Source organism: Schistocerca gregaria, chromosome X (assembly GCF_023897955.1).
Source record: "Schistocerca gregaria isolate iqSchGreg1 chromosome X, iqSchGreg1.2, whole genome shotgun sequence".
Taxonomy (NCBI): domain Eukaryota; kingdom Metazoa; phylum Arthropoda; class Insecta; order Orthoptera; family Acrididae; genus Schistocerca; species Schistocerca gregaria.
Window position 1 is genome coordinate 235,185,586 of NC_064931.1, and position 288,358 is coordinate 235,473,943.

General features: G+C 41.8%; 1 protein-coding gene and 1 long non-coding RNA gene across 2 annotated transcripts; both read left to right on the forward strand.

The window, feature by feature from the left end:
- The first annotated feature begins 39,022 nt into the window (after positions 1-39,022).
- Positions 39,023-200,052, forward strand: LOC126297993 (zinc finger protein 341-like). The gene is made up of 4 exons (XM_049989309.1): positions 39,023-39,092; positions 45,581-45,816; positions 199,873-200,010; positions 200,043-200,052. The coding sequence occupies exons 2-4, from the start codon at positions 45,614-45,616 to the stop codon at positions 200,050-200,052; spliced, it is 351 nt and encodes a 116-aa protein (XP_049845266.1). The 5' UTR covers positions 39,023-39,092; positions 45,581-45,613.
- Positions 200,053-200,104: 52 nt separating this feature from the next.
- On the forward strand, positions 200,105-204,173 carry LOC126299358 (uncharacterized). Its single transcript, XR_007552785.1, has 3 exons — positions 200,105-200,191; positions 203,851-203,966; positions 204,144-204,173. It is a non-coding gene; the product is annotated as an uncharacterized LOC126299358 (long non-coding RNA).
- Positions 204,174-288,358: the final 84,185 nt, after the last annotated feature.

A 288,358-nucleotide genomic window follows, 5' to 3' on the forward strand; every position in this document is an offset into this window, starting at 1 on the left:
TAGATGATCTCAACAAGGAGGCCAAGAACAAATCACCTGGACCAGATGGTCTCCCTGTGTAGTTTCATTGGGCGTTCACTACGTTAATGCTTCATCGCTCGATGGAAATGGTTCTGGAACTCTTTACTCCATCCTTCCCAATTCCACCGGAATTCGTCACTAGCATTCTTCTACCTGTGCCTAAGCCGAAGGGAGGGTCTCATGTCTCTGCATATCGTCCTCTTTCAGTGATGAATGCAGACTATAAAATTTATGCACGCCTCTTAGCATTGCGCATACGCACCATCTTACCCACGGTCCTTTCACCAGAGCAGACTGCATGTGGTTGTGGGGCTACCTTACAAACAGCCCTAGGATAATGCCGTGATCTTATCGCTGTGCTGGCAGTTTGTCGTCTTCGTGCAGCACTGGTGTCCATCGATTTCAAGAGTGCCTTTGATCTTTTCGACACCCATTTCTCCTCATGTTGGTGACACGTATGGGGTTCCCATTACTTTTTGTCGATGCCATTCGCCAGTTGCTACTTCCCACGGTCTGGATGGTACAAGTCAATGGGAGGGTTGTAGGACTGATTCCTATACGCCAACTCTGTGTGTCTATGTCTACTTTAATATATGCCATTGCACTTGAGCCGCTCATCACTGGTCTTACCCTCTAGACTACAGGGTCTCACTTTACATGACTGCACCTTTCACTGCAGGGCTTATGCAGACGACCTCCCATTCCTCACCTGCTCCTCCATGGAACTCCATGATGCCATTCAATGGATCCACCAGTATGGACGTCTTTCTGGTGGCATTCTTAATTTCCATAAATCAACTATGATGCACATTGAGCGTAGCCTCCTTGCTATGGAGACGACCCCACTCCAAGTCGGTACCTACTTCGTTATTTGGAAATCGAATTTATTAGCTCCACATACCGCACAGTGGACCTCGCTTACCGGCAGCTTTTGTGTTCGATTCGGAACCATGTCTGTCAAGTGCACAGTGACTTAAACCAACTCCAACGTCTGTCCTACGCCAACATGTACGTCACCCCTAAACTGGTACACGTCGCCCAGATCCTCCGAATGCCATTACTCCTTGGCCGCCACATCCTTTCAGCCTTCGGATATTTCGTATCAGTAGCGGCACCTTTCAAAGTCTGCTACAACAATAACACTGCCTCCTGCAAAAGGTGGCTTCAGACTCGTCAACATGCAGGCATGATCCTCTGCACTCTTTGTCCATACTATGTTGCGGCACTGGCAGGGGCCGGTCCCGTCCTTAAAGCAGAGTCTCTTAGATATCCTCCAACCAGCTTCTCTCGATCCACCGCTCAATGTGGCACCGATTTCTCCATTATTGTACCACATTGCCAATTGTTTCATAGAACTCAGCTACGTTCGGGCCAATCTTCCAGTCACCCGTCCTCCCCATACAAAAGATTATTATCGTTTGTTTATGCTGTCCAACCCTTGCGACCCCATGGTGCTACAGCGCCCTGACATTAACTGGCGAATGGGTTGGGGCTTTGTGCATGCACCCTTTCTACCGTCATGTGTGTCTGCACTCTGGTATGTTTTACTGTATGGCAAATTCCCGACTAATAGTCGACTTTATCACATAGGACTGGCCACCTCCCCACTACCCTGGCCAGCAAGATCTCCAGATCTGTACCCCAATGAGCATGTTTGGGACTGGATGAAGCGTGGTCTCACGCGGTCTGCACGTCCAACACGAACGCTGGTCCAACTGAGGCGCCAGGTGGAAATGGCATGGCAAGCCGTTCCACAGGACTACATCTAGCATCTCTACGATTGTCTCCAAGGGAGAATAGCAGCCTGCATTTCTGCGAAAGGTGGATGTACACTGTACTTGTGCCGACATTGTGCATGCTCTGTTGCCTGTGTCTATGTGCCTGTAGTTCTGTCAGTGTGATCATGTGATGTATCTGACCCCAGGAATGTGTCAATAAAGTTTCCCCTTCCTGGGACAATGAATTCACGGTGTTCTTATTTCAATTTCCAGGAGTGTATTACTCAAGGTCACTTTGAAATGTCTCTTCCTGTCACTGTTACGTGTCCTCACTTTTCTTTGAACAACTATATGGATGGTACTTGTCATATAAACATTCGAAACAAATATTCTCACGGCATCAAGAACATCTAATGAATGCAATCTTCTGACAGCTACACTGTTCCTTCTGAAGAGCCGTCGGAACACAAATTTGGTTTACGTTTAAAAATATGTATATTTCGGGAATTAATTTTGATGCGTACCACGCATACAATATCATTGCCTGAAACATCAGTGCTGAAAGTTGGTTACGAATTAATCTGTGAATAGTTATTGCAACCGTGCGGTTGTGGCAATTCCCCCTGGGTTTTCAGCAGCACACTGCCATTCTGTAACCTGGAAATAAAGTTTTTAACCTAGCTGGCACACAGGTGCACAGTTAGGCGGTATTACTTTTAGTGCATGTCGGCGATCCTCACCATCCATGCCAGCCGTAGTAGCTGTGAAGTTCTAAGCGCTACAGTCTGGACCCGCGAGACCACTATGGTCGTAGGTTCGAACCCTGCCTCGGGCATGGATGTGTGATGTGTGATATTTCGGGAATTAATTTTGATGCGTACCACGCATACAATATCATTGCCTGAAACATCAGTGCTGAAAGTTGGTTACGAATTAATCTGTGAATAGTTATTGCAACCGTGCGGTTGTGGCAATTCCCCCTGGGTTTTTAGCAGCACACTGCCATTCTGTAACCTGGAAATAAAGTTTTTAACCTAGCTGGCACACAGGTGCACAGTTAGGCGGTATTACTTTTAGTGCATGTCGGCGATCCTCACCATCCATGCCAGCCGTAGTAGCTGTGAAGTTCTAAGCGCTACAGTCTGGACCCGCGAGACCACTATGGTCGTAGGTTCGAATCCTGCCTCGGGCATGGATGTGTGATGTCCTTAGGTTAGTTAGGTTTAAGTCCACTTCAGGAATCCAGTATTAGACAATACTTGTTATCAGAAACGTATGGATTAAAACATTCTCAAGAAATGTTCTGTAAACCTCATTCGTGTGTTTCCCGGATTTGGAGCAGGTAATGGAAACATTTATCAACGAGTCGGTTAAACGATTGACCTCTTCTATAACCTGAGGATCAAATGTAACATTCGTTTCTTGTAAACACAGGAAAACTTTAGGCAACACATTTCCAGAGGCTCTGATAGCATATTGCGCCATGTACGAATGTGTTAGTTTGTTTTTACTACTAACTGCGACAAAGGTTCGTTTTTCTCCCTTATGCGATAACGTGCGTCTAATATTCACCCAATACTCGCATCCTGTTTGATCGGTGTTGATCACGTAATCACAATTAAAACCGGTCATAACTGACGCCGTTTGCGTGGTGACAAGAGCCGCCACTGTCTGTAAATCTTCTATATTTTGTACCTCCTTATGAGAGACGTATTTAGCGACGCGCCGTTGACGAATTTCATACTCTGGTTTGAAATTTCTTGTCCAAGATAATGACGCAGCAAACGTAAAATCCTTGTTGGCCATATACTGAAGCGCTACACCTGCAGCCCACTTCTAAGGTATTCTCGTTGTTACTTCGTTCGTCAGCTCCAAAAATCCCTTGACGATAGCAACTTCTGTCAATCTGGAACGCCGAGAAACAAAACTGCCTGCTTTTCGGTAGTGCATTGATAATGCATCTCTCTTACAACACTTTTAAAAACCAAAACACAGCGTCGGTAACTTTCCGCTTTCCATTGTATGTGGCAGGCTCTCATCTATATATTACAGCGCTAGTTGAAGGGTGTACATCCTCTATCTATATTCAGATTAAGCACCTGAAAGATATGACACAACAAACAGTAAACAGTTACTACGGCATAAACAGAAGACCTAATTACTACAAATTGTACACAGTACTCGCCATATGTTATTTACAGAAGAAAACTGTATTCATTCACAAAACGTTTTTCATTCGGCGCATTAACAATGGAAAAATCACTAAATGTATCCGCGAGGTTCACGGCAGCCTCATGATGGAAAACAATTCCTTCCCATCGACATCCATAGGATTTGTGCTGGACACCTTCATTCTTCCAGGTTCACAACTATGATATGACGAAGACGCAACCGGGACAACTTAACTCTCGTCACGTGCATTCTGTCCCGTGCCTCGCTGTAAACAAGCATCGCGCGGTTGGCTATCTATGATCCCTCGTGAGGAATTCGCAGCACTCTTACTCGGAGTTGTTTTCATGTGACAATGCCTAAAAGTTTAATACTTTACTAACTCACGGCGTTTGGGAAAATACAAACGAAAAGAATAACCTCGGTTTTCCGATTGCCAGCCAATTACCTTGGTCATTACGCTACAGCCACTGTCGGCGAAAAGCGTTTACCATGTGGGTACAGAAGCGGCAGTTGTAAAAGTTTCTTTCCTCGCGTTCTGGAAAACTTTGCGTTTGCGGAACTGATGATGAAAAATGCTCTATTTACAATTACCTATCGATTCCTCTAATTTTGAGTCGATTGCTCATCATAAACTTTAGGGGTGATTTTCTCAAAATTGCGGGGGGTGTTTACCCAAAATATCTTAGAATCCTTTGTTTTAGGTTGTACACAAGCGACCTTCCAAATCTGAGCCGAATCGGTTGGCCGTGTCTATGGCCTTCCCCTTGTGAGCTTCAGAGATGGCATCTTAACACGGCATCACACACAACTGGCATCACATTGCTATGAAACAGCTGAAATCATGCTTTCACACAGCATTATATGAGGTAGATAGAATGTCTACATTGCAGGTGGTATTGTATTGACATGAGACCAAATGCAGAGCAACAGAGTTGGCATAAGTCAGCCTGCAGTCAGCAGCCCAATCGTAAATTTGTAGTTTGATCATCAGCCATGGCGAATGAATTTAATAATTTAAAAAGTGATTGTGGGTTACGTGGTGCAGGGAGTGATAGTAACATTAGCATGCCAAAGACAAGGGAAGAAATGGGGTGAGTGCCAGGAAGGGATATGAATGCATTTTTTAATATTTAGTAAGAAATTAAAAAGGATAGATTCACAAATCGGGATTATAAGATCTCAGATAGTTAGAGACATAGATTGAAACAGGGAGAGTATGACAGGAAGTGTAAAAAGTGAAATAGCTGGGATCATAGATTCATAATTAGGGGAAATGGGATTGATGGTAAATGCAGCAAGCGGAAAGTTTGATCAGCTAAATATTATATTCACAGTGCTTAGAAATAATTTTGAAAATAACATTGAAATTGCCATGGGAGTTAATAGCAGAGTTTATGAGGTCGAAAAGGGAATTAGGCACGGTGGAAACCATGGAAAGTCATCTTGAGGTACAAGAGCAGAAGTGTATAAATTATTAATTAGAAACAAAAGTAGCATTTAAATCAATGAGGGTAGGTAGCATGCAGTGGACTTCTTGGCTTCACATGAAAATAATTTTTTTCTGGGATGAGTAACATTAAATTTGTAAAGAGGGAATTTGAAGCGGAGCTTAGATATGGGAAACCAGCATGCAAAGCCATCTGTTGCCTTTAGGACATTTGAAATGATGTTCTTAAATAAATACTGTAGACAAGCTAAACAAATATGGAAGCACTCCGTCTCCAGGCCACGAGCGGCCAACTGGGACCATCAGACTGCCCTGTTATCCTTGGTGGAGGATGCAGATAGGAGAGGCAGGGGGTCAGCACACCGCTCTCCCGGTCGTAAGATGGTATTCTTGACCGAAGCTGCTACTATTCGGTCGAGTAGCTTCTCAATTGGCCTCACGAGGCTGAGTGCACCCCCAAAAATGGCAATAGCCCATGGCGGCCTGGATGGTCACCCATCCATGTGCTGACCACGCCCGACAGCGCTTAACATCGGTGCTCTCACGAGAACCAGTGTATCCACTGCAGCAAGGCCGTTGCCAAACTAAGCAAATAAGATTACAAAATGTATCTGTTAATATGTCAGGATATAAGAGTGGACAGCACAGTGTCAGGAGGCATTCGGGAAGCTCAAACAGATAATACCATCTAACCCAGTGTTGATACATCCTGATTTCGAATAAGAGTTCATACTATCTTCTGATACTAGTAATAATGCTGTAGGTTGTATTCTTTCTCAGAGGGTTAATGGACAGGAACATCCAGTGGCTTATGCTTCCAGGCAACTGAATAAGGCAGAGAAGAATTATTCAACTACAGAGAAAGAAATGTTAGCAGTGATTTACGGTATCTCGTATTTTCGCGTTGGGTGTAAGTTCAAGGTGATTACAGATCACGCAGCATTGAAGTGGTTGTTGGAGTTGAAAGATCCTTCGAGTCACTTAACGAGATGGCAACTGAAAGTAAGTGAATTTGACTATGAGGTAATTCACAAACCAGGAGTAAAACATTCGAATGCAGATGCGCTTAGCAGAAAAATAGCAGCTGTACAAGTTGTGGGCATAAGTGAGAAGGAGTGGATAAAGGCGCAAGCCACTGACTGAGTGTCAATTGTTCCGAACGCAACCGCAGTTTGAAATGCAGGATGGGTTGCTTTGCAGGAAGCTGAAGTGCGGACTGCGCGTCGTAGTACCGGAGTCGCTGAGGGAAGAAGTGTTGAAACAAGCGCACGACAATGTATTGTCGGGTCATGGTGGTAAAAGAACGACTGATTGACGGGTAGCTGAAAGGTTTTGGTGAAAGACACGTCGCAATGATGTAGAGCAGTATGTGCAAAATTGTATACCGTGTGCTCAGAGAGCAGATTAAGTCATCAGAAAATTCAGTTACAGAGACTACGTGAAGCAGATCGTCCGTTCGCATTCATCAGATTGGACGTAATCGGAGCATTTAACAAGACCCAAGCAGGTAATCAATACGTATTAACAATATTAGATCATTTTCCCGAAACCTGGTAATGGTAGCTATTCCAGATCAGAAGGCAAGCACCGTTCCGCAAGCCTTAGTAAATAACTGGTTGCTGAAGTATGGTGTGCCTGATACTATATTTACAGATCAGAGTAGTAACTTTTTATCGGAGCTGATGAAGCAGTTATGCCGTTTATTGAAAGTTAAGAAATTGCGGACAAGTCCTTTTCGTCCTCAGTCGAAAGGACGAACAGAACGGGTTGGTAGGACGTTAGTTAATATGATTAGTTATTACGTAAATTCAGAACACACGGATTGGGACGTGTATTTAAATCTGTTGACAAGTGCATATAACGCGAATGTTCATACCGGAACGGGGCTCTCTCCGTATAAGGTAATTTATGGTCGGAAAATGCCATCACCATTTGATGTGCTCAAACCTCAGGTAGGTTCACAGGATTAGTCAGTGAAGAATTTCGCCAAGAAATTGAGAGAGATTTGGCAAAGGTTACAGCGTGCTAATTGCAAAGCTTTGGAGAACAAGAGAGTATTGGGCAAAGAGCAGGTAAACTGCCGCAATACAGAATTGGTCAATGGGTATTGTAGGCTAATCCTTATGTTCCGAAGGGTAAAATGAAGAAGTTTTTGACGAAAAATTCTGTACCGTATCAGGTAAATGAAAGAATGTCTCCAGCGAACGTAAAGTTACAGTTACCAACCAAGTAGTCGGTAGTTCATGTGAGTAGGATTAAGCCATTTAAGGGAGCAGTGGATGTTGTCGCTGATTCCTCCAGCAGTAGCAAAGGGTGTGACGGTACCGAAGCTAAGTTAACAGCAGACGAACGTTCCTTACGCATTTAGGTCTAGGGATAAGTAGGTTAAGTGTCCTCGGGGAGATACATTTATTGTTGTTAGGTAATAGGGTATGTGTAGTTTTTACTCGTCAGTTGTGTGTTTTAGACGCGGTAAGGAAGGGAGTGTTTGACATGGCTTTCTTTTCCTTCAGGTGCCGTGCCAGGATGTGGCCCGGGAAACTTTTCGGCAGTCTGGTACTGCTACACTGTTGCAGAGGATAGGTGGTGCAGGTGCAACCACTAGATAATGGAATTTTGTTTGCAAGACCATTAGATGTGGTATCGTCAAGCCTCAGGTGGACAATTGTGTTGACGTATAATATATTGGGAGTGAAAAATGATCTACGGACACTACAGGATAGGTTTATGGCTCTACAGGCAGAGGAGGGGTTGTTTCAAGACATACGGGACGAATATCAGGAACTGAAGCTCTCATACGAAAAGCTGAGAAGGCAACTGCAACAAGTAACGAAGTGGAACCGCAGACGAGGAAGATATAAGGAGCTTACATTGTACGGTGAGGGAGGTGCAGGAGTTGGCGGAGGAGACAAAGTCGAAAGTGGATTGGCACACGACACGTATAGGTAACATGGAGCAGGGGATATTGAATGTCACTAGAACCTGGAACGGTATGCAGCAAATACCAGGAAAGTGTTGAATGGGGATATAGAGGATGTACAGGTGAGATTGAGCCTAATAGACGGGAAAATACAAGTAGCAGCTTTATTGAGGGCATTAGCTGACAGGGTGGATGATCGTGTGTTGAATTGGAAGCGTTATATGAAGCGATGCATCACGTAGTGCATGGGCAATTGAGTACCACTTTCTTACCTCCAGATCAGATGCTGAAGGCGTTGCTAAAAGCGCAGAAAGAATTCTAAGAGCGAGTGCGTCATGTCGTGCGTCCGGCGAAGCGGAATTTGTCGTTATTCTGTCGCATGTCTAAGGTGAGAGTAATTATGGATCAAGCGAGTATACACGTAGAAGGGCAAATACTAGTGATGGGTATCAATTCGCAGTACCAGTGTTATACAGTACACCCGTATCCAATTAGATGGGGTGCACTTGGGAAGTGGGTGCAAGCGCAAACGCGGGAAGTGTTGTGAATGTCAAGACGGAAGAGTGCTCATGTGGTAATGTCTACGGAAGATTTGGCAGACTGTTTCAGGGGAAGTGTTTTTATTTGTCCTGCAAAGGAGGTGGCAACCCACAATGATTCGTGTGAGATGCAGTTGTTATTGGGGAATATGGGAACCTTAGAATGCGAAAAGAAGGTGTTACTTCCAAGACCAAAATTTCAGAAAGTGGTGGAACATTAGATTTACTCTGTGTTCGTAGTTGCCACTTGTTACAAAAATGGTATATTGACAGATATATCAAAGCTTGAATTGCAGGGCAGTGGGTTATTGATTAATGGCACTGGATGTGAAATAGTGTGGAAGCATTTTCACCAACCATCTACTTTCACGGGTACAACAATGATTAACGTGACACAGTCTACCTTGTATTATCCAGTGGAACCACCACACATATTGCCTCGCCAGAACCTAACGTTTATTAACGAATCCTTGGATCCCACATTGCTACAATCTTTAGAAAAAGAGCAGACAGCAGTTCGTCAACTACTGCAGCACGTGCAGCAATATCGGGAGAAACGTAAGCGAAACACAATTATATTTGGTGTGTCAACGACTAGCACAATCTTAGTTCTAGTGTTTATTTGTGCAACTTACTTTTGTATACGGAAAAAGATGTCTCTTTCTGAAGTAACAATTGTACATCAAATACCTGTGGGATGGATCGGGAATAGTGGAACGTAATATAAATAGATAACCAATGATAAGATTGGAATCAGTGTTAAGTGTAAACAGATTAATAACCGATAAGAAAAGTTTGACAGTGTTAAAGGAGTAGTTGTAAGATACCTGTAGACTATAAGGAAGTCAGTAAGTGCATAATTGTAAAATTCGGGACGAATGTTCTTAAAGGAGGGGAATGTGTAGTGTCGCAGAATAGTATAGAGTTGGAAACGTGGAATATTGTCAAAGTTTCGTTGCCTATACCGAGAGCCAGAGGCAGTAGGTTAACCAAGAGGTAAGAGGATTGCACATGTACCGGAATGTGTCGTCACGCAGGGGCAATGGCCTCGTTACACGCAACAGGCGAGAGAGAATTGCTTAGCATCCTGGTTTGCGTTAGACGGAGACTTTCATAGAGTGTAAGAGGTATAGCGTCAGCTGTACTGCATTTCACAACATCGCATAAGTCTGCCGTAATAACAAGTAACTCTGTCGCAAGAACACCTAAGGGGCGAGTACGACAAATGAATCAACGGTGTAAGTGGAGCGAATGCGTTCATTACAAACGAGCATGACGTTAGTACGTCACTCGTGCTGCCTTTAAATACGCCAGATTTGATAGCAACAAGGCACTCGCAGTTAGACTTGCAGTTAGATGTGTACAGGGTCGCTGTGTAGCGCTCAGCTCGGTGATCAACATGTTAACCTTTATTAAGGATATCTTGCAGTAAGGGCGGCCCATCCAGCAGCAGCCGTGAGGGGACAGTACCACCTCTGGTCCTCTTTGCTGCCTCTGTCAATCATCAACCCAGGATTAGCAGACATTGCGGCAGACTCGCTCGCTGCCAATGCTGACCACATCAGTGACCCGTCGTCGAGATTGTGGGGTGCCTAGGCCCTGTGCATCCATCGTCACAACCGGGTGATCCGACGACGCTGGGGGATTGCAGCCCGTTCCGCTTGACCACCACAGACCAGCCACCAGGAGGAGCAGAGAAGAAGACGGGGTAGGATAGAGTACACTCCACACTACGAGAACGCCTCTCATGCCAACAGCGTCGGGACTCCAACCCAGAGGCTCCTACGTGCAGCAGCTTGCTGTCTGCCACCAAGCCGGCTGACCAGCCGGACGCCACCAGCCATGCGCGGCTGAAGTGAGGTTTTTCCAACACTACGCCACAGCACGCGGCGCTGTGCTAGCAAGTCTGGTGCGGCCCAGAGCTCGTGTCATCGCTACGAGTCAGCGAGGACTCGGGGAAGGTTTTTGATATCACCAAGCTCAGCCAGCCTGTGTTACGCAGGCTACATTGTACTAGGCAGGAATAAATGTTTTATGAATTAATAATGTTTCTTTGACATTTCTGACGCGTCCACAGTCATTTCCTATAATTCTGACAACTGGAGAGGTCACCGCTCGGCCTCCAGTCCACCGTAGGCGACCGAGACCACGGGGATGTCTACAGTACATCAGCCTCATCATGAGTTCATATGGTAAGGATGTCATCTACATCTACATGACTACTCTGCAATTCACATTTAAGTGCTTGGCAGAGGGTTCATCGAACCACAATCATACTATCTCTCTACTATTCCACTCCCGAACAGCGAGCGGGAAAAACGAACACCTAAACCTTTCTGTTCGAGCTCTGATTTCTCTTATTTTATTTTGATGATTATTCCTACCTATGTAGGTTGGGCTCAACAAAATATTTTCGCATTCGGAAGAGAAAGTTGGTGACTGAAATTTCGTAAAAAGGTCTCGCCGCGACGAAAAACGTCTATGCTGTAATGACTTCCATCCCAACTCGTGTATCATATCTGCCACACTCTCTCCCCTATAACGCGATAATACAAAACGAGCTGCCCTTCTTTGCACCCTCTCGATGTCCTCCGTCAATCCCACCTGGTAAGGACCCCACACCGCGCAGCAATATTCTAACAGAGGACGAACGAGTGTTGTGTAAGCTGTCTCTTTAGTGGACTTGTTGCATCTTCTAAGTGTCCTGCCAATGAAACGCAACCTTTGGCTCGCCTTCCCGACAATATTATCTATGTGGTCCTTCCAACTGAAGTTGTTTGTAATTTTAACACCCAGGTACTTAGTTGAATTGACAGCCTTGAGAATTGTACTATTTATCGAGTAATCTAATTCCAACGGATTTCTTTTGGAACTCATGTGGATCATCTCACACTTTTCGTTATTTAGCGTCAACTGCCACCTGACACACCATACAGCAATCTTTTCTAAATCGCTTTGCAGCTGATACTGGTCTTCGGATGACCTTACTAGACGGTAAATTACAGCATCATCTGCGAACAACCTAAGAGAACTGCTCAGATTGTCACCCAGGTCATTTATATAGATCAGGAACAGTAGAGGTCCCAGGACGCTTCCCTGGGGAACACCTGATATCACTTCAGTTTTACTCGATGATTTGCCGTCTATTACTACGAACTGCGACCTTCCTGACAGGAAATCACGAATCCAGTCGCACAACTGAGACGATACCCCATAGCTCCGCAGCTTGATTAGAAGTCGCTTGTGAGGAACGGTGTCAAAAGCTTTCCGGAAATCTAGAAATACGGAATCAACTTGAGATCCCCTGTCGATAGCGGCCATTACTTCGTGCGAATAAAGAGCTAGCTGCGTTGCACAAGAGCGATGTTTTCTGAAGCCATGCTGATTACGTGTCATTAGATCGTTCCCTTCGAGGTGATTCATAAAGTTTGAATACAGTATATGCTCCAAAACCCTACTGCAAACCGACGTCAATGATATAGGTCTGTAGTTAAATGGATTACTCCTACTACCCTTCTTGAACACTGGTGCGACCTGCGCAATTTTCCAATCTGTAGGTACAGATCTATCGGTGAGCGAGCGGTTGTATATGAGTGCTAAGTAGGGAGCTATAGTATCAGCGTAATCTGAAAGGAACCTAATCGGTATACAATCTGGACCTGAAGACTTGCCCGTATCAAGCGATTTGAGTTGCTTCGCAACCCCTAAGGTATCTACTTCTAAGAAACTCATGCTAGCAGATGTTCGTGTTTCAAATTCTGGAATATTCCATTCGTCTTCCCTGATGAAGGAATTTCGGAAAACTGCGTTCAATAACTCCGCTTTAGCGGCGCAGTCGTCGATAACAGTACCATCGGCACTGCGCAGCGAAGGTATTGACTGCGTCTTGCCGCTTGTGTACTTTACATACGACCAGAATTTCTTCGGATTTTCTACCAAATTTCGAGACAATGTTTCGTTGTGGAACCTATTAAAGGCATCTCGCATCGAAGTACGTGCCAAATTTCGCGCGTCTGTAAATTTTAGCCCATCTTCAGGATTTCGCGTTCTTCTGAACTTCGCATGCTTTTTCCGTTGCCTCTGCAACAGCGTTCGGACCTTTTTTGTGTACCACGGGGGATCCGTTCCATCTCTTACCAGTTTATGAGGTATGAATATCTCAATTGCTGTTGCTACTGTATCTTTGAATTTGAGCCACATTTCGTCTACATTCGCATAGTCAGTTCGGAAGGAATGGAAATTGTCTTTTAGGAAGGCTTCTAGTGGCACTTTATCCGCTTTTTTAAATAAAATTATTTTGCGTTTGTTTCTGATGGATTTGGAAGAAATGGTATTGAGCCTAGCTACAATGACCTTGTGATCACTAATCCCTGTATCAGTCATGATGCTCTCTATCAGCTCTGGATTGTTTGTGGCCAAGAGGTCAAGTGTGTTTTCGCAACCATTTACAATTCATCAATGTATCTAAACCAAACCAGGGGACTGAAGACTTATGGATCCCAGGAAAGTCCCTCCAAGCGCCTCATTAAAAGGTTGGAGTAGGATGGAGCCATCCTGGTTCCCATGGCAATATCTCTGCTCTGTTTGTATGTCTGCCCCCTCAAAGGTGAAGTAGTTGTTGGTAGGTATAAAATTGATCAAGGTGGGTAGGAAGGATGTCATAGGTTTGGAATCAGGTTGGCTCTTAATGAGGAAATGTTCAGCAAGAGACAGACCATGCACGTGACAGGTGTTGGTATAAATGGAGGTGTTGCATCAATGGTGACAAGCAAGGTCTGTGGTGGTAGTGGGACAGGCATGTATTTCAGATGATCTAGAAAATGGTTGGTATCTTTGATGTAGGAGGGGAGTCATTGTACTCTGTGGGTAGCAGGTGTTGATCAACTAAGGCAGATATATGTTTGGTAAGTGCTTTGAATCCAGCAACTATAGGACAGCCAGGATGATTGGATTTGTGGATTTTATGAATAAGGTAAAAGCAGGGGGTGCGTGGTTTTGGTAGGGAGTGAAGCTCCATGGATTGAGGTGTCAGTCCTTGTCAGAAGCCTGAGGTTTTAAGAATGGACTGCTGGTCAGTTAAAATCACAGGGATAGGGTCTTAATGCCAGACCTATATGATGAGGTGTCAGACAGCTGGTGTAGACCTTCACTAACATACTCCTTTTGGTCAAGTACTAAAGTGGTAGATCTTTTGTCTGCTGGGAGGATAATGATGGGGTCATCAGCTTTTAGGGAATGTAGAGCCTAGATTTCTTCAGAGTAAAGGGCCTAGTTGTAGGGACCTGAGGAAGGGTTGTGAAGCAATGTTGGATGTGAGGACTTCTTGGAAGGCTTCTAATGGATGATTTTGAGGTAGTGGCAGTTTATCAAGTTGAGATCATGGACTGAAATGTTCAAGATAGGGATCAATATCAGGTTTGCTGTTGGAAAGATTTTGAGATTGGGTTGCAAAGTGTTATTTCCAATGAATATTACATATGGGGGAAAGTAGGTTGTTCACCAATGCAGCATTATCAAATACTGGTTTAGGGCTGAAAGTGAGGCCCTTAGATAATGCAGTTAATTCAGGATGGGAGCATGCTTTAGATGAGAGGTTAAGGACACTGTACTTTTGTGACTGGTTTTTGAGATTTTGGGCTATTCTTGGTCTGGGAGGCAATGTTGAAGGGTGAGGGATGTTAAGGAGTTTGGCCCAGCTCGGTTTGTAGGAGAAGAGTAGTGGTTGATGGTGTGGCTGTTTGGAGTTGCAGAGGGACAGGAATGGAAATACCACTGTTCAGATAGCTTAGGAGTAGGTAGGATAGCTTTTTGAGGTGATCTCTGGCATGTTGTTAGAGTTAGACCATAGTAATTATCCACCTACTACACGGGAAGGGGGATAAGAGCAATCCGGACAACTACAGAGGACTCTGCCCTGACTGCCCATACAAAATTTTATCCAAGGTCCTATATGGAAGAGTCAAGGAACATTTAGAACAGGAGTTAGGGAAAATCCAGGGAGGTTTCCGACCATGGAGAAGCTGTGCACAGCAGATCATTACTTTAAAATTGATTATGGCTTACTTCCAGAAACGACAAAGAATCTAGGACTCAACAAAAATTAATTCAACTAATAGGACTTACTCCAACCAATACCAAATACAAAGTGAAGTTTAGAAGAAATTTATGAACTATTCCTCATACAAAAAGGCTTAAGACAAGTTGACTGTCTGTCACCACTGTTCGGCAACTGTGCACTGGAATACATAATGGGAAAGTGGTACAATGATAACTCAAAGAACATAAGAATTGGAAACGTAAAAAGTTATAAAGGTTAAACTGTTTGGGATTTGTTGATGATCTTGCTCTGTTAGCCCACAGTGTTGAAGAAACCAGGTAACAAGTTAAATCACTACAAGAAATAGCACAGAAAATTGGCCTTAGAATTTTATTTCAAAAAACAGAAGAACAGGAGATGAAGACTATTGATAAATTTAAAAAAAATGGCTGAAATTGTACCATACAGACCAAATGAGAAACCAAAATGGCAAAACAGGATAAAAACTGAACAAAGCAAATTATTACAACAAAGGCAAAAAAGCCTATCCACAGAGGCAAAATTGAAATGTTACGAAACCGCCACACAACCACAAATAACATATAGAGCTGAAACAATATTCAAAACAACTAATACAGCCGAAATTGACTAAATACTAAAGACAGGAAGGAGAAAATTAGAACATGAATAAATAAACAATGTCAGATACATGGGACCCGGAGAATAGTTTAAAATTAGTCATTATACAAGAAAATAGATGCAGTAATGAGAACAATCAGGAAGAAACATATCTCATTCTTTGGACATCTCATGAGAACATCAGAAAACAGAATTAGTAAGGGCATAATAAGCACTTGTGGAATAGTAAGAGCAACAGCATATGGCTCACATAAATTAAAGAAGTTATAACAGAACTCTAAATACAGTTGCTGACCTAAAAAACACAACAGAGAAAACAGGAGTACTGCAAGTTGCACAAACCTGACAACAAACAAAGATCAGGAAAAGGACTACAGGAAGATTGGTCTCTGATGGGGGAAGGAAAAAAATCTAAAAGAATGAGGAAACATTTGGCAGAAAGAGGAGCAAAACAGCCTTTATGTAATAATAAACTGAAATAATCCTTGTATAACAAACTGCATTACTGATTAGCAACAACATGTATAAACCCATGTATAACTGTTAAGTATGGTCCCACGAAGGCCATAAAATGAAAAATTAAAATAAATAAAACCTCACACAAATGGAAACTGGTCCGAAGGTGACCAGTTATAGCACAGATTGAATATAATATTATTAAATCAAGTAAAGTCATGTTGAGGGCATTATGGATGGAAATATCAGCTGAATCCAACAGTCATCTGTGATGGAGGAAGAACTATGTCCGTTTTGTGATCGCAATGCAAGAATTATTCACCAGCTCAAAATATTTGAGAGTTCAGCATGATGATTTACACAATAACCCATGAGAGTTAATGAGTTTGAACTCATACTCTGTCTATTCTAAGTAGCAAAAAGTAAATGGAAAAGTTAAAGTTCAGCAATGGGGCACATTCAGACTGTGCAAAAACAATGTATTGACTGTTTGCTGCCCAGGAATCAATCATCCACATGACAGAATATCTTGCTAAAACACAGGCACTTCTGTCTTCTTCAAGGAGTCATATGAAAGTGTGCAAAGTCATTCCTTTGAGTGTGTCACTCAAAAAGTTACTGTCTCTACTTAACTCCAGTAGTGTTCTCCACTAACTGAAGGCCATCACCCCAAAACTACAGACATGGTTATGACTCAACTTGACTACTTTCTGCATTAAACTAATGTATTGCAACAATATTCAAGTAAAAAAAATGTTATAAATGTAAGATCATATGCAAACTATTTACAATCAATTTAAATAAAGGTTTATTCATAATTAAAAAAGATACCATTTAATGCAAGTGCACTCATGTTAAACAAGAACAAATCACAGTTAAATATTGTTTCAACAATTATTCACACTGATCAGCCACAATATTATGAGCACTGACCTACTCTCAATATAAACCAGTCCAGTCAATAGCAGCATCACCTGGAAGTCAGATACATGCACAGTGCTTGTTATATCAGTGAGTTTGCTGTCTGTGTGCAGAATGGGGAAGGCACATGATCTGCCTGTGTCTGACCAAGGGCAGAGTGTGATGGCCTGGAGGACTGGCATGAGAATTTAAGAAACTGTATGAGTTATCAGCTGTTTCAGGAGTTCCATGGTGGGTGTCTTCAACATGTGAAAAAACCAGGGTGAAACCATATCCAGACATCATGGGGTTCGATGGCCACACTTCATAACAGGTTTCAGATGTTGTATCCTGGGCAGAATGGTAAAATAGAACTGTGGTAGAAGTAACATCAGCCTTCAATGCTGGGCAGAGTACAAGTGTGTCTGACCACAGAGTGCATTGAGCATTCCTAATAATGGGCCTCTGCAGATGATGATCCATGGTTGTGCTAAAGTTAACACATTGGTTCAGTGGCAGAACATTACATGGTCCGATGAATCTTGATACCTTCATCATCATGTCGTTGGGAGAGCACAAATCCATCATCATCCAGCGGAGCAGCTCCTTGACATCTGTACTGTGGGTGGGAGACAAGCTAGCAGTGGCTGCATTATGCTCTGTGGAACATTCACCTGGATACCCATGGGTCCAATGGAGCTTGTGCAAGGTGCCATGATGGCCAAGGAGTATCAGACACTGGATGCAGACCATGTACACCTCTTCATGGCAATCATGTTTCCAGGCAACAGTCGTAGTTTTCAACAAGATAATGCACGATGCCACAAGGCCAGGAATGTGATGGAGTGGTTTGAGGAACACAGCGGTGAGTTCCAGTTAATGTGCTGGTCCAGATCTGAACCTGATCAAACACATCTGGGTGTTACTGAACATGGCATCAGAGCTCATTGCCCCCTCCCTCTTTCCCTAGAATATATAGGAATTAGGTGACCTGTGGGTGCAGATGTGTTGCCAACTCCCTCTAGTGACCTACCAAAGCCTCACTGTTTCCTTGTCATGATGTGTTGTTGCTGTTACCTGTGCCAAAGTTGGGCATACTGACTATTAGGTAGATGGTCATAATGTTCTTGCTGATCAGTGTATGTCTAGTCTACTTGATACAAGTGCCTTTTGGCAATCTTTTTAGTAGTGGTGTCCGTTAACATATGTGTCTGACCACTTCTTAAATTACAATGGTTTTCTAATATCAATTGTAATCAATGTTTAAATCAAGGCACTGGCAAGATTAGAAAAAATTCCATTAAATAACTACACAGGTTTGACATGTGTGACAAGATATGAGGTATTAATGCTGTATTCAGTGGCTGTATTATTGAGGATGATATGATGTTCTGACAAATATTTTGTCTAAAGAAAAAGATAGAAAACATAATAAATGAATAAATAAAATCAATATTTAAATAAATGTACTGCCAGAACTAACAAAATATTTATTACATAACTGCACAAGTGTGCCAAGGCATGAAAATTTTATGCTGCATTCAGCTTCTATGTTACTGTGGAAGATATGATATTCTGACAATCAGTTACAAAAAGAAAGAGATATAAAACTTAATGTATCAATAAATGAGATACACACAGATATACAACTTTCAGAGATGATGGCTACAGTATAATGCTGTCATCTGAGATATCATTTGTTGATATCACATGAAGCAAAATACCATTTCTTGATATCACATGAAAAAATTAAAAAACTGTTTATTCTAAGGTTCACCATGAAATCATGTAGTTACTGTAAAACATTAAGTTCTGCACTTTTTAGGTTAGTGAAATTATTACTTATGATAACATGTTGTCACTATATCCCAACATGGACACAAATGGTACAAAAGCGTTGCCACAGTTTGTAACATGGCTAGACACGCTAAGAATGCCATTTCCCAGGCACACAGTTTAGTTATGTTGACTGTATATTAGCGAGCTACTATATGAGACAGAGCAGTGATAAAGGCAGTATCAACATATTTGGAAGGATGGTGTTTGTTCTGTCTGATCACTCTGGTTTAGGTTTTATGTGGTTTTCCTAAACAGTTTTTCGCAAATTGTGTGATGGTTTCTTGATGAATGCCATGTCTAACCACCTCTCCTATCCTCATGAAGTGTATGTATAAATTCTGCGTGTATGTATACTTTGAGCTATTTATTATCATTATATCATAATGGCAAGTCCAATGTCGTTCTAAATTATCACTGGATAAATAAATACATAAATAAATATTTAGGAAATTGCTGTTAATATGGCCTTTCTTGGTTCCATTATCTCAGTAAATATCTGAATAGGTAGTCGGAATCCAACCTGTATCCATGTGGAATGAAAGTAGCAGTGCTAACCATTTGACTGTGGAGGCAATGGTTCCAATTATTACAGTTTTATATAAATCTCCATTCACAGAAAATTCCAGAAAATTGGATTGATGTCAATTCCTGAAATCACATTCCAAAATTGTTTATTTAGGAAATGTCAGATGAATAATGTTCATAACTAAATCAATATTTAGAGTAAATGTTAATAATAAAATTATTTCACAATTTAAAAGTAAATTAGAGTTTTACAAAATTAATTGTTGAGGTAACACATCTGATAAAGTTCTATAAGGAAAATTAATTTAACAATCGTTAAATTGATTTATATATTATTTTCGTTTTCTGTAGAACATATTTGTGCACCTGGATTCATTCAAAATTATCATTTTTATTCAAAAGTTTAGTTAGTCATATGTAGTAATTATAGTGTGTGACATTGCGATTGCTATACCTTGTTTATAATAGAGTGGCAGAGCATGCCATGCAGCTTAATTTAGTCCAATATAGTCGATTCTGAAAGGTGGTTAGTTTTCGTTGGGCCTTTAGTCCATTCTACTCTGAAGTATATCTGTCAAGACCAATCTTCTTAATGACTTTTGTCAATAGCGTGAAGACAAAACCAGAATAAAGTTCACATCATTAGATTAATTAGAATGCTACTATGACAGGATGTCCCAGATAGCTTAGTGTGGGTTAGGATTCTCTGTAAAGGGACAATGATGAGCAGCTGAGCAAGGTCCATTGACAGTTGCAATGAGGGATTTATTCAGGTTTCACTACAATCATTAGTTGGAGGAGTGGAGAATATGACGGCATCTCCCAAGAGGTGACAGCCTCTGGCTGCTGACTGAATGTTCTGCTGCTGGGCAGCTGGTGCTATGTCATCAGCTTCATGAGTTTCCTGGGTGTACTGAGTGAGGGCAGCAGTGACAGATGTAGAGATGTTAGATTGCATTATGTTTCCTGGCTCTGAGGGTAGCAGTCATTTGTTGGTGTTCCAGCAGGGGCAGAGATGACTGGACCCTGGTGTAGTTCTCTCAGGGTGGCAGCAGAGTGTGGAGCTGCCCCTGGTGCTCAGAGGCTTAGACAACAGGCTGCAGTTTTGGTCCAATCTGTGTCATTGGGATGGTATTAAATAACACAGGCTCAATGCCGTGTCACAGTCCAGCTTTCGATGATGACAAGATAGTTTGGGTGTTTCTAAATACTACTTCTCCATGCCGATTTCTGCTTTTACCATAGTTAGTGTGTTATAACAAACCATTTGGAATGTGTTGGTCACCTCCAGACTGTCATAACTGCGTGTCAATACTCCTTCAGGCTACATCACAAGTCGGCAGCAATTATCATCTGGCATCACCATGTTTTTGTGAAGTCACTGACCATGCAGCTATGATTAACTTGGTGATGCCATTATTTTGTCATGACACTCTTCTTCCAATACAAAGAATCGTTTATACCTTTATCCCTTCACACTCCTCCCTGCCATGAAGGAAATTCACCCTCAGATTTTACTGAAATTTAAATACTAATCATTTACACCTATGTACAGTTTGGGTTATTTCCTCCAATTATGGTGTCATATATCACAGTAGTTGCCTGACCTCCCTAGAACTTTTCTCTACACAGAGATCTTTCTACATAGTGCACATTGTCCTTCATCACACTGCTTGTGGTTGGTGCTGTTGCAACTAGTTTGAACACATAGGTTGATGGCTGGCATGAATGTATTTGGTTTACTTTCCATATGAGTTGGTACTATATGACATCAGTTACTGTGAAAATTGTACAGATATATGAGGCTGAAGGTCCTATAGCTATTAGTCACTGCTGATGCTCACTGCAGTACTTTTTTATGTACTCTAACAGGTATTCCATTGACTTGTGGTCATGCTGTGTGGCTAAAATTTGATCTATGGAGCCGAGCAGTGTTGGGTCTAATGTATTATTTAGGAAGGCTATGCTTCCTGTGGGTAAAACCTCAAGTAGTAGATCAAGTACATAAAACAAAATGTGCATTACATTCAAATTGAACTGTCTGATGTTACCCTTCGTCTTACATATATAAATTGAATAAGAAAAAAGTCTGTTCCCATAATTCTAAATGTCTGTGATTAACATGTATACCAATACACACTTGGCTCCAGTGAAAATCTATATACTTTTCAAACCTGCTTACAATAAACAGCTACTTCATCATCAACTTAATGTGCAACATGCACTCTTCAGAATATAATTAACCTTTTCCACTATACACATTAAGTTTTTTCTGTTAACCCAAGTGATGAAGTTCAACTGCCATTAGTAATAGTGAAGGTATACTTTCACCCAAAATTACTTCAGATTGGAACTTACAGAAAATGTTTGCCATATATTCACCTGGATATATATGGAAAGATGTATTAAGCTACTATGGGACCAAACTGCTGAGGCTTACTCACTACTTAATGAAACTTTAATCTAACTTAAACTAACTTTCACTAACGACAACACCCACCCACCCACCCATGCCTGACGGAGGACTCAAACGCCGGGGGGGGGGGGGGGTTTCCACAAAAACACTTTCAATTTATGGCATCCACAGTTATCATGCCATTTTCTATTTGCCCTATTGTTCCTGCTCATGGCCTAAGTGCGTAGTGATGTATTGGGATGATTACAGAACTCTCTCACTTTTCTTGCCTTTCCCTTGCCTTTCCCTTTTCTCCAAATGCTTCCCTTGCCTCTTTTGAATATACTGCTAACAATGGGGGCAGCATTTCTGTGCGTTTCTTAAATGGATGAATTGGAATGATGTGGACTACTGGAAGATGGGGAATGAGTCAGGAGTTGTAGCTAGACGTTAAAAGCTGACACAATTTCTGTAACCACAAAAGGGTCTTTGTAATGTGTAACAAGCTTCTTACTTTTTTTACATTGGGTACATATGTGTTGATTGTCATACCCCATTGACCTATATGATACCTAAGTAACAGTACTTTCTTATTATGGTTATATCTTATCTTTGCAAAGGTTTGGTTTACAACTCTCTCAACTGGTACCAAGTACAGTAGTGGCCCAGTAATTTGATTTCTGCTATTTTGAGGTTCCCTGTAATTCAAGCTGGTCTGAAGAAAATTAAAATTTTACATAAAACTAGAGGAAAAATCTGTTTTCATACTGTCTCCACTTGTACATTTTATAAACTTTCAAATGTGTTTAATTTCGAACTTTCTTTCAGTTTTCCAATTACAATACAGGTATAACAGTCCCTGTTAGAGTTCCTATTCATAATGCCTGGAAATAACCTTGGCCTCAGACTGCTAATGCATTTCTGTAACAGATTGACAGGTAAAATTAGGTTTTGAGGAGTGCACTTACTCCTTCTTTATAGAACGTTCACTAATTGGGACAGCCTTGACAATCAGTTGTACAGTGCGTACTATCCTTATTATTACTCCTATGGTTGTGAATACTCAGCAACAAAGAACATAAAGTACACTGCACCAAAGTAACAATCCAGTACACATTTTACACCATTGTTTGACTGTTGTTGTGTAGTAACACCTTTACTGCAGTGAGCCCACCTGTTCATGTTAATTTTAAAGTGTTGTATGTGTGTACATAGTACTGTAAATTGTGGAAATGTGTGTTTCTTAATGTTTTAATTCATACCTTACAATGAGTGGTACAAGTAAGAGAGAATTTGTGCCCTTGAATGTGAAACTGGAGGCTTTGACAAGACAAGACAAAAGAAAAACATAAAAAAAAACTTGCTGCTGAGTGTGGAGGCAGTGAAGTGACAGCTGGAGATTGGCAAAGAAACAGAGACAAAATTGAGAAGCTTTCATCCAACAAGTGTTCCATTTTTCATTAGAACAGAAGTCAATGAAGAAATATGAGTATGAAAAAATAAGTGAGGCTCTGTACATTTACTTTACTCAAATTTCAGGCCAATTCTCCAAGAAAAATTTATTTTTTTATAAACGAGATTTACTGCAAGTTAGGAAGGGTTGGATAGATGGAAGAAGCGATATGGCATAAGGCAGCTTGAAATTTGTGGTGAAAAACTTTCTGCCAGTTCTCATACTGTTATACAATTTTCTGAGAAATTAAGAAAAATTATACCAGAAGAAATTCATACTCCTGCTCAACTGTACAACTGTGGTGAAACAATGCTAAATTATAAAATGATTCCGTCTAAGACGAAATGGCTGCCGTGGACAACAAAAATTATAAACAGAGGTTAACAGTTCTTGCTGCACTGAATGCAAGAGGTGACTATAAACTGAAGCTGCTGGTAACAGGGAAGTCTGTTAAGGCCAGAGCTTTAAAAAATATCACTGTTTCAGCACTGCATGTTACATACGTCCACCAAAAGTCTGCTTGGATGGCCAAAAATAATTTTAAGAAGTGGTTTGTTGAATATTTCGTTCTAGAGACCCAAAGAAACCTAAATAAAAAGTGCTTCCCTTCCAAATCAATTTTAAACCTTGATAATGCTAATTCTCACCCTGATGAGGAAGAATTAAACTGTGATGGTATTTGGGCATTGTTCTTATCCCCTAAGGTGAGGAATTTAATACAGACTATGAGCCAAGGCATTTTATGATGCTTGAGGGGGAAAAAAGAATCATTGTTTGCTTCACATGCTTCACAGATAACAGAAGGTGAAGGAACAATCAAAGAATTTCTAAAAAAAACTATGATAATAGACATTTATTCATGATTTACCTATTAACTTATTGATAGTTCCATATTATTCAAGTTTTTTTGTAATTCGAGGTAGCCTCAGCCCAAATTAGCTTGAATTACTGGTTCTCTGCTGTTGTTGTTAAACAATTGGTGAAATTTTTACCTCTGAAGTATCACTTTCTGTGGGAAGCTCACAAAACTTAAATTGAGATGGCATCTTCTAACTAGAAACAACCTTACAGAGCGACATCCCTTTGCTCTTGTGGATTTTTGAACAGTATACTTACGTGATGTATGAGAGTGAAACATCCCAGCTGTCATACTGTGAATTAATATAGTAGTATATAAATTGGCAGTGGAGATGGGAAAAAGTAAAGGAAAGGGAAGGGATCAATGCTGTCAGCTGCATTGGGACATTATGCAGAATTGGCGGTGATGAGTGAAAATGTGTACCAGACTGGGATTCTAACTCGGGATCTCCTGCTTACTAGGCAGGTATGGTAACCACTGCACTATCCGGGACACATTGTTTTTGCAACTGCATGGACTATCTCGGCCTGCCTCAAGGCTGATCCACACTCCTATTAAGTGCCACCTATCTGCAGCCCCAGCCCAATTCCTACATAGTCACATAGTCATTCTTCCAAGATCTCCACAGGTGGTTGGGTGTATTTGTGCATCCTCAATGAAGAAAGTGGATTAATTGAGCAGCTAGCCCTATAAAATTATATGAATGTGTTGTGTCTGTTCTTTTGCACTTGTCTGAAAGAACAAGACACCACCCATTCATATAATTTAATAGAGTAGCTTAACATCTTTTCATGCTCCCCATGAATCCTTTGTGTTTGACCATTTACCTGTCAATGTAATGCCCTGACCCAGAGTTCCTTAATGCCACATAAACAGCACAACTGCTTCATTAAATTGAAAATAAAGTTTGTCCCTTCTTTGGTTATTACTATTTCAGGCATGAATTTGAGTATCCAGTGGTTTAGCATTACCTGTGCTACTATTCAGCCTGATCCTTTGGTATTCTATCATACGAAGAAAACATGAGAAATGATGAGTTATCATAAAAATTACTGGTTTCCTGCTAGTGTTTTCACAGAAGGCCCAAGGACATGCTATCCGAGGAACCTAATGGTACATCTGCCTTGGGTAGCCTTTGTAACATAATCTTTTGGTGACAAGTGGCATAGGTGTGGGTCACGTAGAGTCACTCAGTTCATCAGTAATATGTTTCTGAGTGGGGGGAAGATAACTTCTGGTTTGATGTAGAAGTGCTTCCTACGATCAGCATTAGCTATGAAGTCATTCCTGGTTTAGATATCCTGGTTGTATATTGCATTAGAGTTGACTTGGCGTGGAATATAGAACTGTATGTCACATCATTTCATGTTGTTTCTACAACTAGAGTACCATTAATGTCACAAGGTTCACCTCTAAATGAAGGATGACCACCTAAACTTTGTGTGAGGTCCCTTAATATCAACTCACAGGATATCATACTGAAAGGTAATGGAAAGACAACCAGTGTTGATGGAAAAGCTAACCTGACAGTACGTTCTTTGTGCAATGTTGAACCTTTATCTCAGAAAAAATGGAGAATTTGACAAGGTGAAGTGCTTTGCATGGGTTAGTTGATCTTATGTACAGGAAACTTAAAGAAGCAAAGCAGTTTCTGTCAGTATTGATAACTTTAGCCCTAAGGATGTACAGCTGTCATGCAATACCTTGATAGCCCAGTAGAAATGAAGTGCTTGTTTATTAGAAACAATATTGTCTTCCTCCAGTCTAAACACCTGTCATGCAACACATTGTAAATCAACAGAATCAAGCTCGGATTACAGAAACCAGTAATGGCCACTGGGCACCACTGGTCGTCATCATACTGAAAAAGTCACCAGAGGGCAGCAAAGAATATCATGGTTATCACTGTTAGCATTCAACCGCGATTCTTATACATATATTTTTTTAACGACGCGTTTCAAGAAACAATGCTCTCCTAATCAGGTTGTAAAGTCCAGGATAGGAGTAGTCGAATGCATCCATTCCCTCCTTTCCTCCTTTAGATGCCCAATTCTGCCTGTAACTGAGCTACTTGATTCATTAACTGGAACAACAGCCTGAAGCAAAACTCACTTCTCCATATTGCCTAATTACTATCAAGTGTCAGTATACTGAAAATGAAAGGACGAATAAAGGACAGAAAAGCAACCATTAAGTCTCAAACAAATCTTTTAATTCTGCAATTATTCAAATTGTTGAGGAGGGCATACTTGCTCCAGAACATTCAAGGTTCTGGCTGCTATGTTCTGGCTAACCATCTTCTTCTTAATGTCAGTTCTCAGCAGTCATCCCGACACCAGTTAGAACTTTGTTGCAGTTGGAGAAGATCCAGAGTTTGGTTGCAATGAATTGTTTATTGAGGCTTGATTACAATCAAAAGTGGGAGGCAGGGGGAATATGACACCATCTCTCGGGAGGCAATAGCCTATGGCTGCTGACTATGTACTCCTCTGCTGAGCAGCTGGTGCTGCATTGCAGGTTCTGATGTTTCTTCGACATAGTGATTATGACTGGTGGTGACATACACAGGGAAGTGAGGCTGCATCCTACTCCTGATTCTCAGAGCATAGAGGTCTTCTGTTGGTACCTCAGCAGTGGCAGGGAAGGCTTGACCCCAGTAATATACTCTCTGGATGGCAACACAGTACAGAGCTGCCCCTGGCAGCCAGAAGCATATGTAGCCGGCAGTGGTTCAGGTCTTGGCTGTGGCAGAAGTATCTGCTTCATTGGGATAGTGTAGAGTAGCACAGGCTCGATGTCACATAACTTCCAAGCTGTTCTACGAAATTGGGCTGGTTCAAACTTTCTTAAACAGGGCTTCCCCGTGATGATTTCTGCTGTTTACCGTGGTTAGAGTGCTACACTGAACTGCCTATAACATGTTGGTGTCCTCCCAGCTGTTGTAACAGCATTAGAATACTCCTGTATACTGTGTCACACATTGACGACAAGTGTCATCTGCTATCGCTGTTGCAAGTCACTGTCCATGCAGCCCCTTTGCTAGCTACAAGCAACTTATCAGTGACCTGGCTTCAACATAACACTCTTCTGCTGGTTCCCAGACTATTTTATAATGTTGACTAAATCTTCTCTTAATTCTTGGTAGAGCTTGTTTATAACTTTATCCCTTTATGTGCAATAAATGTGTAATAAATCCATCATGAATGTATTGCATCAAGAAAAGATTAACTGTAATCACAGCTATAACAACAGAGATGATCAAAGTCAAGTAGAATACTTCCAATATTTTGTACTGCACTTCAAAATCAGTTACAAGTCAAAATACAAAGTCTGCTATTTTCTGACAGTATATCTGAATTTTGTGTAGTAGATTGTTAGACCAAATACATGGTCTTCAAAATGTTAAAATTTTTTTCTGTGCAGTTAAGGACTACTTTTCAGCTTCCCAACATTTTACATGTCCTTTTGGTATAAAATAACCAAGCACTATCTTATCCTAATTATTCTAGTGTAAAGTTTTACTTGCCATTCATGGGTACAGTACGTGACCACAGGTCTTCTTTCTAATTTTAATTGTTATTTATTCTAGTCATAGTTTTCTCTGTGTTCAAGTATTCCTGTGTGTATAAGTTTGTTTAAAGTTTAGTCTATGCATATTTATAAAGTTGTAATAGATTTTGATATTTACTGGTCCAGTCACATTAATGTGCCCACCATCTACAGTTGATATCAATGTGCAATAACCACTCACAGGCAACACATGGCAGCACTAGCAGTGGAGGCTATGTAAAGCATCTAGGGGGGACATAGAAAACAGAACAGTCACTGTAATAATGTGAAATTGAAGCAGTTTATCTGACATTCAAAAGGGAATCATCATTGGCCTTTAGGCCAATGATGGAAACATTTCTGGGCTGGTTAAGTATTTAAACTGTTCACATGTCCCACCGGTTGAAGTATACTGTGCATGGCATAATGGTTCTACCCAAAACTGTTGCTGTGGCAACTCTGGTACACAACGGGTCATACAATGACAGGGATGAACAATGGCTGCAGACACATTTGTGTTTGAATAGATGTGCAGCTTTTGAGTGACTGAGCACGCAGATGAACCTAGGGTCTACCACCAGTTTCTTCTCAATGGCTGTTCAGTGAAAGTTTCTGTGCATGGGTCTCCAACAGTGACAAAAGCTGGAACTTGCACACAAATACTACAACTGGACATCCTCTGAGTGGTGACAGATGGCCTTTTCAGATGAATCACACTTTTATGCCCCACTGGATAGATGATCTTTGGTGAGTATGGCGTGAAATGTCTGAAACAAAACACCTTGCTACAACTGTCAGGAGTGTCCACGCTACAGGAGAGAACATTAAGGTGTGGGGAATGGTTTTTGGAATTCCCCAAAATATCTCATCATTCTGTAAGGCACAATTCATCATCACAAGTATGCATCTATCTTTGAGGTCTATGTCCATCTGTATATGCAGTTTGTTTCTCCTTGGCATGATGAACATCTACCAGCAGGACAATGCAATGTGTGACACAGCTCATAGTATATGTGTGTAGTTCAAACAGCACCTGGCTGAGTTTACCAACCCCCTTGGGCACAAAATACCCAGATTTAAACCCAATCAAGAGCCATTAGGGCCACCTTGATTGCGCTGTACATAGCATAGCTGAACATGGTAGCTGAGCTGACATGGCTCCATATTCCTGTCAGTATCTTTCACAACCTCACTGACTCTTTTCCTGCATGTCTCACAGTGATCCATGCTGCAAAATGTGGTTATTCAGGTTTTTGACAGGTGGGTCACATTAATGTGGCTGAACAGTGTAGTAGGATCATTTTGTTAGGTTTGCTCATAGTTGATCTCTTGTTACAAATCGTTCTAAGTCTGGCCTTCAGTGTCAGTAGAATTCTCACTTGAAATATCATTAAAGGACATCGTTGTAGTCACTGGATGGTGTAGTGTATGTCTGTATGATTGTCTTTGCCTGTATTCTTTGTGTACTGTTGTTGATATCTTGCCTGTAACATCATTTTTTTCCATCCATCTTCTACTGTCTTGCAGTGTATGTCCAATGTCTTTGTGTGTCAAGTGCAGCTTTTTTGCCAAGTCCAACACATGACAGTGGAAGAAATTTAGTTGTAGAGACCTGTAGTGGTGCTAAGTTTTTATGGGACCAAACTGCTGAGGTCATTGGTCCCTATGTTTACACACTACTTAATCTAACTTAAACTTAAACTAACTTATGCTAAGGACAACACGCACGCACCAACACTCGAGGGAGGACTCAAAAATCTGACGGGGGGAGACGTACGAACTGTTGCAAGATGGCTATCTTGCCTGACAGTTGCGGAGACCTCCATTCTCTACATGTTCATTCAGGCTCATGATTCATATAATAGACACATGCTTGATAAGGGCAGTTATGAAATACGACATGCACAAGCCACGGATCAGCACACCTCATTCCCAGCTAATCCAAAGTGCTGTGGAAGAAATTTGGACAGTATATAAGCATGTCTTTTTACTGGTGCCTATTCACTTTGTTATTTATCCCTTCTTCCTAATTTTTACTATTGTGGGGTTTTAATACCATCCTCTGTGATTGCTGACACTATGTTCTGGTGTAACCACAAGCACCAGAATGAAGATGGAGAATGCAAGGGTAGAGAAGGCAGTGAGAATACGGCAGCCAATGGTGCACAGAATGTGACTGTGCCGCGCCAAGAGCAACACCTGGCTAGGAGGGAATATAAGCGACATTCCTGCAAGCCTCAGCCACTCAGATTGGCACCGGATATCGGATATTAGTTATCCGTGATGTGACAACTTGCCTGAACAGTTCACATGTCCAGGACTCTAAATTATATTGCTTGTCGCCTCTCGTTTGCGACTACCACTTGTAAATCTCCAAAGTGTAGTACTGTCAATTCCTTTCTAGAAATAAAACTACTAATGTTAAATGTTTCAAATTTTTTTATAGCTTTCCCAGAATGCTGCCGCCTGTAGCCACCCTATTAACGGTGAGTGGGCAAGCCCCACACACCATATCATATTTATCCCTTACCAACCATTACGTAGCAGCCTATTACTGGGTGATGACGTCTATGAACTACATAGCCTAGATTTTGTCAAAGGGGAGGGGGCAATTCGTTAAAGACCTTAACAAGAGTCATGTTTTTTATTTATTCTTAATATTTCCATAAAGGATGATAAAACATTTTATTTGACAATGACTTAGAGGTTTCACCAAGCAGACATATAATCCCCTTACCAAGGAGTGCTGTATTTTGGCAAAGCACTAAGAAGCTGTCATGCTCCATTCTCTCTTCACCCTCCATGGTCCTTTTACACTCTTCTTCCTTCAGTCTGGATTCTGGCTGAGGAAGTGGTCAGAAATGTACATGAGCAAATTTTTTGGGTCACAGTGATTATTACCGACATGGCTGTTCTGTTCTGTTCTGTTCTGTTCAACAGAGGACCCAGAAAAATTTTTGGTGGTGAAAATGAAAGAATCGCCTTATGCTTTCCCAGATTTCCTCATTTAAGTATGCATCTGTGAATTTCTGCAATGTAAGAAAGGTCATTTTCTGCATTAAAGAATGTCCCAGCAGATGAGTGCATACGTCTAATTGAGGAGAAGATTCTGGACAAAAGTGGTAGATAGTAATGCAGGACAAAGTCAGGTCAGAAGAACTCAAGTAGCCCACTGAAAAACTTGTTACAAATGAACAAATTATGGAATGTGTTGTATCCTGTACCTCTTCTGCACTCCACAAACTCCTCCCCATCATTTTTTATTGGAACTGGTTTTCTTAATTGAGTACCACCCAAGTGGCCAGATTGGGTGATATTTTTCCATTTGGGTGCTAGTGACAGAGCATTGTATAATTTTTTTAAAAAATTCAATCATCCCCATTTGGGTAATATTTTTGATGCTCCACATGATATCTGGACAACACAGACATATGAAAGTGAGTTTTTAAACACTGATTTTATTTGATGTTATTTGTAATGATACTTATCACCCCACTGCCTTATGAAATACCCAAATATACTTCCACCAGGCTTTAAATAACGAATCCATTGCTAACATGAGACCGCTATACACAGGCAAGTATGCTGTTATGGTAGTGCACATATAGTTTTAACTTATCATGGCGCCTTATGAAATACCCAAATATGCTTCCAACAGGCTTTAAATAACGAATCGAGTGCTAACATGAGACCGCTATAAACAGGCAAGTAGGCTATTATGGTAGTGCACATCCATTTTAACTGATCATGACGCTAATGGATGAATCAAAATCAATTTTCCTCCTATTTCTTGTTACATAGTTATCAATAATTAGAAGCTATCACAACAACAAACAACATAAAAGCAATAAACCGGAGCACTTACATTAAATTGAACTTCATATAACAACTGAACTGGTGAACAAAACAGGAACTGATCTCAAACGAGACCAACAATTTATCTTGGCTATAGTAGGGACGCATGACAGGTGATAGTTCTATGGAAGTATAGATAATTTAAATCTATTGTTGGCCTTGCTGATTACTGAAAGTGCATATCCCTTTATCACCATATATTTGAAAGTTAAAACACCTATCAGTTTCACTACAGGGAACTAGGTCCCATGTACAGTAATTTCATTTAGTGTTTAGGGGGTGGGGGGTCTGGACCTTCTGGAAACCACCTACGGCAACGGACATGTGTCTATGAGCTGTCTTCCACTACCGTGGTGCCAAAAGCCTCTCCTAGCTGTTTTAATATTATTCAAGAAGTGGAGATGGTTTTACTGTGTACTGGCCACAAAGCATACCATGCACTCAAAGAGGGCACAATGATAACTTGTTACTATATGAACTGGTAAGCTGTATTACTTAGTTTAAATTCTTGCCACTTTGTGAAGCAGTTTCTCTGCTTTTTCTATTATGTTTCTCATTTGATTATTAAATGATAATTTCTAGACAATATTTTCTTCCAGGAATCTTATTATTATTAACTTTATTTACATATATAGCTGTATGTATTTCGAAATTCCCTTTGAGTAATATGTGTAACATCATGTTGCTGGCTGTTGACAACTTATGTTGTCAGCACCAATGGTCCATGAAAAGTAGTTTGAAAGCTGTTTTGCGTGCTTCATGCATTCTAGAATCGTCAGAAACTACGATGAACCATTTGTTCACATACAGAATGTCTCCCTCAGGACAGTGGTCCCCACCTAGTAGATGTAGCAGAATCTCAATGGTGATGTCCTCAAAGATGGGTCTACAGATAGCACTCTTTTCTTTATTTGTTTGGTGATATTTTTATTTCACACATGTTATTCACCCACTCTGCCTTTCCAGTAGCCCTGCAGGCTCAGAAAAGTGACCAAACATCTGAGAGCACCAAATAATATCAAAACTGTCTGCAGTGAGTATCAGTATCATAACTGGATATTTTCATTTCAAGTTTTGGTTAATTCAGAAGGCCTGATTTATTGTATCATTTAATGATTTATTCTTCCTAAAGCTGAACTGATTTGGACTCGGTGTCAGGAGTTCCCTGTGAGACTATAGGTAGTAGGACAGGAGTAACCCAGAACTTAAGCTAGACTATTTAAAGGGCATGTTGGCATGTCACATTTTAGGTGGACTGAATTCGGTTTATGTAGTTTCTATCTCGAAATTGAAATGTCCCCACCTACCACAATGATAATATTGAAAACAGTTAGTAAAAGAAAGCATTTTAGAACTGACATCTTGTCTTGAGGATAATTTATTCTGCTGACCTGCAGTCAACAACGGTCCAGGGCTTTTTCAATTGCTTGAAAAAATGCAAAGTTCCTTCATGGCTATTTATTCACCCAAGGAAAATCTCTTCAAATTCGGTGCCATTAATGGTACATTCCATTTTTATCATAATTTAGGGGCACCACCCTTTAGGATAGGAAAAGTTAGTTTTGTGCAATATTCAGAGGACAAGTTACAGCCAGATACGGGCCAGATTGCAGTGATTTACGCATACCAATGGCTGTGATGTAGAATGGAGGCCACAGGGCCATCTAACCACTGAAAGGAGCAAACACAGCAGTTTGCATGGTGCAAGTTACAGGCAGAAGGGGCCCACTGGCCCAAAGTAGGTGTCATGAGTATATAAATATGTGTGGGTTTCTAACAAGATTCATTCAAGTGTGGCAGCTCTCCTGGATGGTGGGGCGTGTGACACCACCAGCTACATGCAGCAGCAGAAAGGGTGCCAGCATTCCAGTCCTTGGCGGGTCACTGGTTTGACGCTCTGAGTCTGATGCTGGGTCCGTAGTCAGCCAGCCATCGACGGGACACTCTTCGGCTCGCTACACAGGCAGTTGTCTTGGCTCCCGACCCATGCCAGAGGACTCCCAGGGCGAGGGCAGCAGATTCAGACACAGGATCACAAGCACTTGTGCTCACCACGATCTCCGCTATGGCAGTGAGGAAGGACGCAGCAGGCTGCTCCCAGCGGAGCAGTGCTGAGTCAGTGGGGAAGAAGACCACTGAGTCGGCTGCTGGCACAGCACTGACGACGCTAGCCTACAAGACAGACACACTGTACTGCACTGCATTGCACTGGGTCGCTGGAGCGGTGCCCTCAGTATAGTGGGACCCTGTGACGCAGACCGAGGTGAAAGGGGCACTTTAGTGGAAACAAATAAATCATATGGAAAGCTCGGATGAATCTTAATACGGTGCCTTCTACCTCTTCCCGCTACATTTGGTCATCCTGATTCATTTAGTGACAGAATATGCCACTACATTTGGTGTCAGAATAGCAGACGCCGTCTATCCAGTATGACATTCAAGCCCACTGCCCGCATTACATTCACAAGATGTGGTGAGTTTCGAGCAGTTTTCTTTTGAGTGTGGGACGTTTTCTTTCTTGTTTGTGTTTTCAGTATGGCCTGCCAGGAGCCACATTTTAGATGTTTTGTGTAGGCATTTTTTTTTGTCAGAATAAGTGTTGGTGTATTTGGGGCAGTAAGATTTATTATTTCCTTATTTTAGTGACATTTAGTTACTTTTCTATTGGTTTGAGTATGATGTTTCCCAGTATGATTATACTGATATGTAGGAAGTTTGGTTATTCTTGATTCTTGTACTTACATGTTTTGTTTCAGGACTAACTGGGAATGAAAGCAACACAACGGTAGAGTCAGGGACGCGAGGTGTGTCGGAACCAGAAGCAGTACAGATTTTGTTGGAAAAAGTAGCACAATTGACAGCAGACAATACACAGTTGAGAAATGAATTAACTTCTAGAAGTGAGCGGGAAACCACATCTGAACAGTCGTTGCCTAGGGTGCAGGAGATCTATCCAGCGGTCGCGAGTTTGACTATTCAGTTTTGTGGCCAGGCATCTAAGGACATGTGTTCGTTTGTGAAGGACTTGGAGACTTCAGCGGTGATGAATGGTTGGTCTGATGGGTGGTTGTTACATATAGCCAAGATTAGATTAACGGGTGAAGCGAAAACATATGTAAGGTGTTCTGAGGCCTTAAGGAAGGCAGGACAGTTTAAGCAGTTAAAGGAAGGGCTTCTACAAAAGTACAAAAAACAGAATAGTGCTCGGTACTTTAGGGAGAGGCTAAGTATAATGACAAAGAGACAGGGGGAGACGGTAGAGAAATTTGCAGACAGAATAAAAGAAATTAACGAGTATACTTACGATTTGGGTCAGAGCAATGAGACAAATGGTGTTCTGTTGCAGAAGGCCGAGTAAAGAGCACTTGATCTATTTTTGAGGGGGTTACTGGCGCATATGTCACAGAAAGTGAGTGAAAGGCCTCCAAAAGATTTGTATTCGGCCATTTAGTTCGCAATACAATGTGAGGAAGTAGACATGGCAACAGGGGTACGTGATAGGCAGACAGTGTTTACAGCGGGTATAAAATGTTGTAAGAGTGGTCGTATGGGACATGTGCAGAGGCAATGTACCCAGTCACCAAGGAATAGAAGAAGGGGTGGAGATGGACAAGCGTTAAACAGCAGAGGAGGCCCAAGACCTACTTGAGGGAGCTCCCATTTGCTTTGGATTCTACGAATATGTATGCAAGGGTGGAATGTTCAGTGGTAGGAGCCATAGGAACTAAAAAGTTTAAGATTTGGTTGGACACGGGGGCGCAAGTGTCAGTGGCTACTAGGAATATAATGGGACGAAGGAAGCTGGACCCAGCATGTTACAGGTTGCGTGGAGTGGGGGATAAGGAGGTCATGACTTTGGGGTCAGTGACAGTTGACTTTCAAATAGAGAAAGTCCGACTTAATGCATGCATAGAGGTAGTACCATGGATAACTGAGGGCTACGACATGATCCAAGGAGTAGATTTCTTGCAGCAATATCATACCAAAATTGACCATGGACAACGAACTGTGGAACTTAGTTGAATGGTATTTCAACTAGGGGAAACTGTTGTCAATGCAGAGCTGTCACGAGGGGCGTTCATCGCAATGAACAAAACAATTGAACTACGTACATTAGCATTAAGGATTAATTCCCATGAGTGTGTGTGTAGTAGCACCGGGAGGTCGCTTTGTGTGGAGTCCAATCTACCTGTGGGTACAGTATGTGTTATTGAACCACTGTAGGATAATGAAAATTTGGGTCCATTGGGTTGTTTTGTGAAATGTAGAAATGCATACAGGAGGGGAACGATGGGCTAATAGTTCCCGTGAACATGTATAATTTTAGCACTGTACAGGCAAATTTGAGGAAAGGAGTTTTAGTAACAAATTTGGATGTTCCAAATGACGAAGACTGGTGTTCGAGAGGTAGGCAAAGCGATCAACCACTAACTGCCGATAGAACTGCATTCCATGACCAAATTAAACATTTGAAAGAAGGAGAAAGAGAGCACATGGAAGAATTATTGTGGGAATTTAAGGATTTATGTTTTCCACAAGGGCCATTACCATCAACTCTCTTACTTCAACATAAGATACCAACAGGATGAAGCACCTGTTTACCGTAAATCATACAGAGTACCAAGGTATTTGCAGCTCATTGTGGAGGATTTCATTGATCAGCAGCTTGTGGACAGTATTATAGAGCATAGAAACAGTTGCTGGGGAGTGGGCATTGAGTTTGTGCCTAAAAAATCTATGGATGGATCTAAGAAATACAGGTTCTATTGTGACTACCGATACCTCAATAATAAGAGAGTAATTGACGCATACCCCATTCCAAACATATCAGAGATTTGGATCACTTTGGACAGTGCCAGTACTTTTATATGATGGATTTGACAAGTGGTTATCATCAGTTAGAGGTGGCCTCAGACAATCATCCAAAAACTGCGTTCTCTACATCTGGAGGCCATTAGAATGCCGTTCGGTTTGAAAAATGCTCCAGCAATGTTTCAGAGGTTGCTAGACAGTGTCTTGAGGGGTTTGAAACCACGACAGTGTCTGGTCTATTTGGATGAAATTATAGTGTTTTCAAGTAGTATGGATCAACATAGACAGCGGTTAAGGGATGTCTTTATAAGGTTAAGAGCAGCTTGTTTGACGTTGAGCCTGGAGAACTGCTTTTTGCATTAGAAAAAGTAAAATATTTGAGTCATATTATCAGTAAGGATGGAATGGGAAAGAATCCGAGGTTGGTACAGGCTCTAAGGGATTTCCAGGAACTGAAAACAGGTAAGGAAGTGCAGTCATTTATCAGAATCTGCAATTTATATCAAAATTTTGTGAAGGGTTTTGCAGCTTTAGCACAGCCATTAATGCGATTTTTAATAAAGGATATGAAATTTGAGTGGACAGAAGAGTGTCAGAAAGCGTTTGACAAACTGAAAGAAGAGTTAATATCAAGTCCGTTTCTTGATTTCCCAGATTTTGAGAAGGAGTTTATACTAGCATGCGATGCATTCAATCAAGCATTAGTGTGTGTTCTAAGTTAGGAAATTGATGGAAAAGAACATCCTGTAGCCTATGTGTCTAGGCAGTTGAATGCAGCAGAGAGGAATTACTCAACAACTGAGAGGGAGCTGCTTAGCATAATCTATGGAATCATGAATATTAAATGTTATTTCTATGGGAGAAGATTTTTGGTAGTGACAGATCATGCTGCATTGAAATGGATGTTGTGGTTGAAGGATCAGTCCACTAGACTAGCTACATGGGCTGTGAGGCTTAATGAATTTGACCACAAGGTAGTGCACAAGCCTGAGAAGAGGCACAGTAATGTGGATGCACTAAGTAGGAAGGTGGTAAAAGTAGAAGTCATAGATTATGATCTAGCAGTATGCCAAGAATTACAGGACGCAGACATTGTACCTGATATTTGCTTTTTTGGACTATCGTGATTTGTTTTCGGGTTTTGAATTATGTGAAATGGGCTGATTTTTCGAACTTCTTGAAATTGACTGATGATATTATTGTAGTAATTTTCCTCGGACTTTTTGTAAGGGGAATTTTCTTCCATTCCATCGCCTCGGCGGGCCGGAGTGGCCGTGCGGTTCTAGGCGCTATAGTCTGGAGCCGAGCGAGCACTACGGTCGCAGGTTCGAATCCTGCCTCGGGCATGGATGTGTGTGATGTCCTTAGGTTAGTTAGGTTTAATTAGTTCTAAGTTCTAGGCGACTGATGACCTCACAAGTTAAGTCGCATAGTGATCAGAGCCATTTAAACCAACTATCCCCTCTGGGGGATTATTTCCCTATTTTTTCAAAATATATCTTGAAAACTTTTAATTTGGGAGACGTAAGGCTACAGATATAGTTACTATTGAGTATCTGCATCTGTACCTTACACGTAGCGGCCTAGTGCTGCAGCACTGCCGCCAGGGGAATTCCTGGTGATCGAGAAGCTTCGTCCGGCGCCAGCCTTAACGGACGGCTCGGAAGGCAATGTGTAGTGGGGAGTTGTGGCTATTTGTCAGACGTGGTGGAACGATTCATGACGGCGTTGCGTGAGAAGTTCGATAAATCAGTTAAATGTTGTAGTGTTCATGGACGGTATTGAGAACACATGAATATTAGCAGCGAGTTGATAGCAATGACCGTTAGAAGCAATGGTTATGTCATAAGGGTACTAAAAGAAAAGTAAAAAAAAAGAGTGAACTCCGTACGTGTGGGTAGAAACGTTAGAAACGAGTACCGCGCCTCTTTGTAGAGAAAATAAACCTTTTATTTCTATTAAGACAGTGTCTCCTTTCGCATTGTTTTCATATCTATTAAAACTAACCGAGTTTGAAGATTTTTAATGGCAGGTGTTGTGATTTTGTAGGGCATGTACCGGTAGACACACATTCTCATTTTTTGTCTTTAAATGCGTGTTCCGTGGGAGTAGGATGCCCACTCTAAGCTGTGCAGCATTAACAGTGGTCCGATCACTGTGGTTATATCAACACAGCTGGTTTTAGAGAGAAACTTGGCCACGATAGATACGAATAAATGAGTAGGCATCTTACAACAGTCATGTTCAGAGGATATAAAATGTCCCTCCAGCGTCACGAACAGTCCTTACCACTCACTACTCTTTGGTGAGACAAATTTCCATGATTGACCCATAAGCACCAGTTCAGTTATACAAGAATGGAGTGGAAATGTTCACTGGTCATTTTGAATGAACGCTCCATGTATTAGCCTAAAGAGATTTAGGGAAACAACGAAACCTTAAATCAGTATGGCTGGACTGGGATTTTAAATTTGCTCTTCCGAATTAGCAGTCCTGTGCTATTCTTCTCCTCCATATCATTTCACTTTAGCATAAAACATCATCTGGTGTCAGTAGGGAGAACGAAAAGTAGGCCGTTAGTGTAGTTCAGATTCTGACACTCATTTGGTTTTCGCGGTCGAGTGACAGAATTATTATATTCGAGATTACATAGTCTCTGGAGGGAAATTCTCTAGTGTTGAGTCACTCGGAAGTAGGTGCTCAGTCTTGTTATCTGAGGGTCTGAGCGGAAGGAATTTAGCGTTCTAGCGCTAGTGACACACATGCCTCTTGTCGGTATTAAGTGAATCAGCGTACGGAAGGCGCAAGGCTGAGTCGGCAGCTTGTGGATAGGGTGGGGTAGGGGTGGGGTTATTTGAAGGCGTTCCACAGCGCGCTTCAGTCGACAGCAGTCGCTTGGACGAGGAGGAGATCAGAGGCAGTGGCCACTACAAATATACGGGTGCTTATTCTTTTGGTAAGTACAAAACTTAGGAAATTATTGACTATTTGTTACTTATATTATGTGCAAATAGGCGCGTAGCAAACTTCCTAATTTATAGTTGGTTGAGACTAACGTGATGGCATCATTGTTTCTATTCAGTTGTTAGACCCTAGGTTGTCTGCTTTCCAAAAGTGAAAGCAGTCTTACGTTTAAAAATTCAACGTATACAACAAAACCTTTTTTGGTACATTGTTTTTATACTTATTAAGGTGCCACATATGTTGTTCATGTTTCACCGGTGTGACGTGATAGTTTTGAAATTTATTTCATATGATGTTTACCGAAGCGAATGTTAGGCAAGACACAGTAATGCCAATACGAAATCTCTTTTGTACAAAAGTAATCGTAGATCTGGCACAGAAATTTCCACATCTGCGCATCGGATTGTCGATATTAGACCTTTTGTTTGCTGTAAGTTAGTCTTACAGTTGTTACTAACTTTTAGGTGTAAGGACTCGCTTCTTCGTGCATTATTTTCAAATTTACCGTTATGTGCAGTACAGCTAAGTGTTAAAGTAACAGCATTTTTGTTATGCATGTCTGGAAGCAGTTCTGTAATACAGGAGAGCAATTCTGCTTAAAATATTCATGTATCTGAGCAAAGTTTTAAGCGTTGTAGTATAACACATTGTATATTACGAAATACAAGCACAGTAAAAAAATGGACGAAACATTAGTCCGCACAGGATATTCCCAAATCCAGATCTATGATGATGAACGTCATTATGTAAGGAGTGAATTTACGGTTGGTTTCCTATATTTTTTTCTTGTATTTGATACAGATTAGCTTCAGGATATTGATGTACAGAAATCACAATCGCGCTCTGGCTGTATTTTTGTAATGTTGTACATATATTTCTCACGAGTGACACACAAACCTTGACTTTCTAATGAACAACTCATGGATCTCAAATTGAGTACCAGTGTTTGATCACCGAAACTGTTTCACAGTATGATTTTTTGTCAGTTACTACGAAGTGTGACCTCTGTGACAAGAAGTCACGAATACAGTCACACTACTGAGACGATAACGAATAGGTAAGCCATTTGATTAGAAGCTGCTTGTGATAAACGATGTCATTACTTTCTGGAAATAAAGAAATAAGGAATTCTGATAGCACTCATTACTTTGTGCGAGTAAAGAGCCAGTTGTGTTTCACTTGAATGTTTTCTTTTTCTGGGTCTATGTCGGCTTTGTGTCAGTAGATCCTTTTCTTCGAGTTATTTCGTGATGTTCAAACACAACGTATGATCCAAAATTCTACTGGACATCGATCAGTGATATGGGCCTAAAACGCAATCAATTTCCGTTCTTGTAGTGTAGTGTAGCTTGTGCAGCTTTCTAGTCTTCATGTAAAGATCTTTCGCTGTCCGCGTGGTTCTATACGACTGATACAAATGGAACTATTTCATCAAGATACTTCGAAAGGAACATAACTGGTATGTAATATGGACTGGAAGACTTGCTCTTGTTGAGTGACTGAAGTTGATTCGTTAGAACGAAGGTAGCTACTTCTAAGTTACCCGTGATGGTCGCTGATCTTTATTCGAACTAGAGTATTTACGGCTTCTTCTTTCTTGTAAAAAATTCGAAAAATCGTGCTTAGTAATTCCGCCTTAGCGGCGCTGGCAATGTCTTCGGTAACATTATCATTGCTACCATGCAATGAATGCGATTTGCGGCTTGTATACATTACATATGAATAGGATCTCTTTGGATTTTCTGTCATATTTGGAGACAGTTTCGTTGTTCAAATTTATTAGGATATGGAATGGAGTGATTACTTAGGCTCTATCGAAGGTAAAGAAGTTGATAGACTTGGATTCATTGATAAAATACTAGGAAAATGTATTGGGACTTCGTAGAAGACTGCTTCGAAAACACTCACAGAACTCATCTTAGAATTTTTTTCAAGCGTATAGGACCAATATCAAATTGAACAAATGTAGAACTCTGAAAGTATTAAAAAAAAAAAAAGAGCGACATGAAATGTCACAGATTTGTTTGAATCACGGAACAGAAACGTAAAAAAAACCAAAATGACTGCTAATAGTAAAAAGACGGCAAATATCCCAGGAAAAAGATATGTTTTAATCAGAAGCGGTACTTGGAACATTTACTAGGTCCATACTATCTGGCAGATACATAATGGAATATCAAAAAATAGCATAAAAAAACAAGAACCTCTATTACTCCGTTTGGCATTTGGCCGTAGCCTTCCGTCTTCGGATAGTGCTATATTGGTCCACAGAATATTACTGGACCAAATGTACAAATTGCACTGCAATTTGTTCCACAGAGATGAAGAATATTGTTTAGCACTGCTACCTTCGCAGATGAAGTCCATTATCATACCCGATGATATGTCATGAGAGCAGTGCTCTAATGTTCGACTCAGCACCAGAGACAGACGCAGTGATCGTTTCTCGATGTGGGGATAGGATCTGGCAAATACGATGGCCTGCATTCCTGAAAGTACCTTGGCTGACTACTTCATTGGAGTAAGTGCAAGATGTTCAAACGCCTTACCATCATCAGTTCTTAGACCATAAAAAAACTTTGTAGTGCACACATTTACGGATGAGATGATGCCATCCCGGAATGAGGGTAATCAATAATTCTATAGTTCACTGACAGAAATGAGCCGTTTTCGGTTAAAATGCCATAGCAATGTCGCTCCGACTCCACGTCTATTTCGGTTTTGATGCCGTCATTGGTTTCCATAGCTTACCTACTTCAGAAGGTTCTATTTTGGCAGAAAGTTTGTTGCTTCATTGGCACATCGTCGAATGTTGATAACTGAATGCGTAGGATCGCGATATTTGCGCTGGTGATTGTAAAAACAACAAAATGTTTGTGCGGAATTAGGTGACTAATACGATTCTTACTGAGCTTATTTGAACAGTGGCAATTACGTGATCGTATAGCCAGGAGCATAGACTGGATTTTTCTTCGTTAAATGAATTGCGTCGTTTTAGGTTCAAGAGAGTAACAATATTAGTTTGAATCAATGTTTATTTCAGTTTAGAAACGGTCAATGTGTTCCATTGCCTTACAATTTCAGAATGTTTGTGTAGCAGTAGCTGACGAGTGGGAATCTTATTGTGCTTATTTGAACAGTTGCCGTTACAAGCTCGTAAGTCCCAGTTGTTCCGTCGACTCAACTGTTTAGTCGAAGTCGATGAGCATTAAGATTTCAGCTCGATTAAATTGTAGAATGTGAAGAGTAAACGCCATGAATCCACTGCTGAGTTATCACTGCGTCAAATGCTTCGCGCCTGGCCCTTGCTACAAGTGGTTGCGCATTACGTCAGTCGAGTTCCCCACTTCCCAGAACGTCGGCGAAGCGGAGAGAGTACGACGCAAACAAAAGTGCTGTCGCAGTACTGACGTTCCAAGAATACGGCAGTCCATGCATTAATGAAAGTGTTTCTGAAACTCCGCGCAGATTACGAACTCGGTCATGGTTTAGTGGAATTACTATTGCGTGCATTGTGATCGTTGTTGCAGTTAAATATTTTCAGGACCGTATAATTAACTGGAGACACAGCTGCTATGATTTGGGTGTTATAATACTCAATAAATAGCCCCTGCCCCCGTCACAACACTGAGATCTGGATGTTTTCATTTACTGTCCCTTTCCTTGTTCCCTGACATTCTGAATTCTTGAGGGAAGTCATCAGTAACGTTACTTTTTATTTACCAATAGTCCTTTCACAAAACAAATCTACGTACTTTATGTGTGGTAGAAACATGTTGAATGTGTGTAAACAGTAACGTTGTCAAAAGTCTGTCATTGAAACTACTGAGTTGAATGTGCTGTTTATGATGTAGTTTAACGCAGACTATGATGGCCCTTTAAGTCAGATTACACTCCAACAGCTCATCGTGAAAATAACAAGAGGACAACCAAACACGACCCTCCCTCTAGATCACAAACGGAGTGAACAAAGGTATAAAATAATTTATGATTAATAATTTTTTGTTTGCAGTATCACAGACGTCCGCAATCGCACTTGCAGATGTACTTTAGACTGACGACAAAGTAGGTTCTGATGTTTTAAATGTCCAACGGACGCGAGGCTTTCCAGGTTAGGAATTTTCTACTCAACAGGGAGCAAATGAGTAAACAAGTGTTCTCAACTGAACGAGTTTTACTCCGCGCATGTGTTTGTTTCTTCCGTTTGTCAGTCGAAATGACTTAGCCTCAGGCATCAGCTGGCACAAATGACAAAATCCATACTGGGGACGAGTGTGAATGCAATACGCAGACATAGTTGGAACAAAAACTGAGACAGCATGTATTTTCGAAAGACGAACAAACTATTTTTTATTTGAGTAATTCTAGGAGTATCTATAGATAAACATAACCATTCCACAGAACAGTAAAAGAAAATTGATTGTTGAAACGGTAAGGTTTGAAAACGGTTGTGCGTGGTTTTTCAATAAATTTTTAACTACTGTAAAATGATAGTGAAGCGAGAAAAAAGAAATATCATGTAGACCTTCAAAAGTAGAGTCATCTCTTAAGGTGTTATGCTGCAAAGTAGAAATCATACCATTCTACCCTTACTTAAGACGACAGGCTGCTATTAAAATATCACCCACCCTAAAAAAGGACAAGTACACTCAAAAATGGAGATTTTGTCCATGCTATCAGTTCAGCTACCCTCAGTCACCAATAAAAAATATGTGCGCGTATACCCTTTACGTCCTACAAAGGGAGTTTCCAAGTTCGTCCACTTGCCCAACAGATTACTTTACCAACGGATGCTGTTTAGAGATTACTACAAACACATGGAATACTGTAGGCAAACGATAAGAAACCCCAAGAACACATCAATTCTGTGCCAATCTTCCTGCAGGTTGTATGTTGTTCTCTTTGTTCTGAACTCGAAATTACTTAGGTGAGGTGTAACTTCTGTACTGCATTAAAGAATTAATTATACATTTCCAGTAAAAGCTTTGTCATATCAAAATACGTAACTTAAATCATTTACTAACTTCACAATATAAAGTGTAAAGTGTGTATGCGATAGCTGTTTAAAATTTCCCGCAATGGTGAAGGGGTAGTCGAGGCGAACAATTTGTCGTATAACACTTGCGGTCAGTCTAACCGGAAGACAACCTCAAAATGGTCTACAAAATCCATCTAAGTCACAGCGTGCGCACGCGGCGCGAGATTTTTAATATCCTCACGACCTCTTATGCCACCGGTTTTCGTTATCATCAGTAAGTTAAACTAAGAGCAACTGAAGGACGGTTTTTAACACGTCATGCAAAAAGTAGTCATGTATCCAGTTTCATTTACACTTACCTCTCACGAGCACAGTCGTCTCACAGGAAGACAGCCATAGAAAAAAACATTTAATAGTTAATTTTACGCTGCTAAAATTCACTTAATCTTGAGCTAAGATTTACAAAACGCCAGTTTTACAATCAGTAGATCCTCCACTAAGCTGGTGGCGTAAGTCTCACGTGGAGTGCATGCACTGAAGCTTATGTGGCATTTGTTGTCTAACTTGAGGTTGCTTCTAGACATGATAGATATATTACGTCAAATATTTCGTTTCAACTTCCTCCAGCCGGCCGCGGTGGTCTCGCGGTTTTAGGCGCGCAGTCCGGAACCGCGCGACTGCTACGGTCGCAGGTTCGAATCCTGCCTCGGGCATGGATGTGTGTGGTGTCCTTAGGTTAGTTATGTTTAAGTAGTTCTACGTTCTAGGGGACTGATGGCCATAGCAATTGAGTCCCATAGTGCTCAGAGCCATTTGAACCATTTTTTGAACTTCCTCCACACCAGTGTGGTACAGCGTAAACAGTTTTTGTTTACATCCTATGTATATACGCCGTTCATATACAATTCCTGCTTGTGATACAGCAGTTAACATCCGATATACTTCTTGGTTCGTGTAGACTACGTGCAGTGGATACGCACAAGACAAAGTATGATAAATTCACATAGCATCAGTCACACATCCAACCAAGCTGGGAAGAAATACTATCTTTCCCTACTTACGACCCACCTGTTACCTGGTTCACTGCTGAAACTCCCCGGGCAATTTGCGAACAATTTTCTTCGTTTAGACCAAGCATTTACATGAAATCTTTATAATGTGATAATTTTACGTACCAATTAGTAATGTGATTTTCAGTGTTGCTATTTTTGAGCTAACTGAATTTGCGATAGTCCCGCAAATATTACTTTGAGTGAAAGTAGTACATAACTTTTCACTTCTTTTACCGGTATCTGTACGTCGTTTGATTTTTCCGTTCACATCGAAAAGTCGCTCTGTGTTTTACGGGCCAACTATTCCTACCAGCATGGACTGAATCAGGATGGCAAAATGACAGTAAAATCGTCAATTTGACATTTGGTCTCAAGAAGTAAAATCTGAACCAGCAGAGAGGTGTAAAGTATGTTTTGTTGTGAGAGCAGCGAGCATGTACTGTGCTTCAGGCGTTGATAGCTGGGACAGTGCTGGGGCCCGAGATGGAGGAGGAGCAGCAGCAGCAGCCGCAGCCTGACCCGAGGAGGCCTCGCCCACCCCCGCCTGCTCCCCCGCGGCCGAGGCCACCAGTGCCACCCCCGCAGCCTCCGCAGCCACCACCAGCTCCACCTGCTGGACCCAAGATGCTGGTTATCGGTAGTCGGGTTTATCAGCTAGTCCATCTGGGAACCTATGTAATCAAACCGTAAGTATTTATTTTTGTCATGTTCGTCAAAAAATTATTAATACATCTCCTTACGCCTCAGATATATCACATAATTTGCTTATACTTAGTGGAATCTACATATCACAGTACTTCATTCTACTTCTTATACCAGCCTCCGTAGTTTCAGTTACTTACTTACAGCAATGCGTTTACACTAGAACCAGAGGATCCCTATTCGTAACCAATCAGTGGACAAACTTCTCTATACAATATCACTAATGGTAGTGAAAATAGCAATACCAAAATGTATAAGTCTTATTGAAATGAATGTTATAACGCAGAGCAGGTATATGGAACGCGCATACGATCAGGATTACAACAACGAGCATGACTTCTTCTTTTGAAACATTCTTCTACTAGGGAATGGGGAAACAGTAGGAGGGACTAGACCCCTTTCGTTATCACTCGTTTTATCTAGCAGTCATATCAACAAATTCCTTTAAAACAACAATATCTTACTCCTGGTTACTTCAGGAAATAGGAATAGTAAGTCACAAGAATTTAGTGAATCTGCTACCAATGTCCTTTTATGGAACACAGTCTATCTTATATATAAGAAAATTTTAAAACCACTGACAATTATGCCCCTGACGGCTTGAATTAAGAAGTCTTCGCACATTGAGACCTTATGTTCTCAAAACATTTACCTAAATAACAACCTGCCAGAGATACACCCAATAAATAGCCGGATGAAGTTAATACAAAGGCACTTGTTTCACACTCAAGAGTCAATCAATATCACTAAGGCTTAAGGTTTCAAACTTCGGCTCCAAGGCTCAATAACACAAATAGTCAGCGCGAAGTGTTACTAAGAGTAACACCGCAACAACCTTTCACAATTGTATATTGCTCTTGTGACAAGGATTAATAAATATACTAAATACAATAAATACCCAAGTAAACACAATTAGCGCCAGAATTATTTAGCGAGGAGTGACGCCAGGTCGCTCGAGGGCAGAACGAAAACTTAACTTGGAGAAGCCAAGACAGAAGGTGGCACTTCGTACAAGACCCACTTCTCGAGCTTCGACCCGGAGTCACCTCCCGCTACACAGGATTTCATAGGCCCGGTACCCATAGGTGGAAAGGTAGTGCTTACTCCAAAACACCAGTCAGCCAGCTGTAATATTTAACAAGCGCACTCAACAGGTCAGCAGGGCAATCCACTAATAAATCGGCACACTGCCTTTGTACCCACTACGAATGAACTACACAGACAAGGTACAACCAACAGCACAGACCTCATCAATAACCTTAAGGAGAATTGCCTGCTATTAAGATATTAAAAAACTTGCAATTACTATCAAGGCCGGCGGGCACTCCAATTTTAGTCACAATAAAATTACGTGAACTCTTATGGTCGATTGTTCGGTGTAAACCGTAACGAGCACAATTTTGAATATTTCATTATAAGCTTTACTGGTGATCACCACGCTAAGGCTACCAAACACTCGAAAGCAGCATATTCGATAAACAGATTGTGGTCTTGCAGCTGATTACATATTACATCAAACAACAGTTTCTCACGAGCTGGAAGAGGCACGCTCGTGCATTATATTAATATTTAACACCTGTCTTAAGCACCATGAACTCTTCATAGGCACACCTTTACTTCAATGGTAACATCCATGCGCTAATAGTTACCAGAAGTGAAGTAGCAGCCCTCTTCACCTTCACAGACATGCCCTATGTAAAATCTCACTTAACGTCCGATATGGCCTGCGTCGGGTACAGCAGGCGGCAATAAGGCAGCGGACGACCGTAGACAGCCGCGTCGGGAACTAGCAGCACGCAACCCAAGGCAGAAACAAGCTTCCTCACAGGCGACAGGATAGGCTCCCTACCAAGCTGCCCCTTACACGTGGTCGGTTCCCGCTCCACTACACGCACACTCCGGCCTCAGGTAACATCGAACACCAACTGTCACATCCTTGGCGAGTGCCTCCAGTTAACTCCTCCGGCAAAGATAGGCGGTCAAGGCTCAGTACGCGCCACAAGCAAAGATAAGAGCGCGAAGGTGAGGTACTTGCAAACATGCTGGTTTGCCATCAAAACACCACTGCTCAAATAAGATGTATACGTCTTATTGAAATGAACGTTGTAACGCAGAGCACGTATATGGCAACACGCATACGATCAGGATTACAAAAGCCAGCATGACATCTTCTTTTGAAAGTTCATTATGGTGTTTCGTAAGGAAATTATCGGAGCACACAAAGAAAAGAAAATAACTGCCTAATCCTGGCGCGAAGAACGCCCACCTTTAGCGAATACCGTCACAGGTGTGACAAAAGCTGAATAACTGGCTGTAATTACCAATCTGCGGTCATGAAAGTATTGGGTTTAATGCGCAGTCGACATTATAGCAACTAGAGACAGACTTGAGTACCGTCCCAGAATTTACATTTAGCGAATAAAGGAAAGACGGAAGACATAAGATGAATCGTCGGATGGAGATTTGAGCCCATAATGCGAAGAGTATAATATTGTAGCCATTGCGTCACTTCAATCGCAGGCACCGTGCTGATGCATAACTTAACGAAACATCTTCCTAGTGGGCGATTACTTTATCCGAAATGTTTAAGAATGTATGAATCTTTCTTTTCTTAATACTGATATTATCTCTTCTATCCAAAATATTTCGTAGTTCTTATTTAATGCGTACACAGAAAATAAGAATTGCCAGTATGCAGGTACACCGAAAACGGTTCTTAAACACGTGCGACGTCCATCTCAAATAATTCGAAAAAGAGAAAATTAGCCTAATATTTTTTAAAAGCGTTAATATTTTTATATGTGCCAATTACTGTAAAAGAAAACACCTTTCATAATGTTTACTAGATTTAGAGTTACAATTCGGTATAGCTTGCGCTACTTTCCGAAGGCGACAACTTGTCGGTGGTGTAGGTCATGATGTCGGTGAACTACGAAGCGGAATTTCTGTTGTTGATGGAGGTGTATCACAATATTATCACGTAGAACAAGGGATAGTTAGATGAATGACGAACACTAACTTCATTTAACCAAGGTTTATTCAGCACTTGCACATACAAGAGCGCCGCATTTGATGATTGTAATAGTATAACTTGTATTCTACGAAAATATGATTTCACAAAGCTCTAGCGTAAGAAATATCTTTTTCTGGGGACTGGATGTTTACAGTATTTTAAGTGCTACAAGTTTTTTAAGTGCAAGGAAATGAATCTAGAACTTTACAGAACTTTTCCTCAAATATCAGCAAGAACTGTCGAGAGGGATACCTTGTTTGCGATTAAAGTGGAAGGTATGGATGCAAACAACGAACAGGTATGACTTCCGAGTAAATTAGTGAGATTTGTACTGATAGCGGTTTTCGCAGCTTACTTTCTTCCAAATATATCCGATTCCCAGTCGCTTTATGTGGTTACATGTGTTTAAAGCTTCATTTTAAAGCTCAAATCTGTTATTACATACACATTTTCAAGGAAGTTATGTAATTTTTACGTGAATTACCCCACTTCCGTGGGTTAGCGAGCATGGCTGACTTCCATGTAGGGGGACCGAATTCAATTCCTGATACTGCCAGGGACTTTTCATTTTTGAGGGGGGCAGGAGGAGGAGGAGGATAGGAACGGGATCCACTCAGATTCTTGATGGCAAATTGAGGAGTTACTTGAATGGGAAGTAGCGACTCTCAAGGTCTGCAAAGTCGACAGCGACCGGAAGAGCGAATCACTGACGCCACGCCCTTCCATACAGCAAACAAATGACACTGTTGTCTGAGGACGACATGGCAGTCGGTCGGGCACTAGTGGCTCTTCTGAGACCAGAACGGTGGAGCGCTCATCACTTTTTCCGAAATATGTGCATTAGAATCCATGAACAATTTCTTTCAGGCTTTCCTCCCCTCATCCCCCCATCATTAAAATAACGCAGCATTTTCATATGTGAACATTTTCTGAAGCTTTTGTAAGTCACATGTAGGCGTAACAGCCGCTAGAGAGCGCTGTGTTCATAAGTGTAGAGTCTACTACCGCGTACACGTCAACTCTTGGAGATCCAGTATAAACAAGTTGCTTACTTGAGACTCAATTTCGTGCTCTGTCGGTCTGTAAGCGCACGAGTTATGCGGGTTGCAGGAGTCAGGGGGGCGTCGGGTCTTGTTAAGCGATATCCTGACCGTCCTTACCGCGTGATAACGCCAAACCTGCCTACAGTGAAGACGTGTATCAGAGCCCCTCATGCACTGCGCTGCCTCAGCACTTTGTCTGCACCTAATATCTTCGCTGAGAGTGCCGCGTAGCTATTCGTGATGAACGTGTTTCTCTAACTGCTCCCCCTGCAAAATGGATAGGAATCACACGGTTTTAAGTTACCGTTTTGAAGAATCTGCTGATTTATACTTTCCTCAATCATTGCCACGTAACATAACTGTTTGTTAGAGTCTGCACGTGGAATAAAATAAAAACAATCAACATTAATGTGATTCACAGGATACTTATTGCAACGTGTCACAGACGCAAGAAAATGAAATGCCAGACACAGTGACGAAAAAAGAACACTTCGAATTCAGCACGTCAAAGAAGCTCAGGACGGTCGCAGAGCAGTTGGGTTTAATGGTCAACGGCACAAGTTAGTAACGACTTTGTGTCACCGACTTACATGCTTCATCTGCATCAAACTATCAGTGCTAGAAGACAAGTATATAAGCTTTCAAAAACTTATTGTTCTGCCTGTCTTTTCACTAAAGACGATGAATTTAAAACTCAAAACGTTGGTAAGACGGACCAAATGTGCATACATTGCTCTTCTTTGCTGTTTGCTGCGGAGTTCAGTGACAAATCAGCTACTATGTGTTGCCACAAGGCAAAGGTGAACTTACAGCCCATTGAAGTTTGTGAAGAGCGTCGCAAACTCATAGAGAAGCATTGTGACGATAGTAAGAACTACCTAGGAAATATCAGACAGTTGAACAATGCCCTGGCATTCGCTTCACTACAGTTTAATTCTGTTGATATTACTGACAGTGGTCCATATTGTTTCAAAATACATTGTCAGGTTTATCACGCGACTGTAAATTCCCAACCTCCTGCAGGAGTTGCACCAACTTACACCTGGCTTTATACTGTATTTTGGTATTGCAACATTGTACTTTCTATTAATAATTATTTGTATTTACTTGTTCCTGCATTTCTATATTACCTATCGGTCACCAGGATACAGTGCGAATCATTCGCACGAGTCAACTAGACTGTATTGAATACCAGAAATGTTTTTATAAAGTGTTTTTATAAAGTACTGTTAATAGAGAGTGTATAAAAGCCAGAAAACATGAACAGGTTTTCCCTCAAAACTTTTGACATCGTAAGGCAGGAGAGAACGTATGATGTCCCAACTTTCGAGTTGTAAGCCTGCTAAATGCGTAACCTCTTAAAAGGTTCTCATCCAATACCAATTACGTGATGCGACAAGTGTGTATGCGAATGAAGAGCACCATGTGTCCCCGAAGCTCATGTAGGCCCATGGAGGCTACGCTGGATCAGGTAGGTAGCTCAGTTGCCGAATTCCATGAAGCCACTCTGACACCAGTTTCGCCGACAGCATCAAATTTATCTCCTTTCTTCAAGAGCATTTAGAACGACCACGATTTATCTTTTTTAGCTACGATATTCCTAGCAGGCGAGTGCATTAACGTTTTAACAATACTGTTTCGCTACACGATCACAGAATTGTGCTTGTAAAGTAACCACTATGTATCGTCCTCAACATACCTTTCAGTATATTTTCACTTCACTTTCAGCAACACGACACTCTGGCATTTAAGGCAATGGTTTTTTTTTGTGATTCAGTGTGTCTCAATATCCTCGTAGTAGTCGTATGTCCGTCGACCAGCTTCGTATACAAGTTATCGTGTTGGATTCGAATCGCTGTGTGGAACTCCACGTTTCCCTGAGCTTCACATTTATTTCTTATTTCATGTCGAGGTTTTTGGAACTGATCTGTATGTTGTGTATCTATTTGTGTTCACCTCAAAATTTTCCAGGAAGCCTTGTAGAACTACTTACCGACACAGGGGTGCATAATGTGTGAGGGTAATATTTTCCACAGGCTGCATGGTCTGGAAGCGGATACACAGGCTCCGGACCCAAGAAACCCTGGCAATGGCGCTAGGAACTTCACTTCGAGCGTCAGCAGCCCAATGGTTTCTGCTGGAGCCGCTGCTGCAGATCCAGAAAATAAACGGCAGTATCAGGAAAAGCGTCGTCGTCACGTCACAGACCAAGCTGACGCCGAGGTCAAACGACCGAGAGTAAAAGACGAGCCGCCGGAAGCAACAGAAGCACATGGAAAGAACAGAGCAGTCCCATTAAAAGTGCGTGGTATTACATGCAAAGATGTTTTCGTTAATGGACGCGAAGGAGTGTTGGTAAGTCCTGCTGTTCCCTCAGTATTCTCATCCTTCGACGAAAGTCTGCAGCCGGCCGGAGTGTTCGAGCGGTTCTAGGCGCTACAGTCTGGAACCACGCGACCGCAACGATCGCTAGGTTCGAATCCTGCCTCGGGCATGGATGTGTGTGATGTCCTTAGGTTAGTTAGGTTTAAGTAGTCCTAAGTTCTAGGGGACTGATGACCTCAGCTCTAAAGTCCCATAGTGCTCAGAGCTATTTGAACCACTTTTTTTCTAAGTCTGCAATTATCAGTCCTTTCAGTAAGTCTTATTTTGTATATGTATTTTTGTTTTGACACTACACTAAACGAAATAACTGGTCCAGCGACGTGCACAGCAATACTGCGTTTGGTCCTCCATGACTCTGAATGGTTAGGTTATTTGTTTTAGCAGTACCATATTCGTCAGACAAAACCTCGAAAGTACATTTCCATGTACAAGGTAGTTATATTTTCTAATATAAATGCCATTCATCAGGTAGATTAGAGGTTAACGTCCTATTGACAACAAGGTCATTAGAGACGGAGCACAAGCTGGAATCACTGAATGAAGGCAAAGAAAAATGGGCCACTCCCTTTTAAATGGAACCATCTTCGCATTTGTCATAATAGATTTAGGGAAATCGTGGAAAACCTAAATATGGATGCCAGGACGAGAATTTGAACAGTCGTCCTTCCCAGTGCGAATCCAGTGCGCCAAACACGGTGCCACCTGAAATATATTTAGTACGTCTACGAATGGCTATGTCTGTCTGGTGCAAAACTGAATAATTTCCACAGAAAGGGTGATTATATAGAGCAGAATTAGAGGACATACTCCGAAGTTTTATGCTGTTAATTATAATGTGATGTCGTTCTTGTTGCAATGGTTGCCTCGTCGTAGCAAGGCTCTGTGGACGAACACTGTGAATAGCAACTCGCCTGTCGATAGTGTGCAGAACATTCCATATCGAATTAAGAGACATGAAAATGGCTGCTTCCAACGCTGCATTCTTCGTTGCTGAAAAAAATCGTCCAGGAGGCGGCCACTCTTCCCTCGAACTTTGTTGCCTTTTATGGTGAAATCATGCTCTTCTTAACTAGCATTTTAAAAGTTCCAAGCATGTCTATTTCCTTAAATTGCAAAGGTTCATCGTAAACAGACATGTAGGTCATGATGTTGTAATACTACCGCAAACTGCGAAACCTTGCGCGAGATGTTTGCTGTGTGAAGATAGGTGTTGAAACAACGACACTTGCTGGAAAAGAGTGGTTGTGTTACGATATGCACTTTTATTTACAAGATCGCATGTAAATTGCTAGCACTGTGTCGAAGAGCAGCGTATAAGGTTCATCGCCTCACGTATGAGATCACTGCACTTTGTACTTTAGAGAAAATTCCTCGGTTCGACAGTATGATCAACACAAATTTTTCAGAGACTTAAATGCATGAAATTCGGCGTAGTAGTAAGGATACAGGGTTACGAACTTGAAGACAGAGAACTTCGCACCACCATAAGATTTTAGCCTTTTAGATACAATACTTGAGAAAACGGTAAGAGCAAGAAATGTACAAGGATATGAAAAGAACCTGTTAATTCTGTTTTGTACTTCGGCTGTCGTTTTGTACGGGGTATGTATCGGGTACTGTAACGAATGGTTACTACACAATTTTAACTTATCGGCTTATTTCACCGACTGTAATCCAGCCACCAGTAATCATGAAATTGCGGGTGTAAATGTCAAAAGTCATCGCCTACCTACCAATGACATGCTGTCCAAAATGTCCTCAAGTGTATTAACAACGACATTTTCAGTTCACCTTCTCCTTATGCAGTTCCATCATCACATAAGTTTTTCCCTTAAAAGCCATGACTTGGGATCGTCATCAGAAGCTAAACTTTCGCCGCTATTCTGAATATTGCAACGAATGTCTGGATTCAACTGACATTACGTTTCACATTTTATGCCGACTTCCCTGTGATGTTACTCTTGTTCGTTATAAAAACTCTTGTCTCGAATGTGGTCTTCACGTTCGTTCTTCAGATAAAATTTCTTTAGATGGCTACTAACATCTTCGATAATCTGTTTGTGGGTTTCCAGAACAAGATTGTTCACGTTCACGACTTTTTCTGTCGATATGCCAGCTGAATGACGTTCCCAAGGATCTTTTATTTAAGTCGGTTTTTTGCCGCTTTAGAAACTTACATCTCAGTCACATGCGCTTGTCTGGTCTCATACTCATTCACTAAAATCTTTTTATAGTTTGAGCGCTTTACCCACGATATTACAATTTTTTAATCCAAACTTTTTCAATGAATCTTCTTGTTTGGGTGAGCAAAGCTTTATATCCAACAAATATTAGGAAACAATAAGTAATCGTTGATCACCAAAGATTTCCCCAATCGCTCACACCGATGAATTTTCTTTCTTAATGTGCTGACATAGAAACATCATGCATCGAGATAGCTAAGTGATTGCAAATATTGTCGTAAATAATCTCCCACCCAGCACAGATACTGAAAACTTAAAAAGTGCTTCGTATATCTTGTAGGACCTCCTTTACTATGTCGAAATTCATGAAATGAGAGTGACGTATACAGTACCTACCTCCGGATGTATTTCGGAGTGATTAAGATTATTTTTGTATGTAAAAGGTTTCTAATAAACTACGTAATACATTACTGAGACCACCCTCCACCAAAACCAAAAACCAGCTATGTATCTTGGCAAATTGTCTTACTACAAACCACCATGGTTAGTACGTATGCTGTTCTTTAAAGATGTGTATGACACTTAGCAACCGATCATAAGAATCACCACTGACTGAGTGCGTTTCTCCACTGGATACAATCCACAGTTTAACATTTCGTTTCACTACTTTATTGTATCACTATCATGTTGCACAGTTCTTCTGCAGCTATTGAAATTCTTGGATGGAAGGCCTTGTGTCACTCCAACTCACCCAGGTGTCAATATCTGAGCCTTACCCACTATAGGGCCTTTCCCTATGTCAAGCTGATTCTGAGAGCAATCCTGTTGAACTTCTGCTTCCGTATCTCAGGTACGTCAAACGTCGTAGCACGCATCTCATCGGATAATCTGTTATTTATCCTTCATTTCCGGCAAACGTGAGGTGTGGCAATGTTACTTGCCTGTTAGTACGGACAATGTTCATCAGGCTTCCACAACTGTGTCCAGAAATGGGGTGGCTGGGCACATCACGGTGGGAAGAAATTTCCCGTAATTGACACTTACAGTGCTTTCTTGACACGGCAGACCGATGATTATTAAGCTTCTGAGAATCTGGGATGTCATATGCCACGCATCGTCTTCATCTGCCAAATCCCAACAATTATATTCCTGCATTCATGATCATACTAGTACTTTATTGCAGACTATGCATCCATGCGCTTTTACATGGTATCGGTGTCACACGGCAGTTTATACTTTCCTATCCCATCACATTTTAGACAGCTGTACATTACAAGAGGCAAGAAGTTACATTATAGCTGTCATGCGGAAGACAAAGAAGCAAAACTACAAACGGCCACCGTAATATTCGATCTTCTAAGAGAGTTTCCATCAAGCGGCCACAATTTAGACACATTACGATATCTTTCGTTGTTTCGCATGATTTTCACCACTGTTTGCAATATCTTTAAGAATTTTTTTATGAAATTCAAGTAAAATCTGCCAAAAGCTGATAATGACTGGAATTGTAAAATGTACAGTAGCACACTTTTATTATACTTATTACACAGGTGACAGTTTCTTGGGAGAAGAGATCTTGTGAATCCATGCCCGAATTGAAAACTGAAAGCAAAGATGCTGTAGTACCGACCATCGCCGAACTGCAATATAATCAAAATGCCCAAAGGTAAGATATTCATAGATTCTTCTGTCAACTTCATTTTGCCTGCCTGGTAGAGGATCCATATCTAAACTGAAAAGCTTCTACCTGAGTCGCAGTCTAGACAAAAATGAAACTTCTCGTTGTAAAGTGGTAAGTTCTATGAAGATACGCTAACTGTACTTACCTTTTTTCTCTTCCAAGGACCGATCATCAGACGGTACGTAAGACGGAATCCATCTATGATAATGCTATAGAAGTTTCCAGAACCGATGGTGCAAAACAACGAGCAGAATGCGTCCAATTGAAAGCAAATATTGCCCAATGTGACTGCACTGCGATCTGTGTCAAAGATCTGGACAACGTCAAGCCTAGATCTTCCAGTTCTGAAGATTCAGGTAACTATGTTTGTCACAGTCGTGAACCTGAAACACTGGAGACAGGAGCAGGACCCTTGATGACTGACGTCGAAAGTAGGTAAGAAACATGATATAGACTCCATTATGTAGTCTCTTGTAATTATAGTTTACATGTAACTAGTGCTTACTCCATTTGTGATAATGGCAGCCAACACAGAAACTGTAAGTCACTCTAAGCCACGTAATTAAAATCACCTCTAGACTTACCGCTTAGAGCAAACACCTAATTTGCTCTTCATCCTAATGTACACACCAGACATTAATGTACAAAGTGACTGAGAGCTCCTTGCTATAGTCATTAAAACTATTAAGAAATACTGTTGACTGTACTACAACGAATACATCGTCAGACATAACAATAATGCATAAATGTTATCTGTTAGTTTTGAGAAGGATGTGATCATGGAGTATCTTCACAGGCAAGTGTCATAGCAACAAGCGTTTGTTAATGAATAGGGGAAAATACTTTCCTAATGTGCGAATTCCCATTGACAAATCTGTGCGACCATTTTAGTTTTCCTCTCCATCATGTGAATCAACAGCCAACTACACTTAATGAACAGTAAGCCTTATTTCATTGTGCCTACATTTTTAATACTGGTCACAATAATTTAGTGAACACTTTATGCGCATATGATGATACAATAATTGCACAAAGTTTATAAGGGAAGCTATGGGTACTAAGAAACTGTAAAAGAATGCACATTGTAGTATCACCTGTAAGTTGGGATCTTTATTTTACAATAACTTTATCAATGCAGCTTCACCGAGTCACTTAGAAGATACAGTTAGCCACAGCTCTGTCTTCGTCTCTATGTTCTCACTGCTGTTTTCGTTGAAGTGATACGGAAGCCGTTACAGTAGTAGATCTGTTATCAGGCTCCCTATCACTACACCATCACTTTATTTGACCATTGATCTGTGATCCATAAGTGTTAGGGCAGATTGTGGCAAACAATGTCTGTATGCATGTGGGAAGTCAATAAACTTAAACTGGATAAGTGTAATGAAAGAGCCACTTACTTTCTAAGCATTTATGATTTAGACGATGGCTTATCAAACAGCGTCCCACATGCAGCAGAATGTACATGCATAATATTTGCCTATTTCCTTAGCTTAAATTATGTTTTGGTTGCCAATCTTTCGCTATCTGACAGTTTGATTTGTGAACCCACACTCTTGTTAACTGAAAGCATGGTATTCTTAGGCATGGTCTACACTGAAAAATTAAGACAGTCAAAAAATACGGTTCAGTTGAAGCGTTGCAATGTTTAGCAAGTATTAATATTCAGGTCGCTAACGCTTCATCTTTAGCATTGTGTGTGCACTGAGTGTGCTTCCAGTAATGGCCTGAATGCGACCTGTGCTGCATGATATGCCTTTTCCTCTAATTCTGACTTTTAATCAGTGAACAAAGTTCCTTTTTAGTGAGAATTAATGTGTCCAACATCTACCCTAGACAAAATGTCTCTTGCATGATAAACACACAAACCGACCGTAATTAATTGCACAGGAAAGCAAAAGACTCCGAAATTTTAAAAAGCGCTTCGTGCTGACTTTTGCTGTAAAATTTTTCCTTAGCATCTATTACCAAAGCATTTATTTTTAACTTCATCTTTGATAGCGAGATGTAAAATACATAATAAAAGAAAATTTATTAAGACATTTGACATTCAAGTATAAGGCATGCTTAATGTTCACAGTATATCACATTTACCATTTACATAAGCGATATATCTAATTTTACCAGCTGTTTATCAAATTGTTTCAGTGTTACAAACTGTAGATTAATTCATAAAACGCTATACCACTAGTGGAATCCCTCTTTAGTCCCCGGTAATAATTAGACACAATAACATCTTAACTTCGAGGGTAGTCTCAAGATTGAGGTCAAAAAGCTGTGAGTATGACATAAACCAACTATAGTAATGTAGAGTATCACTATATTGTCTGTCATAATAGACCTGTTGTCAACTATTTCTAAGACACTTAATAGAACTGACTGACCGAGTCTGAAGAAGTACATCAGGTTCTAATAACCTACCTTCTGGATATAATGACTGCATATGTGAACGTAGATTTTGTCATCGCATACATCTGATGAGAAGCTCTCTGGTTTGCAGCAGAGTGGCAGTATTATAAAACCATGACTTTTTGACGAGTGACATACTCATCATCTTCTGGCCACTAATGGTATAGCGCTGAGAAGGATGACACAATTTGAGTAATAGGAAAATAATTAAAAAAATAAGAATTAAAACAGTGCATAAATAATCAAGATGAGGCATTGTTCATTTTCTTTCAGTTTTATCATGCATTTCATAATTTTTGACCCAGAGGCGCAAGTAGAAAGATATAAGTAAGTAAAATAAGTAAAAAAATCTACAACTGTAGCCAAAATGTAACATATTTATCATAGCATAATTCGTATTATTCTGGCGAAGAAGATGATGAGTATGTCACTCATCGAATAAATCGCAGTTTTATAAAACTGTCACCTGGATGGAAACCTGAGAGATTTTCATCAGTTATAATGACTACTGGTGAGAGTGTGTAGTGGAGTGAGATATCCACATAGTACGAAAGGAGAAGAGATCATTATTGGGTAGGAGAACAAAATGTGTAGATAGTGTAGCTTAATCGAGGAAACATTTTTCTTCATCCGAAACAATGGCCTCTTTCCTTGCTGTGTGTGAGAGCTCTGTCTCACAAACATCTGTTGAGTGTACGTTACTGTAATGGATGTATCTTTCGTGCAGTGACATATTTCTGTTATATAATGAGGACATAAGAAATAAGGTGAAACATTATTCTGTACCTCTTGAACGGCACAATAGAGTCAATCACAGCTAAATTTTCCATCCATTAGATATGTCACCATTAACAGTGACAGATACCCTCACATCATGAGTCTTTTTGGATGAAATTGGAATTTAACCAAAGGCATTGGTGCAAAGTCTAATAAACAGGAATACTTGGCTTGCTTCTGTCCTCTTTCAAGGAATATGCTGGTTGTAGAAGTTTCTTGTGCCACCAGGATTGATACTGGCTTCGTCTGAGTCAAGCTCCACCATACTAGAGTGTTTAGCAACCGTGGCTCCCAGGACAAAACACTGTGACTCAGATTAGATCTGTATGTGGAGTTTGGAGACTTGGGAGCGCCATAATGGTCAACTGGTGCATTACGTCAATGTAGTGTGCTTCAGTGGTTCAGTTGGTTAGTCTGTTGATCCTGAAATTAATGGTCCTTTCCATGGTGCCGTATCCATTTCATATTGTGCACCTTCGATGTTCCTAAGTCATTAGCCATCGTGTCCTTTCCACAAGAAGTTTTGATCAACATAAAATGCATCAGAATGTCTCTCCATTTTATGAATAGGAATAATTTCATTATCTAATCAGTTCTTTCTTCTACCAAACAGGATTTTTCAATAAAATTATGTACTGTATTGTTTCCCAGCATGTTATTTACAATAGTTGTTGCTCTGGAAGAATGTTCTTGATTAAAGTGTCTGGTACTTTGTATTAGAGATAAGTGTTACTATTAGTTCCAGATATTTCTGCCTTGTCTAAATTAATTTTAGCAAGTTATAGTTCTTTGTTTCCATAATTTATTTCATGCAACTGTGTAATTTTGGAAAATGAGAAGGAGTTTTGTGATTAGTTCTATACTAAGAAACACACTACAAGTCTAATTTTATGATTTTATCGAACAACCAAACAGTGTCCTTACTTTAACAATTTTATCTATTTCAGGTTCTATAAGTTCCTGTCCAACACCACTTCTCTTTGTCTGGTTATTTTGTACTGTTGAGCAGGACACCGCCAGTGTGAGTGCTGTTGCAGGAGATAATTATGTGTTACCTGAATCCCTGAATGAAATGTGTGGAAATGTGAGTGTGCCAATGCTTACAGTTTAGCTACTCAGAGGGAAATTGTGGCTCAAATGTGAGTTGGACAAGCTATCGCTACAAACAGGGAAGGAACAGTGAAAGACAATCTATACATTTTGCAAGAAGATGAAGACTTCATGATATTTTGTAATGACTCTTTTTCTGTTTTTTTTGGGTCTCATGATAGTAGTCAATTGTCAAGTACTCAGAAATCCTTGCCTTTCACTACACTGTGAAATCTGTGTAAAATCTTCCATTTTAACGGTTTAAATCAGCAACACAACAACTGTGTGAGAATATAAACCCCCATGACCAAGGACAGTTCTTAAAATGTTGTGATACTATGGACATAGGGCTGCAAGGAATTCTGTTTTCATTGACCTGATGATTTGATAGCAATAGCAATATGTTACAGTGAAATGCAGTAATGGTATTCTACTGTTGTATGAATATATTTGTTAAAATAAAGAGTATTAGACATATTTTAAAGCAAACGCATGGTTTTTTTGTCCTGTTACATCACAAACAGAGCAATGTCTCAATACCAACAATATCAGTAGGTAGCAATAAAGATAACCCTGCCAGAAAGACATAAAGTAATAAAAAGGATTTTTTTTAAATTTGCAGAAGAATTATGTAAACATATTTTGCATTACAGCCAGTGAGTGACATAACTTTTATATCGAAAATATGAGTCTCAATATACTTCAAAAATGTTCAGCTAAACTTAACATAGTGATTTCAAAATTGAGTCTCCCAGTGGTGCACCCAGCACAATCTTCAGTAACCTTTACCCACAAGTGTTTTCTAATATAGACACAAATATAATAGATAAAACCTAGAATTTAGCCAATAAGAGGTGAGCTTAGTGTGCAAACTGTACATTATGGATGTCTGCATTGCCTGTGAATGCATATTTATTGAAAATATCGGGGTTTTGAGAAGACACAACACACATGGCTTTTCTACCAACTATCTGAATGGCAGCAATGAACCAGAGGTCAGAGAATAATACAACACTTTAGTGATGAAAATATAGTTCTATATCATTTGTATACATAGGTCGAAATATTTATTGAAACATTTCTATGCATTTTTGTTTCTGTTCATGTATGTGCAAATGAGAAAAACAAATAGCATTCTCCATCTTTTTACAAAATATCTTCCATGTAAATCAAAACATTTCCCTCCCTTTTTGAATGAGCTTTCGAACATGAATTCTAGATATTAAAACCAAATGTAAGACTGTACAGCCATTTCATTAAGTTTGCGCCAATACATTATTTGCATCTGCATCTTAAAGACCATGGTCTGATACACAAAAAATGCCCAGCATTATTATATGACATGTTGAACATTATGTCACTACACCAGTATTCTGGTGGTTAGATCGGTGAATAGTACTATTGTACCTCATGAGAAGATGGTGTCTATGTAGGTTTCTATTGACAGAAATTACATCATTTTCTTCATACACTGCTCACTAGAGTCATTCTAAATATTCTGATGACACAAATTGTGTATAATGCCTTTATATCCTTATTGTAATTCATAATATTTGTGTGACATAGAACTATAAAGGCCCAGATATCAAATTACTCATAACTTCTCATTAGTAATTTAGTGTTGTATACCAAACTGACAACACAAATGAACAGTTATAAAGATCAGGGCAGGGTGGAGAGGATTAAGAAAGGGATGTTGTTAGTAGTGATGTCTCCAGTGAGTACACAGATCCAACAAAAAGGCTCTAGCTGTCAATGTGGAATATTATGAATGAAGGTATTTGAGAAGTGCTACTTAGGGCTAATACCTGTATTAAATACACAGCGTATTCGTATTTTAGACATCTAAGCCAGAGGAAGCTTAGAAGAATATAAAATATATCAGAAACACTCAATCTATGTCATAGTAACCAAGAAACGAAACAAAGGTATAGAACACAAAGAAGAATCCCAAATACACTACAATGAATTTATTATTATTCTGTACAATGTAGTTGGAGTGGACACTGATTTAAAATTCTTGTTTCCCAAAAATAATGCACACAAAATAACATATGGTTATGTTGAGTGGACACAAATATGAAATCCTTGTTTCACTTCAATGATATCACACATATGGTTCTATGAAAGACTATTCTACAGCGGCACATTCCACAGACTTTGGTTTCCTGAGGGAAATTTATAGTATCATCTGAATGTGGCTGAAAAATTCACACTTATTTGGGGCATGTTGTACTTACATATCTCAAAAGAATTGTGAAAGAAATCATAAATATTATTAAAACCCAACATTTCCATGATTATTTTATAATGATTACTTACCTTCTTATGTGTCTGATAATAACCAGCAGTTTTCAGATGCTTAACAAGCGTGGATGTTCATTACACTGTATGTGTTTTAAAAGCTGGCCACGGTGGTCTCGTGGTTCTAGGCGCGCAGTCCGGAACCGTGAGACTGCTACGGTCGTTGGTTCGAATCCTGCCTCGGGCATGGATGTGTGTGATGTCCTTAGGTTAGTTAGGTTTAAGTAGTTCTACGTTCTAGGGGACTGATGGCCACAGCAGTTGAGTCCTAGAGTGCTCAGAGCCATTTGAACCATTTTTTTGTTTCAAAAATTATAATGTGTAACAGTGTAGATTATCAGTACCATAAATATTTGAGATATGAACCAACACAATTAAATATAATTACTACTATGTGAAATCATTACGATACTCTGATCACAATACACGAATGTTTTCCTTTTTTTAGAGTGCTGATTGATTTGAGAGTCTCAGCAATAATGATCGTTTCCTGTGAATACAAGTTTTCCAAAGAAAAAGTGTTCTATGTGTTTTCTACAAAAAGAATTACTTCTTTTGTGTTACAACTTCACTAACACAACAAAGTAAAAAATGTTTACTATCAATAAAGAAATCTTTGCCAGACAGATATAAGCAAATGTAAATCGGAATCATGCTATAGTATCCAGGAGAATATCACAAACGTATTTTGAAGGAAACTTGGTAAGTGTTATTTGTTTTAAGATAATTGTCAGAATCCCAGTGCACGAGATTAAAAAGAAAATCAGCTTAAATCAATTTGGCGATTTTAGCACTTAGTCTCCCTACTTTGGACATAAGTCCTGTCATCAGTAATCTTTAGTCTCTACCTTTTTCTATTGTATGTTGTAATATAATAGCTAAATATTTTAGGTTAGAAATTTAGTTGTTAGCCTGTTGCATAAACGCGACAGTTTGTGTACTCAGATAGCACAACTGTCTCTATTAAACACAAGAATCTACTGGTACCTTAGGTATCGTAAGCAGAAGAAGTTCAGAAGAATCTAAACTACATCATAAATATTCATTCCATATCACTGTAACACTCAAAGAAGACAGAGAGACAAAACTAAAATATAGTAGCTGAGGTATGAAAGACAAAGTCTAATATAAAGTACACTACAGTGAGTTATAACTGTATGTAAAATAGCAGAAGTGTACGCTAATATGAAATGATCATTTTATTTCAGTCTTGTGTGCAGAATGAAATCTATCAGGATAATAAATTAGTCCACCATTACGTGGTATACAATTTTGTCCCATTAACATCGTCTGCTGCTGTCTAGAGTATGAAACAGAAATAATAGATTGATATAATAATAAATAACGTTAAGCAGTGATGGCGTAAGTATCCTTGCAGAGGGAATACCTGCACCCTTCAGTACAGCTGCAATTGAGAGATGTTGAATAAAGCAGGCTCCAGCTTTATACTAGGAGTCTAGACTAGGTGACTAGCTGAAAGGAAAATTACATAGCCTTATGTTTAACTGGTAAATTACATATGAGTACAGTAACTTGTAAGATTATGAGAAAAACAGTTCTGTTACCCATGGATCCTATGTTACTATAGAAAACTGTCGCTCACACTTTGAATAATCAGCTGAAGAGAGCGGCATGAACATTAGATAACAAATAGTCCAAAGGAGGCGACTCAGATTCTTAGAATTGTACTTTTCATACTACAGATGTGAAAGACTGTCAACAAGTTGAACACAAAAATCTATATTACATCATTCCACGTCAGCTCTGATGAAAAATGTACCAGTAGAGTGACTTTACTGACAATAATCTGACAACGCTGAAGACACTGCCCTCCACAAACTTCAAGGACAGTCTGTCTCTGACCCACAGTACAAGTTTGAACTTGGTCTGTGTGTGACTTTCTCTACAAAAAGAACAGTACTGGCTGTTCCGTTTATGTATTGTATTAAGGAAGCTTTTGGTTTACCAAATTTGTGGCATTAAACTATTTCTTGGATCTTGGTGAATTCATGAATGTGACTTAAAAATATTTCAATGTCTATCGGGATACATTCAGCATCAAAAGAATGAAAATGTCATGAGGATGACTCAGGTCAGACAGTCAGATGATCTAAGGAATGATGGGCAATAAATTAAATTTCCATCGTTTTACGCTTTATGAAATTGAAATTCAAGATTTGTCGTTTAGGTATTTTTATGTTAAGCTAGTGTCAAACAACAACACAACTCAGGTAAATTTCTTCAGAGGAGTACTTCCAAGGACTTCCTCCTCTCAACAGAATACAAAATGTGTCAAGTTTGCACTATCATGTTATTAACTAAGGTAAATTATTTATTTTAGAATATAATCTGGAAACAAATTATCAAAGTGAAGAGTGGTATACTAATCCATCTCATCTCATTTATTCATTCCCATCAAAAGCTTTTTTTGTGAAGCATTTGATTTCGTGCTACAGTAAACATCTATTCGCCACATCTCGTTTTTTGTAACAGTTTTGTTTCCCAACATGTAAACCTATTCGAACGGACGTTTATTCACACAGTCCATAATAATTACAGAAGATTTTTAAAAAAAATTACAGGTGTGATTCTTCAAGTATTATCAACGGGTATGTTGTGAATAGCCTTACAGGTTTGCCACCGGATGACTTTGTGCAAATTCCACAAAATTTCATCGGAGCAACTTTCCGACGTCCTCAGTTGGTTCAACCTTGCTGATGGCTAGGTACGACTGACGGTATCCGCACTTCGACGTCCTGTATATAGAACACACTCGCGAAGAATGTGCAGAATCGGAAATCACGCGTGCTCAATGATTTGCAGACAGATGACGTCATACTAAAACGCTTTCTGCCGAAAATGGCAGTGCGCGTGCGCTGTACATTTTGTTTACTAACAGTGCGGCCAGATGTCACTCACTAAACAACTATACTAGAACAAATGTTAGGACAGGTCTGTTATCGAAAAAATCTTAATTTTGTCGTCGTGACCAACTCAGAGTTCCAGGCTGTGCTCAGTTCAAATCCCGCACGCCTGTTGATGAGATTATTGGCTGTACTGGTATGTATTGCTTCCTTAATGACACAATCCCAGAAAGCTAATGCCGGGAATGAAACTACCGTCTTTTCATAAATTATACGATGCCCTGTATCCAGACAGTATTGTGCAATTGCCGACTTTTCCGATTGACGTAGGCGTGTGTGACGCTGATGTTTATCACAGCTTCTACTGTGCGACGAGTCTGGCCTATATATGCTGCCCCACATTGATAACGAATCTGCGATTTTCGGCAGAGGGCGTTTTAGCATGGCGCTATCTATCTGCAAATCATTTCGCCTGAGTGATTTTTACGCCTGCGCATTTTTCGCTCGCGTTTTCTATGTACAGGGCGTCGATGTGCATCACCGCCAGCCGTACCTAGCCACCAGCAACGATTGTGCACACATCTTACTGGACTCGGGTAGGACTGCTGGCCCCAGATCGAATTCGCCTGGCGGATTAACGACGAGGGCCCATGTACCGGCCAGTCTGGATATGCTTTTTAGGCGGTTTTTTACATCCCACTATGTGAATACTGGGCTGGCCCCCATGTCCCGCCTCAGTTACACGACTCGCAGACATTTCAACAAGTTCACACTATTGCATGGCTTAAACTAGACGCAAACAACCGGGGTATACTCGTTCTATCCTGGGATGTTTCAGAGTAGCCAACCAACCAAATCTGACGCTAACCGTGCCGACACTGTGCAGCATTAGGAAAAAGGCATTAGCAAAAGAAGAAGATTATGCATACAGTAAAAGCTTTGCACTATCCTTTATTTTAACTTTCATGGCACAGAAATCAAAAATTGGCTGTGAGGCTTGCGTATATACACTGTCGAGTCACATTAATGTAACCACCCGTCAAAAGCCTGAATACCTATCTTTTCCAGCGCAGACTGCTATGAGATGTGCAGAAAGAGAGTCAGTGAGGTTCTGGAAGCTACCAACAGGTATATGGAGGTATGGAGCCATGCCAACTCCAGTGCCATGGCCATTTGCGCTACATTTCTTGAGGTGGTCCCACAGATTCTCAGTTGTATTTAAACCTGGGAAGTTTGGTGGCCCCAGGCACCCCTTAGACCAAACGTGTACAGCTCAAGCAGTGTGACACGTTGCATTGTTCTTGAATGTTTATGTATAGGACAGCATACTCAGATTTTAACTCAAGCACTGTCTCTTCCTACATATCTACAATTGACGCCTTATCCCTTACCATACTGACTTAATAAGAGTATGTGAAGGTTTGTGTTCCTTCCAAACATATGCCAGTATGAACTCTATCATACTGAGCATACTGTCCCATTTGTATCATGCACACAGCATTTCAGTAACAAGAGACTGGAAATTCTCTCTTTCAACCATCACATCAGAGTCTTGGGGAAAGATAAGGTGGTAGGCCTACATTCACACGTTTAGATCTACTTCCTGTCAAACTGTACGAATTGGCGCATAGAAGTAATCTGCTAGCATATAGCTGAGACTCGAGTTCTGTCTGCTGTTGTGCTGTGGCCTAGTCCAACGACAACGAGTCCAGTAGGTCTGGAAGACATCTTGTGGACAGCGGCTCCTGCTGCTGCGGCAATAGTACATCACAGAGCACCTGTGTGTCCTCCTCTGTAACAATAACAGCGAAGTCTTAAGTATAATGACATGAACATATAATTTTAATAATAATAATAATAATAATAATAATAATAATAATAACAGTAATTAGATATGGATGGAAAAAATTCTTAATATTAGTCTCATTCTTCTCAGCCGATCACTGTGGCGGATGGTGTTTCCTACTGGTCAACTCTCTACGAAGTGGAAACAGAAAGAAATGGTTCTTACGCAACTGAATTATAGAATCTAAAATTGCTGGAGGGGTGGAGGACTGAGTATACATGAACTTGGTCGAAATGTCAGTGCCCCAGTGCCTCCCCCCACCCATGGCTTAGCGTGATGACGTCACCTATCGTCATTGGTCACAGGGAATAGGGAAGGATTGGGAGGAGGGAGGGGTGAGGGTATTAAGGGAATGCTGATATGATATGCACCACTGCTTCAGCTGTAATATGAGACCGAATGCGAGAAGTGCTAACGGACGCCGAGTCAGCGATCTTTCCAAGAATTGCCAGTCCCCTTCAGCTTGTCTCATGTCCCTGCAGGTTAACTGCTAGTCATCATGTACTTCTATGACTTGATTATGTTTCCTACGTGATATTCAGGAGATATCATGTTCGTTGGATTAAACAGAGTATTCTCACATCGGAAACAGGTAAGTTATTCGGTTAAAAATAATTCATACAGGGCACCACTATAGAATGAAAGTAGATAACGGTAAAATTTTAATTTCACGAGCGCATACGTCAGAATATAAAAGTAATTCTCGTTACGTATTCTTCAAGTAATGCAGACATAAAGAGGTAACGTTCTTCCATCCTCTCTTGGTAACTCCTTCGTAGCATATCAGAAATTCGACATCGTTACTAAAAAGTTCGTAAACGCCAAAACGTAATGTCACAGCTGTCTGGCACGAAATATTTCACTGTTACCTGATTTACAGGAAGCCTTGCATGTACTGAAAAGATAAAACTGCCGCTAACCTCTGTCGAGCATTCTGTTTAAACAAACATTCATTTAGTTGATAAATGGTTTCTGCTTTTCATAAGTGATTTTTGCTTTTTCTTTTTGCACATTCAATCTATCACAAGTGCTAATAGTAGGTATCCTCTTGCCTAACTTGTCACAGGTAGAAACTGTGTCAGAACGAGGACATCAAAATAACATATTGAAGGTATTGAACAATTCATTAATGAGATTGTAGCGTACATTAATTTGATGCTCCTCTACCAAAATATCCTACATTCTTTTCGTAGTCGAGTTTCAAGCAGATATCTCTTTGACAAATTGTTATGGAATGAATAAGAAAAACCCCTTGATTTAAATAAGGTTATTTGATGTTCAGTTAGGTATGTGAATGACCAATGAAGTGCACGAACCTTGTTATTGTGCTTTACTTTCTTTTTCACTAGAGAACTATTTTTTTCAGATCATATGCTGCTGTACAGTGCCCAGTCGAAGTCGATAGATGACATGAAAACCCATGAATTTACCTGTGTTGTGGTAGCATCAGCAGTCACTAGGGCTTTATAATGAAATTTGGTATTATGTGGAAAAGGTGAACTGGATAGTGAACTTGCGTCGTCATTATTACCTGCTCCTTCTGCATGCACTACTGTATGCGTTCTCTGCTGGTTAAATTTTCAACTGTGATACGATCAGTCGAATAGGAATACAGTGAATTTTCTATTCCAGTATATAGATCTCTGAGGAAAGTTGTTCCCTTTGTTCAAATGTTGTTGACAGAAAGCGACGCAGTGTATTGCATCTGTAACCAAAGGGAGAGGACTTCATTTCCCCTACGCACCTGCCAAGAAACTCAGATTGAAAAATTCACTAGAGGATAAAAGGAAAGAATGCAAAGAAAGGTAGCCTGTAGCCAGCGCCAACACATTTAGCGGGGAAAGGGTTACGTGTTCCTAGCGAATCAGCTTTCTTTCTTTTTTGTCGTCTTTGCTTTTTACACTTCTAGACACTGTCTTCTGAATTCACTACAGAATAACAGGCACTCAGTTATAAAACAGGCTAGGAAGAGAGCTGCAGGTCCAAACAATAACTAAGGAGAGTAAGAATAAACATTCAGGTTTCATTTAACACAAAAATAGCACTTATCAAATGACAAAGGCTTCTTTTGATTGACGCATTTTTAACTGTGGTTGTATGACCACCGTATCTCTGGTCTGCAATAACACAAGACAAGGGTTGTTTCCGCCTTATTTGATTAATGCAGAAGACACGTCTTAGGCATGGGTGTAAGTATGCCCTGAAACCACGAGAACGAGAAAAAATTTGCAATATTTGTTTTCGTAAAGAACCATTAACCAACAAAAAAATTTTAACTATCGAGTGATTTCAGTTAATTGATTTTTCTGCGATCCACTTACCTCGTTACTACTCGCTTCGACATTCCTTCGGTCATTGAAAGGAGTAACCGTATTTTGTTTTTCTCTAATGAACAAATTTCGGAAAACAAAATTCTATATTTCGGTCTTCTCTATGCCATCTTCCGCTTCGGTGCCAGTATGGTCTCTGAGAGAGAATATGGTTGGCCAAATTCTGCTTTCCAATTTTTGAATGCTTCCAGCACCGATCATCTTACGCTCGTTGCGGCTTCATTCAGTAATTGCTGCTCAATTAAGCTCACACTTTATTTCATCTGTGATGAAGTTGTTTAGCTCTGGTAGAAAGATTCTAGCACTGTTATTGAACCACGGCTGTTCTCTCCTATGTTTCAAAGCCTTGTTCGCCACAATATGTTCATAAAGTTGTGCAGAGATCGGGATGCTGAATGACGAGCGAATGTCAGGATTCTAGGATTTGATTTGTGGACTATTACGGCAGGTTATTTATCATTGTAGTGTCACCGCCAGACACCACACTTGATAGGTGGTAGCTTTTAAATCGGCGGCGGTCCGTTTGTATACGTCGGACCCGCGTGTCGCCACTATCAGTGATTGCAGACCGAGCGCAGCCACAAGGCCGGTCTAGAGAGACTTCCTAGCACTCGCCCCAGTTGTACAACCAACTTTGCTAGCGATGGTTCACTGACAAAATACGCTCTCATTTGCCGAGACGTTAGTTTAGCATAGCCTTCAGCTACGTCATTTGCTATGACCTAGCAAGGCACCATTATCAGTTACTATTGATATTGTGAATCATGTACTGTCAAGACCGACGTTCATCATTAATGGATTAAAGTTAAGTATTCCACCAGCTACATCCGTTTTTATGAATTCTAATTTCCTTGTCCTGTTCCAGACCTCACGCCAGCCTGCGTGAGCTAAAACGCGTGCATTTCGGCCTCCTCTAATAACACGGTGTTGGCCCTCCTGCCAACCACAACATTGGCGACGAGGCAAAACCGCGTTCTTATCGATATTGCCCTGATTTACTTGTGTAATGGTTTCGCTACAATCTCCAGATGTACTGTCCGAATTGTATCGCTTACAGAATCAGCAGACGCAGGCCTTACTGGATGGCCTTGGACAACTTGTCCAGGGTCAACGTGCGATGCAAAACGATGCGGCAGCAGCCGCTCCATCGCTAACGCGGCCACAATACGCAGTTGCACCAACTTTTCGACCTTTTGATGCTGCACTGGAAAGCTGGACGGAGTGGTCACGCCAATTTGGATTCCATCTCGCCGCCTACAGAATTCACGGTAACGAGCGGCAGCCTTTTCTCCTTTCATCCGTCGGGGTACAAACGTACCGTGTGATAGTCAAATTATTTCCCCGACGCGACGTAGTAACTCTGTCCTACGACGAAATTGTCTCTGCATTAGATGCATATTTCAAAGAATCAGTCAATGTAGTTGCCAAACGGTATACCTTCTTTTGTACAAAACGTACGGCGGGTCAGACTATTCGGGAGTGGGTTGCAACCATGCAAGGCCTTGCTAGGGATTGTGCGTTTGAGTGTCAATGTGGACTCCCTTATTCAGATACTATGGTACGTGATGCAAATGCACAGGACCTTTCTGATGTTCGTATAAGGGAGAAGATTTTGAAACTAGTCAATCCCTCCCTTCAACAAGTGATGGACATATTGGATCGGCAGGACACACTTGACTTTGCTCAGGAATCATTTGAAACTTCGTCACCCGTGTGACAGGTTAACCGGCCCGTTGGGCGAGCTGCACGGAACAGTAAGCAGTCCTCGCGCCCGGCCGCACCGCTTTCGCCAGGCTCTCAGTCACGTGCGCCGCTCCGGCAAGCAAATACAGTGCTAAAATTATGCCCGCGGTGCGCTACTAGACATTCACGTGAGAATTGTCCGTCACGCGAAGCTGTTTGCTTTTTCTGTAATAAAAAAGGAGATGTTCAGAGTGTTTGCCAGAAAAAGCTCAGATAGGAAACTCACAACCATTCCAGGCCCTTTGATTCGCGCCGGATTCGAACCAAGGATACTAAGGCTCGCGAAACTTCGCCCATGGAAATTCATGTAGTTCATTCCACTCCGTCCAGTGCCACTCTCTCTAACAGTGACGGTGTTCGTCCCACAAATAGTGTGCGTCGACATCGCCGGAACTCCCGTCAAGTTGCAAGTGATTTTTTACCAGTGTCAGTTCACATAGCACGAGACAATCGCTCTTGTTGGCAGCAGGACAATAAACTTCTTGTGGACTGGGACATTGACGGCAAAGTAGTACCAACCAGCTCGATACTGGGCCTGCAGTTTCACTGATCAATCAAGACACTTACAAACTGCTGGGCGCACCTCCGTTGCGTGCCTCAAATGTTAAGTTAACTAGCTATTCAGGTCAAGATATCTCTGTGTTAGGACAGTGCAGCCTTCTTGCAACATACAAAGCACAAACAAAACTTGTGTCATTTTACGTCCTTCATTCTTCTTCTTCAGTGTTCTTGTTTGGTTTCGATTTATTTGAGTTGTTTAACTTGTCTATAGTAAATCAGGTCCTATCAGTGAAGCAGACTGTGGCTTCAGACAGTGTTTCTCGTCTATGTGAAGAATTTGTAGACATTTTTGCTCCGGTCCTCGGTTGTGCTAAGAACTATAAAGCACATTTGGAGCTAAAAGTAAACGCGCAACCGAAATTTTTCAAAGTGCACAATGTTCCCCAAACATTGCGTGATGAGGTCACAAAAATATTACACGATTTGGAATCACAAGGTGTAACTGAACGTGTGCAGGCTTCTCTCTGGGCATAACCCTTAGTAATTTTGCCAAAACCTTCGGGAAAATTGAGACTTTGTGTGGACTTCAAGGCAACAGTGAATCCACAACTAGTGATTGCAACTTTTCCTTTACCCTGCCTGGAAGATCTTTTTGACAAAATGTGCCCGGGTAAATGTTTCTCGAAGTTGGACGTCGCAGATGCATACTTGCAAATACCAGTGGACGAAGAATCCCAGCGCGTTTTGGTGGTTAACACGCATCTTGGGTTGTATGAATTCAAACGACTACCATTCGGGTGTGCATCCGCCCCTTCATTATTTCAGCAATACCTACTAACTGTTTGTGCGTAGGTCTCTACTGCAGCAAATTATCTGGACGATATTGTGATCTCCAGAAAGACGGAAGAAGAACATTTGGCCAATCTCAGAACATTATTTCAGGTCTTGCGACAAAATGGTCTTCGCTTGCGGAAGGACAAATGTGTGTTTTTTGCTCGTGATTTGCCATACGTGGTACATGTACTCAATGCGCAAGGCATACATCCCAGTCCCACGCACCTTCGCGCCCTACAAGACTTGCCTTCGCTGCAGAATTTGAAGCAGCTACAGAGTGTGCTGGGAAAAATAAATTACTATAACAGATATATGCCACATGCCTCTTCCATTACAGCTCCGCTTCATCGCTTACGCCGTAAAGGTGTTCTGTTCGTCTGGACGACGGATTGCGAACGCGCCTTTCGCCAGTTGAAATTGGCGTTGCTTTCCTATACTTGCCTTACGCCATTCGATCCCCAGAAGCCCCTTTTGTTGATGGTGGAAGCATCGGATTTCGTGATCGGTGTTGTGCTTGCGCACAAAGATGGATCGCACGATGACCCTATTGCCTTTGCGTCCAAATTGCTCTCGTCAGCGCAAAGAAATTAGTCATAGATGGAGAAAGAAGCATTGGCTCTCGTATTTGGTGTTACAAAGTTTCATGATTTCTTGTATGGTCGTCACTTTACCATAATCACAGACCACAAACCTTTGACATGGCTTTTTCATCCGACCAAGCCTGTACCTCCACGTACAGCTCAGAATTTCATTCGCTAGTCTATTTTCCTCTCGCAGTACCGCCACGATATCTTGTATCGGTCAACTGCTAAGCACAGAAACGCCGATGCGTTGTCCCGCTTGCCTGTTGCTGAGGATAGGGCATTCTATTCCTCCGAACTTGCTTGCATGTTCATTGATGCGGAAACCGTGGTCGAATCATTTCCGATTGATTTTCGTCGTGTAGCTACAGCCACAGCTGCCGACCCTATCCTTGCTACCGTTCTGCGTTTTGTTGCTACGCAATGGCCCTTGTCAAAGTCACGGATCGGGGATCCGTTGGTTCGCCGAATTTTTGCTCACCAGGAGAGCCTTTTTGTACGACGTGGTGTTTTGCTGTTGCGTTCTGATAATGATCAGTCCAGGGTCGTGGTACAACGTTCGTTACAGTCCTCTGTCTTACAGCTTCTCCACCAAGGACATAGAGGTATAGTGAGAACGAAACAATTTGCTCGTCAGCACTGTACTTGGTTCGGAATCGATGCCGCGATTACGAGTATGTGCTCTTCTAGCATGGTGTACATCGATTTTGCTGATCCATTCTGGAATGCTCGATGGTTGGTTGTGGTAGGTTCATTCAGTAATTTTCCTTTTGTTGTCCGGATGTCTTCCACGACGTCATCTGCCACCATCCAAGCGTTATCTGCTATCTTTTGCATTGAAGGTCTTCCACAGACAATTCTTTCCGACAATGGCTCACAATTCATGTCCACAGAATTTCAGTCATTCAGCAAGACCAATGGTATTCAACACCTGACGTCCGCGCCGTTTTCGCCACAGTCAAACGGTGCCGCTGAACGATTGGTCAGGACTTTCAAGTCACAGATGTTGAAAGAGTCGCATTCTCGGGAGGACGCGTTATTGCTCTTTTTGTCCTAGTATAGCTCTCAGCCCCGAGATGGTCGCTCGCCGGCTGAGTTGCTCCACGGTTGTCTTTGCTACATCCGCCGCATCAGGTTCCTGTGCAGCGGCAGACACCTGCTTTTTCTCCAGGAGACGTTGTCTACTATCGCCACTATCGAGGTTCACGGCGTTGGCTCGAAGGGCGCATTCTTCGCTGCCTCGGCCGCGCTATGTATCTGGTGTTGGGGGCCTCTGGTGAGTTGTGCCGGCATCTCAACCAGCTGCGCCTCTGTCGTCGCACGGGATCTGGCGCTCGCCATCTGCTTTCAACGACGGTGCCGTCCTATCAGCGCCCTCGGGACCCATCTACTGGCTCGCCTCAGCCCTAGGTGTTACCGACGCTGCCTTCCATTTTGCCCCATGGCGAAGCGCCGCCGCCGCCGCCTCCGCCGCCTCCTGTTCTCCCGCCGACGACGCCAGCAGTGAACGCGTCGCTGCAGCCGCCGGGCGCCTCCCTGGGTCACGTGCAGCCGATCGCTTCCCGTGACCAGTTGTCCTCCGACAGGGATCTCTTGCCCGCTCCGGACCATATTTCGCCTTCGGCCGTCGGCTGCCCCGGCGCGATGGAGGTCGACCCTTAAGCCCCTCCTGTCTCTCTGTGGGGGCATATTCAGCATGTTGGCGTGCACCCTGGAGCAAGTTTTCAGGCGTTTCCTAGCTCCCCGCGGTCCGAATGGCAGAGTGCGGGTGGCACAGCCTCGCCTGTTGTTAGGCTCCCCACCTTGTCGCATACGTCAACATGGGGTCCTCCCCACGGCGGGCGGAAGCCTTATGCCACAACCGTACGCCGATTTGCGGGGGAGGAATGTGGTGTCACTGCCAGACACCACACTTGCTAGGTGGTAGCCTTTAAATCGGCCGTGGTCCATTAGTATACGTCGGACCCGCGTGTCGCCACTATCAGTGATTGCAGACCGAGCGCCGCTACACGGCCGGTCTAGAGAGACTTCCTAGTACTCGCCCCAGTTGTACAACCGACTTTGCTAGCGATGGTTCACTGACAAAATACGCTCTCATTTGCCGAGACGTTAGTTTAGCATAGCCTTCAGCTACGTCATTTGCTACGACCTAGCAAGGCACCATTATCAGTTACTATTGATATTGTGAATGATGTATGGTCAAGACTGACGTTCATCATTAATGGATTAAAGTTAAGTATTCCAACAGCTACATCCGTTTTTATAAATTCTAATTTCCTTGTCCTGTTCCAGACCTCACGCCAGCCTGCGTGAGCTAAAACGCGTGCATTTCGGCCTCCTCTAGTGACACGGTGTTGGCTCTCCTGCCAACCACAAAAATCATTGGCCTGGTGGAGAGATTCCTATAACCCAAAACTCCCATGTGCAAAAGGGACATATCACTTGTCCGAATAACTGTTTTCTTAGTGCAGAGCATGCCCGATCTTTCTAGGGGCCCCTAAACTTCTTCCTCTCGATTGCAGTGGACGAGAATCCGTATCTGAATTAGTCACAAAATTCTTTGAGCCTCTAGCTAAGATCTCCAACGCGGCTCCAAACCCGACGAATGCGGTTAATTAGAAGTAACGCTGTAAACAATGAGTTGTGCTTTGAATGCACATACGCTGCTAGCGGACTTCACGTATTCAACCAAACCTCTAAACAAAGTGACGACGATTTCAGAAGCCAGGAGGCAAACATCATTCCTGCCGCAATGAGCTACAATTTGCAGCTGGTTGCACTCAGTGTATTCAGTAGTCGGACGAAACTACTCTTCACATACCGATTGAAAACTGGCATTTTTTTCCCTTCTTGTTTACTATTTTGTAGGGCAGCCAATTTGCCCAACTAACGTAGGATCTCCCAATTACCAACGTCATACCAACCCTCGGCACTTATCTGGAGTTTGCAGAGGAATCAGCGACTGAGCTATAGACGAGACATCAAGTGCTGGCTCAGATGTACAATCTAAGGAAAAAAACAAAAAAAGGCGTACCGCGAAGCAGTTGTCAGAATGGGACGGAAATCAGTAGATGTGATATACATGTATAGGCAAATAATTGATTACAATTTTAGAATAATCGCATGACGTATTCAACAGAGAGAGCTTCACAAACTGAGCAAATCAATAACGCGTTGGTCCACCTCCAGCCCTTACGCCTTATTCGGCTCGGCATTGATTGATAGAGTTGTTGGATGTCCGCTAGAGGGATATCGTGCCTATTTCTATCCAACTGGCAGCTTAGAACGTCAAAATCCCGAGTTGGTATGAAGGTTCTGCCCATAAAGCTGCCAAAGTTCTCAACTGCAGTTAGATCCAGCGACCTTGCTGACCCAGGTAGGGCTTGGCAAGCACGAAGATAAGCAGTAGAAATTCTTGCAGTGTGCAGCCGGGTATTATTTTGCTGAAATGTAAAACCACGATCACTTGCTGTGAAGTGCAACAAAACGGGGCATAGACTATCGTCGAAGTACCGCTGTGCTGTAAGGCTAGCGTAGATGACAGCCAAAGGGGTATTACTATGAAATGGTAAGGTACCCCAGACCATCACTCCTGCCTGTCGGGCAGTAAGGTGGGCGACAGGCAGGTTGGTATCCTACCGCTGTCTGGGGCATCTGCAGACACATCTTTGCTGGTCATTGGGATTCAGTTGGAAGCGGAAATCATCACTGAAGACAGTTCTATTGCAGTCAACTAGATTCCATGCCAAATGTGCCCCTCACTACTGTAAAAGTAGTTGTTGATGTAGAGGTGTCAATGGTAGGCGGTGCAAGGGACGCTGTGAGCTCAGCCTCTTTCTGTGAGCTGCCTATTAATGGTCCTTGCGGTCAATGAAACACCAGTTGCACGTCGGATCGATGACAATTATGAATCCGTGGCTTTGGGTGCCTCTCTGACGATTGATCGGTCTTCACGTCATTTTCTCTCTCAAGGTGACCGCTTTCTTCTTGACCATGTTTTCGAGCATGGTTCACACATTCCTACCAACATCGTCGAATAGCGGCTTCGCTCCTATTCAAATGTTGAGCGATTCGCCGACTACTCCAACCAGCTTACACGTCCTCTAAAATGCCGACATCTGCAATTATTGCTCACGCACCCGTCTGCGAGGCCCTGCTACTGTGCAACTCAATACACGGAATGAAATTTACGAAGACTTTTTGCTCTGGTATCAACATGACCCTAGTTTGCTCTCCTTGTCAGTTGCGCAGTGAAATTGTGGTGCAGTGCCGCATATTTCAAAGTTTAGAGTTCTGGATATTTGTCGATACCTGTATGAATATAAATTTGTGACATATTTGCACAACTCCTTCGTGCTGCATCGTTTGTTCTATGTTAGAGTGTATTATTAACACTGGGCAGCAACTCGTTCCCGTTACTGAAACGTTAAGGAGTAGCCGTGCTGCCATTTTCCACATTTTCTTTCCGCCCTGAGGTATGAGTTATCTCTGTTACCCACCACTCACCTGCGAATGAGGACAGAGCAGTCTGACGTTACCCCCGGAAAGAAAAAGTATCCACTGGATTGTAGTGGTACCAGAGGTGCCACCCCATTTATCACACATGCTTCAGTGTCGGTAAAACTTGGGGTCTGAAGCGTGTTAACTATATCCAACGCAACCTGTAGCATATACCAACAGTGGCAAGTTCCATTTCGTACGATGTGGATTTGAGTAAAACACGAAAAAATAAGGTAGTGAACGGAATCAGAAACAAACCAACTGACTTTGTAGCTACAAACAGACCGGACCTTCTCCACAGTGTCAGTATAGAGACGGCAATTAGTGATCATGATGTTAGTACAGCAACTGTGGTTGCAAAAATTAATAATTCTCTCAAGAAAGCTGGGAGAGTGTTTGTGCTAGAAAGAGTAGATAAGCAGGTGTTAGCATCTTAGATAGACAGTGCAATGACATCATTTAGTTCCAGTAAGATGGACGTAGAGGACTTGTGGGTAAAGTTTAAACAGAATGCAATTCGTGGTCTGGAGAACGATGTGCCTAGTAAATGTATTAAACACAGAAAAGGCCAACCATGTATTAACAACGAAATTCGAAAAATGTTTAGGAAGCAAAGTCTGTTGCACTCTCGGTTCAAAAGAGTACGTGCCAATGACGAGAGGCAAAGTTTAGTAGAAATTTGTGCGTCTGTGAGAAGATTTATGCGCAAAGCGTAGAATAACCACCACCATTATACATTAGCGCAAGATCTGGCGGAGAACCCGAGAAAATTCTGGTCCTACGTAAAAAGGCTAGAAACGGCTTTGACTCAGTGAATTCACTGGTTCCCATCACATCAACGAAGTTAAGCACCCTCGAACGTGGTCGGCACCTGCACGAGTGACCATCTGCGCCGCCATGCGCATTTGATATTTTTCTGGGTGCACTCGGCTTCGTTATGTCAATTGAGGAGCTATTTGAACGAATAGTGTATATCTGGTTGAAGAATACATGTTGCTCCCCATGTCAAAAGCCCGTGGCTCCGAGGCAAAGTGTAACCAAAACGACCGTGGCGGGGTGGTTGAAGTAGCTACTGTACCACATCTATCTCCATATCTTCGTCTGTCGGATGAGGAGTGACGTCCTTCTCCAGTAGAGCTCCATCCTTCTACTAGAGCGTACACCAATACCATAGCCAACACCATTGGCAGTATCAGCAGCCTATCTGTTGTACACAATTTCTATACATCGCTTAACTTCTGCTATCCTGACTTATCAAATGAACAGTAGCTGATTATTTTCCTGCTTCTAATAGAGCTATTTGCTTTTGTTGTAAGATTTAGCGTATTTTTCGGTCGTTCGTGTTGAGTGAGGCTGTTGCACTCTCGGTTCAAAAGAGAACATGCCAATGACGACAGGCAAAGTTTAGTACAGTTGTAGTGTAGTACACAGTTAGTATGTGTCATTTGCTTTGTTTGTATTTTTGGTGATCTTATTCATAGCTTATATCGTACGATATGGATAGGAACTGTGTTTCTTACGAGTGGACACAAGGAGAATTGGATGCTGTCCGTAAACAGCTGGAACCTGCGTTGGCCACAGTCAACAGGCTTTTGGCTACATCTCAAAGCAGTGACGATGTTGGAGCGCCAAGACCTGCAACATCTCTAGTGCCATTGTAATACCCATGTGATCTGGTTGGTGCTACATTTTCCCATACACAACATACGATCGGTCCATCATCACTTAATGGTGAGTGACAGACAGTGGTGGGTTCGCGCATCGCTGAACTCAAGGAGGAAAAGGGAATGGGCTGCATGGCTATCTCTTTACCCCTTAGTAACAGGTAAGAGCTGCATCCCGATGTCAATAGTACTGTGTCAGAACAGTATACTTCTCCTCTTGGTCAAGTGATCGATTTTCCTGCCCAGTCCAAGCAAGTGCACAGGACGGATATGTTAGTCATTCGGAGCTACAACGTGAGTCAGGTAATGGAGCCGGTCTGTAAAATAGCAGGCAGGGTAGGAAAGGTTGCCTGCGTGCAATAATTACGTCTATAGGAGCGTATCGTCCAAAACATGGAGGAGGCCGTGACGGTAGCTATAGACTGCACTGGGTTCAAACGGCTACAAATAGTGGCACATGTCAGCACGGATGACGCCTGACACTTGGGTTCTAAGGCCATCCTCAGTTCCTTTCGACGGATGGCTGATTTTGTAAAAGCAACTGGTATTGCACGTGGAGTGCAAGCTAAGATGACTACTTGTAGCATTGCACCTGGGGTTGATTGCGTTCCTCTGGTTTGGAGCAGAATGTAAGATCTAAACCAGAGGCTCAGATGATTCTGCGATGGTATCGGATGCGAATTTCTCGACCTCTGCTATCGGGTAGACAATTGCAGGGTTCCCCTTAATAAGTCAGGCACGCACTACACGCAGGAAGCGGCTGCTTGGGATCATAAACAATCTACGAGCGTCAGAGAATGCTCGTCTCCGCATATCGCATGTAGGGGAACTCGGGGCGGAATGGGATACTTAATGTACAACGATTTGTATAAAATAAGGGAACACAAGGAAACACTTCTTAAAGTTATAAAAAAGCAACTTGTAGTGTAACCTAATGTACTTTATTTTAAAATTACTTAAAACAATACATTTTGCATTTTTTACCATTTTTCAAAGAAAGTCTTGCATATTTCCCGTTCCGCCCCACCCACGGGGCAGAATGGGATATGGTTATTTTTTGTTAAGTTATTGCATAAACGTTGAATTTGAATTACGAATATCGTATTAAACTATGGCAAAATGTTGTATAAAAGGCAATTAAGACTAAGGAATGTGTAATTTAAACAGTTAAAAAGTCATTCTTCAAAATAGGAAAATATTTTAATGTCATTCGGAAAAATGTACAATGCTTAATAACCACCAAACCACTAACTACTAGTCCTTTCAGCAGTAGTTACAAATCAGTATTTTCTTTTCATCTTCACTGTCTATGCCAGAACATGAATTGTGTGCCCACTTGAAACACCTGTGGCATGCGACCCAGCTCTCATTAGAAACAGAGTAGGAGTCCCCACATTAGAGACACTCAGCATCCTCTATGATTCTCTCTTCTCCATCATCATCTTCCTTTTATTTTTCTTAAGGTCTTTGATGTCCTCTGTTTTGGTTTTTTTGGGTGTACAGTTTGATATTTTTGCCTTATGTTGCATTGCACCTGACGTCTCTGTCCTGACGGTGTTCATGTTTGTACACCCTCCTCCGTTATGTAGGCCTACTTTACGTGCGACAGCATTCTGCAGTTCCTTCTTATAAGGAGGATCTGTTAATACGACGGGTTTTCCTTTTCGTCTTGTACTCCGCCGAGTATTTTGACAGATTAGTGAGATTGGAATGACGGCCTCGGGCGATAATTGGAAAGCTGAGTTGTTCGGCGAACGTAGCTGGGTGGTAGAGTCTGGCATCCATGAACATCCAGGCCGGGTGTCAATGATTGAGCCTTGGTCAGTCTTAGTCTTAGACCTATTAGTGGCAGGTTCAGAGGACACTGGAGAGCCTGTAATCAATGAATAAGATTGTCCATCTGTACAGTTTGTAGCACGTCAAACGCGGCCCCAAATAGCAATGACATTTGGAAAAGAGTGACAGCTTTTCCAGGATGGCTCCGTAGCCATTTTTTTTATCTGTTCAACGTAATAACAACTCGGGGGCTTGAAAAACGGAACGTCCAGGGGTTATAATTCATGTGAAGTGTGTGGCGGTAAACAAAGGCGGACTACACCATTGTCCCTAGCCATATCAAGTAGCTCCAGGTTCTTAGTGTGAGTTGAATGCCCATCAACAATTAGAAGACAGGTGATTCTTTCGTGGCCTTAGAAAATCCCACAAACTTTCTAAACTATACTAGAAATAATTCGCTAGCCATCCACTCAGAGGGGTGATCTTTAGACCAGCCTCCTGGAGGCAATCCAAGCTCAAATTCTTGTTTCTTCTTCTTACTCCGAAAGATAAGCATGGGCGGCATGTATAACCCAGATGCAGACATGAAAATGACTGCTGTAACGGTTTCTCCACGTTCTGAAGATGTTACCTCTCCTACTTGCCTTTTTCCCTGAAGTGTTATTATTTTCGACTGACCTTTAGGATTAACTGTCAAGCCACTTTGATCACAGATGAATATTTTGTCAGCAGTCACCTTGTACTTATCAATAACATTATTCAGAAGAGAGTTAAACTGTGAAACTGCTACTTTGTTGAATCCCATTGCTCGAGCACCAGAAGTATTTTATAGCTAGCGAATACACAGTGTAGGATGCCTCGTAATAAGTCCTTTAACCCAGTCTTGTCCAGCTACACAAGTTTGTTTATCAAATCTGCGTGGTAAGCCATTTCTTTTGGCTACTTGATAGGCTACTGATTTGAGATCTTTCATTGTTAGACCAAAAAGTCTGCTTTCCATTGACTTGATATATGTTACCAGCTCATGTTCTTGTTCTGCAGTGAACACCTTTTTATATTTCCCATCTGATTTGTCAATTATGCGGTCATGATTATTCGTATCTTTACACACACATCTTTCCAATGTTGATTTCGGTAAGTAGAACAGCTTAGATGCTTTTCAAAATCCCATTTGGAAAGATGAAATGGCTGAAACTCTCATTTACATCGCTTTTACGTCCCATTACTGTCTATCAGTCTTTTTCGTGTACGTTCGCACCATCTGGAACAGCAAGGAGGATAGAAAAAAGAATATAGTTTGCTTTCTACTTGCATCAAAATATGACAGGGCGGAACGGGACACTATTACATTCTTCCCCATCCCGTTCTACCCCAAGAGCACTTTTGAGGTTAACAACTTTTGTGGAGTGTAATAACTGACGTATTTAAATGCATTAAATAACTAAAGTATAACAAATGCCATGCACTTTAAGGGAATGTGTCATTCTAGGGTATACAATTAACAATTAACAGCTTACCTGGCGTTGAATTTCACCAAACGTTAGAACAACGCAGACGGTAACGTGACGGACAACAATTCACTTAGATCTCGCACTTCAAACTAAATCAAAATGACTGTCCTTACTTCCCTGCCATTCAGAGGAATAGTTAAATGCCCATACAACCGGTTGCAGCACTGTCCAGTCTGGAAAAGAACAATTTTCCATTGCGCCCCGCTATCCCTTTCTGCCCCGAGTTCCCCTACAGACAAGGTTAATATGATACTACATATCTGCATAAGCGTCTAAGGAAAGGTCCTAGAATTAATATCGCTTATTTAAAGTTACACGTAATGTCGAGATGGTTTCAGGAACAGAAAGTTGGTGGAAACAGGAAGTGTATAGCAACGAAATACTAAGATTGGAATATTTATCGCAAGAATAGGCTAGCTAGTGATGGCGGGGTATTTATTGTAGTAAAGAATTCAGTAATATCTATCGAGTTTATCTCGGATTCCGTTAGTTAGGTGAAGTTAAACATTAAAGTTCGGCCCAAATGGTAGTCAGACCTTTTTATAGACCATCTGTGTGTGGTGATGTAGCGGTAGTACTATTCAGAGTGATATTGCAGATTATAATTAATAACTTTGTTGACCATACCGTTGTAATAGGGGATGACTTCAACTTGCCAGGTATAGATTGGGAGAGTCATGTTATCAAAACATGTGGCAGATGTGGCAGAGACAGGCATTCGTGTATCATTATTCTGAATGCCTTGTCCGAAAATTACTTCAAGCAGGTAATTAGTGAACAAACTCGAGAAGAAAACGTTATTATCTTCCTAACTACCCACAAACCTGAACTTATTGAATCATTAAACTTGGAGGAAGGTATCAGTGATCACAACGGTGTCATAGCACTTATGACTATGGGTATTGCTAGGGATGTTAAGAAAGTTGGGAATAGACTTTTGGTTAGCAAGAATGACAGGATGAAAATTGAGTAGTCAACAACAAATATTCAGTGCTGAGAACGAAGATGTTGAGCACAAATGGGAAAAATTCAAAGGCGTCGTTCAATATGTCTTAAATAAATATGCTCCGAGCAAGGTCTTTAGGGATGGGAAAGGCCGACCGTCTCACACATTCAAGAGAAGTCAGAACCTATCTGAGAAACAAAAGATGAACGAAACGAAAATGAGCGTAAGGAGATCAATGACAGAAGTGTTCAATGACTCTGAAAGTAAAATTTATTCAGCAGATATCACCGAACACCCTAAGATGTTTTGGCCCTTAGTAAACCCAAAAGCGGGTCAAAATCATCTATTCATTCTCTCAGAGATCATAGTGGCTCCGAAACGGAAGATAATAGAGAGAAGGCGAAATACTGAACTCGGTCTTTTGAAACTGTTTCACCACCGAAAATCGTAATACCGTCTCTGCTTCCAATCATCGTACGAATGTCGAAATGGCAGATATTGACATATGCGATGGTGGAAAAGAAAAACAACTATTGTCGCTTAGTAGTGGGTAGGTATCAGGACCGTAAGACTCTACAAAGATTATGGGAAAGATCTTGCTCCCCTTCCAGCAGCAGTTTATCGTAGATCGTTGGACCAAAGAAGGATAACTAGCGACCGGATAAAGTGTGAGCTATTCCCGGTTTGAAGAAGGGTCATAGGTCATATAAACATAATTGTACGCCCATATCGTCGATGTCAGTCTGTTAGAGAACTATGGAGCACGTTTTGTGCTCAAGAATTATGACGTGTTTGGAGAACGAAAATCTCTATAAAAATCAATATGAATTCCACAAACAGAGGTGTCACGAAACTCAGTTCTCTCTGTTCTTCCATGAGATCCAAGGCGCTGTAAACAAAGGCGCTCAGGTTGATGCCATGTTCATTGACTTCAGGAAGGCATTTAACAAGGTCCCGCAATGCCTTCTAGGGAAAAACATACGAGTTTACCTTGTATCGGACCAGATTTGCGACTGGATTCAAGACTTCTTTGCCGACAGAGCTCAGTACATCACTCTTAATGCAACGAAATCGACAGATGCAAGGGTAATTTCCGTAGTACCCCAAGGAAATGAGCTAGGTTCGGTACTGTTTACAATATACATATAAATAACCGAGCAGAAAGGGTCGGAAACTCTTCGCAGATGATACAGTTATCTGTAAGAAAGCTAGAAAGCAGTATCGATTTGCAAAATGACTTATAGAGCATTGATCAATGGTGCAGTCTCTGGCAGTTGACCCTCAATGTAAATAAACGTAACGTATTGTACGTACATAGGAAGAGAAATCCATTACTATATAACTACACTATTGATGACAAATTGGTGACAGTAGAGACCGTAAAAGATCAAGGAGTAACTGTAGAGAGCGATCAAAAGTGGAATGGTCACAGAAAACAAATAGTAGGAAAAGCGGACGCCAGACTGAGATTCCTTGGAAGAGTCTTAGGAAATGTAACTCACCCACGAACGAAGTGGATTCCAAGGCGCTGGTTCGACCTATTCTTGAGTATTTTTCATCAATCTGGCACCCTTACCAGGTAGGACTGATGGAAGAGATAGAGAAGGTTCAACGAACGGCGGCGCATTTCGTCAAGTGAACGTTTATCGGGAACGAAGGCATTACAGAGACGCTCAAAAAACTCCATTGGCAGACGCTACAAGAGAAACATTGCGGGTCACGGAGAGGTTTACTATTGAAATTTCGAGCGAGCGTTTTCTGAGACAAGTCGGACAACATATTACATCCCCCCTCACACATCTCGCGAAATGACTTCGACGGAAAAAATTCGAGAAATTAGAGCTAATACAGAAGCTTACCGACAATCATTCTCACCTCGTGCCATTCACAAGTGGAGTAGGGATGGGGGAATCTGTTATTGCTTTCTTAAGTACCCTCCACCACATACCGGTGGATGGATCGCGGATTACTGATGCAGATGTAGATGTAGATGTGGGCATCGTCGGTTGGCTTCAGCTGGGCCCTGTTATTTGTAGAAAAGTCTTGGACAGCGGCCGGCTGCAACTGCCGGTTGTCAAGACGGCTGACTGCATTGCAGTCATGTAGGCCTTAAAAAGAAAACGGCCTAGAAGTTCGGTTTATCTGTACATGCACACGTACGGCTACAGTTGGTTTCGGTGTTGCATTGTGACACGTGTATCAGTTTGAACTCTGTACCTGGTCATTGACTTTTTATTTAAATAGGAGAGAGGGCTTCAATGTTACCCACACTCGGTCTGTGGATGCACGACTCGATTTGGAATATACATTTAAATATGGTGCGGTTTACCATGTTATTTTTAACTGGAGATACCGGTATGGTATTATGCGGAGTGGCACTGTACTGAAAAAGGAAAAAAATAACAATGAATCTTACTAATTGTACCGCTGAACGAGATCTCTCATATGTGCCTGAATGTCTGTACAAATTTTGCAGCAAGTGCGTTTGCTTCAGGATGAAATGACGCAGTTTTGAAATTTGAAATGCCATTTTCTCACGGGAAAATTTGAACTCAGGTGATGAAAATTGAGTGCATAGCATGTATCAACTCTTGACTCATGAAAATCCTTGACAGGCTTCGATACTTTTCGTAGAGGTTATCAATGGCATTTGTATCACAAACGGAAATTCTGAAAGTGCATACATGACAATCCACCAGTAGCTTCCTAAAAATGATCCAGCGCTGCCAACGAACTGAATTTGGTGTCCATGGATCTTTTGACATAAGCTCTGCAATCAAATTTGAATTCAATGGGAAGTTTTCCACATTGTCTTGATTGATTAAATATAAATCAAAACCTACATTAGCATAAGAGTCAAGAATTCTGTCCTGCCCTATCGCAGTAGTAGTAGCAAATCAACATTACCTTTCTGAACTGACAGTCTGATAACTGAGTCATTGTTATTGTTAGTTAAAAGATATGTCCAGCGTTGCAAGCGTTCAGCTATTCTGAAAGGAATAGTATTATTTGGTCTAAATGTAGGCACCAGTGCCTTGTAATCCATTAGTAAAAGGAATATACGGCCGTAAATGTTTTTATAAATCTTTTCAACAGCAAAGATGACAGCAAGAGATCCCTTTTCTGTATGACTGTCATTCCACTGAGCAACTGTCAGTGTTTTGGGCAGGAACGCGATCGACCATGCTGTCTATCTGACAAGACTGGGTCGATGTCCTATTCAGAAGCATCTTCTGCAATAGTTAACACTTTACTTGTATCGTATGTAGTGAGCCATATAGCAGCTAACTGGCTTTATTTTAAGTTTTAAAATGCACATTAGCATTCATTGTTCCATTTTAATTTTGTTCCTTTCGGTTCACTTACAGATACTACATGTGAAAAGAACCTTCTGTAGTAATTGATTTTTCCTAGTACAGCAGGTAATTGCTTGAGATCTTTGAGAGACGGAGGATTTTAAAATTACTTTTATGTAATAAAATTATAAACAGCCGACCAGTTGCAATGGATAAAGAGATTCTTTACCTAGGTTTCGACAAATATAAATTTGTCTTCATCAGAAGATAACCTAAGAACAATGAACATCGTAGCTTACATTAGAAATGTATGAAATTTATAAGCCAAGAATAAATTTTAAGATTTTTTTTCTTTATTGTAATTTTAATCACCTCAATACAAGGTGGGCTGGCCGCAGCATATTACCCTGCTCTTCAGCCTTGAGTGGTACAACAACATGACATATTGGTGGCACAGACAATACAATAAAAACGGCGACCTGCCAAGGGAGGGGGAGTAGGAAGGGGAGTGGGACAGGGAGAGGGGAGGGCAGATGGCATGGGCAAGGGAGACAGGGGGAGGGGAAAAAAGTGGGGAGCCCGGGGGAAGAGGAGTGGAGGAAGGGGACGGGGGAAAAGGAGAGAGAAGGGAGGGAGGGTGCCAAGTGGAGAGGCCACAGGAAGTGGGGGCGGGTAGGATCAAAGTTGATAGTAGGGGTAGATGGAGGGGAGCAGGACTTCATCAGGGAGGGGGAGCTGCCAGAAGCCACCTTGGGAGAGGGTAAGGAGGATAGAGAGCTGGAGACCGGGTTGGACGTGGGAATACAGGCACAGGAGCGGGCAGGGGTGGGAGAGGATGGGCGAGACAAGAGGGTGAGGAGGGTCGAGTTTGCAGGAGGTGTACAGGATCTGTATCCTTTCAAGGAAAAGGAGGAGGTGGGGGAAAGGAATGAGATCGTACAGGATCCGCGTGGGGGAGGGGAGACAGATGCAATAGGTGAGGCGGAGAGCATGGTGTTCAAGGATTTGAAGGGATTTATAAAAGGTAGAGGGGGGGTGGAGATCCAGGCCGGATGGGCGTAGCAGAGGATAGGGCGGTTGAGGGATTTATAGGTGTGGAGGATGGTGGAGGGGTCCAGACCCCACGTACGGCCTGAAAGAAGCTTGAGGAGGCGGAGTCGGGAGTGTGCCTTGGCTTGGATTGTCCAGAGATGGGGGGTCCAGGAGAGGCGACGGTCGAGGGTGACGCCAAGGTACTTGAGGGTGGGGGTGAGGGCGATAGGACAGCCATAGACGGTGAGATAGAAATCAAGGAGTCGGAAGGAAGGGGTGGTTTTGCCTAGAATGATCGTCTGGGTTTTGGAGGGATTGACCTTGAGCAACCACTGGTTGCACCAAGCGGTGAACCGGTCAAGATGGGATTGGAGAAGGTGTTGGGAGCGCTGCAGGGTGGGGGCAAGGGCAAGGAAGGCCGTGTCATCAGCAAACTGGCGAAGGTGGATGGGGGGTGACAGCGGCGGCACGTCCGCCATATACAAAAGGTACAGTAGAGAGGACGGAGCCTTGGGGCACACCGGCGGAGGGAAAAAGGTGTAGGAATCTGTGTTATGGATGGTGACGTAGGAAGGACGGCGGGAGAGAAAGGAGCCGATCAGATGGACGTAATTAATGAGGAGGGCGAAGGTTTGGAGCTTGAAGAGGAGACCGGAATGCCATACGCGGTCATAAGCACGTTCGCGGTCCAGGGAGAGGAAGGTTGCAGAGTGACCGGAGTTAAGCTGTTCAGAAAGGAGATGAGTGAGGTGAAGGAGAAGGTCGTTGGAAGAGAAGGATGGCTGAAAGCCACACTGGGTAATCAGAAGGAGGCGGTGCTGGTGGAGATGCTGGTGGATGCGGTGGGTGAGGACAGATTCCAGGACCTTACTGAAGACCGAGGCAAGGCTGATGGGACGGTAGGAAGAGACGGCAGACGGCGGTTTGCCAGGTTTAAGGAACATCAGGATACGGGAGGTTTTCCACAGGTCGGGGTAGTAAACGGTGGACAGGACTACATTTTAGAGCCTGGCCAAGGTGGAGAGGAAAGAGGCAGGAGCTTCGAGAAGGTGACGATAGGTGACACGATCGTGACCAGGAGCGGTGTTGTGTTTTGTGAATGTGTAGCGATGAGATCCTGTGTAGAGATTGGGGCATTGAGTTCCGTGTGTGTAATATTGTCCAAGTACTGGAAACCAGGTGCGAGGGGACGGATAGAGGTGTTAGTTCGATCACGGACATCCGGGAAGAGGGAGTAATCGAACTGGGTATCATCGGGGATGGAAAAGACATCAGAGAGGTAGGAGGCAAAGAGATTGGACTTACTAAGGGTGTCAGGCAAGGGGTGATCATCATAGAGAAGAGGATAGTAGGGGGAGGGTTTAGTTCCGGTAAGGCGATGGAAGGCGGACCAGAACTTGGATGAGTTGACAGGGAGGGTAGCATTTAAATGGGTGCATGTCTGTCGCCAGTCCCGGCGTTTCTTGGCTGCGAGCAAATTACGAATGTGTCGTTGGAGTTGACGGGGGCGTCGTAGTGTGTCCGGGTCACGCGTGTGGAGGAAGGTACGGTAGAGACGGCGGGATTCACGGAGGAGGAGGACGGCCTGTGGAGGTAAGGTAGGACGGTGGGGGTGGATAGCGACAGTAAGGACGTGGGCCTCCACAGCCTCAGACACGGTGTGCTGGAGAAAGGTGGCGGCATGGGTTACATCGGCAGGGCGACGGAAGGTGAAGGGGTGGCTATCGACCTGGATGGAGAGGGTATCCCGGTAGGCATTCCACTTGGCACGGGAATAGTTATGGACATACTTAGAGGGAGGGTCATGATGAGGGTTGGGGCGGGGGCGACGACCGACTGAAACAGTGAGGAGAACAGGGAGATGGTCGCTACCAATAGGGTCCAGGACATCGACCGTTATGCGGCCAAGGTGGTTGGCGGAGGAAAAGACAACATCAGGAGTGGAGTTGGATTCGGGACAGGTGTGCTGGGGGATGGGGATGAGGTTGCCTTGAAGGGAGGAGAGGAACCGATGCCATCGCTGTAGCTGGGCGGCGGAACGACTGTGGATGTTGAGGTCGGCAGCGATTACGTAGGAGGAGAAGGTACGGTCAACGTGGGAGAGGAAGTCGAAGGGAATAGGGACGTTAGGGCGGACATAGATGGTGGCGCAGGTAATGGTAAGGCCGGGGAAGAAGAGACTAAGGATCAGGTGTTCGGTGGGGTCGGGAAGGAGAGGTTGGAGCCGAACAAGGATCTGGCGGTGGTGACCAATGGCAACTCCGCCACGCGCAATCGGGAGGGGATTATCAGAACGTTGAAGGAGGTATGGTGAAGTGTGGATGGTGTGGTGGGGTTGGAGGAAGGTTTCATTGAGGAGGAAGGCGTCCACGCAGTGGGTGGCAAGGGTGTGCAGGAAGAGGTTCTTGTTGGCAGGAAGGGAGCGGATGTTGTTGAAAAGGGTATGGTATTGTCGCGCCATGATAGGGATTTAGACAAGGGTGTCAAGGCGGGAGAAGGTGAAATGGGCCTGGTTGTTGGAGTAGGTGGCATACATTTTCAGGTGGAAAACGGAACGGGCGGCGAGGGATACCTGTTGCAGGGTGTGGGGGCGCTGAAAAAGATGAACATTCTGAATGACGATAGTGAGGAATCTGATGATGTCCTCAGCGGTAGGGGGTGGACGAAGGGAATTGCCAGGAGGGGTGGGGGCGTCCAGAGGGCGGACAGGAACGGTGAGCTCAGGAGCGGTAGGAGGGGGTCGGGCTTTTAATTTCTGGGAGTAAGTGGGGTGAGGGAGGTTACAGGTATTACAGGAGGGGGGGGGGGGGACTGGAGATTGGGGCACTGCCTGAGAAAGTGGGCTTGCCTACAGTGCGGGCAGGTGGGGGCATCGTGGCACTCAGATGTAGGGTGCGCATTACACCGCAAGCACCTCTGGCAGCGGAGGGATTGAGGAGGGGAACAGGAAGGGTCAACTGGGTAGCGGCGGTGAAAGAGAAGGGCACCCTCCTTCAGGATACGGTCGATGGAGGGGGCGTGCTCGGAAAAGACCCGCATAAGGCGGGTGGGGCCAGTGGAGTTATGAATGCGGCGAACTGCCCGCACCTCCAGATGAGGATGTAAATTTTAACACAGATTAGAGAACTTTTGTATTACAGAAGTATGATAACGACAACTGGTACTTACAATTTTACATTAGTAAGGACTAATGCACCATCGCCGTTTTTACAATTGTCGGCATAGATCCATGTGTCAAAAATAAAATATAGCCCTAGAATTATGGTTTCTCATGTTAATATAAAATAGCTCATGGATCTTGCAGAGGTCACAACCGACTGAGTGTAATCGGCGAGCGTAGTTGCTCTGAAAACAGGGCAGGTGGCGCTCTTGCCGAGAAACATGTGCCAATTGGCGTACAAAGGCAACGTGTAAATCATAAGTATTAATGATGTCCTTAGGTAGAGGAACAATTAAAAAATAAAGAAAAGGAATTTAATTAACACTCCTCTTATAACAAAATGGTTCAAATGGCACTGAGCACCATGGGACTCAACTGCTGTGGTCATCAGTACCCTAGAACTTAGAACTACTTAAAGCTAACTAACCTAAGGACATCACACACATCCATGCCCGAGGCAGGATTCGAACCTGCGTCCGTAGCAGTCGCACGGTTCCGGACTGCGCGCCTAGAACCGCGAGACCACCGCGGCCGGCTGTTATAACAGTATGGGAGCATTGGTACAAATAATATAGTTATACATAAAAAAAAGGCAGGTGGCGCTTACGCCGAGAAACTTACGCCCAGTGGCATATACAGCCAAAATATAAAAAATTACATTACTATATTAGTGAAGCCCACAAACGTTAAACATTTCAGAACTTTAAAATTGACAATAATGGTTGTTGTCAAGAAAGAATTACGAACACTGGTACACGATCCTGTTAATACACATTCACAGGAAAAACAAAATTTTTAGAGCCAGGCAAAATCACATAAGGGCCGAAGTAGTAGCAAACATACATCGTGACAAAACCACCGTTACATAAGTGGTAGTGGGCTTAAAGCACTGAAGGTGAATCGTAGCTTCCTGAGGAAATAAACCACTTTATCATTAAATATATTTTCAAACAAAAATTGTATGCATAATACTATGCTGTTCTTCTTGCTTCCTGTCGGTTTTGCAGAAAATAGGTTCAAAATGGATCAAATGGCTCTGAGTACTATGGGACTCATCAGTCTGAGGTCATCAGTCCCCTAGAACTTAGAACTACTTAAACCTAACTAACCTAAGGACATCACTCACATCCATACCCGAGGCAAGATTCAAACCTGCGACCGTAGCGGTCGCGCGGTTCCAGTCTGATAGAAAATAGGAAAGTTGTTTCCATCTAGCTGTTGATTAGAATATTAGAATCTGAATCGTCAGGAACTGTGTAGTCCTACCCATTCATGGAAAATACTGCCAGGTCCGCATCTGAAATGAATGCAGAAAAGGAGAAGGTTTCAACTGGTGAAGTAGCATATTTCACATAGCATACTTCACATAGTAACCTCTGTCCACATCCCTTAGCGTAAGGCACCAGGCATCGTTGAACACCGACGCGCGCCTCCAAGAGAGTAGGCACACAATATGCCATCCGTGACGTCATGGTACCGGGTCTGTAGGACAACTATTTTAATATATTTGTGGTATGAAGGTAAAATAGACGTCGGATTGAAGTTTTATGATCTCTATTTGCCAACGCTGTAGTTAACATAGTTGAGGATATTCCAGACGGGACAACAACACGAATTATATGCTTCTTGCTTTGGGCTGTGCAAATACCTGTCACATAGCCGTTGCACAGCGGGCAGTAGTTGTACAAATTGTGACGTCTTGTTCGCCCTGCATCACTTTGTTATCCAATGGGGACACTCTTGTGTTTGTTCCTATGTGAAGCGGACAGGAAATGGAGCTCTATTCTTCGGGGGAAAGGGCAAACATGCACTGTGCTCACGGGGTAGAGGATGGAAATGCTCACGTTGCCCAAAGTCTGAACGATCGATGGTTTCCGAATCGTCGAGTGCCAGAAACACGTACATTTACTGCCATCCACATGCCCCTAAGAGAGACAGGTTCTCTTGGGGCATGGTCGCTTTGGGTAGCCGTGCGTTCCGAGGCGCCTTTTCACGGTCCGTGCGGCTCCCCTCGTCGGAGATTCGAGTCCTCCCTTGGGCATGGGTGTGTGTGTTGTCCATAGCGTAAGTTAGATTAAGTAGTGTGTAGGCTTAGGGGTGATGACCTGAGCAGTTGGATCCCATAAGACCTTACCACAAATTTCCTAATTTTCACTTGGGGCACGTTCTCGTAATGCCACATTTGCATTTATGGCCAACTTTGAAACCTAGTGTATTACTTTTATGCTACAGATACGAAGGCCTGACGGGCGTGATCGTCAACGCACTGTGCGGCAACAGGGCTTGAAGAGGAGGCGTTAGCACTACTAGAAAACTCACCCTCAACACACTCTCGATATGTTGCAAGGGAAATGGGTGTAAGCCATTACAGAATTTGCAGTGCAAGGTATGAAGATGATTTGCACACCTACAGTCTTCAGAACGTTCGCACACTTGACTCAGACGATTCTCCAAGTCGAATTAAATTCTGCAAGTGGGTTTTTGCAAATCTGTGCCATTCAACCAAACTTTCCAAACCGTATACGTTTTACGGATGAGGCATCCTTTACAGGAGAGAGTATTTTCAACAGCCTCGATCAACATGTATGGACACGGGGAAAATCCGCACGCCACCTTTGTCCGTGTTCACCAAGGTCTCTTCCCTGTCAACGTTTGGGTCGGCTCGATAGGCGATAATCTGGTCAGTCCATACGCTTTCCCCCGACGACTGAACGCAAACATATACTTAATATTTTTACGAGAAACTCTTATCAGCGTTGTAGGACCATGTTCCACTTAACGTGTGACACCGAATGTGGTACCAACACGATGGTATATCTGGGCGCTTCGCACATGCAGTGCGAATGCATTTGGATAAAAGCCTTTAGTGAGAACTGCATAGGGCGTGCTGGGCTGGTGGCAGGGACTGCTCATTCCCCTGACTTACTGCCCATTGATTTTTTCTTCTGGGTCACCGGAAATCTGTTATCTATTCAACACCAACTGTGGTCGATGAAGAACTGATAGCGCGCATTATAGCAGCACCAGATGCAATTTCAACTTTATCAGGAGTGTTTGAAAGAGTGCGACAGTCACTGCAGCGTCGTTACACTACGTGCATTCAAAGTGGAGGGCATAATTTCAAGCACTTTTTGTGACTTTTTTCAAATAAAAGTTATAAAACTTCACTACGACTTCTCATTGAGTTTGATGCCACGAATACATTGCAAACTTTGCCCTGCAGACCTGCTACCATGACTGCTGTGTTGGCATGTTGTGTGTTTACCTTCTTGGCAGCGTGGGATGCTGTTGAACTACTCTTATCATCGAATGCTAAGGAATGCGAACATAGGTTGCAATGTGAAATATGCTTCTTATGACCCACTATACTAGCCCTTTAATTTTCTACATTTACTTCAGATAAACTCTGTATACACAGGGTTGTCCATTGATCGTGACCGGGCCAAATATCCCACGAAATGAGAGTCAGATGAAAAAACTACAAACAACGAAATTTGTCTAGCTTGAAGGGGGAAACCAGATCGCGCTATGGTTGGCCCGCTAGATGGGGCTGCCATAGGTCAAACGGATATCAACTGCGTTTTTTAAAATAGGAATCCCCATTTTTTTTAATTACATATTCGTGTAGAAGGTAAAGAAATATGTTTTAGTTGGACCACTTTTTTCGCTTTGTGATAGATGGCGCTGTAATAGTCACAAACATATGGCTCACAATTTTAGATGAACAGTTGGTAACAGGTAGGTTTTTTAAATTAAAATACAGAACGCAGGTACGTTTGAACATTTTATTTCGGCTGTTCCAATGTGATACATGTACCTTTGTGAACTTACCATTTCTTAGAACGCATGCTGTTACAGAGTGAATGCCTGTTAATACCACATTAATGCAATAAATACTCAAAATGATGTCCGTTAACCTCAGTGCATTTGGCAATACATGTAACGACATTCCTCGCAACAGCGAGTGGTTCGCCTACCGTAATGTTTGCACATGCATTGATAGTACGCTGACGCATGTTGTCAGGCGTTATCGGTGCATCACGACAGGAAACGTCTTTCAACTTTCTCCACAGAAAGAAATCCGGGGACGTCAGATCCGGTGAACGTGCGGGTGCTTCGACGACCAATCCACCTGTTATGAAAAATGATATTCAGTACCGCTTCAACTGCACGCGAGCTATGTGCCGGACATCCATCATGTTGGAAGTACATTGCCATTCTGTCATGCAGTGAAACATCTTGTAGTAACATCGGTAGAACATTACGTAGAAAATCAGCATACATTGCACCATTTAGATTGCCATCTACAAAATGTGGAGGCCGGACGTGGTGGCCGAGCGGTTCTAGACGCTACAGTCTGGAACCGCGTGACCGCTACGGTGGCAGGTTCGAATCCTGCCTCGGGCATGGACGTGTGTTATGTCCTTAGGTTAGTTAGGTTTAAGTAGTTCTAAGTTCTAGGGGACTGATGACCTCAGCTGTTAAGTCCCATAGTACTCAGAGCCATTTTTGATAAAATGAGGGTCAATTATCCCTCCTCCCATAATGCCGCACCATACATTAACCCGCCAAGGTCGCTGATGTTCCACTTGTCGCAGCCATAGTGGATTTTCCGTTGCCCAATAGTGCATATTATGCCGGTTTACGATACCGCTGTTGGTGAATGACGCTTCGTCGCTAAATAGAACGCGTGCAAAAAATGTGTCATCGTCCGGTATTTTCTTTTGTGCCCAATGGCAGAACTGTACACGACGTTCAAAGTCGGCGCCATGCAATTCCTGGTGCACAGAATATGGTACGGGTGCTACAGATGTTGATGTAGCATTGTCATCACTGACGTTTTTGAGATTCCCGATTCTCGCGCAATTTCTCTGCTACTGATGTGCGTATTAACCGCGATAGCAGATAAAACACCTACTTGGGCATCATCATTTGTTGCAGGTCGTGGTTGACGTTTCACGTGTGGCTGAACACTTCCTGTTTCCCTAAATAACGTAACTATCCGGCGAACTCTCCGGACACTTTGATGATGTCGTCCAGGATACCGAGCAGCGTACATAACACACGCCCGTTGGGCATTTTGATCACAGCAGCCATACATCAACACGATATCGACCTTTCCCGCAATTGGTAAATGGTCCATTTTAACACGACTAATGTATCACGAAGGAAATACTGACCGCACTGGCGGAATGTTACGTGATACCACGTACTTACACGTTTGTGGCTATTACAGCGCCATCTATCACGAAGCGATAAAAGTGGTCTAACTAAAAAATTCATATTTTTTTGCGTACTACACGAATATGTAATAAAAAAAGGGGGTTCCTGTTTTACAAAACGCAGTTGATATCCGTTTGACCTATGGCAGTGTCGTCTGGCGGGCCAACCATAACGCCATCTGGTTTCCCCCTTCAAGCCAGACGAGTTTCGTTCTTTGTACTTTTTTCGTTTGATGCTTATTTCTTGAGATATTTGGCCCGGTCACTCTCAATGGACCACCCTGTATATACATATATCATGGTTCTAAACTCTCTGACAAAAACCATCCGGACACCCCAATGTAACGCGCTATTGAATGCTAGGCATCACGAGCAGTGGACCCACCACTATAAAAGAAATTTTTTAAGAACAAGTCTCCATTTTACTGTATATTACAGTATTTTTCTTATGTACTAGCTACATTTCGGCTTTTATGCCATTATCGACTGCAATGCTAAAAGTTCTTAGGCCGTTAACACGTCATATCTGATAGAGTAAGCCCAAACTCGAAAACTATTTAGTATAACAGGAGGTGGGAATTATTGTGTTGTAAGCAAAGAAGCAGTAACAGAAGAACATATCATTCCAGAGAGCTCGGTGTTGGTGGACATGGAGTAATCACTGAATGTCATTTGACTAAGAAATCCATCAGGGAGATTCCAACACCTCCAGAGCTGCCCAAACCGACTGCTAGCGATATGATTGTGAAGTGGAAATGAGAAAGGAATACCACACCTAAACCCAGACCAGATAGATCTCATGAACTGATGGACTGGGACAGTTGAGCATTCCGGAAGGTGGTTGTAAAACACATGAAATCAGCAGAAGGAATCACTCGTGAGATCCAAAGTGCTAACAACAGTACAGCTATCACAGTAAGTATGAGTAAGGAGTTAAAAAGAATGAGGCAAAATGGTAGAACAGCTCCTCATAAGCTACACATTTCTACATTTAGTGCTATGTGTCGCTTGAGGTGATGTAACGAGTGACGTCAATGGACAGTGGATGATTGGAAGCGATCGATATGGAGTGATAACCACGCTATACCATGTGGCAATGTGATGAGGGGTTTGCATTTGTCGAATTTTAGGAGAAATTTCTTGCCATCATGCATACAGCCAATCGCGAGGAAGGGGGGAGATGGTGGTACAGCATATGTATGTTTTTCATGGTTAGGAAGTGGTCCCCTTTCTGAGCTTAAGAAAAAGCTAAGAGCAGAATGATACCAACACATTTTGCAGCACCGTGTACTGCATGCTGTAGGGGAACTGATCAAAGACGACAATTGTGTTAACATGGCAATGCACCGTGTCATACAGCAGCATCTGTGAGGCAGCATATTGTCAGCGAAGACATTCCTGAAATGGAGGGTCCCTACCTGAGCATCTGTGAGGCAGCATATTGTCAGCAAAGACATTCCTGAAATGGAGAGTCCCTACCTCACCTCCGTGAGAAGCCTTTGGAACGAGTCACAACGTCAGCTTCACTCCATACCCGAGAATTCAACATTAGTACCTTCTCTGGTTTCAGCTCTTCAAGAAAAATGGACTGTTATTCCTCCACAGACTTTCAGACATCTCACTGAAAGTGTCCCCAGAAGAGTTAAAGCCGTAATAAAGGCCAGGTTTTGATGGAGATGGAATTGCCCAGTAGCTAGGACTTCCCGTCGGGTAGACCTTTCGCCTGGTTCAAGTCTTTCGAAATGACACCACTTCTGCGGCTTGCGTGTCGATAGGCATGAAATGCTGATGATAAGGACAACACAACACCCAGTCACCGAGTGGAGAAAATCTCCGACCCAGCCGGGAATCGAACCCGGGCCGTTAGCTATGACTTTTCATCACGCTGACCTCTCAGCTACCAGGGGCGGAAGGTTTTGAAGGATACACTTGTAATTATGGTCCACTAGTGGGTGTCTGGATGCATTACATAACATAGTGTATTTTTCCACAAAAATGTTCCTGCACTCGCCAGCAGTGTTGGTTTTTATTTTTGTTCCCAGTTAACGTTGTACAGGCAATGTTTTGTTGCTTGAAGAGTCTCCTCACCAAGTCATGGCTTTACTTTCTTTAAAGTTTTGTAGCTATTTATGGCGTTTATTCCATTTAATCCAAGTCGTTACTGTTTGCTGTGTTTAAGAAGTAAACTTTGTGCAGGAGGCAAACCCCGACCACAGAAATTACCTGTTGCATGTATGGTGACGTCCACAGCTCGTGTTCTAGTGGTCAGCGTTGCTACCTCTGGATCACGGGGTCCTGGATTCGATTTCCAGTGGAGGTTCGAGTCCTCCCTAGAGCATGGGGGTATGTGTTTGTCCTTAGGATAATTTAAGTTAAGTAATGTGTAAGTTTAGGGACTGATGACCTTAGCAGTTAAGTCCCATAAGATTTAACACACATTTAAATATTTTATTTTTTTTCGATTTCCAGCCGGGTTGGAGATTTTCTCTGCCCCAGGACTGGGTGTTAGTTTTGTCCTCATTATTTCATCATCATCATCATCATCATTTGTGGCAATGACTAAATTGGACCGTGTACACAAAACTGGACTGTATAAAAATTGGGACCTTGTACGGGCGCTGATGACCGCGCAGTTGTGCGCCCCACAAACCAAACATCATCATCATCTATGGTGACGTGATTTCACACCGCAAACAGCATCGCCATAGGCTAAAAATAAGATACACCTAAAACAATGTTGTCAACACAGTAAGTAACATGTAACAATCAGTTATTAAAATCTAACATTTGAAAATAATAAGCTATAATCTGATGATGAGAAGTAGGCGTTCCCCTGAGATTAAAGTTCTGAAGACCGATCTAAACACAATTCAGTGAACGAAGAATAATTAATGTAATACATTCATGGAAAAAAATCGCAACACCAAGAAGGAGTTACGCGACGTAAACGAAAGTTCGTAGGCGTGGTTCTACATCTGAGATAATGCCTGTTCAGATTTGAAGCCAGTTGCATAAGAGTAGCGCTAGTAGCTCCTCTATGAGAATACAATTCCAATTTGCTTTAAAAACACGCTGTAACCGTCTTGAGTATTAGTTACTTTTGAGACTGGACGTTGTGAGTTGATGTTAGTCAAGAATGCCTTTAAGTCGACAAAGACGCCTTTATCAACACCTCACTGTATTTGAACGAAGTCTTGTAATAAGACTACGAGAAGCTGGATGTACCTTCTGTGAATGTGAAACTGCAGAAAGACTTGGCAGGAACGTAGCCACTGTACACTATCGCTGGTAGCAGTTGTCATGGGAATGCACGGTCGCAAGAAGACCGGGCTCTGGGCGCCCTCGTGGCACAACTGAGAGGGAAGACCATCGTGTTCGGCGTATGGCTCTGATACATCGTACTGCGTCTGCAGCAGTAATCTGAGCAGCAGTTGGCACCACAGTGACACAACGAACTGTTACAAATCGGTTACTTCAAGGACAGATCCGAGCCGGACGCCCTGTGGCGTACATTCCACTGACCCAACTTCTGACTTCAGTGGTATCAGGCGAGAGCTAATTTGGAGGGCAGAGTGGGGATCTATTCTGATGTGTGATGAAAGTGAGTCTGCCTTGGTGCCAGTGGTGGCCGTGTGTTGGTTAGAAGGAGGGCAGTTTAGGATCTCAAACCAACCCGGTTGTGAAACGTCTTGGCACATTAAAACTGTGTCGAGTCTCGGTCCGGCACACAGTTTTAATCTGCCAGGAAGTTTCATATCAGACACACTCCGCTGCAGAGTGAAAATCTCATTCTGGCAACCCATCTGTGTTATACGCACTGGAACTACACCTGGAGTTATGGACTGGGGTTCGATTTCGTATGACATCAGGAGCACTGTCGTGGTTATGTCACGCACGCTGAACGCAAATTTGTATGTCAGTTCGGCGATTCGACCTGTTTCGCAGCCATTCCTGAACAGCATTCCAGGGGCGATTTCAAACACGACAACGCTCGCTCACATAACGCTGTTGTAACCCAACATGCCCTACAGAGTGTCGACAAGTTGCCTTGGCCTGCTCGATCGTCAGATTTATATTCAGTCGGGCACATAAGGGACATCATCGGACGATAACTCCAGCTTCATCCACAAACAGCATTCCTGTACTGATAAATCGAGTGCAACAGGTATGGAACTTGAAAGACTCTTCGGGTTTGCTGCCGGATCCTAAAATCCACTTGACTCGATATTTCGGCGATCCAACTATTCGCCATCTTCAGGAAATGGTGCTTCTACTGATGAGTTCCGCTGAGAACTGACGCAAGATTGCAATTCAACGTCCTATATAGGCCACCGTTCAGTACACGGCGGATGCGCCGCCCATCACGGTTTCTGCCTTACAAATGAGGGAGGTGGCGCCCCCATTGTCTCAGTTGATTAAATTATCAGCCAACCAAATTTCAATCGCCTCTCTATAGACACTATTCCAAAAACCGGAAGTGTTGGCAACCACAACAGTTTCCTCAAATTTCATTTTGTGTCCCTCATTTAAGCAGTGTTCTGCTACCGCCGATTTTTCCGGCTGTTGTAGCCTCGTGTGACGGCGATGTTCCACACACCTGTCATGCACTGTGCGAATAGAACGGCCAACGTAAGTTTTCCCACACTGACGCGGGATTTTGTACACCCCGGGTTTCCTAAGTCCCAAATCATCCTTCACATAGCCGAGAAGAGCCGTAATCTTAGAAGGTGGACGGAACACGCTCTTGAGGAAACTGTTGTGATTGCCAACAGTGTTTCACTAAGGGCGGCGCCACCTCTCTGTTTTGTAAGGCAGAAACGGTGTTGGGCGTCGCATCCGCCGTGTACTGAACGGTGGCCTATATAGGACGTCGAATTGCAATCTTGCGTCAGTTCTCAGCGGGACTCATCAGCAGAAGCAGCATTTCCTGAAGATGGCGAACAGTTGGATCGCCGAAATATCGAGTCAAGTTGATTTTAGGATCCGGCAGCAAACCCGAAGAGACTTTCAAGACTTATTACGCCAGGAAAGCCTACGTAATCACAGGTATGGAACTCTCCCCACGGACTGACATCTGGCTCCTGTACAACACAATACACGCAACGTTTGCATGCTTGCGTTCAACATTCTGCTAGTTATATCGGTTACTAATGTACCAGCATATTACATTTCCAATGGTTATCTCATGATTACATTAACTTGCGATCATGCATTGTTAATCATTAAAATATGTTTCCTGTACATATGTATTCCCAAAATTTCATCACTCTACATTAATTATTTTTTAGTGTTATGATTTTTTACCATTAGTGTGGTAAGACCATTCTGGCTCTTCTGGCTGTGATAATTTATAATTCCACCCACTGTGCCACTCAGCAGATCTTCGACACTGTGCGCTGACTGATCGACAATAACTGTGTAGCTGCACATGTTGATACACGGCGGAAACTAATGACTGGACAAGTAAAGTTGTGCGTCTGCTTTCATCTCCTGTCAGCAGATGAATGTTCTTTTCCAAACTATTTCACTGACGTCAGGAGGTAGAAGGATGTAGTTCCTGTTACCAGCGCCCTGTGTGGCATGAGAGCATAACTTTGGTTATTAGATATACTTCTCGCTGAAGCATAAAATGGTCCCTGCTGTGTACTCTATGTTTATGGCACATGGTAATACGTATCTACGTGGCGCAACACACATGGCGACTGGCACCTTTCCATCCCTATGCTTATACAATAGCTGTGTCCCGTATCTAGCGGTGGGCACAGCAATATTAATGAAGAAATATTGGCGTCAGGTTCAGAGCCAGCATTGAAACAACTAGCCCCTAGAGACACCAACTGCAGATTCCAGCCAGCGTGTTAGTCTTCACAAGATGATCCCTGCGATAAACTCTCAAAGTTAGCACTTAGGGACTCATCTGCGCAGCATATGTGCAGCGTGATTTGGGCGTTTCGGAGACGTCACTGCGAGCAGTGATGCGTTGGAGTTATATGTAAAAAGATAACGCAAACGCCAGACAACTAACAGCTATTCACTAGAGTGGCTGGAGTGCTCCCAAGTGCTAGAAGAATGGCAACTAACATAGCCCAAATCCTACGCTTCACACAACCACAGGAAGGTGACGCTTCACACAGCCAGAGGAAGATGGACTGTTAATTATGTATATTTTTATTCTTAATACCCACATGGCACAGTCGCGGAGTCGAGCGAGACCCCTCGCCTTTTCAATACGCTGCTCCGCACAGCTTTAAAGTCTGCTACACAGCAAAACAGGCAAGGCGACGAAGTGCTACCAACAGTATATGCACAGGCGTGAAATTGAAAAACAATCCGAACTTTTTAAAACTGTTTTCAATCATGTGAAAGAATATATTAATGCTGATTAGTGTCTGAAACACAGCACGTAAATATAAGATATAAATGATAGAAGAAACGCTAATTAGTATGAACTGTACTAACAAAAATGAATTTCAACTTTTCGAGATAACATAACTGTTTTAGTAAGACAAAGTACCCCAGATCGTTACGAATTAAGAAAATATTATGCGCATTCGGCCGCGGAACCGTCTGTGTCAACGTTCAGACCAATATATTGGATTACCGTTGCTGACCTACCATGAAAGTGTGCAAATTTAGCAATGCGTGTAGATTCATGACGAAATCCAGTTAAAAATCATTCAGTGCCACACTTAAGTCCATTCAGTTATTGACAGAAGCTGAAAAAGTAGGCAGTAACATGTATGAAACTCTACAAGTGTTTCATATTGACATCCACAGGGCGCCGGTACAGAATAAAGGTAGCAAAAAAACGCATTGGGGCGCGAGAATTTCGTAAAATTATTTTACTGATAGTCTATCTGCCTCTATCGAGGTAAGGACCGAAAACAAACGAGACACGCCATGCAGTAGGAAACAACTTTCACTACGCTAGCAGACAACCCAGGCGAACAGCCCTCTATTATTACCCCAGACACGAATAAGCCGACAATTTCTGCAGTTTCTGTTGCATAGAGCTTTCTGGACTCACACCCATGAATTGTCTACCCTTTATGTCACCGCTTATGTGACAATCACTCGCGATGTTTATCGAAATAACAAAATACTGCTATTAGCGAGTAAATTTAGTAGGATAATTCCGCATCACGATTTCTCCATTAGAATCGTCACAGACAGAAAACGTTCATTAACCGAAGTGTTTCTTAAGCTAGCTAGCAATGGGAATGCTAGAAATTCTAAAACGCTGTGGCATTAATGCTGGGATCTGAATTACCACGTGTATAGGCAAATGGATTTTATTTGCATTCCTGTAAACGTGATTCCCCCCCTCCATGAACAATGGACCTTGCCGTGGGCGGGGAGGCTTGTGTGCCTCAGCGATACAGATGGCCGTACCATAGGTGCAACCACAACGGAGGGGTATCTGTTGAGAGGCCTGACAAACGTGTGGTTCCTGAAGAGGGGCAGCAGCCTTATCAGTAGTTGCAGGGGTAACAGTCTGGATGATTAACTGATCTGGTCTTGTAACACTGACCAAAACGGCCTTGCTGTGCTGGTACTGCGAACGGCTCAAAGCAAGAGGAAACTACAGCCGTAATTATTCCCGAGGGCACGCAGCTTTACTGTATAGTTAAATGATGATGGCGTTCTCTTGGGTAAAATATTCCGGAGGTAAAATAGTCCCCCATTCGGATCTCCAGGCGGGGACTACTCAAGAGGACGTCGTTATCAAGAGAAAGAAAACTGGCGGTCTGCGGATCGGAGCGTGGAATGTGAGATCCCTTAATTTCGCTGGTAGGTTAGAAAATTTAAAAAGGGAAATGGATAGGTTAAAGTTAGATATAGTGGGAATTAGTGAAGTTCGGTGGCAGGTGGAACAAGACTTTGGGTCAGGTGAATACAGAGTTATAAATACAGAATCAAATAGGGGTAATGCAGGAGTTGGTTTAATAATGAATAAAAAGATACGACTGCTGTAAGCTACTACAAACAGCATAGTGTACGCATTATTGTGGCCAAGATAGACATGAAGCCCACACCTACTACAGTAGTACAAGTTTATATGCCAACTACCTCTGCAGATGACGAAGAAATTGATGAAACGTATGATGAGATAAAAGAAATTATTCAGAAAGTGAAGGGAGACGAAAATTGAATAGTCATGGGTGACTGGAATTCGAGAGTAGGAAAAGGGAGAGAAGGAAATATAGTAGGTGAATATGGATTGGGGGAAAGAAATGAAAGAGGAAGCCGTCTGGTAGAATTTTGAACAGAGCATAACTTAATCATAGCTAACACTTAGTTCAAGAAACATAAAAGAAGGTTGTACAAATGGAAGATTCCTGGAAATACTAGAAGGTATCAGATGGATTATATAATGGTAAGACAGAGATATAGGAACCAGGTATTACATTGTAAGACAGTTCCATGGGCAGATGTGGACTCTGACCACAATCTATTGGTTATGAACTGTAGATTAAAACTGAACAAATTGCAAAAAGGTGGGAATTCAAGGAGATGGGACCTGGACAAACTGATTAAACCAGATATTGTACAGAGTTTCAGGGAGAGCTTAAGGGAACAATTGTCACAAATGGGGGAAAGAAATACAGTACAAGAAGATTTGGTAGCTCTGAGGAATCAAGTAGTGAAGGCAGCAGAGGATGAAGTAGGTAAAAAGACGAGGGCTAGCAGAATCCCTTGGGTAACAGAAGAAATACTGAATTTTATTGATGAAAGGAGAAAATATAAAAATGCAGTAAATGAAGCAGGCAAAAAGGAATACAAACGTCTCAAAAATGAGATCGACAGGAAGTGCAAAATGGCTAAGCAGGGATGGCTAGAGGACAAATGTAAGGATGTAGAGGCTTATCTCACTAATGGTAAAATAGATACTGCCTACAGGAAAATTAAAGAGATCTTTGGAGAAAAGAGAATTGTATGAATATCAAGAGCTCAGATGGAAACCCAGTTTTAAGCAAAGAAGGGAAAGCAGAAAGGTGGAAGGAGTATATAGAGGGTCTATACAGGGGCGACGTAATTGAGGACAATATGGAAATGGAAGAGAATGTAGATGAAGACGAAATGGGAGATACAATACTGTGTGAAGAGTTTGACAGAGCACTGAAAGACCTGAGTCGAAACAAGGCCCCGGGAGTAGACAACATACCATTAGAACTACTGGCGGCCTTGGGAGAGCCAGTCCTGACAAAACTCTACCATCTAGTGAGCAAGATGTATGAGACAGGCGAAATACCCTCAGACTTCTAGAAGAATATAATAATTCCAATCCCAAAGAAAGCAGGTGATGACAGATGTGAAAATTACCGAACAACCAGTTTAATAAGCCACAGCAGCAAAATACTAACGCGAATTCTTTACAGACGAATGGAAAGACTAGTAGAGGCCGACCTTGTGGAAGATCAGTTTGGATTCCGTAGAAATAATGGAACACGTGAGGCAATACTGACCTTACGACTTATCTTAGAAGAAAGATTAAGGAAAGGCAAACCTACGTTTCTAGCATTTGTAGACTCAGAGAAAGCTTTTGACAATGTTGACTGGAATACTGTCTTTCAAATTATAAAGGTGGCAGGGGTAAAATACAGGGAGCGAAAGGCTATTTACAATTTGTACAGAAACTAGATGACAGTTATAAGAGTTGAGGGACATGAAAGGGAAGCAGAGGTTGGGAAGGGAGTGAGACAGGGTTGTAGTCTCTCCCCGATGTTATTCAATCTATATATTGATCAAGCAGTAAAGGAAACTAAAGAAAAATTTGGAGTAGGTATTAAAATCCATGGAGAAGAAATAAAAACTTTGAGGTTCGCCGATGGCATTGTAATTCTGTCAGAGACAGCAAAGGACTTACAAGAGCAGTTGAACGGAATGGACAGTGTCTTGAAAGGAGGATATAAGATGAACATCAAGAAAAGCAAAACGAGGATAATGGAATGTAGTCGAGTTAGCTCGGGTAATGCTGAGGGAATTAGGTTAGGAAATGAGACACTTAAAGTAGTAAAGGAGTTTTGCTATTTTGGGAGCAAAATAACTGATGATTGTAGAAGTAGAGAGAATATAAAATGTAGACTGGCTATGGCAAGGAAAGCGTTTCTGAAGAAGAGAAATTTGTTAACATCGAGTATAGATTTAATGGTCAGGATCTCGTTTCTGAAATTATTTGTATGGAGTGTAGCCATGTATGGAAGTGAAACATGGACGATAACTAGTTTGGACAAGAAGAGAATAGAAGCTTTCGAAATGTGGTACTACAGAAGAATGCTGAAGATTAGATGGGTACATCACATAACTAATGAGGAGGTATTGAATAGAATTGGGGAGAAGAGGAGTTTGTGGCACAACTTGACAAGAGGTTGGGACCGGTTAGTAGGACATATTCTGATACAACAAGGGATCACAAATTTAGCATTGGAGGACAGCGTGGTGGGTAAAACTCGTAGAGGGAGACCAAGAGATGAATACACTAAGCAAATTCCGAAGGATGTAGTTTGCACTAAGTACCGGGAGATAAAGAAGCTTGCACAAGATAGAGTAGCATGGAGAGCTGCATCAAACCAGTCTCAGGACTGATGACTACAACAACAAATAACGTGATTTGGATCGAAAGCGTAGCTAAGATTAATATGAGTTTAGCCGCTGGAAGTCTCGCTTGCAAAAAGAAAGTAAAAGGTGCGCAGTGTTTCCACACTGATAGCATCAGGAATTCAGCGGGTAAATTCAGTAAGAGTTGATTAGAGTGCTCCATTCATTCACAAAGCATCCTTTGTGCCGGGAAGTAGGTGCCTCTACATAGCGATGAGAGCATTTGCGTTTCTGAGGCGCATGTTGAAAGCAGGATGTCGCGATTTCCAGGAAGAGTAACAAGTGATGGATAGGGTGCCATGTTAGGACCATCAGGAGGAATGAATTTGGCGTTATTCTGGGCTATTTTCGTAAACAGGTTCTGTTAGGAGAAGAATTTCCACATGGACAAGCTGAAACATAACAAAAGCTCCTAGAAAAGCTACTGTTAGCTATTTCTGCAGTACTGTAGCAGTTTCTGAGAGGTCACTTAGCTTTTATTTACATGGACATTTGACGCCAGTACAACAATGGGAAACTTTTAGATGGTGAGTAACCACACATACATTTTGCAGCAATGGGTCAGTCATGCTGGCCAGGTAAACGCGTGCACTGCTAGACACAGCACGTATGTTCCGCTGGGATCGCTATGAGCAATGCATCCTGTACTATTCTGGGCAGCATTGGCACAGATTTCTCTAGAGCGACCTGTGTCGTCAGTATCCATAGGTAGAGAGGTAACGCACCAGCAATGGTAAAAATGAACGCGCAGCCCGGAGGCATCTCGCATATGGGACAGGCGTGAGTGCGCCACCTGGTGTGCATGCCTTGGAGATCTGTAGGGGGGCAGTTCACTGATACATCGCAGATGACAATATTTCGAAATAATTTTTTACGTGCAGTGAGTGTTTTTGCACTGCATTATTTTCGGCTGTTTAAGTGATGTGAGCGTGTTTGCACTGCATAACACATACATTATTTTTGGACAATTTACGAGTTGTTTTCGTGTCTTGCATTATTTTGTGAACAGGTGTCCAGGCTGTGCAATGCGTGATTTAGACAGTTGACGATTAGCAAGCGTGTTTGCACAGCCTTTTAGATGCATTGCTTTGACAATTTACGAGTTGTTTTTGTGTCTGCACATCAGTGTACTGTAATATTTCGGTAATCTACGAGTAGTTCGCATGTTTCTATGCTGTGTAGCGTGATCCCAAGCACGTAAGAGCGAGTGTTTTGTATTATTGTAATAGATGAACTACATTAAATCTGTGCGTTAAGAAATTGTTCCAAAATAAAGTACACTCCTTCCTCTCTCCAGCTGCCCAGCACAGTCTAAGTCTTTTCCCGCCATTTCCCACTCCACACAGCCATATTGGATTACATCATGGAAGGATTAAAACCCGATGTCATTTTGCTTTTTATGAATCTTTTGACCTCAGGACAGTTAAAAATCGATTTTCCACATCTGATGTTGTACGACCTTGTCGTCGCCGGTGGGTTTACCTAACTAACAATGCCACAACTGTTGACGGCTGAACTCGTGCAGTCATGCACACTGAACAGTATGGTTGATGTAATGGGCAACTCAATCCATAGCCTTTATATTACGATTCATCTGTCATTTGTAGCCAAGTATGTTTACCTTGAGATGCTTACAGCGCCGTCTATTGGTAAATTTCTGTTAAAAAAGTTACTTTTTCGTTCCATGACGTTTCCCCCTGCGTCAATAATATGCCAACCTGTGTTTCGTGACTTAGCAAGGTAAAGCGACAAGAATAACAAATGTCTCTCTCTTTGCAGGAATCACAGGGATGTGTGCAAGTATGAGACGTAGTCACTGTGACATATGGACATTTGGATCGGTGTGTGAAGCGTTATTCCATTACCATTTTGTGCACTTTTGCAATGATTTCTGTAGTAATGACACATCTTAGCTGACCACGGCACGTATCACCATCTAAGCTCTCCCTACCAAATTTAAATTCATTTTTCAGTCTGGCAACAGATGAATATGAAGGAGCAAAGGCCCCTAATGTATTCTGGAAATCAGCATGAATGTCCTTTGCATTCATACCTCCTTTACAAAGTAATTAATCACTGCTAAAATCTCGATATATTCCATCTTTTCAAATCACTATGTGGGAACAACAACCGAGCCATGTCACCACCACAGCTCTCTTCCAAGACCACTGATGTGGCATGTTCTTACAGGCAGCAGTCCAATGAATAGCACGTGAAGAACTCATTGTGCCGGTGCAGACCTCTCATGGTGATTCTGAAAACTTTTCATAGCATCCTCTTACTTTCTCCTATACATAGCTATTGAGTATCTATATACTGCAACAACTAACTTTTCAAATTAGAAGAGAATACAGTCCAACAACAGTTGGGCAAATTATTTAATTCTCCAATTTTGGGTTCCTCAGAGTTACCATGGCAAAACAATCAGAGCTGATTCGGATTTAAATATGTAGCAGTAGTTCACACCATTCATAAATGGAACAGGGATGGGGGAAAACTGTAGTGTGGCCAGACATACCTTCTACTACACATTGTGATATTGTTTGTTGAATACCCATATGGATCTCTAAAGTTCATCAAGCGTATTACACATCAAGCAAGTAGACATTAGAACCTCAGAATCCATTCTCAGTTATATGAATACGAACTATTGACAAGATTATGAGAACATATATCCCAAGATTGGGAAGGGTAAATATTACTCTCTCTCACACAGTATTATAAGAGATGATACACTCAAGAACATTCAGCATGTAGCATTCATGATTTTATCTATTAGAAATACAAACGGTTGTGGTACCAACATCTCTCTCCACCAAAAAGCATAATGTGGGCATGTGGTGTATATATTTATGGTTTCAATATTCTTTAACTCAAGTATCCATAAACAAGGAGACCAGATGGTCTCAAAGGTGAATATCTGTTTACTGTTCAGTAAAAGCTACCTAAAATATAGGAGTATACATTCCAGGAATAGCTGAGCACAATATTGCATCCTCTATCATGTGGGTCTAAAAAAGTGCATCATTAAAGAAGATTCAGGGGTCATACAGAGGTAACTCAACATTGGTTCTTCACATGCACGATTAACAAATGCAACAGTGATGAGAGGAAACTATAGTGGTACAAGAAGTGCTCTGTGGTACGCATTGTAGAAGAATTGTGGTTATCTCTTGGAGATTATTCATGTTTATTAGTGTTAACACCCGTTGGGCAAGTAAATTATACAATCTCACAGTCAGTTGCGAATTTAATGTGTATAATTTACTCTCAGAATCCCAAGAGCACATATTAAAAAATTCATTAGTTAAGTTAGTAATTCTGCCAGCACGTTGTTCCAATACATAGCAAAAAAAGGACTTGTGGCAAGTTACAGCTCGTAGAAAGGACTATCGGCAACTCCTCCCATATATCATAATTGATTGTGTGGGGAAAAAATGGAAATGATTGTGGAACAAAACGTATTCTCCACTGCACGGCACTGACATTGTATATGCAGGATAGATACATTTTCGCAATGTTCTTTAACCATTTACAGTAAACAATGACTTCTGGCAGCATACATTCCAAGAATAATTGGGCATATTGTTACATCCTCCAATACTTAGGTCCATGTAATAAAATTGATAAAAAAAATCACAGCTCGGAAGGAAATCACGTCACTCCTCGTTGAAAATGCTGGAATTATTAACAATACTCTCCCTGTATAACTATGATATTATTTTGGGTACTAATTTAGAATCATGGGAAGAGAACTGCCTTGATCATGTTTATATTACAAGAAATAAAGTAAAGTTTATGCTCCTTGCTCATCTTTTAATTTATATGATCAGGTTCCCCACTATATGAGAGTGAAAGAATAACAATTTAAAAGCCAAGAACATTTTGAGTATGAATCTAAATTCACTGAAAAGAAACCTACATGGTGCTCTGTTTCAGTGATGCTATTACTCAGTTGAAGATTCCATGAACAATGAACTGAATATCTTAGCAGGATGTAGTTTATGACCTGTCTTGTTATCTGAACATGTGAAGTTATTTTTCACAAAAAATTTGCATTAATGTTTAAACAGAATTCCATCGTTTCAACTGTAGCTTTATATCAGTGAAATTGTGTTAACCATATTTTGATGTGTCTCCAGTATTCTGATCAAATAATTGGTGTACATATGCTGTGAGGCAAATAATAATTCACAATTCAACAATGTAATTGAGCTCAACAGTGGTTCTTTCTACAAACCATTCGCAAACGCAAGAGCTATGAAAGGAATGTTACAAAAAATACAACCTACTGCATAATAAAGGCAGTTTGCAAATCATCCATGTAGATCTTTTCTGTTGGTCAATATTGTTAAACACGAAGCAGGTACATCTGATAATCTCAGCACCCATTGTCAATTAAATGAACATGATTTACAAATTTTATTCAGATAAATTACATTCTAGTGGTCATCAACATTAGTAAACATGAAGCCACAACTTCTAATAACCTCAGTTCCCATTCTCAATTACCTGACTCTGTTCATTAACATTATTCTGAGGCCATACATAACAAGAATGTTAGTGCAAATTATACTTTCTCTTGTACTTTGCCCAAGATTATAAGGAGGACTGTCATCAACTGCTTCTCATTTACCATTCATCTTTGTATTTGAAATAAAAGATGTATTTGTTATCAAAATTCTCTCCACAACACAGCTTCGTGATAGCATATGAATTATAGATGTATATTTTCAATGACCTTTAGTAGAAGTAATGGTCAATGAGGTCAGTCTGTCTCTAATTAAAATATCAACACTGGTGGTCAAAACATAGGATGAAAGTAACCTTTGCATGATGCATCATGGACAAATGATGTAACTCAATGAAACTGGGACCATACATAGAAAGAATTGCTCCATCATAGTATGGAAAGTTACTGACAGAAATTCACTGTGCGACAAACAGAAATGATTCCTTTATTAAAAAAACCATAATTACCCTGAAGGTTTTGTTATTCATGTTGATGTCTTCAACATTAAAAAGTCTGAGACATTGTTCTTAATATGGTGTGTGTTCACATCAAATATCAATTGCTGTATTACCCATGGTAGCCCGAAGGTTTATTTATTTATTTAGTCCTTTGATCATACGAACCTGGTGGACAGAATGGGGTGATATTGCAGAACTTCTAATGCCCTTTGAGGTGATAAAGTAACTTACTAAGAATGATGTAACAGATAAAATTGTAAATAATGGTGATTTCACTGCAATTACTGTCTTTGCATAAAAGTACCATCTCTTGGTCTCATTGTGTATTTCTATGTATAAAGATCAGGACTATCCTTTAGCAGTCTCTCAATGTATGGTCCAAGTTGGCTGGGAAACAAACTGAAATTATGAAATGGTTCAAGCCAAAAAGAAATGAAGCACAAATTTTGCAAGCTCCAAAAATACTGGAAGACAAACAAGCTACTGTATGTGTGTCTTCCTGAACAAGGAAAGCTCCAGAGAGGAACAGTGATGTTTTTATCGCTGGCACCAGGGAAATGACTTTAGCACTATCCAGATCCACTGCCATCAATAATGCAACTATGGATGTAATTACACAATATCAAAATGACAAAGAAATGTACAAGCCAAGTGAGCTAGCTGATGGGCTGCTACAGAAGAATCTAGACCTACCCTTTTGTGAGGATGGCTCATTATTAAATATTAGGTGTTTAAAAAATAAAATTGATGATCATAGTAGTAACTACATAATGTATTGTAATATAAATGATTTAAGTGTTGAATGCTCATATGACAGAAGCTCTAAGTTAGATGAGCTTCAAGTTTATCTGAATTTATAAATGTTAAAGTAATTTGTTTAAATGAACACTGGCTTAGCAGTGATACCACAAAAATCTTAAATCAAATTGAAAACTACCGGCTTTTGTAGGATAAATAAGTCAAGAGGATGTTCCTGCATACTCGTTCAATCTGATTTACATTACCTTGTAAGATGTGACTTAAATTGTTTTAATGAGTCTATTTTTGAGGGTTGCTGTGTTCAGCTAAGGGACTTAAATGCTGTTATAATATCAATTTATAGAATCCCAGCGAAGGTGCCAACTGAGCATTTCCTATGTAAATTTCAGAGTTTGTTAGAATACCTCATTAAAGAAAGAAGGAAAAAAATGTAGTTTTGCTGATTTCAACATAAATGTGTTAAATGAAACATGTGAGGTATCAAAAATTACAGACTTAAAGAAAAAATATGGCTTCAAATTAAATTTTACTGTATCTACAAGAGAAAGTACTCAGTCAGCTACATGCATTGACAATATTTTAGTGGATTACATATTTGAAGATAGATATAAATTTTGTATAGTGCTAGGAATTTCAGACCATTCAGGATTATTCACTGAGCTACCCAGAGCAGGTAGAGAGGTCCCATGTAATAAACGCTTATGTTAAAAGGATCTTCAACCAAGAAACTTTGGCTCTATTCCATGATAAGCTGAATAATATTTCATGCACAGCAAATTTTTTATCATTTCTAAGGGATTTTCTAAGTGTTTTCAATGAAATATTTCCACAAAAAACTTATTTTAATAAAATGACACAATTAAATGCATTACTAAAGGTATATAAATCTCCAGTGCTAAGAAAAGGCAGCTACACAAGGAACTAAGACATTATTAAAAAAATTGAATTTATTGAATATGTTAAATGATATAAATGTACATTTAAGAAAGTTGTCAAACCAGCAAAACAATTGACAAATAACAAATTAATCTTAAAATATGAGAATAAATCAAAGGCACTGTGGTCAGTTGTAAAACATGAATTAGGTATTGAAGCCTCTAAAAATGGAATTAGTACAATTAAGCTTGAAGATGAGATCATTTTAAGTCCAGCTCAAATTTCTGAATGCTTCAATGCATTCTTAATTAATGTAGTGAAACCAGAGGTTAATGTTGCAGATTATGAGAACAATTTATGTCTCTTTGGACTAAATCATAATTCTGAATGCCTCACAAAATTCAAAACAGTTTCAACAATAGATGTAGAAAAAATTATATGAAAACTAAAAAACAAAAATTATGCAGGATGGGATGGAATACCAGCAAAAGTCATTAAATTTGTGAGTAAAATAATAGGATACCCAATATGTAAAACAATAAACCAATCCATTGAACGGGGCAGCATCCCAGAAGTGCTGAAGTATGCAGAAGTAAAACCGTTGCTCAAAAACGGGTCAAGAGAGTATATGGGGAATTATCATCCCATCTCTCTCCTTCCAGTGCTATCAAAAATCTTTGAAAATGCTGCTGCTATGCAGATTCGAAATTTTATCGAGAAATATGATATTATTACCTAAAACCAATTTGGTTTCCAGTGTGGCGAGTGTGCTATTGATGCAATTAACAAGTTGATCGACAAGATCAGCACATCATTAGACAACCATAATAACGTTGGAGGAATCTTTTGTCATCTCACAAAAGCCTTTCACTCTGTAAATCATGCACTGCTCATTTATAAGCTTGACAAGTATGGGATCAAGGGTAATGTTCTAAACTAGCTTACTTCATACTTATCAGATAGGATACAAAGAGTGATTGTCTCATCAAACGGAGCAGATTACTACTCAAAATGGAAAACAGTAGCCTAAGGTGTCCTCTCAAGGCTCGAGTCTAGGACATATTTTGTTTTTGTTCTATCTTAACGATTTACCGAACAATATAAATGGTACATCGATTTTATTTGCAGATGTCACCTCTGCATTAATTTGAAAACCAGGAGCCAGGAAACATCCTTCTCTACATAATAAACAACAATGAAAAAAGTAGTAACTTGCTTCCAACTGAATCCCACATGATCCAATTCACAACAAAACAGTGAAAGCCCCAAGAAATTAAAATAACTCATAAAAATCAGGATATAGAAGAAGTAGTTTCTGTGAAGTTTTTAGAGTTGAAACTAAATTAAAAAATTTAAATTGGAAGAAACACGTTGACTACCTGTTAAAAAATTATGTAGCCTTGCATTTGCTTTGCAAATATTAGCTGGTGCAACACATGTGAATACAAGAAAAATTGCATACCACAAGTACTTTCAATCAGTTGTATAGTATGGTACTATTTTTTGGGGAAATTCAAGCAATATATTGCGCATACTGAAATGAAGGATAAGGAACATGTGTACGGCCCATCCAAGGACATCATGTCGACCACTAATTGAAAAAAACAACAGTTATTAACAGTTCCCTCTGCATACATCTATGATATTATCATCTTTCTACAAAGCAGTTTAGAGTTATTCAAGAAAAAGTTTCAATCACATGTATAACACGAGAGACAGATAGAATTTTATGCTTCCCACTCATCGCATAAATCTATATGTGCAGTCTTCTCAGTATATGGCAATGAAAATTCATAACATGCTAAAAGGAAACAATGTTCATAGTATGAACCTAGAGACACTGAAAACAAAGCTATATGATATCTAAGCCAAACGTTGCTACAACAATGTTGGGCAGTTCATGAAGGATGAACTGAATATTTGGGCAAAATAAATCTTCATATGGTCTTGTATGTAAATGTAGCTGTCATTCACAAAAGGGGATAAAGAAAAATAAAAATTTATATTAATGTTAAAATTCTTTTTACCAATTAGGTCTAAGTTGTGTTTTACATTCCTTGATGTGTCTACTGTACACTAATCATATGATTAGAAACTGTATTTTACGATACAAATAAAACATTATTCACTAACAAGCTATGTTACATGGCAATGACACATCATGTGAAACTAAATTTTGTACCTAGGTTTAGCACACCAGTGTCTTTACCACACACAATTGCTTTTCAGAATTCTAAGACCATACAATCCAAGAATATATAGGCAAATTACTACATCCTCCAGTACTTGGTACCACTACATAATAATGGCTGAAAAATTAGAGCTTATGAGCAGTATTTCTTTGCATGTGCCATTCACAAATGCAGCAAGGATAAGAGAAAATAACAGTGGTACTACAGGTACACCAGTTAACAATGGACCATCCCACATGTCATTCATAAATGCAACAAGGATGTGGGGGGGGGGGAAATAACAGTTGTACTAGAAGGACACTAAAGTACACACTGTTAGTTGGATTCCTGGTATTCATGTAGCTCTTTTAATGTTCATCAGCAACATTAATCACATATGAAATAGATCCAACAACCCCGAAGTCCATTATCAGTTTAATGACTACAATTCATTGACAAAATTCTGAGGATAACCATTCCAAGATAGGTCAGGCGAAATATTAGTTCCACCTAAACACTGTTCTTATAAATGATGCAGACAAGTTTAACAAATAAGAGCCCATAGCAAGCACTGATCATAATTATTTTCCCATATACCATTAAGCTGGCATGTGGTGTAGAGATATATTTATTCAATGTCCTTTAGGAGAAATAGCCATAAACAAGAAGATCAGACAGTCTCAAAAGTCAAGTGAGTTACTATCCACATCACAAAATGAAACTGTCAACAGTTTCATATGTTATTACATCTTCCAATACATGGGCACACATAATTACTATGATGAAAAAAAAATCGGAGCTCAGAAGGAGTCAAATCAACAGCACTTTTTCCCATGCATCATTAGGAAATGGAATAGGGGAGGGAGGAAATGATCGTTCTAGTAGAAGTAAACTCTCCTTAAACTGTGAGTTGGTTGCCAAGTACACACTCAGATATTTAATTATTACAAATATTATTACAAATATTATTGAAACAAATAAATGTAACATCCACAAAATCCATCATCAGTTTAATGAAAACAAACTTTTGTCACACTTTCAAGATCTTATGTACCAATTTTTGTCAAGCTAATTATTCCTTCATTTCAGACTTTGCTCGTAAAAATGATAAGGACCAAAACATCTGATAACTAAAAACTCAGAAGCAGGATCATTGACACATACCATCATATTTACCATCTTCGGTTAAACTGAGAACAAATTTGAATGATTACTGAAATACAGAAGTACTCTGCATCATCAGAGCATTAAGGTGGCATCTGGAGTATAGATACAGGAATCCAATCGTCAACAGAAGTCACAATCAGAGAGAGAGCTGACCATCTCACAGTTAAGTATCTATTTACCATAAACAATTAAATGTCCAATGTGCAAGAGAATATGTTTCAATAATAGATACGCAAATTAATACATCATCCAATACATGGGATCACTAAAAGAGGATGGTCTAAGATCATAAGGACTTCAATTGATGCTAGGTTAACACATGCACCATAAACAAGTACAAGAGGGACGGCAGGAAAGAATCCTGGCACCAAATGTACACTGTAAGCTGGCTTGCATAATACTCTTGCATATCTTTAATATTCATGAACATTATTAATCACAGGACCAGTAAATGTGACAATCTGAACGTATATTATTAGTTTACTGTTCATGATCAATCCGCAGAATTCCAAGACTATACATTCAAATTATGTTCATGTTATTACATTCAAATAGACATTGTTCCTAGAAATGATAAAGACATCTGGCAAATTAGTGCTTATTAGGAAGATTTGTCAGTTGTCTGCTCGAATGTCTCTGTAATCAAAGAAAGTGGTAGCAGTACCACAAGTACTGTGTACTGTATAGAATTAATGAGAAATGTGGAGAATACAATACTGATCAACAAAATAAACCATCAGAAAAGTTGAACTAACAGCCTCAAAGTGTCTACTTACCATACACTCCTAAATGTACATATATAGATATATGTATTCAATGTCCAGCCACAGAATTAAGCATCAAGCAAGCAGATCTGTTAGTGTCAGAGTAAAGTATTTATTTATCATATACAACTAACTCCCAGATTGTGAAAGCATATATTCCAAGGAAATGACTAGTAGTGATACAAGGTGACCTCCCCCATGCACCATATGGTGGCTTGCAGATTATAAAGTAAGGTGTAGAGGTACATGCAGAACAATTGGTTAAGTGTCCACAAAATGACCATGATAAGGGAAACAGGGCTCTTAAGGAGTTTAATAGATAGTGATTCTCTCAATCACCACTTGCAAATGGACCAGGGAAGGAAAGAAATTACAGTGCAACTTGAAGTGCTCTCGGCCCACACGATTTAGTATAGGTTTTGGTATAAAGATTCAGATTTTGTATTATGATTAACAGATTTACTGTCAAACAAGAAGAATGTCAAAGTCTATGTTAGGTTTAAGTTTGTTGTATAAGTCTTAATTTTGAAATTCCTAGAGTGTACAGTTCAGGGATAACAGACCAACACATTATTTACTCACATATAGTGAACCCAAGATGACCATCATGACTCAGTTAGTGTAATTAGAACTTGTATGCAGAATTATCAGCAGTAGAACTTCTGGGGCACCATTCATAGATGGACTATGGATGGGATAAAACTATAATGGTACTAGAAATGCAATCTACCACACACTACACACTGATCTGTGGAGTATTACACAGCTATAAAACATTTATGAAATAGAGTTCACTATCTAGGAAAGAAAATAGTCTATGTCAAAGCAAAATATCAATTTCAACTTTCAACTGTGCCCACAATCACAATCATGCTCATTGTAAATGTCAATTAGAATATCTCAAGTGGAGCTAAAACAGTATTAGGCAACTAGTTTGTGTTTCTAATGGTGTTGGAATATTATGCTGATGACTGTGGGAACTGAACATAATATGAGGGACACATACAACAGAGCTGCAGAAATTTCGTCACTAAGAACACTACTAATAATAAGAATGGATAGTATTGCCACGTGGGAAGTGTAGTTTACACTTAGAGAATAGGAAACAACTGCAGCAAAACTAGAATCATGCAGTTAGTTGTGAAAGAAATATTAGGGGAGTATATTGGTACTCAGAATACTACTGCACACAGAATCCTTGCCATGGATGAAGGGGAACTTCTATGAGATCAAAACCAATGGTATTACAGAAATTAGTCATGCCAGTGACATATATTTGAAACCTAGGCCCTGTCTACAATTAATGACACATTCTGAGGATGCTGTACCTGGTATCAGAAACTGATTAATTGGCATTCAGTTGTAGAGAAAAACCTGGAAAACAGAAACCAAGACCATGGAAGTTAGAAAACATATGAATTAAACCACTATTCACATGTAGAGCTAGCGATTTTTCACACAGTCAGTTGTGAACTGTTATAATTAACTGATGGAGGATTGTTACATTACATGCAGATGCACAAAACTTTAAAGAAGAAAACTGTATTAGTTGTTAACTAAATGGGTTTTATGGACTCATAGATGTTTCCTGAAATTCAAGAGTGTTTGTGAGGACCTGTATACTATATATCAGAGGGTGTACATCATCACATAGTAAATATTACTTAAAATTCAATTTCTGCATGCATCAAGTTACGTGATGTTCACAAATGGAGCATAAACATCAGCATTTGAAAATACAGTCAGTAGGATCAAACACAGTTACTAGAGTGCTTCTGGATCCTGTTTCGGTCTTTAAGTATTACGAGGTTGAGTTCCACACCATCACAGATTAAAACTAGGTGACAAGCAAGAGAGTAACGATGCCATCTGCCATTGTCGTAGATGAGGCATTTAGTATATCTGAAAATTTAAGGCATCCTTATGGAGGAAGGAGTTTAACAAACAATAGAAGAACTTTTGAAAACCGACTGTCTCGGACTAAGTGGTTTATAGAATACACTCTGGCAAAGAGGTGGAGAACGGAGAATTTTCATCGCCCAATTGATCTTCGAAATGAATCTGCAATTGCCGTAATAAAAGGGTGCAGTGTTTTACAAAATAATGTATCAGAAAGGGATGGCTGTAAATTAGAAGAGAAAACTAAATTAGAAGAGAAATTGTATGTCCGTCCAGAGTCCTTCAAGCTGTCGAAAGACACCATCAAATTTAATTCCCGATGCAAGGGAGGTCTGACTGCTTTGTCAAGTGAAGGACACTGGTAAGTTCTACATGAGACAGCCTGCTCACAACTGTCAACGTGGACCCATCTGGCTGTCGCAACGGCCCAGAACGCTGGTTACACTGCATGTAATTTTTTTGTTGGTTGCCGCACACGGTCTATCTAGTGGATTACAGTCCTACTACACTACCGACTCGGCAACATCCATCTGTTTCTGGACCACTTATATGTCTCCCTCTCCCACTGGTAACATGGTACAAGAGCTCTACGTAAGCAGCCAGCGATGGGGATGCAATCGACAGAAACTGTCAAACTCCAATCCCTTCTTAGATTGTGAACACTAACCGAAATGCGTGTCCCCTTAGTATAATTAGGTAATTCGTCGTTAGTAGTGAAAAATGAATGAAGTAAGCAAGAATTCGGTGGATCCTAACGATTAACAATACCAGACTTTTATTCTGAGCTCTCCTAAATCCTTTATGGAATGCTGCAGTACATCCAGTGTCATCCAAAATGTTTTACGATTAAATCTGAGTGAGCTTGCCGTTTAAAATATGGAACAGTTTTTCTATCCGACATCCGTCAATGCTATTATATTGAGCTCTGAGATTTAAAAAAATCGGAACAGTCACTGGGCTCTGCTATATAAAAGAATTCCACACATGGAACTTGGGAATCGTGAAAGTGTCAAGAGACTACAGCAAGACGTTCTTCGCCTTTCTGTACAAACTGCAATTATCGTAGCAAAGCCTTGCCCTTCTTTTAAAAATTAATATTTTACATCTATCGCTGTCCATGAGCAAGGAAGACTTACAACAAACTTCAGACATGTAACAGCCGAAGAAATCGGGCCATTAGTTTCGAATGACACTATGGCGTAAAAAGAAGATTTTATTTGGAGAGTGATTTGAGAAGTGAAATTAAAGTGGAATCACACCGGGTTCGATTGCCGGCAAGGTCAGGAATTTTCCCTGCCTCGACATGACTGGGTGTTGTTGTGATGTCTTCATCATCATTCTTCATCACCATTACGGTCGGAGGAAAGCAATGGCAAACCACCTCCACTACGATCTTGCCTAATCGGCGGTGCGGGTCTCTCGCATCATTCCCTACGCTCCTCGGAGTATGGAACCTCATCAACATCATCACAGGATTGCATTGCATGTATAGATCGTATTTTCTTAAGTATCACAATGTTAAAGCTCTGTATATCTAATAATGTTTCAGATGAGACGCTTAAAAAAAGAGAGTTATTCTAAAAACTAATTTCAAAGAAACGAAAAGTGCATTTCTCTTATAAAAGGCAAATAATTTGCTCTATAAATGCAGCTGCCGTTCCAATTTCTCTATTACACTTAACACTTTTTATTCATAGGTGGCGAATAAGTGTTTTTATTCGCGTAAGTGTATAATGTTTCGCTTACGCAGCTGTTATTAGCATCGGTAATTTCTGCCAATGTTCGCGAAACGTAGTAACACTCTCACTCACACACTACAGGCGCGTGCGAGCCACGAGGAATGACAACATGGTTTTATGCTCTACTGCTCAACCTATCCATATGATCATTTGCGTATACACAGAAAGAGAGCGGTGCTATTAAATTTCTGTGGGGCACTCCTGGCGATACCCTTGCTTCTGGTGAACAATCGCCGGCGAAGACAACGTACTGGCTTCTATTACTAGAGCCGGTCGTGGCCGAGCTGTTCTAGGTACTTGAGTCCGGAACCGCGCTGCTGCTACGGTCGCAGGTTCGAATCCTGCCTCGGGCATGGATGTGTGTGATGTCCTTAGGTTAGTTAGGTTTAAGTAGTTCTAAGTCTAGGGGCTGATGACCTCAGTTGTTAAGTCCCAAAGTGCTTAGAGCCATTTGAACCATTTCTATTACCTGAGAAGTATTCAGGTCACTAGCATGTCTGGGAACCATTTCCGTGTGCTCCTACCTTTGTTAATAATCTGCAGTGGGGCACCATATCAAACTGTTTCCGGAAATCTAAGTGTGTGGGATCTACCTGTTGCCCTAAATCCGTGGTTCGCTGCATACCATGTGAGATAATCGCAAGCTGAGTTTCACACAAGCGATGCTTTCTAGATCCGCGCTGATTTGCGAGCAGGACTTTTCCGTCTCAGTAAAATTTATTATATTCCAACTGAGAACATTTTCAAGAATTCTACAACCTTCCGACGTTAATTGGTTCAAAAATGGTTCAAATGGCTCTGAGCACTATGCGACTTAACTTCTGAGGTCATCAGTCGCGTAGAACTTAGAAGTAATTAAACCTAACTAACCTAGGGACATCACACACATCCATGCCCGAGGCAGGATTCGCACCTGCGACCATAGCGGTCGCTCGCCTCCAGACTGTAGCGCCTAGAACCGCACGGCTACTACGGCCGGCCGACGTTAATTCAATGAATCTGTAATCCTGCGGGTCCGTTCTCTTTCCCTTTTTACATACAGGACTGACCTGGTTTTTTCCCCCAGTCGTTTGACATTTGTCGCTCAGCGAGAGATTGGAGACAAATGTAAGCTAAGTAAGGGAATAGTGTCGTAGAGGACTCTCTCTAAAACGGAACTGGAATTATCTTAGGATCTGGTGACTAATTTGTTTTCAACTCTTTCAGTTCCTTCTCAACGCCATCGATGTCTGTTTCTATGTCGTCCATACAGGAGTCTGTGCAACATTCTAACGATGATATGTCTGTTCGATCCTCCTGGGTGAATGAATTTTTAAACGCGAAACTTGAAACCTCACCTTCCCATTTGCTGTCATCTGCTGCCGTATCAGACTGGTCGTCAAGTGACTGGATAGAAGTATTCTACGTGCTTAATGATTTTAGGTAGTATCAGGATTTTGTCAGGTTCTTGGCAAGATACTTCGCTAAAGTATGACGGTTGATGTTGTTGTACTCTTCGCGCATTGATCTTTTCATAGACCTGTGTACTAACTTTTACCTGCCATGATTTCTTCATCCTTTTTTGACCAGGGAGAACAACAGGCTTTGTTGTCTCATCATTATCTTAATGTTTTTATTAAAACCACCGTGGATCTTTTCCGTCATCAGAGGGCGATTTACAATCAGTTTTAACTTTGCCAGTAATTTTTCTACATCTATCATACTGGAACCAAATTATGGTCATTAATTGTCTAAATAGGATGCTAACAACTGCTTATCTCCTCTTTTCAGAATAAATACACTCCTACCCTTCCTGATGGATTTGTTAACATTAGTAACCATCATCGCTATGATGAAATCATGAGCAATAATTCTCTATACTTACACTGTCGATAAGGTCAGGCTTCTTCACAGTTACAAATTCTAAAATATTTCCATTGTCTATGGACTAGCGAACAATACAGTTTTCTGAAACTGTGTTCAGAACAACTGCAATGAACCCATAGACGTCCCTGCCAATACAAAGTACTTGGTAGGTTAAAGTTGCCTACAACTAATAATGCACGACCGGGATGCATCCGCGCTATTGAGCTTAGAATTCCTTTCACTGAGTCTATACCCATCATGACGGAATCGGGTGACCGGTACAAACATTCGATGATTATCTTGAGCTCACCTAGTTCTGTTACATTTGTCCAGATACAGGATGACTAATATTGAACTATATGAAAAAAAAGTAAATTAGTTACAAAGTACAACGCTCGCACACTTTATTCAACATGTAAACGTCACTACAAATAATCGGATTTAAGTTATGACTGTTCGATAAGCCTGCCATCATTGGTGACGATGTGGTGCAGACGAATAGCGAAATTATGCGTGATCCTCAGTGTCGGAATATCGATGCTGTTTATGACCTCCTGAATGTCTGTTTTCAGCTCAGCAATGGTTTTGAGTTTATTTCCGCACACCTTGTCTTTAATATAGCAACAGAAAAAGGATTCGCATGTGTTCAGATCCGAAGAATATGGTGGCCAATCGAGGTCCAAGTCAGTGGTCTCTGGTTACCCCAGAGCCAGAATGCGGTCCCCAAAGTGCTCCTCCAGGTTATCAAACACTTTCCTGCTTCGATAGGGTCGAGCTTCATCTTGCATGATCCACATCTTATCGAAATCAGGATCACTTGGGATAATGGGGATGAAACCATCTTGTAAAATCTTGACGTATCGTTCAGTAGTCACGGTGCCATTAAGGAATATCGCACCGCATATTCTCTGACTGGACATTGCACACCACACAGGCACCCGTAGAGGGTGAAGACACTTATCTATCGCGAAATGAGGATCCTCAGTCCCACAAATGCGCGAGTTTTGCTCATTGACGAACGCTTCCAAATAAAAGTGGGCTCCGTCGCTAAACCAAACTAAGCATGCGCATACTAATTCCCATCATGTTCCTCGGCCAACCGTGCAGTTTGAAAGTCCTAACGCAAACCGTTCAGAAGTTATGACAATTTTATTAAATATAGTTTAATAATTGTCACCCTGTACTTTCACATTTAGACTCGATTTCAACCTCAACAGATTCAACATTTTTGTCGCCTACAAAGAGTGCACCAACTCCTACGTTGTTTAACCTGTCTTTCCGATATACTCATTCGATCCATGCCTCGTTAAATAATTTGGAGCTCCCTACTTCCAGTTCTGTCCAGGTCTCAGTTCCTAGAATAATTTTAGTGTGACAGGTTTGTAAGAGGGCACAAAATCTAGGAACTTCGTTTCGAATGCTGATGCAATTTACTGTTAAAAAATTTGACAGTTGGAGGGTCTTTACTTTATACGTAGTCTAATTTCGTTTCCTACGTAACGACTCGTGAGCACTCATTAACGGATCTCAGACAATCACCCAGAAAAAAAGACCTTGTGCACTCCACAAGTACCGTGCTACCCTCGTAACTGCGTTGTGGGTGTAGTGCACCACTGACCTACCAAAGGAAAACCTGCAATTCCCCAAACCATAATGCAGGTCTAAAAGGCTACAGCCAAGAACGTGACACAATCGATGGAGTTTCTTATTGAGGTCATCATTTCTACTCCAAACCGAAGAAACCCCCCACCGCCGTCCCCCACCCTCCTTGGAACGGCAACGCATCTCCCGAGCTCTGCTTGTGAGCGAGGCTGCCAGCCATCACCACTTCCGCCAGCCGCCTTTAGGAACCAACGATGGCTTCAGAGCGCAAGCGACAGGGGTCATTCGTGCCGACCTGAGATACAACCTGCAGATAACTGCACCCTGAACCCACGCTGTGCTCGCTCGGACTCTGCCGAAGGAGCGCCACCTGTCCAACTGCAGGGTGAAGTGGCTCCCCAGTTGCCATGTTGACTGTTTGAGCGACACGAATATGTTACAGTTCGCCAGTCTCCTGCTGTGAGAGCGGATCATCTGCGTTGTGTCACTGTGAGGTGCGGTATTCGGTGGGCGAAATGAGCGAAACCTGAGGTGTCCCATGTAACACCCCTGCAGACAGCTGATGGCGGCCAACACCGGCTTCAGCTGTTCGAGAGCTACAGCAAGCTCATCCTGTTTCTGTACGCAGCATGCACACAGAGAGGGTCAAGTAGGTATAAAAGTAGTAACAAAACCGTAAATGTTGCATCTGCAAAAAATATGGCATTTCTGATACTTGCCTTCATGATGTATCTCATAAATATGCTCTTCTACACAAATTACTGACACATGAATAAAAATAGAGATAGAAATTATTTAGGCATGGAACAGTGTTGTATACCAGTATTTATCTTTACAATTTACAATGATGGCAAACCTAAATTATTAAAAACGCAGCACTTACTGGAACACCAAAACACTTCCGATCTTGTCTGTGAGGTCTTTCCTCCCCGGAATTTGTTTACAAATCACAGTCATGCTTCTCAGATGAAACTGGTATATCGTGACCTGACAGAAACAGCAGTTATACTGCAGAAGATCAGACTTATTTACCAGAAATTACCTGCACAATTAAAAAACTGTGCACCCAAATGAACACCAGCTATAAGCTATTTCTTCCTTGCCATTAGTGCACAAAATATCATTATATATTTCAACAAAAAGGGATGCGTTGTGAACTGACGTGGATACTGCAGTTACATTAGAAAAGAGCAATGCGTTTTACCAGAAATTATTTGTACTGTTCAAAAACTGTGCACCTGCCTGGACACTGTAATTCTGCAAATTTTGAATGAGACTTGTTTCTTTCTGATCTATGGTATACTCATATTAGCAAGGCTGAAGTCTGTACTGGAAAAAATTTTTGTGTGTGTCTAGAGTATAGCATAACGGACTGTCAGTGTAAAGTGCTGTTGTAATCCAGAGAGCAAAAGCACAGAAGGGAAACAAAACATATGGAAGGGACAGGGATGGTGGTAAAATAAATAAGCAAACTTGTATATTCACTGTAACTATACACTATTTATTGACACAGTCACCAGAATGTTTTTGGAGTGATGTAACCAGCAAGTGAGATGAAAATATTTGCAAAGTAACGCATGTCGTAGCAAACCTTACTGAAAAAAATGATACAAAATATTACAGCAAAGTCTTGAACAACACTAAATGGTTCAAATGGCTCTGAGCACTATGCGACTTAACTTCTGCGATCATCAGTCCCCTAGAAGTCAGAACTAATTAAACCTAGCTATCCTACGTACATCACACACGTCCATGCCAGTGGTAGGATTCGAATCTGCGACCGTAGCGGTCAACAACACTGAAGTCAGGATATTTGAAGTCAGGCATTAGGAGCCATAATACAGTACGTGAGCACAGCACATATGCACGTCTTAGTGATGGAAATTATATGACAGAATAAATTTCACAATTCAAAAGAATTTATACATTGTTTCAGATCTTAAACAAAAGTTGTTTTGTTTTGACAGTCATGACTTCTGTTCCGTTTACCTCATAGCCGTGCTTCTATTCTCCTGTGCCTCTAAACCTCGATATTTTACTCTCTTGGAAGTAGATAAATATTAAGTGCCTAAAAGCTTTGAATTATCGTCTCTTGCACATTGTGGAAGGCTGGGAAGATTGATTTTCCTTCACTGACTTAATACAAGTGCTAAATCTGCTAGCAACATTTGACTGACGAGTAATTTTTACTCGTTGCCCCTCAAATACAGCTCTGCTGTCTGCCAGAGAATGAAAACAGTATTCGACGCATGAAAAAGTGTGATCTCTGTAAATGACATCATATATGAAAGCATTTTAATAGGTACATGAGGATTTTCCTCAGATGCTAGAAGGCTGTATTGGCATGATTTTCAAAGCAAATAACATTTCATAACTTGCCCAAAAGACTGATTCGCATCATCACATACCAGGCCACAATCTGGCTCATCAATTTCCTCACCATATTTCTCCTCAAAAAAATGGTTCAAATGGCTCTGAGCACTATGGGACTTAACATCTATGGTCATCAGTCCCCTAGAACTTAGAAATACTTAAACCTAACTAACCTAAGGACAACACACAACACCCAGCCTTCACGAGGCAGAGAAAATCGCTGACCTCGCCAGGAATCGAAAGCGGGAACCCAAGCGCGGGAAGCGAGAACCCTACCGCACGACCACGAGATGCGGGATATATTTCTCCTCATTTTCACTTACAGTCTCCACCATCCGTCTTGCCGAGAAACTACTGTTATCAGCTTTTAACTATAATTACAACTAGCTGTAAAAAACTTAATGAGAGTATTAACTCTACTTGCTGGTTGAAATCCACGTGGAGTTGCAACAGGATTTCTCAAGTTGCCACTGAAAAAAATGTTTTCTAAGTCCTGTCAGTATAGCTTTAAGCCCATTGTCGTTCACAAAAGAGTCTTTAAATTGTGCAGCTGGCAAAAAGCACACCCGAATGGAGCGGTTTCCAATTGCCCTTGTATCCCGTCTCCAGATTTTCAAATACTGAAGTTATGTCTTTCAGATTGCAAAGTGACTCACTGTAGGTTTGATGTTAGTACCACTCAGAGCCATAGCTACAGCTGTAGATAGCAAGAGGCTCAACCACTCATGCTGTGGTGAAAGCATGTCTTGGAAGTGTCACTGTCTCGACAGCACACTGAGCAGCAGCAGCAGCTGCAGCAGTTTGGTTGTTAATTAGGGCAGTAGTCAAACCATATTTCATTTTGTCTCGGTTCATTGGCATCAAAACCCATCGCACAGTTGTGGTGTCACCTTCAAGCCTTAAACACTTTCTGTCTTAAATAAACGTTTCAAATGACTAAGTTGTACTACGTTACATGTAAGGACATATTTTTTGATTGGAAAGCAAGACTGAAAGCCCATTCTTCAAGTGATGTCACACATTTTTATAAATATTTAGTGTATCAGGTTGGAAAATTAGCTTCCTCTTATCATCAAAAGGATGCTGACAAGAGTTAGTTAATTTAAAACCTTCCTACCGTAACTCCGAGTTCTCCCCGTACAACTTGATTTTGGCTTCTCATGTCAGACACTACACAATGAACATTCACACCAAGAGCCTCAAATTCGAAAGAAATTCTAATTGTCTTCTTGAGATGTAGTCTTGAAAAATAAGACACCGTTAATAAACTACGGTTGCTTCCATCTTGATGTAATACCACCTAGTGCAGAAACTGCACATGAGAAGTTTCAGTTTCTGCAAAATAATTTGTAGGGCAGTTACCACACACGTATGTCTCACCTTCTTAGACACAACTGCGTGCCACTGGCACAGCAGAAGGATGGAAGCAAGACTTAGAATATTCCGTGTAAATAAAAATGCAGTCAGTACGACGTCTAGCCATGAATGAGAAGAAAAGAGATGTATACACCAAACTGGAGGTACGTAACAGCTGTAAAATACAGAAAAGGCTCAGCATGTCCACAAAGTTGCCAAAAACGATAGACAAATATTCGAAATATTTCGTAATATTGTACTCAGGACAGAGGAGTCAGATATTTGCACACCTTAAAGTGTTAGAATTTGAGCTTCAAAGGGCCAGTGGAAACTTTTACTGAATGACCAAATGGATTTTACTGCACCACTATTTGTGAACATTGCCAGAATAATTAAAGGTAAATGTGAAGATTGAGAAGTATAAGAGCCCCGTAAGGCTAAAAACATTGTGCAAGCATGAGCTGTCAGCAGGCAAACCAATCGTTAGCAATTTCATTCCTCGCGCATTTCGCGTTATTGAAGAGCTATGGCAACATTTGACTAAGATACCTGCACGCAAAGGATGACGGCTTTTGAGCAGTGACAAAAGCAGTCACAAAACATAAGGAACAAAATTCAGTCATTTGAATGAGAACTGGTATTTTCACGTATAAAATGTCTCGGTATGGTCTAAAAGTACATGGTATTTTCACCTACAAAATGTCTCATTATGGTCTAAACGTATTTTCCATAAGTTTCTTATCTAGACTAGATAGAGAGCATATCAAGTTATTAAATACGGTGTAATTACTTGAATTACATTTTAAAAAAGTCCGCCTTGGACAAAACACTTCATTTCTTTTATTATCTATCCGGCCGCTGCGGTCGGGCGGTTCTAGGCGCTTCAGTCCGGAACCGCTCGGCTGCTACGGTTGCAGGTTCGAATCCTGCATCGGACATGTATGTGTGTGATGTCCTTAGATAAGTTAGGTTTAAGTAGTTCTAAGCCTAAGGGAATGATGACCTCAGATGTTACGTCCCATAGTGCTTAGAGCCATTTCGACCATTTTTCTATTATCTAGACATATTTCGCTGAAGTTTCAGCATCGTTAGTGGGCTTTAACTTCCTTTCTATTAAATAATAGGAAGAATGCTCTATACTACTTGCACACATATAATTTCGAGTTGTTAAGAAAATATTTTCAAATTTGAAAGGCAAATAATATTTTGTATATATACTTTGATACAACATGCCGTGATTTCCCTGGGTTTTTGTTTGTTACAGCTGTGTTCCTTTCTCAGTCTGCCATCTGCAAACGTATAGAAACCCACGTAGACAGTTACTTATCTCGAAATTTTACGACTGGGAATTTTGTGGTAAGGTCAAATTACTTGTATATCAAATATTGTGTGTGTGTGTGGGGGGGGGGGGGTGCTAACTAATAGTTGTTTGAGGGCAAAGAATAGAGTTCCGTTGCTGAGAGCAGTGTATTCGTTTATTTGGTATTTTTTTCCATTATTAGTTTTCATATGGGCTGTTGCTGTACTTGAGAAATTTCAAGTTGGTGTTGATGTCCGTTAGGCTGTGCTGCATGTCCATAGGATGTCCAGTAAATTGTAAAATTACAATTATTACTTTTCAGTGCTTTTCTGTACAGATAACTGTTAAATGACAGTTGATTCTTTCAATACTTTTCTGTCTTCTGTGTATCTGCTAATAAAGTTTCTGCTTCGTTGTCCAGTACAATTTCATTTGAAGTCCTGCTTCGTCAGATGGTAAATAACAGATGTGTTGTGTTTGTCTTCGTACTAGCTGCCTTTAGTTTTCTGTGTATTGAATTACCTGTTCTCCAGGCAATTATTAGTTCTTGTTTTTTTGAGTACATTGTCTATGCTTTGGCTGCTTGGTTGTTTAAAGTGAGAGTGTACCATGTACTTATTATTGTGGGCGTTTATCGTTCAGGTGTGCCTTTGTGTGTGTTATGTGTATTTATGTTGTGTGTTTGTATCTTGGTGATTAACACTATTTTTGTGTGCTAGGTGCCCTCTTTATGTGTGTTATAACTTTGTGCGTCATTCTATGTCATACCATTTTCTATAGCTATTTGGTTATTTGTAATTCTTTTTTGAAAGTTTCGTTCAGCCTAAACAGCATGTATTGGATACTAGCTAGTATGTGTATACTTGTGTTAGTGGTGGTGAGTTTCGTGCTTATGGAGAACTGGTGTTGGTTATCGTGTTTGTGCGTTGCGAGTTCAAGGAAATGTAACATTCTGTCATTTTCTGTTTCTTTGGTGAATTTTTGTATGGAGTTGTAGGATATGACTGAGTGTTTCGTCTACAAGATTTGTGACATAATTTACATAGCCATTATCAATATAATACCCTGTACTGATGTATCTGACTATGGCTTTAAGTATTTTATTCTCCACATCACTGAGAAAGATGTTGGATAGGAGTTCAGTGACTGGTTACTCCATGGAAAGCAAATCTTGTAATGAGTACAACTTGTTGTCAAACGAGAAATAGTTGTGCATCTTGATTAATTTGAGAATGTTTGCTATCCCTTTTATGTGGGATTTGCGAATGTCTTTCTGTTATTGTAATTGTCAATGTCAAATGATATGAGCGTGGTTGTTGTAGGTATGTTGGGGTGTGTGATTTTTCTATCAGCTCTTCAGTGTTGTGTGTACTATTGTTGTTTGTGTATACATAATGTTTATGTAAGTATGGGTATATTTCTCTGGCTAGGTGATATTTCGGTGCACTTCTGAAATTTACAACTGGGCATATTAACGTAGCCTACTTGTGGAGTTTTAGTAGGCCGTTCAGTGTGGGTGACTTGGGGTTCTTTTCTTTTAGTCATTTCACTTTTTGTTTCGTGAATACATCTTATATGTTTTTTAGAAAAGCCTGTGTATTTTCTGGTATCTTTGTGTTGGGCCGCCTGTTAGTTTTATTAGGTTGTTGTTTTCTAAAACTTTTAGGGCTCTATTTTTGTATTCCTCCTGTTTTATTACTATCATGGTGTTAGCTTGTCTGATTTTATGGCAAGAGCACCATTGTTTATAAATTTATTCATTATTTTGTAGATGTTTTCTCCTCTTCTCTTTTTGTTCCAATCAGTATGTTTTCTTCGTTTCCCATTATTATGCATGTAATTCCTCCTGCAACTAACTCTCTTGTGAGATCTGTATTGAATTTTGAGCTACTGTTCTTACAAAGACTAGGCCAAGTGTCAAATTATGTGAAACGATGAGCAGTAGTAGTTCAATCATTAGATTTAACTGCCTCAATTTCATTTTACTTGAACACATCTACCAGTTTTGTAGTTTGTTGCTGGAACATTAAATTCGAATGTCATTCATTATTATCTCAGTAGTAAAATGGGCTCACTTTAAATATTCCAACTGTTATCAAACCTTACAATGTTACAGCACGATCAACCATTAATCACAAATACATCGTCTGGGTTCCATTATGACTAGTGTCTACAATACCTTTGAATATATATGTTTAACCTATGATATTTTTGAAATTTTCGCAATACACTTATTGTGCGGAATTATGTAATCTAAATACCTGATTTGTTAACATGGAGGACGACACGACCAGACTTTCAGACTGGAAATTATGGTCAGTATGTTCTGCGTCGCTTTCTGGATGACCGTAAAAATAGTTTTCAGGCTCTTGTAAACGGCGTAAGTGTGTGTTAAGCACGAATGTCCCATTCAAATGTCTTTTCATAACGACAAAATGAAGTGTCGAAATTATGGTCAGTATGTTCTCCGTCGCTTTCTGGATGACCGTAAAAATAGTTTTCAGGCTCTTGTAAACGGCGTAAGTGTGTGTTAAGCATGAATGTCCAATTCAAATGTCTTTTCATAACGACAAAATGAAGCCTGAAAACTATTTTTACGGTCATCCTGAAAGCGGCGGAGAACATACTGACCATAATTTCCCGTCAAAGTCCTCATTAATCTTTATGCTCACTGAAAGAAGATACTCCTACTTCCTATATACTCAGCAGGATTGGGAACTATGACTGTAAATAAACGTTTTGAGTTTTAACTGACTGATCTATTCTGTAAAAGTTCGCATGCCCAAAATATAATAATATTCCAAATAACAATAACAATAATAATAATAATAATAATAATAATAATAATAGGATTCCAATCAGAAACATCACTATTACCAGTTCAGAGATGACCTCTACAGAACGTTCCAAGTAAAATGGTCTACGTCCCTGGCTTCTAACAACCAAAAATCAATTGCTCACCTTTAAGTAGAAAATAGTCTCTCCACTTGCCACGCGGTTTTGTTAGCATTACGGACGGCACAAAAAGTTACTTCCTTGAAATCTGAGCGATCCAGGATAGTGTACAGTACTCATTTGTTCACTTGCTACTTTTACCGAAAACACATACAAGTCTGCCGAGGTCTGACCTCATCCGAGGCACAACACACGCCAGCATTTGACTGATGAGGATAGTTTGATATCTCGGCGTGAAGTGTCTTCTCTTGCTCCCCCTCTGTCTGTATTTATATAGGGACGTAGCGGACCACCAAACGTAACATCTGCTACAAAATGCCCTAGGCAAAGATAGCAGTATCTAAATGGCTCCTTTTTGGAAACATATTAATAAATAGCTTCTTTGTTAAACGACTTACAATCATCTTAATATTTATATAAATAAAGTTAAGTTTTCTTTCGTTACTGAAAAGTCTTAGCTCAACTACATTCAAACTTTGCTAGCTAGAATTTTTAGAACGGAACCAACAGTATAACATGACCTCTGAATTGCCTCTTTAAGAATCCTTGTAACCAATGTTATTTAAAATACAGTCTTGAAAGTTGGTACAGCCATATTACTGCATTAATGTAATTGAGTGCTATAATTAGAACTTTCTATTACATACACAGGTGATAATTAATCCACGCATGAGGGCATTTGACTGATGCATACAGCTTCATATCTCGATGCGAAGTGTCTCCTCTTACTACCTCTCTGGGTGTGTATTTATATGCGGGTACTGGGGACCGCCAAACGGAACATCTGCCGTCAACTGCCCTAAGGGCATGTAACAGTATCTAAATGGCCCCTTTCTCGGACACGTATTAATTCATACGTTTTGGTTCCAGTTTTAGTTTTTAATAAATAACTTGAAAACTAATAGAGGTAGCTTTTTGGTGTCACATTTTTAATGCTTTCACATTAATGTGAGGCTACATACGAAATTTCAGCTGTTGAGTAGAGTATTTAGGGACTTAAATTTTTTGTGAAATTTCCGATTTGAACCAAAATATTGCTCTGATCCAGTTGAGACTTTTAACTTTTAATTGTGACGTATTGTGACCAATTTTTAGCTCTCTAATTTTATTATACAGCGCCATTTTTTTTACTACGATAGTGTATTTTGCTTAACATAATCATTTAATCTTTTTGAGACTTGAGAAAGTTCACACTAACATACTTAAGCATACACTGATGAAGTCTGGAAAAGCTATTTTAATCTTCAATTTCACTCTTAAACTATACTGTAATCCTTTGTATGTTAAGTAGAGACGCTTTATGATGATGCGACACTCTTAGTAGTGAACTAGGATGAGCTGCAGCACACTCGCTCGTCTCTGTATCTCTTACAATCATACAGTTCCCTCAAACTGATAGAAAAATATCATTAGTTCATTTAATAAGCCACCGGATTATGAAATTCTAATATAAGCAAAATAAGAAGACTTTTATGATATACTTTTCAAACATTACAGCTACTCGCCAGGCGTCTACAGACTGGCAGTATGGCCACAGATGTGTAGCTATAGATGGAGAAGTTACATTCTATGCAGTGAAAAGAACTTTGATGTTATGACCCCATTCACCGTTAGCGATAACTAAATAAACCACGTTCCATTATCTCCACCATAATCGATACGAGGAAGCTTTAATTTTTAATCCAAGATATTTTAAAATTCGTCACTGTTGAGTTACTAGGCTGGATGACGTAATTTAAATGGGTGATTTGTAAACTGGTGGGAAAAAATGCAATATTACAGCCAAAAAGCAGCTGTGTTATTAAATGTCAGTAAATGTACAAAAAGAAAGACATTTTGTTATGTGTTTCTCACATTACAATTACTCGACAGGCATCTACCAAACTGGCACGTAGTGGGTCAGTGCTTGTTCTGGCAGGAATTTCACTGACGCCATTATCTGAGCTCTCTTAGGTGATTGGCACAGCAGTGTCATATTACACTGACACAATTACGCATCATGTAGACCAGGTCGCTTTTAACATTGTCAATGTTAGGGGGAGGGGGGGGGGGGGGGCGGGCTATGCCCAGTGGCCACAGTGGTGAGGTAATTGTGCTAGTTATATTTTACTAATATCAGCAACTTCTTGAGTTCTGTCGACATGTGCCACGACCATGGAAGGGGAGGGAGAGAGCATCCACCCCTCCCCCTCCCACACATCCTATCGCCTCCCAATCTCCCGCACCTGTGCTGTAACGTATAGCCATTGGCACACCGGGTAAATGCATAGTTCGCACTTTCGTGCGCATCTAGTGCAGCGCTGACATAGTTGTGTTTGCGCTTCTTTTGGGTGCGAGAGTCGACTGTAGTTCACTTGTGTGGCACTTATCAGCATGAGCAGCTACATTCGCGATTTAACAGGAGCGAGAGAGGGCTTTAGTTCATATGTAAATGCGACTCGAGCCAATGAGTGTGCACACTCACATTTCTTGCCGAGTACTTGGAATCTGACGTGCCCCTGCCTCCGCCACTTCCAGCATCCCTACTCAGCAGCCAACTGCATGCAACGCAGTCTGCAGTTTTCCTCCCGCTGTATTGTAGAGTAGCTATGAACTGGTTATGTCACGACAATAATTCACTATGTAAAAAGCATAATGCCAACTTAAGGGCAATCATTTATTTCCTGTCTGAATGAAAATCTTGATCTCATGTGTTCAATAGATGAGAAGATTGCATTGAGCAAAGAAGAATTTAACAAGTGTAAATGTTGCAAACATCTATCAGTTTAATGTAGTCACACCTCTCTGTATCAAGATCGATAAGCATGATAACGAAGGAGTGTTTGACTGTAGATGGAAGAATTGTATACCCTTCTTAGAATCTCTGTCCCGTCCCCTACTACTCAAGCAGTGCCTGCAACTGCAATAAGTATTCATCCATCTATTATTGTAATTGGTATAAAACAGTGAATTGGTAGCAACAAAAATTTACTTTTACCAGGTTTCGACACCTACTATGATTGTCTTCGTCACAAAATTCACATTTAATTTAAAAAATTATAAGTATACATTAACATGGAGAAAACTAAAGAATAACCCATATTTATTCCGATTAGATTTATTATAAGACTGTACTCACCTGTAGTAACTGATGAACGAATTTAAGAGCAATAATGCTCTCGCCACGTAAGATACTTCATTAAGACCTTAATATGAAAATCACATAAAGTTAAAGACATTGAAACTGACACAAAGCTGGTAACTGCCAGTGAATCTATAGCTACATGGAGTAAGTAGTACTGTACACGCCGCTAAGGGATGCGAAAGACAACAGTCACTAGAGGTGGTACCAAACTAAAAGGGACATATGCTGAAACTGTCACAGCGTGGACACGAAACAAGTCGCGACATCTTGTAACAATCAAAGACAACAGCTACCCAACTGCTGAAAATATTTTAAACAGCATATGAATCTTAACCCCAAATGTTTATAGCCAGCACTATACAAAATGAAAAATTACCCAGGATTGTACAACACCAACTAATAAGTACCTCTTAGTATAAAACGATTACAATATAATAGATGAAAAAGAGATAGGAAAACGAGACTTGAAAGTCTACTCTCAAGAGAAAAGGGACTCAACATTAAGTATTTCTAAGCAGCGGCTTTATGTTTCAAATGGCTCTGAGCACAATGGGACTTAACATCTATGGTCATCAGTCTCATAGAACTTAGAACTACTAAACTAGACCACCAAGGCGGGCAGCGGCTTTATACCATTAAATTTTTTTCAAATGTAATTTGCAGATATTGATTTAGAACGAAACCGTCATTATAAGAAAAGTGTTTTGAAATTTTTTATTTTTCAAGAATATTAAGTGTAAAGCCCGTCCCCTCTGCGTGCAGGGTGCTGACGTCATGAAGTTCCTTAGGCTTATGGCCAGCAATAAATAAATGATCGGCAACGGATGAAATATATATGTCGGTACCTTTATTCCTAACAGATGTTATTTGGATCGAATAGAAATTGCTCGTCTTGTTTGTCTTATGTAACAGTCTGGACATACTGTACGTCGCAGCTAATTTTGTAACACCTGAGTTTTGCAAGGAGAATGCGCTGGTTCCAAATTATGAATAATATTATGTTTTAAGCTGATGAAACATATGCGCTGTTTCACTCTCCTTTCATATTTTTATAATATTTAATTATGTGATCCTTATCAATGTTTGATCTGACAGTGTCGTGCCCTGTGATTCTTTAACTTTCTATATCTAAAACCAAACTGATATATGAAAGAGGTTGGGTTCAAGATATTTCCCTTTTATTTCCTTAAAAACTGCACTCTCTCTCAAGCGGCCATAATTTACTTCTTTTCCCGCAACAGATGTTTAACCTGAAATCATGGTTTATTCGTCTGAATACGTTATAGGTGCCAAAGAATCCCCAGCAGTTATTCTCCCAATTAGCCGTGCCAGTATTTGAAAGCTGGCCTCCCTTGCAGGTTTGGTGACGCAAATAAATCACCCTACTTAAATTTTAGCAAATCACGAGCATCCTAGTGAACTCGGGTTTCTTGGCAGAGCAGGATGTAATTCACGTGGCAATTTTACGCAGTCTCATTGGCGAGAATTGAGAGCGCCAGTTTCCGCCTCCACAAAGTCGCGGCTCCACTTTGAACAAGAGAGAGAGGTAGACTTCGGTAGTGGAGCGGTGTTCGTGCAGTCGATAGGTAAGCATATGTTCCTAGTGAGCCCCGACTTAGACTAAGTCGTGATGCGTATATTAAGCTAACTTGAAAGCATTAGCGCTTTATTTTTCGCATATGTAGCCTTACTCGAATTCTTTCATGTATTGGACTCGGCACCCGAATTTTTGTACACCAGTTAGGCCTCATGTACGTAGAGACTCTTTATAAAACACATAACCTCATCGCTTTTCATGTATATGTTTCATCGTGTTATGCTCGATTCACTAATTCGCTAGAAAAGAGAATATTTTTGGAACCGTTGATTTTCGTGAGACATTAACCTGTTGGTTTGTTATTGACCTTACGACAATGTAGATGCAATTGATAACCATGTTCAGTAAATTCATATGCTTTTCTTGCATTTGTTTCGCGTACAGAGAGACTTATACTCGACTCAATATTTTGATAGTGACATGAATATTTTTGCAACTGTCAATTTTTGTGGAACGTGATCTTACTGCTTTGTTCCTCTCCCTAGGAAGCCGTGGAGAGCGGTCAACTTAGCATTGCCTAATAGAACAGTAGTTATATGGGTTGAGGAATCCATAATGTGCACTGCAGTAAGTTACAGATCGTGTGATGAATTCTCCAGTGATTTACCTAACTGGCGGAAGGGATCCTCCTTTGCTAAATTTCCATCCCGATGGGAGTTATTTCCCGGTTTATCTGTCTTCAGTGGAGGCCGCATGTTAACAACCCTCCTCCATTTCTTTGTAATCACGAGCGTAATTTTTTCGTAGTAATTGTCAGGCTCCATCATTCTCTTCTTTTTTCCACTAGACTTCTTATTGAGAGATCTCGCTGTTGAAATAAGTGTCCATGCCGACAGAATGTTAAATTGTAGTAGCCTAAACATATCACTTTGTAATCAATACTGAGATTTGCTGTAATAAACTGAAGTTGGAAATTCCTTCTTTTAATGATGTCCATCCCCAACAAAAACGTAGAGGAAGCAAAAAAAACCTGTCATGGCCTCCAGAAGCGGAACAAATAAATCCATAAAGACATCTTTTTTTTTTTTTTTTTGGTGTGGTTGTCACGGATTTCGCGTTGCCGTCGTGCTGATGTTACTAAATTAAACCTAGAGGACACGGCGTTTCATTACAAGATCGAAACCTACTATTGCGCGTTCGAAAGACTAGCCGTAAATCGTTCCTTCTAGTAAAGGAAGCATCATGCTTTATTGCTAGACACGAAATAAAATTACAGTTTTTGTAGTGAAAGAGGATGCTTGCTTTTGGAAGGCTTTATTTATATTTATTCTATATTTATGCATTTATTATTGGAGATCATTCTGTGAAGGCAGTCTTCCTTATCAGGCCTCTGAATATCGACTTATATGACGAACAGTTATTATCAAAGTACAATAACATTTCCCTTTAGCTTTGTTGAACTACGAATCCTAGCAAAATCCTACTTTACACACCTAGGCGCCTCCTTTCTGTGCCAACTCTTTTATCCAGGATCATATATTTTGGGCTCTTCTGAACCCCCACCGTTAGGACAAAATTTAATGTGTACAATATTTTGTTATCAGGAGAAAGAAAACTGTCGTTCTACGGGTCGGAGCGTGGAATGTCAGATCCCTTAATCGGGCAGGTAGGTTAGAAAATTTAAAAAGGAAAATGGATAGGTTAAAGTTAGATATAGTGGCCATTAGTGAAATTCTGTTGCAGGAGGAACAAGACTTGTGGTCAGGTGAATACAGGGTTATAAACACAAAATCAAATATGGGTAATGTAGGAGTAGGCTTAATAATGAATAAAAAATAGGTATACGTGTAAGCTACTACAAACAGCATAGTGAACGCATTATTGTGGCCAAGATAGATACGAAGCCCACGTCTACCACTGTAGTACAAGTTTATATGCCGACTAGCTCCGCAGATGACGAAGAAATTGATTAAATGTATGATGAGATATAAGAAATTATTCATGTAGTGAAGGGAGACGAAAATGTAATAGTCGTGGATGACTGGAATTCGATAGTAGGAAAAGAGAAGGAAACATAGTAGGTGAATGTGGAATGGGAGTAAGGAATGAAAGAAGAAGCCTCCTGGTATAATTTTGCACAGAGCATAACCTAATCATAGCTAAAACTTGGTTCAAGAATCGTAAAAGAAGGTTGTATACATGGAAGAAGCCTGGAGACACAGACAAGTTACAGATAGATTGTATAATGGTAAGACAGAGATTTAGGAACCAGGTTTTAAATAGTAAGACAATTCCAGGGCAGATGTGGACTCTGACCACAATGTATTGGTTATGAACTGTAGATTAAAACTAAAGAAACTGCAAAAAGGTGGGAATTTAAGGAGATGGGACCTGGATAAACAGACAGAACCAGAGGTTGTACAGAGTTTCAGGGAGACCATTAGGGAACGATTGACATGAGTGGGGGACAGAAATACAGTAGAAGAAGAATGGGTATCTTTGAGAGAGGAAATAGTTAAGGCAACAGAGGATAAAGTAGATAAAAAGACGAGGGCTAGTAGAAATCCTTGGGTAACAGAAGAAATATTGAATTTAATTGATGAAAGAAGAAAATATAAAAATGCAGTAAATGAAGCAGACAAAAAGGAATACAAACGTCTCAATAATGATATGGACAGGAAGTGCAAAATGGCTAAGCAGGCATGGCTAGAGGACAAATGCAAGAATTTGGAGGCTTATCTCACTAGGGCAAGATAGATACTGCCTACAGGAAAATTAAAGAGACCCTTGGAGAAAAGAGATCCACTTGCATGAATATCAAGAGCTCAGATGGAAACCCAGTTCTAAGCGAAGAAGGAAGAGCAGAAAGGTGGCAGGAGTATATAGAGGGTCTATACATGGGCGATTTTCTTGAGGACAATATTATGGAAGTGGAAGAGAATGTAGATGAAGATGAAATGGGAGATATGATACTGCGTGAAGAGTTTGACAGAACACTGAAAGACCTAAGTCGAAACAAGGCCCCAGGAGTAGACAACATTCCATCAGAACTACTGACGGCCTTGGGAGAGCCAGTCCTGACAAAACTCTACCATCTGGTGAGCAAGATGTAAGAGACAGGCGAAATTACCTTAGACTTTAAGAAGAATATATAATTCCAATCCCAAAGAAAGCAGGTGTTGACAGATGTGTAAATTACCGAACTATCAGTTTAATAAGTCATGGCTGCAAAATACTAACACGAATTCCTTACAGACGAATAGAAAAACTGGTAGAAGCCAACCTCGGGGAAGATCAGTTTGGATTCCATAGAAATGTTGGAACACGCGAAGCAATATTGACCCTACGACTTATCTTAGAAAATACTTGAAGGAAAGGCAAACCTACATTTCTAGCATTTGTACACTTAGAGAAAGCTTTTGACAATGTTGACTGGAATACTCTCTTTCAAATTCTGAAGGTGGCAGGGGTCAAATGCAGATGGCAGTTATAAGAGTCGAGGGGCATGAAAGGGAAGCAGTTGTTGGGAGGGTAGTGACACAGGGCTGTAGCCTGACCCCAATGTTATTCAATCTGTATATTGAGCAATCAGTAAAGGAAACAAAAGAAAAATTAGGAGTAGGAATTAAAATCCATGGAGAAGAAATTAAAACTTTGGGGTTCGCCAATGACAATGTAATTGTGTCAGAGACAGCAATGGATTTGTAAAAGCAGCTGAACGGAACGTACGATGTCTTGAAAGGAGGATATAGTATGAACATGAACAAAAGCAAAACGAGGATGATGGAATGTAGTTGAATTAAATCGGGAGATTCTGAGATTATTAAATTGGAAAATGAGACTCTTAATGTAGTAAATCAGTTTTTTTATTCGGGGAGCAAAATAACTGATGATGGTCGAAATAGAGAGGATATAAAATGTAGACTGGCAATGGAAAGAAAAGCTTTTCTGAAGAAGAGAAATTTGTTAACATTGGGTATAGATTAAAGTGTCAGGAAGTCTTTTCTCATAGTATTTGTATGGAGTGTAGCCATGTATGGAATTGAAAGGTGGACGACAAATAGTTTGAACAAAAAGAGAACAGAAGCTTTCGAAATGTGTTTGGTACAGAAGGGTGCTGAAGATTATATGGATAGATCACATAACTAGTCAGAAAGTACTGAACAGAATTGGGGAGAAGAGAAATTTGTGGCACATCTTGGCTAGAAGGAGGGATCGGTTGGTAGGGCATGTTCTGAGGCATTAAGGGATCACCAATTTAGTATTGGAGGGCAGCGTGGAGGGTAAAAATCGTAAAGGGAGACCAAGAGATGAATACACTAAGCTGATTCAAAAGGATGTTGGTTGTAGTAGGTACTGGGAGATGAAGAAACTTGCACAGGATAGAGTAGCATGGATAGTTGCATCAAACCAGTCTCTGGACTGAAGACCACGACAACAACAATATTTTTTCTAATTTTAAATTTCCTTTCCAACAGATCATTGCAGTTTGTTTGCATTCTTGAAATGAATCTACATTAGTATTATTGCATCGTTTTCCTTTGTAATTATTTCTGTGCGTTTTGGTGGAAAAATATTTAAATTAGATCAGGTTAAGATTCGCATTAGGGTTGTCCGCAGTGAGCGGAATAGTTCAGTAAACTGTTAAGCATTGTTATTTGTCATTGCAGCAACTATAAATATTACAACCTGTGAGAAAGGCTGCAGAGAGTAACAGCACTCCAGACATGGAGGAAAGCGACGCACTCACGCCGGGTTTAGAGGACCCGTCGGGCCTGCTGTCTCACACAATGAAGTTGGAAAAATCCAGGACAGTAAAATGCGAAACAGACTAGGGGGCGGACCGCTCTCCCCTATGTCGGAGCCGGACAAAGCAAGTCCCGCCGTTGTAGTAGGCCTTCAGCCCACCCAAGGTCAAGCGAAGGATGGTGACCCTAACACAGCTACGGGACACCGGCTGCAGAGAAAACAATGAAACCTGTCTTCAACCTTCGGCTTTGCAAGATCTCATAATACAGCAAATGAAAAAATAAAGTGTCACAGAAGAAGAACAAGAGGTCCCGTAATAAAATTAGAAAAGAAATTAGATGGCACGAGCTCGATCCTGGTACAGCAAACAGACGACCATAACACGTGCATACACGTGTTCATAGTGGCGACCAAGATCGTAGCGCAAAAATTTAGGCTGTAGATGAACGAAACAACAACGTGGTTAGAAGCAGTAGAGTGTTGGAGGTAGACTTGGCTCGTACAGATGGGAGAAGTAATAGATGACTCAACAGAGGTCAAAGGGAGACTGGTGAACCGTATTACTGCCGTGGAAAGTCGTGCAGTCGGTGGTACAGATATGGGCACGTTAGACCCGGTTAAAATCCGTCAAGTTCTTGGCGAAGTTAATAAGGTATGCACTGCGCTTGTACAAAACATCTGACACCAGATTTCGTGACATGAAAAAGAAGCTAGCAAGGTTGCAGAACAACTAGGAAGACTAACTGTAACAGTTCAACCTGCGTCAACTAAATGTAGTGAAAGTTCAGACCGGGTACAACCGACAGGGATAAGTGACAGTGAGAAAATACAGTCGTTACTCCGCTTCAAGGAGAACCAGAGTGAAATTAACAAGAGAAACCACAACGTATTTCAAGAATTTCATAAATTAACCATTCACCATGAGGCGATGCCTAGTAGCATTTCGTTCGCCTATAAACACGGTAGTGAGGATCTGGTGAAAATGTGGGGATATGCGAAGAGGATAAAAGATTTTGGGGAAAGATTATGTCACTTAAGCGACTGGAGTCTGTCAGAGAGTGTAACAGATAACGAACCGATCAGCGAAGTGAAAGAAGACAAGGATCGATGGCACTTCCTTTATGTACAGAAATATAGCATTTATCCAGACCCATCGAACGAGATTCGCCCACTCATGTGGATAGATCGGTTCCAAGATGTTTTACCGGTATCATGGAGCTCTGGTCTTAAAATTAATTTTGTTTGCAGGCATCTCTGCAACGAAGCTGTGGCGTATATGCGAATCTTAGTACGAGATTATCGGTTGTATAGTGGATGACAAAACCACCTGGGGAGACGAATAATCAGGACCCTACTGCTTAATTCAAGAAAATGGTTCAAAGAAATCAGATCCTAGACGCCCATTACGATTCCTCTGAGCTTATCCGTATCTTCTTGACAAAGCTCTCTAAACGTCTGCAACGAGTCATAGCCGTTGCATATAAGCGACATCAGATCGTTCCAGTTGCTTATGTAGTAACTCCCATACTATAGAAATAACGAAGGGCGCGAAAATGTGCAAGCAGATAGGAACCAGCCGGCACCCATACGTCCACTTGAAGACCGCAGAGACTGTCACGACCAAACTGCCTGCGGTGGAACAGGGGTACCCAGAGAAATGATTGGTCCCGACATAACAGTTTACCTGAGAGGCTTGAGTACATGCGTAATGAAGCAGCACGGGATAACTTACCTCTGGCGAGCATAATAGAGATTCGAGTCCCCGACCCTGAACATAAAGCGGCACTTGAAGAAGACGTATATCTAAGGCACAGGTGACTAGAGGGAATTAGACGGAATATATCCTGTTGAGGCCTAGGAGAACAAATGTCACTATTCGTGGATGCAAAAGAAATAAGAGAAGACTTACTGCAAGAGAAGTAGAGTACTGGTTTAGTTTCCTATGCAGTACTTAATGTAAATACTATAAGTAGAAATGTACAGCGTATTGTCGTAACAGCGAGCTGCATATCAGTTATTAATGAAAATATATTCGATGTGTGCATGATAGAAGCGGAGTGGCCAGTGTTAACGCTACATAAAACAACAATCAGAGGAGCGATTGGGGGAAAGACAGCGCTGATAACGAAAAAAGTACTCATAGATTTTCTGTGCCCATAGCTTCTCTTTCAGTGAATGCTATACTAGGACTACACTTTCACAAATACTATCGCGCCATTATCAGTCAGAAATGACGCTTTGTAGAGGTTAAGGTAGAGAGCGGTGCAGTACATTTATATTTTGAGGATTGTTTGGCTGCAACGATGGAGGAGACAGGAGTGTGACTGGGTTTGTCGTCTCTGAGTCAGAGCTGTTAGAACTACAGTAACTCTAGAGTGAGATGTCATTAAATAAGATATTAGAGGAAAAGGTCCTGAGTGCAGAGACCAACTGAAATGTCTGCTAGATCATCACCGACAGAGCACGCCACCTCATCTTACAGCAGCCCTCTCCATATTGTAATGAACCGTAATGGTTCAATTGTCTATACCCGAGCCGCTGAAACATTTCACTTAAAGGTCACTCTCCAAGCGCCGTATGGTTAGTAGTATAACTAACAAACAAGTGAGGAACGGGAGGCGCCACGTCTACCGAACCAGTAACTGCTCCGAAAAAAAGCCGGTTCCGCAGTCGACGCTACCACGTTATCGGCTTCCATGTAAACATTGCATGTTAGTGCGCGAACGCCTGCTGTTGTGTTGTGTTACCGCCTCGACTACAGTTTTTGTTTGCTAAACAATGTCTCCAAAACGATGTCGTTCACCAAGCGACAATCCGTTGCGCCGTGGACCGCCATTAAACAGTCAGGCTTTGGAATTACTACGAAGGACGCGTGAATTTTACGAGCAACAAAAAGAATTGGTTTCTGTTCATGGGCATGCGTCGATTCCTGCCGATAAGGTTTTAGAGCGTACCTCGAAAACTCTAGGACTCAGTGAAAGAACAGTTATAAGTCAAGAGATGCTACTTCAAGACTTACAAGACAGTGAAGTAAACAGTTTGGAAGCTGTCCCCTGTGGAAGAAACACTGTGTTTTTAAGTACTCCGGGCAAGAAAAACAAGTAGCCTCGTCCTATTACAGATATTCATTCTTTCCAATCAGATGCAATTAGTTGGCACATAAACGGATACTATAAAAGGAAAAAACACCACACAATAGCAAAGTTGCTAATTTCTTTAAAAGAAAGTGAACGTTCCGCACGGGGGGGGGGGGGGGGGGGGGGGGGGGAACGTTACTTAAGATGATATTAAAAGTATTCGCTTCCGTTTTAAAAAGTTAGATGGACGAAAACTGTTATTAGAAAAAGCTCATGTCGTGGCAGCTCGTACCATTTTCTTACACAAAATTGTAGGAAAGTACATACACTGAGTCATATGGTTAGACGAAGCCTGGGTCAACGCTGGAGAATCAGTTGAGAAATGCTGGACAGATGATACACCGAATAGCAGTGGTCATCAGACAATAGATAGAGGATCACGATTAATTGTGGCCCATGCAGGATCTTAAAACGGCTTTGTGCCTGAAGGACTTCTAGTTTTTCGATCGAAAGAAACCGGTGGCTATCATGAGGATATGGACCACCCACGGTTTCTACAGTGGTTTAAAAACTTGTTGCTCCAGTTTAATGTTCCGACCATTTTTGTGATGGACAATGCACTGTACCATTCCGAGATTTTAGGTAAAGCTCCCACCACTAGTGACCGTAAAGAAACTATGGTACAGTGGTTGCAGGCGAGATACATTGCTCCGGACATGAGTATGATGAAACTGCTGTTATACTCTCTCGTAAAACAAAATAGGCCTGTGCCGCCTAAATACGTAGTAGATCAAATTGCAAGCTAACAGCGTCACTTGGTAATCAGGCTACCGCCTTATCACTGTCATTTTGATCCAATTTAATTGGTTTGGAGTGAAGTCAAGGCGTACATTAGAAGTAAGAACAAGACTTTTACTGTAACAGAAGTGGAAAGACTGCTACGTGAAGGTCTTGCTACGGTAGACACTGTCTCATGGAGGAAAAAAGTAGAGCATGTAGCTGAACTGATAAGAGAAGCACAGACTATAGATGGCATTACAAATGAAAACGAACAGTTAATGATTTCTCTTAATGATGATGATGGTGATGAAGACAACGGTTTTGGCGCCTATTCCTATGACAGTGAAGAAGAACTGGATGGAACTGCGCCATTGATATCGTAAATTGGTCAGTGTAAATGTATACAGAATTCATTCTTTTTCTCTCTGCAATCGGGTAGGCTATGTAAGTTTTGCTTCATTTGTTTCTATGAGTGTGGATAGCGTATTATTTGGTATGCTCAGATTTGCATTATTATACGACGTTTTACATGCAGCTATTACTGTAACAATTTGGACGACTTTTCATAGGCATTGTCATTAACTACAGATGTTTTTATTTCCCGGTTGAATATACTATCAAACGCTTGGTCTCCGTCGTCGTTCTCTCCATCGTTAAAAAACGTATTTTGTTGCAGTTACATGTAAACGTTGATTGTAGCTTACATTTACAAAACGTACTTCGGAGTTGTGGGCGTATGTGGTGGCAGCTATCGCAACCTCGCAATCGCAGTGTAGCGAATCACACATGAGCTGTCAAGTGACGTGTTTCACTGGCCCAGGTATAGTCCTCGACTCAAGGCAGAAGAATGAAATGATAAAATCATGTGACACTCATGGCCACGAGGCCCATGTGATGAAGCTCGACCGCCAGGTTGCAAGTCTTAGTGCAGGTGACACCACATTGGTTAGCTTTCGTGTTCGCGATGAAGAGATGATGATCATGATGATGACAACACAACACCCAGTCCACGAGAGGAGAAAATCTCCAACCCAGTCGTGAATCAAACACGGTCCTGCAGCATGGTAGGCAAACATGTTGTCACTCAGCTAAGCAGGCGGTCACTCCAGGAAGATAAATACGGTCACTGCGACTGAGACTGATCGCTTGGGAACGATGGATGAGGTGTTGCAGCCTTTTAATGGGATAAAACTATTGTCATACGTTGATTTATAAACTAGTTACTGACAATTACAGTTTCATTCTGGCTGCTGTGAATTTACAGCCTTTGTTTACAATGTTCGATGTTCAAATTTCCAAAAGTTGTTATTCAGACTGAATATATCGTCGACAGCTATCATATGTGGTAGTAATACCGTCATACCCGAAGATTTAAAGAAAAGGATTTGTAGATCGATAATGTACTGGGAGACACGCAATAACATATTAAACTGGTTGCTACAAGTCTTTAAAATGCATGGAGTAAAGATAAATACCAAAAAAATCCGTCTTCGGGTGCAGGGAAGCTATTTTCTGGGACACGTGGTGTTTGCATCTGAGATCCGACCAGATATAGAGAATCTGAGGGCTATCAGAGAATATGCCATCCCACCTCTAAGAAGCAAATCCATAGATTCCTTGAACTAGTCAATTCCTATAATAAATTTATTATTAATACAGTAAATACGCCTGATCATTTCGAAATGACTGGTAAGAACACTGCGTGGGAGTGGAATGGACAAGCCGAGCGCTAGTCGAGGCTCTTAAAGATGCACTCATTAATGCACCTATTCTATCACACTCACACCTGGAGAAAGAGTTATGTCTCGCTTCGGATAGCTCCAGAGTTAGAATTCGTATCTATCTGTGCAAGAAACAGTACAGGATGGTGTAGTAACGCAAAATACCATCGCATTCGCTAGAAGGATGTTAAACAAAGCTGAAAGAAACTATATGGTGACTGAATTGAAGCCCTCGCTATTGTGTGAGGATTCCACAAGTTCCAGTTCTTTCTCTTCTGGCGTACTACGACAGTGTATATCGACCATAAATCAGTGGTCAATGTCTGCAAATGGCGAAGCTGACGCACAGACGGTTGGCCCAATGGGCTTTGTACCTTCAGGAATTTCAGTTCACATTCCATTATTCGCTGGGAAAGGAGAATGTCATAGTACTGCGCTACCAAGAGCGCCAGTAGGTTTGCCTGGGGGTAGCGATGATGATCTGAACGAACAGTGTTCGTTACACTAGATCTGAAACAAGTACCTTCTGAAAATTATCTGTCAATGTGACTGAGCAATATCAGTGAGGAGGAAGACAGAGACCCAGCTTGAAATGATGTATAAGATAAGTGGAAGGACAAAGAGAAATTTAACTATCGAATTTTCTACAAAGTCGATGGCGTTGCTTTTTCCCGAAAAAGAAGTGAGAACGAGGATGTGTATGTCTTTCCTTAATCTGAGACAATCTGTGTACTCTAATAATACGGAGAAAAGGAATTAGAGAGTCTTGGCGACATGTACGGCTTGCCAGAAAGCAAAATCATCTAGCGTCACTGACGGAAGTCTACTTTTCCTCGTAATACCAGTCGAATTAACCTTTAAGTACGTGATCTTTACTCATCTAGCATGTGTGATGGCGAAGCAAATAATTAAACCATTTGTGGAAACGTTCCTGGCAGATATAGGAAAGATAGACAAGGTCATCTCGGACAACTGAGTACAGTACAGATCCCAAAGATATTTTATGAAAGATAAGAATGAAGGCAGTGGATGTATCCGGTTTGCATCTAGCTTCGAACCTAGGAAAGTGATTAATCAAGGAACTGTAATAAGCAGCATAGGAGATGGGACGAATTCCTCAGGGACTTCTAAGGTGAGATTAAGAACTTACCGCAAAAACCTACAGATGTGGTCTACAGATAAGATCCGTATGCTGAAAAATTGGCTGCCTACTGCCAGGTTAAGATATCTAGTCAGCTTTCCCCCTACGAGGACAAATAGACACACAGAAGTGACGAGCAGATTAGGAATATGTTCAGAAGAGAAAAGACCTGCGGGAAGGGCAATCAGAGAAATGAAAGTAGTGGTAGGGCAGAAAGTATTAGTGAAATCCCACCGACCATTGCACAAGCACGGGTACTTTCCTAAGAAGTTTTTTAATGTCTATTGTGGTCCTTCCAGGATTTGGAGAATTCTTCACCCGAATGTCGTTGAAACTGAGACAATGAGACCCAAGACTCAACGTTTGATCATTCATTTGAAGACCAGTATTTTTCTTTACACGCACTGGCAAAATCTTTGACCATACTAAATCTTGGTGAATTCAACAACGCCCATTGATAAGCGTGTCCCTCTAAATGACTTATTAAAAATCTTACACACAGAGCATCATACCAAGGAGGAGGTAAAGCTCCTTGAAACGATATAAAGAAAATTACAGGGTGCACCAATCCCCCTGGCTTTAATTTCCGAAATTGATTACTTAAATTCTTAACACAACGAGCCCATTCTGCTGCCAAACGACACGAACTGTTGTCCTCCTTACATTTGCACTTCGGTTCATAATTTGACTATTTAGTGTCGTTCTTACTGACTGCCTACTTTGATCATTACTCCTTGAACTTACTGCACTGCCATAATAGAGTGAAGACGTAGATTGCTTTTCAGTTTCTAACTGCGATCTAGTTTCCTTCTTAACATTCTCCCCTGGAAAACTGACCTCAACGAATTTAACGCCTACATCCGTTTCCTTCATTGTTACCCGTTCTTGCGTTTTAATTAATTTCTCTAACATGTCATCCTTGCCCCCCTGTACTTTGTTCTCGACCACTGCAATCATGCCTCGAAATTTCTCTGTGGCCTCCTCTGAATGTCTATTCAATTGAGCATTAATGTCTTTAACCAATAAACTAATAGCTTGGTGGTGTTCTTCCATAAACTTTTCAAATTCTATAGGATGTATAGCCAAATTTTCCAAAACTACTTCTACTGCTCCGAGTCTATTAAGTTCCCCACATCTTTGATTTAACGCATAACCCTCTGTTTTCAACTTTTCATTGACCTCCTTAATATTCTTTTTTAAATCCTTTTCACTCTCTTTCAATTCTTCTCTTAATTTATCCTGACCCTCTTTCATTTCCTGTTTCATTTTATCCTGACCCTTTCTCATATCTTCCCTTAATTTATTCTTACCTTCTTTCATTTCCTTTAAACAATTTTCATTTCCTGTTTACTATCTTCCACTTCTTTCAGCAACTCGGCCGGTAACTCCTTCATGATCTCTGACATGATTGCTAATTAATTACTTAATACCCACAAATTACAAATTTATTTTTTTGTACAAAGGTTACTCCTCCTTCCCTTGATAACCAGATACACTTTCAAATATGTATTGACTCCACACGATAGTCAAAATGACAAAATGATTCTATCCCTTTACACAAATGCTATTCTACAACCACTGAGGAACAAAACACCAAACAGACACAAGAATGCAAAGTTCTTAGTTTACTTAAGGTTTTCCTTTTGTGCCTCTTCCTTAGTCTCGATACCGAAGCCGATGATGCAGTTGCAGCTGAAGCCGTTGGCGTAGACTGTAGTTCTGGCAGCTCTCCTCTCGAGTTCTGCTGCTCTCGGTCGTGACTTGGATTAAGACCAGCCAGCAACTGGACAAACCTTATCACTACTTTAACCTACGGGTTAGAGAGTCAACCTTAATACTAAATAAATCTAATGATAGAATTTGGAATCAAAAATCTATCTGTCTGTTAATTTAACACATTACCATGAACCCTACTGCTTCTGTCACAATCGTTATTGTTGGCTCAATTCTCCCCTCTCAGGAAATGTATATAATTAATACATTTCCTGGACACCACGGCCACCACTCTTTTTCTTCTCTTCCTGCACCGTGCCGGAAATTCCACCCATAACTTCACTTAACTAGTCTTTTTGTTAGCGTGCAAAATCCAGCCCCAGTAAGAGATTAAATTGAGAGGTTTTTTTTAAAAAATAGTCTTAAGAATTATGAGTTATAACATGAAGAAACACAGGGGTAACACTCTCGTTACACAGAAGTTCAAGTTCTGGGGCACTGCAACTGAGCACACGAACGACAGCTATCTGCGTAGATTGTAATCGATATAGTTTTAATACTTTTCCCTTACGGTTTTGTTACTATGTTAAGGTCATGAACAGTGACGTTTAATAGGTAGTTCCTCCTATATTGACGTCAACACACTAACGGAAAAATTGCAATTGCGTATAGTACACTGTCAAGTAATACCGGTGATTTAATACCATAAATTGTTCGAAATTAATCTAAAGATTTTCTATAACAGAAATAATTTAATTTCCTTTCACGTAACCTTTCTGGAGTAGCGAAGAATCACTACTAGCAATACACACGTCAGACCTATCTTTAACATAAGTCAAAGAGGTGCGAGGTGGCGCAGTGGTTAGCACGCTGGACTCGCATTCAGGAGGACGACGGTTCAGTCCCGCGGCCGGCCATCCTGATTTAGGTTTTCCGTGATTTCCCTAAATCGCTTCATGCAAATGACGAGATGGTTCCTTTGAAAGGGCACGGCCGAGTTCCTTCCCCTCCTTCCCTAACCCGGTGAGACCGATGACATCGCTGTTTGGTCTCTTCCATCAAATCAACCAACTAACCAACCAACCACTTCGCTATTAAAGATATACTAAAATCGCTGTCAAAGGTTGATATATTTTGCTGATTTCTTTCTTGTGCGTACTACTGTCACTGAGAATTCTAAAAGTTTCAAATGTACGAATTTTGATAGAAACAGTCAGCGTCAATATTATAACCAATGTTTCTGTTTTTACATTACGAGACTAAGTTGGTCAAATTTCAACTTTAGAACAAAACTAAGCCAGTCCTTCGTAGTTTCTGTACTTTTGAATATACAACTCAGTCTTACATCCTTTTAAACACAAACTATAGCCCATTTATTTTATTATAATTTTATCAATTAAATGATTTTGAAATTAAAATTCTTAAACTCACAAATACTTTGGATTCTCTATTTTGCGTTTATTTGTCACTAAAGAATCTTTGTATAGTGCAGCTCTCTTCCAATTGTTAATATTTCACAGTTTGAGATCTAGCTTGTTTCTGTCATAAGGAATGATTTGTCTCAATACAAATTATTTAGTAATTCCGGCTAAATGAGAACGCTGGGACTAGGTTTTGACTTGCAGACAAAATAACAATATATTTCCATCTCTTCACTAACTGTGAACAGAGACAAACGCCAAGGAGTGATCGAGTAACAAGCAAAACTAAATCCCCACTCCAAACGAAATGAAGTTAGGTGCTATCACAACATTTTAACTCAATTTAAAATACAAACCGCAAAATTTGCAGTCACTTCAGGTGTTATCGTTCCGCGATCCCACTAACAAAACCTTAATGAAAGTGTCACTCGTTACTAGCAACTGTAGAAATAATGGTTGCTGTTGAATTCTACTTAATTATCGTTCAGTTAGGATCTGGATAAACACTAAATGTTACTACCGTAACTCTGAGTGAGGTACACTTTATCAAAATGAAAAAAAAACACCGGTTTGGGTGTTCCGGCAACAATCTTCAAACCTTTTAATAAACAGAAAACTCCGCTCGACAGTAAAATAATTCAGTATCCACAAAATCCTACTCACATATAACCTCAGATACCATACCCCTCCAATACATTCATGGTGGTTACTTCATGCCTCAGACAACGCCTTCGTCAACCTTTACGATTAATCACAGCACCCGCTTTATAGGCGTGTCACAAATATGCCATAACCTGAACCCCGACACAAATAGCTTCTGCCCTATGGCTGAAGTCAAGCAATACTTCTTCGATTCACCATTCGCGATGGTCAGAAATCTCGTAACCATGTTACACGTACAAAACTTAAATCCTCACTCAGCTGATTGAAGAATGAGTTACTGCGATAATTCTACAATTTAAATCGAGATGCGCCATAAAATTAAATTATTTCCAGTCTTTAATATACAGACCTATACCCGTTGCTGCAATCTTTCCCCGAAATACAGAGACTTTCAGTCACACTTCTAAAACTGCGGAAACTTCCTACCCCCCACAATAAATCGATACAATCATTCGATTAATTTATATCGATAGCTAATCGCATAGGCTCAAGTCAGCGAACAAACAGCAACTAAATTTCATGTTCTTCCGACCCTGTACACACGAACTTAGTTCCTCTTAAGGGTCTCTCACTGCTTCTCAAAAGTAACTGCCTTTCTTCTGGCATAAAACCATAGCTGAACCAATGTACGACGCCACCAGTACTCCTTAACAATCGGCAATGAGCAACATATAGCCGTCAGTCGTTCTTCTAGCGGTCAGCTGGTGTACGATGGTATCTGGCCCCAGAGCTCTGCAGTTGTCTCTGGGCTGACGAATGAACTTGCAGAATATGCTGTGCAAAACCGCGCGACCGCTACGGTGGCTGGTTCGAATCCTGCCTCGGGCGTGGATGTGTGTGATGTCCTTAGGTTAGTTAGGTTTAAGTGGTTATAAGTTCTAGGGGACTGATGACCTCAGATGTTAAGTCCCATATTGCTCAGAGTCAGTTCTTTGCTGTGCAACAGAGGTGGCCAAACCGCGGCCCGCGAGCCGTGTGTGGCCCGCGGGAGCGTTATGTTTTGGCCCGTGGAGCTGTTTCGTATGACGAAAAATGTAACTTTTATTTCACGTTAAACCCCCCTAGGAACATCCATCAAGCGTCTTCATAACCAATTACAATAGGAATGTCTCAGTTCATTGATTCAAATATAGTTAGATTTTCGGCTATATTCCTATTTAAAAACATCACTATGTGGAATTTCTTTAGAAAAACCCGTGCGCTATCTTGAAGAAAATGTAGTTCGCCTTGGCGATATGCAACCAACAATATGCTGCAGTATGGACTGGGCAACCGGGTGCGCTTGTTGCAGTGCACGAGTGAGACGAGTGACAGAAATAGCCAATACATTCCAGTTTAATTTTACTGAAATTTTACAGAACTATCGGTCCTAAAGTTACGGCCTCACACGTGCATAGTGGCGCATATTCTATCGCGATATACCTATTACCACTCCAGGTAAGTAAAGCCAGCTTTTATCTTTTTAAATTAATCTTTGATGCTTCTCTTTAATTTTATTGGTGCAATGGTTCCTGCCTCAGTGCCTTTTTTTAAATTGTAGTAGTGCGAAATAAATAAATACTTAGTTGTAATGATTACGTTTAAGGTTCCGCATTAGAAAAGTAGACAAGGGAACATCCTAGTGCAACTTCATCCAAGTGTCTTTGTCTCGTATTTTCAGCAACTAATAATATTATCCACTTGAATACCATGTAGAATATTTTTATGAAACAGTCATGACAAAGGAACTCGAAATGGGGGTCGAAATTTTAAAGTAAGGGTGCTAGGTTAAGTGAAGCTTATGTAATATTTTCTGTTTATTATAGATGAGTTTCAGCACTAAAATATCGATTTTCTAAAGCAGTGGATTTCTACTCTCAAAAATTCTCGAGAAAATAGGCTATGAAGTTCCCGAAATGTTTATAATACTCATATGAAAGACCGATAAGTCGACGAGCAGTGTAGCTCTGTGGTAGAATGCTAACCTTCTATGTGAATGGCCAGGGTTTTATTTACAGGTGGGTCGTATTTTTAAACATGGGTGCATGGTTTATATATATACTTTTAAAAATAGTCGCGTGCTCTACAAACATTTCCGTGAAGAGTGAAATACATAAAGACTGAAAAAAAAAAAACAGCGTTCGAGGCTTGTAATTGCTGGATTGTTGGTTCCAGTTTAAATTCGGTCATTACATTTTTCGTTTTTTTCAGTTCAGTTCGAATGCTTACGTCATATAAATATGTGATAATTAGCACATAGTTAACTACCAGTTTTACTACAATTGTGTCTCTTCGTATTTCTAATTAGTTACCATATACAAAAATGCAGATGTAACTCCCTAATCACTGCTCCTTTATATACTCTCCTGGAAATGGAAAAAAGAACACATTGACACCGGTGTGTCAGACCCACCATACTTGCTCTGGACACTGCGAGAGGGCTGTACAAGCAATGATCACACGCTCGGCACAGCGGACACACCAGGAACCGCGGTGTTGGCCGTCGAATGGCGCTAGCTGCGAAGCATTTGTGCACCGCCGCCCTCAGTGTCAGCCAGTTTGCCGTGGCATACGGAGCTCCATCGCAGTCTTTAACACTGGTAGCATGCCGCGACAGCGTGGACGTGAACCGTATGTGCAGTTGACGGACTTTGAGCGAGGGTATATAGTGGGCATGTGGGAGGCCGGGTGGACGTACAGCCGAATTGCTCAACACGTGGGCGTGATGTCTCCACAGTACATCGATGTTGTCGCCAGTGGTCGGCGGAAGGTGCACGTGCCCGTCGACCTGGGACCGGACCGCAGCGACGCACGGATGCACGCCAAGACCGTAGGATCCTACGCAGTGCCGTAGGGGACCGCACCGCCACTTCCCAGCAAATTAGGGACAGTGTTGCTCCTGGGGTATCGGCGAGGACCATTCGCAACCGTCTCCATGAAGCTGGGCTACGGTCCCGCACACCGTTAGGCCGTCTTCCGCTCACCCCCAACATCGTGCAGCCCGCCTCCAGTGGAGTCGCGACAGGCGTGAATAGAGGGACGAATGGAGACGTGTCGTCTTCAGCGATGAGAGTCGCTTCTGCCTTGGTGCCAATGATGGTCGTATGCGTGTTTGGCGCCGTGCAGGTGAGCGCCACAATCAGGACTGCATACGACCAAGGCACACAGGGCCAACACCCGGCATCATGATGTGGGGAGCGATCTCCTACACTGGCCGTACACCTCTGGTGATCGTCGAGGGGACACTGAATAGCGCACGGTACATCCAAACCGTCATCGAACCCATCGTTCTACCATTCCTAGACCGGCAAGGGAACTTGCTGTTCCAACAGGATAATGCACGTCCGCATGTATCCCGTGCCACCCAGCGTGCTCTAGAAGGTGTAAGTCAACTACCCTGGCCAGCAAGATCTCCGGATCTGTCCCCCATTGAGCATGTTTGGACTGGATGAAGTGTCGTCTCACGCGGTCTGCACGTCCAGCACGAACGCTGGTCCAACTGAGGCGCCAGGTGGAAATGGCATGGCAAGCCGTTCCACAGGACTACATCCAGCATCTCTACGATCGTCTCCATGGGAGAATAGCAGCCTGCATTGCTGCGAAAGGTGGATATACACTGTACTAGTGCCGACATTGTGCATGCTCTGTTGCCTGTCTCTATGTGCCTGTGGTTCTGTCAGTGTGATCATGTGATGTATCTGACCCCAGGAATGTGTCAATAAAGTTTCCCCTTCCTGGGACAATGAATTCACGGTGTTCTTATTTCAATTTCCAGGAGTGTATAAGGTTGTTTAAAAAAAAAAGAAAAATATTTCATATTATTTTTTTCCAGCTTTATGTACACTTTGCTTCACAGAAATGCTAGTGGAACATGAACCTTCCTTTAAAAATTTACACAACTCGAAATCGAAGTTCACCCACGTGGCGGTTGGGCTTCCTACCACAGAGCCACACGGCCCGTCAAAACAGTCAACTTGCGTTACTATGTTAAATAACTTCGGGGAATTTTAAAGTTGATTTTGTAAAGAATTTTTGAGAGTTGTGCCGAAGTACGTTAGGTACTGATATTTGATTCTGGACTTCAGCTACCATATGCATAAAAATTACAAAACTCCGATTACCGTCAAGTCTCTTTGTCAGTTTCCGAATTATAGTAAAAAAATGTTTGTTTCAGTTGAAAGCGTAACGTTGGTATGGTGTCAACTAGTAAACACATAGGACCTAAGAAGAGAAAAGTTACAGGGAGTTAAGAACTTTCCAAGACAAATGAACCGTAAACTATTTTTTTGTGGAGTATAAAATAAACCCTTTTGTCTGATATGCAATGAATCTGTCTCAGTTCCAAAAGAATATTACATCAAGCGGCATTACGGGACTAAACATGTTTGATAAGTATAAGGGACAATTTCGACAAGACCAGATAAACGACTTAAACGACTTAAAAAGGAAACTTTCTGCTCAACACACATTTATAAGGACAAATTCAGAGTGAACATGCTATGTGAAAGCGAGTTATGCAGTAGCTCTGATACTGGGGAAAAAATTAGAGCCGTATTCAGATGGCGAAATGGTTAAGGAATACTTGGAGGCAGTTGTTGAAATTGTGAGTCCAGAATAGAAAATGGATTTCTCAAAAATGAGGCTGTCTCGTAAAAATGTTACTAGACGTGTGGATGACATTGGAGGACAAACTGAAAATAATTTAAAAAATCGTGCATCTGAGTTTATATTTTATTCTCTAGCTTTCGATGAATGCGCAGATATGGAGGATACATCTCAAGTCGCGAATTATGTCAGAGGTATTGACGCCTATTTTAATAAAACAGAAGAATTAGTATCGTTGTACCAACTTAAGGATACCACGAAGCCATGAGATGTATTAGAAGCAGTTATATCGGCATTAAGTCACTTTTGGTTAAAGCTTAACAACCTATCGGGGCTAACAACGAATGGTGCTCTAGCAATGGCTGGAAAACGCGAAGGTTTAGTTCAGTTGATTGTTTGGGAACGAAACCCGCAAATCTGTCAATAAGTCTATGCTAAAATTTGATTTCATTATCCATAAAGAGAATTTATGTGCTAAGTTCCTCCGAATGGACCACGTCATGAAGGTGGATATTAAAACAGTAAATTTTTTAAAGCCAAAATGACTGAATCACTGTCAGTTTCAAGAATTTCTGAGGTATTTGGATTCAGAGCATGATAACATTTCGTATTATACAGAAGTAAGATGGCTAACCCGTGCCGAAGATGTTGAAAAGGGTTTTCTACATCTACATGACTACTCTGCAATTCACATTTAAGTGCTTCGCAGAGGGTTCACCGAACCACAATCATACTATCTCTCTACTATTCCACACCCTCACAGCGCGCGGGAAAAACGAACACCTAAACCTTTCTGTTCGAGCTCTGATTTGTCTTATTTTATTTTGATGATCATTCCTACCTATATAGGTTGGGCTGAACAAAATATTTTCGCATTCGGAAGAGAAAGTTGGTGACTGAAATTTCGTAAAAAGATCTCGCCGCGACGAAAAACGTCTTTGCCGTAATGACTTCCATCCCAATTCGCGTATCATATCTGCCACACTCTCTCCCCTATTACGTGGTAATACAAAACGAGCTGCCCTTTTTTGCACCCTTTCGATGTCCTCCGTCAATCCCACCTGGTAAGGATCCCACACCGCGCAGCAATATTCTAACAGAGGACGAACGAGTGTAGTGTAAGCTGTCTCTTTAGTGGACTTGTTGCATCTTCTAAGTGTCCTGCCAATGAAACGCATCCTTTGGCTCGCCTTCCCCACAATATTATCTATGTGGTCTTTTCGACTGAAGTTGTTCGTAATTTTAACACCCAGGTACTTAGTTGAATTGACAGCCTTGAGAATTGTACTATTTATCGAGTAATCGAATTCCAACGGATTTCTTTTGAAACTCATGTAGATCACCTCACACCTTTCGTTATTTAGCGTCAACTGCCACCTGCCCCACCATTCAGCAATCTTTTCTAAATCGCTTTGCAACTGATACTGGTTTTCGGATCACCTTACTAGACGGTAAATTACAGCATCATCTGCGAACAACCTGAGAGAACTACTCAGATTGTCACCCAGGTCATTTATATAGATCAGGAACAGCAGAGGTCCCAGGACGCTTCCCTGGGGAACACCTGATATCACTTCAGTTTTACTCGATGATTTGTCGTCTATTACTACGAGCAGTAACCTTCCTGACAGGAAATCACAAATCCAGTCGCACAACTGAGACGATACCCCTTAGGCCCGCAGCTTGATTAGAAGTCGCTTGTGAGGAACGGTGTCAAAAGCTTTCCGGAAATCTAGAAATACGGAATCAACTTGAGATCCCCTGTCGATAGCGGCCTCACTTTGTGCGGATAAAGAGCTAGCTGCGTTGCACAAGAGCGATGTTTTCTGAAGCCATGCTGATTACGTATCAATAGATCGTTCCCTTGAAGGTGATTCATAATGTTTAAAAACAGTATATGCTCCGAAACCTTACTGGAAACCGACGTCAATGATATAGGTCTGTAGTTAGATGGAGTACTCCTACTACCCTTCTTAAACACTGCTGCGACCTGCGCAATTTTCCAATCTGTAGGTACAGATCTATCGGCGAGCGAGCGGTTGTATATGAGTGCTAAGTAGGGAGCTATTGTATCTGCGTAATCGGAAAGGAACCTAATCGGTAGACAATCTGGACCTGAAGACTAGCCCGTATCAAACAATTTGAGTGGCTTCGCAACCCCTAAGGTTTCTACTTCTAAGAAACTCATGCTAGAAGATGTTCGTGTTTCTAATTCTGGAGTATTCCATTCGTCTTCCACTGTGAAGGAATTTCGGAAAACTGCGTTCAATAACTCCGCTTTAGCGGCACAGTCGTCGGTAACAGTACCATTGGCACTGCGCAGCGAGGGTATTGACTGTGTCTTGCCGCTTGTGTACTTTATGCGACCAAAATTTCGAGACAGTGTTTCGTTGTGGAACCTATTAAAGGCATCTCGCATCGAAGTCCGTGCTAAATGTCGCGCGTCTGTAAATTTTAGCCAATCTTCGGGATTTCGCGTTCTTCTGAACTTCGCATGCTGTTTCCGTTGCCTCTGCAACAGCGTTCGGACCTGTTTTGTGTAAGACGGGGGATCCGTTCCGTCTCTTACCAATTTATGAGGTATGAATCTCTCAATTGCTGTTGCTACTGTATCTTTGAATTTCAGCCACATCTCGTCTACATTTGCATAGTCAGTTCTGAAGGAATGGAGAGTGTCTTTTAGGAAGGCTCCTAGTGACAATTTATCCGCTTTTTTAAATAAAATTATCTTGCGTTTGTTTCTGATGGATTTGGAAGAAACGGTATTGAACCTAGCTACAACGACCTTGTGTTCACTAATCCCTGTATCAGTCATGATGCTCTCTATCAGCTCTGGATTGTTTGTGGCTAAGAGGTCTAGTGTGTTTTCGCAAACATTTACAATTCGCGTGGGTTCGTGGACTAACTGCTCGAAATAATTTTCGGTGAAAGCATTTAGGAGAATCTCGGAAGATGATTTCTGCCTAACACCGGTTTTGAACAAGTACTTTTGCCAACATATCGAGGGAAGGTTGAAGTCCCCACCAACTATAACCGTATGAGTGGGGTATTTATTTGCTACGAGACTCAAACTTTCTCTGAACTGTTCCGTAACTGTATCATCGGAGTCTGGGGGTCGGTAGAAGGAGCCAATTATTAACTTAGTTCGGCTGTTAAGTGTAACCTCCACCCATACCAATTCGCACGGAGTATCTACTTCGACTTCACTACAAGATAAACCACTACTAACAGACACAAACACTCCACCACCAATTCTGCCTGATCTATCTTTTCTGAATACCGTCTGAGACTTCGTAAAAATTTCTCCAGAACTTATTTCAGGCTTAAGCCAGCTTTCTGTACCTATAACGATATCAGCTTCTGTGCTTTCTATTAGCGCTTGAAGCTCAGGGACATTTCCAGCACAACTACAACAATTTACAACTATAATTCCGACTGTTCCTTGATCCAAGCATGCTCTGTATTTGCTATGCACCATTTGACATTGCAGCCCACCCCGTACTTTCCCGAGGCCTTCTTACCTAAAAAACCGCCCAGTCTACGCCACACAGCCTCCGCTACCCGTGTAGCCGCCAGCTGAGTGTAGTGAACTCCTGACCTATTCAGCGGAACCCGAAACCCCACCATCCTATAACGCAAGTCAAGGAATCTGCAGCCAACACGGTCGCAAAACCGTCTGAGCCTCTGATTCAGACCCTCCACCCGGCTCTGCACGAAAGATCCGCAGTCGGTTCTGTCGACAATGCTGCAGATGGTGAGCTCTGCCTTCATCTCGTAAGCAAGACTGGCAGCCTTCACCAAATCAGATAGCCGCTGGAATCCAGAGAGAATTTCCTCAGATCCAAAGCGACACACGTCATTAGGGCCGACATGTGCCACCACCTGCAGCTGGCCGCACCCTGTGCTCTTCATGGCATCCGGAAGGACCCTTTCCACATCAGGAATGATTCCTTCCGGAATGCACACGGAGTGCACACTGGATTTGTGCCCCTCCTTAGCCGCCATATCCCTAAGGGGCCCCATTACGCACCTAACATTGGAGCTCCCAACTACCAATAAGCCCACCCTCTGCGATTACCCTGACCTTGAAGGCTGAGAATGATCCTCTGAAACAGGGCAGGCAGCTGCATCTGGCTCAGCCAGAGACAGTGCCTGAAACCTGTTTGTGAGACGCACCGGGGAGGCTTTCTGATCAGCCTCCGGGGATGTCTTTCACTGCTTGCCACGCCTCTCAACGACCTCCCAACCAACCACAGGCGAGGGCTCAGCCCCACTGCGGGCAGCAACCGGGGCAACCACAGCAGCAGACCGATCTGGGGACAGACGGGACGAGGTTGACATCCCCATGATACCCAAGTCCGGCTCCCCACAGTGGTGCCCATTGGTAACAGTCTCAAGCTGCGCGACCGTAGTCAGCGTCGCTTGCAGCTGTGAGGGAAGGGATGCCAACTCAGCCCTCATCCGAACACAGCAATCGCAGTCCCTGTCCATTCTAATCGATGTTGAACAACAGTTACTGAAACACGAGTCCATGCCTAGATAACGCAAGCAAAACACGCAAAAAATGTATCAACTAACCTGTACAAATGCCTAACGAGTGCAATACAATCTGCCTGAATTTACTATTACAGTAGCTAAAACTCGAAATTACACCTCTTATACGAAACTCACACGCAATTTAAGTTAGAATCTACCAAGTAAACACTAAAGCGCGATGCTACAACTCTCAAATACAGTAATATGCCCGAAATACATGAATTAAACCATGCAAGTACCCAAAAACACGCAAAGAAATTAAGAATTAAACTATGTAACAAATAAGTAAGCTAGGGGTATACTACTTGCTGCTGCAGCTGCTTATCCAACGGCGGCAGGGAACACACTGGCTGTGACCAACCGACATTGTCAGTTCAAAACAAAAACAGAAGAAAGACGACTACGCGAATTTACACTATTCAGGTACTAAAACGCGATGCTACAACTCTCAAATACTATAATACGCCCGAAATATATGAATTAAACAATGCAAGTACCCAAAAACAAGCAAAGAAATTAAGAATTAAACTATGGAACAAATAAGTAAGCTAGGAGTATACGACGTGCTGCTGCAGCTGCTTATCCAACGGCGGCAGGGAACACTCTGGCTGTGACCAACCGACACTGGCCGAAAGCGAAAATCATCACTAAGTATGGATGAAAAACAAGTCGCACGTATTTTCCTCCAATTTGTAGAAACATTGTGCTGCAAGCTATTTCTGTCGCCGAGGCATCAACTCTTTTGCTACGAATGAGTGATTAGAAAGACATCTGATTGATTGCTCCAGCCAAGAAGCAGTACATGTGAAAAGTTCACTAACGATAAAAATTCCTTAAGGTTTAAGAACGACCTTTACCAGGAACGATGTCCCTTAATTTTATACACTGACTATGAGTGTATAATAGTTCTGCCGATCATTGTAAAGGTGATTCCAATGCCTCTCACACCACTATCACAGGACGACACGGCAGTGTATCATGTTGTCTGCTCATATCATTCCAGCTGCAACATTTTGATTCATATGTCGGGGATAATCCTGCGAAACAGTTGCTCTCTGAGCTCGAAACCTAGCAGAAACATTCCAATGATCAACTCGCAGGAGAATGAGGCCTTATACAAGAAGACAGTTAAATGTCATATTTCTGGTCTATCTCTGGATATAAAAGTGGGAACTCCTCGTTAGAGACCACTGTCATATAACGAGGAAGTTTCACAGTGCAGCTCACAACGCATGCACTTTGAAGTAGAGACTACCACATCACATACCAGTCTTCTTCCATAATGTGAGCGGCTACGATTCTCACTTTTCGTTGAGCACTTGGGGATTTCAAGCTGAATAATAATTAGGTCAGTTTCATCAGATCTTCAGAACTTGCAGAGACAATGCGTCAGGACCACATGTATATCAATTGAGCTGAATTTCCCGACGATGCATTCTTTCAGCTTTTCATGTCCAAATGGACACCACACATTTAATTTTATAGATACGCTACGATGGACATGCGGCTATTTCAAGGTGGATGCATTCCATTGTTCGTCCTTTTGTGGGAATACAATGAGGCTACGAGGTAAGGGGAAAATGAATGGGGCCGCAACAAAATTACTGAACGTCACTTGGGAATTTGAGGTGGATGGAAAGTGTGACCAGATGGCTGAGGCAGTCAAGGCTACCGTTTCTGAAAAACGGAGAATCCAGGTTCGAGTCGCTATCAGCTTACAAAGTTTCAAGTGCCGTTGCTGAATTCTTTCAGCTCCCGAAGCAGATAAATCATATCAATTTTCCTTTATTTTAGAAATATTTGCCACACTCATCTCATCATTAGTTAAAATAGAATGCAGATTCCCACCTACGTTTGCTTCTGTCCTCTCATCACGATATAAAATACACTCATTTAAACTGTGACGTATATTTGTTTGTATGCTACAGACGTAACTAATAGGGGCAGTCCTTATTCGGAGGGAGGTCAGAGATACTTTAACATATATGGTATGAAGAACACCATGGTCGGATAGGCGGCTTCATAAACTGCAGCTCCTTATCCCTCACAGCCAGCCACGCTTCCACCCATAGTTGCAAGACTCTCCGACTCACTAGTGAAATTATGGCCTGGGGGGGTTTATGGCACAGTGTGCCATATAGTGTTACTTGCACGCTCTGTCATCTCGGATGTTGAGTACTCACACAGGAGCATCATTTTAGATATGCACGCCTGTCAAATGGGGTGGTGGTAGTCCACCGCAAGGCACGAAAGACACTGACCATGTATTGGATTTCCGTGATACCAAGATGTGCCATACTCGCCCGTACTAAACGAATGATGTGTCGTGGCGAGATTGTTCACTGAAATGAAATAAGACAACGAAAATATCTTGCATATTTTGTGTCAATCAATCCAGTAATGCTACATTAATTTCAAAAGGTTCAAAAATTGAGTGCATACAGCGGACGAGTCCACAGTCACTTCGAATATTCTATACAGCAAAACTATACAAATTACAGCAAAATTAATAATAGTGATTCATGTTAACCTCCTTTACAAGTGACTTGCATGAGAACCTGGCCGGTCAGAGTGGCCGAGCGGTTCTAGGCACTATAGTATGGAACGCGCGACTGCTACGGTCGCAGGTTCTAATCCTGCCTCGGGTATGGATGTGTGTGATTTCCTTAGGTTAGTTAGGATTAAGTAGTTCTAAATTCTAGGGGACTGATGACCTCAGAAGTTAAGTCCCATAGTGCTCAGAGCCATTTGAACCATGAGAACCTGTTGTGTTGCGAACTCAAATCAAGTGGAAAATGGATAGTAAATTTTAGTAGTGGGCTCAGCGCAGCTTCTAAGATACATTACAAATCTATCTCAAGATCACACCCTCCCTCTCAGGCAACTGTATGTGGTTCATTTAAGGCCAGAAAGTCACATGGGCACCCACACACCCTGGGATATAGTGTGACATAGAAATGGGTGTCACTCATTTACACTGCGTGTTCTGGGACAGATAATGTTCTAAGACCAGGCCACTCTCTCCTTTTCTCTCTCTAGACCAAATGGTTACTTAAATCAAGTCCTTCTCGCCCTTCCCTCTTTTTCTCATTACAGCAATTGCGTGAACCTCCTTATTTTTGGCCTGTAAACTGTAGTGGAAGGCGCTGCTGCCATGTTTGATTGAGATCAAGGAGTGGGTTTTTTGTAAATAATAACAGATATGAATATGATAACAAATTACTTATGATGTATTAGTATTATTTTGCTTTGTTAACAAGAATAGATTCATCAACAATATTTTTCTTCACTCAAAGATTTTGCAATATAAAAATTTCATTTTAACCTAACATTTTATGCATGTTAACATTTAAAAGAAAATTTAAATAAATATATACGTTGAAATACTTTGTTTTACACTATTACTTGCAAATTACTCTGGGCAAGAGATTCGCGATAAATGGAAGCTAATTTTGGGACCAGTGGTGAGGAATACCACCTGTAAAGCTGCACTGGGATTCGATACGGACCTGGCGAATTAATTGTTTTCGACTCTTCAGTTGCTTCTCGACATCAGGGACACCTATTTCTATATCCTCCATACGGGAGTCCGTGACATGTTCAAACAGTTGTCTGTACCACCTTATGTTTGGATGCTATTGTAAACTCGAACTTCAAAACATCAGCTTTTCTTTTGCTGTTTGTCATTTTTATACCATTCTGATAGACTAGAGACTGGGCAGAAACCTTCGACCGACTTAGTGATTTTACATACGACCAGAATAGGAGAAGGACATTAGTGTTTAACGTACCGTCGACAACGAGGTCATTAGAGACGGAGCACAAGCTCGGATTATGGAAGGGTGGAGAAGGAAAGCGGCTGGGCGCTGTCAAAGGAAGCGATTTTGGGAAATCACGGAAAACCTAAATCAGGAATGGAAGTCGCCAGTTTGAACTGTCGTCCTCCCGAATGCGGGTCCAGTATGCTAACAACTGGGCTGCCCCGCAAGGAGAGAATTTTATTGGGTAATCCATAAAATCTTCTGCTAACGCATCACAATGGAAAACTGGTGTACGGTTTGTACATAGACTTTCTAATACCTTTTGGCTCTTGGCAATCTCGTGTTCTTATTTGAACGGACATTGCAGTAATCTCTGCTTCCTCAGTATTATCCGCACTTTGTCATTAAAGCACGGTGGATGTTTTCCGCCATTAATTCAGTTACTCGTCACATACTCCTCCAGAGCCTGATTGCTATTAATTTAAATTTTGCCCATTAATTCCTCTACTTCCATCGTATTGGAACTAAATGATGTCAATTCATTATCTAAGTAGGATTCAAACAACTGCTTATCGGTTCGTTAGAGGATTAAATCTCTGATAGCCGTCTTGACTAATTTATTAACCTAAGTAATCATCGTCGCTATGATGACATCATGACCATTAATGCCTGTCTCCCTACTGACACAGTCGATAAGGTCAGGCCTGTTTGTAGCTGCAAGGACTAAAACATTTCCGTTGCTGATGGGTTGTCGAACTAGCTGTTCCGGAAAATGTGTTCAGGACCACTTCACAGGACTGACTGGGACCTGCATTGAATGTATTCAGGTGTCTCAAGGGGAGTCCCACGATTTTCTTCCCCATAACACAGGTCCAGAAATATCCTGCAAAGGCAGTCTCAGACTCGAAGTAACATCTAGTTCAGACCCTTCACTCGTCTCCAAATCAAAGGATTCCATTCTATTCTGCGAACTTTAATGCAAATTTTAAGCTTTGTTTGCACACCGCGTGTCAGACCAGCAGTCTTCATCATATCTGACACCCGCAAGTACCAAGTGAGAATGGCCTTAGAGCCGTAGCGGTACGACTCATTGATGCCGATATGATTCGTAACATGAAGTTGACTACAAGTTGCACCTTCGATAGTTTCAGGCATGGCCTGGTCTACATCTCGGATGAGGTCGCTGAGCAGACGTACCGGCGTAAATTAGACTTTTTTCCAGCCCTGACGCCATTCCCCTAAGGGTCTCCATAACGGCCTAGCACTGACGCTCATATTATTAAGTGTCATAACCGCCCCCCACCCCCTGTGTGCTTGCTCTGCAGTGCTCATGGAGCGGACACTTGTTCACTTACAATGACGACTAAGTTCAAATATTGATCAGCTGGATGAAGACATCGTCCAAAATACAGCAGGCTCATTGTAAGCTTACATATCACTTCACGATGAATACTGAAAGAATGCAAACAGAAATACAAGCAGTAGTCGCCAACTGTACCACATGAGGCGGTCTGAATATTTCAGGTGAAAGCAGGCGCGCTCGATGTACTCTAGGATTGCGTTGTCTGCGTAGATGTGAGGAGATGTGGCTGCTTGCTAGCTATAAAAGCCCAGACTATATATCGGTACTCCGTGTGAACGGGGAATCCGAATCACTGTGTTACGAGACCACCAAATTAAATTTTGCCTTTCAACATCACCATCGACTAGCGAGCTTCAGAACGACCTGCTTGCTTCAATATTTTCCAGTCTCAACGAAAATCAAGGTCGTTCGAAAATGACTGACTTCCACGATAGGTAAATGGTGAATGACTCTTCTCTCCCCGCGTGTGCGAAGGACTGACACTCCAAAAGAGCTGTAAGAGAATGATGGAACCTTAAAGACTATTCGCTTCACTCTCTAACTCACCTGCAATAGCAAAAACTTCCAAAAACTTCCTAGAACTATTCCGTCAACGGCTCGTGGCTGCGTCACGATCACAGCTGTTCGCGCTCGAAAATTTCTCCGTGCTACAGCGGCCGCCGGCCGACACCACCAGCCGTCAGTTGTCCACCAGATGAACGCGACGCGGGGCTTTGGCTGTATTTATCAACCGTAATTATGTTATTAGAAATTGTAATATTTATCTCGGATTTAGATATTGGATTTTGCATGCTTGATACTTACGAACGTCGTTCAAAAGTTGTAAAATAGACACACAAGTGGGAAAAGGTAGGATGTTCAATTTTCATTAAAAAAGGACATTCATAAAATTTTAGACAAAAACCTGGGACAAATAGGAAAAGAAACAGCGCATAAATTGTACTGACAAAATTTAGTGGGCATAGTTTACTTTTATATCATGAACTCAGATGATTCTAATAACTTTTTACAATTATTCTGCCCCACTGTAACCGTACTTTCCACTTTTATGTATTTTATCAAGAAGTGAATTTTCCTCTGATATTGTATCGTAAAAGTCAGCGCATGATACACCAATAAAGTGTATTTTGACTATGAGCAATACCTTCTCTGTTTTAACTTTCATTCTGTTTTTTTCCGTTTGATTACAAAAAATTCACTAAGGAAAACAGACGTTTCACAGCAGCATTTGACCCGGGAATTGCCAGGCAAAACGTCACCATATGAATCTGGTTTTTCGTGTTAATATTTTTAGTATTGAACTAGACAAACATTTTACACCACACTGCGCTAGCACTTTCATTGTCTTCTCCATCACTCTTCCTTGGGTTTTGCGTACATGAAAATTTAGCGAAGAGTTCGTCTTCGTCAACAGAAATATTCGATTCAATACTGCTAACTAAAGTACAACAGTCCTGAATATCCTTCCATTCTAACTGCTCCTTTTCAATGACCACCCAAATGTTTTAAAATAATTGAGAAATGATAAACACAATTAATTAATATACTCAGTGCAAGTGTTATAGAAGATGTCAGCATAACTATGAAATAAATCAACAGTAATTTCATCCTCTTCTTCCAGTTTTTTTAGCTGCTCATTTACTAAGGGTATGAAAAATATTTCAGACTTCCTACACTGTAATTTGCCCAATAATTTGTTCATTTCTTGATATACTCCCACCAATGTGATTTCTTGTTTCTCAATACATTTATTTGCTGTGGCGAAATATTTTAGCTGGCTAACAAGAAAATGTAGAAAACAATATAAGTGTTTTAAAAGAAATGCTTAAGGAAAGCAGGACACTTATCAATGGAAATGAAATAGGATTTGAAAGTAGGAAATATTTCTATGATCCTTTCCAGTAATGGTAGCAGTCTTGTACTGCTGTGCCCGGGTCCAGTTTTGTATTCAGTTTCACTAAACGTACAGAATGACCTGAGAGATTCAACCCTAATTTTGTATGTGTGGAAATGCTGGTAGTTTTTGTTTACAATTAATTAGTAGTTAAAGGGCACGCAATCTGAACTCCAGTTTGTAAACAACTGCGCACCACAGATGCTAGGCAGCTAGCACCTATAATATTATTCACTATCTTCTGTTTCAGTTGATACAATACATTGTTTTTTCCTTTCCTCTATTTATTACCATAATTGGTGTTAGTGTTGTCTGGAGAAACTGCAAATACCTTTCATTCAAGTTCAAGTGGTTCAAATGGCTCTGAGCACTATGAGACTTAACATCTGAGGTCATCAGTCCCCTAGAACTTAGAACTACTTAAACCTAACTAACGTAAGGACATCACACTAATCAATGCCCGAGGCAGGATTCGAACCTGCGACCGCAGCGGTCACGCGGTTCCAGACTGAAGTGCCTAGAACCGCTCGGCCGCTTCTGCCGACCCTTCAAATTCATATTTCTTTAAAATCTCCAGCACATAGTTGTGAAGTAAATCTGAAGTTTCTCCTGACAAATTACCCAATTCGAATACTTTCACTATGATTCCTTTTTTAAGGCGAAAATAGGTGACAAGGAGAGGAACTAACTTCAAATCCAAATGATTCAGTGTATTAATAATTACAGAAATGAATGAAGCACCTTTGAGTTCATCTAAAACCTGCTGAGCTGCATATGGTGCAATAACATTTGAAATAATTGCATTACATTTTGTGGATCCACAAGTGAATTTAGAGCTGAAAAGTTTTTTAACAAATACTGTAGTACAATCCATCGACTCAAAACTATGGTTATGCATTGCACTGTGGTAAGCAAACGTAGCTTCTTGTGCTGCCAATTGCCTATTTATTTCAGTTATGTTCTTATCTTTAGGTCGTAGTTACCTATACATTTATTTGCACTTTTCTTCTGGACAGCCATGCGATGTTTCTCCGTCTTTATGTGATCCACAATGTTAGACCTTCCACCATGTCCAATTACAAATTTTGATTAACACAACGTACATTATACGGTTTCTCCACTACTAGTGATACAAGGACATTCACTTTTTAAATTGCTGTTGAAATTATATTGCCCTTTTGGCCTGATGAAACAGTAGTGATTGAGAAGATTTGAAATTGTCAGGTATCTGCTATAATGTCTTCAGACTGCTTGTAACAACCAATAGAAAATACAGCATGAATCTGTACTACCAAAAGTGCCAAATATTAACAGTCTAGCGTAGAAAGCAAGTAACAGTGGTTGAAGTATCTCTGGACCGAGAAGACTGACTAAAAGAGGATAATCTTTGTTCTTATTCGTGATCTAGTTTTGTGTAATTCCTTTTCTTGCAGTATTGCTCTCTCTGACTCTTTTCGAGTGAAAGAGGAAGTATAGTGCTAAAAGTCATTACGGATTTAATTAATTGTGGGACGTAGTAGCCAAAAGAATAAAAAAAATTTGAAAACAAGTTCTACAAGTGGTGCTTCCTAGCGTTTATAATTGCGCTGTTAACTACTAAAAAAGCACCCGATATAGTAAAAATACTTCACCAAGTGGAACTACAAAATAAAGGGACGTTTGAGCGTCCCAAAAAAGCTTTCGAGATGGCGAGACATTTTGGAAAAAAAAAACTGGACTGTCCCGGTGAAAACGGGACGAAAGGACGTCTTATTCGCTTTGGATTTAATACAGGGGGAAAACGCACCAGCAGAGACAGCTCGGGGCCTTTGTATTGTGTTTGGGGTGAGTGCCTTTGGGCAAAACACGTCAGAAGAGGATTATCTTCTTTCAAAGAAGATGGTTCTGGAGTGAATGATTTCCCACATTCAGGATGTCCCGGTAGCAGAAACATATGATGAACTGTATGTAATGAACTGCGACGATTTAAGCGTCGTGCGACATTTGCATTCAAAAGGCAAGTTTCAGAAGTCGGGTGGAAGGGTACTCTGAGCTCTAATTCATAGCAACCAAATTAAAGCAGTGCTTATTCCTGTATTTTTGCTTGAACGCCATCAGTACATACATTGAGCGTTCCTATGCTGTACTGTTACTGGTGGCAAGTTATGATGCCTTTATGTTAACTTTTTAAGAATAAATTAATGGCTGAGCCGTAACAACAGACATATTCTCGAGCAAAGATCAGTGAACGTATTTTGCATCTGTTGGCTGAAAAAGTTTAAATTGCACCAGCAGGTGCTCCCCAGGGCTGTGTCCATTAAAGCTGGTATTTTTGGCACCTAAAACTGAGACTCCTTTCTGTCGCAGAATAAGAAAAACGAAAGACAAAACTGTGTCAACTGTTGCTACTACACGTAAAACATACTGCTGATTTCAAAAACAAAACCAGCCAGGAGGGTATTCTGATCTCTAATGTTTACCGGTCCCGCTCCTTGCCGAACAACCATAAATAATGTTCCCGCTTCTTACTGAGCACCAGTCAAGGAAGTTCGTTGCCGGAAGAAAATGCACTGCGAACCTTTTATTTTTTTTTAAGTAATGGCTTTCGGTCGTACTCATATAGCTATCTCAGTTCCGCAAAGTCAGATATGACGACACGATTGTGAGGACAACCCAACATCCAGTCCCTGCGTGGAGAAAATCTCCGAACCGGACGGGAATCGAACCCGGTCCCTTCGTTTAGCAGTCCACCACGCAGATCACACAGCTGCCGAGGCGGATTTTACATCTGGTTGGACGACATCTTCAACTAAGAACCAGCAGATTTCTACTGTCGTGGAATCGGCAAACTACCTGAGCATTTCAGACTGTTTAGGCAATGTGAGAGAATATATTGTTGAACACTGACTAATGTTTACTTTTGTGTTCAATAAATTAATGAAAAACGCTGTTAAAATACGCACTCTACTAATACAAATGAAATACAGCTTACCATGATAACCTTACGATGAATGTCTGTTCTAATAAAATATGAAGTATCTGTAACACGGGCGTGTCTATATTAGTGCGAATTAGTAAGATATTGTTCACTTTGGGCTTCGTAACGGTCTTCGTTAATTTGCTGTCCTCTGTCATACCTAAGCAGTATGGAAATGTGAAATTTCATTACCAAAGTTGTGTATTCACAAAAAGTTATGTTGGAAGAAGTGGAAAGAGGCATTATCAGTTGTGCAGTGTCGTAAGTTTCTCCCCCTTACACTAAGAGGTAATGGAAGTTGCGAGACGATATTTCACTAGTAATGACAAGTAAAATCAACTGCATTTAGCAGAATAATTCTGTGCCATCCAGAAAGTATCTCCTCCGTAACAGAGTTGCCACATTTGTTCTGCATTGGTGCCAAGATTCAACTACCTACCAGGAGGAAGAATGCCAGCCAATGTGCGCACTGAGCGGGCTCGGAAGTGATTACAGCTTACGTCCTAAAGACGCGGGTGCTGAGCGTCAAAATACGTCATTGCAATTTCTGTAACGAGCTGTAAGGCTTAGAGCGTAGTTACTTATAATACTTAGGTCCAACGACTGTCAATTAAATGCAATAAATTAATAACTGTAAGAACTTTTTTTAAATATTAAGCACACTGACTACTGAAAAGATCCTTCACATGTTGAAGCGTTCCAGTGCTTATACTGTAAACATTAAGTAGAAGCAACACGTCGTTTGATCATTATACACCTTCAAAATATTTCTCTTAAGAACGTTGCCATAGGCACTACTTTCCAGAACTGAAGAACACAAATGAAAAGATAGCGAACGAGACAGCAATTACTGCAAAACGAGAACATCAACAGAGAGACTTTGTAATCTATGAATAACGTAAAGTTCCTCATCAAGTCGTCTACTGCGCACGGAAACCATACTCCAGGTCCGAATACACGCTCTCTAAAACAACTGTAGAAAAATTAAACCAGCTAAGACGAAAAGAAGAGCAGTTGTCACCAGAACGTGGAGCAAGTAACACAGAACGCTGAACGCTGTCTAGAACAAGTCATCGTTTAAGCGAAACCGTCATTCAGTCAATAAATGCTGCAAGAATGACAAAAGTCATCTACTTGTAATAATCACAATACCACGATTTCGACTCCGAAATAACAACTGGTTCACCAAACTGAATGCGCTCCTGAGATTATATGCTGCGACGGCGCAGTGTATTACATAATTTAGCCCCAATAATTTTGATATGAACGACCACTCTAGGGTACCATAATATTCAGATGAGAATTATCAAGTTCTAATGTGACGGCATAGATGTTAAAGATGCCTTCAAAACAGGCTGGAAGAGAATATTTTGACAGTTTTTTGTTAATGAACGGTAAAGGTAAACATATGAGGACATAAAATGAGAAGAATAAGTGCATGACATCTACCTTCCCAAGCCAATTTCTGGATCGTTTTGCTTGTGAACTCAGCAGAATGCGTTATTGCGTAGTTGCAAAACATGATGGAGTTTCGTAGATTGTTTTTGTTATACTGCAACCGAGAAGTGTTTCAAGTTGTTAGGAACAAGTACCAGCCGCGATGGACACACCCCGAGGAGGAGTCTGCAGTGCACAATAATCTTTTCGAGAAACCAGACGCAAAATATTTGGTTCTCATTGCCCTTTGCTCGAGTTTATGCCCTTAGTTGGGGTTCAGCCATTATTTTATTCTTAAAAAGTTAACATACAGGCATCATAACTCATCACCAGTAACAATATTGCCTACCTCAATGAGCGAACGGATCACATTCGAGCAGATATGCAGTCACAGTCACTCCTTTGAATCCTGGAGCTTTGAATTAGAACATTCAGTACCTTCTGCTCTCAAATTCTGAACCTTGCCTATTGAATGCAAATGTTGCACGAAACTTCAATGGTCGAAAATCATCAGAAATACGCCTGTGTTTTACCGCGTCTTCTTGAATGTGAAATAACATTCATTCCAGAACGATCTACAGTGAAATAAGAAATACCTTTTCTGACGTACTTTGCATAATAAATACCTTTTATGACGTATTTTGCACAAAAGCACTCGCCCAACACACAATACAAAGGATTAGTGCTGCCTTCACTGCCGTCTATTAAATCCAAAGCGAAGAATATGTTGCAGATGTTAGATCTTTTTCCATTTGCAATTCTGTTGTAGAACACTTCAACAACGTTCATAAGTTTAAAGTATGCAAACTCCAGTACGTACCTGCAATATGAATTCTGTAGCTTCAAATAAGAAAGTGACAGTTGATAAAAACGCTCACAGCGCCGTGCCGCAGTCGGCTGATAGGACGGCGCCTGCCGCCCGGCGGCGAGTTACGGGTGGCCGATAGCTGATGGCCGCTGTACATGCAAGGAAACTCTCGAGCGTAAACTCATCTCGCCGACACGAGCTGTTTCGTGGAACTGTTTGTGGAAGTTTTTGTTATTACATGTGGCTTAGAAATTCAACCGAATTATCTTTGAAGTTCCATCAGATTGATAGCTTCAGCAGTCAACCAAAGTGCAATTCAAAAATATTAGGGATGGAGTGGACTCGAACTCCAGACTTTAAATCTACATTGCACGACATTTACTCCCTCCCCTTTTTTCGGGCCTCCTATCTAACCTGCAGCCAGTCCTTACACTCGCCAGTATTGTACTTTCTTGGCCTGGCTTCAGTGACTTCAATGTTCTCTGTAGCCATATAACAACGGGTTAAATCCTTTATTACTGAAATTTAAAAAAAATGTGTTTTTTAACAAAGAATTCAAACTCCTTAATACAAAATAAAGCAAACACTTCTAGAAAAAATGTTTTATTTTTTTCCATTTTTGTCATACTCCCATGTTGTGGCTCTGCCGAAATAAGAGATCTCCTGTGGCAACATGACTTGTCAAAAACACTATTTTCTAAGCGAAATTAAATGAAATGATGCACATTTCGTAGGAACTCTCTTAACTGAACTGCAATAATCAAATGTTACCTCTTCTTTAAAACGTGAAAAAAAGACATAGCTTTGTATTCTGGATTCTTTTGGAGATTATGCAGCTCTTCCGTTAGAAATTTTGCAAATCCATATATACTCGCATTTTTGGTCGTAATTGCAAAATATAATAACTGACTGATAATCCAGGCGTAGCTATTGTTCTTTGACTCAGGAAAGAAATGGCAGTCTGGCTGAAGTACGACTGTAAGTGTTATAGTAGTTTCTGTAGTTCTAGTAATCGTTGCGAGTTCTTTTCTACTCCTTTTCCATATTTGGAATTTCTCTCTGCAGATTAGTGTTAGCCAAAGCGTCGATAGTATGCCAATAACCGTAGTACGGACTCAATTCCAATTTAATCTAGTGCAGTTTTTCACCTGGACGGACTTCTTGTTTATTATGTCATGCCATATGGACACTATTTTGGACTGGAAAATAGGGTTGTTAATACTTTTCCAGACGTTTTTCCAGTGGACACCGCTGAATGGCCGGCCGCGGTGGCCGTCTAGGCGCTGCAGTCCGGAACCGCGGGACTGCTACGGTCGCAGATTTGAATCCTGCCTCGGGCATGGATGTGTGTGATGTCCTTAGGTGAGTTAGGTTTAATTAGTTCTAAATTCTAAGGGACTGAGGACCTAAGATGTTAAGTCCCATAGTTCTTATAGCCAGCCACCGCTGGATGTATCTCTTTCAGAGGGTCTAGCTTGTGGTGTCTTGTGAGTTGGCAAATTATCTGGAATACAGCTCATTTCATGTAGTAAGTGCAGACGTGAGTCGACGTGAGAGTTGATGCAGCCAATGTAGACTGGCGCCTTTGAAAGGTAACTTGTTTAGACTGCTTAATTGATTGAGAACGTTGTCAAAATTTAGTGTACTAACAACATTCATTGTAACCAAACAAGGCATAAATTATACTACATAAGGTATAGATTGAATTCCCTAAACAACTAACAGATGATTAAACACTCCACTGGGTGCACCTGATTGTCAAAGACAGTTAAACTAGGTGACCAGTGAGTCATGTACTCTGGCCCTTAAATAGTGGGTAACGCAAGCTAAATGGATCGGCCGCTGAGTAAACTTTCACTGATCAAATCTACTGAAGCTTCTCTACATAGGTGCAGCTGAGAGCAGGTGGCGATTTAGATCCGCACGCCCTGACTGTGCTGGAGCAGCAGTACGTTACCCTGTTTACTTCGTGCGGCAACGTGACTTGCAGCTGGCAAGAGGTGTGCGGCGAAGGAGGTAAGACGTTGAGGCGGCACCTGGGCACCTGTGAATCTATCGCGGCCACTAAATAAATACAAAAATCTCACGGTCTAGCGATCAGGCAGACGGATTCCAGTTTACTCTCTACCAAAGCCCTGAAATCACGGTAGACTTCAGTGTGTGAACAACCCGTTCGCTGGTCGTGCCAAGGATCAATTTGGCTCACTTTCACGACAGAGCGCAAAACGATACCAACAGTCAAGACCGGTAAACCAAAAACGAATAAGTTTGCCCTCGGCAAACAAGTAGTCCGAGACGTTTGAAGTCACTCTGTCGGTACAGCAAGAACTTCAATACAGCCTCCCCAGTTGAAACAACTCGCAAGTGTCGTCATTCTCAGGACAGGTCCAAAGTACCAACTACCTATGCCAGAGCTTCGTCCAGAAGTCCTCACTAGACCAAAGTTCTGCACCCGAGAGCTTCCCACCTATCCAGAAAAAATCCCGTTTTCTCACAAAGTGCACGAACGACACCGTCTTTACACCGTCTTGAGCCAATCACAAGGCTCTAGAGGCACTAAATCTCTACTCCCACATGTCAGCACAAACTCTTGTCGAACCTGGGCACCAGTCAAGACACCTGTGTCTCAGAAAAAAAAGAAGCTGCCAATTACTATCTTTGTTTAAGTTTTCGCAGAGGGGAAAATATGATTTTCTCATAAGTCATGTCTCTTCCCACGGCAACAAGCAAACAGATACAATCTCAAAAATATTTATCTAAATCACCTGTGCCTTGGAGCTTGTTAGTCCGAGCTATGAGGTGTAATAAAGATTCTATCGCCAAACGTTTCTCAGATGTCGTAGTTTTCTTATACAAGATGGGCGGCAGAGTGGAGTGCCTCATTGGCCTTCTTGCAATATCGGCGAACACGGAAACATGTGAATTTTTATTAAGCTTGGCTCTGCACACAATGCCCAGTTTGCGACTCCACTGAGGAGACGTGTCCTTTTAGACCATCGCCCCTGCCCAGGCTTGTACTGGTACCATGGAGGGCATTGTGGCATTGTTCTGTTGGAGCCCTGTCTCAACGAGGGGCTGCCCTGTCTACCCTGAACGGTCGTGGGCCTCTGCCGCAAGATTTACTAAGGGATGGGGTCGCCGTCAATTGCTTTCAACTCCCAACATGCCGTTCCTGCGAGCTAATAATCATAAAAATACGTCATGCTACCAGGCTCCATCAATGTTTGCTCAGACTGTTAACTTTCTAGAGTCTCGTTCAAGGTGCATTAAGTTGTGATAAAATCTTTAATAATTTTCCATAAGCGAAAAATAGGTGAGTCTCACTACTCCCTACCTGCCGTTGATTTCTGCATGGGTAGTGTCTCACTTCAATATTGTTTAGTGTGACATTACCCAGAGGAAATCATTGAAAATTTGTAGGAGAATCTCATCCTGATAACCGATATACTTGTGAAAAAGGTAACTTTGACAATCGGGATTGCCCATGGCTAAAATATATTCTAGTTTTACCTCATTCGTTCCATGGGTCATTCACTCACATGAAGCTGCAAGCCAGCAAGTGTGCATGTGAACATTGCTGTGATTAGTGTGAATTGTGTTAGACCCAGGGGTCATTGCTACATCACAGGCTTTTGATTAACATTTGATATGCAGTTACAAGGCCTTGCAGCAAAGAAATCTATCTATTCACACCGTATCCTGAGGTCAGAGATGTCTACTATCCCTAATCATCTACAGTGTTCTGGAGTATGAACTGCTCTCTGCTCATTGATTTACCCCTGCTCTGTCACTCATTTGGTCTCAATCATCAAACATACACTTTCTCAAATTCTCAATAAACAAGGAAAAAACATGTGTAATCTGTTTGTGTTATTACCTAAGTTGTGTAAATTTATGAAAGCAAGTACAGGCACATAATCATTGTCTAATGGTTCTAATGGCTCTGAGCACTATGGGACTTAACATCTGAGGTCATCAGTCCCCTAGGAGGGAAAGATCGCTCTGCCCTTCAGCAGCCATCTCACACTCCCATTCCGGTAGTTTACCATCGCCGGAATTGTTGTTGTGTAGCCACCTGCCCACCCCATCTAAGTCGTCTACAAAAAGATATTGATATTAAGAAACAACAAATCTGTACTGAATTCAGCTTGCAGAGAGATACTGATTATACGTAACTACGAAAAAAACAAAAATAAGAAGTTCATACCAGATGGAAGTGATGACTCCTGGTCATCATTCTCGATGCATACCCCTACTGGACTCTCATCCTTCTCTTGATCTATAGCAACATCTACAACAATGGATAAGATATGCCTACCACAACTGTATACAATGAAAAAAAGTCTAACAGCAATACATTGCAAATGTACTTACGTTCTTGATGCATTTCGGCCTCCAGCAGCCGCCCAATGTCCGTCAGCTGCCCCTCTAATGTTGCAAAAGCGCGATCAAACATTTTATAAACACATGTTATGATCTGAATACATCAACAGATGTTTTACGAACATGTAAACTATCACTCAGAATTTGGAGATGTGCTTACATGACGGTAGCACAAACGTTTTCGCTTTCTGGAGCTTTTCAGCTTCCAGCTGCTGCTACTCTAATGCTAGAACAACAGTAGAAATGTTATAAGTACTTGTTACGATTTGAATACCTTAAGAGGTCGTTTTCTGAACATGTAAACTATCACGCACGGAGTTTTAAGTTTACATGATGGTAGCACATCGTCTTCCGCTTGCTGGTGACTCTCGGCTCCTAGGCAGCGTTCTAACTCAGCCAAAATTTTCGGAATGAAAGATGCAATAGAAAGAAAAAAAGAACATTTATAGCCACTTGGCACGAAAATGTATCACAATTTCGATAAATTTGAATACTTCATACGAAATTTTATATCTGTATCAATTTGAACTCATAATTGCTTTTGTAAACACTTACAAGTTTGGCCATTTCCCACCACTACTACCGCTGGCGTCACTGCTGGCTGATCGTTTCACACTGTAGGAATCACATGCTCACAACTAGGCACTGTCAAAGACTGACGATGAGTGTAGTGGGAGTTGGGCTTTATATACCTTCACACTCCTCCCTCTCTTTGGCAGAAGGCCGATAGGAACTCAGAATGCTATACCAGCAAGTAACTTGCCTTCTTTTTCCTTCAAGCAGGCTTGCTGAAGGTGTTTGAGCAACGGATCGTATCTGTGGGGGACAAAAAAATCTGAGATGAACATCCTTCGTTTGTTGGTTCAAAATGGTTCAAATGGCTCTGAGCACTATGGGACTTAACTGCTGTGGTCATCAGTCCCCTAGAACTTAGAACTACTTAAACCTAACTAACCTAAGGACATCACACACATCCATGCCCGAGGCAGGATTCGAACCTGCGACCGTAGCGGTCACGCGGTTCCAGACTGTAGCGCCTAGAACCCTTCGTTTGTTGGCAAGTGGCTGAAAAACTGGACGCAGCTGCTAGCTTTAGAAAAACACTATTTGTTCATTCTGAGGTAAACATCAGCTACATCCGTCGAAATACACGTTGCTGAAAAGTTCTCGGGCTTCCAGCCGGGTGGCGGTGTCTTCAAACTTCGACGTTTCGCCGAGTGACTTCCGGCGAAGTGCCGAGACTCTTAAAGGATGGGGCCTCTCCACGCCCGCACCAACGTGGTGACCAAACCAAAAGTTCTACTGTCACCTCCGTAAGCATGTTAGTTTTGAATCAGGCGTCACAGGATGCAGGCTGTGATGTTGTCCATGCGTCTGGGTAAGATTACTCATTTACATGGTCCATCAGGAGATAGAAGTGGTCGAAAGCGATCGAAGGGTAGCGGTTGTAGAGGCAGAGGGAAAAAAAGTGCCAAGGCCAGAGCCAAGGGAAAAAAAAACCTCTGCGACAGTAGGACGGGTAGTAAGGGCAGTAGCGGCTTGCTAGCTGCGATAGAGCATGCAAGGTGAGGTCGGTTAGCGTGAGGTATCATGCATTGTTACCTATGTGCTGCGTGTCCGTTAGCTGGGTCAGTCCGAGTGCTGCGGCTGGGCTCGCTTGTTGTCCCCTGGGCCGGCTGCAGTGGCTTCCTCCCTGTAACATAAGAGTTCGGCGCGGCAACGCATGCGTTGCTGTTAGGCCCTCTGCTGCGCCTTGTCGTCGGTGACTTGGTGCAGCTTCATCAGGCTGGTGCAGAACGACAGCGATCGGCTACCGTTCAGCGTCCTCCTCTACTGCACACCGCAGCCCTTTCGCAATGTAGCTTCAAAGAGCTCCGTTTGTTCGAAGAGCTGCGACAGATCAGCGTCCGAGGAAGTTTTGCCGTTCGCTCACGCCTGGGCGATAAAGGCTGCCCTTTTGGCTTCTCGATCCCTTGGGGGACCCCCTCCCGTCGCGGTCGGCGTTGCCACCGGTTCAGCTGGAGCGGCGGTTTTCTTCTCAGCACCTTTCACCTGCTGTGCTGCTGGGGCAACCGCTGGCTCAGGCGCGCGGACGTCCTTCTGCGAGGTCGCAGGAGTGTTCGCAGGTACTACTGCGCCGGGGCCTCGGGCGAAGACTGCTCGCAGCTGCCTTAAGGCCTCTTCTTTCTCTGCAGCCACGGCGGCTGCGAAGGCAGCCCTCTCTGTCGCAATGACGGCTCTGAGGGCTGCAGTGGCCTCCTTCACGGCGGTGCCGAGTTCGAGGTCACGTATCTTCTCGGGAGCGCGGGCTGCGTCCTGGCCGCCCGTTTCCAAGCGGTCTTCCCTGCTCCTGGCAGGTGGAGCTGCTGCTGCGCCGTCCCTCTGCTGCGCCGGGCTGTTCTGCGCCCTACGCCGTTTCTGACGTCGTCTTCGCATCTTCCGCTGCGTCGGTGCGGCCGCGGCCGCCTCGCCGCCCCCGACATGGCTGCGGCTTGCAAAAGCAGCACAGCCGCTCCAGCTGGCGACGTGCGGGCCGCCACACCGGACACAGGTCGGCAGAACGTGGCTGCCGCGGTCGCAGGCGCGGCTGTCGTGCTCCCCTGAGCACTTGACGCACCGCACTCAACATGGCCCTCGCCCTGGCACCTGAAGCACTGGGGATGGGGGTCCATGGCGGTCGGGAGAGCCTCTGACGTCACCGGGAAGCCCAGCAGCTTCCGCAAGTCGAAGATGTCGCTCCCGTCGTCGACCGTATGCACGGTCACGGCATAGAGCGGCGCCCTCTTCTTGTTGGTCCGGTTGTGCAGCCTTGTGGTTACACCACCAAACCCGGCTCGCAGCAGCCCTTCCCGGACCGCTGCCTCGTCACAGCACCAAGGTAGCCCCCTGAGGAGTGCCTTGGTCGTCTTCATCCTTCCTGCGGAAGGTGCCTTCTCACGCGCCGGCGGCGCGTCGACGATGTGGTCGGCCACTGCGACCTTGATCGCCCTGTGGTCGGCCACGTTTGCAGCTCGAACGCAGATCAGCGAGTCTGTATCGACAGACTCGTAGACCACTTCGTTCCGTGCGCAGTTCGTCATGGTGTCGAACAGCGCTGTCCACCCACCTTTACACTTGATGTATAAAGGGGGGACAGGCCGCGACTCGTCTTCTCGGGAGTTCCTTGCATGGTCGGCAGACTCAGTGAGTTGCGCAACCGAAGGACCCTTCGTAACGGCAGGTTTCCTCTGCGCACCCTTCTTTCCCATGCTGTGAGGCGCGAAACACGACAATCTGCACGCGTTGTGAAAACAACGCACGACAATTTGCTCTGCGCGGCTCCCACAGCACAGAAACCTCTTCACGAGCTCTCAACGGCCGAGTTAGCGTAGCGCGCAACGGCAGCGATGCGCTCGCCTCGCCAGCTCAGGCCGCTCTCTTGATTGTGCCGAGACTCTTTTGACGCCGGTCCCTTTATACGTGCAGCATGCCCCTCACCACCCGACCGCGGGAGACTGGGTCCAGGAGAGCCGTCGGGCGGGGTGGAGGGGAAGAGGGTCGCCTTTCTTGTATCCGTCAGAGCATTCCTCTCGCGTCACGCGAGCTGGACGGTTCTTGGTGCGTTCACTGAGTATTGCGGCTTATGCTGGATTCCAGGCCGCTCTAAGTTGATAACCTTCGTCCCTGTTCACAGGATTCTCGTGGACCTGTATGTCTATCGATTCTTTAATGACGCTGTCCCAATAGCTCCCGGCTCGGCACAACACCCTGGTGTTCCCAAAATCAAAGGTGTGGGTTTCTTTGATACTCTGTTCAGCTATAGCAGATTTCTCTGTCGGTCCAAGTCGGCCGTGTCTGATACGTCCCTCGCACCTTTTTGAGATGCAGCGCTGCGTTTGTCCAATGTACTATACACCACATTCCCAGGGAGTGCTATATATGCCAGGTGTGTTGAGTTTGAGTGGGTCTTTAGCTCAGCCCATCAGCTCTTCCGTCGTCGGCGGAGGTCGGAAGACGGTATTTATGTTCGATTTTCTCAGTAGCCTCTCGATTGTTGCTTAAAAAACTCACAATTAACGCTGGTTGGGATTATTTGTAACGGGAGAATAAGAACTCTTCAGAAAATTTGCACTCTTTATTGCTTGTTAGTAATAACGTTCTCTTTTGTGCGACATAAAATTAAATAGAGGAAACATCAAACCAGTAAAGGCAAGTGACAAGTAAAACAGTACACATTTCTTCAATCCTTAGGTCCCAGCATTTTTTTCTCTCTAATCTTGTTACAACATTACACGGTGCGCTTTCCTTTTTGCGAAATAATCTATTACCTCATCAAAGTTCGTCAAACGTTTTGCTACATAAGAACTCAAAACGTCGTTGTCTAATACTGAAAAAGTTGTTGATATCGTGTGGTTTCTTGACTTGATTACGTGTATTTTGGTACTGCCTGCTAGATAAAACAAAACCGAACTTTGTAATATTGCAGCAGTTTTAATACATGCCAAATAAGCGAGACTGTTTTGGCACAAATGGTCATTTTTATCTACCTTACTTACACAAATAACACGACAGAGTATAATTCACAAAGCAGCTAGTTGTAGAGTCGTTGCCAGGAGGCATCGGCAGTGTGAGAACCTGAATGATGACAAGCCCAGCTGGCTCCCTGCTACCCAGCAGCCTCTGTTTCGCGAGCCTCGGTAGAGAGCAGGGTCAGCGTTCAGCAGAGACTGGAGGGGAGACTGCGGCCAATGCCACAGTCAGCTGAGCAGATGGCAGCTGGTAGCCGCTTGGCTGCTACCATTATATGGGTGTACGAGCACGACATCGGCGAAGGTGGACATCGACGGAGGTGATATCACGTGGTGAAACGTGCGCAGGACCCCAATGAATCAATTAAAACCCAGTGCGTAGTGATAAGAAAAGGAAAGGATGGTTATGGGGAAAACCACAAATATATTTCTTAGTTGTTTAATCCAAATGTCTACAGCAAAAAGTAATAACGTCCAATTTATTGAAAATATATAAAAGAAATAAAAATAACTGCCATATATTAAGCTAAATCAAATATCTGCCAAATTTAAATTTTTGAGACATAAACTGCTTCTAATTTCTAGGAGTAATCTGTTTCATTAAGATACAGTTTGAACAGCTTAGTTAACTTTCAAACAAATGACTATATGTAATGAAATTACTTTACAATTTTGAAAATAAATTTAATGTATTTAATTTCTTTCGCTTGTATTTGTAAATAATATTCATGTATATGAGGAATTTTACCTTGTTCGCTGTTTGAATCACATTATAGATTGGACGTTGTACCTGATATTTGCTTTTTTGGACTATCGTGATTTGTTTTCGGGTTTTGAATTATGTGAAATGGGCTGATTTTTCGAATTTCTTGAAATTGGCTGATGATATTATTGTAGTAATTTTCCTTGGACTTTTTGTAAGGGGAGTTTTCTTCCATTCCATCCCCTCGGCCGGCCGGAGTGCCCGTGCGGTTCTAGGCGCTATAGTCTGGAGCCGAGTGAGCACTACGGTCGCAGGTTCGAATCCTGCCTCGGGCATGGATGTGTGTGATGTCCTTAGGTTAGTTAGGTTTAATTAGTTCCAAGTTCTAGGCGACTGATGACCTCACAAGTTAAGTCGCATAGTGATCAGAGCCATTTAAACCAACTATCCCCTCTGGGGGATTATTTCCCTTTTTTTTCCAACATATATCTTGAAAACTTCTAATTTGGGAGACGTAAGGCTACATATATAGTTACTATTGAGTATCTGCATCTGTACCTTACACGTAGCGGCCTAGTGCAGCAGCACTGCCGCCAGGGGAATTCCTGGTGATCGAGAAGCTTCGTCCGGCGCCAGCCTTAACGGACGGCTCGGAAGGCAATGTGTAGTGGGGAGTTGTGGCTATTTGTCAGACGTGGTGGAACGATTCATGACGGCGTTCCGTGAGAAGTTCGATAAATCAGTTAAATGTTGTAGTGTTCATGGACGGTATTGAGAACACATCAATATTAGCAGCGAGTTGATAGCAATGACCGTTAGAAGCAATGGTTATCTCATAAGGGTACTAAAATAAAAGTAAAAAAAAAGAGTGAACTCCGTACGTGTGGGTAGAAACGTTAGAAACGAGTACCGCGCCTCTTTGTAGAGAAAATAACTTTTTATTTCTATTAAGACAGTGTCTCCTTTCGCATTGTTTTCATATCTATTAAAACTAACCGAGTTTGAAGATTTTTAATGGCAGGTGTTGTGATTTTGTAGGGCATGTACCGGTAGACACACATTCTAATTTTTTGTCTTCAAATGCGTGTTCCGTGGGAGTAGGATGCCCACTCTAAGCTGTGCAGCATTAACAGTGGTCCGATCACTGTGGTTATATCAACACAGCTGGTTTTAGAGAGAAACTTGGCCACGATAGATACGAATAAATGAGTAGGCATCTTACAACAGTCATGTTCAGAGGATATAAAATGTCCCTCCAGCGTCACGAACAGTCCTTACCACTCACTACTCTTTGGTGAGACAAATTTCCATGATTGACCCATAAGCACCGGTTCAGTTATACAAGAATGGAGTGGAAATGTTCACTGGTCATTTTGAATGAACGCTCCATGTATTAGCCTAAAGAGATTTAGGGAAACAACGAAACCTTAAATCAGTATGGCTGGACTGGGATTTTAAATTTGCTCTTCCGAACTACCAGTCCTGTGCTATACTTCTCCGCCATATCATTTCACTCTAGCATAAAACTTCATCTGGTGTCAGTAGAGAGAACGAAAAGTAGGCCGTCAGTGTAGTTCAGATTCTGACACTCATTTGGTTTTCGCGGTCGAGTGACAGAATTATTATATTCGAGATTACATAGCCTCTGGAGGGACATTCTCTAGTGTTGAGTCACTCGGAAGTAGGTGCTCAGTCTTGTTATCTGAGGGTCTGAGCGGAAGGAATTTAGCGTTCTAGCGCTAGTGACACACATGCCTCTTGTCGGTATTAAGTGAATCAGCGTACGGAAGGCGCAAGGCTGAGTCGGCAGCTTGTGGATAGGGTGGGGTAGGGGTGGGGTTATTTGAAGGCGTTCCACAGCGCGCTTCAGTCGACAGCAGTCGCTTGGACGAGGAGGAGATCAGAGGCAGTGGCCACTACAAATATACGGGTGCTTATTCTTTTGGTAAGTACAAAACTTAGGAAATTATTGACTATTTGTTACTTATATTATGTGCAAATAGGCTCGTAGCAAACTTCCTAATTTATAGTTGGTCGAGACTAACGTGATGCCATCATTATTTCTATTCAGTTGTTAGACCCTAGGTTGTCTGCTTTCCAAAAGTGAAAGCAGTCTTACGTTTAAAAATTCAACGCATACAACAAAACCTTTTTTGGTACATTGTTTTTATACTTATTAAGCTGCCACATATGTTGTTCATGTTTCACCGGTGTGACGTGATAGTTTTGAAATTTATTTCATATGACGTTTACCGAAGCGAATGTTATGCAAGACACAGTAATGCCAATACGAAATCTCTTTTGTACGAAAGTAATCGTAGATCTGGCACAGAAATTTCCACATCTGCGCATCGGATTGTCGATATTAGACCTTTTGTTTGCTGTAAGTTAGTCTTACAGTTGTTACTAACTGTTAGGTGTAAGGACTCGCTTATGCGTGCATTATTTTCAAATTTACCGTTATGTGCAGTACAGCTAAGTGTTAAAGTAACACCATTTTTGTTATGCATGTCTGGAAGCAGTTCAGTAATTCAGGAGAGTAATTCTGCTTAAAATATTCATGTATCTGAGCAAAGTTTTAAGCGGTGCAGTATAACACATTGTATATTACGCAGTACAAGCACAGTAAAAAAATGGACGAAACATTAGTCCGCACAGGATATTCCCAACTCCAGATCTATGATGATGAACGTCATTATGTAAGGAATGAATTAATGGTTGTTTTCCTATATGTTTTTCTTGTATTTGATACAGATTAGCTTCAGGATATTGATGTACAGAAATCACAATCGCGCTCTGGCTGTATTTTTGTAATGTTGTACATATATTTCTCACGAGTGACACACAAACCTTGACTTTCTAATGAACAACTCTTGGATCTCAAATTGTGTACCAGTGTTTCATCACCGCAACTGTTTCACATTATGATTTTTTGTCATTTACTACGAAGTGTGACCTCTGTGACAAGAAATCACGAATACAGTCACACTACTGAGACGGTAACGAATAGGCAAGCCATTTGATTAGAAGCTGCTTGTGATGAACGATGTCATTACTTTCTGGAAGTAAAGAAATAAGGAATGCTGATAGCACTCATTACTTCGTGCGAATAAAGAGCCAGTTGTGTTTTACTTGAATGTTTTTTTTTCTGGGTCTATGTCGGCTTTGTGTCAATAGATCGTTTCCTTCGAGGTATTTCGTGTTGTTAAAACACAACGTATGATCCAAAATTCTACTGAAAATCGATCAGTGATATGGACCTAAAACGCAATCAATTTCCGTTCTTGTAGTGTAGTGTAGCTTGTGCAGCTTTCTAGTCTTCATGTAAAGATCTTTCGCTGTCCGCGTGGGTCTATACGACTGATACAAATGGAACTATTTCATCAAGATACTTCGAAAGGAACATAACTGGTATGTAATGTGGACTGGAAGACTTGCTCTTGTTGAGTGACTGAAGTTGACTCGTTAGAACGAAGGTAGCTACTTCTAAGTTACCCGTGATGGTCGCTGATCTTTATTCGAACTAGAGTATTTACGGCTTCTTCTTTCGTGTAAAAAATTCGAAAAATCGTGCTTAGTACTTCCGCCTTAGCGTCGCTGGCAATGTCTTTGGTAACATTATCATTGCTACCATGCAGTGAATGCGATTTGCGGCTTGTATACATTACATATGAATTGGATCTCTTTGGATTTTCTGTCATATTTGTAGACAGTTTCGTTGTTCAAATTTATTAGGATATGGAATGGAGTGATTACTTAGGCTCTATCGAAGGTAAACAAGTTGATAGACTTGGATTCATTGATAAAATACTAGGAAAATGTATTGGGACTTCGTAGAAGACTGCTTCGAAAACACTCGCAGAACTCATCTTAGAATTTTTTCAAGCGTATAGGACCAATATCAAATTGAACAAATGTAGTACTCTGAAAGTATAAAAATAAAGAGCGACATGAAATGTCACAGGTTTGTTTGAATCACGGAACAGAAATGTAGAAGAAACCAAAATGACTGGTAATAGTAAAAAGACGGCAAATATCCCAGGAAAAAGCTATGTTTTAATCAGAAGTAGTACTTGGAACATTTACTAGGTCCATACTATCTGGCAGATACATAATGGAATATTAAAAAATAGCATAAAAAACAAGAACCTCTATTACTCCGTTTGGCATTCGGCCGTAGCCTTCCATCTTCGGATAGTGCTATATTGGTCCAGAGAATATTACTGGACCAAATGTACAAATTGCACTGCAATTTTGTTCCACAGAGATGTAGAATATTGTTTAGCACTGCTACCTTCGCAGAAGAAGTCCATTATCATACCCGATGATATGTCATGAGAGCAGTGCTCTAATGATCGACTCAGCACCAGAGACAGACGCAGTGATCGTTTCTCGATGTGGGGATAGGATCTGGCAAATACGATGGCCTGCATTCCTGAAAGTACCTTGGCTGACTACTTCATTGGAGTAAGTGCAAGATGTTCAAACGCCTTACCATCATCAGTTCTTAGACGTTAAAACAATTTTTGTAGTGCACACATTTACGGATGAGATGATGCCATGCCGGAATGAGAGTAATCAATAATTCTATAGTTTGCTGACAGAAATGAGCCGTTTTCGGTTACAATGCCATAGCAATTTCGCTCCGACTCCACGTCTATTTCGGATTTGATGCCGTCATTGGTTTCCATAGCTTAACTACTTCAGAAGGTTCTGTTTTTGCAGAAAGTTAGTTGCTTCATTGGCACATCATCGAATGTTGATAACTGAATGCGTAGGATCGCGATATTTGCGCTGGTGATGGTAAAAAACAACAAAATGGTTGTGCGGATTCTTACTGAGCTTATTTGAACCGTGGTAATTACGTGATCGTATAGCCAGGAGCATAGACTGGATTTTTCTTCGTTAAATGAATTGCGTCGTTTTAGGTTCAAGAGAGTAACGATATTGGTTTGAATCAATGTTTATTTCACTTTAGAAACGGTCAATGTGTTCCATTGCCTTACAATTTCAGAATGTTTGTGTAGCATTAGCTGACGAGTGGGAATCTTATTGTGCTTATTTGAACAGTTGCGGTTACATGATCGTAAGTCCCAGTTGTTCCGTCGACTCAACTGTTTAGTCGAAGTCGATGAGCATTAAGATTTCAGCTCGATTAAATTGTCGAATGTGAAGAGTAAACGCCATGAATCCACAGCTGAGTTATCACTGCGTCAAATGCTTCGCGCCTGGCCCTTGCTACAAGTTGTTGCGCATTACGTCAGTTGAGTTCCCCACTTCCCAGAATGTCGGCGAAGCGCGGAGAGTACGACGCAAACAAAAGTGCTGTCGCAGTACCGACGTTCCAAGAATACGGCAGTCCATGCATTAATGAAAGTGTTTCTGAAACTCCGCGCAGATTATGAACTCGGTCATGGTTTAGTGGAATAACTATTGCGTGCATTGTGATCGTTGTTGCAGTTAAATATTTTCAGGACCGTATAATTAACTGGAGACACAGCTGCTATGATTTGGGTGTTATTATACTCAATACATAGCCCCTGCCCCCGTCACAACACTGAGATCTGGATGTTTTCAATAAGTGTCCATTTTCTTGTCCCCTGACATTCTGAATTCTTGAGGGAAGTCATCAGTAACGTTACTTTTTATTTACCAATAGTCTTTTCACAAAACAAATCTACGTACTTTATGTGTGGTAGAAACATGTTGAATGTGTGTAAACAGTAACGTTGTCAAAAGTCTGTCATTGAAACTACTGAGTTGAATGTGCTGTTTATGATGTAGTTTAACGCAGACTATGATGGCCCTTTAAGTCAGATTACACTCCAACAGCTCATCGTGAAAATAACAAGAGGACAACCAAACACGACCCTCCCTCTAGATCACAAACGGAGTGAACAAAGGTATAAAATAATTTAAGATTAATCATTTTTTGTTTGCAGTATCACAGACGTCCGCCATCGTACTTGCAGATGTACTTTAGACTGACGACAAAGTAGGTTCTGATGTTTTAACTCATTTAAATTTCCAACGGACGCGAGGCTTTCCAGGTTAGGAATTTTCTACTCAACAGGGAGCAAATGAGTAAACAAGTGTTCTCAACTGAACGAGTTTTACTCCGCGCATGTTTTTGTTTCTTCCGTTTGTCAGTCGAAATGACTTAGCCTCAGGCATCAGCTGGCACAAATGACAAAATCCATACTGGGGACGATTGTGAATGCAATACGCAGACATAGTTGGAACAAAAACTGAGACGGCATGTATTTTCGAAAGACGAACAAACTATTTTTTATTTGAGTAATTCTAGGAGTTTCTATAGATAACCATAACCATTCCACAGAACAGCAAAAGAAAATTGATTGTTGAAACGGTAAGGTATGAAAACAGTGGTGCGTGATTTTTTAATAAATTTTTAACTACTGTAAAATGCTAGTGAACCGAGAAAAAAAATATCATGTAGACCTTCAAAAGTAGTCATCTTTTAAGGTGTTATGCCGCTACGTAGAAATCATACCATTCTACCCTTACTTAAGACGACAGGCTGCTATTAAAATATCACCCAGCCTAAAAAAGGACGAGTACACTCAAGCATGGAGATTTTGTCCATGCTATCAGTTCAGTTACCCTCAGTCACCAATAAAACTATCTGCACGTATACCCTTTACGTCCTATAAAGGGAGTTTCCAAGTTCGTCCACTTGCCCAGCAGATTACTTTACCAACGGATGCTGTTTAGAGATTACTACAAACACGTGGAATACTGTAGGCAAACGATAAGAAACCCTAAGAACACCTCAATTCTGTGACAATCTTCCTGCAGGTTGTATGTTGTTCTCTTTGTTCTGAACTCGAAATTACTTAGGCGAGGTGTAACTTCTGTACTGCATTAAAAAATTAATTATACATTTCCAGTAAAGGCTTTGTCATACCAAAATACGTAACTTAAATCATTTACTAACTTCACAATATAAAGTGTGTATCCGATAGCTGTTTAAAATTTCCCGCAATGGTGAAGGGGTAGTCGAGGTGACAATTTGTCGTATAACACTTGCGGTCAGCCTAGCCGGAAGACAACCTCAAAATGGTCTACAAAATCCATCTAAGTCACAGCGTGCGCACGCGGCGCGAGATTTTTAATATCTTCACGACCTCGTTATCATCAGTAAGTTAAACTAAGAGCAACTGAAGGACGGTTTTTAACACGTCATGCAAAAAGTAGTCATGTTTCCAGTTTCATTTACACTTACCTCTCACGAGCACAGTCGTCTCGCAGGAAGACAGCCATAGAAAAAAAACATTTAATAGTTAATTTTACGCTGCTAAAATTCACTTAATCTTGAGCTAAGATTTACAAAACGCCAGTTTTACAACCAGTAGATCCTCCACTAAGCTGGTGGCGTAAGTCTCACGTGGAGTGCATGCACTGCAGCTTATGTGGCATTTGTTGTCTAACTTGAGGTTGCTTCTAGACATGATAGACAGATATATTACGTCAAATATTTCGTTTCTACTTCCTCCAGCCGGCCGCGGTGGTCTCGCGGTTCTAGGCGCGCAGGTTCGAATCCTGCCTCGGGTATGGATGTGTGTGGTGTCCTTAGGTTCGTTAGGTTTAAGTAGTTCTACGTTCTAGGGGACTGATGGCCATAGCAATTGAGTCCCATAGTGCTCAGAGCCATTTGAACCATTTTTTGAACTTCCTCCACGCCAGTGTGGTACAGTGTAAACTGTTTTTGTTTACATCCTATGTATATACGCCGTTCATATACAATTCCTGCTTGTGACACAGCAGTTAACATCCGATATACTTCTTGGTTCGTGTAGACTACGTGCAGCACAAGACAAAGTATGATAAATTCACATGGCATCAGTCACACATCCAACCAAGCTGGGAAGAAATACTATCTTTCCCTACTTACGACCCACCTGTTACCTGGTTCATTGCTGAAACTCCCCGGGCAATTTGCGAACAATTTTCTTCGTTTAGACCAAGCATTTACATGAAATCTTTATAATGTGATAATTTTACGTACCAATTAGTAATGTGATTTTCAGTGTTGCTATTTTTGAGCTAACTGAATTTGCGATAGTCCCGCAAATATTACTTTGCGTGAAAGTAGTACATAACTTTTCACTTCTTTTACCGGTATCTGTACGTCGTTTGATTTTTCCGTTCACATCGAAAAGTCGCTCTGTGTTTTACGGACCTACTATTCCTACCAGCATGGACTGAATCAGGATGGCAAAATGACAGTAAAATCGTCAATTTGACATTTGGTCTCAAGAAGTAAAATCTGAACCAGCAGAGAGGTGTAAAGTATGTTTTGTTGTGAGAGCAGCGAGCATGTACTGTGCTTCAGGCGTTGATAGCTGGGACAGTGCTGGGGCCCGAGATGGAGGAGGAGCAGCAGCAGCAGCCGCAGCCTGACCCGAGGAGGCCTCGCCCACCCCCGCCTGCTCCCCCGCGGCCGAGGCCACCAGTGCCACCCCCGCAGCCTCCGCAGCCACCACCAGCTCCACCTGCTGGACCCAAGATGCTGGTTATCGGTAGTCGGGTTTATCAGCTAGTCCATCTGGGAACCTATGTAATCAAACCGTAAGTATTTATTTTTGTCATGTTCGTCAAAAAATTATTAATACATCTCCTTACGCCTCAGATATATCACATAATTTGCTTATACTTAGTGGAATCTACATATCACAGTACTTCATTCTACTTCTTATACCAGCCTCCGTAGTTTCAGTTACTTACTTACAGCAATGCGTTTACACTAGAACCAGAGGATCCCTATTCGTAACCAATCAGTGGACAAACTTCTCTATACAATATCACTAATGGTAGTGAAAATAGCAATACCAAAATGTATAAGTCTTATTGAAATGAATGTTATAACGCGGAGCAGGTATATGGAACGCGCATACGATCAGGATTACAAAAACGAGCATGACTTCTTCTTTTGAAACATTCTTCTACTAGGGAATGGGGAAACAGTAGGAGGGACTAGACCCCTTTCGTTATCACTCGTTTTATTTAACAGTCATATCAACAAATTCCTTTAAAACAACAATATCTTACTCCTGGTTACTTCAGGAAATAGGAATAGTAAGTCACAAGAATTTAGTGAATCTGCTACCAATGTCCTTTTATGGAACACAGTCTATCTTATATATAAGAAAATTTTAAAACCACTGACAATTATGCCCCTGACGGCTTGAATTAAGAAGTCTTCGCACATTGAGACCTTATGTTCTCAAAACATTTACCTAAATAACAACCTGCCAGAGATACACCCAATAAATAGCCGGATGAAGTTAATACAAAGGCACTTGTTTCACACTCAAGAGTCAATCAATATCACTAAGGCTTAAGGTTTCAAACCTCGGCTCCAAGGCTCAATAACACAAATAGTCAGCGCGAAGTGTTACTAAGAGTAACACCGCAACAACCTTTCACAATTGTATATTGCTCTTGTGACAAGGATTAATAAATATACTAAATACACTCCTGGAAATTGAAATAAGAACACCGTGAATTCATTGTCCCAGGAAGGGGAAACTTTATTGACACATTCCTGGGGTCAGATACATCACATGATCACACAGACAGAACCACAGGCACATAGACACAGGCAACAGAGCATGCACAATGTCGGCACTAGTACAGTGAATATCCACCTTTCGCAGCAATGCAGGCTGCTATTCTCCCATGGAGACGATCGTAGAGATGCTGGATGTAGTCCTGTGAAACGACTTGCCACGCCATTTCCACCTGGCGCCTCAGTTGGACCAGCGTTCGTGCTGGACGTGCAGACCTCGTGAGACGACGCTTAATCCAGTCCCAAACATGCTCAATGGGGGACAGATCCGGAGATCTTGCTGGCCAGGGTAGTTGACTTACACCTTCTAGAGCACGTTGGGTGGCACGGGATACATGCGGACGTGCATTGTCCTGTTGGAACAGCACGTTCCCTTGCCGGTCTAGGAATGGTAGAACGATGGGTTCGATGACGGTTTGGATGTACCGTGCACTATTCAGTGTCCCGTCGACGATCACCAGAGGTGTACGGCCAGTGTAGGAGATCGCTCCCCACACCATGATGCCAGATGTTGGCCCTGTGTGCCTCGGTCGTATGCAGTCCTGATTGTGGCGCTCACCTGCACGGCGCCAAACACGCATACGACCATCATTGGCACCAAGGCAGAAGCGACTCTATCCGCTGAAGACGACACGTCTCCTTTTGTCCCTCCATTCACGCCTGTCGTGACACCACTGGAGGCGGGCTGCACGATGTTGGGGCGTGAGCGGAAGACGGCCTAACGGTGTGCGGGACCGTAGCCCAGCTTCATGGAGACGGTTGCGAATGGTCCTCGCCGATACCCCAGGAGCAACAGTGTCCCTAATTTGCTGGGAAGTGGCGGTGCGGTCCCCTACGGCACTGCGTAGGATCCTACGGTCTTGGCGTGCATCCGTGCGTCGCTGCGGTCCGGTCCCAGGTCTATGGGCACGTGCACCTTCCGCAGACCACTGGCGACAACATCGATGTACTGTGGAGACCTCACGCCCCACGTGTTGAGCAATTCGGCGGTACGTCCACCCGGCCTCCCGCATGCCCACTATACGCCCTCGCTCAAAGTCCGTCAACTGCACATACTGTTCACGTCCACGCTGTCGCGGCATGCTACCAGTGTTAAAGACTGCGATGGAGCTCCGTATGCCATGCAAACTGGCTGACACTGACGGCGGCGGTGCACAAATGCTGCGCAGCTAGCGCCATTCGACGGCGAACACCGCGGTTCGTGGTGTGTCCGCTGTGCCGTGCGTGTGATCATTGCTTGTACAGCCCTCTCGCAGTGTCCGGAGCAAGTATGGTGGGTCTGACACACCGGTGTCCATGTGTTCTTTTTTCCATTTCCAGGAGTGTACAATAAATACCCAAGTAAACACAATTAGCGCCAGAATTATTTAGCGAGGAGTGACGCCAGGTCGCTCGAGGGCAGAACGAAAACTTAGCTTGGAGAAGCCAAGACAGAAGGTGGCACTTCGTACAAGACCCACTTCTCGAGCTTTGACCCGGAGTCACCTACCGCTACACAGGATTTCACAGGCCCGGTACATATAGGTGGAAAGGTAATGCTTACTCCAAAACACCAGTCAGCCAGCTGTACTATTTAACAAGCGCACTCAACAGGTCCGCAGGGCAATCCACTAATAAATCGGCACACTGCCTTTGTACCCACTACGAATGAACTATACAGACAAGGTACAACCAACAGCACAAATCTCATCAATAACCTTAAGGAGAATTGCCTGCTATTAAGATATTAAAAAACTTGCAATTACTATCAAGGCCGGCGGGCACTCCAATCTTAGTCACAATAAAATTACGTGAACTCTTATGGTCGATTGTTCGGTGTAAACCGTAACGAGCAAAATTTTGAATATTTCATTATAAGCTTTACTGGGGATCACTACGCTAAGGCTACCAAACACTCGAAAGCAGTATATTCGATAAAAAGATTGTGGTCTTGCAGCTGATTACGTATTACATCAAACAACAGTTTCTCACGAGCTGGAAGAGGCACGCTCGTGCATTATATTAATATTTAACACCTGTCTTAAGCACCATGAACTCTTCATAGGAACACCTTTACTTCAATGGTAACATCCATGCGCTAATAGTTACCAGAAGTGAAGTAGCAGCCCTCTTCACCTTCACAGACATGCCCTATGTAAAATCTCACTTAACGTCCGATATGGCCTGCGTCGGGTACAGCAGGCGGCAATAAGGCAGCGGACGACCGTAGACACCCGCGTCGGGAACTGGCAGCACGCAACCCAAGGCAGAAACAAGCTTCCTCACAGGCGACAGGATAGGCTCCCTACCAAGCTGCCCCTCACACGTGGTCGGTTCCCGCTCCACTACACGCACACTCCGGCCTCAGGTAACATCGAACACCAACTGTCACATCCTTGGCGAGTGCCTCCAGTTAACTCCTCCGGCAAAGATAGGCGGTCAAGGCTCAGTACGCGCCACAAGCAAAGATAAGAGCGCGAAGGTGAGGTACTTGCAAACATGCTGGTTTGCCATCAAAACACCACTGCTCAAATAAGATGTATACATCTTATTGAAATGAACGTTGTAACGCTGAGCACGTATATGGCAACACGCATACGATCAGGATTACAAAAGCCAGCATGACATCTTCTTTTGAAAGTTCATTATGGTGTTTCGTAAGGAAACTATCGGAGCACACAAAGAAAAGAAAATAACTGCCTAATCCTGGCGCGAAGAACGCCCACCTTTAGCGAATACCGTCACAGGTGTGACAAAAGCTGAATAACTGGCTGTAATTACCAATCTGCGGTCATGAAAGTATTGGGTTTAATGCGCAGTCGACATTATAGCAACTAGAGACAGACTTGAGTACCGTCCCAGAATTTACATTTAGCGAATAAAGGAAAGACGGAAGACATAAGATGAATCGTCGGATGGAGATTTGAGCCCCTAATGCGAAGAGTATAATATTGTAGCCATTGCGTCACTTCAATCGCAGGCACCGTGCTGATGCATAACTTAACGAAACATCTTCCTAGTGGGCGATTACTTTATCCGAAATGTTTAAGAATGTATGAATCTTTCTTTGCTTAATATTGATATTATCTCTTCTATCCAAAATATTTCGTTGTTCTTATTTAATGCGTACACAGAAAATAAGAATTGCCAGTATGCAGGTACACCGAAAACGGTTCTTAAACACGTGCGACGTCCATCTCAAATAATTCGAAAAATGAGAAAATTAGCCTTATATTTTTTAAAAGCGTTAATATTTTTATATGTGCCAATTACTGTAAAAGAAAACACCTTTCATAATGTTTACTAGATTTAGAGTTACAATTCGGTATAGCTTGCGCTACTTTCCGAAGGCGACAACTTGTCGGTGGTGTAGCTCATGATGTCTGTGAACTACGAAGCGGAATTTCTGTTGTTGATGGAGGTGTATCACAATATTATCACGTAGAACAAGGGATAGTTAGATGAATGACGAACACTAACTTCATTTAACCAAGGTTTATTCAGCACTTGCACATACAAGAGCGCCGCATTTGATGATTGTAATAGTACAACTTGTATTCTACGAAAATATGATTTTACAAAGCTCTAGCGTAAGAAATATCTTTTTCTGGGGACTGGATGTTTACAGTATTTTAAGTGCTACACGTTTTTAAGTGCAAGGAAATGAATCTAGAACGTTACAGAACTTTTCCTCAAACATCAGCAAGCACTGTCGAGAGGGATACCTTGTTTGGGATTAAAGTGGAAGGTATGGATGCAAACAACGAACAGGTATGACTTCCGAGTAAATTAGTGAGATTTGTACTGATAGCGGTTTTCGCAGCTTACTTTCCTCAAAATATATCCGATTCCCAGTCGCTTTATGTGGTTACATATGTTTAAAGCTTCATTTTAAAGCTCAAATCTGTTATTACATACACATTTTAAAGGAAGTTATGTAATTTTTACGTGAATTACCCCACTTCCGTGGGTTAGCGAGCATGGCTGACTTCCATGTAGGGGGACCGAATTCAATTCCTGATACTGCCAGGGACTTTTCATTTTTGAGGGGGGCAGGAGGAGGAGGAGGATAGGAACGGGATCCACTCAGATTCTTGATGGCAAATTGAGGAGTTACTTGAATGGGAAGTAGCGACTCTCAAGGTCTGCAAAGTCGACAGCGACCGGAAGAGCGAATCACTGACGCCACGCCCTTCCATACAGTAAACAAATTACACTGTTGTCTGAGGACGACATGGCAGTCGGTCGGGCACTAGTGGCTCTTCTGAGACCAGAACGGTGGAGCGCTCATCACTTTTTCCGAAATATGTGCATTAGAATCCATGAACAATTTCTTTCAGGCTTTCCTCCCCTCATCCCCCCATCATAAAATAACGCAGCATTTTCATATGTGAACATTTTCTGAAGCTTTTGGCAGTCACATGTAGGCGTAACAGCCGCTAGAGAGCGCTGTGTTCATAAGTGTAGAGTCTACTACAGCGTACAAGTCAACTCTTGGAGATACTGTATAAACAAGTTGCTTACTCGAGACTCAATTTCGTGCTCTGTCGGTCTGTAAGCGCACGAGTTATGCGGGTTGCAGGAGTCAGGGGGGCGTCGGGTCTTGTTAAGCGACATTATGACCGTCCTTACCGCGTGGTAACGCCAAACCTGCCTACAGTGAAGACGTGTATCAGAGCCCCTCATACACTGCGATGCCTCAGCACTTTGTCTGCACCTAATATCTTCGCTGAGAGTGCCGCGTAGCTATTCGTGATGAACATGTTTTTCTAACTGCTCCCCCTGTAAAATGGATAGGAATCACACGGTTTTAAGTTACTGTTTTGAAGAATCTGCTGATTTATACTTTCCTCAATCATTGCCACGTAACATAACTGTTTGTTAGAGTCTGCACGTGGAATACAATAAAAACAATCAACATTAATGTGATTCATAGGATACTTATTGCAACGTGTCACAGACGCAAGAAAATGAAATGCCAGACACAGTGACGAAAAAGAACACTTCGAATTCAGCACGTCAAAGAAGCTCAGGACGGTCGCAGAGAAGTTGGGTTTAATGGTCAACGGCACAAGTTAGTAACGACTTTGTGTCACCGACTTACATGCTTCATCTGCATCAAACTATCAGTGCTAGAAGACAACTATATAAGCTTTCAAAAACTTATTGTTCTGCCCGTCTTTTCACTAAAGACGATGAATTTCAAACTCAAAACGTTGGTAAGACGGACCAAATGTGCTTACGAAGTAGTCGCTGTTTGCTGCGGAGTTCAGTGACAATTCACCTACTATGTGTTGCCACAAGGCAAAGGTGAACTTACAGCCCTTTGAAGTTTGTGAAGAGCGTCGAAAACTCATAGAGAAGCATTGTGACGATAGTAAGAACTACCTAGAAAATATCAGACAGTTGAACAATGCCCTGGCATTTGCTTCACTGCAGTTTAATTCGGTTGATATTACTGACAGTGGTCCATATTGTTTCAAAATACAGTGTCAGGTTTATCACGCGACTGTAAATTCACAACCTCCTGCAGGAGTTGCACCAACTTACACCTGCCTTTATACTGTATTTTGGTATTGCAACATTGTACTTTCTATTAATAATTATTTGTATTTACTTGTTCCTGCATTACTATGTTACCTATTGGTCACCAGGATACAGTGCGAATCATTCGCACGAGTCAACTAGACTGTAGTGAATACCAGAAATGTTTTTATAAAGTGTTTTTATAAAGTACTGTTAATAGAGAGTGTATAAAAGCCAGAAAACATGAACAGGTTGTCCCTCAAAACTTTTGACATCGTAAGGCAGGAGAGAACGTATGATGTTCCAACTTTCGAGTTGTAAACCTGCTAAATGCGTAACCTCTTAAAAGGTTCTCATCCAATACCAATTACGTGATGCGACAAGTGTGTATGCGAATGAAGAGCAGCATGTGTCCCTGAAGCTCATGTAGGCCCATGGAGGCTACGCTGGATCAGGTAGGCAGCTCAGTTGCCGAATTCCATGAAGCCACTCTGACACCAGTTTCGCCGACAGCATCAAATTTATCTCCTTTCTTCAAGAGCATTTAGAACGACCACAATTTATCTTTTTTGGCTACGATATTCCTAGCAGGAGAGTGCATTAACGTTTTAACAATACTGTTTCGCTACACGATCACAGAATTGTGCTTGTAAAGTAACCACTATGTATCGTCCTCAACATACCTTTCAGTATATGTTCACTTCACTTTCAGCAACACGACACTCTGGCATTTAAGGCGATGGTTTTTATTTGTGATTCAGTGTGTCTTAATATCCTCGTAGTAGTCGTATGTCTGTCGACCAGCTTCGTATACAAGTTATCGAGTTGGATTCGAATCGCTGTGTAGAACTCCACGTTTCCCTGAGCTTCACATTTATTTCTTATTTCATGTCGCGTTTTTGGAACTATCTGTATGTTATGTACCTATTTGTGTTGACCTCAAAATTTTCCAGGATGCCTTGTAGAACTACTTACTGACACAGGTGTGCATGAAGTGTGAGAGTAATATTTTCCACAGGCTGCATGGTCTGGATGCGGATACACAGGCTCCGGACCCAAGAAACCCTGGCAATGGTGCTAGGAACTTCACTTCGAGCGTCAGCAGTCCAATGGTTTCTGCTGGAGCCGCTGCTGCAGATCCAGAAAATAAACGGCAGTATCAGGAAAAGCGTCGTCGTCACGTCACAGACCAAGCTGACGCCGAGGTCAAACGACCGAGAGTAAAAGATGAGCCTCCGGAAGCAACAGAAGCACATGGAAAGAACAGAGCAGTCCCATTAAAAGTGCGTGGTATTACATGCAAAGATGTTTTCGTTAATGGACGCGAAGGAGTGTTGGTAAGTCCTGCTGTTCCCTCCGTATTCTCATCCTTCCACGAAAGTCTGCAGCCGGCCGGAGTGGTCGAACGGTTCTAGGCGCTACAGCATGGAACCACGCGACCGCAACGATCGCTAGGTTCGAATCCTGCCTCGGGCATAGATGTGTGTGATGTCCTTAGGTTACTTAGGTTTAAGTAGTTCTAAGTTCTAGGGGACTGATGACCTTAGCTCTAAAGTACCATAGTGCTCAGAGCTATTTTAACCATTTTTTTCTAAGTCTGCAATTATCAGTCCTTTCAGTAAGTCTGATTTTGTATATGTATTTTTGTTTTGACACTACACTAAACGAAATAACTGGTCCAGCGGTATATTTTCTAATATAAATTCGATTCATCAGGTAGATTAGAGGTTAACGTCCTGTTGACAACAAGGTCATTAGAGACGGAGCTCAAGCTGGAATCATTGAATGAAGGGAAAGAAAAATGGGCCACTCCCTTTTAAATGGAACCATCTTCGAATTTGTCATAATAGATTTAGGGAAATCGTGGAAAACCTAAATATGCATGCCAGGACGAGAATTTGAACAGTCGTCCTTCCCAGTGCGAATCCAGTGCGCCAAACACGGTACCACCTGAAATATATTTAGTACGTCTACGAATGGCTTTGTCTGTCTGGTGCAAAACTGAATAATTTCCACAGAAAGGGTGATTATATAGAGCAGAATTAGAGGACATACTGCGAAGCTCTATGCTGTTAATTATAATGTGATGTCGTTCTGGTTCAACGGTTGCCTTGCCGTAGCAAGGCTCTGTGGACGAAAACTGTGAATAGCAACTCACCTGTCGATAGTGTGCAGAACATTCCATATCGTATTAAGAGACATGAAAGTGGCTGCTTCCTTCTCTGCATTCTTCGTTGCTGAAAAAATTAGTCCAGGAGACGGCCACTCTTCCCTCGAACTTTGTTGCCTTTTATGGTGAAATCATGCTCTTCTTAACTAGCATTTAAAAGTGTCAAGCATGTCTATTTCCTTACATTGCAAAGGTTCAACGTAAACAGACATGTAGGTCATGATGTTGTAATACTACCGCCAACTGCGAAACCTTGTGCGAGATGTTTGCTGTGTGAAGACAGGTGTTGAAACAACGACACTTGTTGGAAAAGAGGGGTTCTGTAACGATATGCACTTTTGTTTACAAGATCGCATGTAAATTGCTAGCACTGTGTCGAAGAGCGGCGTATAAGGTTCATCGCCTCACGTATGAGATCACTGCACTTTCCACTTTAGAGAAAATTCCTCGGTACGACAGTATGATCAAGTGCTACACAAATTTTTCGGAGACTTAAATGCATGAAATTCGGCGTAGTAGTAAGGATACAGGGTTACGAACTTGAAGACAGAGAATTTCGCACCACCATAAGATTGTAGTCTTTTAGATAAAATCCTTGAGAAAACGGTAAGAGCAAGAAATGCACAAGGATATGAAAAGAACCTGTTAATTCTGTTTTGTACTTCGGCTGTCGTTTTGTACGGGGTATGTATGGGGTACTATAACGAATGGTTACTACACAATTTTAACTTAACGGCTTATTTCACCGACTGTAATCCAGCCACCAGTAATCATGTAATTGCGGGTGTAAATGTCAAAAGTCATCGCCTACCTACCAATGACATGCTGTCCAAAATGTCCTCAAGTGCATTAACAACGACATTTTCAGTTCACCTTCTCCTAATGCAGTTCCATCATCATTTAAGTTTTTCCCTTAAAAGCCATGACTTGGGGTCGTCATCAGAAGCTAAACTTTCGCCGCTATTCTGAATATTGCAACGAATGTCTGGATTCAATTGACATTACGTTTCCCATTTCATGCAGACTTCCCTGTGATGTTACTCTTGTTCGTTATAAAATCTCTTGTCTCGAATGTGGTCTTCACGTTCGTTCTTCTGATAAAATTTTTTAGATGGCTACTAACATCTTCGATAATGTGCTTGTGGGTTTCCAGAACAAGATTGTTCACGTTCACGACTTTTTCTGTCGATATGCCAGCTGAATGACGTTCCCAAGGATCTTTTATTTCAGTCGGTTTTTTGCCGCTTTAGAAACTTACATCTCAGTCACATGCGCTTGTCTGGTCTCATACTCATTCACTAAAATCTTTTTACAGTTTAAGCGCTTTACCCGCGACATTACAATTTTTGAATCCAAACTTTTTCAATGAATCTTCTTGTTTGGGTGAGCAAAACTTTATATCCAACAAATATTAAGAAACAATCAGTTATCGTTGATCATCAAAGATCTCCCCAATCGCTCATACCGGTGAATTTTCTTTCTTAATGTTCTGACATAGAAACATCATGCATCGAGATAGTTAAGTGATTGCAAATATTGCCGTAAATAATCTCCCGCCCACCTCAGATACTGAAAACTTAAAAAGTGCCTCGTATATCTTGTAGGACCTCCTTTAGTATGTCAAATTCATGAAATGAAAGTGACGTATACAGTACCTACCTCCGGATGTATTTCGGAGTGATTAAGATTATTTTTGTATTTAAAAGATTTCTAATAAACTACGTAATACATTCCTCAGACCACCCTCCACCAAAACCAAAAACCAGCTATGTAACTTGGCGAATTGTCTTACTACAAACCACCATGGTTAGTACGTATGCTGTTCTTTAGAGATGTGTATGACACTTAGAAACCGATCATGAGAATCACCACTGACTGAGTGCGTTTTTCCACTGAATACAATCCACAGTTTAAAATTTCATTTCACTACTTTATTGTATCACTATCATGTTGCACAGTTCTTCTGCAACTATTTAAATTCTTGGATGAAAGGCCTTGTGTCACTCCAACTCACCCAGGTGTCAATATCTGAGCCTTACCCACTATAGGGCCTTTCCCTGTGTCAAGCTGATTCTGAGAGCAATCCTGCTGAACTTCTGCTTCCGTATCTCAGGTACGTCAAACGTCGTAGCACGCATCTCATCGGATAATCTGTTATTTATCCTTCATTTCCGGCAAACTTGAGGTGTGGCAATGTTACTTGCCTGTTAGTACGGACAATGTTCATCAGGCTTCCACAACTGCGTCTAGAAATGGGGTGGCTGGGCACATCACGGTGGGAAGAAATTTCCCGTAATTGACACTTACAGTGCTTTCTTGACACGGCAGACCGATGATTATTAAGCTTCTGAGAATCTGGGATGTCATATGCCACGCATCGTCTTCATGTGCCAAATCCCAACAATTATCTTCCTGCATTCATGATCATACTAGTACCTCATTGCAGACTATGCATCCATGCGCTTTTACATGGTATCGGTGTCACACGGCAGTTTATACTTTGCTATCCCATCACATTTTAGACAGCTGTACATTACAACAGGCAAGAAGCTACATTATAGCTGTCATGCGGAAGACAAGGAAGCAAAACTACAAACGGCCATCGTAATATTCGATCTTCTAAGAGGGTTTCCACAAAGCTGACACAATTTAGACACATTACGATATCTCTCGTTGCTTCGCATGATTTTCACCACTGTTTGCAATATCTGATTAAATACACCTTTAAGAATTTTTTATGAAATTCAAGAAAAAGCTGCCAGAAGCTGATAATGACTGGAATTGTAAAATCTACAGTAGCACACTTTTATTATGCTTATTACACAGGTGACAGTTTCTTGGGAGAAGACATTTTGTGAATCCAAGCCCGAATTGAAAACTGAAAGCAAAGATGCTGTAGTACCGACCATCGCTGAACTGCAAGATAATCAAAATGCCCAAAGGTAAGATATTCATAGGTTCTTCTGTCAACTTAATTTTGCCTGGCTGGTAGAGGATCCATATCTAAACTGAAGAGCTTCTACTTCAGTCGCAGTCCAGACAGAAATGATACTTCTCGTACTAAAGTGTTGAGTTCTATGTAGATACGCTCACTTTACTTACATTTTTTCTCTTCCAAGGACCGATCATCAGACGGTACGTAAGACGGAAACCATCTACGATAATGCTATGGAAGTTTCCAGAACCTATGGTGCAAAACAACAAGCAGAATACGTCCAATTGAAAGCAAATAATGCCCAATGTGACTGCACTGCGATCTGTGTTAAAGATCTGGACAACGTCAAGCCTAGATCTTCCAGTTCTGAAGATTCAGGTAACTACGTTTGTCACAGTCGTGAACCTGAAACACTGGAGACTGGAGCAGGACTCTTGATGACTGCCGTCGGCAGTAGGTAAGAAACATGATATATACTCCATTATGTAGTCTCTTGTAATTATAGTTTACATATAACTAGTGCATACTCCATTTGTGATAATGGCAGCCAACACAGAAACTGTAAGTCACTCTAAGTCACGTAATTAAAATCACCTCTAGACTTACCGCTTAGAGCAAACACCTAATTTGTTCTTCATCCTAATGTACACACCAGACATTAATGTACAAAGTGACTGAGAGCTCCTTGCTATAGTCATTAAAACTATTAGGAAATACTGTTGACTGTACTTCAATGAATACATCGTCAGAGATAACAATAATGCATAAATGTTAACTGTTAGTTTTGAGAAGGATGTGATCATGGAGTATCTTCACAGGCAAGTCTCATAGCAACAAGCGTTTGTTAATGAATAGGGGAAAATACTTTCCTAATGAGCGAATTCCCATTGACAAATCTGTGCGACGGTTTTAGTTTTCCTCTCCATCATGTGAATCAACAGCCAACTACACTTAATGAACAGTGAGCCCTATTTCATTGTGCCTACATTTTTACTAGTGGTGACAATAACGTTATTGAACACTTTATGCACATATGATGATACAATAATTCCACAGAGTTTATAAGGGAAGCTATGGGTACTAAGAAACTGTAAAAGAATGCACATTGTAGTATCACCTGTAAGTTGGGATCTTTATTTTACAATAACTTTATCAATGCAGCTTCACTGAGTCACTTAGAAGATACAGTTAGCCACAGCTCTGTCTTCGTCTCTATGTTCTCACTGCTGTTTTCGTTGAAGTGATACGGAAGCCGTTACAGTAGTAGATCTGTTATCAGGCTCCCTATCAGTACACCATCACTTTATGTGACCATTGTGTCTGTGATCCATAAGTGTTAGGGCAGATTGTGGCAAACAATGCCTGTATGCATGTGGGAAGTCTATAAACTTAAACTGGATAAGTTTAATGAAAGAGCCACTTACTTTCTAAGCATTTATGATTTAGACGATGGTATATCAAACGGCGTCCCACATGCAGCAGAATCTACATGCATAATATTTGCCTATTTCTTTCGCTTAAATTATGTTTTGGTTGCCAATCTTTCGCTATCTGACAGTTTGATTTGTGAACCCACACTCTTGTTAACTGAGAGCATGGTATTCGTAGGCATAGTCTAAACTGAAAAATTAAGACAGTCAAAAATTATGGTTCAGTTGAAGCGTTGCAATGTTTAGCAAGCATTAATATTCAGGTCTCTAAAGCTTCATCTTTAACATTATGTGTTCACTGAGTGTGCTTCCAGTAAAGGCCTGAATGCGACCTTTGCAGCACGATATGCCTTTTCCACTAATGTTGACTTTTAATCATTGAAAAAAGTTCCTTTTTAGTGAGAATTAATGTGTCCAACAACCACCCTAGACAAAATGTCCCTTGCATGATAAACACACAAACCGACCGTAATTAAAAGCACAGGAAAGCAAAATACTCGGAAATTTTAAAAAGTGCTCCATGTTGACTTCTTCTGTAAAATTTTTCCTTAGCATCTATTACCAAAGCATATATTTTTAACTTCACCTTTGATAGCGAGTTCTCAAATACAAAATAAAGGAAAATTTATTAAGACATTTGACATTCAAGTATAAGGCATGCTTAATGTTCACAGTATATCACATTTACCATTTACATAAGCGATATATCTAATTTGACCAGCTGTTTATCAAATTGTTTCACTGTTACAAACTGTAGATTAATTCATAAAACATTCAACACCATATGCTACAAGGTTCAATTAGAATGAGACACAGAAGCTGTAATAAGATGATCAAAACATGTAGAAACAGCAGATTTTAAGGCCAATTCATTATTGTATTAAAACAGTGCCATCAAAGTTACGCAGTTCTAGAGGGAAAAAAGAAATCAGCAATTAAGACCCTTTAATCTGGCAAAATTTTAGAATTGGCCCATAAACGAAAAATGAGGATATTTCAATTACTGTTTAGATTTGATTCATCTTGATGGATTGAACCTCAGGGTTGGGGATGGGGAGTGGTTCAGTTTTCTTTCATTAATATATTCTTCATTGATAATCTATTCAGCCATTTTACTTACTGCATTTAATTTACTCTTGCCTGCAAAGCAGGCTAGAAACTTTGGATACTGTATGTTTTGCATTTATATTGACATACAAGAGAACTGACTTAATTTGTTCTTTCAGTAGCATTGCTGATTACCAGTGTGGTTAAGTTTTCGATCGCTTTCTGTATTTCAGTGTTATGGCTGAGTCGAACTGCCACAAGCACAACTGAAGATGGAAGGGTATAATAACGAAAATGAGCAAGTGAATTAAATATCATCACCAAAACAACAGATTTTCAGTATCAATATATTTATGTAAATTATTGTCATCTTGTTACTACGTTTGGTACAGATTGCGTGCATGTACATTGTTTCAGATGTTCTGCGGAATCAAATTTGCAGCACACTGCACAGCGTGGCTGTGTAGGGCCACCTTCCTGGCACTGTGCCCAGTAACAGACACCAATGTAACCACATAGTTCCACACTCAGCCACATAGAGGTTAGTTTTGCCTCATTCTTCCTAGTTTCTGCCACATTCTTGAAATTAAGCAAAAACTGACTTCATGTGATGGTTATTAAGATCTTTGTTTTGGGATGATATGCCCCCACTAGATATGATTAGAATAGGATTATATTTAGCACTCATTTCTCACTGTAACTTTGTGTCCTTTTCCAAACTCTTTCAAGTAGCTCCTCAATTCTCATGATGAAACTGATAGATTTTAAGCTTAGTTCTTTGCAACAAGACAGAATCTTAGGCATGATAAGCAAGTGGTATAGCATTAACAATGCATGTGCAGTTTCAATAATCTTCAGACTATCAGAATTACAGGTGATATGTGAACACTAAATCATAAATATTTTCATCAAATTTCATCACTTGTTTTCGTTTTAACGTAAAATTGAAGGTTATAAAAATATTCATAAATGATTAATTCCGACAATGTTAGATAAAATGTAAGATAACTGCTTATTCTTTCTTCCAAACTGTTGCTTTTCCATTTCCTGCACTTACTCATTTTGAATTTTTAATTTACTTGTGGAATATGTTAGATGGATACTCATTTGTATCAAAATCATTAATTACCATTACCATATCGTTATATACATCATTGTGTATATTATTATGTAACTCTGTATTGTGATAACATATTTCAGTATTGTTTTTATACCCTGGCATCATCACATCTTAATGAAATTTGTACACTGAATTCATTGATAATTCTCATATGCTCATCCCAACATTGATACGGTTATTTATTAACACTACGGGTTTAATGTTATGTATAGAAACTACAGTCATATTACATGTAATGTTTTTCTTAAAATTTAGTTTCAATATCAAATTAATCAAATACTTACCATTAGACATTACACTTACATGAACACTTTTATGTGTAAAATGATAAATGGAAATTGAATGCATTACACTGGATTTTGTTACTTACCCCAATAACATAATTTATTGTTATTGGTGTATCCAGGCACATAATTGTGATTTTAGCTGTTAGATTGACCTTATTAGTTAATTTTTTAATGCGAAGTATGCTATGATAAATATGTTACATTTTGGCTACAGTTGTAATTTTTGTTACTTATTTTACTTACTTATATCTTTCTAATTGCGCCTCTGGGTCAAAAATTATGAAATCCATGATAAAACTGAAAGAAAATGAACAATGCCTCATCTTGATTATTTATGCACTGGTTTAATTCTTATTTTTTTATAATTTTCCTATTACTCAAATTGTGTCATCCTTCTCAGCGCTATACTACTAGTGGAATCCCTCTTTAGTCCCCTGGAATAATTAGACACAATAACGTCTTAACTTCGAGGGTAGTCTCAAGATTGAGGTAAAAAATCTGTGAGTATGACATAAACCAACTATAGTAATGTAGAGTATCACTATATTGTCTGTCATAATTTACCTGTTGTCAACTATTTCTAAGACACTTAATAGAACTGACTGACCGAGGCTGAAGAAGAACATCAGGTTCTAATAACATACCTTCTGAATATAATGACTGCATATGTGAATGTAGATTTAGTCATCGCATACAGCTGATGAGAAGCTCTCTGGTTTGCAGCAGAGTGGCAGTATTATAAAACCATGACTTTTCGACGAGTGGCATACCTATCATCCTCTGGCGAAGAAGATGATGAGTATGTCTCTCATCGAATAAATCGCAGTTTTATAAAACTGTCACCTGGCTGGAAACCTGAGAGCTTTTCATCAGTTATAATGACTACTGGTGAGAGTGTGCAGTGGAGTGAGATATCCACATAGTACGAAAGGAGAAGAGATCATTATTAGGTAGGAGAACAAAATGAGTAGCTTAATCGAGGAAACATTTTTCTTCATCCTAAACAATGGCCTCTTTCCTTGCTGTGTGTGAGAGCTCTGTCTTACAAGCATCTGTTGAGTGTACGTTACTGTAACGGATGTATCTTTCGTGCAGTGTCATATTTTTGTTATATAATGAGGACATAAGAAATAAGGTGAAATATTATCCTATACCTCTTGAACGACAGAATAGAGTCAATGACAGCTAAATTTTCCATCCAATAGATATATCACCATTAACAGTGACAGATACCCTCACATCATCAGTCTTTTGGATGAAATTGGAATTTAACCAAAGACATTGGTACAAAGTCTAATAAACAGGAATACTTGGCTTGCTTCTGTCCTCTTTCAATGAATATGCTGGTTGTAGAAGTTTCTTGTGCCACCAGTGTTGATACTGGCTTCGTCTGAGTCAAGCTCCACCATACTAGAGTGTTTAGCAACCGTGGCACCCAGGACAAAACACTGTGACTCAGATTAGATCAGTATGTGGAGTTTGGAGAGTTGGGAGCGCCATAATGGTCAACTGGTGCATTATGTCATGTAGTGTGCTTCAGTGGTTCAGTTGGTTAGTCTGTTGATCCTGAAATTAATGGTCCTTTCCATGGTGCCGTATCCATTTCATACTGTGCACCTTCCATGTTCCTAAGTTATTAGCCATCGTGTCCTTTCCACAAGAAGTTTTGATCAACATAAAATGCATCAGAATGTCTTTCCATTTTATGAATAGGAATAATTTCATTATCTAATCCATTCTTTTTTCTAATGAATAGGATTTTTCAATAAAATTATATACTGCATTGTTTCCCAGCTTGTTATTTGCAATAATTGTTGCTCTGGAAGAATGTTCTTGATTAAAGTGTCTGGTACTTTGTATTAGAGATAAGTGTTATTATTACTTCCAGATATTTCTGCCTAGTCTAAATTAATTTTAGCAAGTTATAGTTCTATGTTTCCATAATTTATTTCATGCAACTGTGTAATTTTGGAAAATGAGAAGGAGTTTTCTGTCTCAGTTCTATACTAAGAAACACACTAATAGGCTAATTTCATGATTTTATCGAACAACCAGTGTCCTTACTTTAACAATTTTATCCATTTCAGGTTCTATAAGTTCCTGTCCAACACCACTTATTTTTGTCTGGTTATTGTGTACTATTGAGCGGGACACTGCCAGTGAGAGTGCTGTTGCAGGAGACAATTATGTGTTACCTGAATCCCTGAATGAAATGTGTGGAAATGTGAGTGTGCCGATGCTTACAGTTTAGCTACTCAGAGCGAAATTGTGGCTCAAATATGAGTTGGACAAGCTATTGCTACAAATAGGGAAGGAACAGTGAAACACAATCTATACATTTTGCAAGAAGATGAAGACTCCATGATATTTTATAATGACTCTTTATCTGTTTTTTTTTTTTGGCCTCATGATAGTAGTCAATTTTCAAGTACTCAGAAATCTTTGCCTTTCAGTACACTGTGAAATTTATGTGTAAAATCTTCCATTGTAACGGTTTAAATCAGCAACACAACAACTGTGTGAGAATATAAACCCCCATGACTAAGGACAGTTCTTAAAGTGTTGTGATACTATGGACATAGGGCTGCAAGGGATTCTGTTTTCATTGACTGATGATTTGATAGCAATAGCAATATGTTACAGTGAAATTCAGTAATGGTATTCTACTGCTGTATGAATATATTTGTTAAAACAAAGAGTATTAGACATATTTTAAACCAAACTCATTGTTTTTTGTTGTCCTGTTACATCACAAACACAGCAATGTCTCAAAACCAACAATATCAGTAGGTAGCAATAAAGATAACCCTGCCAGACAGACATAAAGCAATGAAAAGAATTTTTTTTTAGATTTGCAAAAGAATAACGTAAAATTATTTTGCATTAAAGCCAGTGAGTAACATAACTTTTATATCGAAATTATGAGTCTCAATATACTTAAAAATGTTCAGCTAAACTTAACATAGAGATTTCAAAATTGAGTCTCCCAATGGTGCACCTTGCACAGTCTTCAATAACCTTTACCCACAAGTGTTTTCTAATATAGACTCAAATATAATAGATAAAACTTATAATTTAGCCAATAAGAGGTGAGCTTATTGTGCAAACTGTACATTATTGATGTCTTCATGGCCTGTGAATGCATATTTATTGAAAATATCGGTGTTTTGAGAAGACACAACACACATGGCTCTTCTACCTACTATCTGAATGGCAGCAATGAACCAGAGGTCAGAGAATAATACAACACTTTAGTGATGAAAATATAGTTCTATATCATTTGTATACATAGGTCGAAATATTTATTGAAACATTTCTACGCATTTTTGTTTCTGTTCATGTCTGTGGCAAATGAGAAAAACAAATAGCATTCTCCAACTTTTTACAAAATATCTTCCATGTAAATCGTAAAATTTCCCTCCCTTTGTGAATGAGCTTTCGAACATGAATTCTAGATATTAAAACCAAATGTAAGACTGTACAGCCGTTTCATTAAGTTTGCGCCATACATTATTTGCATCTGCATCTTAAAGACCATGGTCTGGTACACAAAAAATGCACAGTATTATTATATGACATGTGAAACCTTATGTCACTACACCAGTATTCTGGTGGTTAGATTGGTGAATTGTACCATTGTACCTCATGAGAAGATGGTGTCTATGTAGGTTTCTATTGACAGAAATAACCTCATTTTCTTCATACACAGCTCACTGGAGTCATTCTAAACATTCAAATGACACAAATTGTGTATAACGGCTTTATATCCTTATTATAATTCATAATATTTGTCTCACATAAAACTATAAAGGCACAGATATCATATTACTCATAACTTCTCATTAGTAATTTAGTGTTGTATACCAAACTGACAACACAAATGAACAGTTATAAAGATCAGGGCAGGGTGGAGAGGGTTAAGAAAGGGATGTTGTTAGTAGTGATGCCTCCAATGAGTACACAGAACCAACAAAAAGGCTCTAGCTGTCAATATGGAATATTATGAATGAAGGTATTTGAGAAGTGCTACTTAGGGCTAATACCTGTATTAAATACACAGCGTATTCGTATTTTAGACATCTAAGCCAGAAGAAGCTTAGAAGAATGTAAAATATGTCAGAAACACTCAATCTATGCCTTAGTAACCAAGAAACGAAACAAAGGTATAGAACACAAAGAAGAATCCCAAATACACTACAATGAATTAATTATTATTCTGTACAATGTAGTTGGAGTGGACACTGATTTAAAATTCTTGTTTCCCAACAATGATGCACACAAAATAACATATGGTTATGTTGAATGGACACAAATATGTAATCCTTGTTTCACTTCAATGATATCACACATATGGTTGTATGAAAGACTATTCTACAGCGCCACATTCCACAGACTGTGGTTCCCTGAGGGAAATTTATAGTAACATCTGAATGTGGCTGAAAAATGCACAATTATTTGGGGCATGTTCTACTTACATATCTCAAAAGAACTGTGAAAGAAGTCATAAATATTATTAAAACCCAACATTTCCATGATTATTTTATAATGATTACTTACCTTCTTATGTGTCTGATAATAACAAGCAGTTTTCAGATGCTTAACAAGCCTGGATGTTCATTACACTGTATGTGTTTTAAAAGCCGGCCATGGTGGTCTCGGGGTTCTAGGCGCGCAGGCCGGAACCGTGCGACTGCTATGGTCGCAGGTTCGAATCCTGCTTTGGGCATGGATGTGTGTGATGTCCTTAGGTTAGTTAGGTTTAAGTAGTTCTAAGTTCTAGAGGACTGATGACCACAGCAGTTGAGTCCCAGAGTGCTCAGAGCCATTTGAACCATTTTTTTGTTTTAAAAATTATATGTGTAACATTGTAGATTATCAGTACCATAAATATTTGTGATATGAACCAACACAATTAAATATAATTACTACTATGTGAAATCATTACGATACTCTGATCGCAATACACGAAAGTTTTCTTTGTTAGAGTGCTGATTGATTTGAGAGTCTCAGCAGAAATGATCGTTTCCTGTGAATACAAGTTTTCCAAATAAAAAGTTTTCTATATGTCTTCTACAAAAAGAATTACTTCTTTTAGTGTTACAACTTTACAAACACAACAAAGTCAAAAATGTTTACTATCAATAAAGAAATCATTGCCAGACAGATATAAGCAAATGTAAATTGGAATCGTGCTATAGTATCCAGGAGAATATCACAAACGTATTTTGAATGAAACTTGGTAAGTGTTATTGGTTTTAAAATAATTTTCAGAATCCCAGTGCACGAGATTAAAAAGAAAATCAGCTTAAATCAATTTGGCGATTTTAGCACTTAATCTCCCTACTTTGGACATAAGTCCTATCATCAGTAATCTTTAGCCTCTACCTTTTTCTATTGTATGTTGTAATACAATAGCTAAATATTTTAGTTTAAAAAATTAGTTGTGAGCCTGTTGCATAAACGGAACAGTTTGCGTACTCAAATAGCAAAACTGTCTCTATTAAACACAAGAATATACTGGTACCTTAGATATCGTAAGCAGAAGAGGTTCAGAAGAATCTAAACAACATCAGAAATATTCATTCCATATCACTGTAACACTCAAAGAAGACAGAGAGACAAAACTAAAATATAGTAGCTGAGGTATGAAAGACAAAGTCTAATATAAAGTACACTACAGTGAGTTATAACTGTATGTAAAATAGCTGGAGTGTATGCTAATATGAAGTGATCATTTTATTTCAGTCTTGTGTGCAGAATGAAATTTATCAGGATAATAAATTAGTCCACTGTTACGGGGTATTTAATTTTGTCCCATTAACATCGTCTGCTGCTGTCTAGAGTATGAAACAGAAATAACAGATTGTTATAATAATAAATAACGTTAAGCAGTGAAGGAGTAAGTATCCTTGCAGAGGGAATACCTGCACCCTTCAGTACAGCTGCAATTGAGAGATGTTGAATAAAGCAGGCTCCAGCTTTGTACTAGGAGTCTAGACTAGGTGACTAGCTGAAAGGAAACTTACATAGTCTTATGTTTAACTGGTAAATTACATATGAGTACAGTAACTTGTAAGACTATGAGTAAAACAATTCTGTTACCCATGGATCCTATGTTACTATAGAAAACTGTCGCTCACACTTTGAATAATCAGCTGAAGAGAGCGGCATGAACATTAGATAAAAATAGTCCAAAGGAGGCGACTAAGATTCTTAGAATTGTACTATTCATATTACAGATGTGAAGGATTGTTAACTAGTTGAACACAAAAATCTATATTACATGATTCCACGTCAGCTCTGAAGAAGAATGTACCAGTAGAGTGACTTTACTGGCAATAATCAAGCAACGCTGAAGACACTGCCCTCCACAAATTTCAATGACAGTCTGTCTCTGACCCACAGTACAAGTTTGAACTTTGTCCGTGTGTGACTGTCTCTACAAAAAGAACAGTACTGGCTGTTCTGTTTATGTATTGTATTAGGGAAGCTTTTGGTTTACCAAGAGTGTGGCATTAAACTATTTCTGTGATCTTGGTGAATCCATGAATGTGACTTAAAATATTTCAATGTCTATCGGGATAAATTCAGCATCAAAAGAATGAAAATGTCATGAGGATGACTCAGGTCAGACAGTCAGATGATCTAAGGAATGATGGGCAATAAATTAAATTTCCATCGTTTTACGCTTTATGAAATTAAAATTCAAGATTTGTCGTTTAGGTATTTTTATGTGAAGCTACTGTCAAACAACAACACAACTCAGGTTAAATTTCTTCAGAGGAGTACTGCCAAGGACTTCCTCCTCTCAACAGAATCTAAAATGTGTCAAGTTTGCACTATCATATTATTAACTAGGGTAAATTATTTATTTTCGAATATAATCTGGAAACAAATTATCAAAGTGAAGACTGGTATACTAATCCATCTCATCTCATTTATTCATTCCCATCAAAAGTTTTTTTGTAAAGCATTTGATTTCGTGCTACAGTAAACATCTGTTCGACACATCTCGTTTTTTTGCAACAGTTTTGTTTCTCAGCATGTAAGCCTAGTCGAACGGACGTTTATTCATACAGTCCATAATAATTACAGAAATTTTTTAAAAAAGTTATAGGTGTGATTCTTCGTTTTCCCAATGGGTATGTTGTGAATGGTCTTTACGGGTAGGCCACCGGATGACTTTGTGCAAATTCCACAAAATTTCATCGGAGCAACTTTCCGACGTCCTCAGTTGGTTCAACCTTGCTGATGGCTAGGTACGACTGACGGTATCCGCACGTCGACGTCCTGTATATAGAACACACTCGCGAAGAATGTGCAGAATCGGATATCACGCGTGCTCAATGATTTGCAGATAGATGACGCCATACCAAAACGCTCTCTGCCGAAAATGGCAGAGCAGCCCTCCTGCGCGTGTGCTGTACATTTTGCTTACTAACAGTGCGGCCAGATGTCACTCACTACGCTCTCTGCCGAAAATCGCAGAGCAGCCCTCCTGCGCGTGCGCTGTACATTATGTTTGCTAACAGTGCGGTCAGATGTCACTCACTAATCAACTATACAAGACAAATGTTACGACAGGTCTGTTATCGAAAAAATCTTAATTTGGTCATCGTGACTTAATAGCTACCAACACAGGGTTCCAGGCTGTGCTCAGTTCAAATCCCGAACGCCTGTTGATGAGATTATCAGCTGTACGGGTAAGTATTGCTTCCTTAATGACACAATCCCAGAAAGCTAATGCCGGGAATGAAACTACCGTCTTTTCATAAATTATACGATGCCCTGTATCCAGACAGTATTGTGCAATTGCCGACTTTTCCGATTGACGTAGGCGTGTGTGACGCTGATGTTTATCACAGCTTGAATTGTGCGACGAGTCTGGCCTATATATGCTGCCCCACATTGACAACGAATCTGCGATTTTCGGCAGAGGGCGTTTTAGCATGGCGCTATCTATCTGCAAATCATTTCGCCTGAGTGATTTTTACACCTGCGCATTTTTCGCTCGCGTGTTCTGTATACAGGGCGTCGATGTGCGGATACCGCTAGTCGTACCTAGCCACCAGCAAGGATTGTGCACACATCTTACTGGACACGGGTAGGAGTGCTGGCCCCAAATCGAATTCGCCTGGCGGACTAACGACGAGGGCCCTTGTACCGGCCAGCCTGGATATACTTTTTAGGCGGTTTTTCACATCCCACTATGTGAATACTGGGCTGGTCCCCATGTCCCGCCTCAGTTACACGTCTCGCAGACATTTGAACAAGTTCACACTATTGCATGGCCTAAACTAGACGCAAACAATCGGGGTATACTTGTTCCATCCCGGGATGTTTCAGAGTAGTGACAGGAAGGGCATCTGGACACCCCTTAAAATTAACCAACCAAATCTGACGTTAACCGTGCCGACACTGCACAACATGTGGAAAAAGGCATTAGCAAAAGAAGAAGATTATGCACACAGTAAAAGCTTTGCACTATCCTTTATTTTAACTTTCATGGCACAGAAATCAAAAATTAGCTGTGAGGCTTGCGTATATACACTGTCGAGTCACATTAATGTAACCACCCGTCAAAAGCCTGAATACCTATCTTTTCCAGCGCAGACTGATATGAGATGTGCAGAAAGAGAGTCACTGAGGTTCTGGAAGCTACCAACACGTATATGGAGGTGTGGAGCCATGCCAACTCCAGTGCCATGGCCATTTGCGCTACATATCTTGAGGTGGTCCCACAGATTCTCAGTTGTATTGAAACCTGGGGAGTTTGGTGGCCCCAGGTACCCCTCAAACCAAACGTTTACACCTCAAGCAGTGTGACACGTTGCATTGTTCTTGAATGTTTATGTATAGGACAGCATACTCAGATTTTAACTCAAGCACTGTCTCTACATACATATCTACAATTGACGCCTTATCCCTTACCATACTGATCTTAATAAGAGTATGTGAAGGCTTGTGTTCCTTCCTCACATATGCCTGTATGAACTCTATCATGCTGTGCAAAGTGTCCCATTTGTATCATGCACACAGCATTTTAGTAACAAGAGACTGGAAATTCTCTCTTTCACCCATCACATGAAAGTCTTGGGGAAAGATGGGATGGTATGCCTACATTCACACGTTTAGATCCACTTCCTGTCGAACTGTACGTATTGGCGCATAGCAGTAATCTGCTAGCATATAGCTGAGTCTCGAGTTCTGTCTGCTGTTGTGCTGTAGCCTAGTCCAACGACAACGAGTCCAGTAGGTCTGGAAGACATCTTGTGGACAGCGGCTCCTGCTGCTGCGGCAATAGTACATCACAGAGCACCTGTGTGTCCTCCTCTGTAACAATAACAGCGAAGTCTTAAGTATAATGACATGAACATATAATTTTAATAATAATAATAATAATAATAATAATAACAGTAATTAGATATGGATGGAAAAAATTCTTAATATTAGTCTCATTCTTCTCAGCCGATCACTGTGGCGGATGGTGTTTCCTACTGGTCAACTCTCTACGAAGTGGAAACAGAAAGAAATGGTTCTTACGCAACTGAATTATAGAATCTAAAATTGCTGGAGGGGTGGAGGACTGAGTATACATGAACTTGGTCGAAATGTGAGTGCCCCAGTGCCTCCCCACACCCATGGCTTAGCGTGATGACGTCACCTATCGTCATTGGTCACAGGGAATAGGGAAGGATTGGGAGGAGGGAGGAGTCAGGGTATTAAGGGAATGCTGATATGATATGCACCACTGCGTCAGCTGTAATATGAGACCGAATGCGAGAAGTGCTAACGGACGCCGAGTCAGCGATCTTTCCAAGAATTGCCAGTCCCCTTCAGCTTGTCTCATGTCCCTGACGGTTAACTGCTAGTCATTATGTACTTTAATGACTTGATTATGTTTCCTACATTATATTCAGGAGATATCATGTTCGTTGGATTAAACAGAGTATTCTCACATGGGAAACAGCTAAGTTATTGGGTTAAAAATAGTTCATACAGGGCACCACTATAGAATGAAAGTAGATAACGGTAAAATTTTAATTTCACGAGCGCATACGTGAGAATATAAAAGTAACTCTCGTTACGTATTCTTCAAGTAATGAAGACATAAAGAGGTAACTTTCTTCCATCCTCTCTTGGTAACTCCTTCGTAGCATATCAGAAATTCGAACCAAGGATACTAACGCTCGCGAAACTTCGCACATGGAAATTCATGTAGTTCATTCCACTCCGCCCAGTGCCACTCTCTCTAACATTGACGGTTTTCGTCCCGCAAATAGTGTGCGTCGACATCGCCGGAACTCCCGTCAAGTTGCAAGTGATTTTTTACCCGCGTCAGTTCACATTGCACGAGACAGTCGCTCTTGTCGGCAGCAGGACCATAAATTTTTTGTGGACTGGGACATTAGCGGCAAAGTAGTACCACACCAGCTCGATACCGGCCCTGCAGTTTCACTGATTAATCAAGACACTTACAAACTGCTGGGCACACCTCCGTTGCGTGCCGCAAATGTTAAGTTAACTAGCTATTCAGGTGAAGATATCTCTGTGTTAGGACAGTGCAGCCTTCTTCCAACATACAAAGAACAAACAAAAAAAAAAAAACTTGTGTCATTTTACGTCCTTCATTATTCTTCTGCAGTTAACTTGTTTGGTTTCGATTTATTTTAGTTGTTTAACTTGTCTATAGTAAATCATGTCCTATCAGTGAAGCAGACTGTGCCTTCAGACAGTGCTTCTCGTCTATGTGAAGAATTTATGGACATTTTTGCACCGGTCCTCGGTTGTGCTAAGAACTATAAAGCACATTTGGAGCTGAAAGTAAACGCGCAACCGAAATTTTTCAGAGTGCAAAATGTTCCCCAAGCATTGTGTGATGAGGTCACAAAAATATTACACGATTTGGAATCACAAGGTGTAATTGAACGTGTGCAGGCTTCTCTCTGGGCATAACCCTTAGTAATTTTGCCAAAACCTTCGGGAAAATTGAGACTTTGCGTGGACTTCAAGGCAACAGTGAATCCACGACTAGTGATTGCAACTTTTCCTTCACCCTGCCTGGAAGATCTTTTTGACAAAATGTGCCCGGGTAAATGTTTTTCGAACATGGACGTCGCAGATGCATACTTGCAAATACCAGTGGACGAAGAATCCCAGTGCGTTTTGGAGGTTAACACGCATCTTGGGTTGTATCAATTCAAACGACTACCATTCCGGTGCGCATCGGCCCCTTCATTATTTCAGCAATACCTACAAACTGTTTGTGCGTCGGTCCCTACTGCCGCAAATTATCTGGACAATATTGTGATCTCCAGAAAGACGGAAGAAGAACATTTGGCCAATCTCAGAACATCATTTCAGGTCTTGCGACAAAATGGTCTTCGCTTGCGGAAGGACAAATGTGTGTTTTTTGCTCGTGATTTGCCATACCAGGGACATGTACTCAGTGCCCAAGGCATCCATCCCAGTCCCACGCACCTTCTCGCCCTACAAGACTTGCCTTCGCTGCAGAATTTGAAGCAGCTACAGACTGTGCTGGGAAAAATAAATTACTATAACAGATATGTGCCACATGCCTCTTCCTTTTCAGCTCCGCTTCATTGCTTACGCCGTAAAGATGTTCTGTTCGTCTGGACGACGGATTGCGAACGCGCCTTTCACCAGTTGAAATCGGCGTTACTTTCCAATACTCACCTTACGCCATTCGATCCCCAGAAGCCCCTTTTGTTGATGGTGGATGCATCGGATTTCGGGATCGGTGCTTTGCTTGCGCACAAAGATGGATCGCACGATCACTCTATTGCCTTTTCGTCCAAATTGCTCTCGTCAGCGCAAAGAAATTATTCACAGATCGAGAAAGAAGCATTGGCTCTCGTATTTGGTGTTACAAAGTTTCATGATTTCTTGTATGGTCGTCACTTTTCCATAATCACAGACCAAAAACCTTTGACATGGCTTTTTCATCCGACCAAGCCTGTACCTCCAGGTACAGCGCAGAAATTAATTGGCTGGTCTATTTTCCTCACGCAGTACCGCCACGATATCTTGTATCGGTCAACTGCTAAGCACAGAAACGCCGATGCGTTGTCCCGCTTGCCTGTAGCTGAGGATAGGGCATTCTATTCCTCCGAACTTGCTTGCATGTTCATTGATGCGGAAACCGATGACGTGGTCGAATCGTTTCCGATTGATTTTCGTCGTGTAGCTACAGCCACAGCTGCCGACCCTGTCCTAGCTACCGTTCTACGTTTTGTTGCTACGCAATGGCCCTCGTCAAAGTCACGGATCGGGGATCAGTTGGTTCGCCGAATTTTTACTCACCAGGAGAGACTTTTTGTACGACGTGGTGTTTTGCTGTTGCGTTCTGATAATGATCAGTCCAGGGTCGTGGTACCACGTTCGTTACAGACCTCTGTCTTACAGCTTCTCCACCAAGGACATTGGGGTATAGTGAGAACGAAACAATTTGCTCGTCAGCACTGTACTTGGTTCGGAATCGATGCCGCGATTACGAGTATGTGCTCTTCTTGCATGGTGTACATCGATTTCGCTGGTCCATTCTGGAATGCTCTATGGTTGGTTGTGGTAGGTTCATTCAGAAATTTTCCTTTTGTTGTCCGGATGTCTTCCACGACGTCATCTGCCACCATCCAAGCGTTATCTGCTATCTTTTGCATTGAAGGTCTTCCACAGACTATTGTTTCCGACAATGGCCCACAATTCATGTCCACAGAATTTCAGTCATTCTGCAAGACAAATGGTATTCAACATCTAACGTCCGCGCCGTTTTCGCCACAGTCAAACGATGCCGCTGAACGATTGGTCAGGACTTTCAAGTCACAGATGTTGAAAGGGTCGCATTCTCCGGAGGACACGTTATTGCTCTTTTGGTCCTAGTATAGCTCTCAGCCCCGATATGGTCGCTCGCCGGCTGAGTTGCTCCACGGTTGTCATCATCGAACCTAGATGTCTTTGCTAAATTCGCCGCATCAGGTTCCTGTGCAGCGGCAGACACCTGCTTTTTATCCAGGAGATGTTGTCTACTATGGCCACTATCGAGGGTCACGGCGTTGGCTCGAAGGGCGCATTCTTCGCTGCCTCGGCCGCGCTATGTATCTGGTGTTGGGGGCCTCTTGTGAGTTGCGCCGGCATCTCAACCAGCTGCGCCTCTGTCGTCGCACGGGATCTGCCGCCCGCCGTCTGCTTTCAACGACGGTGCCGTCCGATCAGCGCCCTGGGGACCCATCTACTGGTTCGCCTCAGCCCCAGGTGTTACCGACGCTGCCTTCCATTTTGCCCCATGGCGAAGCGCCGCCGCCGCCGCCTCCGCCTCCTCCTGTTCTCCCGCCGACGACGCCAGCAGTGGACGCGTCGCTGCAGCCGCCGGGTGCCTCCCTGGGTCACAAGCCTCCGATCGCTTCCCGTGACCAGTTGTCCTCCGACAGGGAACTCTTGCCCGCTCCGGACCATATTTCGTCTTCGGCCGTCGAGTGCCCGGCCCGATGTAGGTCGACCCTTCAGGCCCTCCTGTCTCTCTGCGGGCGCATACTCCGCATGTTGGCGTGCACCCTGGAGCAAGTTTTCAGGCGTTTCCTAGCTCCCCGCGGTCCGAATGGCAGGGTGCGGGTGGCACAGTCACGCCTGTTGTTAGGCTCCCCACCTTATCGCATACGTCAACATGGGGTTCTCCCCACGGCGGGCGGAAGCCTTATGCCACAACCGTACGCCGATTTGCGGGGGAGGAATGTGGTGTCACTGCCAGACACCACACTTGATAGGTGGTAGCCTTTAAATCGGCCGCGGTCCGTTAGTATACGTAGGACCCGCGTGTCGCCACTATCAGTGATTGCAGACCGAGCGCCGCCACACGGCAGGTCTAGAGAGACTTCCTAGCACTCGCCCCAGTTGTAGAACCGACTTTGCTAGCCATGGTTCACTGACAAGATATGCTCTCATTTGCCGAGACGTTAGTTTAGCATAGACTTAAGCTACGTCATTTGCTACGACTTAGCAAGGCACCATTAGCAGTTACTATTGATATTGTGAATCATGTACGGTCAAGACCGACGTTCATCATTAATGGATTAAAGTTAAGTATTCCACCAGCTACATCCGTTTTTATAAATTCTAATTTCCTTGTCCTGTTCCAAACCTCGCGCCAGCCTGCGTGAGCTAAAACGCGTGCATTTCGGCCTCCTCTAGTAACACGGTGTAGGCTCTCCTGCCAACCACAACAATCATTGGCCTGGTGGAGAGATTCCTATAACCCAAAACCCCCATGTGCAAAAGGGACATATGACTTGTCCGAATAACTGTTTCCTTAGTGCAGTGCATGCCCGATCTTTCTAGGGGCCCCTAAACTTCTTCCTCTCGATAGCAGTGGTCGAGAATCCGTATCCGAATTAGTCATAGAATTCTTTGAGCCTCTAGCTAAGATCTCCAACGCGGCTCCAAACCCGACGAATGCGGTTAATTTGAAGTAACGCTCTAAACAATGAGTTGTGCTTTGAATCCGCATACGCTGCTAGCGGACTTCACGTATTCAACCAAACCTCTAAACAAAGTGACGACGATTTCAGAAGCCAGGAGGCAAACATCATTCCTGCCGCAATGAGCTACGATTTGCAGCCGGTTGCACTCAGTGTATTCAGTAGTCGGACGAAACTACTCTTCACATGCCGAATGAAAACCGTCATTTTTTTCCCTTCTCGTTTACTATTTTGTAGGGCGGCCAATTTACCCAACTAACGTAGGATCTCCCAATTACCAACGTCATACCAACCCTCTGCACTTGTCTGGAGTTTGCAGAGGAATCAGCGACTGAGCTACAGACGAGGCATCAAGTGCTGCCTCAGATGTACAATCGAAGGAAATAAACAAAATAAGGCGTACCGCGAAGGAATTGTCAGAATGGGACGGAAATCAGTAGATGTGATATACATGTATAGGCAAATAATTGATTACAATTTTAGAATAATGACACAACGTATTCAACAGACAGAGCTTCACAAACTGAGCAAATCAATAACGCGTTGGTCCACCTCCTGCCCTTATGCCTTATTCGGCTCGGCATTGATTGATAGAGTGGTTGGATGTCCGCTAGAGGGATATCGTGCCTATTTCTGTCCAACTGGCAGCTTAGAACGTCAAAATCCCGAGCTGGTATGAAGGTTCTGCCCATAACGCTGCCAAAGTTCTCAACTGCAGTTAGATCCAGCGACCTTGCTGACCCAGGTAGGGCTTGGCAAGCACGAAGATAAGCAGTAGAAATTCTTGCAGTGTGCAGCCGGGTATTATTTTGCTGAAATGTAAAACCACGATCACTTGCTGTGAAGTGCAACAAAACAGGGCATAGACTATCGTCGAAGTACCACTGTGCTTTAAGGCTATCGTGGATGAGAGCCAAAGGGGTATTACTATGAAATGGTAATGTACCCCAGACCATCACTCCTGCCTGTCGTGCAGTAAGGTGGGCGACAGGCAGATTGGTATCCTACCGCTGTCTGGGGCATCTCCAGACACATCTTTGCTGGTCATTGGGATTCAGTTGGAAGCGGAAATCATCACTGAAGACAGTTCTATTGCCGTCAACTAGATTCCATGCCAAATGTGGCCGTCACTACTGTAAAAGTAGTGGTTGATGTAGAGGTGTCAATGGTAGGCGATGCAAGAGACGCCGTGAGCTCAGCCTCTTTCTGTGAGCTGCCTATTAATGGTCCTTGAGGTAATGAAACACCAGTTGCACGTCGGATCGATGACAATTATGAATCCGTGGCTTTGGGTGCCTCTCTGACGATTGAACGGTCTTCACGTCACTTTCTCTCTCAAGGTGACCGCTTTCTTCTTGACCATGTGTTCGGGCATAGTTCACACATTCCTACCAACATCGTCGAATAGCGGCTTCGCTCCTATTCAAATGTTGAGCGATTAGCCGATTACTCCAACCGGCTTACACGTCCTCTAAAATGCCGACGTATGCAATTATTGTTCACGCACCCGTCTGCGAGGCCCTGCTACTATGCAACTCAATACATGGAATGAAATTTACAAAGACTTTTTGCTCTGGTATCAACACGTCCCTAGTTTGCTCTCCTTGTCAGTTGCGCAGTGAAAATTTGGTGCAGTGCCGCATATTTCAAAGTTTAGAGTTCTGAATATTTGTCGATACCTGTGTGAATATAAATTTGTGACATATTTGCACAACTCCTTCGTGCTGCATCGTTTTTTCTATGTTAGAGTGTATTATTAACACTGGGCAGCAACTCGTTCCCGTTGCTGAAACGTAAAGGAGTAGCCTTGCTGCCATATTCCACATTTGCTTTCCGCCCAGAGGTATGAGTTATCTCTGTTCCCCACTACTCACCTACGAATGAGGACAGAGCAGTCAGACGTTACCCCCGGAAAGAAAAAGTATCCACTGGATTGTAGCGGTACCAGAGGTGTCACCCCATTTATCACACATGCTTCAGTGTCGGTAAAACTTGGGGTCTGAAGCCTGTGAACTATATCCAACGCAACCTGTAGCATATACCAACAGTGGCAAGTTCCATTTCGTACGATGTGGATTTGAGTAAAACACGAATAAATAAGGTAATGAACGGAGTCAGAAACAAACCAACTGAGTTTGTAGCTACAAACAGACCGGACCTTCTCGACAGTGTCAGTATAGAGACGGTGGATTAGTGATCATGATGTTATTACAGCAACTGTGGTTGCAAAAATTAATAATTCACTCAAGAAAGCTGGGTTAGTGTTTGTGCTAGAAAGAGTAGATAAGCAGGTGTTAGCATCTTAGATAGACAGTGCAATGACATCATTTAGTTCAAGTAAGATGGACGGAGAGGACTTGTGGGTAAAGGTTAAACAGAATGCAATTCGTGGTCTGGAGAACGATGTGCCAAGTAAATGTATTAAAGACAGAAAAGGCCCACCATGTATGAACAACGAAATTCGAAAAATGCTTAGGAAGCAAATGCTGTTGCACTCTCGGTTCAAAAGAGAACGTGCCAATGACGAGAGGCAAAGTTTAGTAGAAATTTGTGCGTCTGTGAGAAGATTTATGCGCAAAGCGTACAATAACCACCACCATCATACCTTAGCGCAAGATCTGGCGGAGAACCCGAGAAAATTCTGGTCCTACCTAAAAAGGCTAGAAACGGCCTTGACACAGTGAATTCACTGGTTCCGATCAGATCAACGAAGTTAAGCACCCTCGAACGTGGTCGGCACTTGCACGAGTGACCATCTGTGCCGCCATGCGCATTTGACATTTTTCGGGGTGCACTCGGCTTCGTTATGTTAATTGAGGAGCTATTTGACCGAATAGTGTATATCTGGTGGATGAATACATGTTGCTCTCCATGTCAAAGGCCCGTGGCACCGAGGCAAAGTGTAACCAAAACGACCGTGGCGGGGTGGTTGAAGTAGCTACTGTACCACATCTATCTCCATATCTTCGTCTGTCGGATGAGGAGTGACGTCCTTCTCCAGTAGAGCTCCATCCTTCTACTAGAGCGAACACCAGTAGCAGAGCCAAAACCATTGGCAGTATCAGCAGCCTATCAATTGTACACAATTTCTATACATCGCTTAGCTTCTGCTATCCTGACTTATCAAATGAACAGTAGCTGATTATTTTCCTGCTTCTAATAGAGCTATTTTCTTTTGTTGTAAGATTTAGCGTCTTACTCGGTCGTTCGTGTTGAGTGAGGCTGTTACACTCTCGGCTCAAAAGAGAACATGCCAATGACGACAGGCAAAGTTTAGTACAGTTGTAGTGTAGTACACAGTTAGTGTGTGTTATTTTTTTTGTTTGTATTTTTTGTGATCTTATTCATAGCTTAAACCGTACGATATGGATAGAAACTGTGTTTCTTACGAGTGGACACAAGGAGAATTGGATGCTGTCCGTAAACAGCTGGAACCTGCGTTGGCCACAGTCAACAGGCTTTTGGCTATGTCTCAAAGCAGTGACGATGTTGGAGCGCCAAGACCTGCAACATCTGTAGTGCCATTGTAATACCCATGTGATCTGGTTGGTGCTACATTTTCCCATACACAACATGCGATCGGTCCATCAACACTTAATGGTGAGTGGCAGACAGTGGTGGGTTGGCGCATCGCTGAACTCAAGGAGAAAAAGGGAATGGGCTGCATGGCTATTTCTTTACCCCTTAGTAACAGGTAAGAGCTGCTACCCGATGTCGATAGTACTGTGCCAGCACAGTATACTTCTCCTCTAGGCCAAGTGATCGATTTGCCTGCCCAGTCCAAGCAAGTGCACATGACAGATATGTTAGTCATTGGGAGCTACAACGTGAGTCAGGTAATGGAGCCGGTCTGTAAAATAGCAGGCAGGGTAGGAAAGAATGCCTGTGTGCAATAATTACGTCTGTAGGAGCGTATCGTCCAAAACATGGAAGAAGCCCTGACGGCAGCTATAGAGTGCACTGGGTTCAGACGGCTACAAATGTCAGCACGGGTGACGCCTGACACTTGAGTTCTGAGGCCATCCTCAGTTCCTTTCGACGGATGGCTGATTTTGTAAAAGCAACTGGTATTGCACGTGGGGTGCAAGCCAAGCTGACTACTTGTAGCATTGCACCTGGGGCTGATTGCGTTCCTCTGGTTTGGAGCAGAATGTAAGATCTAAACCAGAGGCTCAGATGGTTCTGTGATGGTATCGGATGCGAATTTCTCGACCTCTGCTATCGGGTAGATAATTGCAGGGTTCCCCAATAAGTCAGGCACGCTCTACACGCAGGAAGCGGCTGCTTGGGATCAGAAACAATCTACGAGCGTCAGAGAATGCTCGTCTCCGCATATCGCATGTAGGGGAACTCGGGGCGGAACGGGATACTTAATGTACAACGATTTGTATAAAATAAGGGAACACAAGGAAACACTTCTTAAAGTTATAAAAAAGCAACTTGTAGTGTAACCTAATGTACATTATTTTAAAATTACTTAAAACAATACATTTTGCATTTTTTACCATTTTTCAAAGAAAGCCTTGCTTATTTACCGTTCGGCCCCACTCACTTGGCAGAATGGGATATGGTTATTTTTTTTTTTTAAATTATTGCATAAACGTTGAATTTGAATCACGAATATCGTATTAAACTATGGCAAAATGTTGTATAAAAGGCAATTAAGACTAAGGAATGTGTAATTTAAACAGTTAAAAAGTCATTCTTCAAAATAGGGAAAAATTTTAATGTCATTCGGAAAAATGTACAATGCTTAATAACCACCAAACCACTAACTACTAGTCCTTTCAGCAGTAGTTACAAATCAGTATTTTCTTTTCATCTTCACTGTCTATGCCAGAACATGAATTGTGTGCCCACTTGAAACACCTGTGGCATGCGACCCAGCCCTCATTAGAAACAGAGAAGAGTCCCCACATTAGAGACACTCAGCACCCTCTATGATTCTCTCTTCTCCATCATCTTCTTCCTTTTATTTTTCTTAAGGTCTTTGATGTCCTCTGTTTTGGTTTTCTTGGGTGTACAGTTTGATATTTTTGCCTTAAGTTGCAATGCACCTGACGTCTCTGTCCTGACGGTGTTCATGTTTGTACACCCTCCTCCTTTATGTAGGCCTACTTTACGTGCGACAGCATTCTGCAGTTCCTTCTTATAAGGAGAATCTGTTAATACGACGGTTTTTCCTTTTCGTCTTGTAGTCCGCCGAGTATTTTGACAGATCAGTGGGACTAGAATGACAGCCTCGGGCGATAATTGGAAAGCTGAGTTGTTCGGCGAACGTAGCTGGTTGGTAGAGTCTGGCATCCATGAACATTCAGGCCGGGGGTCAATGATTAAGCCTTGGTCTGTCTTAGTCTTAGACCTATTAGTGGCAGGTTCAGAAGACACTGGAGAGCCTGTAATCAATGTGTAGGATTGTCCATCTGTACAGTTTGTAGTCGGACTTTCGCAGTTTTCGAACTGATATCTGTTGGCGCTGATGGGAGGTAGTCTGCGTCTGAAAACACATTCAGGCCATATTCCAGTTCTCTAAAAGCCATTTATAGCCGTCGGCATCGTTGCAGCACGTCAAACGCGGCCCCAAATAGCAATGACATTTGGAAAAGAGTAACAACTTTTCCTGTATGGCTCCGTAGCCATTTTTTTTTATCTGTTCAATGTAATAACAACTCGGGGGCTTGAAAAACGTTACGTCCAGGGATTATAATTTATGAGAAGTGTGTGGCGGTAAACAAAGGCGGACTACACCATTGTACCTAGCCGTATCAAGTAGCTCCAGGTTCTTAGTGTGAGTTGAATGCCCATCAACAATTAGAAGAGAGGTGATTCTTTCGTGGCCTTAGAAAATCCCACAAACTTTCTAAACCATACTAGAAATAATTCGCTAGGGATCCACTCTGAGGGGTGATCTTCAAACCAGCATCCTGGAGGCAATCCAAGCTCAAATTCTTGTTTCTTCTTCTTCCTCGGAAAGATAAGCATGGGCGGCATGTATAACCCAGATGCAGACATGAAGATGACTGCTGTGACGGTTTCTCCACGTTCTGAAGATGTTACCTCTCCTACTTGCCTTATTCCCTGAAGTGTTGTTATTTTCGACTGACCTTTAGGATTAACTGTCAAGCCACTTTGATCACAGATGAATATTTTGTCAGCAGTCACCTTGTACTTATCAATAACATTATTCAGAAGAGAGTTAAACTGTGAAACTGCTACTTTGTTGAATCCTATTGCTCGAGCACCAGAAGTATTTTATGGCTTGCGAATAGACAGTGTAGGATGCCTCGTAATAAATCCTTTAACCCAGTCTCGTCCAGCTACACAAGTTTGTTTATCAAATCTGCGTGGTAAGCCATTTATTTTGGCTAGTTGATAGGCTACTGATTTGAGATCTTTCATTGTTAGACCAAAAAGTCTGCTTTCCATTGACTTGATATATGTTACCAGCTCGTGTTCTTGTTCTGCAGTGAAGACCTTTTTATATTTCCCATCTGATTTGTCAATTATGCTGTCATGATTATTCGTATCTTTACACACACATCTTTCCAATGTTGATTTCGGTAAGTTGAACAGCTTAGATGCTTTTAAAAATCCCATTTGGGAAGATGAAACGGCTGAAACTCTCATTTACATCGCGTTTTCGTCCCATTACTGTCTATCAGTCTTTTTCGTGTACGTTTGCACCATCTGGAACAGCAGGGAGGATAGAAAAAAGAATATAGTTTGCTTTCTACTTGCATCAAAATATGACAGGGCAGAAAGGGACACTATCCCATTCTTCCCCATCCCGTTCTGCCCCAAGAGCACTTTTGAGGTTAACAACTTTTATGGAGTGTATTAACTGACGTATTTAAACGCATTAAATAACTAAAGTATAACAAATGCAAAGCAATTTAAGGGAATGTGTCATTTTAGGGTATACAATTTAACAATTAACAGCTTACCTGGTGTTGAATTTCACCAAATGTTAGAACAACGCAGACGGTAACGTGACGGACAACAATTCACTTAGATCTCGCACTTCAAACTAAATCAAAATGACTGTCCTTACTTCCCTTCCATTCAGAGGAATAGTTAAATGCCAATACAACAGGTTGCAGCACTGTCCAGTCTAGAAAAGAACAATTTCCCATTGTGCCCCGCTATCAGTTTCTGCCCCAAGTTCCCCTACAGACAAGGTTAATATGATATTACATATCTGCATATTCATCTAAGGAAAGGTCCTAGAATTAATATAGCTGATTTAAAGTTATACGTAATGTCGAGATGGTTTCAGGAAGAGAAAGTTAGTGGAAACAGGAAGTGTATAGCAACGAAATACTAAGATTCGAATATTTATCGCAAGAATAGGCTAGCCAGTGATGGCGGGGTATTTATTGTAGTAAAGAATTCAGTAATATCTATCGAGTTTATCTCGGATTCCGTTAGTTAGGCGAAGTTAAACATTAAAGTTCGGCGCAAATGGTAGTCAGACGTTTTTATAGATCATCTGTGTGTGATGATGTAGCGGTAGTACTATTCAGAGTGATATTGCAGGTTATACTTAATAACTTTGTTGACCATACCGTTGTAATAGGGGATGACTTCAACTTGCCAGGTATAGATTGGGAGAGTCATGTTATGAAAACATGTGGCAGAGACAGGGATTCGTGTGGCATTATTCTGAATGCCTTGTCCGAAAATTACTTCAAGCAGGTAATTAGTGAACAAACCCGAGAAGAAAACGTTATAATCTTCCTAGCTACCCAAAAACCTGAACTTATTGAATCATTAAACTTCGAGGAAGGTATCAGTGATCATAACGGTGTCATAGCACCTATGACTGTGGGTATTGCTAGGGATGTTAAGAAAGTTGGGAATAGACTTTTGGTTAGCAAGAATGACAGGATGAAAATTGAGTAGTCAACAACAAATATTCAGTGCTGAGAACAAAGATGTTGAGCACAAATGGGAAAAATTCAAAGGCGTCGTTCATGTCTTAAATAAATATGCTCCGAGCAAGGTCTATAGGGACGGGAAAGGCCGACCGTCTCACACATTCAAGAGAAGTCAGAACCTATCTGAGAAACAAAAGATGAACGAAACGAAAATGAGCGTAAGGAGATCAATGACAGAAGCGTTCAATGACTCTGAAAGTAAAATTTAGTCAACAGATATGACTGAACAGCCTAAGATGTTTTGGCCCTTAGTAAACCCAAAAGCGAGTCAAAATCATCTATTCATTCTCTCAGAGATCATAGTGGCTCCGAAACGGAAGATAATAGAGTGAAGGCGAAATACTGAACTCCGTCTTTTGAAACTGTTTCCCCGCCGAAAATCGTAATACGGTCCCTGCTTCTAATCATCGTACGAATGTCGAAATGGCAGATATTGACATAACCGATGGTGGAAAAGAAAAGCAACTATTGTCGCTTAGTAGTGGGTAGGTATCAGGACCGTAAGACTCTACAAAGATTATGGGAATGATCTTGCTCCCCTTCCAGCAGCAGTTTATCGTAGATCGTTGGACCAAAGAAGGATAACTAGCGCCCGGATAAAGTGTGAGTTATTCCCGGTTTCAAGAAGGGTCATGGGTCATATAAACATAATTATACGCCCATATCGTCGATGTCAGTCTGTTATAGAACTGTGGAACATGTTTTGTGCTCAAGAATTATGACGTGTTTGGAGAACGAAAATCTCTATAAAAATCAACATGAATTTCACAAACAGAGGTATCACGAAACTCATTTCTCTATGTTCTTCCATGATATCCAAGGCGCTGTAAACAAAGGCGCTCAGGTTGATGCCGTGTTCATTGACCTCAGGAAGGCATTTAACACCGTCCCGCACTGCCTTATAGGGAAAAACATATGAGTTTACCTTGTATCGGACCAGATTTGCGACTGGATTCAAGACTTCTTTGCCGACAGAGCTCTCTACATCACTCTTAATGAAACGAAATCGACAGATGCAAGGGTAATTTCCGTAGTGCCCCAAGGAAGTGAGCTAGGATCGGTACTGTTTACAATATACATATAAATAACCGAGCAGAAAGGGTCGGAAGCTCTTCGCAGATGATACAGTTATCTGTAAGAAAGCCAGAAGGCAGTATCGATTTGCAAAATGACTTATAGAGCATTGATCAATGGTGCCGTCTCTGGCAGTTGACCCTCAATGTAAATAAATGTAACGTATTCTACATACATAGGAAGAGAAATCCATTACTATATAACTACACTATTGATGACAAACTGGTGGAAACACTAGAGACCGTAAAAGATCAAGGAGTAACTGTAGAGAGCGACCAAAAGTGGAATGGTCACAGAAAACAAATAGTAGGAAAAGCAGACGCCGGACTGAGATTCGTCGGAAGAGTCTTAGGAAATATAACTCACCCACCAAGGAAGTGGCTTACAAGGCGCTGCTTCGATCTATTCTTTAGTATTTTTCATCAATCTGGCACCCTTACCAGGTAGGACTGATAGAAGAGATAGGGAAGATTCAACGACGGGCGGCGCATTTCGTCAAGTGATCGTTTATCGGGAACGAAGGCATTACAGAGACGCTCAAAAAACTCCATTGGCAGACGCTACAAGAGAAACATTGCGGGTCACGGAGAAGTTTGCTATTGAAATTTCGAGCGAGCGTTTCTGAGACGAGTCGGACAACATATTACACCCCCCCTCACACATCTCGCGAAATGACTTCGAGGGAAAAAATTCGAGAAATTAGAGCTAATACAGAGGCTTACCGACAATCATTCTCACCACGTGCCATTCACAAGTGGAGTAGGGATGGGGGAATCTGCTATTGGTTTCATAAGTACCCTCCACCAAATACCGGTGGATGGATCGCGGATTACTGATGCAGATGTAGATGTAGATGTGGGCATCGTCGGTTGGCTTCAGCTGGGCCCTGTTGCTCGTAGCAAAGTCTTGGACAGCGGCCGGCAGCAACTGCCGGTTGTCAAGACGGCTGACTGCATTGCAGTCATGTAGGCCATAAAAAGAAAACGGCTTAGAAGTTCGGTTTATCTGTACATGCACACGTACGGCTACATTTGGTTTCGGTGTCGCATTGAGACACGTTTATCAGTTTGAACTCTGTACCTGGTCATTTACTTTTTATTTAAATAGGAGAGAGGGCTTCGATGTTACCCACATTCGGTCTGTGGATGCACGACTCGATTTGGAATATACATTTAAATATGGTGCGGTTTACCATGTTATTTTTAGCTGGAGATACCGGTATAGTATTATGTGGAGTGGCACTGTACTGAAAAAGGAAAAAAATAACAATGAATTTTACTAATTGTACCGCTGAACGAGATCTGTCATATGTGCCTGAATGTCTGTACAAATTTTGCAGCAAGTGCGTTTGCTTCAGGATGAAATGACGCAGTTTTGAAATTTGAAATGCCATTTTCTCACGGGAAAATTTGACCCCCGGTGATGAAAATTGAGTGCATAGCATGTCTCAACTCTTGACTCATGAAAATCCTTGACAGGCTTCGATACTTTTCGTAGAGGTTATCAATGGCATTTGTATCACAAACGGAAATTCTGAAAGTGCATAAATGACAATCCACCAGTAGCTTCCTAAAAAATGATCCAGCACTGTCGACAAACTGAATTTGGTGTCCATGGATCTTTTGACATAAGCTCTGCAATCAAATTTGAATTCAATGGGAAGTTTTCCACATTGTCTTCATTGATTAAATATAAATCAAAACCTACATTAGCATAAGAGTCAAGAATTCTGTCCTGCCCTATCGCAGTAGTAGTAGCAAATCAACATTACCTTTCTGAACTGACAGTCTGATAACTGAGTCATTGTTATTGTTAGTTAAAAGATATGTCCAGCGTTGCAAGCGTTCAGCTATTCTGAAAGGAATAGTATTATTTGGTCTAAATGCAGGCACCAGTGCCTTGTAATCCATTAGTAAAAGGAATATACGGCTGTAAATGTTTTCATAAATCTTTTCAACAGCAAAGATGACAGCAAGAGATCCCTTTTCTGTATGACTGTCATTCCACTGAGCAACTGTCAGTGTTTTGGGCAGGAACGCGATCGACCATGTTGTCTATCTGACAAGACTGGGTCGATGTCCTTTTCAGAAGCATCTTCTGCAATAGTTAACACCTTACTTGTATCGTATGTAGTGAGCCATATAGCAGCTAATTGTCTTTATTTTAAGTTTTAAAATGCACATTGGCATTCATTGTACCATATTAATTTTGTTCCTTTCGGTAACAAATTGTAAAGTGGTTCACTTACAGATGCTACATGTGAAAAGAACCTTCTGTAGTAATTGATTTTTCCTAGTACAGCAGGTAACTGCTTGAGATCTTTGAGAGACGGGAGATTTAAAAATTACATCTATGTAATAAAATTATAAACAGTCGACCAGTTGCAATGGACAAACATAAATTTGTCTTCATCAGAAGGTAACCTAAGGACAATGAATATCGTAGCTTCCATTAGAAAAGTATGAAACTTAAAAGCCAAGAATAAATTTAAGACAAATTAGAGAACTTTTGTATTACAGAAGTATGATAACGACGACTGGTACTTACAATTTTACATTACTAAGGACTAATGCAGCATCGCCGTTTTTACAATTGTCGGCATAGATCCATGTGTCAAAAATAAAATATGGTCCTAGAATTATGGTTTCTCACGTTAATATAAAATAGCTCATGGATCTTGCAGAGCTCACACGAGTGTAATCGGCGAGCGTAGTTGCTCTGAAAACAGGGCAGGTGGCGCTCGTGCCAAGAAACATGTGCCAATTGGCGTACAAAGGCAACGTGTAAATTATAAGTATTAATGATGTCCTTAGGTAGAGTAACAATTAAAAAATAAAGAAAAGGAAGTAAATTAACACCTCCGTTATAACAGTATGGGAGCATTGGTACAAATAATATAGTTATATATCAAAAAAAGGCAGGTGGAGCTTACGCCGAGAAACTTACGCCCAGTGGCATATACAGCCAAAATATAAAAAATTACATTACTATATTAGTGAAGCCCACAAACGGTATACATGTCAGAACTTTAAAATTGACTATAGTTGTTCTTGTCAAGAAAGAATTACGAACACTGGTACACGATCCTGTTAATACACATTCACAGGAAAAACAAAATTTTTAGAGGCAGGCAAAATCACATAAGGGCCTAAGTGGTAGCAAACATACATCGTGACAAAACCACCGTTACATAAGTGGTAGTGGGCTTAAAGCATCGTAGCTTCCTGAGGAAACAAACCACTAAGGTTACCAGCATTAATGTTATACTGTAAACAGTACAGGTTTAAAGCCATTAGAGGAGTTTTTTCTTTAGTATTCTTTATCATTAAATATATTTTCAAACTAAAATTGTATGCATAATACTATGCTGTTCTTCTTGCTTCCTGTCGGTTTTGCAGAAAATAGGTTCAAAATGGATCAAATGGCTCTGAGTACTATGGGACTCATCAGTCTGAGGTCATCAGTCCCCTAGAACTTAGAACTACTTAAACCTAACTAACCTAAGGACATCACTCACATCCATACCCGAGGCAAGATTCAAACCTGCGACCTAGCGGTCGCGCGGTTCCAGTCTGACAGAAAATAGGAAAGTTGTTTCTAAGGACTGCTGGCTGTTGATTAGAATATTAGAATCTGAATCGTCAGGAGCTGTGTAGTCCTACCCATTCATGGAAAATGCTGCCAGTTCCGCATCTAAAATGAATGCAGAAAAGGAGAAGGCTTCAACTGGTGAAGTAGCATATTTCACATGGAATACTTCACATAGTAACCTCTGTCCATGTCCCTTAGCGTAAGGCGCTAGACATCGTTGAACACCGTCGCGCGCCTCCAAGAGAATAGGCACACAATATGCCATCCGTGCCGTCATGGTACCGGGTCTGTAGGGCCACTATTTCAATGTATTTGTGGTATAAAGGTAAAATAGACGTCGGATTGAAGTTTTATGATCTTTATTTGCCAACGCTGTAGTTAACATAGTTAAGGATATTCCAGACGGGACAACAACACGAATTATATGGTTCTTGCTTTGGGATGTGCAAATACCTGTTAGATAGCCGTTGCACAGCGGGCAGCAGTTGTGCAAATTGTGACGTCTTGTTCGCCCTGCGTCACTTTGTTATCCAATGGGGACACTCCTGTGTTTGTTCCTATGTGAAGCGGACAGGAAATGGAGCTCTATTCGTCGGGGGAAAGGGCAAACATGCACTGCGCTCACGGGGTAGAGGATGGAAATGCTCACGTTGCCCAAAGTTTGAACGATCGATGGTTTCCGAATCGTCGAGTGCCAGATCCACGTACATTTACTACCATCCACAGCCCCCTAAGAGAGACAGATTCTCTTGGGGCATGGTCGCTTTGGGTAGCCGTGTGGTCCGAGGCGCCTTTTCACGGTCCGTGCGGCTCCCCTCGTCGGAGATTCGAGTCCTCCCTTGAGCATGGGTGTGTGTGTTGTCCATAGCGTAAGTTAGATTAAGTAATGTGTAGGCTTAGGGTGATGACCTCAGCAGTTGGATCCCAAAAGACCTTACCACAAATTTCCAAATTTTCACTTGGGGCATGTTCTCGTAATGCCACATTTGCATTTATGGCCTACTTTGAAACCTAGTGTATTAATTTTATGCTACAGATACGAAGGCCTGACGGGCGTGATCGTCAACACACTGTGCGGCAACAGGGCTTGAAGAGGAGGCGTTAGCACTACTAGAAAACACACCCTCAACACGATCACGGTATGTTGCAAGGGAAATGGGTGTAAGCCATTACAGAATTTGTAGTGCAAGGTATGAAGATGATTTGCACACCTACAGTCTTCAGAACGTTCACACACTTGACTCAGACTATTCTCCAAGTCGAATTGAATTCTGCAAGTGGGTTTTTGCAAATGTGTGCCATTCAACCAAACTTTCCAAACCATATACGTTTTACGGATGAGGCATCCTTTACAGGAGAGAGTATTTTCAACAGCCTCGATCACCATGTATGGACACGGGGAAAATCCGCACGCCACCTTCGTTCGTGTTCACCAAGGTCTCTTCCCTGTCAACGTTTGGGCCGGCTCGGTAGGCGATAATCTGGTCAGTCCATACGTTTTCCCCCGACGACTGAACGCAAACATATACTTTATATTTTTACGAGAAACTCTTATCAGCGTTGTAGGACCATGTTCCACTCAACGTGTGACACCGAATGTGGTACCAACACGATGGTATATCTGGGCTCTTTGCACATGCATTGCGAATGCATTTGGATAAAAGCCTTTAGTGAGAACTGAATAGGGCGTGCTGGGCTGGTGGCATGGACTTCTCGTTCCCCTGACTTACTGCCCATTGATTTATTCTTCTGGGTCACCGGAAATCTGTTATCTATTCAACAACCACTGTTGTCGATGAAGAACTAATAGCGCGCATTATAGCAGCCCCAGATGCAATTTCAACTTTGTCAGGAGTGTGAAAGAGTGCGACAGTCACTGCAGCGTCGTTACACTACGTGCATTCAAAGTGGAGGGCATAACTTCTAGCACTTTTTGTGACTTTTTTCAAATAAAAGTTATAAAACTTCACTACGACTTCTCATTGACTTTGATGACACGAATACATTGCAAACTTTGCCCTGCAGACCTGCTACCATGACTGCTGTGTTGGCATGTTGTGTGTTTACCCTCCTGGCAGCTTGGGATGCTGTTGAACTACTCTTATCATCGAATGCTAAGGAGTGCGAACATAGGTTGCCATGTGAAATATGCTTCTTATGACCCACTCTACTAGCCCTTTAAATTTCTACATTTACTTCAGATAAACTCTGCATACACAGGGTTGTCCATTGATCGTGACCGGGCCAAATATCTCACGAAATGAGTGTCAGATGAAAAAACTACAAAGAACGAAACTTGTCTAGCTTGAAGGGGGAAACCAGGTCGCGCTATGGTTGGCCCGCTAGATGGGGCTGCCATAGGTCAAACGGATATCAAATGCGTTTTTTAAAATGGGAATCCCCATTTTTTTATTACATATTCGTGTAGTAGGTAAAGAAATATGTTTTAGTTGGACCACTTTTTTCGCTTTGTGATAGATGGCGCTGTAATAGTCACAAACATATGGCTCACAATTTTAGATGAACAGTTGGTAACAGGTAGGTTTTTTAAATTAAAATACAGAACGCAGGTACGTTTGAACATTTTATTTCGGTTGTTCCAATGTGATACATGTACCTTTGTGAACTTACCATTTCTTAGAACTCATGCTGTTACAGCGTGAATACCTGTTAATACCACATTAATGCAATAAATACTCAAAATGATGTCCGTTAACCTCAATGCATTTGGCAATACGTGTAACGACATTCCTCGCAACAGCGAGTGGTTCGCCTTCCGTAATGTTCGCACTTGCATTGATAGTACGTTGACGCATGTTGTTAGGCGTTGTCGGTGCATCACGACAGCAAATATCTTTCAACTTTCTCCACAGAAAGAAATCCGGGGACGTCAGATCCGGTGAACGTGCGGGTGCTTCGATGACCAATCCACCTGTTATGAAAAATGATATTCAGTACCGCTTCAACCGCACGCGAGCTATGTGCCGGACATCCATCATGTTGGAAGTACATTGTCATTCTGTCATGCAGTGAAACATCTTGTAGTAACATCGGTAGAACATTACTTAGGAAATCAGCATACATTGCACCATTTAAATTGCCATCGACAAAATGTGGTGGCAGGGCGTGGTAGCCGAGCGGTTCTAGACGCTACAGTCTGGAACCGCGGGACCTGCTACGGTGGCAGGTTCGAATCCTGCCTCGGGAATGGACGTGTGTGATGTCTTTAGGATAGTTAGGTTTAAGTAGTTCTAAGTTCTAGGGGACTGATGCCCTCAACTGTTAAGTCCCATAGTGCTCAGAGCCATATTTGATAAAATGAGGGTCAATTATCCCTCCTCCCATAATGCCGCACCATACATTAACCCGGCAAGGTCGCTGATGTTCCACTTGTCGCAGCCATCGTGGATTTTCCGTTACCCAATAGTGCATATTACGCCGGTTTACGATACCGCTGTTGGTGAATGACGGTTCGTCACTAAATAGAACGCGTGCAAAAAATCTGTCATTGTCCCGTATTTTCTTTTGTGCCCAGTGGCAGAACTGTACACGACGTTCAAAGTCGTCACCATGCAATTCCTGGTGCACAGAATATGGTACAGGTGCAATAGATGTTGATGTAGCATTCTCATCACCGACGTTTTTGAGATTCCCGATTCTCGCGCAATTTGTCTGCTTCTGATGTGCGCATTAACCGCGACAGCAGATAAAACACCTACTTAGGCATCATCATTTGTTGCAGGTCGTGGTTGACGTTTCACATGTGGCTGAACACTTCCTTTTTCCCTAAATAACTTAACTATCCGGCGAACTCTCTGGACACTTTGGTGAAGCCGTCCAGGATACCGAGCAGCGTACATAACACACGCCTGTTGGGCATTTTGATCACAGCAGCCATACATCAACACGATATCAACCTTTTCGCAATTGGTAAATGATCCATTTTAACACGGGTAATGTATCACGAAGGAAATACTGTCCGCACTGGCGGAATGTTACGAGATAACACGTACTTACACGTTTGTGGCTATTACAGCGCCATCTATCACGAAGCGATAAAAGTTGTCTAACTAAAAAATTCATATTTTTTGCGTACTACACGAATATGTAATAAAAATGGGGGTTCCTATTTTAAAAAACGCAGTTGATATCTGTTTGACCTATGGCAGTGTCATCTAGCGGGCCAACCATAACGCCATCTGGTTTCCCCCTTAAAGCAGGCGAGTTTCGTTCTTTGTAGTTTTTTCGTTTGATGCTTATTTCTTGAGATATTTGGGCCGGTCACTCCCAGTGGACCACCCTGTATATACATATACCATGGTTCTAAACTCTCTGACAAAAGCTATCCGGACACCCCAATTAACGCGCTATTGAATGCTAGGCATCACGAGTAGTGGACCCACCACTATAAAAGAAATTTTTATAAGAACAAGTCGCCATTTTACTGTATATTACAGTATTTTTCGTCTGTAATAGCTACATTTCGGCTTTTATGCCATTATCGACTGCAATGCTAAAAGTTCTTAGGCCACTAACACGAAAACTGTTTAATATAACAGGAGGTGGGAATTATTGTGTTGTAAGCAAAGAAGCAGTAACAGCAGAAGAAATCAATCCGGAGAGCTCGGTGTCGGTGGACCTGGAGTAATCACTGAATGTCATTTGACTAAGAAATCCATCAGGGAGAGTCCAACACCTCCAGAGCTGCCCAAACCGACTGCTAGTGATGTGATTGTGAAGTGGAAATGCGAAAGGAAAACCACACCTAAACCAAGACCAGATAGATCTCATGAACTGATAGACCGGGACAGTTGAGCATTCCGGAAGGTGGTTGTAAAACACATGAAATCAGCAGAAGGAATCACTCGTGAGATCCAAAGTGCTGACAACAGTACAGCCATCACAGTAAGTATGAGTAAGGAGTTAAAAAGAATGAAGCAAAATGGTAGAACAGCTCCTCATAAGCTACACATTTCTACATTTAGTGCTATGTGTCACTTGAGGTGATGTAACGAGTGACGTCAATGGACAGTGGATGATTGGAAGCGATCGACTTGGAGTGATACCCACGCTATACCATGTGGGAATCTGATGAGGCGTTAGCATTTGTCGAATTTTAGGAGAAATTTATGCCATCATGCATACTGCCAATCGCGAGGAAGGGGGGAGATGGTGGTACAGCATATGTATGTTTTTCATGGTTAGGAAGTGGTCCCCTTTCTGAGCTTAAGAAAAAGCTAAGAGCAGAATGATACCAACAAATTTTGCAGCACCGTGTACTGCATGCTGTAGGGGAACTGAGCAAAGACGACAATTGTGTCAACATGACAATGCACCGTGTCATACAGCAGCATCTGTGATGCAGGATATTGTCAGCGAACACATTCCTGAAATGGAGGGTCCCTACCTGAGCATCTGTGAGGCAGCATATTGTCAGAAAAGACATTCCTGAAATGGAGAGTCCCTACCCCACTTCCGTGAGAAGCCTTTGGAACGAGTCACAACGTCAGCTTCACTCCATACCCGAGAATTCAACATTAGTACCTTCTCTGGTTTCAGCTCTTCAAGAAAAATGGACTGTTATTCCTCCACAGACTTTGAGACACCTCACTGAAAGTGTCCCCAGAAGAGTTAAAGCCGTAATAATGGCCAGGTTTTGATGGAGATGGAATTGCCCAGTAGCTAGGGCCTCCCGTCGGGTAGACCTTTCGCCTGGTTCAAGTCTTTCGAAATGACACCACTTCTGCGGCTTGCGTGTCGATAGGCGTGAAATGCTGATGATAAGGACAACACAACACCCAGTCACCGAGTGGAGAAAATCTCCGACCCAGCCGGGAATCGAACCCGGGCCGTTAGCTATGACTTTTCATCACGCTGACCTCTCAGCTACCAGGGGCGGAAGGTTTTGAAGGATACACTTGTAATTATGGTCCACTAGTGGGTGTCTGGATGCATTACATAACATAGTGTATTTTTCCACAAAAATGTTCCTGCACTAGCCAGCAGTGTTGGTTTTTATTTTTGTTCCCAGTTAACGTTGTACAGGCAATGTTTTGTTGCTTGAAGAGTCTCCTCACCAATTCATGGCTTTACTTTCTTTAAAGTTTTGTAGCTATTTATGGCGTTTACTCCTTTAATCCAAGTCGTTACTGTGTGTTGTATTTAAGAAGTAAACTTTGTGCAGGAGGCAAACCCCGACCACAGAAATTACCTGTTGCATGTATGGTGACGTCCACAGCTCGTGGTCTAGTGGTCAGCGTTGCTACCTCTGGATCACGGGGTCGTGGATTTGATTTCCAGTGGAGTTTCGAGTCCTCCCTAGAGCATGGGTGTGTGTTTTTGTCCTTAGGATAATTTAAGTTAAGTAATGTGTAAGTTTAGGGACTGATGACCTTAGCAGTTAAGTCCCATAAGATTTCACACATATTTGAACATTTTTTTTTTTTTCGATTTCCAGCCGGGTTGGAGATTTTCTCCGCCCCAGGACTGGGTGTTAGTTTTGTCCTCATTATTTCATCATCATCATCATCATTTGTAGCAATGACTAAATGGGATCGTGTACACAAAACTGGACTGTGTAAAAATTGGGAGCTTGTACGGGCGCTGATGACCGCGCACTTGTGCGCCCCACAAACCAAACATCATCATCATCTATGGTGACGTGATTTCACACCGCAAACAGCATCGCCATAGGCTAAAAATAAGATACACCTAAAACAATGTTGTCAACATAATAAGTAACATGTAACAATCGCTTATTAAAATCTAAGATGTGAAAATATTAAGCTATAATCTGATGATGAGAAGTAGGCGTTCCCCTGAGATTAAAGTTCTGGAGACCTATCTAAACACAATACAGTGACCGAAGAATAATTAATGTAACACATTCATGGAAAAAAAAATCGCAACACCAAGAAGGAGTTACGCGACATAAACGAAAGTTGGTAGGCGTGGTCCTACATCTGAAAGATAATGCCTGTTCAGATTTGAAGCCAGTTGCATAAGAGTGGCGCTAGTAGCTCCTCTACGAGAATACAATTCCAATTTGCTATAAAAACACACTGTAACCGTCTTGAGTATTAGTTACTTTTGAGACTGGACGTGGTGAGTTGAGGTTAGTCAAGAATTCCTTTAAGGCGATAAAGACGCCTTTATCAACACCTCACTGTATTTGAACGAAGTCTTGTAACAAGACTACGAGAAGCTGGATGTTCCTTCTGTGAAAGTGCAGAAAGACTTGGCAGGAACGTAGCCACTGTACACTATCGCTGGTAGCAGTTGTCAAGTGAATGCACGGTCGCAAGAAGACCGGGCTCTGGGCGCCCGCGTGGCACTACTGAGAGGGAAGACCATCGTGTTCGGCGTATGGCTCTGATACATCGTACTGCGTCTGCAGCAGTAATCTGAGCAGCAGTTGGCACCACAGTGACACAGCGAACTGTTACAAATCGGTTACTTCAAGGACAGCTCCGAACAGGACGCCCTGTGGCGTACATTCCACTGACCCAACTTCTGACTTCAGTGGTATCAGACGAGAGCTCATTGGAGGGCAGAGTGGGGATCTATTCTGATATGTGATGAAAGTGAGTCTGCCTTGGTGCCAGTGGTGGCCGTGTGTTGGTTAGAAGGAGGCCAGTTTAGGATCTCAAACCAACCCGGCTGTGAAACGTCTTGGCACATTAAAACTGTGTCGAGTCTCGGTCCGACACACAGTTTTAATCTGCCAGAAAGTTTCATATCAGACACACTCCATTGCAGAGAGAAAATCTCATTCTGGCAACCCATCTGTGTTAGACACACTGGAACTACACCTGGAGTTATGGACTGGGGTGCGATTTCGTATGACAGCAGGAGCACTGTCGTGGTTATGTCACGCACGGTGAACGCATATTTGTATGTCAGTTCGGCGATTCACCTGTTTCGCAGCCATTCATGAACAGCATTCCAGGGGGGATTTCAAACAGGACAACGCTCCCTCACATAACGCTGTTGTAACCCAACATGCCCTACAGAGTGTCGACATGTTGCCTTGGCCTGCTCGATCGTGAGATTTATATACAGTAGGGCACATAAGGGACATCATCGAACGATAACTCCAGCTTAATCCACAAACAACATTCCTGTACTGATAGATCGAGTGCAACAGGTATGGAACTTGAAAGTCTCTTCGGGTTTGCTGCCGGATCCTAAAATCAACTTGACTCCATATTTCGGCGATCCAACTGTTCGCCATCTTCAGTAAATGCTGTTTCTGCTGATCAGTTCCACTGAGAACTGACGCAGGATTGCAATTCGACGTCCTATATAGGCCACCGTTCAGTACACGGCGGATGCGCCGCCCATCACGGTTTCTGCCTTACAAAAGAGGGAGGTGGCGCCGCCCTTAGTGAAACACTGCTGGCAACGATATATCGCAATCAAGGCCGCACAGAAGAGCGTTCAGTATCAGGAGAAAGAAAATTGGCATTCTACGGATCGGAGCGTGGAATGTCAGATCCCTTAATCGGGTAGGTAGGTTAGAAAATCTAAAAAGGGAAATGGATAGGTTAAAGTTAGATATAGTGGGAATTAGTGAAGTTCGGTGGCAGGAGGAAGAAGACTTTTGGTCAGGTGAATACAGGGTTATAAATACAAAATCAAATAGGGGTAATGCAGGAGTAGGTTTAATAATGAATAGGAAAATAGGAATGCGGGTAAGCTACTACAAACAGCATAGTGAACGCATTATTGTGGCCAAGATAGACACAAAGCCCATGCCTACGACAGTAGTACAAGTTTATATGCCAACTAGCTGTGCAGATGATGAAGAAATTGATGAGATGTATCATGAGATAAAAGAAATTATTCAGGTTGTGAAGGGAGACGAAAATTTAATAGTCATGGGTGACTGGAATTCGTCAGTAGGACAAGGGAGAGAAGGAAACATAGTAGGTGATTATGGATTGGGGCTAAGAAATGAAAGAGGAAGCCGTCTGGTAGAATTTTGCACAGAGCATAACTTAATCATAGCTAACACTTGGTTCAAGAATCATAAAAGAAGGTTGTATACATGGAAGAATCCTGGAGATATTAAAAGGTATCAGATAGATTATATAATGGTAAGACAGAGATTTAGGAATCAGGTTTGAAATTGTAGGATATTTCCAGGGGCAGATGTGGACTCTGACCACAATCTATTGGTTATGACCTGTAGGTTAAAACTGAAGAAGCTGCAAAAAGGTGGGAATTTAAGGACATGGGATCTGGATAAGCTGAAAGAACCAGAGGTTGTACAGAGTTTCAAGGAGAGCATAAGGGAACAATTGGCAGCAATGGGGGAAAGAAACACAGTTGAAGAAGAATGGGTAGCTCTGAGGGATGAAGTAGTGAAGGCAGCAGAGGATAAAGTAGGTAAAAAGACAAGGGTTGCTAGAAATCCTTGGGTAACAGAAGAAATATTGAATTTAATTGATGAAAGGAGAAAATATAAATATGCAGTTAATGAAGCAGGCAAAAAGGAATACAAACATCTCAAAAATGAGATCTACAAGAAGTGCAAAATGGCTAAGCAGGGATGGCTAGAGGACAAATGTAAGGATGTAGAAGCTTATCTCACTAGGGGTGAGATAGATACAGCCTACAGGAAAATTAAAGAGACCTTTGGAGAGAAGAGAACCACGTGTATGAATATCAAGAGCTCAGATGCAATCCAGTTCTAAGCAAAGAAGGGAAAGCAGAAAGGTGGAAGGAGTATATAGAAGGTTTATACAAGGGCGATGTACTTGAGGACAATATTATGGAAATGGAAGAGGATGTAGATGAAGACGAAATGGGAGGTAAGATACTGATTGAAGAGTTTGACAGAGCACTGAAAGACCTGAGTCGAAACAAGGCCCCCGGAGTAGACAACATTCCATTAGAACTACTGACGGCCTTGGGAGAGCCAGTCATGACAAAACTCTACCAGCTGGTGAGCAAGATGTATGAGACAGGTGAAATACCCTCAGACTTCAAGAAGAATATAATAATTCCAATCCCAAAGAAGGCAGGTGCTGACAGATCTGAAAATTACCGAACTATCAGTTTAATAAGTCACAGCTGCAAAATACTAACGCGAATTCTTTAGAGACGAATGGAAAAACTGGTAGATGCGGACCTCGGGGAGGATCAGTTTGGAATCCGTCGAAATGTTGGAACACGTGAGGCAATACTGACCTTACGACTTATCTTAAAGAAAGATTAAGAAAAGGCAAACCTACGTTTCTTGCATTTGTAGACTTACAGAAAGCTTTTGACAATGTTGACTGGAATACTCTCTTTCAAATTATAAAGGTGGCAGGGGTAAAATACAGGGAGCGAAAGTGTATTTACAATTTGTACAGAAACCAGATGGCAGTCATAAGAGTCGAGGGGCATGAAAGGGAAGCAGTGGTTGGGAAAGGAGTGAGACAGGGTTGTAGCCTCTCCCCGATGTTATTCAATCTGTATATTGAGCAAGCAGTAAAGGAAACAAAAGAAAAATTTGGAGTAGGTATTAAAATTCATGGAGAAGAAATAAAAACTTTGAGGTTCGCCGATGACATTGTAATTCTGTCAGAGACGGCAGTGGACTTGGAAGAGCAGTTGAACGGAATGGACAGGGTCTTGAAAGGAGGATATAAGATGAACATCTACAAAAACAAATCGAGGATAGTGGAATATAGTCAAATTAAATCGGGTGATGCTGAGGAAATTAGATTAGGAAATGAGACACTTAAAGTAGTAAAGGAGTTTTGCTATTTAGGAAGTAAAATAACTGATGATGGTCGAAGTAGAGAGGATATAAAATGTAGACTGGCAATGGCAAGGAAAGCGTTCCTCAAGAAGAGAAATTTGTTAACATCGAATATAGATTTATGTATCAGGAAGTCGTTTATGAAAGTATTTGTTTGGAGTGTAGCCATGTTTAGAAGTGAAACATGGACGATAACTAGTTTGGACAAGAAGAGAATAGAAGCTTTCGAAATGTGGTGCTACAGAAGAATGCTGAAGATTAGATGGGTAGATCGCGTAACTAATGAGGAGGTATTGAATAGGATTGGGGAGAAGAGAAGTTTGTGGCACAACTTGACTAGAAGAAGGGATCGGTTGGTAGGACATGTTTTGAGGCATCAAGGGATCACAAATTTAGCAGTGGAGGGCAGCGTGGAGGGTAAAAATCGTAGAGGGAGACCAAGTGATGAATACACTAAGCAGATTCAGAAGGATGTAGGTTGCAGTAGGTACTGGGAGATGAAGCAGCTTGCACAGGATAGAGTAGCATGGAGAGCTGCATCAAACCAGTCTCAGGACTGAAGACAACAACAACAACAACAACAATACAGGACTCCACGTTTTGCTAAGAGGAAACCCATTTAATGTGTTGATTAAATTATCAGCCAACCTAATTTCAATCGCCTCTTTATAGACACTATTCCAAAAACCGAAAGTGTTGGCAACCACAACAGTTTCCTCAAATTTCATTTTGTGTCCCTCATTTAAGCAGTGTTCTGCTACCGCCGATTTTTCCGGCTGTTGTAGCCTCGTGTGACGGCGATGTTCCACACACCTGTCATGCACTGTGCGAATAGAACGGCCAACGTAAGTTTTCCCACACTGACGCGGGATTTTGTACACCCCGGGTTTCCTAAGTCCCAAATCATCCTTCACATAGCCGAGAAGAGCCGTAATCTTAGAAGGTGGACGGAACACGCTCTTGAGGAAACTGTTGTGATTGCCAACAGTGTTTCACTAAGGGCGGCGCCACCTCTCTGTTTTGTAAGGCAGAAACGGTGTTGGGCGTCGCATCCGCCGTGTACTGAACGGTGGCCTATATAGGACGTCGAATTGCAATCTTGCGTCAGTTCTCAGCGGGACTCATCAGCAGAAGCAGCATTTCCTGAAGATGGCGAACAGTTGGATCGCCGAAATATCGAGTCAAGTTGATTTTAGGATCCGGCAGCAAACCCGAAGAGACTTTCAAGACTTATTACGCCAGGAAAGCCTACGTAATCACAGGTATGGAACTCTCCCCACGGACTGACATCTGGCTCCTGTACAACACAATACACGCACGTTTGCATGCTTGCGTTCAACATTCTGCTAGTTACATCGGTTACTAATGTACCAGCATATTACATTTCCAATAGTTATCTCATGATTACATTAACTTGCGATCATACATTGTTAATCATTTGAATATGTTTCCTGAACATACGTATTCCCAAAATTTCATCACTCTACCATTAGTGTGGTAAGACCATTCTGGCTCTTCTGGCTGTGATAATTTATAATTCCACCCACTGTGCCACTCAGCAGATCTTCGACACTGTGCACTGACTGATCGACAATAACTGTGCAGCTGTACCTGTTGATATACGGCGGAAACTAATGACTGGACAAGTAAAGTTGTGCGTCTGCTTTCATCTCCTGTCAGCAGATGAATGTTCTTTTCCAAACCATTTGACTGACGTCAGGAGGTAGAAGGATGTAGTTCCTGTTACCAGCGCCCTCTGTGGCATGAGAGCATAACTTTGGTTATTGGATATACTTCTCGCTGAAGCATAAAATGGTCCCTGCTGTGTACTCTATGTTTATGACACATGATAGTACGTATCTACGTGGCGCAACACATATGGCGACTGGCACCTTTCCATCCCTATGCTTATACAATAGCTGTGTCCCGTATCTAGCGGTGGCACAGCAATATTAATGAAGAAATTTTGGCGTCAAGTTCAGAGCCAGCATTGAAACAACTAGCCCGTAGAGACACCAACTGCAGATTCCAGCCAGCGTGTTAGTCTTCACAAGATGATCCCTGCGATAAACTCTCAAAGGTAGCACGTTGGGACTCATCTGCGCAGCATATGTGCAGCGTGATTGGGGCGTTTCGGAGACGTCACTGCGAGCAGTGATGCGTTGGAGTTATATGTAAAAAGATAACGCAAACGCCAGACAGTTAACAGCTATTCACTAGACTGGCTGGAGTGCCCCCAAGTGCTAGAAGAATGGCAACTAACATAGCCCAAACCCTACGCTTCACACAACCACAGCAAAGTGGCGCTACACAGCCAGAGGAAGATGGACTGTTAATTATGTATATTTTTTTAGACTATATTCTTAATACCCACATGGTACAGTCGTGGACACGAGCGAGACCCCTCGCCTTTTCAATATGCTGCTCCGCACAGCTTTAAAGTCTGCTACACAGCATAACAGGCAAGGCGACGAAGTGCTACCAACAGTCTATGCACAGGCGTGAAATTGAAAAACAATCCGAACTTTTTCAAACTGTTTTCAATCATGTGTAAGAATATATTAATGCTGATTAGTGTCTGAAACACAGCACGTAAATATAAGATATAAATGATAGAAGAAACGCTAATTAGTATGAACTGTACTAACAAAAATGAATTTCAACTTTTCGAGATAACATAACAGTTTCAGTAAGACAAAGTACCCCAGATCGTTACGAATTAGGAAAATATTATGCGCATTCGGCCGCGGAATCGTCTGTGTCAACGTTCAGACCAATATATTGGATTACCGTTGCTTACCCACCATGAAAGTGTGCAAATTTAGCAATGCGTGTAGATTCATGACGAAATACAGTTAAAAATCATTCAGTGCCACACTCAAGTCAATTCAGTTATTGACAGAAGTGGAAAAAGTAGGCAGTAACAAGTATGAAATTCTACAAGTGTTTCATATTGACATCCACAGGGCGCCGGTACAGAATAAAGGTAGCAATAAAACGCATTGGGGCACGAGAATTTCCTAAAATTATTTTACGAATAGTCTCTCTGCCTCTATCGAGGTAAAGGCCGAAAACAAACGAGACATCTGCATCACGATTTCTCCATTAGACTCGCCACAGACAGAAAATGTTCATTAACCGAAATGTTTCTTAAGCTAGCTAGCAATGGGAATGCTAGAAATTCTAAAACGCTGTGGCATTAATGCTGGGATCTGAATTACCACATGTATAGGCAAATGGATTTTATTTGCTTTCCTGTAAACGTGATTCCCCCCCCCCCCCCCTCCATGAACCATGGACCTTGCCGTTGGCGGGGAGGCTTGTGTGCCTCAGCGATACAGATGGCCGTACCGTAGGTGCAACCACAACGGAGGGGTATCTGTTGAGAGGCCAGACAAACGTGTGGTTCCTGAAGAGGGGCAGCAGCCTTTTCTGTAGTTGCAGGGGCAACAGTCAGGATGATTGACTGATCTGGCCTTGTAACATTGACCAAAACGGCCTTGCTGTGCTGGTACTGCGAACGGCTGAAAGCAAGAGGAAACTACAGCCGTAATTATTCCCGAGGGCACGCTGATTTACTGTATGGTTAAATGATGATGGCGTCCTCTTGGGTAAAATATTTCGGAGGTAAAATAGTCCCCCATTCAGAACTCCAGGCGGGGACTACACAAGAGGACGTCGTTGTCAAGAGAAAGAAAACTGGCGTTTTGCGGATCGAAGTGGGGAATGTCAGATCCCTTAATCTCGCAGGTAGGTTAGAAAATTTAAAAAGGGAAATGGATAGGTTAAGGTTAGATATAGTGGGAATTAGTGAAGTTCGGTGGCAGGTGCAACAAGACTTTGGGTCAGGTGAATACAGAGTTATAAATACAAAATCAAATAGGGGTAATGCAAGAGTAGGTTTAATAATGAATAGGAAAACAGGAATGCGGGTAAGCTACTACAAACAGCATAGTGAACGCATTGTTGTGGCCAAGATAGACACGAAGCCCACACCTACTACAGTAGTACAAGTTTATATGCCAACTACCTCTGCAGATGATGAAGAAGTTGATTAAATGTATGATGAGATAAAAGAAATTATTCAGGAAGTGAAGGGAGACGAAAATTGAATAGTCATGGGTGACTGGAATTCGAGAGTACGAAAAGGGAGAGAAGGAAACATAGAAGGTGCATATGGATTGGGGGAAAGAAATGAAAGAGGAAGCCGTCTGGTAGAATTTTGGACAGAGCATAACTTAATCATAGCTAACACTTGGTTCAAGAACCATAAAAAAAAGTTGTACAATTGGAAGAATCCTGGAAATATTAGTAGGTATCAGATGGATTATATAATGGTAAGACAGAGATATAGGAACCAGGTATTAAATTGTAAGACAGTTCCCTGGGCAGATGTGAACTCTGACCACAATCTATTGGTTATGAACTGTAGATTAAAACTGAACAAATTGCAAAAAGGTGGGAATTCAAGGAGATGGGACCTGGACAAACTGATTAAACCAGATATTGTACAGAGTTTCATGGAGAGCATAAGGGAACAAGTGTCACAAATGGGGGAAAGAAATAGAGTAGAAGAAGAATGGGTAGCTCTGAGGGATGAAGTAGTGAAAGCAGCAGAGGATGAAGTAGGTACAAAGACGAGGGCTATCAGAAACCATTGGGTAACAGAAGAAATACTGAATTTTATTGATGAAAGGAGAAAATATAAAAATTCAGTAAATGAAGCAGGCAAAAAGGAATACAAACATCTCAAAAATGAGATCGACAAGAAGTGCAAAATCGCTAAGCAGGGATGGCTAGAGGACAAATCTAAGGATGTAGAGGCTTATCTCACTAATGGTAAAATAGATACTGCCTACAGGAATATTAAAGAGATCTTTGGAGAAAAGAGAATTGTATGAATATCAAGAGCTCAGATGGAAACCCAGTTCTAAGCAAAGAAGGGAAAGCAGAAAGGTGGAAGGAGTATATAGAGGGTCTATACAGGGGCGACGTACTTGAGGACAATATGGAAATGGAAGAGAATGTAGATGAAGAGGAAATGGGAGATACAATACTGTGTGAAGAGTTTGACAGAGCACTGAAAGACCTGAGTCGAAACAAGGCCCCGGGAGTAGACAACATACCATTAGAACTACTGGCGGCCTTGGGAGAGCCAGTCCTGACAATACTCTACCATATAGTGAGCAAGATGTATGAGACAGGCGAAATACCCTGAGACTTCAAGAAGAATATAGTAATTCCTATCCCAAAGAAAGCTGGTGATGACAGATGTGAAAATTACCGAAAAATCAGTTTCATAAGCCACAGCTGCAAAATACTAACGCTAATTCTTTACAGACGAATGGAAAGACTAGAAGAGGCCGACCTTGTGGAAGATCAGTTTGGATTCCGTAGAAATATTGGAACACGTGTGGCAATACTGACCTTACGACTTATCTTAGAAGAAAGATTAAAGAAAGGCAAACCTACGTTTCTAGCATGTGTAGACTTAGAGAAAGCTTTTGACAATGTTGACTGGAATACTCTATTTCAAATTATAAAGGTGGCAGGGGTAAAATACAGGGAGCGAAAGGCTATTTACAATTTGTACAGAAATCAGATAGAAGTTATAAGAGTTGAGGGACATGAAAGGGAAGCAGTGGTTGGGAAGGGAGTGAGACAGGGTTGTAGTCTCTCCCCGATGTTATTCAATCTGTATATTGATCAAGCAGTAAAGGAAACTAAAGAAAAATCTGAAGTAGGTATTAAAATCCATGGAGAAGAAATAAAAACTTTGAGGTTCGTCGATGGCATTGTAATTCTGTCAGAGACAGCAAAGGACTTGGAAGAGCAGTTGAACGGAATGGACAGTGTTTTGAAAGGACGATATAAGATGAACATCAACAAAAGCAAAACGAGGATAATGGAATGTAGTCGAGTTAGCTCGGGTGATGCTGAGGGAATTAGATTAGGAAATGAGACACTTAAAGTAGTAAAGGAGTTTTGCTATTTAGGAAGTAAAATAACTGATGATGGTCGAAGTAGAGAGGATAAAAAATGTAGACTGGCAATGGCAAGGAAAGCGTTCCTCAAGAAGAGAAATTTGTTAACATCGAATATAGATTTATGTATCACGAAGTCGTTTATGAAAGTATTTGTTTGGAGTGTAGCCATGTATGGAAGTGACACATGGACGATACATAGTTTGGACAAGAAGAGAATAGAAGCTTTCGAAATGTGGTGCTACAGAAGAACGCTGAAGATTAGATGGGTAGATCGTGTAACTAATGAGGAGGTATTGAATAGGATTGTGGAGAAGAGGTTTTTGTGGCACAACTTGACAAGAAGAAGGGACTGGTTGGTAGGACATATTCTGATACAACAAGGGATCACAAATTTAGCATTGGAGGACAGCGTGGTGGGTAAAAATCGTAGAGGGAGACCAAGAGATCAATACACTAAGCAGATTCAGAAGGATGTAGGTTGCAGTAAGTACTGGGAGATGAAGAAGCTTGCACAGGATAGAGTAGCATGGAGAGCTGCATCAAACCAGTGTCAGGACTGAAGACTACAACAACAAATAACGTGATCTGGATCGAAAGCGTAGCTAAGATTAATATGAGTTTAGCCGCTGGAAGTCTCGCTTGCAGAAAGAAAGTAAAAGGTGAGCAGTGTTTCCACACTGGTAGCATCAGTAATTCAGTGGGTACATTCAGTAAGAGTTTATCAGAGTGCTCCATTCATTCACAAAGCATCCTTTGTGCCGCCAGGTAGGTGCCTCTACATAGCGATGAGAGCATTTGCGTTTCTGAGGCGCATGTTGAAAGCAGGATGTCGCGATTCCCAGGAAGAGTAACAAGTGATGGATGGGTTGCCATGTTAGGACCATCAGGAGGAATGCATTTGGCGTTATTCTGGGCTATTTTCGTTAACAGGTTCTGTTAGGAGAAGAATTTCCATATGGACAAGCTGAAACATCACAAAAGCTCCTACAAAAGCTACTGTTAGCTATTTCTGCAGTACTTTAGCAGTTTCTGAGAGGTCACTAGGCTTCTATTTACATGGTCATTTGACGTCAGTATAACAATAGGAAACTTTTAGATGGTGAGTAACCACACATACATTTTGCAGCAATGGGTCAGTCATGCTGGCGACGTAAACGCGTGCACTGCTAGACACAGCACGCATGTTCCGCTGGGATCGCTATGAGCAATGCATCCTGTGCTATTCTGGGCAGCATTGGAACAGATGTCTCTAGAGCGACCTGTGTCGTTAGTATCCATAGGTAGAGAGGTATCGCACCAGCAATGGTAAAAATGAGCGCGCAGCCCGCAGGCATCTCGCATATGAGGCCAGCGTGAGTGCGCCACCTGGTTTGCATGCCTTGGAGGGGGGCAGTTCACTGATACATCGCAGTTGACAATATTTCGAAATCATTTTTTAAGTGCAGTGAGTGTTTTTGCACTGCATTATTTTCGGCTGTTTAAGTGATGTGAGCGTGTTTGCATTGCATAACACATACATTATTTTTTGACAATTTACGAGTTGTTTTTGTCTCTCCACATCAGTGTACTGTAATATTTCGGTAATTTACGAGTAGTTCGCATGTACGTAAGGGCGAGTGTTTTGTATTATTGTAATATATGAACTACATTAAATCTGTGCGTTAATAAATTGTTCCTAAATAAAGTACACTCCTTCCTCTCTCCAGCTGCCCAGGACAGGCGGAGTCTTTTCCCGCCATTTTCCACTCCAGACAGCCATATTGGATTACATCAGGGAAGGATTGACCATGCTCTCTGGTGGTGATGCTGTGTACCACATCAGTTGGTCTCCAGAGCTCATGGTGGACACACTGGATAGAGCTAGTGCCTGAAATTGTTTAAATAAACTCTACATGCAAAATAAAGACTTATATCCACCCTATCCATCAGCCCAGCACAGACTGGGTCCTTTTCTCACCAATTCCTAGGAAGAGGTGGTGGTTGGATGACTTAGGTTAGTGGAGGTAGCCCAAGTGAGCTATTTTCCCACCATTTTCTTCGGTTAGTGGAGATAGTCATGGTGTGTTGCATTGTCTTGCTGGAATTTGAACTTCCCACCATTATCTGGGGAAAGAAGGAGGAGGAGAGGTGGTTAAGTTAGTGGAGGTAGCCCAATTGACCTATTTTCCTGACAAAATTTGAACTTTCCATGATGACGTCATTGTGATTTTGCCTTATCTATCGCCGCCATCTTAGATCTTCCATCTTGAATAAATTTGGCAAGAATGGAGAGTAGAGTGACACATACTTTCTAGTTTATAAAATTATGGAGCCAGTGCTCCTAATTGTGTTCAAGGTAGCCATTTTTTGCAGAATATGCTACATTTACGAAAGAACCCTTCTCTACAGGATATATGAATACAGTTGCTCGAAAAGAGTTGACTTAATTACATATTATCTTTACGACAGGCAACTGATTACTTAGACATGTTTTGGTCTGTTGATCAGTTTGTTGCCTATTTTGATGTATACATCGAAAAAAAAGATTTATTATTTTTTTTAATCTTTTTTTTACGAAAGCTGCAACACATTCATTTATGGCGTACAAGAATATTGCTGACTCTAAGTTACATGTTCACAGCTCATGATTTATATCTAAAAATCAAAAGAGCGACTCTGTTTTAACGTGATACTGCTGTACACTGAAAACTCATGAGATAGCGATATGCACATGTACACATGGCGGTTGTATTGCGTTCACAAGGTATAAAAGGGCAATGCAGTGCCGGGACTGTCATTTGTACTCATGTTATTAGTGTGCAAAGGTTTCCGACGTGAATATGGTAGCGCGAAGGGAATTATCAGACTTTTAACACGGAATGGCACTTGGGGCTACACGCATGGGCCATTCCACTTTGGATATCGTTAGGGGATTAATATTCAGAGGTCCACAGTGTCCAGCATTCTGAGCGTGAGCCTCCAGGCAACGATCTGATATGGAACATGTTTCTCGATTTCAGCTTGTGGAAGTAACCATGGAGAGCATACTGAACATGTGTTGGGCCAGTCTCATTGCAATTAGAATCCGATGTCATTTACCTTTTTATCCTGTTTTGGTCCTAGGACCATTAAAACCCGATGTCATTTTGCTTTTTATGAGGCTTTTGACCAGAGGACCGTTAAAAATCGATTTTCCACATCTGATGTTGTACGACCTTGTCGTCGTCGGTGGGTTTACCTAACTAACAATGCCACAACTGTTGACGGCTGAACTCGTGCAGTCATGCACACTGAACAGTATGGTTGATGTAATGAGCAACTCAATCCATAGCCTTTAAATTACGATTCATCTGTCATTTGTAGCCAAGTCTGTTTACCTTGAGATGCTTACAGCGCCATCTATTGGTAAATTTCTGTTAAAAAAGTTATTTTTTCGTTCCATGACGTTTCCCCCAGCGTCAATAATATGCCAACCTGTGTTTCGTGACTTAGCAAGGCAAAGCGACAAGAATAACAAAGTTCTCTCTCTTTGCAGGAATCACAGGGATGTGTGCAAGTATGAGACGTAGTTACTGTGACATATGGACATTTGGACCGGTGCGTGAAACGTGCACAGATAACTCAAGTAGTCAATGCGACCCCTCGTGCTAAGGGAGAAATCCGGGTTCGAGTCCCGTCCCAGCACAAATATTCACTGGTCGCAAATCATTTGTACGTCTGGTGTATAATCATATCTGCAATTTTCGAATATATTCCATCAGTTTAATACACCTGTAGATCGTCAGCAGTGTCTGTTCCTACAGATATGCAAACATGTCTGAAGGATATTGCTATAGACTATGCAGAGTTCAACAATACAGACACTGCCAACCTGTAGTTTTCTAGGTTTTGTATGGAAGGTAGTTAGCTGTTACTTGCTGCCCTCTCGAAAATTGAGTCTGTTAAAACTAAGAGTTGTTACAGCAAAAATATCATCCTTGAAAAAAGAGTGAATAAATACTTACAGTCATTGTTCATCTGCCCAGCTGATAGCTACTGGCATTTCATACTAGTAATCTCACTACAAAATACAGATAACGAATGATGATTCTCATGCAGTCGAATTATAAAAATTAAAATTTCTCAAGAGGTGGGAACTTGCATCCCATTGACCGAAACGTTAGGGGTCCAGGCCACACAGCAACTGGCAGACAGCACAATGACGTCGATGAGCACAGGTAATTCCATCAGCCATGGTGGGATGGGGAGAGGGATGGGGGAATCGAGGTAGTGGGAGGGAGTTCCAGGAAATAAGGGAGGGGAGGGAATTCTGGGAAAGACATTGCGATTCCAGGAATGCACCTGCTGTAAAGCGCTAACATTAGCGATTATTTTTCCAGAACCCGCCGTGCTACCGTACTAGATAGGTCTTCCGAGTCATTTAAAAAAGTTTTAATACTCGTTAAAATAACTAAGTGTTACATTTTAGCTCCAAAACAGCCGGAAAACACGACTGAGACTACAGAAATAGGTAGCATATAGCTTCAAGCTTCAGCATGATATAGAGACGGTTTGCCAGTGTGCTCGCGGATTTGCACAAAATACCCAAATGTTTTTAATACGGGAGTCTTAATTACTGCGTGTGATTTTGTGAACAATTTCTTATCATTGTGAATTATCTGCAGTTTGCCGATAATTATCTCGAACCTTTATTGTAACTTCTACTGAACGGTGATTTCAAGCACTCTGTCCAGTTCTGTTGGAGGAGGACAATTATCGTGCCCTGCTGAGTTGTTTTGGCATCCCCAAATGATCGTTTAATGTTATTGGCCAATGCCATTTAAGCATGTTGTTCCAGTTTATTCGTAGCGATACCAACTTCGTCAAATACGAGTTATTTATGACACTGAGGCCATGTGCCACATACCTTGAGCGGGTACTGTAGTGCTCATAAGCACCCGAACCACATGAATTGTGTTTCGCCAAATCTACGTGCAACCCACACAGCGTAATTGTCTTGCAAGTCCTCTGCCCTCCAGATGGTTCAGATGGCTCTGAGCACTATGAGACTTAACATCTGTGGTCATCAGTCCCCTAGAACTTAGAACTACTTAAACCTAACTAACCTAAGGACACCTCACACACCCATGCCGGAGGCAGGATTCGAACCTGCGACCGTAGCAGTTCCTGACTGAGCGCCTAGAACCGCTAGACCACCGGGGCCGGTCCTCTGCCCTCCTTTCGGCACAGTGCTTTGAATACACAAAATGGTTACCATAGGAGACCACTTAAGAAACGGCTCTTTATTACTGCCAGTAGTAGAATAAATAATTCCGTACTCAGGGAATGTGCTTAGGGGGAACAGATGTAGGAATCCTGCATCGCCGATAATGGCAAGGTCCTATTGGAGGTGGTTTGCCGTTGCTTTCCTCCGACCTGTTATGAGGTGTCGACTGTATATCTCTGTCGTGTGGATGACTGTGATGAGTGCTTGCGCAGTGTAGCTTTGGGTTCGAGTAGTTATGGATGAAGGGAAGGAATAGTATGGAACACGGTGCCGGCAACAAGTTTATTCCTCCCGACAAGCACCATGTTTGCCACCGAGCTTTAAGTCCCCATCTGACGGACAAACTACCATCAACATTCCCTCACTTCATCGAACACTGCAGAAAGGGACAATGGTGCAGAAAATTTTGATCAGAAATACTATGTCACCACCTCTCGTATCCTTGCCAGCCAAATACTGGCTGAGTAAATGTCATCTACCACCAGGATTCGAACCTGCTTATCTCTGAGTCGATCGCCATCCCCCAAAGGCGCACGTTAGCGACCTTTTTCTTCTCTTAACCGCTTTTTTTCTTTAGGTATTGAGCAAGGGGCAGAGTGGGCGGGGGACTTGCTTTGTGGCCTGGCCACGGTGTCCCCGTTTCCTGACAGGGGAAGGGAGAGGGAGCGGGAAGGAAATCGTTGTACATTTATTTATTTTTTTGTTTATTTATTTTCTAAATTTTAATATCATAGGAAAAGTCAATCACGTATTGATAAGAAAGGAAAATAATGTTCGACCGAAGTGATGTACTCGTCACTTCACGGTGAGGAATATCGTAGACGGGGAAACTAGATAAACCTGGACTCCCCACCATTCCGTTGAGTCATGAAACATACTGCCTCGAAAGTTTGTAAAGTGTGTTTTGTATTTTGAGTGACGTCAGATTATCTCATGTTGCTCTAGTAGATAGAGCCAATAGTCCATGTCCGATATCGCGGTCCGCGTGACTACGTAGTGCGATGCGTGTCCTCCAATCCAGCGGATTGCCGACGTTTTCTGTGAGGAGAAAATGACCGCGTCCGGGAAAAATAAAGCTTGCGACGCGATCGTGGAGTTATCAGTGCATTGGAGGAGTGCCATGATGGGTTGCGTTAGCCGCCAAACATCCTTCGCCTCACCGTACTGCAGACAATGTTCGTCGGTGTCCTGCTTGCCTTATATATGGCAGAGTGGGGATTCTACCACGTGAATGTCGTACAATTGTCGGCGGGTGACTCTCTTGCGATTTGTTAATGTATATAGTCTATTCCACCTTTGGAGCAGGTCGTGGCTTCGGAGTGAATTGTTGCGTATGTACAGTCGGTCGTGCTGGAGCAGTCGCGGTAGATCGCCGCCACTGATCGTCGCAGCGATCGGGTGAACAAAACTCCTAAGTGTCGTATGATGACCACAGTCGTAAAAGGACTGTGCAGAGCATCTAGCCCCTGTCCGACGTGCATAATCTTGATTTTATTCACGTTCTCTCTGATAGCTGCCGCCACGCCGTATGTAATAAGATGGGAAACCATCTCACGTACTTCGTTCTCCAACCGGACGAGTATCATAAAGTCGTCAGCATAGGCGCGACAGGTGAAGGAACTCTACGGAGTAGGATGCCTGTAAGAGTCCGTCGAAGAGCCTGCATCAGTGGTTCGAGCGCTATTGCAAACAGCACCATCGACAAGGGACATCGTTGCCTAACTCAGTTGGAAACAGGAATCGTTCCTACCTCCCTGCCATTGACTCTCACCGTCGAAGGAGCGTCTCGAAGGAGGCGCATAAGGGCGGTGATGAACTCCTGAGGTATCGCCATGCGCCGCATGATCGAGTCAAGAAAATTATGGTTGATCCTGTGAAAGGCACGATCAGAACCCATTGATACGAAAGCCGCTCCCATGCGACATGCTTTCATCGGGGGAATAATGTCACAGTATGGAGTGGATGTTGCTCCGAACCCCTAAACAAGACTGGTCTGATGGTAATGTCTTCGGTATCACAGTCTTGAGCCTTGCCTCCAACAATCGCGCAAAGATCTTGTAGTGAGTATTGAGCATTGTGAGTGGTCTAAATTGATGGGCGCTGATACTCCCTGCCGATTTCGGAATTGGTACAAGCATTGCCACCATGAATTGCGACTGGAAGTCCGTATCAGGGCGCAATAGCCCATTGGGACATCATTCGATCTGCAAATTCTCGATATAATTCGAGTGTCAACGTATTTGGCCCAGGGGATTTGTGCACCAAACCCTTCGTGAGTGTCATGAATGTCATCAGTATGTCATCTTCCGTTATGGGCTCCAATAACACCTCTGCATCCCTAACATGTCTTCACCTTTCCGATCGTCCGTCGGCGTCCTGTTGAAAAGGAGGCGGTAAGCTCCAAAATCCAACAGCAATGCCCTGTTTTGACGTCAAGGGCCGATCGTCCCCATCATGGAACACAGTGATATAGCACTCGCGATTACGTGAATGTCCTCTGGACGCGTGACACATGGAGATACATTCTCCATCGACGTTGTGCAAGCACCGAGCACAGATCAAAAGTCCCTCCAATCGACGTCCTGTGATCGACCAAATTCTCCCCTGTACGCGACGGGCGTCCGCTTGACGTTCTAGCGATGGGGCCCTGGAGGACAGGTTACAGAGCACCAGGTAGTAACATTCAAGTGTATCTCGGAGCCATCTCGTTTTTTCCTTGCCATAGGATTATGAGAGCTCTTCGTATTGCCAGTTTTTCACATTGTTGCTGTTCTGACATAAACCACAAGCGCTGGAACGAAGAAGAAGATCGCAAGACCAGAGAAGGTGGTGAAACGACGTCAGCCAATAGCGCACTGACCAGGACGTCACCACAATAGGAGCGGCATCTAGCCGAAGTGAATATAAGCGCCGCTCCTGTGAGCCTCGGCCGGACTTTGGTGCTCAGTAGTGGACAGTATTTGCAGAGTTGTAGCACGGCCTAGCAGAGAGTGCTAGTAGTGATCCACAAACTGTGTCAAACTTGCATGAACATTACATATAGCAAAGTACTCGGATTTATGTTGCATGACGCCCATCGCTAGTGACACCACTGTGATTGAAAATGAAGTATTGTCAATCTGCTTTATTGAAATAAAATTACTGTTATTAGCTCGAATTGTCGTATAGCATTCCGAGAACACAGAATCCCTTAGGCACCATGTACGAGACCAGTGGGCAAGACCCCACATTTGGCGACGAGTTCTTCCAAACGAACTCCATACCTACGGCGACGGAAAATTTTTTTTTTGTGCCTTAATTCTCTCTAGTCTTTACTTTGCAGGGACGCATATTGTTTTAACAGTTTCTTATCGTTTTTACTAATAAGTTTTTTCAGGTGGGCGTTGCAGAAACTTTCTTTGTACATAATTTTGTCTATTTGTTATATTTGTGTTTTCCAACATGGCCACCGCACCTGTCCCACCCCCTGCTTAGGCCCCACAGCAGCAAGCGTTAGATGCCACACAGCTAATGCACATGTTTCAGTTTCAGACGCAACAGATTTCTGCTCTACTCAAAACAATCCAGCAGCTTCTGGCCAACGCTGCGCGCCCGATGGAACAAGCACCGCCTACTGCAACTGCTATACCACCTTTTCGACAGTTTTGTGACCAAGAAGAGAAATGGTGCGAATTATTGTCACAGTTCGAGCCACATTTTCTAGTTGACAATATACAGGTACTCTGAAACTTCCTTATCTATTTTCAACGGTAGGAAGTGCAATGTTCCGCCTAATCACAAATCTTTATTCTAAAACCTCTCTGAATGAACTTAGTTACGACCATTAGTCGCTTCGCTAACTAACTATTAATGACCAACAAGTGAATGTGGTAGCAGCTAGGTATCAATTCTTTAATTGCAAAAAACGGGCAAAGCAAACTTATTGGGAGTGGATGACAGATTTGTAGGGTATCACAAGGAAACGCAAATTCAAATGTGCTTGCGGTGCTGTATATTCCGATGTTATGTTGGACAATGCGATCGTGTACAATGTACATGACGTCAAACTCAGAGAACAGCGTTTGAAACAGTCAGATCCATCATTTCAGAAGGTAGTTCAAGTATTAAATAAGTAGGATTCTGGTGCCCTGGCGGCTGATAAATTTAAGCAGCCAGCTATTTGTTGGATTGAGTCCCTTGATTGCGATCGCCCATTCTGCACCAGCCGCTAGCGCTAGCCACGCTGAATAAACAACGTTACACCGCGCGTCAGCAGTTCGACTAACAGGAGGCTACACAGGCGAACAGAATTAAGTCATGCTCTCGGTGTTATTCACGGCACAAACGCCAAGACTGCCCCTCCCGACAAGCTCAGTGTTACGATTGTGGTAGGAAAGGACATGTACGATCTGTATGTTTGCAACGGAACAAACATAAGAATTCGGCCCACTCACAAAACTCTCATCACAAGGCCAATTTCATTAATGCAGTATATTCAAAGTCTGCAGTGGGCATTAGGAAAACTAGCAAGGGTGCAGTTCCATCAGTTAAATGCCATTTAAAATAAGTTTTTGTTCATTTTCTTATTTGTGGGAAATGTGGGAACTTTGAGTTGGACACAGGTGCCTCTGTCACATTTCTAAGTCATCACACCGTATGAACTTTTAGGCTCCCCACGCCTGTCTAAAACTAGCACGCAACTGGCGTGCTTATAATGGAAAAGACGCCCCCTTTCTCGGAACTTATGCTTTACCTGCTATGTATTGCTCACACACACGAACAGTGACCTTTACGGTGCTGCAATCACGTGAGTGTGAGAAAATAATTTGTCTTGATTGCTTTGATTTGTTTGGCTTTAATATTTGGGACAACGTGTTGTCAATGTCTGTTTTCAATGCAAAAAGACAATGGAGCTAGCTTGCTAAAAGAATTCCCGGAACTCTTTTCTGAAGGTTTAGGCAAGGCTAACAATTTTGTTGCCCATATTACTCTGAAAGACAATGCTCAGCCAAAATTCTGCCTGGCCAGAACTGCTCCCATTGTATTATGGGACAAAGTCGCTGCTGAACTTAAAGAATTGCAAGATAGCGGAGCTATTGCGCCCGTACAAGCTGGTCAGATGGTTCAAATGGCTCTGAGCACTATGGGATTTAACATCTGAGGTCACCAGTCACCTAGAACTTAGAACTACTTAAACCTAACTAAACTAAGCACGTCACACACACCCTTGCCTTAGGCAGGATCCGAACCTGCGACAGTAGCAGCAGTTCCGGACTAAAGCGCCTAGAACCACTCGGCCATACCGGCCGGCTACAAGATGATCAATGGGCAAGGACACTGGTTTCGCTACCCAAACCTTCAGGTCGCAGTCTCCTCTGTGTTGACTTTACGTCTAGTGTCAACCCACACACTATCATTGATACTTATCCATTGCCACGCCCAGAAGGCGATTTGCGAGGCACATATCTTCAAATATCGCTCGATGGAGACTCTCGAGAAGTGTGTTTAGTAAATACTCATTGGGCTTGTTTGCCTTTTGACAGTGCTTCCGCACCCGCCATTTTCCAGCGGTATTTGGAGCAGCTGACTGCACAAGTTCCAAAATGTACAAACTATTTGGACGAGCTTGTAGTAGCAGGTCGTACACCTGAAAAACATATTGCAAATTTAAGTGCCTCGTTTCGTGTGTTATCTGATGCAGGGCTAAAGTGAACACTGGACAAGTGTGATTTTTTTTAAAACATGAGTTGCAATATCTTGGTCATGTCATAAACAGTCAAGGTGTACATCCTGTTCAGTACCATTTGTTAGCCATACGATAATTCCCAGTTCCTTGCTATATCACAGAATTGCAGTCAGTTTTAGGGAAAATGAACTATTATATTCGGTTCATACGGAATGCTATGCTAATTGTGGCTCCATTGCATCGCTTGCGTCGCAAGAATGTCCCCTCTGTTAGCACAGATGACTGCCAAGTAGCTTTTCAAAAACTTAAAGAAGCATTGCTCAGTGATCGATGCTCAGTTCATTCTGATCCTGAAAAACCAGATGTATTGCAAGTTGATGCTTCCTTTTACGGAATTGGTCCAGTGCTTTCGCACAGTTTTGGTGATAAAGGCAGACTTATTGCTTTCGCATCAAAAGTGTTCTCCAAAGCGCAATGTAACAAATTGAAAAAGAGGCTTTGGCTATTGTGTATGGTGTCACCAAATTCCACCGCTATTTCTTTGGCAGAAAATTCTACTCACTAACGGATCACAAGCCTTTGCAGTCCTTATTTCATCCGACGAAACCGTTCCTGTACGAACTGCCCAAAAATGGCAAAGATGGGCTTCGTTGTGTCTCAATACCAGTACGAGATTCTGTATCGTCCGACAGCTAAACATGGTAATGCGGACGCACTTTCATTTCTTCTGGGTGGCCCTGATACAGACTTTGACGCTTCTGCTGCATCTTGTTGTCACATCGATGCTCAAGATTCTGAATTGCTTCAATCTTTTTCCGTTGAACTATAAGATGATTGCACAGGCCACGGAAGCTGATCCAGATTTGAACATTTTGATAATATACATTCGCACGTCTTGTCCTCGTTCCTTGCATAGCATAAAGCAATCTTTAGTGCGCCGATACTTTGCATGTCGGCATAGCCTCCCTGTACTGAAGACTGTGATTATTGTTCAAAATGACAGTGGAAAGTTACGTGCGTTGATCCCTAAAGCTTTCAAAAAAGAAGTGTTGCAGTTATTTCACCAAGAAAACTAGGGGATTGTTCGCACGAAACAGTTAGCGCGTCAGCACTGTACTTGGCAGAGTATGGATGCCCAATAGAACAGATGATGGCACAGTGTAACGCATGTGCGGAAAATTAGTCTCCTCCGCCACAAAAATTCTCTGCTTGGCTGATGTCGCAATCGCCATGGCAACATGTCCACATAGATTTTGCGGGATCCATTTGGAAGACTGGTTGGTTGATTGTGATTGACTCATAGAGAAAGTTCCCTTTAGCTGTGCCAATGCACTCGCCAACGTCACGTTGCACAATTCAGTCGTTGTCACCGATTTTTTGCCTGTTACATTTACCTGAAGTAATAGTGTCAGACAACGGACCTCAATACATGTCAAAAGAATTTGAAACATTCTGTGAACGCAGCAGCATATAGCATGTAACTAGTGCACTGTTCCGTCCACAGTCAAACGGCGAAGCGAAACGTTTTGGCAGAACATTCAAGCAGCAGATGGCCGAACTTCGCTCCGCACATACCAGGGAACAAGCATTGCAACTGTTCCTCGCCTCACATCGTTTGCACCCACGAGATGGACCATCGCCATCGGAATTGCTTCACGGCCGCCGCCATCGGACACTGCTCCGCCTGCTCCACCCTCCTTAACATCCGGTGCCCAAGAAAGGCCGCAAGTATCGATTAGGGCCGTATGGTATTGTCTTTTTCAGGGTTATTAGCGGCAGTAGACGGTGCGCGCGTGGCGTGACAGTCCGTAGTCTTGACGCTTGCACGTATCTTACTTCAGGTTTGGATGGCTTGCAACTCCGCCATCAAAATCAACTTTGCCTCTGTCATGCACACGATAATCTTTCATTCTCTCTTCCCCCAGATTCACGGGTCCAGAGGACAGCGTGGCCACAGCAGCCAACAGAGAGTGTCATCACGACACCGTAGGATGACCCCATGGAGACGGAGCCTTCGCCTCCTCCGCCTCCTCTCGTCCTACCGATGGTGCTGGACCCGCCCACACCGCAGCAGCCGCCGCATTCATCTGGCTCCTAATAGCAGCAGGAGCTGAACGCGTACCCTTCTGGTCGTTTTCCGCGATACCTTTCCGCCAGAGCGCAGGCCGGATGGCGGGGTAGGGCGGAAGCCTGACGTCCCCAGCAGCCACAGGTTCCGGCCCGACGTTGCGCCCCTCTCCTGCCTCACCCACCGTGAGAAGGTGGTGAAACGACGTCATTCAATAGCGCGCTGACCATGACGTCACCACGATAGGAACGGCATGTAGCCGAAGTGAATATAAGCGCCACTCCTGCCAGTCTCGCCTGGATATCAGTGCTCAGTAGTGGACAGTATTCAGAGTATTAGCACGGCCTTGCAGAGAGTGCTACGATAGCCACTAGTAATGATCCACAAGCTGGGTGTGTCAAACATGCATGAACATTACATATAGCAAAGGACGATCCGTACCTATTGGACGCCGTTTAGCACGGGGTACGCTATGTAATCAAAAGTATCCAGACACATGGCTAAATATGACTTTGAAGTTAATGGCGCCCTCCATCGGCAATTCTGGAATTCGGTATGGTCTTGGCCCATCCTTAGCGTTGATGACAACCACTCTTGCAGGCATATGTTCATTCCCACTACTGTGAAACTCAGAAAATTATGCAAAGAAAAATGCAATTAGCTAGCATCTATGAGGAAAACACAAAGGAAATTTATTAAGTTTCATCTCCATTGTTAAGACTTAACGATACTGGAACGGCAACTGCTAATTATTATGGACATGAAATGAGTTGCAAATTCAAGCGATTAGCAACTGCGAAAAAATGCACCAGAGAAACTATCAACGGAAACTGAAATTCACTTTACTAATTACGATCGCGTTGTGTCGTTTTACCTGTTTATGAATTTGCTATCAACCCTCTATGTTGCACGTGCACTGTCTGTTGCAGCCACAGCAGGGTTTCTACATTCCTGAAGCCACCTGGCGAGCTACAAATTTGGCAATTTTCAACATTTTTAAAAAAATATAGGGTATTGTGTTTCTTTCTGTGTATTATTTCTGTATGAAAAATTTCAGAACAGTATTCGACATGTCGGATTTGACGTTTCCCTTGTGAATTGACTGGAAACGGAAGTACCTAAACTATGGGCCAATGTGATTCATTCGCTTTTCTGTAATAATGATTAGGATGTAAGGCGCAGTTACACATTACATACGGATTGTTGTAACCGCAGAAAAGCCAAGTCAAAATGCCGTTGTTCTCAGACGATACACCAGAAATCATACGGGGAGATAGAGTTAACAGGGGACGCCAGGCGTGTCAGAGGGGTCACAAAAGATAACGACGCAGCCAGATAGCCGAGGCGGCGGTCCAAGCGGCCAGGCAGCTGCGCGTGGTAAGCAAGGAAGCAGACTCAGCTATTAAGATAAACAGTGCGCTCTGGGCAGGTCCCTTAATAAACAATAACTTGCAGTATCAACACTCTTGGCTAGAGGGAGAAGTCTGGGAGCGGAGAGAGAAAGAAAGAGGGCCCTAGGTGGGGACCGCACTACGTCATGAGGAGCCAATGAAGGGCTCAGGACGCAGTGCGTGACCATATAGGGAGAGGCCCCTCTACCCCTCCACCCAGCTTCTGAAGAAAAGTACTGAAGTTAATACTAAAACAATCCCTATTAAGGAAAAGTTGCACTCGACGCTACGTCATGCCAAGCGCTGGCGGGGTCGAAGGGGAAGAGCTAACAAAACTCGGAGGCACGCCGCTCCGGGGATCTCTCTCTCTCTCGGGTTTAGGCAGCGACGGTAGTCAGCGTGAGTAGCAGCCGACTTGGGCTGAGAGCGGGCTGCAGGCAGACAGTTGGAGATAGTCGCCGATGAGCGTTTAGGCAGCGACCGCGGGACTCTGACGTAGGGTGCTAGTGTGGGCAGCAAAGTACTGGAAAGTTCTATCAGGCAGCCAGAACGGTGGAAGTCAGTCACCGTCTCTGTAATGGGCTTGGCTATTCTGTAGGTACAATCACTACGCAGTTAGGGTGATCCGTATTCTTTATGAATAAATTAGAACTTTTATAACGTCCATACGAGTTTACTTCTACCAACATCCTAGCCTTGTACCTTCACACCAGGGAATTTAACATCTTAGCCAGATCAAAAGTCTCCCTCTCAATTTGGTCAACCGGCTAATTCCCGTTTACGAACCGTGTCGCTCAATCCCTCGCAAAACCCACGCTTGGGACGCGACATAAATAAAAGTTTTGGTGCCAGGTGTGGGGTACCACAAAGGCATATAGGCAAAAAGGAGATAGGAGCCAGTAGATTTTGCTACAGCGACTGTGGCAATTAGCAGGAAGTTGTGGCGACTCGCAACTTTCAGCATTAGTAGCCCCACTACGACAGAGTCCAGAGAAGTAGTCCTCGCGGGTGCAGGGCAACGCAGGATAGCGGCAGCACGACGCGGAGCGACAAGGCACAGAGGTGCCTAAGCAGCCAGCGTTCGAGACCGGGGGTCCGGGCCGAGCAGCGGCAGCAGCCGTAGCAGCGGCAGCCGAGGCGAGCGACGGGGTCGGCACAGCCCAGCAGAGCGGCGGCCGACGCATCGCGGCAGCGCGGAACAGCGCGGGCATAGAGAGCACAGAGACAGCGCGGAGCAGCGCGGCACAACGCGGGACAACGCGGATCAGCGGAACAGACGGCGCACCACAAGAGAAGCGGTACATATAAAATTATATTAAGAATTTTGTATCTTGTATTGTAAAGTGCTAACATAGTTAAGTTGGTAAGATGGCCCATACTAACGAAGTTCCGTCATCCTCCAGTAGCGGTAAGATATCAGTGAAAGAAGCCTTGTGTATAGTTCCAAAAGTGTTCGAAGGAAATAAGAGAGATCTTAGGGAGTTTATTGAAAATGTAGACGCTGCATTTGAACTTGTGAAACCGGAGGAACACGAAACGTTACTGAAGTTTGTTAAAGCCAAAATAACCGGAGAGGCCAGATCGAGGCTGCAAGTAAGGGAACGCACGGGGACATGGCAGGAAGTAAAACATGTTCTAGAGGAAAATTATGCGAGTAAGCGTACCATTGACTACTACGCGTGCAAGATATTTCAATCGAGACAGGGACAAGGAGAGCCAATTGCGACATGGGCAAGCCGAATAGATGAAATGCAAAGGGATTTCAGGGAAGAAGTAAGCAGAGTTACGGCTAGGGAGAACTTAAAGGGCGCAATAGAACTGGTTGATTCACTAGGAAGAGCATGCTTTATACAAGGGTTAAGCAATGATAGAATACAGACGATAGTAAGAAGTAGAGGCGATGAAATCACGCTAGCAGCGGCCGTAGAACTAGCATTGCAAGAAGAAAGTGCAATACTGTCAATGAAAGAGCGGGGACTAGCCCCAAGAGTAACTTTCAACCGGGGAAAGGAAACGGTGAAGAATACCAGAGATATTAGAGATTTGAAATGTTTCAATTGTGGATTGAGAGGGCACATGGCAAGCAAGTGTAGAAAGAATAGGCCAGAGGGAAGAGTACGGATAATGACGGGCAAAGAGTTTACGAATTTTTGTTACGGGTGCGACAAGCCAGGACATACAGACGCGGAATGCCGGGTAAGATTAAGAAAAATTCAGCCGATAGATATAAGAGACTTTAGAGGAAATCATAGGGAAGCTGATGGAGGGTTACGAGAGTGGAGGTGCCCACAATGTAATCTACCAGGGAACTGTGGAGTTCCGTGTACGAGGGTAAAAGACGTTGCTTGTTTCAAGTGTAAGCGGCCGGGACATTACGCGAAAGATTGTCACGCAGGGCCCTGGCACGCATGGAGAAAAGGCAGGGTGCCAGTATCGAGCAAAACCGGTAAAGTGGTGCAGGGAAACTAAGAGGCGGCAAGGCCGCACAGTCGGGCCTTGTTGCGATAGGTAAACCCTCAGTTAGGGTAATCGACTGTGCAACAGAAAATGACGTTTTGGTTTTATACTGCATAGAATTAAAAAGATATTTGAAGTTGCTTATAGACACTGGAGCACAGTTGTGTCTGCTCAAGAGAACGAGTATTCCGATAAATAGTACACTTGCAATTAATGAAGCGGAAAGGCTTCGGCTAAAAGGTGTAACCAGTGAGGCCGTCAGCACAATAGGTACGGTACAGGTACACTTAAGTGTGGACGGTTCTGAGCAAGTAGGGCAAAAATTTCACGTGTACGGGAGAGGATTAGATATTCCTTACGACGGACTGATAGGCAGAAATTTCTTGACAGAGCATAGAGTTAAGTTAGACTATGCAGGTAAAATAGTGAGACTAAAAGGGCGAGATATACCCTTAGTAGTAGAGGAAGAGCCAAAGGGACATGAGAACGAACAAGATTCAGAAGTAGGCGGGGAAATAGGGCCCCGAGAGGAAAAAATAATGTTATTAAAGGTGGAAGGAAATGTAAAAAGGGGAATCGGAAAGGAAATGATTATTCCTAGGCAGGAGATTGCACAAGGGGTACATGTACCTGAAGCGTTAGTAAAAGTGCGAAATGGGAAATGCATAGTAAGTGCATTAAACTTGTCAGAAGACAGAGTGCAGTTAGGAAACGTCAGGTTAATGACGGAAGAATTAGAAAAAGTAGGGAAAATACGCGAAGTAAAATGTTGTACTAATGTCATAGGAAAGACAGAAAGTCGTACTAGTGTGTTGCGAAGGCAATTAAGAATGGATCATTTGAACGCTGAAGAGAAAAGCGCTCTAGCAGAGGTTTGCGCGGAATACGGAGATGTATTTCATCTACCAGGGGACAACCTGTCCTATACTTCCGCAGTGAAGCACAGAATACCGATTGCACCGGAACACGCGGGAAAGGTAGTAAACGCTAGACCGTACAGGATCCCGGAAGCGCAAAAGGAAGTGCTAAGGGAGCAAATAGAGCAGATGCTAAGAGATGACATAATTGTCGAGAGTAAGAGCGCTTGGAACGCACCGTTACTGTTAGTTCCAAAGAAGCTAGACGCTAGTGGCAAACAGAAATGGAGAATCGTAGTGGACTACAGACGATTAAATGATATCACTGTAGGCGATGCATTTCCACTACCGAATATCTCCGAGATACTGGATCAGTTAGGGCAAGCTAAGTACTTCTCGACGCTTGACCTCGCAAGCGGGTACCATCAAATATTGACGGACGAGAAGGACAGAGAGAAAACGGCATTTAGCTCAAACTATCAGCATTACGAATACAAACGAATGCCGATGGGACTGAAGGGAGCCCCAGGATGTTTTCAGAGACTGATGAATACAGTCTTGGCAGGTTTACAAGGAGTGAAATGCTTTGTATATCTAGACGACATAGTATGCTATGGGAAAAACCTGCAGGAGCATAACGAAAAGCTCCGGGAAATATTTGACAGGTTGCGAGAGCACAATTTGAAGCTGCAACCAGACAAGTGTGAATTCCTGAGGAAGGAAGTAATCTTCCTAGGTCATTGCATCACTGACAAAGGAATATCACCAGATATGGCGAAGGTGGAGAAGGTGAAGTTCTTCCCACAGCCAAAGACAACTAAGGAACTAAAAGGGTTTCTCGGATTGATAGGTTACTACCGCCGTTTCATTGCTAACTTCAGCAAGATTGCGAAACCTCTCCATGAGCTCTTAAAAAAGGGAGTGGAGTTCCGATGGAGCGAACGTCAGAACAATGCGTTCGAAGAACTAAAAGAGAAATTAATAAACCCTCCGTTACTTCAGTACCCTGACTTTACGAAACCGTTCATCATTACAACGGATGCGAGTAACGCAGCCTTGGGTGCAGTGTTATCGCAAGGTAAGAAGATTGGCGAAAACTTGCCCATCGCATATGCATCCAGAGCATTGAACAAAGCCGAACTAAATTATAGCACAACGGAAAAAGAGTTGTTGGCTATAGTTTACGCAGTAAAACAGTTCAGACCATATGTATATGGCAGAAAGTTCACTGTAGTGACAGACCATAAGCCACTAACGTGGATATTTAGTGTCAAAGATCCGAGTTCTAGACTCCTGAAGTGGAGACTGAAACTCGAGGAGTATGATTATGAAGTAATATACAAGCCAGGAAAGTTAAATAGTAATGCGGATGCGCTGAGTAGAATAAGGCATGAAGGGAAGGAAGACATAGATGCGAAGCAGAAGGTGGAGACAGAGATCTCGGCAGCAAAAGCAAATGGGGAAGAAAGTTCCGTAAACGTGCGGCAAGCACAAGTGTCGAGTGAAATAGAACAGGAAACGGATAGTGGTGAGGAAATTAGTCCCGAAGAAAAAGAAAATATACTAAAGGAAATGCATGACAATCCCTTGGGAGGTCACCAAGGAATGCACAGGACACTCGAAAGAATTAAAGCATACAAGCAGTGGCGCGGAATGAAGCGTGACATTGAAAATTACATTAGGAAATGCCCATCGTGTCAAAAGAATAAAAACACGCAAATGAAAACTAGGATGCCCTTAGAAATTACAGACACAGCAGAAACAGTATTCGGAAAGTGTGCGATGGATATAGTGGGTCCACTACATGTATCTAATACAGGAAAAAGGTACATGTTAACATTCCAAGACGATCTGAGTAAATTTACCTTAGCAATCCCAATTGACAAACAAGATGCCGAAACAGTAGCTGAGGCATTTGTGGAAAACGTAGTATTAAGGTATGGAATTCCATCAGTATTATTAACAGATCAAGGGTCTAACTTTCTGAGTGATGTATTTAAAAGTGTATGTAAATTGTTGAAGGTAAAGCGTATAAATACTACAGCGTACCACCCTGAATCAAATGGTGCACTAGAAAGAAGTCATAGAACTATTGTAGAGTATCTCAGAAACTTTGTAACAGGAGATCAAAGTTCTTGGGACAAATGGGTACCGTAAGCAATTTTTGAGTTCAACACTACACCACACAGCAGCACAGGATACACACCATTTGAATTACTATACGGAAGAAAGGTTAACATACCAGGAGTACTGCCGCAAGAAACACAGCAGGTAAGTTACAATTATGAAATGTATGTAAATAAACTAAGAGCGAGAATGCAGGAAGCCCACAGAGTGGCCAGAGACTCGATTATAAGAAGTAAGAAAATCAGTAATGAACAGTATGACATGAAACAAAATCCAAAAAACTTCAAGGTAGGAGATAAAGTATTACTGCACGATGAGTCGGTGAGACGGGGTAGATCTCGGAAATTAGATTCACAATGGAGAGGTCCATTTGAAGTAGTAAAAGTGGAAGGTCCTAACGTAGTAATAAAAGTTAAAAGAAATAAGGAAACAAAAGTACATGCCAACAGGCTCAAACAATTCTTTTAAATTTCAGGTATGGCACTCAAGTGGCAGGTCGTGAAATTCGTCATAGTGATAACAGCATACTACATCACTGCATCAGAGCATGCAACAAATGAGTACCAAGTGACGCCATTTCCGAGTTCATCAGGACTATATTACGATAATAGAGGACAGGTAGAAATATACAGTACCACATGGAGAATAGTCACATACGTAAATCTAGACATAATAACAGAAAGGTTTCAGAATGCAGAGAGGTATGGTAGGGCAGCGGTACAAAGGTGCCGAGAAACACTAACACAATTAAATGTAGGATTAATAGAATGCAGGGTACTAGACCAACAAGTAACCCATCATGTGGAAAAATCACAGGATTGCAACTTTTAGTACAGCAGCTAACGAAACACGAGACCAGAAGGAAGAGAGGAGTATTCAACTTCGTCGGGCAGGTAAGTAAAATACTGTTCGGGACGTTGGACGAAGCAGATGCAGCATACTATAAGGAAAGAATAGACGCTATGGAGAAAAACTCAGAAGGGTTGTTGAGGCTAACAAAGGAACAGGTGGCAGTGGTAAGAGCCACATTGGCGGGAGTAAACAGGACGGTATATACACTAGAGTCAAATGAGCACGTTCTGAAGACAGGTATGCAAAGACTAGAACGATTCATGAAGGAATACGTGAAGGAAACCGATATAGGGTTTAAACTTGTAGCGTCCTTCGCCACAGTAACAGAGCAAGTATTACAACTATCGGCAGTGTTTGGTCAGATCGAAGAGGAATACGAACAAATGATAAATGCCATTGTAAATGCTCAGAAGGGAATACTACAGCCTCATATAATTAATCCAGTCCAAGTTGTAAAATACCTAAGTTTAATACGGGAAGAACTAAAAGATGTAAAGTTTCCTGTTCCTCTTACGGAGTCCTCAGGTTATCTATTGTTAAGAATAATTGATTTAGATGTTTTCATCTCGGGTAGCATACTAGGATATGTAATTAATATTCCATTAATAAATAATAACAATTTCAATTTGTATAGAGTACTCCCACTACCAAAAGAAATTCCAAACATGAAAGGTAAATATGTGTACATACAGCCAGAGAAAGAATTCTTACTAATAGATGAATCCAAAAGGCAGTACGCGAAACTTTCTGCGGAGGAACTAAAATGCAAGGAGCTAAGTAAAAATAGGAGACTGTGCAAACAAGCATTCGCCTTGCTGTCAACATTCGACCACGAAGAGTGCGAAGCCAAATTGTTGCAACCGGTAAGAGAAATTCCGGAAGATTGTGTGCGAAAAATAGTCGCACTGAATCAGAGCCTTTGGACTCATCTAAACAGTAACGAATGGCTATATGTAGCACCGAAGGAAGAAGGCTTAACAGTATTGTGTGGAAGGGAACCACCAAAGGACCTAGTAATAAAAGGGGTAGGAAAAATTAGTTTTTACAGTAAATATGAGGAGTATGGCACTAGAGTGTTCATACAAACAGATAGAGTGATTCAGAGTAATGTGACGAAGAAAGACATAGTTCGGCAGATCAATCTAGAATTCGATTGTTGCGTGGTAAACAAGGAAAAAAGGAATGTCTCAACGTTAGCATTAGATTTGCCATTGGACCAGGTAATAACACAGTTAGACGACTTGAAAGTCGCAGGAAAAAGACTGGATGATGTCCAGAAGATGGTAGAGAGACAAGAGGAGGAAATGAAGTACTCCAGGTACTTCACACATTACTCCATAACTACGTATGTAGCCATATCAATAGTTATTCTAATCATAATAACATGCTGTTGTAAAAACTGTAAATGTTGTAAAGACTGTTTTAAAAGTATATGGAAATATTTTGAAGACAGTGATTGTTGTGGAAAAGTATGTATAAGAAATACCATAGTGAACCAATACCCAGAGACTAGTTCAGCTAGAAGACACAGTAATAAAGAAACTGAAGAGATAGTAATTTATGAAAGATGTGGAAAAGACCAAGGTGATACGGTCGCTTTCAGAAACAGACGTTAAATAACTGTATTTGAAATGTGTAATTGAAATGTAACTGTATTTGAAATAGATAATTGAAATGTAACTGTATTTGAAATGTGTAATTGAAATGTAACTGTATTTGAAATGTAATTCTAATTGAAATGTGAATGTATGTATCAATGAAAGTGTCTTTTGATTTTAATGCAAATGCTTTTGACATAACTGAATGTTAGGCATGTATAATGTAATTGTATTATTGTGTGTTTAATGAATTTGACTTTACTAAATGAAAATGAAAAATATAACATATCAGATGCTAATGTAAGAAACAAATCTGTAAAGCATGTAATGGAAAAAAAAATAAAAGAGTCACAATTGACGCTACTCTGAGGAGTAACGCCAATTTCCCTGGCGGGGGAGGTGTTGTAACCGCAGAAAAGCCAAGTCTAAATGCAGTTGTTCTCAGACGATACACCAGAAATCATACGGGGAGATAGAGTTAACAGGGGACGCCAGGCGTGTCAGAGGGGTCACAAAAGATAACGACGCAGCCAGATAGCCGAGGCGGCGGTCCAAGCGGCCAGGCAGCTGCGCGTGATAAGCAAGGAAGCAGACTCAGCTATTAAGATAAACAGTGCGCTCTGGGCAGGTCCCTTAATAAACAATAACTTGCAGTATCAACACTCTTGGCTAGAGGGAGAAGTCTGGGAGCGGAGAGAGAAAGAAAGAGGGCCCTAGGTGGGGACCGCACTACGTCATGAGGAGCCAATGAAGGGCTCAGGACGCAGTGCGTGACCATATAGGGAGAGGCCCCTCTACCCCTCCACCCAGCTTCTGAAGAAAAGTACTGAAGTTAATACTAAAACAATCCCTATTAAGGAAAAGTTGCACTCGACGCTACGTCATGCCAAGCGCTGGCGGGGTCGAAGGGGAAGAGCTAACAAAACTCGGAGGCACGCCGCTCCGGGGATCTCTCTCTCTCTCGGGTTTAGGCAGCGACGGTAGTCAGCGTGAGTAGCAGCCGACTTGGGCTGAGGGCGGGCTGCAGGCAGACAGTTGGAGATAGTCGCCGATGAGCGTTTAGGCAGTGACCGCGGGACTCTGACGTAGGGTGCTAGTGTGGGCAGCAAAGTGCTGGAAAGTTCTATCAGGCAGCCAGAACGGTGGAAGTCAGTCACCGTCTCTGTAATGGGCTTGGCTATTCTGTAGGTACAATCACTACGCAGTTAGGGTGATCTGTATTCTTTATGAATAAATTAGAACTTTTATAACGTCCATACGAGTTTACTTCTACCAACATCCTAGCCTTGTACCTTCACACCAGGGAATTTAACATCTTAGCCAGATCAAAAGTCTCCCTCTCAATTAGGTCAACCGGCTAATTCCCGTTTACGAACCGTGTCGCTCAATCCCTCGCAAAACCCACGCTTGGGACGCTACAGGATGCAACGGTTGCAAATCGTACATCATAAATTAAGAGCAGGGGGAATTACTTTGGCAGTCAGCTGTTTTAATATTTTACGCCTTAGGTGAACTATAAAACAGAAACCTCATTCAACAGAAGTGATTCGCTTTCTTAGCATCATCAGTTATATTAATGTTATGAGTAAGTAATATTAATTTTAATATTATATTCTTCAAAATAGTTTTCCTTCAGAATGCTTTCATTGGTTTCACCTGTAATACATAACAACCCAGACGAAAAATCAGCATAGAACTGACTACAAAAGGCAAATATCTATAAAGAAATTTAATAATCTGCGAGTAACATACAGTTTCAGATCATAAAAACAAGCTTTGCAAGGAAATATTGCGCAATGGACGAAAAACAGGACTCAAAAACCCGCGAAGAAAATGAGGCAAGTGAATCAGTACAGTGTATGTCCTATAATTTTAGTTAATGTGAGAGACTATAATACTGATAATTAACTTATTTCTAATGATTATTTGTTGTGTTCAATCAGTTAACGAAAAATGCTATGAATTATGCACTGCACTAATACAAATGAATTACAACAAGCCGTGGTAAAGTTATGACAAACCTCTTCTACAACAAAACAAAGTCCCTGTAACACGAGTGTCTCCAAATCATCACAGACAAGTTAGATAGCACTCATTTTTCGCTTAAAAAAAGTCTATGTGCAGACCATGATCATAATTAAGTAGCGTTACACTACTGTCAAGATAGTATGAAAATGTAGCAGTGGAGGCAGGCACGCAACTAAATCCACTCAAAAAATTATTCAGTCTCACAATTACGTGAATACAATTGTTTCTTCATAAAAATTATCTCGGTGGAAGCAAGAAAAACCGGTGTCAAGAAGCGTGCAAATCTGCAAGTCCTTTACCTACACTTCTACAGGGTACTTTATCAAGATGGAAAGAAAAAATACGAGAGAGAAAATTATAATGGATAAATTCTCTAATGATTTTCTTACTTATTTTGATTTGTGTCGTGTTACTTTGTCCCAGAATAAGTACATACTTAACTCCAGTGAGATTTATAGTAACAGATATCACAGTCTCCCCTTTGAAGGGATAACACTTCGCTGTTCAACTAGAATATAATTGTAACAACATAGCATCCTCTTTGCCCCGTAATGACCAAAAAGGATAATTTGCGACACAAAAGATGAGAGGAGTTGTAGTTTCAGCATGGAACAGGTTTTCTAATATTAATACATCGATACTCTAGGACCCCACAGTACACAGTTGCACCATATTGTTTGATAAATAAATTATTTACAATGTCTGTTGTTCGTTCATATAAGCGTCAATTACTGATGCAACTAAATCCCTTTGGTTGAGAACTGCTGCTGTACGGCATGGAGTTCTAATGAGAGATAAACAAAATCCTTGAGATTCTCGGTAGAAAATATAATGGCAAAAACATGCCCTTTGGTATGAAAGATCTATTATGTAAACGAAATACCCTCAGACTCCAAGATCACTGTCATAGCTCCAATCTCAGAGTGAGAATGTTAGCGAACTGTCAGTCTAATAATTCATGATACAAATTACTGATACGTATTATTTGCAGTATCACCAAAAAACTAGCAGAAGCCGAGCTAAGGGAAGATCAGTTTGGATTCTGGAGCGACGTAGAAACTTATGTGGCAGTACTTGACCTATAGAAAAAATTTGACAATATTGACTGGAAGGCACCCAACCATTATGGAAGTAGCAGGGATCAAATAGGGGAAAGGAAGGTTATTAGAATCTTGTCTAAAAATCAAACTTCAGTAGAGAAAAATGAAGGGGAACTCTAATTGAAAAGGAAGTGACAGACTTTTGTAGTATATTACCGATGTTATTCAATTTGTGCCCCGAGAAACCTATATAGGGTACCAAGAAGAAATTCTGAAACGAAATAGAAATTCAGATACTAGAAATAAACACTTTGAGATTTAGCAGTGACGTTGTAATCCCGTCGGTAACAACAAAAGTCATGGAAAAGTAGTTGAACGGAATGGATAACGAAATTCAGTCGAATTAAACCATGTCATGCTGAGGAAATTACATTACAAAAGGGGCCACCAAAATTAGGAGATTAGTTTTGTTATTTAGGCAGCAAAATAAGAGAAGACGTTCTAAATAGAGACGACAAAAAAGCAGAGTGCTATAGCAAGAAATGCGTTTGTGCGAAAGAGGAACTAATTTACTTCTGAGAGGCATTGAAACGAGGACTACAAACAGGTCATACAAGAATAAAATAGAAGGTTTTTAAATGTGTTACTCCAGAAGAATACTGAAGACTGGAATGGTAAATCTCATAATGAGGATGTATTAAATCGATTTAAGAAGAAAATATACTAACTTTACAAGTTGGCTAAAGGTTTGACAGGACACGTTATGAGGCATCGAGGAATCGTCGATTTGGTAATGGATGGAGGTGTGATGAGTGGGGGCTGGAGGGAATAAGAGCAATGGTGCATGGTGAGAGATGAACGCTGGAATATAGTTAGCAGCTAGATGCACTTTGAAGTAGCTCTGTAGAGATGAAGAGAATGCACATGCGGGATTAGTGCAGAGAGTTGGTCTTTGGACCGATGACGACAACAACAACAACAGCGGCGACAACATAATTCTCAAATGAAGTTTTTTTCCCTCCAGTCTTCTGAATGATAAGATGCAGAGCAACGCAATATTTTCTCCTATATCAACCTCTTCACCTGCACTAAACGTTTTCAGCTGTTTGATACATTAATTCCTATATCTCTCTTCCCCGACAGCTTTTGCCTTCTATGGAATTGTCCAGTATCACGGATGTATTCTCCTGGTACTTTATCACGTGTTCTATCACATTGTTTTAATCAATATTTTACACATATTCCTTTCGTCATCGATTATGCAGCAAACTTTCTCATTTGTTACCTTACTACACACTTCATTTTCATTATTCTTCTGGAAGACAACGCCTTAAACCGATCGACTTTCCTCTTTTCCGGTTTCCATTTGCAAATGTAATAATGTCACAATAATTGTCGAAAATGAATGTTCAAATGTAAAAATATTATAATGAGCCATTCAAATAATTATAATACCTAGGTATTGGTCTGGTACGATGAAATGTTGAGGAGTAGCCCGTAATTCCACTTTCGACTACTGTTTTAGCATTTATAAAGAGACGGTAACTTAAGAAATCGACATAGTGCATCAGAAGTGAGTTGTAGACGGGAATGAGTCTACAAAACTGAATTATACTCTTAGGAACTCTCACTCAGGACATACTAACTTAACGTGGACAGTGAAAGATAGTGGGCCGTAATGTAATTGCTTACCAGATTGTAACATACTGTACATAAGATATGCAGTCATCATAGTGCCACTCATGTATCAGACAATAAGATTTGTTATGCAGTTTGTCTTGGGCACTAAGAAACGAATTACTGTAGTAAGCAACAAACTCCTGAGACGATACAGTCCCGTACAACAAGGAAGAATTGAACTTTGCGCATATCTGCAACGAGTTCTGATTGACAGCCGATACAATCCTCAGCACATGAAACTAACTCAAAATTAACGCCACAACCGAGTCATATTCAGCTAAAAGTGGAGTACTACTCAACGTAGCTGCTGGTTTAGATTTTACACTTCGATAACTCTCATATGAAGTTTCTGATAGCCCAGGGGCTTTGGTAGCATGAAACAATTAGAAACTAAGTAAAGAGCAAAAATTGCTAATTGCAAAGCGACTCATAGATACCTTCCGCCTGGGGGAGCTGCAGGTTTACATGGTCATTCATCAGAAGGGCTTTCACTTTCACCGTCAAAGAAATATCAGCGATTATATTGTAGTCACTATAAGTAGATAACACAACTCGTTTTTATGATTATTGCAGGCTGAATGTAATTTTCACTTAATGAAAACGTATTCAAGACAGTTATCAGCGTTTTGTGTTCTTTTCCTCATTGTCTGATGAGAAATACTTTTCTCTTTTTCTTGACTGAGGTAGGAGTAGAATTTGGGGTGCACATACTTCGTGGGTTCATTTATTTGCCAGTTTCTCGGCCCACATCACTTGCTTGATTAAAAACTTAATGTTATTCGTAGCTTTTAGGATAGCACCCATGAAAATATCCTTAAGAGAAACTGTTTATGAGTTCATAATGATCAAAAGATCAAATATTCTCATGATGTTTACATTACAGGCAATGGTTTTGTGGTTTTTCTGGGAAACAAAAACAAACAAATCACGTCTAACGAATGAGTGTCTCTGTTTGAAGTAAAATTAAAAAAAATATTACATTAACTGAAAAATACGGCACTCAAATGATTCCCCCTGTTCTTCATTAACGGTGTACTAGTGGCAGTCGGTGCATCTGGATATTATTCACAATCACGCTTCAGACCATGGTCATAATTACAGAAATGCTAATAAATCTCATTGGGTTAAAACCGTAGGCTCTGAGGCTCCCAGTCAACGCGAAAGCAGTCGGCAACGCTGTTGTTAGCCAACTCAGCATATCGGCTGAGCAAACTTATTCATACTGTTGCTAGTGTGACTGATAATTGGAAACATTATGGAATATATTTGGCAATTACTCGACCGTCAGTTTACTTTCTGGAGTGCTTCAGAACTGTGCTACTGAATTCACTTTTTACTTCCTTGCTACCCCCAGTAAATACGTTCAATAATTCTCACTCAACGTGTAACAGTGGATATCTAACTTAGTATTTGATTCCCAGAAGATTGTTACACACAACAACTATAACTAGTCTCACATTTAACATTGCTGTACAATAAGAATGTACTTGAAGAAGTACTGGCTCACTAGAGCTAAGTGGTAAACCAGCCTCTTAGCGAAGGGATGATGCATTAGGTCAAGGATCTAATCTCAATAGAGATCTAGACTATATGTCTGCTTCTTACTTCTTCTCTTACTGAGTTAGAGCTTCTAGATCGAAAAAAGAAGCCACTCCTAACTTCTACTTCTGCAGTCTTATAATAATCTCGATTTAGTACCCCCTAGACCTAAAGGTGAAAAATTTAATAAGTTGTAGCACTAAACAACCGCTACAACGTAAATATTTCTGCTTATATCGACGAACTGTTCACTTTTTTCTAAATACACAATTCAGGTGATTATGTCTGGTACTGAATCACTAGTTCACTGGATTTCACTTTGGGTTTACTTCTAGTGCCAGGTTTATATATTTTCATGGTGATCCCGAAATACTTCTTGGGTAGGACACAAGCTGTACTGGGGTCAAAGCAAATAGTATCTTGCTATTGCATCATGTTTTGAACACTCTAGTATTCGAAATAGTATTTGCTATAATAAATTAGATTTTTGTCGTATTGTTGTTGCGGAAAACTGTAATTAATTAATTTGTATCAGAAGAGTGCATATTTTCGTAGCGCTTCTCTTTGCTTTATTCAGTATAAAAGAAATACATATATTACATCACATTAACTAAACGAGTTTGAAGATGCTCAGGCAGGTTTTGGATTCCACGACTGTAGAAAGCTACTAGTTCGGAGACGTAGATAGCACGAATCAATTTTTAAAGTGCATTCATTTTCTTCCACAAAGAATTTCTTTTGATGGCTGTTTGATAAGATTGGAGAAAGGTAAACGTTTGACAAGAAAAACGAGAACAGTGGGGACTGCCTTCTAACCAAGATCCTCGACAGGTTTTTTTGCGAAATCACCAGAGTGTAGACGGGCGTTGCGATACAATAACAACGCTTGTTGCTGTTTCCTTGGTCACTTTTCCTATGTTATAACCGTAAGGAGTTCAGTTTTTGGCAACAGTTTGCTACACTCTCCTGGTGCCTCCTTCGTTAAGACAAAATCATCAGCCGAACGTTTTTTAGTTCAGAAGCCTGTTGGAATGATTCTAGCTTTATATGCAAAAGGTTTGGGTTTCGATTTTCACATCAGGCAACAATTTTTAAATAGCACAAGCATACTCTCGTTACCTCTGGTGACGCCAATTTAACAATGGAGAGTTGCACTGTGTTTCGAAATCTAAATTAAACATGATGTTCTCTCGCTGCTTGCAGGAGGAGAGTCGGTGCAGGTGCTAGAGTCAGCGTTGTGGGTAGCTGAACCTCTGTCACCAGTAAGCTTCCTTACACCAGAAACGTTATCGTTACAGCGTGGAACCGGTGTTAGAAATACGTATGAAAAGTCCGCTCGCAGCACCATAGTTGGGGGATGTGGGTTAATTGTCGTCGGTTTCCACATTGAGGCGACAGAAGTCATGGGATACCTCCTAACATCCCGTTGGACCTCCTTTTGCCCGGCGTAGAGCAGCAACTCGGCGTAGCATGGACTCATTAAGCCGTTGGAAGTTAACTGCAGAAATGCTGCCTCTATAGCTGTCCGTAATTGCGAAAGTGTTGCCGGTGCAGGATTTTTTGCACGAATTCACCTCTCGATTACATCCCATAACTTTTCGATTGGATTCATGTCGGGGGATCTGAGTGGCCAAATCATTCGCTCCAACTGTCCAGAATGTCCTTCAAATCAATTGCAAGCAATTGTGGTTCGGTGATATGGCGCAGTGTGAACAATAAAAATTCCATCTTTCCTTGGGAACTTGAAGTCCGCGAATGCCTGCAACTGTTCTACCAGTAGCTGAACATAAAAATTTCCAGTCAATGATCGATTCAACTGGACCAGAGTACACAGTCCATTCCATGTAAACGAAGCCCACACCATTATGAGGCCACTATCAGCTTGTGCAGTGCGCTGTTGAAAACCTGGGTCCATGGCATCGTGTGGTCTGTACCACACTCAGACCTTACCATCAGCTGTCACCAACTGAAATTAGACTCATCTGACTAGGTCACGGTTTTCCAGTCGTCTAGGGTCCAACCGATATGATCACGAGTCCAGGAGAGGCACTGCATGCGATGTCATGCTGCTAGAAAGGGACTCACATCGGTCGTCTGCTGTTATTGCTCATTAACGCTAAATTGTGCCGCCATTTCCTATGGGATATGTTCATCGTATGTCCCACATTAATTTTCAGGGCTATTTCACGCAGTGCTGCTTGTCTGTTAGCACCACTGTGTTGTCCGTAGTGTGAGAGGTAGTGCCTGAAATTTGGTATTGTCAGCAACTCTTGACACTGTGGGTCTCGGAATATCGAAATCCCTAATGTCTCATATGTGTAGCCCCAACTACCGTTACGCGTTCAAAGTCTGTTAATGGCCATCGTACAACCATAGATGCATCTTTACCCCATGACTATTTTCTCCTCAGTTTATTTTAGCTAGGAACATGGGGCAAAAGGCTTGTAGCTTATCCTGGACTAGTGACCGATCGAACATGTCTTACTGCAGCTATATTACAGTATAGTAAGTAAGGTAAGCGACGAAGTAAGTAAAGTAAGCGACGTACCGGAGCTAGCGTGCACGTAAATTGTGAGAGTTGGTAATTGCTCTTTCAAAAGGTTTTCATTGGGCTGGAATTAATACTCAGCTAAAGGCACCATTTGTATATGCACAGGTTTTATTTTACGTGCAAAAACCGTCCCCCCCCCCCCACTCGTATTTCACATGCAAAAACAGTCACTCTTAAATAACCCCGGTATGGAGCGCGTGTATCGAATCTTGGTCCAAGGTAAGTTTTAATCATATGAGAAAATCTTGCTTCCCTTGGATTTTACGCGCTGAAAACATGTTTCTCTCGGAGGTTTGTGTAGTGCACCACTTCCATACTTTAAACTTGTATGAATCAGTTCAAATTTTGCATGAAGGCAAATTAATGAAGGAATTTAAAATGAAATTCATTTTATCCAATAAAATATATCCATTGTCGTGATACGATTATTTAAAGTCGAGCCAAGTGTAGCACGTAAAACTCGTTCTTATGTCAGCTGAATGCGTGGAAGCGGTTTAAAGTGAATTAGTAAATAAAAAACGCATTCCTACGACAAAGTTGAAAACTATCGTTCAAAAATCTATCTTCATTCGGATTATACGTGAAAAACATACGTTTTTTGCGAGTTTTATTTACCGGTGTCACGTCAGTGTTTAAACCTGTGTAAATCTGTTGAAATTTTGTAAGAAGGTAGACAGATAGTTTTAATTAATTGTAGTCCTGTTACTTTGTGAAAAGTTTATACGTTGCCACGGTATATTAGTCTAAAGTTACACAGAAAATGTCCGTAAAATCCGGTTTTATGCTAATCGCACGTGTCGAGACGGTTTCAAGTGATACAGATAATAATAAAAAATATATTATTACGGTGATTATAAGTAGCGTTTGCAAATATCTTTCATCATTCGGCTTTTACATGCTTAAAATCGCGCGTTGGCATGTGAAACTCTATTTGGTAGAAACGCGTTGCGCTTTAAGCGCTATATTTGGCTTTAATTTTTTTTTAAAAAACTGGTTACTGCAGTTGATTAACATTCCGTTGTTTATAAGTTAAAGATTTTGTAGTGAATAATTCCATGTAAGTTGCAGATGGTTTAATTAGTACTCCTCCTTCTTTCCTACAAGCTGGTTTCGGTTGTAGCGCCATCCTCAAGTAAACCTATAGATGTTACACTGGGTGAATATACTTACGTTCACGAAAGTTTGAAAGGAAGGTTGGTTTGCATAGATAGTTACATCTAGTTGAAATTGATGCCCATATTGTGTGAATGAGTAAATTGTCGACTGTCTATTTGTTGCCAGACCGCTGTACTAACGTTAAGTTTTGTTTGTATAGAATGTTTTCGCGAAGTACTTTTAATAGTTTAAATGACGGTTTATTCCTGTTCACGCTTCATGTTTACAACATAGTCTTTGCTAGTCAGTGAAGATAGTTACATTTCATTGCTATTATAATTTGTTATCGTTTGTATCTATGATTACTTTTAATTTTTTGTTTACTGTGATTTTTATCCGTTCTCGTTTTCCAAAGCGTCAATAAAATGTTCTAAATAATTTTTGTGTTTGAAATCGATTTGTTCGTTATGGATATCGTTTGGATAATTGGTATGCCCTTTGGTATTTTGTGTAGAACCTGTAATGTTCTGCATTGTGGTTTTGGCTTTTGGGATGCTGATGAAAGCTTGATTGGTTGCAGTAGCAATGTCTTGTGTGTTCTTTGATCTAATGTTAAAATTCCTTCTTGTCTGACTGATATAGAATCATGTGCAGTCATTACACGAAATTTTGTGTATGCCTCGGTTGGCACTAATTGGGATTTTGGATTTTAGATTGTTGTTTGTTGGGAAAGTTAGTTTTATGATTGTTTTGTTTAAGATTTGTTTCATGTTATTCTGTGGAAGAAATATCGAATAAAATCAAACAAACTTTAAGCAAAACAACAACGTGCGCTGTCTGCAGCTCATACAAAACAAAGTACTCGAAATCATGAGCAATGCTCCACGATACAAACGCATCTCGGACCTTCACCAGGAATACCGACTTGAGTCTCTCACGGAAGTAATCTACCTACTCACCATGAGACTATATAGAAACTCCAGACATTCGTAGAACCCGTTTATTCTGAATCTGGAAAACTACGACCACAACCATAGATGGATGCATAAAAGACCAAAAGACATACTTGTAAGGACCTAACATCTATGGCCAATCACACGCAAACACAACGGAACAGGTGAGCCCCTGTTAATCAGACGTCATTACTGGATATCCAGCTGGAACACACTGTCGAATAACTGGCACCACGGAGGGACGTCTTACCCTACACTGCATGCAGACAAGCTCCACACACCCTCCACACAGTGAGATGATCTATGGCCGATCTCCCACTACTATATAACGATCTTGATTGTTCCAGGAATGTAGCGGCTGCAGCAACTGGGATACATCGCCATCGCTTGCCACGGTAATGATGCACGATACCCATACTAACAAATACAACCTTTCATGAACTATCGCAGCTAGGTAAGCCACTACTGCTCTTACAACCCATCCCACTGTCGCAGAGGTTTTTTTCCCACGGCACGAGCCTTGGCACTATTCTCCCTCTGCTCTTCAAATCGCTACCCTTACTTGCGTTTCGTCCACTATCTATCACCTGAAGGACCGTGTCAATGCGTAGTCTTACTCAGACGCACGGATAACATCATAGCCCAGCATCCTGTGATCCACCTATTAGATAACTAACACGTTGACAGAGGTGATAGTAGAACTTTTCGTCTGGTCACCAAGTTGGTGTGGGAGTGGAGGGGCCCCATCTCTATTTAAAAATTTAAAAGCAAAACGACCATAAAACTAGCTTTCCGAAAAAATAAAAATTGAAAAATGAAAATTCGATCTTGAAGAACCGAAATCCAAATTTTTGCCCACTCAGGCACATAAAAAATTTCGTGTAACGTCTTCGCAAGATTCTATATCGGTCAAACAGGAAGAAATATTAAGATTAGAATCAAAGAACACACAAGACATTGCGAGTGCAATCAATCAAACTTTTATCAGCATCTTAAAAACCAAAACCACAAAGCGGGACATATCGGAAATACATGACAGGCTCTACACAGAATACCAAATGAACATACCAAGGACATCTTAGAGGAGTTAGAAATATATACCCATACAAAAAATTACCGAAACGATATCCTTAACGAGTGAATAGATCTCAAACACAAAAATAATTTAGAAAATTTTATTGACGTTTTGGAAAACGAAAAAGGGATAAAAATCATAGGAAACAGAAAACTAACGATTGTCTTACATACAAACGATAACAAAACTATAATAGCAATGAACTGCTACTAACATCACCGACTAGCAAAGACTGCATTGTAAACATAAAGCATGAACGAGAGTAAACTGTCATTCCTACTGTCAAAAGCATTTCGTGAAAATATACTATAGAAACAAAACTTACGTCATTAGAGTGGTCTAGCAACAAACAAGTAGTTGACAGTTTACTCTCTGATGTAGTATGGGCATCTATGCAGACTAGATGTACGATTGTTTGCAAACTCTCCTTCCTGTACATCTTTTATAAAAGTAAGTACATGCAACAATTGTAGCACCTACAGGTTGACTTGAGAATGGCGCTATAGCCGGAACAAACTTTTAGTGAAGAAGGAGGGTTACTAATTGAACCATTTGCAGCTTACCTGGAATTACTCACTACAAAATGTCATATTATGAATTCAGCGTGCCCAGCTGAAAAAAAATTACAGATTAAATTCACCGGTGATTTTAAATCATCATAAAATCTTTGGATATGCAGGGATGTACCAAACAAGAATTATGCCCAGTCTTGTGCTGTTTGATGAATCATTTAAAGCTTTACGGATGATCACACAGAAACTTAAAATAACACGAAAATTCCTACAAAAATCTTATACCGAACCAACAGAAAATTTTTTACTGCGTTTCGTTCAAAACGTGCAGTGTTATTTTGTAAAACATTATTTTCGGACAAAACAAGCTCACGTTCGTACATTTTCGTACGGGACTGCACATTTGATAGTGTTTTGTCTTACATACATTGTTTCACAGTCATTCTGCTTATTTCAGCCCATTACTCGGATTGCTTGTTGCAAAATTTCGTGCCAAGATTATTCGTGTGTGTTTTCTAGCAGCGTTTCTTTAGTTTTTAGTTCTTATTATTGTTTAATTTACTAGGTGTAGAGGTATGAAACGGAGATTTCTCTATAGATGGTGCTAGCCGTCAGTGTAGATCCCGTGAGACCGCGTCTGCAGCACCATTTGCTTCCTGTAACGGCTGACAACAAATGTCAACATACAGTTACCCAAGTTCCATATATCGCTATCTGTTTCAAACCCGTAAATATGTCGAGTTTTGTGCCTACGAACTGCGATTTCTGGATAGCATTGGTGTTTTGTTATCATGTGAATAGAACTGCTGCAGAATCGCATCTAATGCTTGTCGAAGCTTGCGGCACTTAGGAAAACCCAGTGATATGAGTGGTTAAAAAAATTCTAAAGTGATGATTTTGACGCGAGAAACGATGAGCTCAGGAAACCACCGAAAGAGTTCGAAGACTATGAAATGCAGGCCGTATTGGATGGAGATGATACTTAGACTCAACAGGAACTTGCGGAATAATTGACTGCCGCGCGTGATTAGCCGAGCGGTCTCAGGCACTGCAGTCGTCGACTGTGCGGCTGGTCCCGGCGAAGGTTAGAGTCCTCCCACGGGCATGGGTGTGTGTGTGTTTGTCCTTAGGATAATTTAGGTTAAGTAGTGTGTAAGCTTAGGGACTGATGACCTTAGCAGTTCAGTCCCATAAGATTTCACACACATTAGAACATTTTTTGAACAATTGACTGTTACACAGAAAGCCGTTTCTCTTCGGTTGGAAGCTATGGGAAAGGTACGGAAAGTGGGAAAATGGGTTCCGCATGAATTGAATGACAAGCACCGTGCAAATCGGAAGACCATTTGTGAAATGCTGCTCGCCAGATACAAGAGAGAGTCTTTTCCCCATCGAATAGTCACAGATGATGAAAAATGGATATATTTTGAGAATAATAAGTGTTGTAAATCATGGGTGAATCCACGCAAACCATCGACATCCACCGCAAGACCAAATCGCTTTGGAAAGAAGACAATGATGTGTGTTTGGCGGGATCAGAAGCGTGCCATCTATTATGAGCTGCTAAAACCTTGTGAAACCGTTAACGCTGATCGCTACCAGCAGCACATGATCTATTTAAACCGAGAATTACGTGAAAAACGACTGGAATATCGGAAAAGGCAGCATAGAATGATATTGCTCCATGATAACGCCCTATCACACACAGCAGACCGGGTCAGGGAAGCGATTGAGGCTTTCAGTTGGGGAATACTAGGGCATGCGGCTTGTTCTCCAGAATTGGCTCCGTCCGATCATCAACTATTGGCATCAGTGGGACACGCTACCGGGGAACAACGCTTCAATTCGTATGAAAATGTACGAAAATGGCTCGTTGACTGGATCGCTTCCAAAGAAGAACTGTTTTTGGCGTGGTATTCATAGCCTGCGACAAACGTATAAATAGCAA

Excerpts from the sequence above, each read along its gene's own strand:
- LOC126297993 (XM_049989309.1), top strand. The coding sequence starts at position 45,614 with ATGGAGGAGGAGCAGCAGCAGCAGCCGCAGCCTGACCCGAGGAGGCCT. Across the intron at positions 45,817-199,872 it reads GGAACCTATGTAATCAAACC|GCTGCATGGTCTGGATGCGG; the intron begins GTAAGTATTTAT and ends TATTTTCCACAG.